We start from the raw sequence: 268,811 nt of genomic DNA, 5'->3' as shown, positions 1-268,811 counted from the left end.
AATACGTTCCTATGGGCAAAAAACTGACCTTGAAGTGAAGATCCTCCATACAGCGGCCATTTTCACTGCCTCTTAAGCGAGGAATCCGTCCCTAAACACAGCGGGTGGCCATTTTTTTACCCGGTGGCCATTTTGGAACCGCCGATCAGCTGTTAAAAAATCGCTTTGTGATGATTGGTAAGCGAAACAGGGAACCGATCATCGCAAAGCGAAAAAAACCCCATTTAAAATATTGCAATGCGATCCCTTTTGTGATTGCAAAATCTACATCGCTATGCGGTTTTGTCGCTAAATGGAGCACCCGTTAAGCGAGGCACCACTGTATCTGGGTTGTCTGGGACATCCAGAGCTTTATGGTATAATTCCTCTGTATATTCTTGCTACCTCTTCTTGATGTCTTCTGCTTCTGTAAGGTCCCTACCATTTTTGTCCTTTATCATGTCCATCTTTGCACAAAATGTTCCTTTAATATCACTGGTTTTTCCCTTTCTATTATTTTCCTCTATTTCTTTGCACTGTTCATTTAAGAAGGCCTCTCCTTGCTATTCTTTGGAAGTCTGCATTCAATTTTCTGTAACTTTTCCTTATCTCCCTTGAATTTTGTTTCCCTTCTCTGCTGTTTGTAAGGCCACTTTGCTTTCTTGCATTTCCTTTTCTTTGGGATGGTTTTTGTTGCTGCCTCCTGTTCAGTATTACAAGCCTCCATCCATAGTTCTTCTGACACTCTGTCCACCAAACCTAGTTCCTTAAATCTGTTGTTCATTTCCACTGTGTATTCATAAGGGATTTGGTTTATAGACTATAACTGACTAATTCAATGATTTTTCCTACTTTATTCAGTTTAAGCTTGAATTTTTCTATAAGAAGCTGATGATCAGAACCACAATCAGCTCCAGGTCTTTTTTGTATGTGCGCGCGCTTTTTTTCCTTACTGTCCATCTTTGGCTGCAGAGAATATAATTAATCTGATTTTGGTATTACCAATATGGTGATGTCCACGTGTAGAGTCACCTCTTGTGTTGTTGAAAAAGAGTGTTTGTGATGACCAGCTTGTTCTCTTGACAAAACTCTATTAGCCTTTGCTCTGCTTCATTTTGAACTCCAAGGCCAAAATTACCTGTTGTTCCTTTTATCTCTTGACTCCCTACTTTAGCATTCCAGTCCCCTATAATGAGAAGAACATCTTTCTTTGGTGACAGTTCTAGAAGGCGTTGTAAGTCTTCATAGAATTGGTCAGTTTCAGCCTCTTTAGCATCAGTGGTAGGTGCATAAACATGGATTACTGTGATGTTGAAAGGTCTGCCTTGGAATCGTATTGAAACCATTTCTGTCATTTTTAAGATTATATTCCATTACAGCTTTTCCCACTCTTTTTTGACTATGAGGGCTACTCCATTTCTTCTAGGCGCCTAGAGTGGTCGAAATGACTAGATAGGCGGGGTATAAATACAATAAATAAATAAAATAAATAATTCTACATGATTCTTGCCAACAATAGTAGATATGGTAATCGCCTGAATTGAATTTGCCCGTTCCTGTCCATTTTATTTCCCTGACGCCAGGATGTCAATGTTTATTCCTGCCATCTCCTGTCTGACCATATTCAGCTTACCCAGGTTCATAGATCTTACATTCCAGGTTCCTATGCAGTATTTTTCTTTGGAGCATCGGACTTTCCTTTCACTTCCACGCACGTCCACAGCTGAGCGTCCTTTCAGCTTTGGCCCAACCACTTCATTAGCTCTAGAGCTACATGTCCTTGACCTCCGCTCTTCCTCAGTAGCATGTTGGACGCCTTCCGGCTTATCTTTCAGCATCATATCTTTTATCCTTTTGTTTCTGTCCATGGAGTTTTCTTGGCAAAGATACTGGAGTGGCTTGCCAGTTCCTACTCCAGATGGATCGCGTTTAGTCAGAACTCTCCACTATGACCTGTTTGTCTTGGGTGTCCCTGCACGGCATAGCCCATAGCTTCTCTGAATTACTCTGAGCCACTTTGCCATGACAAAGCCGCAATCCGTGATCTTTTAGCCATCAATATTGGTTATTTTTCTAGGTTTCAAAAGGTCTTCTTATATATTGAGGAAGAACACCCAGTTGCTCCTTCTTATTTATTCATTCCATTAAACATAGTCTAATCCACAAAACTATGTCATAACAACTTAATTAGGTTCTAAAATTAATTCTCTAAGAAGTCCTGATGCTTTTATATCAAGACTATCCAGATTAATTGTTTTGAGATTTCTAGATCAGAGTCTGCAACGTATAGTCTGTTCACGCCCCCATTTTGCCACCCCTGTTTTCCACTTCCACAATTTGTTACAGTGGCAGCAAAAAACCCTCATGATGTGTTCTTTCACGTATGGCACACAGGAAGCATGCCTCTTATGTGCAGGTTGCATAATATTCCTGTAGCCTCCAGGAACTGAGAAGTTGCTTTAAAACAAGGCTAACAGTTCCCACGCACCTTCTTTTCAAAGGAATTTGTAGGAACTTTGCTGCATAACAAATTTAGTAATGCAGCTACCAGCAGGTATAGAGAAGACCAAGGCAGTAGCCCCCATTTTGTTCCACCTCCTGCAAGCTGCCATTTGAACATAAATAAACTTTCTCAAAGAGTGCCCTGCACCAGGAGTAATTAAGCACTTTGGAGTTACCAAACTGGCTATAGGTCTACTTAGTTAGCACTTTCAAGTGGCAATTTATGAAATGAAAAATTTTCAGTTCTCCCCCTAGAAATTTGCAGGTGGCTCTGTAAATGGAACTTTGAAGCTTACTCTTTTCTAGTTATAACTTCAGAAGAAATCTAAGGATCGAAACTTCAGAGTTTCCATCACTTTATTCTCATCACTTGTCCCATGCCTTCTTGTTCAGTAGATGTGTGGACTTCTTGTAAAAACACTGTACTTGCAGATCTAATCTGAAAATCTAAATTCTATTTCATAAATGAATGTAAGTGGCAAGAATGGAGACAGTAACACGCCATCTCGTAGTGAGCTTCATATATGTTTTCCCTTTTTTCTTCACTGTTTTTTACTATAAAAATACAATTGGCTTAGATTTTTAAATAATGGTCTTTCAACTCTGCCTGCTCTTTTCCCTGTAATAAGGTACTGCAGTTCTGGATGGAGTATGCAGGTGTGACATTCTATTCAGCCTCATCTGCATCCAATTTGAGGCTGAGCACAATGCAAGCAAAGCCAGCATTCCACCCACTGTTGTCACCTTCACAATGGCCTAGCGATCAAGTACAATGTTCAGTCACTATAGCTCATTTTCAGAATCTATCTGTTGTACATGTGCTACCAAAGTATCCTCCCTCCCTTCATTTGGATTTTTCATAGTCTGTTTCTCCCTCTGTGTTTTTGCTGCATTTTTTAAATGATCCCAACTACAGTACTCATTGCCAGTGATCTGTTCCTGCCCATGGCCCATTCTGCCATTATTTGATCTGTGTGAAAGACAACCTGGAGCAAACTATAACATGTCTCTTCAGAACTTGTTGGCCTGCAAAGCACATCAGCTTTAGTCAGCATAGCCAATGGTGAAGGATTATGGGCGTTGTAGTCCAAGAGTATCTAGTGAATGACGCATTCCACATCTGTGGACCATGCTGTGCCTTTTCAAAATAGCGGAAATCCCTTTAGTTCACCTCTGAAAAACCCTGATTTCTGCTTGCTATCTTGTATGCCAGTATTAAGAAAGATGGTTCTGTGATGTTTCCCCCAATAATTTGTGTTATGTTTCCAGCTTTCAACCCACAAAGAGCTTTTCTAGATTAACCTGTCCCAGTTCATGTGCAATGCAGGGTTCTCTCTGCTCTGCTTTTGAGCTTGTTTTTTTTGATGCAACCAGTCAACACAGAGAGCAGTGGGAGACCGTTAACTAGCCAGAGGGATCCAGCAGTAACTCTTCAATAGATACATACCTTAGATAACAGTGAAAATTGCCTCTTACATGAGGCTAACCATCAGTGCTAGGATTTTTTCCTCTCTGTTCATTGCTGCTTTTCACTGGCACTGGTGAGATTCTCCGTTTTACAGAGGTAACTTGGTCCTGGGGGTCCCACTGCATCACTGGAAGAAGGCATTTGTTTATGCCCATGTGCTGAATCCCCCATTTACAGTCCCTCTGCGCTGCTTCAAAAGGCATTCAAGTCCTGTCCCGTCCCCCATGGGGCATAGTGGAAACAGCTTCCACGTACAGAGTATAGCTTTTGTGTCCCTGTTTTGACGACAATCATAGATAAGCTACACAATTCAACTTGGTTTGCTCTTTGGCGGTGGAGCCTCTCATATGTTCTAGACTTTCAGGGTCTATAGCATTACTTAACATCCTTATTTCAGTCGCTGCAGAAGCTATTGGACATGGCAAGGAAATTAGTAGTTTGAATTTCACCCTCTATGGAAGGAGTGAGGCAAACAAAACAAAGTGTTGACTGGACTGTGAAATAATGCTGATGCATTCCCAAACCCAGCATTCTATAGACAAAGTGAATGGCCTTTGTGAAAGCCTGTTGATGTATAACCCTCCCAAACCCTGAACTCTTGGCATGATGTTGTTTTCTAAAAGCTGTCACATGAGGTCAGCTCAGAAACAAACAGTCAGTGCCGTATCATGTGGTTACAATTGAATGTTTACTTACTCTACTTTAGGGAATGCATTTCTGACACAAGTTCATCTGGGAATAGCAACTCCTCCCCTAATACTCCAGGAGCCTCTGGAATAATTTCTAGGGACCTCTTTAAGGATGCAGAGAGGAATTCTGCAAGGATGTGAAGCAGTGAATTACTAAATTACCCAAAGAGCTTAATAGTGTAGGTTGGTATATATTTATTGTGAATAATTTTTCTGAAAACATGCTGTTCTACAAAGAAATGAGTTGAGCCACATATAACCATTCCTGATCTAACTTCTGTGCTGTTATTATTCTAAGCATTATTCTAAGAGGTGAATGAAATCCACCATTTGTTATTTTTAATCCAAACGGCTCGTTTAATGGCATGTCCCATGCAGTGGTGAGGATTGGTCTGAAACTGTAACTTCCTAATTGTTTTCTGCCTTTTTGAGCGTTCAGCATCCCGTTGGCCATGGAACCAATGCAGAACTGAGAATTCATCTCAAACAGGGTGTGGCGGGGGGGGGGCAATCATTATATAGAGATCTGTGTGGGAAAGGCTACCTAGTAAGGCAGCTGAAAGACTGACGTAAGGCTTCATTGACATAAGACACTATGCTATTTTATGTCTCTAAAGGTTGTGTTTCGTCCTGATTAGCCTACTTCTTTATGTCTACCATTCCCTTTAAAATATTTGAGTTGCTTCTCTAGCCAGCAGTGAAATTGGATGACATAAAGTACTTGTCTCCAGAGTTATCCCAAAAACTTGTCTGAGGCACATCTCTCAAAATTAATCAGGCCAATATTATTGACTCTTCTCGTTCTAGGGAATATACTCCAAACATTTGATAAACATGCTGGCAAACTATTTGAAGAGTAATCTGAGTTACTTGTTTTGCTCATCTCACTTAACTGAGCTAGGTGCTAAAGAACATAAATGTGTGTCCATTGCAAGTAGCTGTTGCATTATTATTCTTTCTGCTTACTGCTATTTTAGTAGCAGCGTTAGCATTAGCAACATTACAGTAGGGATGGGAAGGAAATGCAGTTGCAACACTACAATTACCATTCAATCAACAATGTGTGCAATCAGTCTCTGTTGCAAATTAAGAGAACCAGTTTCCCCAGAGCTCAATCCAGGAATCTGTATATCTGAATACAACATGGTGGTTGTGCTTGTCGACCATTGCAATCACACAGACTATGGACATTGCTATGGACTTTAAAAGAGCTAGGTGGTAGGTCTCTTGACATTGTTATTGGTCCCTACAACTTAAGCACAAAAAGGGAAGTCAACCAGCCCTTTCTTCTCAGGTCACTTACCCTCTTTCCTGGTTGTGTTCATCTAAACTGGAAATATATTGTGTTCCTGTATCTTAAAAAAAACATATTTGAAGCTGAACAGAGAACTTCAAAATATATATGGCACACTCTTTGGCAAAAGGAGGTTTCTTTTTGTTGTTCAAAATAGACCCATTCCAATCAGCTGAACAAGATAAGTGAATATGAAGTTACTTAAACTTCTAGGTGTAGTGTTAAAAACCTAGAAACCCCTAATCCTAGCAGTTTCTAAGATCTGGAACATCCATTGGGTTCTACGTTTGTGCATTCCTCCTGGTGGCATTTGAAGGGGCAGCGGCTAAAGAACATGGCTTCCTTTATGTGGCTGTGTTTTGACGTAAGGATCTCAGTGCTAAATGTCCTTTCAGATGGGAAGCCTTTGCAGTTAGTGTAACACCAATTGCTTTGTTGAAACAAAACTCAGCTCTTTTGTTTTAATTCTAGAACAATAGAATTCATCCCTGGCCTTCTAATGACTTGAGAGTGTTTCTTCCAACAGTCTGCATGTTTGAATAGTCTGCACTGCTAGATCAGTCGCAGTATTAATCAACATCATCCATCATTGTTCTCTGCTTTCATCACTCTTTTCTGACCACACCTGCTATCTTGTCTTGCTTTCTTAAATGTGGTTGCCATCCTCACAGCTATTCTCCTCGGTGGTGTGGGCCTGATCCTGTTTAATGTCCAAAGTGAGAGAGCTGGGTGTTAGGATGCTAAAAGGCCCTGAACATGCTCACTCCAAATTGGTACAGTATTGCTGTCTATATTTATGACATTCCTCTTTATATCCCCTTGTTTTGACACACTTGGAGGCCTCAAAGTTCTACAGGGCTCCTCTTCTTAGGGTGTATTTTCTGAGTGTGGTACTTTTAAATGATGAAGAAAAGGGGGAAAGCCCAGTACATCCCCCTCATAATGTACCACTTTCAATAGTTCTGTCCTCTGGTAACAGTGTGTCTGGCTGTTTTTGTTTCTGTTTTCTTATTACTTTAAGTATTTATTTTCTGGAAAACCGGTGGAATTTGTTGTCAGTTCTTTCAAAGATTAAGTGGTGCTTCTAGTGATGTTTCTATTAACAGCATTGGCCATTGTGTGTGTGTGTGTATGTGTGTGCGTACCCATACAAGTAAAACATTTTTTGAGAGGCTACAGCCCCTGAATGGTGTATGTCAATTAATACCTTTATGATGCTGTAACTCTGTCGCTGTAGGAATCCTGGGCAATTATTGCACTGTTATTTTGGAACTGCTGCTTAAAAATTGGAAAAAAAGGTGAGCAAACATTTTCCTCTTGGAGAATTTTAAATATAACTTTTGTGTATTGTCATGTAAAATAAATATGCTAAATGGAACTTAATCTGACTTTTTTTCAATACTGTGTGCTCTTTTCATTGAGTGGATTTGACTTATATTTCCATACTTCACAATAATTTACCTGAATCGGAGAGATATTGCCTCAAGTTTTAAAATTGGGTACCAAATGACAGATACAGTCAGCAAACTAGTTAAAACTGGGATTTGCCTTCACCAGAATTTTTTTTAATATGTGGAACACACTTGTGAATATTGTGGTATATCACTGTCAGAACAAATCTGAAAGTGGGCCACACTGAGAGTTGGTTGAGCAATAGTTTCAGCTGCAAAGCTCTGCTTTTCTTAGGAAGCACACAAAAGCCATGTTAGGACAATAATATGTGCACAGACAATGCAATGATACCCGTGTGACCAAAATTAGAATTCCTTAGATTCTGCTGTGCCCCAGATTAAAGTTAGCCATCTGCCACATTTAAAGGCCCCCCCCACTTTTCCAGTGGGATTTTCATCACAAAATAAAGCAGCCAATCCACTATAATCTGTTTAGTCATACTGTAAGACCTGCATTGGGAGAGAGTTGATCTGTAGGCCTTCATATGAGCTATGGCTGAATAAAATCACTCAGGAAATCATGACCTTGCTTCAGTTTTTGTCTTGCATAAATTATCTCCTAAGAAACTCCAGAGTATGGTGTTCTTTGTTTTTGTAAAAGCAACAGGATCACCTTGTTCATCTGAACAGTCACAAGAAATGCTCATTTTCCCTCTTCCCTTGCTTCCATCCATTTTCTTCTCACCCAGAGCAGACGATTGCCACCTGCTGGCCATTTATAATATGTAAGAAATGTACAGTATACAGTAGAGCGAAATGTGTCAACCTTCCTCATTTCACTCTACCCATTTATTATAACCAAACATACAGAGTCTGGTGCCTACTGCCAGTGGCTGTTAAGAGGAATTTCTTTGTGGCAAAGCCAAGATGTAATTATATCCCCTAAGATGCCCTGAAAGAGGGGACATGAAACTTATTTCAGATTCAGGGATCCTCCATGGCCAGTTGTTGTGGTGAACAATTGACAGCTATGAGTAGTTAAACTAATTTGGAGCGTTTAAAGACAATGCTGTGACTGGAATGCACAGTGCCAGTTCTAAAGTAGCATAATTTAATTGTAAGGAATACTTGGTCCTAAGCACTAAGACACAGCAGATCCTTCAGTAATGAAGTTCATATTGATTTCAAATAGACAAGCTGAAGCTCAAGTAATTATCTTGTAACAACTTGCCAAGATGCCAAGAGACATGGAAAATGTTTTCTCTCTCCCTCTCCCCCTCCCTCTTTACATCCCTTTGCAAAGGTTAGTGGGGAGGAAGCACAGAAAAATAAACTACTGTATATAAAAATCTGTGGTTAAGATGTTGCATGTTCTAATTGTTCTCTGGTAAGGAGGCTCTTCCTTTAGCAGCCAGTCTAAAGGCCCAGACACACAATCACCTGCTGAACACTTAAGTTTATTCTAGAGGCTAGAAAGACACAGGAATTACATTTGCTGCAGTGAAGGCTGAGCCAAGGACATCTTTACTGAGTCACAGCCAGGTATTCTTATCCTAGATGACACTTTGCAGATGTATTTCTATGGCTGAGAGTAAGGCTATTTGAAAGCCTAGAGCAGGGGTGTCAAACTCAAATTCATCGGGGGCCGCATCAGCAGTTTGGTCCCCATCAAAGGGCCGGTTGTATCTGTACTGATGGCCTTGCAAGGACCCCATCCGACTTGGTGGGAAAAGGAAGGAAGAGAAAGTTGTGTGTGTGTGTGTGTGTGTGTGTGTGTGTGTGTGTGTGTGTGTGTGTGTGTGTGTGTGTGTGTGTGTGTGTGTGTGTGTGTGTGTGTGTGAAGGAAGAGAAAGTGCCTGTGTGTGTGTGTGTGTGTGTGTGTGTGTGTGTGTGTGTGTGTGTGTGTGTGTGTGTGTGTGTGTGTGTGTGTGAAAGAGAGATACAGGAAGAGAACGTGTGTGTGTGTGTGTGTGTGTGTGTGTGTGTGTGTGAGAGAGAAGGAAGAGAAAGTGCCAGGGTCTCTGTGTGTGTGTGTGTGTTTCTGTGTGTGACAGAGATACAGGAAGGAAGAGAACGTGTGTGTGTGTGTGTGTGTGTGAAGGAAGAGAAAGTGCCGGGTTCTGTGTGTGTGAGAGAGAAAGAGAGAGAGAGAGACAGAGAGAGAGAGTTACAGGAAGGAATAGAACGCGTATGTGTGTGTGAAGGAAGGGAAAGTGCCGGGGTCTGTGTGTGTGTGTGTGTGTGTGTATGTGTGTGTGTGTGTGTGGTTGTGTGTGTGGTTGTGTGTGTGTGTGTGTGTGTGTGTGTGTGTGTGTGAGAGAGAGAGAGAGAGAGAGAGAGAGAGAGAGAGAGAGATTCCCACCCCACTTCCCTTCAACCTCCCTGCGGGGACGGAAAAGCTGCTGCCAAGGAATGTCGCCCGCTGGCCCCTCACAGAAATCAGGCCTTTTTCGAGCAAGAGAGAGAATGGAACATCCGGGAAGGGAAGCGAAGCGAAGCGAAGCGAAGCGAAGCGAAGCGAAGCGAGCAACCAGCCAGCCCTCCCGCCCTCCCTCCCTTCTCTCCGCGGCTGGGTCGAACGGCCGCCTCCAACGTTACCCAACCGGGCCGGCGCATCGCTCCGCGTTCCCTCTTCTCTCCCTCTCCTCAGGGCCGCGCTGGCCGCTGCCTCCCGCATCCCCCCAGCATCGCCTCCCTCCGCCTCGGAGCCCGGCCAGGAACTCCCACCGCTCCCCTTCCCTTCCCTTCCCCTCGGGGGCAACAGAGGCGGTGCGGAGCCCCCTCCTCGCGCGGCCTTGGGAACGGCTCTCGCCCCAGGCCGAGAGCGAGCGAGGAACAGGCACGGGAGGGAGGGAGGGGGAGCGCGGGGCGGAGGGAGAGGAAAGAAGTGACAGCGCCACAGCCAATCGGAAGGAGGACGTAGCCTTGTTAACTTGAGCCATTTTTTCAATGAATTTACTCCGTGCAGGCACGGAGTAAATTCATTGGGAAAAAAAAGGGAGGGAGGCTGCAAGGCTGGAGGCGGCTCCGCGGGCCATCAGACGAGGTCTGGCGGGCCGGATTTGGCCCGCGGGCCTTGTTTTTGACACCTGTGGCCTAGAGCATCTTTTCACATTAAAACAAATGGTGAGGTGATCCAGTGAGATCAGATTGTGTAAATTTCCATTTATCACAACCAGAGATAAGTGATATGGAACAGTCAAGCAGGGGAAAGGATTTCTGGGGTGGATGGGTTCCTCTCTTGCAATCAAACAACAAAGAGTCTTCTGGAGCATCTAAGGATTTTTATTAAAATGTGTCGTCAAACTATAGCCACCTTCATGAGATCCATTAAATGTTACTCAGATAAACTATTATGCATGTCCATGGGTAGAGGTAGGGACTGTGATGTGCAAGTTCAGAGGGAAGTGAAATGTGAAAAGTACAAAAGCAGTGCACAACAGTAATTAAGTAACTTCTCCAACCCCCCAAAAACTGTGATTCATTCATAGAAGCAACATTCTGGATTAGTTGATTTGCTCACTAAAAAGTTAGAAATATGGTGAGCTTTGAATTTACAGAACTATATATTGGGCAAAGATAACAGAAAGTTCAGGGTTCAAGCAGAACCCCAAATCTGCTTTCTTGAAGTCCAGACTTGATGCCATCTTCGTCTGATGATGTTTTCTGTAGAACTAAAAAGCTCACCTGATTTGTAACTTTTTAGAGATCCAATAAAGATCCTAATTCATTAAAGTAGCAAAAACTTTTCTCCCTATTCAAGCCATAAGGGCTCACTGAGGTGAACCTACTGTTGCATTCTTGCTCAGCTGTTTCCCCTTGGAAGTTCATTGGCTCCATGATGGTCACCTTGGGGCCAGGCAGGGAATGTCCCAAAAGCAAGCCAAGTGTTCCCTCTTCGGCTTTTTAAATATTTCTCTGATATTACATTGGTCTCCATTTATTCTTTTGCTCCAAGACTGGCCCATTTTTCTTATAGAAAATGCATCAGGACAGTGCCAGCAAAGATCACATATGGACATAAGTAGGTATAGGGACCTCTGAGGTTTTAGATGACAGTATTAAGTCCTGGAACAGCATTACTAGAGTAGGCTTAGGACTTATTTTCTTGCACAAAGTCCTAAAGAGTGGGGGAGGGGGAATTGATTCAGCAAGGTCCACACAGAAAAGAGGGATTGGAAGAAGAATCCATGCAAAAGGTCCTTCAAAACTGTGTATTTCATATCACACTGACATACCTTTTTTAAAAGATGTGTGAACTTCCCCTCACCTCTGTAAAATCAATACTGAACAGAACAGTAAATGAAACTAATAGAATCCTAGGGATGTGAGTAGGTTTTGATATTTTTAATCTTATATTACAAAAACTGAATATAACTAATGGGTTATAGAATAGAGTTGTAAGCACATAGGGTCCCCCCCACCTTAATATTCCTTTGTGATATTTATATTCTGTGTCTCCACGAGTGATCTCTGTGGGGAGGCAAGCAGAGTACACTTGCTGCCACATCCTATATGTACTTTTTAATGTAAACAAACAGGCACACTATGTTGTAGTGGCGGGCTGTCTTTCTTCTTAGGCATCCTTCAGTCTCGAGTAACTATGGTAATGTGCTCTGTATCGAGGACTTGGAACAGTGTCTAGTGTGGCCGAGAAGGCCAATTCGAGAGTGACAATCCCTTCCACACTGAAGACAAAGACAATCTGTCCCCTGTCCAGCTCCCTGATTTTGCTGCTTCTGGGACTGCCTCTCTGCCTCGGCCTGCTGGACAAGGGTCTGTTCAAATTGGGAGAGGCCGTGATGCAGTGCCTGCCTCCAGGCTGAACACTCGGATGTCAAGGTTTCCCATCTGTTGAGGTCCATTCCTAAGGCTTTCAGATCCCGCTTGCAGATATCCTTGTATTGCAGCTGTGGTCTCCCTCTGGGGCGATTTCCCTGCACTAATTCTCCATATAGGAGATCCTTTGGAATCCGACCATCAGCCATTTTGCATTACACTAACATACCACCGTGCGATTTCGGCTGGCTGGCTGGCGCCAGAATTCCCTTGGACACTCTTGCTGTTCTCCAGCTAGCCCAGGATGACAGGATGATGCCCACTTCCTCCTTTGCACTGTATCTCGCACCAACCCTGTGGGTTCGATCCGCTTCAGAGAGAGAATGGCTCGACCGAAGTCACCCAATGACTTATATGGTCCCCACACCTCCCAGCTCGAAGCAAAGCAGCCCGCTGGCTCCTCCAGCAGTTACCCGATCAGAAGCGGGCCGGTTTAGTTCACACCTGTCAAAAACTGAAAACGGGCAAAAGGGTTTTATTGCCCCTTCCTCCCAAATGCCAGTAATGGTTCGCCGCGCTTTCCCAAGCCTGGCAAATGAGTACACGTGTCAGCGAAAAGGTAACGTCGTGAACCATCTGCCTCCCTATTCCACTCCCGCTGTTCCACACGCGTCTATTCGCCGCCTGGCCTCCATCCCTGGCGCTTGGCAAACTGGCACTCTCCCCCCCCCCGCCTTCCCGCCAAGAGGTGCCCCATCCCGGAAAGGTCGTGAATAAACCGCGGTCTCCTGTCCAGAGGGCACCAGGCGGCGGCCCTGCCTCGGCTCCCACGCGGGCCAATGCTGGGGGGAGAAAAGCCCCCGCCCGGAAGGGACCCCGCGCCTTGTCCCCCAACTCTCAATACCCCTCCCCCTAGCCCCGCCCACTAAATGTGTCTCCGCCCCTTCCCCCGCCTCTGTTCCAGAGCTTCATGCAGGTCTGCCGCGAGGCATTGTGGGAAACTCCCTGGATCTTCTTTGCCCCCCCCCTCCTCTCTCTGCTTGGTGCTCTTCCTTCGTTCCGTGCCTCCTCCTCGCTGCGGAACATCCAGCTTCCAAGGCGTGACATCAGCGAACAGACCAGCCCGAGGCGGGAGGAAAGGTAGTGGGGGTCCCCGCCCCCGCCCCCCCGGGGGGCTCTTGGGTTTGCCTCCTACGCGGCCCATCCCCGACGGGAGGCTGAGGTGTGGGCGGGCAGGTGCTTGGGGAGGGGGTGGTGGTGGCGCGCGAGGAGGCTCTTGCAGGCAGGTGGGCAGAGGCAGCACCGCAGCCGGTGGGGGGGGGTGAGGAGAGGCTGCCCCAGGGAGGTGCGCGCATCTCCACCTGTGCCGCCGGAGATGCCCGCGCTGTGGCCGCCCTGAGCGACGGAGCGGGAGCCCCGTCCTGTCCCGGGGTTTCGAGGCCTGACGCTGGTTGCCGACGCCCTCCGAGCGAAGCGACGCGCCCCCAGAAGGCGCCGAGGCCTCCTTCCTCGGGCTTGCCTTCTCCCTTGAAGGTCAGATAGTGGGCGTGAGCCTTCAGGGAAGTGGGAGACGACGGCCCAAAACTCTGGCGCAGGGCAGGGCTTGGGCCCTTGAGCAACTCGTGCAACCTTTGGCATCACGCTTCCCACAGATGTGCAGAAATGCCTAGGCGAGACATTCTCTAGGGAAGAGATGCCATTTGTCCCTTAACAAGTGCCTTGGTCCATGCATTCTGTCGGAGTCTAGGAACGGAAACGGTTTTAGCTTTCATTTTAAAGACATGGCTGAAGACGCTGGGAAACTGGGGCATGCTTATTCAAAGCACTTTCAGAAATCAAACCATGCACAGAGAGGGTACCTTTTGCTATGAGGCTTTAATTCAAGATGTAGGGCACACATTTCAAGCGTGGATCTTGTTATTTGTTCTGTATTTGTGAATTGCTTTTCTTTCTTTGTTTGTTTTAAACTAACTGTGCCTTATACTGTACTTTATTTGGGAGATTTTGAGAACCTACTTTGAAGTATTGCAAAGTAGGTTCTCAAATTCTCCCAAATATATATTTCTTCTCTGAGCAGATAGTCTTTGGGTTGTTGTGTTCCTTTCCATCACTTTATGTTGGAAAAGTAAATGTGTGTGCACGCACAAATGTATGTGCCAGTATCATAAATTAACAGGGCTTACTGTATCCTAACTGTCTTCAGGTTTACACTGGATATTACAAAACCAGGTGTAGATTCTGTTTATGTATTTATATGTCTGTGTACAGGTAGGCACTGATTTACAGATAGGCATTGGAGAAAAACATACTAGATGAGTGTATGTTGTATGAAAAGGCACTTATATGGAGCTGGAAGCTGTTGAGTATATGTCTTGTTTTGGTTGCTCCTTCATACTGCACTATATATTTTGATGAGAGCTTTTCTTCCAAAGCAGAAAGACAGTTCAGTGCCAGATCAGCCCAAGCATTCAGAATGCAAATTTAGGGGAAAGATCCCTCCCCACAGAAGAGCTAATCTTCCATATCAAACCTCCAAATGGGAGAGGCAGGAGGTTAGTGTTGTTTCCTTTTTACTAAAATGAATGCTGGGTTTCTCATCCTTGTAGATATTTCCTCTATAAAGATGACCAGTAAGTATTTGAGTACCTGAGTCATGGAAAGCATTAAGAGTAAGAGTCCTTTTGTTTTCAAAGGGAATTTTTTTTTAAAAAAAATCTAGAACTTTAACAACAGTTCTAATAGAAGAAAACTAATATTGTTTCCAGGACACCCTCATTTTGTGCCACTTAGAGAATAGCCTCAGGTCAGATTCCAAATATTTACATAGGCCACAATCCTCAGAAAGAGAGAGGCTCTCAATAATCCAGTGAACTCAGTAAAAATTAGGTTTTCTGCTAGTTTATGTAAAACTTCCTGGAGGATTGTACCCTTGGTTTTATGCTATTTCAAAAGAAAGTGAATGCCTCTAGAAAAAGATGAGATATCATGGGCCAGGTTATTCTACATGATGTCTGATTCAGCTATGTAATCATTTCCTTTACATAGATACCAAAAGATGGGGATTATTCAATCTCTTTCTGTTATCATTAAGAGATTATCAAATAAAATCAGTGGGTCTCTTTGCAGGGTTTCATCATCATTATCAGTTATGTAGACCAACTAGCCTAGGATGTAGTCTCCCAGTTAGGAGATTTGGATGATGCTTTAAAAAGCTACTTATACTGTTTCTCTGTCTGCACAGAAAATTCAAGATTCTCATAGAAACCAGGCCTCCTTGGGCAGGTTTCTTTCCCCTACCATCAGCCCTACTTTTGGCATTTTGCCAGTGCAAGCACTTGGCAAGCTTCACAGCTCAGTCACAGCATCCATTTCCTTTGGCTGGGCCTTTGAATGCTTGCTCACTGCAGCAGAAGGATAGATTTTACTGGTTTTTGCCTTTCCTCAATAACTTTGGTATGAATAATCTAACTGTGGAGAGTGTGTGGGTGCTGACTCAATGTTGCTTCACTGTTTCCCACTAAATCCCTTCTCCGCATTATCATGGGAACAGGCAGGAGGAGAGAACAGCTTCTGTTGATTCTAGGCAGGCAGGGGCTTTCTGTGTCCCTCCCAGGGGATCCCATGCTATTATTTGCTAAAGGTCATTGCCTTGAGCTGAGCTGGGATCTCTCTCTGCAGTGGCTTCTTACATTTCAAGTGCGACACAGCAGCTTTGGGCCAGTGCCTGTGAAATTTTAGGAGACCTTGCAAGATCCTGTTCAACCTCTGGTCTCGCACAGCGCAGCAAATATGGGAGTAGTTAGCTGTAACTCATGTAGGGTGTTAGATACTTTTGAATTCAATTTGAGGGAAAACAAAAAGTTGCTCATTTTCAGGAATGCTGATAAGAACCATCGTTCTCGCAAAACAATTGTCCATTGTTAATTCAGGGTTCTGAAAAAAGTGTTGTTATACTTTAATTTAAAAATAAAATATCTGTAAAAGAGAGGGAAAGGAATGGCTGGGCACAAGCCATGTCTTATACATGAAGAAATGCAGATGAAAATGCTGTTGTTTTGACTTATATACTGCCCCGGAGAGTTAAAGCACTTTTTGGGTAGTTTACAACATAATAAACAGACAAAACTCCCCCTGCCCCCTATGTGCTGGGTACTCATTTTATTGACCTTAGAAGGATGGAAGGCTGAATGAGCCTTGAGCTGGCTACTTGAATCTATTGGGATCTGATAAAATTATTAGATTAAACTTGCAATACCAACTTCCATATCACTTTTACACTGTTGCAAGCTTCACTGGAGCTTATTTGCAGTAAATCTGTACCTATAGTTATCTTCACCAACTTTGCACAACAATTAAATTAATCAGTCACTCCAGTGTGGCACAATGGGAAAATAAGACCTAATATTGGAGGACTAAGGGCTGCTATATGTTCAATTTTTCTCCGATAGTAAGAAAGCAAAGTGCCCATTTGGAGCAGAAATAACTAATAATAATTCCATGGGCACCTTCCCCTCCTCCACCTCCTCCTCTATTACTACTTTTACTCTGCCTGATACTTCCCACACCCTTTCCTTCTCTTCTGCCAGTGGCCAGAAGGATCCGTAAGAGAGCAACAACAGCTGCAAGGCTAGTTTTCCCTTCACTCCTACAGTCCTGTCTTCTGTTATTTTTACCTGTACGTAGGCACTTCTTTCTCCTGAACGACTGTCTGTTTGGCCTTAAGTGGTAAAGGTGCCTCAAAAATGTGTGCAATATACCAGAAGTTGGGGGAGGTGGCAGTGGAGGTAGATTGCAAGGTCCTTGTGTTCTCCAATGGCCACGTATAGCTTTTGCTAGGAGAAGAAGGGGGGGAAACCAGGTGGGCCTAGGGGTCAAAGTGGTCGATTGGACAAAGCTGGAGCTCTGGCCTGTATATGTTTTAAAAGCTGAAAGGCTCATTCCCAGCCATAACATGATGAAGAAATATGACCCAGGGCAGGGATGAGCATAATGTGGCCCTCCAGATTTTGTCGGTTTGCTGCTCTCGCACTCTTCACTGGCTCTGTTCTCTAGGACTGATGGGAGTTGCAGTCCAATAGCACTGTTCCTCCCCACCCCGCTTGCTCAACCTGAGCTTTTCAAACTTGCTCAGGCCTGCACACTAGTCCCAGGAAAAACTTTTGGACTACAGCTTCCCAGTTATATTGGCCAGGGGGATTCTGGGAACTGTAGTTTTTTCTAATCGCTTTTCCAAGGTCTCCCTTGCATGCACACCTTTCCACACATGTGCATGAACAGTTCTGTTGCTTAGTCATGGTGACTTTCTGGTAAATGTTCCTCACATGAGCAGAACCTGAATTATTGGCTAGAAGCTTCTCGTCAACAAGCAGCCTCCAGGTCTAAAGAGGCTCGTAGCAAAGTTTCCTCTTAAGTGTTGAAAGCATGTAGCCAATGTTTCCATCGCAGGTCTGACAAGTTACCTCTCTGGATGGACACAGTGTCTGGAATGTCATAGTGATATGCTTCACGAGGTCTGGTTTCAATGCAAGGTGATTCTCTGCATTAATTGGGAAACTTTTAGAAGGCAAGCTTCTCTCTCTGAAGTGGAGTGGCTTATAAAAATGGTTGATCTTGTTTTACTCTGGGGGGCAGTACAAGCCAAGTGGTCCTTTTGGGAGCATACAGTTACCCCCAATGTTGTTAGGATGTAAAACTCATTATCCCTGCACAGCATAGGCAGTGGCAAATGTTAATGGGAGTTGCGGTCCAGTCACAACGGGAGGGCCACACAGTTCCCAGTCCTGCTATAGTGGAAGAAAGATGAATGGTGCATTGGAGAGAGAGAGAGAGGCAGGCAGACAACATAAATATCATAAGAATTTGGGTCACCATTGCTAGCTGCATCTCATGACTGCCTGCTAGCTAAGATAAAATAGGGTTGCAAAAGCATGTCACTATCTTCCATGTAAGTACCATGTGCTCCTGGAATCGGCTTCATGGGTTACAAACCACTTATGCGAGAAGCACTGTATGTTTATTGTAGGTACAGGCAAGCAGAGATCCTATGTGACCAATGGGAGCAAAATTCTATGCAGTTAGGCTGATGTGCTAAAATTGGAGAGAAAAAAGATTATGCATGCTTTCCATACATGACCTTATCCTGCAAGTGTGTCTAGTGAAGAGAGTGAATTGGAAGGTGTCTTCAGCATCAAGAAATGGACACAATGCATGAGAATTTGTTTTAAGACCAGAGCATGGAAAAATTACAGTTCTGGATTATAACTTCTAGAGTCCTCCAGTCATTGCCATGCTAGAAGGTTCTGGGGTGGATCTGTGAGTTGTTTTCTAAGAAAGTAGCTCTAATCTCAATACCACTTGAGATCAGATTTAGAATTTGCTCTTGATACTCCGCTCCACCCGTGAAGGTCATGCATGCCAGAACCAGAACTTGGGAAATCCTGTTTATAATGGAAGTGGTTTCTAAATCTGAGAAGAGGAAATAATTTTGATAGTTTTTCAGATTTATGTAAAGTAAGGAGTTTTTCCTCCTGGGTGAAATGCAACCTGATGCATATATCTTTATTATATGTTTTTAAAGATACACCATAGCTAAAATTCACTGGATTATACACATATTTAAAGAATAAAGTATAAGGCAAGCCCAAAAGAATTACAAGAACACAGGTAAGATTAAAAAAAAGACAGGATAAAACAATGCACAGATTTTAACACATTAAGAATTCTGAAAAAATTAAAAGATCTCAGAAGAGGATACAATATAGGTATCTAGTGAGCTTCTTCTGAACATTATAGGGATGAGCCACAACCACGGCTAGAGACACATCTCTTGCAGCCTTGTGCCTCCTTCACATATTGGAGGGCATCTCCAGAAGAGTCTGTGATGAGTGATGCAAATATGGAAAGGGATGGTCCTTTCTGGTAACCTAGTCAGTGCATCTAGACTCGCCATATCTGTGATGGGACGCTGGAATAGAGCTGCTTCTTAAATAAATTCTGTGTGGTATAACCTAACATACAGGGAGATGTACAGTACTGGATAGGGAAGAACTGGGATGCACAGACAGTTCCTGGGAGATATATCTGCAGCTGCAGAGATACAAAGAAGTCTACATCATTTATGGGAGGCCTACAGAATGTTTGCCCCACGTCAGTGATGCCAGTTAAGAATGATGGGAGTTATGGTCCATCAATGTCTATTGGGTTGACATCCTGCTGTATGAATGAGTTTAAAAGATTTATCCCAATTTACTCAGGGAGGGGCCCTATCCAGAGTCTTTAGAAGTCAGACAGTGTCCACTTGGTGGCCTTTTTCTGCATGCTTGTTGAGACTCTTGAAATTCTCTAAAACGACAGGAACCGTTAGTTTTTCTTAAGCCAATTATTCTGTATGGTTGCTAATTTTACCTTTAATAATGGTTACCACCAATTTACTTGGAACAGATGTTGAGGTACCTACTCTGTAATTACCTGCAACAAAAAATTACAGGCCTTGTAATAACATATTCCAGTCTTCCAATACAGAGGTTGCTCTTAGGCAGAATGTGTACATTTTAGTTAAGACAAGAAAAAATTTACCTCTGAATTGATTAGGAACTGTGGGGTAGATCTCATTTGGTCCCTGCTTTGTTAATGTTAATCTGTCCAAGTTGGAAAGAACTTGATTTCTGTTCATAGAATCATAGAATAATTGAGTTGGAAGAGGCCTATAAGACCATCAAGTCCAACTGCTCAGTGCAGTAGTTTGTTTGTTTGTTTGTTTGTTTGTTTGTTTATACCCTGCCTATCTGGTCAATTTGACCACTCTAGGCGGCTTACAACATAAAAACATAACAAGTATATACGTATATATCAGGATGTATATATATATAAAAAAGAAAATTATAACAATTAAATTATTCTGCAAGATGGGGAAAATATAACAATAAATCAAATAGAAAAAGAAGGGAAGAGGGCCAGGAATTGACTGGGGGGAAGGCCTGCCTAGTAGTAGTTCACTACTATTTGCCTCAGTTCTTCTTACTTCCTTCCTGACAAAGAAATTTCAAGCATTTACTGTATATTCACCCTATATCTTCTGTAATGAAAAAAATTCATATAAATTCAAAGAGCTCTCCTGTAGTATTTTATATTCCTTCAGCATACCTTTTAATTCCTTTGTCATCTATCCACCTGTTTTGTGGATTTCCTACTGCTAATATTCCCTTCCCCATTAATTTTTGTCAGACTTTATTTTTACTTTTTGTCACATACACCTCTAATATCGTTTTAAAAAAACTTCTTGACTTTTATCTCTGGATAAGTTTTAGGAATAAAGGCACCTCAGATTTTATCTATTGTAACTGAAAGTTCAATATACTCTCAGATAGAGAGTGAATGGGTGGTACGGAATTGCAATATATTCCTCCAATTATATGATGTTTAGCATGATGCAAATGATTCAGAATTTCCTGACTATACAACATTATTGTGAGTGTGGGGGAACTTGCACTTTTCTTCGAGGAATTGTTTCTTTTTTAACATCTATCAGGACGAAATTTGTTTTAAATTTCTCCACATCACATTGTTTTATGTTGTGTGAATGGTCATGTCACTGTATTCTGTGCATGGGGGAGTTATCTGTGTGTTGATGTCTTGATGATGTGTTTGAGGTGGTACGGGATGCGGTTCCATTGGAAAATCAGCAGTTGTGCCCAATGACCAAACAACAACAAAATGCTATGAATTGTCGAGTCCGCAGGAACAGCACCAATACAGAAGTTGCTTGTAGAATTAGAAAGTTCAAGTGTCCTTTTGAATTTCAAATTCAGACAAAAATCCAAGAGATCTTCAACTGGATTGGGTATCCATAACAGAGAAGAATCAGTTCCACGTGCAGAATCTTCAGAACCTAGAGCAAGCTTGCAAGGGCCTTAGTGGTCTAAGTGGCAACAGGATCTCTGGCCTCTTCAGCATTCCTGTTCTTTCTCTTTCAGAACTCTTACTCATAGCCCCCTCGTTCTTAGTCTCATCGCTTTGGGCTAAACCAATATTAAATGGGGTGACACAAGCACCAACTTTCACAGGTCTGTGCAGGGTACAAAAATGTCTTATTATGTGATTCTAATGAGGATCCTTCTACAACACAGCCTTAGTTGCACATGGGCATGCATAGAACAATTGAAATGTTGTTATTTAACATACACACACACCCTTTCCACTTAGTTAAATGTAGCATATCATTTAGGTAAATATACTTAGAAAGTTTGCTGTCCAATACATCCCTTTTGACAGATATAAACAACTTCTTCTATTTGTTCCACTGCAAAATGGAAGAACATCAAAAGGGGAGGATGAGAGAAGATTGCCAAGAAATCTCAATTTTTAGCTGGATAAGCCTATATTTAACTTGGCTCACACAAAAGCTCTCTATGAGACTGTGAAAGCTGGTGAGCGAATAATGACAGGGGCTGCAGCTTGGTGACTCTTTATTCACAGATGTGTCACGTGTGCCATGTGAGCCCCCTGAAGTTCTTTAGACAGATACCAGATCTGCATCATAAACTACTGGAACAACCTTCCTCCAGAGATTCGTGAGGCCCCGTCGCTGGGTATTTTTAAGACCCATCTCAAAACTTGGATGTTCAAGCAGGCTTTCCCTCCAGATAACACTTAACCTTTTCTTCTTTAATTTATTTTTTTGTTATATTGCCATCTTGAAAATATGTCTACTGCTTATAGTTGGCTGCATATTGTTATTATGTATAGTATATTGGTTTTTTGTTATATGTACATTTTATTGTGTTTATATTCCTGGAAGCTGCCTAGAGTGGTCATTTTGAACAGATAGGTGGGGTCTAAATAAAATAAATAAATAAATAAAAATACAGTTCAGGACCTCAAATTGTGAGGGGCTTCTGAATAATTTTTTTAAAGCATAAATTTTATTCAAGTTGAAGTTTTCCATTATATACATTTTTGGATAATACTGTGGGGCCTCTTGCACATTCCAGACTGAAAGCCTCAGCATGTCTTAATCTAGCTGTGTCAACAGATCAGGCTTCCCTAACCTGGTGCCCTTCAAGCTGCCTGGGGCATTATAGGAATTGTGGCCCATCACTGTTGGGCACCAAATTGGAGAAGCATGCTGTAGAACAGAGGTGTCATATTCAATTTCATCTTGGGCCGCATTGGCATTATGATTGCCCTCAAAGGGCTGGTTGTATCTGTAAGACTATATAAATGCATCTACTCTTTATCATATTAAATATAATCCTCCTCATTCGATTATTCCTGGTTTTAGTAATAATGTAGGTAATAACTAGCTCTGAAAGTAAAAGTCTATGATCAAAGTCTAGAAATAATGGCAAGCAGATAGGCAACTGTACAACTACTGTACAATTTATTGAAAAGTGAGTTTTAGTAACACCTGTTGATGCCTGTTCCACAGCCCCATCCATGTTTGTTTGTTTTGTTAATTATTCACAGTCTCCCACCTTTCCCTCACATTTACCACAGCCCTCGTCCCTCGTTATCACCTGGCTCCTCACTCACGTCTGTAGCCATTGCGGGAGAGGAGGCAGAGATGGCCACTGTTAGACGACGCCATCAAACAGTCCTCGCCAGAAGCCATAAGACGAATGGGAGTGGGCAATAGCAAGTACTACATTTCCCAAGGTGCTATACGCCGCCCAAGCGGCTGCACTTTCTGACTCTTTGCATCTTGGAATGCTGGGATTAGAATGCTGGGGCAGATTCCCAGCATCTTTGCGGAGCTTTATGGGTGACCAAGGAAGCGCCTGCGTATTGTATGCTGCACAGTAGCAGGCAACACTCTGAGGGCCACATAAAATGGCCCAGCAGGCCAGATTCATCCCGCAGGCCTTGAGTTTGACACATGTGCTGTAGAGGACCTAACTGGCAGTGGACCTCTCATTATTTCCTTCTTCAGTAAGCTCATATCTGGTTTACTTTAGAATGCTGCATAGTCTACAGCTGTTTCCTTACAACTCCAGAGGTCACAAATGATGGTATTTTCTTTACTGAGATGGAAAACGAGATTGCACTCCTCCCATTCTATTTACAGAACTGAAAGTAGGATTTTTCTTCAACAGTGGTTGATCCAGCAGCATCCTTTATTGCACCTTAGTGCCAAGCATGTCATGTAGCATAGGATCTCTCCTTCAACCCATTCCTGCTGCTTCCCAGTGTCTCACTCTGCCTAATGGGAGGGTCGGACCTACCCATTAATGGATTTATTTTCTTCTTAAAAGTTGCTTACACAACCTACCATATAAAGTTGAAGCACAATTAACTTTTGTTAATTGACCCTTCATACAGGCATTCTTTCTGAAGAATAATGGCTTGTTGAAACCTAGATCTTTTGATGGCTATACTGGTTTCTCAGAAAAAAGAGACAATAATTTATTTTCCTGTTTGGACTAATTTGCTCAAAAACACTGGAAACACATTTCAGTCAGAATAAGGAGAGAGAGAAAGAGAGAGAGTTTAATCCACACATGTTTACATGGTCTGCCTTACTGGTACCCTGTTTCCCTGAAAATTAGACTTAACCTAAAAATAAGCCCTAGTATGATTTTTCAGGATGCTCAGAATATAAGCCCTACCCCAAAAATACGCCCCAGTGAAGTGAAACCCCACCCTCCACCATCGTGCAGCAACCAGAAGAAGATGACATGACAGTATTTGAATAAATGTAGATCGTTGTACATTAAAAAAATTAAAACATCCCCTGAAAATAAGCACTAATGCATTTTTGAAGCAAAAACTAATATAAGACTATGAGGGTTCATTTTGTGGGGCTGTCTGTTCTCCAAATAAAGGACGAGTCGGTTGAGGTAAATCCAATGGTTCAGTATTTATTGCAACATCAACTCCAACAGGGTTCACTCCTAAAAAGGGGTTCAAAGATTCCTGCAACATGTTACTCGGCTTTAACGGGGTCCATAAACCATTTATAAAAGGGTTTGTCGTCTCTGGGTTCCAAGGTCCTGTTAACGACGGCACAGGTCCCCTGCCCAGGGTCCAATTCTTCTTCCAACGATATTAACGGTAAAGTCTCTTCATCCCCACTCCACTCACCCCAGGACGACCCGTCTCCTCCTTCAATTCCCCAGGGGCCGGGTAACCCCCCAACTTCCTCAATTCGGCTATATGCCATTGTTTTTTCCTCTCCAGCTCTCAGGCTACAGCCTCCCTTTCTTCCCGGAGCTTCCTTCTCCACTCCTTGGCCTCTGTCTCGCCCCAATAAGAAGGATGAGGTTTCAGCCCAAGCTGACGGCGCTTCTCCGCCTCTTCATGTGGGACACGTACCTGCTCCCACTTGTGGGTCCAGAGATCCTCCATCCAGATCCACTCCCAACCCCCCGGTATCTCCGCCTGCTTTCCTCTTATATCCCCCGCCGCCGCCTCAATCTCCTCCCTCCATCTTCCCGCCAAAGATTCCCCGGGTTCGGGGGTAAGGGTTAACCCTTTCAGAGTCGCCTCCAAATCTCCTGTATCTACCCCCTTATTTAAGGTAAGGGGTTCGGCGATCTCTTGTTCCCAATCTGGGGTCTCCACGCCTTTCTCTTCCCGACGCGTTGGGGACGGAGGTGGGGATGTTTGGGTGTGAAGGGTTCTCTTCGTGAGCGACGGCACTCCCACTAAGGCCTCCATTTTGGGGGCCTCACAAAGACCCTGTCTTATTTTCGGGGAAACATGGTATCTGTCTCAAGGTATTTATCCCAAACTGTAGAAGTGAGAGGTCTGTGTAACTGAAGCAGCCCACCGACCCTCCCCCTTAGTTCCTTCTGAGTCTTCCAGCTGTTGCCATCTTCCTGAGCTGGCTCTCTGGTTGTGATGATGTTACATCTGTCTGTTTCACCTGAAACTTACTCCCAGTATGTCACATATATATTTATCTCTTGCTCTGCTCAAATGATTCACTGTGGTGGTGCCAGCTCAGCATTGCAGATGTTTGTTTGAACAGATAAGAAACAGGTGCTAGGCCATAAGCTAAGTAAACAGATATGTGGCACTGAAGGGGAGAGATATTCCAAACCCATGAACTAGCCTGGGGGACAACAGGGGCCCATCATCACTGTTGAAGTAAGATTGAGAAGCTGACTGCTAACCAGTCGGCTTCTAAATATGAAATGGAGGATATATTTGCATGTTGTCTTTGGCAGCAAAATGTCTGCTCACCTGGCTTGCTAAGAACTTCCTTGGTAATTGTTTCAAGAAGGATGTGGGTTTGGGAAAGGCTTGCCTTGTAATATTCTTGAAAGGACCTTGAGTTTTCTTAAACTCCTGCCAAATATGAAGCACTGAATTTTATCATCCTGTTTGTTTGGATACTAGGCTGCACTCTTCGCACTCTTCAAGGGCAGTGGAAATAACCCCGTTTTATCTGATCTCAATCTCTGTCTCTGTCTCTCTGTCTCTCTGTCTCTCTCACACACATGCACACACATACACACACACACACACGCACACACACAGAGAGAGAGAGAGAGAGAGAGAGAGATGCCAGGGATTGAATCTGGGACCTTTTAAGTGCACTGGCCTATAGCCTTCCTCAGTGCGGCATAAAGGTTATTGAGCTAGGTGGAATCTGAGTTTGGAAACATAGTTTTTGGGGGATGCTGGCTGGGGGATGCTGGGAATAATCCCAGAAAGTAATTTTATAAACTACACCGTCTGGTGTTTTGTTTGCGTGTTTCAATTTGTACCAGGGCAGAGTTAACTGGCAAAAGCTTCTTTGGTTGGAAACTTTCAAATTTGGCATTCATTCACTAATCTTACTCTGGAAGCTTCTCCTGACCCTCCTCTTTCTGCTTCATTTGTAGGTTCTGTAACATGTTCAGCTGAAATATTGTCTGAGTGGTGCATCTTCCTGAGACGGGACAACAGCTGCACAAGATCAAGCCATTTGAAACAGAGCCTTTGGATTGACTGGTGAAGTAGAGGGAACCATCCATTTCCTTGGCTTGCTTCGTAGACCATCACTTGGCTTTGACCTGCAGGCAGGCACTGTTAGCTTCTGCTGCACAGTTGAGCAGATGGAGTCCAAAGGGAGCATCCGAAGTGGAAACAAACCTGACGCCAAGATCGCCAGCTCTGGGAAGCCGGAGAAGCCTAATCCTGGGCCTGTGGCAACTGGTGAGAAAAAAGAAATGCCTAAGGAGCAACCAGCTCCTGCTACCACCCCAGCAAAAAAGGGGGCAACAGCAGCAAATGATGCCTTGAGCATGCTGAATGACCACAGCAACATAAAGCCTAGTCCTACCACAGCAACAGAAGGCCCTGAAGCAGCCGCTCCGTCTGCTGACTCTGAGCAAAAAGAGAACAATGCAGAAGAATCACCAGGCAGCAGCATCTTTGAGAACATGAAGCCTCTGATCATCGTGGGAGGGGTGACAGTGGCTGCCATAGCTGTGATAGTGGGTGTGGCCATCCTTGCCCGAAAAAAATAAAAATTTGAAATTAAATTTAAAAAAAAACAAGAAGTACAGGGGAGAGAAATTCTCTGAGCTGTGTACAGTTCCTTTTCAGACAAATGCATGCCGTAAACTCTATACATAATACCTATAAATATGCAGTATATATATAGAGAGAGAGCACATTAGGTAGGTAAAATTGCTGTGCTGGCCACTTGACTCATTCAAAATGAGCGTGCCAGGGTTGATCTAGTGTGGGTACTCAGCGCACTTGTGCTCTTTTGTGTAATATAATTTGGCTTGTACCATCATGTATAGATGGGCTTTTTCTGGTCAGTGTAAGCTGTTGCTATGTTTCCTTTCCATAGTCCCTCTTCTCATCTTCATCCAGGTGTTCAAACTTAGTTCCAGTGTTGCATTCAGAGCCTTTTGCTTTCCAATTGGATTAGAAAGGGAGATGTTTCCTATCAACAGGACCACCGGTTCCCACTTCTTGTCCTACTACACTAAAGCTGTTTTGAAAACGTTCAAGGATTCATAAGGAGGCAGCAGCTTCTCCCATCGAAGAGGTGCTTGGTGCCCTCAGTACTCATTTCGTCCACCTTTTATCAGAGCATCAGAAGTGGAATCTCATCTTCTAAGTTGCAAGGTTATAACCAGAACATGGCTGGCTGGCTGGCTGAAATTACTAGAAGCAAGTATGACTTATTGAGTTCTACACTGTGTATTTTGGATCTCCTAAGATTCATCCAAAACAGGCTGCCCATTTATTTGAGCTGACATTGGACATTCCAAGAGCATTCTTTTTGCACCAACTTTGAGATATATGTCAAGTGCAGAAACCCCTGGCCCTACACTGGTGAATTGCATATAGATACATTGACAGAATGTTTTCTCTCCAGATATTTAAATCAATGGGATCTGAAACTATAGATATCAAGAAACCGTTCTGTGGATATGGATGTGGGATTAATACCAGTGCTTCTCCATGGAAGGCAGAGTGCTATATTTATGTATTTTGAATGAGGTAGAAGAGAAGGTAAGAAGCAAATGTAGTACACAACACATGAGCTTGTTTTCTTTCACTTAGCACCAAGCTCCTTGGAACTGGATGGGCGATCTTTGGGTATTTAATGGCTGTAATACTGGAGGTGACAGAGGACTGGTATAATATTTCACTGAAAATTATGTCGTGAAAACTGACTCATTGGAACTGTTTTATCCCCCTCTACTTCAATTCGAACTGATGTGCGTTTAAGAGGAGAAGAAATTTCTTGTATCTTGGGTTAACCTTGCTTCATTGGTGGCCTTCCTAAAATAAAGACAGAATTGAAGCAGGAAAGAAGAAAGTTAGTATCCTTTTATTTATCTGCTGAAGAACTTTCCAGAATCACAAGACCAGTGGCACATAGATTATAGAAATGATAAAATGACGATTCCAGAGAAGAATCTTACATTAAAATGTCTATTTTTTGCTTGGAGTACTCTAGCATAAAAGTGGTCATCAACATGAGATGAGGCTTTATTTAAACAAAAGAAGAAACAGCAGCTAATTAGATTGGCCAGAAGTCTTTTTGCTCTATTAAATTGGGAAAACAACAAGATGTTCATCCCAGTATGGACTAGATTACAAATCAAATATCTATCCTAGAGTTTTGCTTTTTTAGCTTGTCTAATTCTAGACCAATAACACAATTTGGAAATAGAATAAGGTGGTGACAGTGGCAGGACTACAGTTCATCACCTTAAATAACAGCAATTTCTCTCTCTTGTATTTAAGGCTGTGATATGATAGCTTAGGTCTATAAGGGAATCATTCACATACAGCCATTGCTGAGTACTGTGGTGTCCTGCCATCTTGAATCATTATCTGGAGCCCGCCCCCAGTCTGAGAACACCTGTATTCTTGTGTGAATGTATACAAGCTTCCTTAGTCCTACTTTATTTGAGAATATCTGTGTATCTGTATTACAGTTTCCAGGAGTCTTTGCAAGGCTAACAAATCTGTATTCTTTGTACAGAAAGCAAAAGGCAACCATTATTTGCTCACCTGCATTCACACAAAGTGTCCATGTTTTTTGTCACTTGCATTTCATCATGCAGCACTCCAAAACATGTTTTCCTTTCAATACAAGAATGTATGGTCAGCCTACCGATGAATGTACAATCACCCCTCAAGTGCTAGGAGCTGAAAACAACAATTTCTAAAGAGTCCCTTTCCTAACAATAAATTTAAGTCAGACTATTCCTGCAGTTATGGCTAGAAGAATCAGCTGTGCACTTGGCTTTGCAGGTAGGGAGGCAGAAAGTGACAACACGTGCAAACCTAAGAGTTTACACATATCGCGGGTAGTAGTGTAGCTCTGGCTTCTTGACATTTTGGGAGATGGAAGGCTGCTCACCTTCCTTCCCCTTGCCTGGCTGCTGCACCTTCTCTTCTTCAACTCTTCCTGTATTGGCAGCTATAGGGATTCAAGACCTGCACTGAATTGCTACCCGGGTTTCTTCTGCAACATGCATACACTCCTCTCCTGTCTACTTCATTGTGTTAAAGAACAATGTACCATCCCTCACTAGGCCAATGTAGCCCTGACTGGGAGACTGTGTATTCGGAATATGTGCACATATAGGCATCTTCCCAGTTCAACTGATCTTGTGCTTTATGGAAGTGTAGGAACCTTGCAGTGAAGAACACTAGTTGTATCAGTAAACACTCCACTGCAAGCTTCTAAACATGCACCTCTGATAATGTGTAGGGTTTTTGTATACTTAGAAGCCAAGCAGGTCAGACTGTAACTGCATCCTGACTTGTAATAGCTGCTTTAATTATGCAAACTCTCCCACACTTCATTGCTGGCTTTTGGATGCTGCTTTGTTTGGCATTGAGGAGACATATTCTCAAGATACCAGTGTTGTTGGGTCCCTAATGAAGCCAGTCATTGCTTAAAACTATTTTTATGTGTTCTTTTGTGCCAATGTTCCAGAATGGACACATCATTATACAGTTCCTCGACTATTTTTTCTTGTATGCATTCTAATAGTTCCGTCATGTCTTTCCTCTAAAGCAATTGTGATGCTCGCCCTCCATGTTATCAGTATTGCAGTCCTATGAATTAGACAGGGTGACCTTGATCTAGCCATTCTCACTTTAACTTAACTCTATATCACCCCAGTTTTCTTATGCAGCACGCCTGTGCATGTCTGCTTTGTTTAAGGAGACTCACTCTCACGTATATCAGGGCAGGACTGCAGCATCATTTGGTCTGCGGCAGTAGAGTAGCCTATATGAATTGTCTGATTTGTGTGTCATTGAGCACATGCTGTGCAAGAACAGAGCTCTCCTTGCTGGGCTGCCTAAGGAGAGATGGAGCCTCTCCAGCCAGAACAACACACACAGGAAGGGGGAGTAGCAGAGGTGGAAAAATAACGAGACAGTGTGCTGTGTTTTTAAATAATAATAACAGGAACCTACTTATGTGTAATTCTCTTTGCTTGTGCCAGAGAATGTTATCTATTCTCTATGTGAAAGAGCCATTTTAATCTCATAGGCTTTGGGAGAATTAGCCTCAATATTTATTTTTATGGTTTTAGTCATTCATGTAGATTTATTTGTTTTCCTACACATGCATACCAAGATCCTTGTTTGACCTATAAACATACTTTATAAGGATCGGGCATGCCCATTTACATGGCATTGCATCCAGTAAGTTTCACATTTAGCCACCCTGAGTACAAAACTGTTTGAGAATAAATTAAGATTTAGTATTCTTGACACATTGGACTATAACCGATGGAAGAAATCTGTGTTTAAAGATTGCTCAGATGCAATATTGCTAATGTGTATCTTTACCTATGTTAAGGTAAAATGATCTGTGTCACTGGTGGTTCCTTAAGACTATTTATGTCACTCTGTGTAATTTCTGTCAATGAATGCTTCTCCAAAGCAGCCGCTCAGGCAAACATTGGGATGCCTCACTCAGCACCCTAGTCTTTTGTTGAATAAGACTAGGGTGCTGAGTGAGGCATCCCAATGCTTTGCTTGTTTGCTATTTTCCCATTACGTCCTCCCAGCAGCTTTTAGTCCTATATGGAAGAAAGAAAACCGGGAACTCTTTCATTCTCTATGTATGGGAGTGAAAGTTGAAGCTGGGAAAAGAGGGGAGAGGAAAGGATTGCAAGGCTCCTCCTCATATCCCAGTCCTCTTTGATGAAGATCATGGCCTAGGGGGCTGCTTTAGAGAAGTGACGGCCTTTGGATAAAAAGGACCTAATTACCTTGCCAAGTATCAGTTCAAAACAGTGGCTCTCCTAAAGGTGATGTATCTTAAAGGCAAACAGTGGAACTTTGGCCATTTCTGCCACCCCCACCCCCAAGCCCTATTCAATCCACTGCACTCCCCTGCCCACACCCACCAGTTCCAGAGAAGCTTTGTCAATACCAGGATGTATAGAGTTTGGGTAAGAAGGGATCCTCCTGACACGGTTCCTTTCTTCCTGAATCCCTGGTAAGGGTCACAATATACAGCAAACCCACCCCCATACAAATACCTATTGACTTCTCTGCACAATGGAACGCCCCACCCTCTCTAGATGGACTTTATTTAAATTCAGTTTTAAAATCATTTTAAATGTAAGGATGAATTCTGCTCCTTATTTGAAACCTGCATTGGCTGGGATGTGTAGTTTTCATCTGAATTCAGTCTTCTTCTAATACTATTCATATGCAACACAAGGAATATGAGAGGCATATGAAAAATAACTATGCTACCGTTTTTCACTAGACTTCTAAGAACTGAAGGCCATGCTTTGCTCTGAAGCAACACAGTAATACTTATTCTTTAATTAGGCACCACCACATGTGATTCACAAATAACACTTATTACAATGCCTAAATGTGAGGAATCAAATCAAATTTAGCCCAGAGCTAATTAACCTTGTGATCTGCCAGTTTTCTACCCTTGTATTTTCAACTAGACTCCCAAACTGTCAAAAGAGCAAGGGGAATGTAAGATTGTCTCCATATTCTTTTAGTAATAGACCTATGTATTTGTTCATAAAGGTACTTGATTAGACTCCCCTTTTTTTCAATTACTGTATGTTTTTTTCCTATACCCACAATCAAAGGGAAGGCTATAGAGTAATACTTTCAAATGGGAAATATTCATTTATTCAATCTGAATGCCCATCATTTGGTTTAGGACCGACATAGAACAGTAAAAGTATACCAGATGACCCCCCATAGCAAGTGTCATTTCAAAAACAATAAACATGTTTTTGAAGGGTCCTTCAAGTTACTGTTAGTAGTCCCCAATAATTTTTTTTTCAAAGTGGAACTTGTCAGTTAACATCTTGATTTCTTCCCTCAGTGGATAGACCCACTTGTTGCCATAGGCTTGTTTATAACATATAGGTTTAGAGTTTTTTGTTTAATTTTGGAGTCAGCTGTTGGAGAAAACATTTCTCAAATGGAAATGGAAACCTGCTGGAAAATTAATTTTTACCTCCCTGAATTTTTAATCTTGCCTACACTTCTATGGACACTTTGTATGGGCTGCAGCTCAACACCTAAAACAGCAAAGAATTTTTTCCTTTCCCATATAGTATTCTTTTTTATTTGAATTTTAAAATGCGTATAAATGCAATAATGCAGGTAGACTAGAAATACTAGATTGAAATTAAAGTAGTTTAGCTTGTCCCATTGTGACCTACAGTGTTGTATGACACCCAACGCTGTATCCTAGCATTCTTGAGGCTTTCCTACGTAGCTGAATCTAGTATTAGCTTTGAAAATCCATTGTGTGAATGGCGGGGTGGGTTGACTGGAAATGTGTACGCTTTACACACTGTATGTTGTTTTCATCAGAAGCTATATGGCCACTCCTTATATAATGAAACTGTAAATGATTCCCAGTATACCTGTAACTCTTATCAGGATTGTGTGAAATAAACTATGTATATTGTATATTTCCTATGGTGGCAATCATTTTGTGTTTTATGTTTGTACATATAAACTCCTGCTTTTACATTTGCCACATGTTTAATTATGGTGATGTAGTTAGGCCTTCAAGACTATACTACAGTATTCTGCAAAAAGAACTGGAATGTTTTATTAATATATTTAGCTTGTCAAGGTAAGAGGCTGTCACTTATCAAAATATAGATGAGAAAGGAATACATAAAATGTGTTACTCTCTCTAAGATACAAAGAAAGGAAACTCTTATGGGAATTTTGGAAATACAGAAAAATTCAAACCTCACTGCAAGCTCTTCAGGTTGGGATAATGTGGACTTTGAGTTCACTCTGTACAGAATTGGAAAGTGGTAAGGATTAATAAAGAAATTGTGGGTTTAGAAGTTACTCAGAAATATATTCTGAATGCTTCTGCTGGCAACACATTTCCACAGATTATTTACAGTTCATTATCGGTTTTGAAAAGAGGGGGAGACAACATGAAACTATATTGAATCTCTTTATTAGGTTCAGCATCACATTAAATACTACATTATATAGCATATAATATATAGCCATATATATCATATATGTTTATAACATACAGGTTTATGCTATATATATGGCTCACTAGGGTGAACGATCATCAGTTTGTATATTCCATGATTCTAAAGGGAAGGATCATCACTCCAGTCTTCATTGGGTTAGGAAAAAGATGAAGGAGCATGGGTTACAAAATTTGGATATCATCAAAATTAGTTTGTCATTCCCGCTCAGTCCTTTAAGTGTTTAAGAATGCTTGTTGTGACTCATAATACCCATAACAATTCATATTCTTGAGGAATATCATATAGTATAAAATAGGAAGGGGTGGGGTTTGTACGTCATTGAGGAAATAATGACATGACATTGCATCCAATAAACTTTACCATTTGCTTTGACTCATCTTTTTCAGACTATATCATCTATACATTATACAGGAGCACATTTTGCAACGTGCACCACTAGGCTTAATTGAAAGCCCTGCATTTAATAAATGCTTCCACACAAGGATTTGTTTGTTTGTTTGTTTGTTTGTTTGTTTGTTTATTAGATTTCTATCCCACCCATCTAGACCAAGGGTGTACTCTAGTCTGGGATAACTATCCTATCTGCATTTACATCTGTTTCTCTTATGTTTTCACATCATGGTAGAATAACAAATGATATAAACTAAGCAACACTACATTCAGTTGCCCATAAATGCTTAGTAAGATATATGTGGTTTGACATGCTATGGAAAAGCCTGCCCCTCCTTGCAGCTATCAATAAAATCGATGTAAGGGGGCAAAGATGTTGTGATACATTGATGCTGTATTATACATTTCTAGAACAAAAATATAAATGGGGAAGAAGGGAAGTGGAACTCTTGGCTTTTTCAATGGCCAACCTGCATTCTAATCTGATATGAATTGAAAGACAAGGAAATTACTGTTGGAGTTTTATTGCAACCTTGCATGCTGCCTATGATTTAAATGACTGTGAGGGATTTTTCTGGGTTCGGGTAACTGTCAATCTATCCAGCACTAGCCAATTGTTTTCTCTCCCATCTCTGAATTCAAAGAGAACCCCATCTCTCTGCTGAGTCTTCCTTTCCCCCTTCTTTAGTCTGTCGTTGACAGCGTCAAGTTTATTTGTTTGCTGTTGATCTGTTCACAACTGTAATGAAACATTTTTATTCTTTCTTCTACAAATGTCTCAGACTGAGTTATTGAGACCTTAAGGGCCAGTAATGCGAAAGGGGTGGATACCTCTAGCAAAGTAGAAAGGCTACTTGGGGTAGTTGGCATGGGAGGAGTGACTGAAACACTCTACATTTTCATATTCTGGTTAATTCAAAATACAATTTTGACTCATCAGTATTTCCCAATCATATCATCAAACTCCAGTACCAAATTTCAATTTTTCCAAACAAGAATACTAGTATAGATACCAATATAGTCTCTATAAGAAAGTGAGACACCTAATACTGTAAACAGAATAATGGACTGGACTCTGAAGGCCTGGGTTTGAACCTGCTCAGCTGTGGAAACCCACTGGTGGTGAACTGCTAAAATAACTCCTTAATAACACTTACCTTGAAAGAGTCACTCGTATAAGTCACTTTTAACTTGAAGGCACAGAACAACAAGAATGTCAGAGTGGACTAATATGCCAGTTTCTGGCTCGGGAGCCAGAAATTGGGAGTTAAAATTCTGTTGTCTCTCTCAGGATAAGAACCAGGCTGTGTAGCCTTGAGAAAGGTACACAATCACAGAGTGCCTCCAGAAGAACGGAATGATAAACCACTATATATTTTTTAAAAAACTAAAAAAACAAACCTGGAAATTGTTGCCTTAACTCAGAATCAACTTGATGGTGTGTTGTTATTACTGCTAGTATTAGTGTCATGAAGAATGCATACATGTGTCTGTATACTTGAATATCAGTGAAAGAGGTTTCAAGCAGTGTTGCTTGGTTAGTACAGTGGTACCTTGCTAGACAACGACCTTGTAAAACGACGAATCCGCATGATGATGAGGTTTTGCGATCGCTATAGCGATTCGCAAAACAGTCATTCCGATGGGGATTTTGGCTGGACAATGATTTGGTCCGTGCTTTGTGGACCGTTTGTTCGCAAGACGACAATTTTTACAGCTGATCAGCGGCTCCGCAAAATGGCTTCCCTGTGTTTTCAGGACCCATGCTTTGCAGGACAGCCATTTTAACAGCTGATCAGCACTCGCAAAATGGTTTCCCTATGGGCGATCTTTGCAGAACAGCGAGGTATTTTCCCTATTAGAACACATTGAACTGGTTTCAATGCATTCCAATGGGGAAACGGATTTTGCATGACAATGATTTCGCTAAACAGCGATTTCTATGGAACGGATTATCATCATCATGAGAGGCACCACTGTACCTGTATATTCCCTGAGATTTCAGAGCTAAAACCTGAAACCAGGAGCCCTTGTGATGTCACAGAGGCAGTTGGAAGGTAAGCAAGCACAGTGCATATAAAGATACCCTCCCACTGATCTGGTAGGCCCTGGTGCCAGCTGGGAATGAGTAGGGAAGGGCACCCAGCGTGCAAAAATCACATGCGAAATTAAACTTGCACTTCTTCCATTGTTCACTTGCTCTGAGGTCTGCCTCCCAGCCTGGAGAAGCAGACCAGTCTCCAGAGAGCACCCTAAGTCTTCGCAACCCTAGTTTCAAGTTAAAACAATATGGATTTATATTCAAGACCTTTTGTAGCAAACTGGCTAATTACTTTCTGAAATACCAAATGATCACACCATAGATTAAAGCCCAGAAAATGCATCCAGCAATAACAGCACCTAAAATGTACTTTCCAGCTGCAAGGAAAAATATAAGAAATAGGACACTCATCCCACAGAAGTAACAATTATCCATTATCTCCCACAATGTGGCTATAGATAGTACTTTCCAGGAAACCTCCTAAGGAGTAACATAATTAATAATGCAACCGACTGTGTGGGTGCTCACAACTAAGATCACTGTTACAATTTAGGTGACATTTCTTATTCTTAAAAGAAAAGGGAGAGGACAGGATAGCATGGATGGTTTAATGTATGGGAGGTGCACAACTTTTCAGTGAAATTAAAATCACAAATGATCTTGCACTGGGTGCTGATGTTAACACACATATTTATTTTTATTCATTTATTAAACTTATATACCACCCATCTAGAATATGTCTACTCTGGGCGGTTTACACAAAATATAAAAAATAAACTATGAAAGTATAAATGTACTAAGAATAAAACCCAAATTAACTGCAGAATCCAAGATAAAAGAAAGAAATGCTTCCCCAGGTGAAGAAATAAATGATTTGGGAATTGGTAGAGGATTGCTGCCTTGTCGTGGCGAAGGGGCTTGAGTAATTCAGAGAAACTATGAGCTATGCCGTGCAGGAACACCCAAGACGGACAGGACATAGTGGAGAGTTCTGACTAAACGCAATCCACCTGGAGTAGGAACTGGCAATACCACTCCAGTATCTTTGCCAAGAAAATCCCATAATCAGAAATAAAAGGCTAAAAGGTATGACGCTGGGAGATGGGACCCTCAGGTCGGAAGGCGTCCAACATGCTACTGAGGAAGAGCGGAGGACAAGTACAAGTAGCTCCAGAGCTAATGAAGTGGTTGGGCCAAATACGAAAGGACGCTCAGCTGTGGACGTGCCTGGAAGTGAAAGGAAAGTCTGATGCTGCAAAGAAAAATACTGCATAGGAACCTGGAATGTAAGATCTATGAACCCTGGGAAGCTCGATGTGGTCAAACAGGAGATGGCAAGAATAAATATTGACATCCTGGGCATCAGTGTACTAAAATGGGCAGGAATGGGCGAATTCAACTCAGATGACTACCATATCTACTATTGTGGGCAAGATGCCCATAGAAGGAATGGAGTAGCCCTCATAGTCAAGAAAAGAGTGGGAAAAGCTGTAATGGGATATAATCTTTAAAATGATAGAATGATGTCAATACGAATCCAAGGCAGATCTTTCAACATCACAATAATCCAAATTTATGCACCAACCACCACTGCTGAGGAGACTGGAATTGACCAATTTGATGAAGAGTTACATTACCTTCTAGAACTGACACCAAAGAAAGATGTTCTTCTCATTCTTGGGGATTGGAATGCTAAAGTAGGGAGTCAAGAGATAAAAGGAACAACAGGAAAGTTTGGCCTTGGAGTTCAAAACGAAGCAGGACAAAGGCTAATATAGTTTTGTCAAGAGAAGAAGCTGGTCATCACAAACACTCTTTTCCAATCACACAAGAGGCGACTCTACACATGGGAATCACCAGATGGGCAATACCGTAATCAGATTGATTATATTCTCTGCAGCCAAAGGTGGAGAAGCTCTATACAGTCAGCAGAAACAAGACCTGGAGCTGATTGTGGCTCTGATCATCAGCTTCTCATAGCAAAATTCAAACTCAAACTGAAGAGAGTAGGAAAAGCCACTGGGCTAGTCAGGTATAATCTAAACCAAATCCCTTATGAATACACAGTGGAAGTGAAGAACAGATTTAAGGAACTCGATTTGGTGGACAGAGTGCCTGAAGAACTTTGGATAGAGGCTCATAACATTGTACAGGAGGCAGCAACAAAAACCATCCCAAAGAAAAGGAAATGCAAGAAAGCAAAGTGGCTGTCCAACGAGGCCTTACAAATAGCAGAGAAGAGAAGGGAAACAAAATGCAAGGGAGATAGGGAAAGTTACAGAAAATTGAATGCAGACTTCCAAAGAATAGCAAGGAGAGACAAGAGGGCCTTCTTAAATGAACAGTGCAAAGAAATAGAGGAAAATAACAGAAAAGGAAAAACCAGAGATCTGTTCAGGAAAATCGGAGATATTAAAGGAACATTTTGTGCAAAGATGAACATGATAAAGGACAAAAATGGGAGGGACCTAACAGAAGCAGAAGACGTCAAGAAGAGGTGGCAAGAATACACAGAGGAATTATACCAGAAAGATTTGGATATCCCAGACAACCCAGATAGTGTGGCTGCTGACCTTGAGCCAGACATCCTGGAGAGCGAAGTCAAGTGGGCCTTAGAAAGCTTGTCTAACAACAATGCCAGTGGAGGTGATGGCATTCCAGTAGAACTAATTAAAATCTTAAAAGATGATGCTGTTAAGGTGCTACATTCAAGTTTGGAAAACTCAACAGTGGCCAGAGGACTGGAAAAGATCAGTCTACATCCCAATCCCAAAGAAGGGCAGTGCCAAAGAATACTCCAACTACCGTACAATTGCACTAATTTCACACGCTAGCAAGGTTATGCTCAAAATCCTCCAAGGTAGGCTTCAGCAGTACGTGGATCGAGAACTCCCAGAAGTGCAAGCTGGATTTTGAAGGGGCAGAGGAACTCGAGACCAAATTGCTAACATGTGCTGGATTATGGGGAAAGCCAGAGAGTTCCAGAAAAACATCTACTTCTCCTTCATTGACTAGGCGAAAGCCTTTGACTGTCGACCACAACAAACTATGGCAAGTCCTTAAAGAAATGGGAGTGCCTGACCACCTCATCTATCTCCTGAGAAACCTATATGTGGGACAGGAAGCAACAGTTAGAACTGGATACGGAAACACTGAATGGTTCAAAATTGGGAAAGGAGTACGACAAGGCTGTATATTGTCCCCCTGCTTATTTAACTTATATGCAGAATACATCATGCGAAAGGCCGGACTGGAGGAATCCCAAGACGGAATTAAGATTGCCGGAAGAAATATCAACAACCTCAGATATGCAGATAATACCACTCTGATGGCAGAAAGTGAGGAGGAATTAAGGAAGCTTGTAATGAGGGTGAAACAGGAGAGTGCAAAAAATGGTCTGAAACTCAACATCAAAAAAACTAAGATCATGGCCACTGGTCCCATCACCTCCTGGCAAATAGAAGGGGTAGATATGGAGGCAGTGACAGATTTTACCTTCTTGGGCTTCATGATCACTGCAGATGGTGACAGCAGCCATGAAATTAAAAGACTCCTTCTTCTTGGGAGGAAAGCGATGACAAACCTCGATAGCATCTTAAAAAGCAGAGACATCACCTTGCCAACAAAAGTCCGAATGGTCAAATCTATGCTTTTTCCTGGAGTGATGTACGGAAGTGAGAGCTGGACCGTAAAGAAGTCTGACCACCGAAGAATTGATGCTTTTGAATTGTGGTGCTGGAGGAGACTCTTGAGAGTCCCCTGGATAAAAAGGAGAACAAACCTATCAATTATGAAGGAAATAAACCCTGAGTGCTCACTGGAAGGACAGATCCTGAAGCTGAGGCTCCAATACTTTGGCCATCTCATGAGAAGGATTGGAAAAGATGAGTCTACATCCTAATCCCCAAGAAGGGCAGTGCCAAAGAATGCTCCAACTACCGTACAATTGCACTCATTTCACATGCTACTTGTACAAAGGTTATCCTCAAAATCCTCCAAGGTAGGCTTCAGCAGTATGTGGACCGAGAACTCCCAGAAGTACAAGCTGGATTTTGAAGGGGCTGAGGAACTAGAGACCAAATTGCTAACATGTGCTGGATTATGGAGAATGCCTGAGAGTTCCAGAAAAACATCTACTTCTACTTCATTGAATTCGCAAAAACCTTTGACTGTGTGGACCACAGCAAACTATGGTGTGTTCTTAAAGAAATGGGAGTGCCTGACCACCTTATAAATCTCCTGAGAAATCTATATGTGGGACACGAAGCAACAGTTAGTACTGGATATGGAACAACTGATTGGTTCAAAATTGGGAAAGGAGTAAAAGCCTGTATATTGTCCCCCTGCTTATTTAACTTATATGCAGAATACATCATGCGAAAGGCCGGACTGGAGGAATCCCAAGACGGAATTAAGATTGCTGGAAGAAATATCAACAACCTCAGATATGCAGATGATACCACTCAGATGTCAGAAAGCGAAGAGAACTTAAAGAACTTTTAATGATGGTGAAAGAGTAAAGTGCAAAAAATGGTCTGAAGCTCAACATCAAAGAAACTAAGATCATGGCCACTGGTCCCATCACCTCCTGGCAAATAGAAGGGGAAGATATGGAGGCAGTGACAGATTTTACCTTCTTGGGCTTCATGATCACTGCAGATGGTGACAGCAGCCACGAAATTAAAAGACTCCTGCTTCTTGGGAGGAAAGTGATGACAAACCTTGACAGCATCTTAAAAAGCAGAGACATCACCTTGCTGACAAAGGTCCGCATAATCAAAGCTATGGTATTTCCAGTAGCGATGCACAGAAGTGAGTGCTGAACCATAAAGGCTGACGACCAAAGAACTGATGCTTTTGAATTGTGGTGCTGGAGAAGACTCTTGAGAGTCCCCTGGACTAAAAGGAGAACAAACCTATCAATTATGACCGAAATAAACCCTGAGTGCTCACTGGAAGGACAGATCCTGAAGCTGAGGCTCCAATACTTTGGCCATCTCATGAGAAGTCTCCCTGGAAAAGACCCTGATGTTGGGAAAGTTTGAAGCTTTAGTGTTGAATCTAAAAAAGAGAAAAAAGAGAAGGGGGAAAAGAGGAAAAAAAAGAAAAAAGAGGAAAGTCTAAAATTTAATAAGGCCTGGCTCCCAGCACTAGAAAATACAGTCTGCAAAAGGTCAACGAACTCTACCCAGCCACAAGGACCAGGGATCATTGCACAAAAAAGACCAGCTAAAGACACCCATCAATCACAGTGACAGATAATCTCTCCCTCTTATCACAACAATGCATCTACAACAAAAACACACTGATTACCCTCATCCCCCTATCTCCTAAAAAGGACAAAAGCTGTTCCCACAGCTATAAATACAGTACTCAACTATCGAACAAACAGCAACAGAGCTGGAATGAATCTCAAGGGTTTCCTAGCAGTTTCAGTCATTAGAAGTGTTGAAAAGGTGAGAAAAAAATATAGACATCTTTTCCTATCAATCCTGTTTCTTAGCCTATGTAGAGTAGCTATAACTTCATCACTGCCCTAACCTGGTGGTTGACTTGCTAAATACAGTACTGGACATCTTTGAGACTAAAACTGAATGAGTTGGCTACTGGCAATGGAGCTAGAGGCTGGAAATCACTGTGCCTCCCGGGCAAGCTGCGCAGTCCCAGAGCATCCCCAGAAGAAAGTCATGGTGAACCACTCCTGTGTATTCTAAACCTAGAAGACCCTGGAAAGGTTGTCATAAGTCAGAAATGACTTGGCATGTACTGTAATTAATAATTAAAATTCAATAGAAGAATGAAAATAATTGAATTTTTCATTTCTAATTTTGGTTCAAAATTTAAATTCCTTGTTTTTAATTTTGAAAAGTGCATTTCCAAAACCACACACTTGTAAGCCCCCCCCCCTCCTGCCTGCCTGGATATCATGGGGCCAGGTTTCAAGAGTGAGAACTTTGGTGGTTAATACTCAAACCACTCTACTCTGTATCACGCATGCCCCAATAATTTTGTTAGGATTTGTGCAACCTGAGTTCTCAGGCTCTGCCGAGGTTGACGCACACAAAGGACCCTCCAGAATCAGACCCGTGGCCATCTAGTACAGTCACGGCTGTTGGGGGAGCTCACGGGCAGCACACAAGCTGAATTCCCCCTCCTTTCTGAGTCCCTTGTATAAAGAGGTATGCAGCCTCTCATTTAAAACAGCTTTTAAAGGCCTCCGTGCATTCTTACCTCAATTACACTAATTTCTGATGCATGTGACATGCCACGAATTTGGAGTATGCCATATCTCATTTATAGCATTTGCATAAAGCCTTTTTCAGCAATTAGGATGGAGAATAGTGTCAGAGGTGCTGAATTACCTCACCCAAGTTTAGAGCATTACAAAACATATGTGATGCCAAATGGGTGAGATGTTTTCTTAAAACAAACATACCATTTACAGAATAGCGAAGGAGATGCAAACCACTATGCTAAGGGTATAACTGTGGTAGCATGCATACACAGACACTTGCTGGAAAAAAAATATTTCAATAAGTACAGCTGTAACCCTTCCTTTCTAATGTGAAGATCCATTTGCTCATTTTAGTATCCATCGTCATGACTTTCTCACTGGTCTCATCAATTAATTTGCACACCGGCAGGTCACACACTCCTTGGGGCAATTACAACAGGGCACCTTTCCCCATTTTAAACCTAGCTTCCAATCTTAGTGCTACAAGGGAAGGCGTTAATCTGAAAGGACCAGAACCGCAGCCATGAATTTGGAGGTTTCTTCTTCTATTCCCTCCCAACCAGAACCTCTATGCCCGAGGTTGATATATTTTATATTCAGCTGCTCAGGAAAAGGGGTTTTCTATATTAGTCAATTATGTCATTCTTACTGGTAGAACATAGCTTTATGTTACATTTTGTATCATTGCATTCTATATTATTCTCTGCTTTACATCTTCTTAGTTGCACACAAAATAAAGAATAGGGAAAGTCTGATTTAAACTTTTTATTGAGGGACCATGGATAATATGTATGAAGGAAAAAATAAGTTCTAGAATGTGAATAATGATTAAAAGAACAGTAAAATGTAAATATATTTCTTCTGTATTTAAAGAGTAAAATAGCTTCTTAACAGACTTTTAATCTTTCTGACACTAAGCTCTCTAGACAGAGTTCTCCTAAAAATCTCGACGTCTCCTAAAGACTACTTCTCCTGATTGATTTTCAAACAGATTTCCTTCTCTTTTCAAACCTTCAGATTTAAGCATGTGATTGCACAATTAACTAGATTGCATTTTTGGACAGCTTCTGGAGTGAGCATTGCAAGTGAGTATCATACTAGTGTTAATTCTGAAATCCAGAGATTGAGGGTTCTTACTGACCTTTTCACTATTCCACTCACCACATGGAGAGAAAGAAAACAATACATTTGGGATCAGCTTTTGCAATGATCAAGACCTTTGTGAAAGCAGGTTACAAGGAACAACTGCACTTGCCAAATGGCAGTAGGACATTACAGAGCATCCAGTGGGTTCTAGAAAGGTACAATGTTTATAAACGGAGATGGGGGAAAACAGCCATGAACAAATATTCTTTACATTCCCTTTGACACTGCCAGATAGCTCTTACTCAATGCTACTAACCTATAGTGCAACCTTAGAGAAACTGAAATGCTTATGTGGATCAAACTGACAAGTACAGATAATTTCCAGAACAAATCAGACTTATGCCATAGAATGTTATACTGTTGGAATCCTGTGGATGGGGAATACCACGATCTATGACATAATTAATTCCAGAATTCTAATATCCTAGCAACTGGGTTTTGGAATGGGGTGAGTTAATGAGTGATACTTTAAAATACATTAATCCTATTATAGACTGATTTATATTTCATATTCTGGTTGATCCAGAAAAAAGGATGCTAAGTAGACAAGAGGATTCCCCCCCCCTTAAACTAGCTCTAATAATTTTCCTGTGTCTTTGAATCTGAAAACAAGCCACTAAAAAGTCAACAGGTCAGTTTACTGCCACATATACATTCTTAGATGTTAGATCAGCTATTAATCAGAAAGTTCCCTGATGCCACACATGTTGCTTTTAAATAATCAAGTATGTTATGTCTGTCTAATGTGAAACTTCAAAGTATTCTTAATTATACTCTAATTGCCTCCAAATCCCTCGGCCTAATTTCATTATGTATCAAATCAGTAATCATTAGATGCTGTACAATGAGATGCAAGAAAAGAGGACACCAGCTAGATTTAGTCAGAGCCACATACCTAAAACAGCTAAAAAGAGAGAGACCGCAGAGTTCTAAAATTCTATTGCAGCTGCAGTACAGCACTGGGAAATAACAGAATGCTTGTATGTCACCTGCCATGGGAACTACTAAGTCACAACTATGTAAGAATGGAAGAACATTTTTCCTAATGCGGGTAAATTTACCATTGGATTTTTTTCTCCCACCTTAGCCAACCAGATGCCCATGGAAAGATGGCTGAGCATTAGGACAATTACACCCTCCTGACCTTGTTCCAGTGACTGGTATTCAGGGGCATGCTGGCTCTGATGCTTCAAACAGTGTACTACAAGCTATTGAAAACTTTATCCTCCATGAATTCAATTAATCCACTTTAAAAGCCACCAGAGTTGGTGACTGCCACCACATTTTGTTGCACGGAATTCCACAGTTATCCATGTGCTGCATGAAGCAAATTCCACAGTTTAACTATGGGCTTGTCTGTCCTGAATCCCCTACCAAAGCAGCTTATTTGGATCATCCTGGATCCTATTACAGTATTATTAGAGAGGGAGACAAAAATGTAATTTTTAGAAGGAAATCAGCTGAACTCTGATGTCCCATGAATCATTATGTAAATTTATGGGTGGGAAAAGGATTTGGAAAGAAAACCAAATGAACATAGAGGGACTTACCTCCATCTAAGTTCCAGAGAATGCTGGACACAGTTCCAGAGAACTGTATTCAGCATTCACTATATGACATGTAAACATATCTCAGACTAAATAAAGCTACATGCATAGCACAATCTAATAATTCCATTTCTGATTTCTCTCATTGTGGGATTTCCAGCATAAAAATATGAGACCCAGCCTCATAGATTTGAGTTGCTTTTATTTGTCATCAGATCACTCCCAGCTTATGGCAACCCTATGAATTAGTGATACACCCACCCACCCAGTTCCAGTTAGAACAATCCTGGTCAGGTTTTACAAACTCAGGGCTGTACCTTCTCTAATGGAGTCAATCCATATGGTCTTCCTCTTTTCCTACTGCTGCCAGTTTTTCCCAGCATAATTGTTCTTCCACAGTATCTTATCATGGCATGCCCAAAGTATGATAGCATTAGTATAGTCATTTTTATTTCTTTGAAAGAGTTCAGGCTTCAGCTTGGGTGGTATATAGCACCTTGAGCCAAATCAGATCTGATAATCATACAGTACTCCTTTCCCATGACATTAGTTTGCTCAGAATGTCCCTTTACTTGCTTTTCTCCCAACTGGAGAAAATATGGTGAGAAGATTTGTGTTGATTAACATGTAGATGTCACAAGGAAATTGGAAGGAAGTGTCTTACTGGGACAATCTTCTGGTTCTATGCTGACCCTTATGCAGAAATATCTTGGTCTATTGCACATATATCTCTTCCATGTTATGTTTTATGTTGTAAGCCGCCTAGAGTGGTCGAAATGACTAGATAGGTGGGGTATAAATACAATAAATAAACAACAACAATAATAATGTTTCTTTTGGGGATTCTTCAGTCCACTATTTTCCAGTTTCTCCCTATCCCTGTTACCCCTCTCCCTGTCCTACCCCCACACAATGGCTGTATGCTTTGCTTGGTTGGTAGTGCTGGATCCTTGCCAAGGGATGTGTGTTTAGGCATGCATGTCCTTCCTGAAACAAAAGCTCCATCTGCAGTGTTAATCATTCAAGCCTTGCTTCTATGGCCTTTGCTCTGCAGCTGCCTCATGGTCACCTGCTGGTCCTTCTTCCTTGAAGGATACCCCCAACTTCCCAGCACTATTCCTCTATATGGCAGAAGTAAAAAACTGGTGGTTGGCCCTTCAAATGTTTTCAGTGTCAACTTTCCAAAGCCCTAGCCAACACAGCCAATGGTAAAAGACTATGGAAAATGTATTCCAGAAAATCCAGAAGGCCAGATTCCCCATCTCTGCTATACAAGATGACATGTTTTAGAACAAGATCTCTTATTGATGTTGGGTTTTCGAACAGGATGACCACATATATATCCTGTTAGGGAGGACAGTCCTCTGCTTGAATTTTTGCCACAGGACATTATCTTAAGAGGTCCTCTATATGAAGGGTTGCCCACTCCAAGTCTGATTTAAAAATAAATCTCCATAAAGAGGGAAATCAGGGACCATGAAGTTGTCCTTCCATAAATATGAGCATCTGGACAGCAGATTTAGTAGATACTTGAGCTGCCACCATGCCACCTTCTTCAATCGGATTACAGGTACAGTACTGTAAAGTATAATGCAGATCACTGTCTTTTGCTTTTCCATTGGTGATAGGTAGGTGGCCATCCTATTACAGAAACTGCTGACAGCTATGAAGTGGTTGCCATCGCTTGTTCCCTGTTAAGCCTCCTGTTCACAATCAGCAATTGAGGATGTAAATTGGTTTCTTGGTTGTCTTCAGGCTGCAGATGGGACAGCTCAATGGATTGAATGTTTTTCCTTTCAAGGAAACATCCCCAGTCTACAGCAAACTACAGCCTAGGATGGAAGGGTTTAATCCAACCTTACTCCTGGCATAATGTCTTTTATATGCAAGATATTTTGTGTGAGAGGGAAGTTCCATCACATATGTTCCTATTTGTAGTCTGAAGCAGGTTACCGTCTCATAAAACTAGGTGTATTTCAGGGAGGCGGTGTCACAAAACTGTTCCCTGTCTCCACCTTGAAAAACGCGTGGAAAAGGCTACAGCAGTGCTGAAGGGCTAGACCCCTCCATCTCTGTGTCCCGTGGCCAGACTCAGTGATACAGAAAACACAGTTTCTAATTATGCTTTCCCACTCTCATGCATTGTTGGTATGGCAACATCCCTAGGCAATTACTATCTGCCCTGTATGAAGACTTGTTTCTACATGTGTATCTGCCTACAGGTGTAGACTATTCAGTTTCCTTACAAGAGACAAATTTGGAGCTATAGGAGGTGTCCTCACTTTGTAAACCTCACTCACATTGCTGTCCAATGGTGACAACATACCATACTTCAATACATGGAATAAGGGCGTAGTCCATGATCATATATCTGGATATGCTTTTCTTTGTTTGAAAGCAAAACCTTGGACAAAAACCAGTGCCTTGATTTAAAATTGTTAGTCTGTGCTCTTTTCACAGGCCTTTTCACACAATACAGTACAGGGTACTCCCCTCTTCCCAGTTATCATGAATGAGAACTGAACAGGGACAGAATTCTGATGACTTCCCACCCCTATGGCTTTTAGGAAGAGCTTCGTAAAGACTTATCGCTACAAATCAGTCTTGTAAACTATTTCAGTGCTTATTATCATTTTTCATGCTTCTGTTGCCCAAATTGTTTTCACTGACATTGGCTCCGCTTGTGTTTATTCTTTTGCTTTTTATGACGTTAACCTTCTATTTCTCTTTTGTGTGTATTACAAGGTGCATTTACAGTATTTGTTTGCTTGTTTTTTTTTTTTTTTTTTTGCTTGCTTGCTGCCATTCTCCCGAAGGATCGAAAGAGGCTTACACAGTATTTCAAAGAAACAAAGTTACAAGCCAAATTGTTACAACATGGAAAAAAATCGTCCACAAACGATTCGTTACGGTGGCTGTGGGGCTGATGGGAACTATAGTCCAGCATCACGTGGAAGGCCACAGGTTCCTCACGCCCCCCTTTCAGCAGCAGCAACAACTCCTGCAAGACTCTCAGGCCATCCGGGAGAGAAAGCAGCGAAAGCGCCCCGGAAACGGGAAGCTCGGGGCGCCTCTGATCGCCGGGCTACAGTTGCCATGGGGGGGGGGGGGAAGGGGGCGGGGCCGCGCGCGTTGCGCCTGCGCAGTGTCAGCGCGGCCTCTCAGCGACCTGGGCGGAGCGAGGGGTTGCCCTCTAGGCGCGGCTGGAGACCTCGTTTCCGGGCAGCCCCAGAAGCGCATGAAAAGATACCCGCCGGCTTCCTCTGTCACGGGGGTCCCCTCCGCGGCCATGTCGGAGAGGCTCGCTAAACCGACGTGCCTCATGGTGGCCAGTGCGGCGACTGCAGGTGAGGGCAGCCAGCCAGCCAGCCAGCCGGGCGTCCCCCCTTCCCTCCTTGCTTGGCCATCCATCCATCCATCCTCTCCAGGCAGCTCCTTCCCGGCCATCCATTCCGAAACACACACACACACACACCCCTCCCGGGTCCGGCCTCCTCATTTCTTCGCTTCTCTCCCCTTGCCTTGCCTTGACGCGGATGCGGGCGCCTTCCGACCAGGGCGGGCTGAGGCGAACTCCAGGCTTCCGGGGAAAGTAGGTGGGTGCGAACCGGCGTTCCCGGGGAAAGGGCTTTCCCAGGGGCGGCGTGTCTCTGTCAGCGGCGGCGCTTCGTCGCTCCCCTCCCTGTCTCCCCCCCTCTCTCTCTCTCGCAAAAGGCCCCGACTGGAAAGAAAGGGGCAGCTCCAGCCCTTGCCCAGAAAGCCCGCCAGGCGCCAGAGGGGAGGGACCAGCGACGCCGTTCATACCTATCGGTATGCTGGAAAACGTCAACGTTTGGGATACTCTTGATTGCTTGTCCTGGCTAATAATACGAATTTAAAATTCTTTCTCTGCCCCTGTGTACCTGTGGAATTGGAAGGCGCTTTATGCTTGTTCCAGCTGATAATTAATTCACCCAACTGGTACTTGTATGCCTCTCAGTTCCTTTGATAACCTCAGAAGGTGGGTTCCCCCCCCCTGTAATATATATCCCTCTTCTTCTTATAAAAGATGTTTGATGCAATTCTATTTCCGTAGTTTTAAATTCAAGTTGTTACTGATTGTAGTCCTTATGTTATGCCTAGTTTTCATCTATGTTTGGAAACAACTTGTAGCCTTTGTTTTTATTTTTTTAATTGTCAGTATAAATTGTATATTATGAAATGCTCCTTGCCAGAGTAAAATAACTACCAGGAAAAATCAAAGGGTGTTATGAAAATGTTCCCTTCAAAAGTCTCCCACACAGAAAGTTTTATTTTTCTTCACCAGGTGTCTCTGCTGATTCCTTCTTTCACTCATTTACACTGGCAAGCTCTGCTTTCAATCTACAGGTTGCTACCCCAGGGGTAAGTAAGAGCTATTAATGTTGATTGTGGAGTGGGTCACAATGGTTGAAACTGTTGTATTAAGGCATATATAGAATAAGTGGAGGGCTGTGTATTTTCATGAGTATATTCCTTTCCTGAAGGAGATAATTGTGTGTTTGTAGGGGACTTCAGCTCTGGAAAAGTTGAGCTGGAGGCCATGCAAGTTCAAATCCTGCCTCCCTCCACTTTACCAGCCTTTCTTTGGAAGAAGGGGAGAAAGGATTTTTTTGAGAACCATGCATGAAGGCTTTCCAGTCGGAGAAGAAGCAGTCCTCTTCCTTGTCAGAACTCAGAGGCCCTTAAAATGGACCTCAAAACAGTCCACTGTCTTCTGCTGTTGCATGCACATTCATCACCCACTCCTTTTTGTTGGATAGTAGGAAGTCATGTTCAGTCTCCCCCTGTTATTCTGGGGAATCCTCTTCTATCATGTTCTGTTGTCTCTCCATGACGCATGCAGATTCTTACTTTAGAAAACAATACAGATATAATGGGATGAATCTAGAATTACACATCTACAGCTGAGCTGATAGGAGTTATTTGACCATCCATCCCCCTAAAAATGCTACAGTGAAGGTTGGGGATGACTAGAATAAGTTGTGGTGTGAAGGAAGGGAAGAGGGGATGCTCTGAAAATTGATTGAGCAGAGGCCTTCCATCAGCAGAATGATTCTAGATTTCTTGCTTTGAATAGAAACATTAAAAAAATCAAAAAGAAAACTAATTTTATACATATAACTTGTGTTTGGGGTAAACACAAATAAGCTTAAGCTGTGGTACTGTTTTGTATAATTATGTCTCAAAGTTTAAATAATAATAATAATAATTATATGCCATCAAGTCAGTTCTGACTCATGGCGATTCTTTTTTCAGGGCTTTCTAGGTATGAAAAGCCTGGCCTCTTCTCTTCTACAACACGAAAATGTTGTTGTTATATTATAGCTTACAGTAATAGCCTCTGTCATAAAATCTTGACTATACAGAAAATTTTGCATTTAACTTGACTGTTGTACTCAAAAGTGTTATCTGACATACTTGTTTTCATTGAGTCTTAAACTATGATTCTTTAAGGGAAAGTCAATTGATTTCACTGGGATTACTGAGGCAAACATGCGTTGGATCCAGGACTTCCGTATGAAGTCCTATGCAAATCCTGCCAAGCTAGAATCAACTGATGGTAAGATAATTTTTTCCTTTGCAACTTAATATGTATGTTATCTGTAAGAGAGGGAAAGATGCCAATGTTTTTAGCTTACAAAACAATGAGATCACTCTCTCACCCCATGTAATCCTACATTGCCATTAGTTTCCCCACATTGTGGAATGGCAGCTATCTACACTTGCAGACTGTGCTGCTGTGGATTACGAAGTCTAACATTTGGTGGTGCTGACTGGGCATAATGGGGGAAGAGAGCACTGACTTTCTGATATCAGTCCCAGGATTGTGTTTCTAAAGCTTTCCTTTATCTTGTCAAGTCCTGGAGGTTGTAATTGGCTTTGGTAATGGGGTATGGCTTCACTCCATCCCTTGTTCCAAATGTGGCAGTGGTCTTTATGGGTAAAAGAACAAGGGAAAGCTAAAGAAGTTTTCACATCCTCCACACTTCCCTTACAAGAGTCAGATTGTTAGGAATTTAAAGTGAAGGAGCACAGGGGGATAAACAAATTTTGCTCAGAGCACTGGGACTCTACATTTCAACATAAGTAGAATGGACAGTTGTCAAAACCCATTGTTAAATGAGATAGGATAAAATCCATGCACATCAGTGCACTGTCACTGAAAACTAGGGGAGCAAATGGCAGGAAATACCTTAGGAGAAAGTCATCTCTGTACATCTTCTGAACCTTTAGGGTCTTTACCTAGTTTTCAAATGAATAGAACTTAAACATATCATAACAAAAAGTTGTGCTTTGCTTGTCCTTTCTGTATAGGTGCCAGATACCATGCTCTCTTGATTCCTGACTGCCCTGGTGCTGTGACAGATCTGGCAAACAGTGGTTATTTGGCTAGAATACTACAGCATTTCAGCTCTGAGAATAGTAGGTAAACTTCCTTGGGGCTTTTGCTCCATACATTTTCTACATTCTAAAATTGGAAGCATGCAAAAAGTGCTATAAGTGAGACATGTCTCTATTTCCAGCTAGAGTGAAAGTCCAAGAATGCCAAAGAACTATTGAGAATATGGCTAGCAAATTCTCGTTCAGTTAATATATGATTTCATGCAGACGATGTATGATATATAATTGTTTGGATTCCAATATACACTGCTTCTGCTGCAAATACCAACTCTATAGTTCCTGTGACATTTTCTTACTCAGCTCCTTTCCCCCAGGTAACCAATGCTGACAATGAGGTGTCAGTAATTCTGAGTTAAGCTTATTAGCATTCCTTATTAATGTTTGAATGCCCTACATAAATTTCAGGCATATTTGCAGTAAGTTAGAATAATATTATGTAGAATAACTACAAGTCTTGAAGGAAAATCCACTGTAATTTTTCTAGGTATTACACACAGGGATTTTTACATTGCATTTTTACATTATATTACAGTCGTTTCTCTTTGTAGAGCCTATTTGTGCTATTGGACATGGAGTTGCTGCCTTGTGTTGTGCGACAAATGAGGATAAATCCTGGGTATTCCAAGAATACAGCCTAACAGGGGTAAGAAGATGTAATATGTTTAAGCAGTGTCTTTTTCATGCATAGTGTTATAAAGAAAGATAATTTATTATGCAGAGACCTCTCTGATAATAGCTTGCACCAATATTTTATGAATTGTTGCATTTCCTAGATTATTGTCATAGATCTGCCTCAAGCTACTTCTCCACTTGGTTTTTGTGAGATTTGGCACATATGTGGCATTAAATTCAAGGTGACAAATGCCAAGTGACAGATGTGTCTATTACCTTTTTTTTAGTTCCTGCTTTATTAGCCACAAGAGTAACAAGGTTGTTTTGAGAAATAATCCCAATAAAATTGTGATACAGTCATTATGAGCAAACTAAAATGAAAGGGAGCCGTATGGTCATTACAAAATACAAATCGAAGAACAGGCAACTCTTTTAGACCCTTAAAAAATCATCATACAATTTGCTAGCTTTTGTGGAGCAGGACCTTCATCAGATGTGAAGAATTTAAAGCCCAAAATTTCATGGCAAGATGGATTTTGCTAGGAAAGTTAGATGTAAACTATAACTGTTGTGCTGTTTTAATTGGCAGTTGTTGGGGAACCTATTGAAATTGAAATGAAAATTTTACTCAGTACTGTTTTATTGTCAAGTCTCAGAAGAATTAAGGACCTTTGAAGGGGATGGGGTCACTTTAGAATTGCATATTCTTATGGTTTTTCCTACAGTACTATGTTTGCTGGTATCTTTTAATAGTTAAGGTATAATTCATCATTTATGAAGCCATCCTGACTATGTATTCCTGGTTAGGAATTGTCATTTTCATCAGAGCAAGGTCCACCTAGTCCTCTGTTCTTTATTAAATAATCCAAATAACCCACAGGGATGAGATACACCTTGTGTAATAATCTTCCTATAGAGATTTAGCAATATTTTGTTGCAAAACTAGTTAAATGTTTTTCTCTTATCTCTTCCAGCCTTCTGTATATGAACTGATAAGGTTAACTAGTTTTGCTAGTTTACCCATCATTGTTGAGGACTTCGCAAAAGATTCAGGAGCGTCTTTCAGTGGTATGTTCTTTTGACACACATTGTTGCCATTGATTTTTTTAATCCACATTTAGTAAAAGAAATGCATGAGCAGAATCACAAAGACATGTATAGGCTGTAGTATTTTAAAATAAACCATAAGACATTGTGGGGCCCAAAAAGTATTGTAAGATAAATTTCCTTAATCTCTGGTGTTTAAAATGCTGCACAGGGATAAAAAAATAATTTTGTAGATCCTGTGGAACTGTCTGCCAAAACCATGGATCCATCACATGAGATTTACACAAAAGCTACGTTGTAGTGTAGGCACAGCCTCTGATAATGAGGAACCTCTAATTTAAAAACACACACACCAAAAAACAGAAATTATTGAATGTCAAGGTTTACATAATACAATATAGGGTTCTGTGTGCCTTTTTGGTTTCATTCACCAACCCGTTAATGACCATTTTATTCACCTAAGGAATTGGAGGGGACATAATTTGTTTAAACCAAATCAAATGATAGGTTACCTAAACAGAAACCTAATTGCAAAACATTCTACTTGACACCACCACCCATTAAGAGGCCTGTTAACAGTAAAGATTACCAGTATGTTTTAATATGGTCTTAGATCCACCTGTCAGTCTGTGGTAAAACATGCAGCACTGTGGAGGCCATATTTGTCCAGCTTTCCACAGTGCTGTCTCTCTCAAACTAATGGAATAGATCCCGGCTGATTTTTCCTGAATACTTTTCCTGAGTAGGCCATCATTCTAATCAAGTTACTTCTGGCTGTTCTAGAAGTAATCTGTGGTATTCAGAATCTAATGAAGATGAACTGCTGTGGTTCTTGCATTAGTGGGTTTTTGTGTTATAAGAGGCAAATATGAACACACACACATTCATTGTGGAATTTGTGATAAACTAATTTCACACACACACAGCAATGAATTGGGTCATATTTTAAAAGATTAGTTATTAAACTATGAGTTAGTGTTCAAAGTTTTGTATCTTGAGTCACAAAATATTACCCAGGAAGACCTATTAACATTGAATATAAAACCCTTCTTTGTGCTTGGACAGGCTGTGCTCTGGTTCAGATTATGTAAGAGTAAACCTTGGTTTAGAATCTTAGTTTAAATGAAAGCAGAAGATCTGTGACAAATCTTAGATCCAACACTTTCTCTCTCCTTCTAAGCTAATAAGAGAATATTAAATATAAGTAGAAATTGCTAACTCTGTTTCTCTTGCTCCTGAAAGGAAATGTTAGCATGTGAACTCACTCAGCTGGCATAATCTAAAGTAGAGAAGAGTCCCCCCACCCCAGATTTACTGGATTGATTCTGGCTTATCTCACTATTGGTTATAGATAGGGATAATGAGTTCCAGTCCAAAAGAATCTAGAAGGCCAGTGGTCTACCCTGATCCAGGTCTGAGTCGTCACATATGTTATTAATGTGTTACTGTAATACTTAATGGATTTTATAAGTTGTCAAGAATAATAATACTGTAAATACTTTGAAAATAGTTAGGCAAAGCATGTAAATTTTTTCAGTCTTAAATCACTGAAAAGGAATAGCAACAAAATGGTGTGTAGTTTCTTGTAGGTATGAAGCATGACAGGGAGGATCCTACCATGTAATCAAGTTAAGACATGCATATGTATTTTTCTTCTAATGCAGCCAGTAAAGCAGATGCAATACATGTGGTGCTGGACAGACACCTTGTTACGGGACAGAATGAAAATTCTACACTTGCAGCTGTACAGAATCTTATTTTTCTCTGCAATGGCAGGTCAGAAAATATGGGGGAAATTGCCAATAAAATGGGTAATAACGAATCTTGGATTTGATATCTATGCAGGCATGTTCCTTCAGTTTCTTAGATATTTAGTAAAACCACCCCAAATGAATGTCAGTGCTTGTTGCAGTTATATTTTATGAAAGAATTAAATACTAAGGTCAGAATCCTGTTTGGATTTTAAATTGTCCATAAGTTGCAGCAGTTAGTTGAAGCCACTCAACGTGGTGCTGTTTGGATGTCTGATTGTGGGACAACTCAATAATTAGTTTCAGTAGGCCTGTGCAGTTTCCATATTTGCACTCATGCACGTGTAAAAACACAGCAGAATCAGGATAAAATAGTGTGCCTCCTGGGAGAAGAGCCAGCCTGTGTATTCATGGGCGAGCTACATAATCCCAAAGTGCCCACAAAAGGAAATAGTAAACCACTTCTGTGTTTTCTTTACCCAGAAAGTCTTGGGAAGGATTAACATAAGTCAGAATTGATTTGATGGCAGTTATATTACTATTAGGGGTTTTTTCAGCAGGTTATGATATCTATTATTAAGGAAAAAATACATATATTGATGTAAGCTCCTGGTTAAAGTGACCTATTTCACATCATGTTTCACTCAGCAGAAAATGAAGTCTAATAATGAGATGAATACTGAAAACGTCTTCAGCTTGGGTGACACCTGAATGTTCATGTGTGAACCTGTGAATATCCTGTCAACTTGTGGAAGAGAAAACCAGGATTCTTTAGAGATGGGATTCTAAGTCTTGTGAAGAGCATTGTGAACTGTTGAAACTTGAAACAATATAACCTTAATGTTTTTCCATAGTTTAAAAAACTACACTCACTTTTCTAGATCCTAAAGTCTGATTAAGTCAAGAGAGGAAACAATGATTGTCAGCAAGCCTGCTCAGGCCTGAATTTTACTTTAATGCCCCACTATCCCTCAATAGAAAGTGAAAGCAGAAGCTTTCAAATTAATCAAAAGTTCCTCTAAAATCCAAATTTGTTTAAACCAGTGTTGTGCAGATCTAAAGCTTGCACAATCTATACTGAGTCTACTTGGAATACCATCATCCGCCAGCTAAAGCCCAGTGCAAGAATTAAGTAAATCAGAGCACAAATAAAACGCAGCTGAGTCTTATTGCAGTACATAAAGGAACACTCACAATCGCCCTGTGTTTTTTTACGTCACTATAATTTAGAGTGAAAAGAGATTATGTGGCTGTAGTGTTAATATAAGTAGGAGTGAGACATGCTTGTAGATCTATTACCCATGACTCAAAATGATCTACTTTATACTCATCCTTGGTATAAACCACGGTTAACTAGGTTAATTGCACCTAAACTAGGCCTTTCAAATTCATATTTATGACAATCAATTATACACGCAGTAATCTAACATATCAAGAAAACAAGACTATGAAATCATTTGATTCCATGCTATTTTCATATTGTTTAACTGAATTTCAAACTTTGTAATTAGTGCAGAACTGAATTTACTTGGAAATCTATGTAAGCTTCAGTCCAATGAAGTGTGAAATTACTGAGAAATCATGCAAACTGATTTTCTTTTAAAGGAAACCAAACAGTTGAAAACGTAACTGTGAGGTTGGCTGGGTTAATGGTTTAAATATGTTGTTTAAAAGATATCTAATCTATTGCATGTGACTGGTCATTGTTCCATTGTAATTAGTCTGTTTCTAAGAATTGTAGCAGCTGTTGGACCAATTTTACTTCATCTTTTATCAAACAAACTTTGTGTATCCTTTCCCCAGAGATGAACAAAGTGAATGCACTACACTATGCATACTTTTGCTATGTAATTATCTGATTTGCTTTTATAAAATATTTGGCAAGATAAAGGTTTCTTACTGATACATTAACTGTATTCAAGATTAATAATGGTGGAAACTGAGACACTTCTTTGTATAGTTGTACTGTTTTTCTTCGACAGATGCGTAAAATGGAGGTAGATTAATAATCTTATCTGAATGATGTTTTTTGGGGGTGGTGGTAAATGATAGGTTGGAGAGAAAAGGGACCTCACAGGGTAGTCCTACTGAACTGCTAAAGCTATGTGAACAGCAGCGATCCTGTTGTATTTCTCAATGGAATCTACTCCCATAAGATTAATAAGTAGTTAGGGTGATGTCACAAGCAGAGGGGAGGCGTGGTAAAATGGTGTGCTAGCAGCAGGGTCAAATAAGTCTCTTTGATAAAACAGATTCGAATGAATCTGTTTACAAATTTTGATGACTGTCTCAATGCAATGTCAAACCTATTTCACTACAAGTATGTTACAGCAAAGTATGTTACAGCAAAATATAAGGGACTGAGCTGTTTAATTTCCAAAATTCTTCATGGCAGTACAAATAACAAAACAATGTTATACAGGGTATTTATTACTAATATTTTAAACAAAACCGCTTCCACAACAATTGGTCCTTTAATTATTGGCAATTTACAATCTTGGTGGAAAAGAATTATATAATTCCTAGCCACTGGATTCCCATAATAATATCAATGTTAATATTTTAAAATGCCACAAACTCAGAATCTCTTCACTCTTTGCAGATTCATATAAAAAGCCTAGAATACAGAATTTTTTTCTTATGCAGCATGTAGGCATTTTTACATCAGTATGTTATCCAAGAAGCTTGGCATGCCTAATTTCCATTTGCAGCACTGAACATGCGATCCTGAAAGAAGGAGAAAATACAGACCTTTACTAAGTTTGTTAATAGTTCTAGAACAGTAACTTCGTAGTCAGCTCCAGAATAGAGTTCAACATTTGTCAGTTGTAAAAGTAATTATTTGTTTCAAATTAAGCACCTTGTAAGAGCAAATAAAGACTCAAAATATACTGTTTCAATAAACTTAGTGTTGAAGGTTCCTTGAGTTCTAATACTACACAGAACAATATTTCAAATGTATATCCCAGTTTTTAGTTCACAGAGATCTAGCGGCCTAAACATGGTGCAAAGTTTTCAGTTATTTGAAAAATAACCAGTTTCTAGATGTAGCACTGCTGCAATTTAAAAACTTCATGAAATGTAACTATTGAAAGGTTTTTTAAGATCTAGGGAAACATTTCCAATCATCTGAACCACACTACTTACAGCTTTTCCCTACACATGTGCTGAAACTGATATAGTTAAACCTTCAACCTTCCCTAAAAAGTGCTCACCGATTACTTGCACATGGTATCTGCTGTCAAATTATTCTTCTATCTATATTAAGCACTGGTATACAAGAATAAATACAACAAAGGCAAGTAAGCCTTTGTAATATGACCTAATGTCCCAAGAAAAGCAGCATCACATGCTAATATGCACTATAAGGGACCAGAGACACATTACTATGAAAATGGAAAACTTTTTTTGTTACCTTTATCATCTGTTCCAGCTTAACAGCGTCAGCAGCAAACTTTCTGATTCCATCAGACAATTTCTCCACAGCCATTTGGTCTTCATTGTGGAGCCAGCGGAATGACTTCTCATCCAGATGAATTTTCTCCAAGTTGGATGTCTGAGCTGAATTGAGGAAAGCATAAAATTAGTTATTCCATTTCAGAAGTATAGCAGGTGATTTGTATAAAATGGCTGTTAAAGAATATCCAGGCCTCAGTTGTTCCCATCATAATTAACTAAAGGTTATACAGCATTGCTTTTCTCTACCTGTAGAAGATGCCTGCCAAAAATAAAACATAAAAAAATCCCATCACCCTGCAGAAACCAACCAACCAACTATCCAGAGTTCAAAACAAAACTGAGCTTCATTTGGTTGTTTCTGCCATACTTCTTGCTCCTCAAAAGAAGGTACTACTTATGATTCAACACTTTACATAGAGAAGTAAACATGCTATTCTACCCTTTCTTTAAGTAACGTGGCCTCCCAGATGCTGAACAATAATTCCCATCACATCTCACTATCTAGGTACCACTGGATGGGAGCTGTAGTCTAAAAATAGCTAAAAGATCAGGTCCACAACTTTCCTGGCCCTGTTTTGGGGCATTCATTGTTCAAGATGAGCTGACACCAGTGCATGGGAGAATTTCTTAACACCTGCAATAGTTTTACTCAGGTATTATCTATACAAGTATGACCAGTGTAAATAACACTCTAGCTCCAACCCTCCATCACTACTCTACACATGGAGGTTGATGAGTCTCAAGGAGGAGAGCCTCACTATCCATGACGTTTCTCCGCACAATCAGGACGTCAGGTTCCCAAATCACACAGAAAGTGTGATCTGTAGATAGCAGCGCTCTCTCCATTCAAATTCATTGTCCCCATAACCAAGTGTAGAAAATGGGCTAGAACAGAACAGAGAGAGCTGCTAGAGCTTGCCTCTTTACATGGATAAAATACAGTAATAGAAAATGCCTGAAAAGACCTAGTGTCACAACAATCTAGATCACTGGTTCTTAACCTTGGGTTACTCAGGAGTTTTGGACTGCAACTCCCAGAAGCCTTCACCAACTGCGCTGGTTGGGGTTTCTGGGAGTTGCAGTTCAAAAACATCCAAGTAACAAAAGGTTAAGAACCACTGATCTAGATAATGAAGACTTATTTATACCTTGTCCAGTGACCCACTGTACAACTAAATAAAAAAATCAACTGTTATAAGCTACGGATCATTGAAAAAATTAAAGATTGTAAATTACAGATTAAGCTATCCTAACCCACCTCAATCCTGTAATCTTCTTTCATCTGAAATATTTCCTCAGCATGCAGTATTTAACTATAAGTCAAATTCAACCAAGTCAAGAATGCTGCTCAGACCACTGTGTTAGTAAGAGGGCAAACCAATTAAAGTACTGTTTAAATACCAATTCAAATTAAGCACAATAATGCAGTCATGAACCACTGTCAGCCTGTTACCCTACTTAATTATTTTTAGTAGAATAATATCCAAGTCTATCATTCCCATATGGTACACAAAAACAAAATAAAGCTTACCATCTTTGACATTGAGGACTGGTGTTAACTTGCTGTTATCTTTACTGAGCTCTCCCAGAAGCTTGGGCGAAATGGTCAGATAGTCACAACCAGTGAGTGCTTTGATTTCTCCAGTATTTCGAAATGAAGCTCCCATCACAATAGTTTTGTACCCAAACTTTTTGTAGTAGTGGTAGATTTTAGTTACACTTTTCACACCTATGTAAATGAATATGGGCAATTGGGGAGAAAAACAGTGTTAAGCAAAACTATTCAACTCTGGTTTGAGAACTTTATTTCACATAACTAAACTTTTCTGCTTAGTTTTGTTAAAATGTAATTTTTGAGCCACAAATATTCAGTTACCTGGGTCCTCTGATGGCTCATAGGCTTTTTTGTCTGTATTTGCGACATGCCAATCCAGAATACGGCCAACAAAAGGAGAAATAAGGGTGACACCCGCCTCTGCACAAGCAACAGCTTGAGCAAAGGAAAACAGCAAAGTCATGTTGCAATGGATCCCATGTTGCTCTTCGAGAATCCTGTAAAAAGAAATTCATCTGAGGTGGCATACTTTCTCCACTAAAATGCACTTAAAGCACATGATTGGTTACAGAACTCTACATTACTAGGTTTTAAAATATATGTTTTCCCCCCAATATCTACTCCAGTTAAAATTCCAATTCTATAAAAAACACTGAGTATGGCTAATATCAGAAATCAAGCTATAAGGTTTCCAAACTACATACAAGTAGAGAATGACTTATGGCAATTTTTAAAGGATTTTCTAGATGTGGTTTTACAGTGCCTTCTCTGGGAGGTACTCTGGGACTATGCAGCTCGCCCAAAGCTACACAGGCTCTCTGTTCTCCCAGGAAGCACAGAGGGATTCCAACTTCCAACTGCTGTCTCTGCAGTCAGGTACCCAATCCACTGACCTACCCAGACAACTTTGATATTAATCAACCATTATCAATTGTGCATTTTATAATTGTGTTCCATCAGTGTACTAGATACAAACTTACTTGCCAGCCTGAATTCCTTCCCATGTTGATGACAACTTGATAAGGATGCGATCTTTACTAATTCCTGCTTCCTTATAAAGATCTATGAAGTGTCTGGCCCTCTTAACCATGCCTTCTGTGTCGAAAGACAACCTTTCAAAGGAAGAAAAGTTTTAAAAGATAAGGTTTTTATTTTAAATTTACACTACCCTGTTTCCCCCAAAATAAGACCTAATCTGAAAATAAGCCCTAGTATCATTTTTCAGGAGGCTCGTAATATAAGCCCTACCCCCAAAAGAAGCCCCGGTTAAGTGATGAAACCTTGTCCTCCACCATTGTGCAGCAACCAGAAGATGATGACATGACTATATTTGAATAAACGTAGGTTGCTGTTGATGAAAAAAGAAAACATCCCCTGAAAATAAGCCCTAATGTGGTTTTTGGAGCAAAATTTAATATAAGACCCTGTCTTATTTTCCAGGAAACATGGTACTTGTGTTAGCACTACTCTTTATGAAAAAGGAGCTGTAATGAAGATAATCTACATGCAATTACTAGTTAGAAAGACACTGCTGCGTCATTGTGCATTGGCAGATTTTTATTTTTGGCACTTACTCTGCCCAATTAAACAACATTTTACAACAAAAGATCTTAGCAAAACCAGTCCTGTTGTGTTAGCAATCCAGGGAACCTGAGATCAATTTCATTATATTTTACCAACAGAAATGCATAGACTTGTCTCATGCCTATGTATGTTGGCATTTAAGGCATGCATATATCTGTCTTGCTGTTCTATAGGCTTTGGGACCTAATCAGTAATTACAGCTTCCCAACAAGTATATGAATGGTAACATAATATGCACATAACTTTTTTTCTATATTGGCTTTATTTATTGTTTAAAAATTACATCTTGTCTTTCCTTCAAATAACTGAAAGCAAATATAATATACAACATACAATTTAAAAAAAATCAAAATCAATTACAATAGCATAAGAATAGTCAAATAAAGCATTGGCTATAATCCTCTTCCCTAGGTATCCCACCATAACACAAATGGTGCAACATTTGGAGGCAAACTGCCTCAAATTATAAAATCACCATAGACAGTAACTGTTGCATACTGTGTTGCATGACTCAGCATGCAATGGATAACATCTACAGCAGCTTCTTCACCTGGAGCAAATTTCCTCTAATAGTTATGCCAATCACCTAGCTAAACAAGATGATTGGGGCTATTAATGGCACTGCAGCAGCAACAGCTGTTGCCACCATTGCCAGGACATCCTCTGGCATCAACACAGTAAATGGCTTAAGACAAGGCTTCCGAGTGTCTTATTCAAAGGTCTTTCTAAAGGTCAAGCACTTCACCATACAGCAAAAAGCCATGAAAAGAGAGAATGAAAGGGGAACCACTGGAGGTGGTTCTGGAATTAAGATGTAATTATTGAGACCTTGCACAGGTCTAAAGAACCGTTGCTAGAACAAAAGAGGCCTTCAGTGATGACTAGCAATTGAATATACTTAAAAAGTAGGATCTGTATATCCATGAGGGATTGGGTCCAAGCCCCCCACATGGATACTAAAAACCTTGGATAACAGCAAATCCTATAATTTGTTGGACCCAGGGCTCTCTCTGTATCTGTAAGGACAATAACCAAGGGTGGGTAGTGACGATATTGCTTGGGAGGTAGAGGGAATTGCCTCAAGCTGGTGAGAGACTAGGCAAAATGGTGGCCAATTACCTAAAGTAGTACCTGGTTTCCTCTAGTGGCCAGTTCTGTTAATTGCAATGTATAAATATGTATTTCTGTTGTTTTTATTTAATATTTTTAGTATTTCCAGACTGCAGATAAGTGAAACCATGGATACAGATCCCAGGGTATGGGAGTTCTAACTGTATAGAACAGGGGTCTCCAAACTACAACCCGCAGACCACATCTGACCCGCTTTGCCTTTTTATCTGGCCTGGTCCAGACTCTAGGACCTTTCCCACCCCACCCCGCCTTCCCTAACAGCACCTGGCAACAACTCTCCCTTCTCAAGCGCATGGTGGCGGCGAGGAATGACGGGCAGGCAAGGCTGTAGCAGGGGCACCAGTAACATCTTTGCTCGCCTCTTTGTTCCGGCTTCTGAAGGCTCGCGGCTTGCTGGCAGCTGACTCTGCAGCTCCAGCTGGCTCTGAGCTGAGCTGAACCAAGGTGTTGCATGAGTGGGTGAGAGCTGAGGTGATATAACCCATGGTGTGGGCAGGGCTTCTGGCCGCCTGAGGACTTTGCCCCCGGGCCAAGTGAGGAGAGTCATCTGCCCTCACTGCTCGGCCCTGCCTTCCAGTGGCCCATGCCCCTCCTACTCCGCTCTGGAAAAGTGACTTTCCAGGCTGCAAATGAGAATGGTCTGGGCGCCAAAAACTCTCCTTCTCAATCTCTCTTTTCCACACGAGGGCATGCATGAGGATGAAAGTGTCAACTTGGAAAGCCCACCCGAGGTGACGGAGGGAAAACAGGTGTCTCCTCAATGCCCAGAGCCTGCTCTTTCCAGTGATCTCTGCTGTCATGTTCATGGAGTCTTTCTGCTCTTAGGCTTTTCACCAAGTTCATGTGACCAGGCTGCAAACTGCCTAGTAGCTGTTACTAGCAGCATCTGTAAACCTCCCATTCTTGGAAAAAGTTGACTTTTTGACTCTGAGACAGTAAGCAGACAGGCTTGTCAATTCCCTGTGGGCAGGAACAAAACACCCTCACACATCTTGATGTATCATTTGTATCTTTCAGTAGCTGTGCTATCTTTGCTGAACATTAAGGAGATTCTCATCTGAAGGCTGCTGGGAAGAATCTTCTCAACATTTCTAGCAAATCTGACAATTGTGTTCAGTCATAATTACTATAATATGAGGTTGTTTCCTACCAGGTGACAATAGTGGGCACCTGGAGGAATAGCAACTTTGTTGTTCAATTCTGTGTTTCCAGGCCACTTGATTTTCTATTCCATGTTTTCTGTTCTCCACCAATAGAAGATTACATTCTGTGTTATGACAGTATGCCAGAATACGGAACTGGGCTGGAACAGACAACTAGGCAGCCATAAAATGTTTTAAAACATTAGAAGAGAGCCTACCTGTTACTCTTTCCATTGACTGAGATTGAAATGAAGGGATCAGGCTTTCATAAAAAGCACACAAAGAAACAGGAAAATTGGTGGCAGTTACTAGGTATAGGGTGTCTGGATGACCTTTTCAAGAATGAAGTATGTCAAGCCCAACTATCGAGCAAATTTATCCAATAAGCATCTTCAGTCCATTCTAATAATTGGCTCCACAAGCCTGAAACCTCAGTTCGGCAATATTTTGAAATTAAACAAGCAGTTCCATCATTCTGTCGTATATAAGTTTGTTGATCCAAATAGAACTTATTCATTCATTATAAAACTGTTTTTTCCCTCCTTTCCCCCCCATTTCCCCCCCTTTGGCCCTCGAAAACATGTAAAATACATGCTGTGTATACTGAAAAGTTTGGAGACCCCTGATTAAAGAGAATGCAATACTTCTAAAAATAGATTATCTGGATGATACATTAATTCTAAGACACATACCTTGCATCAACTTCCGTAGACACGCGACCAGGTATCCTCTTTAGTATTTCTGCCCCAAACAATACAAAAAGCTTGTCACAAGCATTTGTAACCTGATCATCTTCTGACCTGGAGACAGATAATCAAGAATTATATGAATAATGTGGAAAAATAATAAAGAAATAAGAGATCATATAGAAATTATCTAAAGAAATTAGAGTTTAGTTTCTATGTTGCAGAACATATTGGGAACACCTGGCACAAATTCTTTATAACATGTCTGAATCTTTACCTTAGTCTTTTTGTTAGTCATCATTTGGAGGCTGACACTAATACCTGATGAGCAATCAATGCAGCAGGAACTGCGGAAAATTAGCATTGATACCATAATCAGAAATCAGGCCAGTGAAATCTCAATATTAACTGGCTTACTCACCCACCAAGTTTCCTCCCATGTGCTATAGCATCTTCCACCAGTTGCTGGTAGGACGGCATCTGGGCTGCAGCTAATATCAGGGAAGGATTGGTTGTAGCATCAAGAGGCTTATATTCCTCAATAGCTATAGAAGCAAAATAAGCCATAAAAATGAGTTAGTCACCTTGACAACAATTTTGACACCTATATAATGGAACAGTGCAACACAATTAACAGCTAATCCAACAAAAAATTCTCATCAAGTACCATTAAGCAGATTTTTTTTTCTTGAACCAGGCATGGAAATGAAAAAATAGCAACAGTTGCCACATTTAGTTGTCAAATTATTGTGCAGAGTGAGACAGAAAGCTAAACTAACTTGAAAAGCACAGTAACCTAGTTTTCTCTTAGGCAGCAAACTTGCTGCAACATTTTCTAACTATAAGAGTCCTCGTGACCAAATCTCCTCCAGACACAACACTAGATATCAAAGAGGAATAAAGGGTGGAACTCTTCTTCCTAATATCTAGAAATTTTGATATGTTAGCTCATTATTACAGGGATATTTGCTCCACCCTTTAAATACTGTAAATTTCTAGGGCAGCTTTAAAAACACACACACGTTCTGCACACAATTAAAGAATACACACCATATACTAGAAAGTTTAGAGTAGAAAGTTTAGAGAAAGCAGCACAAGCAGAGGAGAAGAAACAGATTAGACAAAAAGTCTGGGAAAATTGTGTATGTGTGTGTAGAGTTTTAACCAGGAACTAAGGCAATATCAAAATCAGTGCCGTATTAGCCTCCCTGACAAGAGCACTGCCCAATGATGCTCTACTGATGAAAAGATCCAGTCAGTCATGTCAGGTCCATTGGAGTCTGAAGCGATACATCCTAGATACACATTTACCATCTCATTTTAGGTCAAAGGGCAACAACATTTATTTACTTTATGTATTTATTTAAAATATTTTACCCCACCTTTCCCTTTAACAACAACCCAAGCGGCTGACATCAATAAAAGGCCATATTGAAAGCTAAGTACTGTGTTTCTCCGAGAATAAGATAGAGTTATATATTCATTTTTGCTCCAACAATGCATTAGGGCTTATTTTCAGAGGATGTTTTATTTTACAGTCATGTCATCTTCTGGTTGCTGCACAATGCTGCACAATGGTGGAGGGCAGGGTTTCACTTAACTAGGGCTTATTTTTGGGATAGGGCTTATATTACAAGCATCCTGAAAAAACGTACTAGGGCTTATTTTCAGGTTAGGTCTTATTTTCGGGGAAACAGAGTAGAAATACTAAAAAGGACCAAACAAATGTTACACTAAAACAAAAGTATTATCATAAATGCATTCAGAGCAATAAAAAACCCACTCAATGTCAGAATTTTGTTCTTTTCATGAACAAGGAGTTAAATTTTAATATTGTAATGAAAGTGCAGAGTCACGAATGTAAAGTAAAAACCAATGGAATGACTAACAGCATACAGGTGAAACAAGCTGATGTTATGCATGATTGTTAAGCAAGACCAGCTTTAATGGTGAAATGTGGTAGGTTGTTCTGGGTATAAATGTAACAGAGACAGAACAGACCTTTGCCACTCAGCAGTAAGTCTGGTGGTCATTTGCTTCTATGTCATTATTGCTCTGAATGTTGTTATGCCAAATGTATATTGCTATGTATATATGTGTAGCCATATCTAATATGCCGGTACTATATTATAACCACTAAGAACTCTCTCGTGTCATTTTCTCCCCGTGTCTAAGTCTCTAAGTCTCTTACTTTGCTATTTAAGTGGGAGGAATGGAAGTAGTCTGATAAGAGGCTCTGCATAACTAGTGTCCTTAGTTTCAAGGCTTGTCTTTCAAACAGAGTGCTCTTGCCAAGCTTTACATTCAACCAGACTCAAGAAGTTTTCTTAAGGCCAAAGCCTCATTAAGCTTCTGGAGTTTTGGCCCCATGTCAACACTCAGGCAGCCAATCACTGAGGGAAAGGTTGTCTGAAGAGAAAGTTCTTTGTTTGTGAAAGGACAGCAAATATAGGGCCAGCCTGGCCTCCTGTGGGAGGGAGTTCCAAAGTCTTGGAGCAGTGACAGAGAAGGTTCTCTCCCACCAAATGTGCTCTGAAGGTGATGGGACTGAGAGGAAGGCCTCTCCTGATGATCTTAACAGCCACGCAGGTTCAGAAAGGGAGCCACAGTCCTTAAGACACGTTGAATCCAAGTTGTTTAGGGCTTTATAGGTTAGAACCAGCATTTTGTATTCTGTCCAGAAATGAATCAGCAGCCAGTGTAGCTGCTGTAACAAGGGGGTTATGTGATCCCTGTGACCAGCCCCAGTTAGCAATCTAGCTACATTAATGATGAGCTGAACAACACAAGAATTGAATAAAGCAAAGTGTGCTGCTTATATACCAGCCCACAGTTCTTAAAGCACTCTTTGGGCGGTTTACAAGTTAATTCTGCAGGCTACACATTACTTATATAAGGGTAGATTCAATGAAAAGGGCAAATCAAACATGATAAAGATAATAAACATAAAACTCCAGTAAGCAGAGAAGATGAAGGATGACTGATCATTAAAGCCAACAGCATGAGGTAACAAATTTATAAGATGGTAAAACTGATTGAAATACTTCAGGTGCAGAAATCATATTTTTAAAAATGGCCCATAAAAAAACTACAGAAAACAAGCACATTGATGAGAATTCATCTGTTTACCTCATTTTAAAATAACAATAAGAAACAGCATCAATTCCACAGTGCTACCATCTTATGCTTCTGAATGTGGAGAGACAAGATTAACCAAAATGCTTTAGCCATTTTAAAAAGGTGAGTTTAAAGAGATACAAAATACTAAGAAAAATATGTTCAGCTATACAAAGAACAAGAACATTTTCATGTTTATATAATTTATCCAATTGTGTTACATGCCATCAGGTTGAAGCAGCTTATAGAGGCCTTAATTGGGCTTTCAAGGTAAGTGAAATATTTTCAGCAATTGCATTTCAATTGACATTTTCCTTCAAATGCAATAAACAGCCATCAATCAATACTTTTTAAACTGTATATACAGTTCACTGAGAACCATTTGGTAATACCATTCTAAAACTGGATTCTGAATAATTCTTGGTTTAAGCAAGATGATGGGTGATTATTTTTAGTGGTCTATAAAAGTATTGCCTATTTTTGCATATGGACTTAGTTTAAGCATGATTTAATTAGTAATCAATATTCAAAGAAAAGGCAAAATGGTTGAGGGTGAGTTCCTTTAAGTTTTTGGATAGGAATATACTGTATCTAGGAATCAAATTTAATGAAGATCATCAGTTAAGCAGTCCGGTTAAGCAAGCTGCTCGGTGTGTGAACATATTAGGAATGAGGAAGTACTATTTGTTTCAACACTTCTTTCTCAATCTTAGTACTGTGTGCCACTTCCTCTTTGCATTTACACTCAAGTCCATCCAGAATTCAGATCCACCACACAAAAGACAACGGACAGCCTCAGGTTTTCATGCTGCTGAAGAGGCATCATGCACCCATGTTTCTAACTTCTCCAGTCTTCATGGATTGAAACCATATACTATATGTGTGTGCCTAAAAGCAAGAAGTCCTATGAAAATGTTTGTATAGACAGGTGCTGCTGGGGTTTTCCTTTGTATTTTGGCATAGTGCTTCCTTCCCTCTCTTGGTGTTGAATTAATGTTTGATTAGAAGCTTTCAATATTTGAGGCTAAACATACATTAGTTGTTATGCTAGCCAGATAAAGATCCAGAACAGCATATTACATGCTCCTCTTCTTTGTACCCATATATTCCCACTATGCAGTTAGTGGGACAGAACGGATTTATTTTGGAAAAGGAAGGAAAATTTTGCAAGTTCTGTAAGAAATGTGTTCAAAGGGCCACCTTGCACCTCTGTTCACATTAGTATATGTATTAGTATATGTTGAATCATGCAATATATTAAAATCAAACTTGCTATCCATACAGTGTAATGTAATGTCTAATGCAGAAAAAGAGAAAATACTATTAGAATTCTTTTCATAATATCCAAAAATCATGAAGCCATTTTGAAAATTTAAGAATAAACAGAAAAGATGAAACTGCAGCTATGTGCAGCTGAAAAACAAGATTATAAAATAAAATGCAAATTACTTTAGGAAGCACGTGTCAAATTACTGTACTTTGCAAAGCTGCACAAGTGGCGCCACAGAAATGCAGTATCTTCATGAGCATATGTGACATTCTCAACAATGCAGCAGCACTTATACTACTAACTTACAACATTCTTTACCACAGCATCATGTACTTTTTTGCAACCTCAGTAAGTGACAAGCAGTGAAAGAACTGCCATCTCTTCCCCAGACCACCATACGTATTTAGAAAATGCCATAATGTGACAGACAAACAGACTGTGTCACAGTAAGGGCAGTCCTTTTAGCTCCTCTCAGCTACTTTTGACATTTTACATATCCCATCTTGGTTTTCAGCTAGTTGTTCAAATGTTCATTTGCTTCCCATTTTTCAGAGTAAGGGGGAGTAAACAAACAAAGTGTAAATACATTCATATTGGCTTCATTTAAAACAGGTTTCATTTTAATTTTAATATTTACTGTTGATTTAAAGCATTTGTTTATTGTCTTTCTGCTCAGCAGGATTTCCAGAGAAATTTGCAACAGACTATAATTAGTAAAAGATAAAAACATTTTTTAAAAAACAGTAAAACTTTCATAAATAGATCTAGATATAAGGCTTTTTAAAAATAAATAAATCTAAAGACTCTTCATAACACTAGTTTTAGTTGTCCATTGGATTCTCAACAAAGATAAACAGAACCTCATAATTAGAGTGCTAACTACAGACAAAGCCCTTCCTGATATACTGCATATCTTTATTAACGAATGTACACAGAATTGTTTCATTTTAGTTGCATAACTTAAGTGTAAAACTCAACTCAAGATCTCGTCCCCCCTCTCTCTTTTAAGAAGACACTACGTATACTGTTTCCTTGCTTTCACTATCTCAAACGGTGACACTGACCACCAAAAGGCAAGAGTGAAACTAACACACATGAAACCCTGTTTAAAACGTGTAGCCAGTTTACCTGAATCAACAGAAACCCAATCACGCACTCGGGAGCATTTAACTTGTAGGGCATCCCTAGCTCTGACTCTGCAAGTCGAGTTAGTCACGCCAGTAAATACTGAACTCGTACATCTGTTTTTGTCTTGTTTCGATTCTTGGATTTTGCCTGAACTCGTACAATTTCTCTTGATCAAACAAGGCAGGCAGGCGGGCGGAGAGAAAAAGCCTCACCAACCTCCCCGCAAGCTGCCCTTGGGCGAAAAACCAGAGGATAAGGGCGAATCAACGGGGGAGGGGGGCTCGCAAACCTGGTCTTCCTGATGACCTTAAAAAAAAAAAAAAAAACAACCCCAAGGTGGGGAGCAGAAGAGGTCCGGCGCTGCTTCAACAAGGGCCTGCCTGGCTTTTCCCTTCCGGCTCTTCGCAGAAACAAGGCGGCCAGACAGATGATGAGCTGGCCCTCGGAGTTACCGAACCGGCGGAACCTGGCGCGACTGCCCAGCCAAGAGGCGGCAAGGCCGGCCTTCGCGGGGCACTTTCCCCGTTGCGGCTTCTCCTTTCTCCTTCCTCCTTCACCCGCCAGAAGCCGCCGCCGCACCCGCCAGAGGCCCGGTCGGCAGCAAAGAAAAAGGAAGCCCAGCGCGGCAGAGAAAAGCCCGGCCGGGCAAGAAGGGAGGCATCCTCACCGTGGAAGTCCCCCGTGTCGGCCACCACGGTGGTGTGTTGCTTGAGCTGCTCCAGCGCCGACTCCATCTTCGGCCTCTTCACGGGGGAGACTGACATGGCTCTTCGACAAAAAGGGGGCGCGGCTGCGCCTCGCGAGACCCTCGTGAAGGGGAGGAGGAAGAGAAGAAGAAAGGGGGGAATTGTTCAACGCCGCGCGCCCTTCTTCGGCTCGCGCCACTCAAGGGCCGTGACAGGCTCCTGCTGGCGATGGTGGTGGTAATGACGGCGCGGGGCGGAGTTCCGACTCTCCTGATGTACTGCCCTCGTTTCCCCATTCTCTTCGTCCCACCCCTTCACAGGCTCACGCCCATCCACGAAGGGGAAAAAAAAACACAAATAAACAAAAAGGGAGGGAGGGACAGCGGTTAGTGCTCCCAAGTACGTCGACGCGTGGGACAGCGCGCGCGCCCCACCTTGCTCCCCCCTCCCTCGCCCGCGAAGGGACTGGCGTAACAAACGGCGCCCCGCGTGAGGAGTAAGAACTGGCCAATCAGAGGAGCGGGAGGGGAAAGGCCGAGGCGCCTGCGCGGCTCTTGTGCCGTCGTCTCTCGTTGCGCTCTTTCACCCAATTCGGCGCGGGGAAGTTCAGCGAGATAATCCGGATTATTGCTACCATCGCCAGCAGCAACTCGTTCTTCATTTGGACAACTTGCTGTAACGTTGTCCGGTTTACCTTACGCTGGCCCTATGGCCTTAAAGCCGTTTAGCACATACAAAAAATGCCACCCAGGTAAACTGCCTTTCAGTTTTCATCAGGCGGTGGCACAGAAGAAACACAAAAATTACGATATAAAAAGTTATGAGTGATCGCCCACCCTTATTGTTGCAAAAAATTAACAGTTCGAACGCCTTGCTAGGCCAGTTTCCAGTTGCCTACAAGGCGGGGTAAAAGAATTATTTAGTTTTAATTATATTTTAAAAAGCATTGGTTAATACACAAACTATGTGTCTCAGATGGTTGTTGCCTTCGAGAATACAATGTGTCTCAGAGTTTACAAATGTGCACTAGCGTTTATATACCCTCCTAGTCACCTATCACCGACATTATCTACATTCCTCATTTGGCCAGTATAGCTGACCTCTACTATATCTGACTTCTACCCTCTTTGCAACATGTTTAGGCTTCTCTCTTGCTGTCTCATCTATAATCTGGCCCATTTCAACCTATTCTTGTTTTCCTTAATTCTTGTAGTACAGCAGAACCCAAAAGATGATGTCATTCCTGTATGTCAATCAGGATAGAGCAGGAGGGGCGGAGTCAGAATGACAGACAGCTGGAGGAGACAAGGGAGTGGGAATATGATAGGGATAGAAGTAGGGACAAGAAGATGTGGAAAGAGTGCTAGGGTTTAGGAATAGATAAGAAGGGGTTAAGAAAGGAAATTGAAAGAGTAAAACATATTGAGCAAGCAGGAATGAACACATAAGCATAATATAAAAAATACCAGTGATTGAATACATGATTTATTATACGTGAACACCTGACTCTGTTATATATTTGATTTTCCTGATGATTTTGTTCATTAATACAAGAATGTTTAATTGAAAACCCCTGATTCCTAAATTATATGATCAGCTCCTATGTGTGTGGGAATGGTATTGGTATTAAGATAATACCTGGTGGCAGCGAAAAGGGCGTATTTACCTTTGTGGAGCCCAAAGATATAAAGGTCACAAGGGGGATCACCACATGTATTAACACATTTCTTGTGTGAGTAAATGGCAGTTCTTTTTAAAACGCTGGAGCAGAATTAAAAGATTGGGTTGGCTCTTTATTTTGGATGTCTGTGACTATTCACATATTTAAATCTATAGCAAATAAACAGTAGACACCGGAAGCTGTGACGCCAGGGAGAAATAGTCCTGTTGTTTTGGTGGAAAGTGCCCTAAACCACATACAGTTAATATTTCACGTAAGTGCTGCATCTACATTTATTTGCTTATTGCGTGTAGATATATGGCACTGTCCACCAGAAGTAACTTTTTTTAAATTGTACTTGTATACAGTCAACCCTCGACTTACAAACTCACTATCTTCCGGAAGGAAGTTTGTAAGTTGAAAAGTTTGTAAGTCGAATCAGCATTTCCCATAGGAATGCATTGAAAACCAGTTAATCCGTTCTGGCTGTTTTTGGTTCTTAGGTCGAGGGGCGGTTTATAACTCGAATCATTAGTTCCCATAGGAACTAACACAAAGCCGGTTAATCTGTTCCTACCACTAGGGGCAGAATTTTTTCTTTCTTTTTTCCTTTTAACCTAAGATGATGTAGGTTTTTTAAAAAAGGAAAGAAGAGAGGGAGGGAAGGAGGGAACAGACACCTTTTCAACAGAACAGCTTGAAAAGCACCTTTTCAGCCAAGACAAGCACCTTTTGGGAAAAACCAAGCACCTTTCAGACAACAGAACACCTTGAAAAGCACCTTTTCAATCAAGCCAAGCCAAGACAAGCATGCCATCTTCATGCTTTTTGATGATCTTCTTTTTTGTTTCGATGAAGATGATTTTTTTGGCTTTGGCTTTGCTCTGTTCTTTCTTTGGTGCCATGTTCAGCACTCCATGGTACAAACTCTGAAAGGCACACTATACATCCACACTGCAAGACCCATAAGAGCACAGAAACATAACCCCCCCACACAGCAAGGCTTAGCAGTCCAGCAACCATTCCTCCAGCACAAAATGCCTGCCTTCCTGAACAAACACCACAGGCACTCAAAGAATATTTTAACCACAGGCACAGACATTTTAAAACACTGCAAGACCCCCCACCTAGCCCTACCTCCGGCCTACCAAGCTGCAAAAAGCCCTGTACAGTACATACAGTAAAGTAAAAATATACAGTGTATTTACCCAGAACAGGCAGTTGCTCTGCTTAAAAAAAAATGTCAAAAAACAAAAATCCAAAAACCAAAAAATCCAAAAATAGCCAAAAAATAAAAATACAGGCCAGGCATACCAGGCAGTACCAGGCAGTCTGAAGACTGTCTCCCAATCCACTCTCTAAACGCTGGGAAGAGCGAGGAAACAGACAGGCACCCTCTTCACTGGTCAACGGTTAACTGAAAGTTCAAATTTCATGCTTTCCCCGCCTCCCACACATTTTTTCAGTCCGTAACTTGAATCTAGGTTCGTAAGTCAAGTCAATATTTTCCTATGAGAGCGGTTCGTAAGTCAAAATGTTTGTAACTTGGGCCGTTTGTAAGTCGAAGGTTGACTGTACTGGGTAACTTAACAAGATACCCAGTATACAGTACAATCAAAAATAAACCATTACTTCTGGTAGACAGTGCCAAATATCTACATATAATAAGGAAATAAATATACAGTAGATTCAGCACTTACGTGAAATATTAACTGTATGTGGTTTAGGGCACCTTCCACCAACTTAAACTGGTGTACTACCTGCAAGCCCTCCTAGACAAAAGTAGCCTGGCCATTGCCATCCATTTCTTGGTGAGGCATAGAGCTGGTTCACACTAGTTACTTTGTGTTTCATGACAAAGCAAGATTAACACATACACCTTGTCTGATCCACAAACTCCCTGCATTTAGAATACTGTAATCTTGTTGTGTTTTAGCTTCTTTGGATTGTGTTTCACTATATGTGTGTGTAGTGTTCACCCTTATTAAGTAGTTAGGAATATTCATATTTAAGGCTAATGTTGCTGAGACCGGGTAGGTGGGGCTCGTCAGCCATGGAAGGCAGCCCATCTAGGAGAAGGAAAACTCCGATTTCAAACCTCCACTGCCTTGTGGCTATATCCACTCATGGAAAAGGCTTCAGGAGTTAACCTCGAGGCAAAATCCGGAGCTGGAGTCCCGAAGGCAGCTCGTGTCGTTCTGCCAACTCCTGCGACGTTGCTGGAACCAGTCGTATTGGCTCTTGCCTTTCCATTGGACCATTTCAGCAATGTGGAGAGGGGGGATCTGCTGCTTGGGTAACAGCCTATCCTCCATATTACCTTACCCGGGCTTCATGCTCTGGAGAGGACACTCCTCGATTCAGAGCATGTTACCATAGTCTCTCGAGACTGAAGGATGCCTATGATGATGTTGCTGAGAGGCGAAGCCGAGAGATATGTAATAAAGAGACGGAGTCAGAGAGAGAGTCAGTCAGAGGAGAGAGAGAGAGTGGAGAAGGAGATGGAGTGTGGTATTTCGGAGATCTGGGGTGTGATTAGAGTGAAAAGTGAAAAAGAACTGTAATAACAAATAGAAGGTTGAGACTGATGATAATAGAAGTTACTTATGATTAATAATAACATCTGTAATCAATAAGCAAGTTTTATTTAAAAGACAGTGAAGTTTGGACCTGCATCTTCATCCTTCCATAGTTAATGTTGATTTAGGGATCAACTGGTGGCAGCGGGTGAAAAGGAGTATTGGTTTGCCTTCGTGTGCTCTGTGTTTGGAGGGTCAGGAAGGGGCACGAGGGGCGAACGCCACAGTGTGTTGTTGTGTGCTGCCAAGTTGCTTGCATTTTCTGGTTACTTTATGAACTGGTGACTTCCAAAAGGGCCTGTCATTAATAGTGCTGTTCAGGTCTTGCAAACTAATTATTGAGTTAATCCATCTCATGTTGAATTTTCCTTTCTGTCTGCCTTCCACTTTCCCCAACATTATCATGTTTTCCAGCATATCAGTCAAAAAATAAAAATAAAATAAAGAAGACAAAACGTGGTGGCACCTTAAAGTCTAACGCCTGTACTTTAATGTGAGTTTTCGTGGACAAGTCCACTTCCTCAGACATAAGAATCTTTGAGTACCCAAAACATTAATACCTCAATTTAGTCATTTTCAGTTCTGGGGAGAGTCCAGGCTTGTTTTAAACTAGTACCCATTTATTTCACTTTCTGGCAGTGTATGGTATCTGTAAAGCTCTCCTGCAATATCACATTTCAAATGAATTTTTTTCCATGTGTACTTTCTTCACTGTCCAGACTTCATATCTGTACACAGTAATCAAACACTATGTACAAACGTATCTTAATGTGCACCCCTAGGACCTAACCCAAAATTTTATTAAAGTATTGGCTCCTTCTTTGATCCCTGCAGGAAAAAGCCCTTGTGTGGAGATAAATATTGGTGGCTTTTGAGTTTCTCCAAACCAGACCGCCAGAATATCTGGAGCCCTATCTCCGCACTTTGTGCCAAGGCCTCCAGAACTCCTGGCAGAAAGGGCAATATTAAACTGCCCCATTTACTGCTGAGGGCTCCATTTTCTTGGAATACATCCTGTGCATGAAGAGGGGCGTGTAAATGGTCACTGGGAGATCAGGATCAGATGCTGTAAATATGAAGTAGCTGCTTGGTTGTTTATGGTCCAGTTTGGGAGGTTTAAACTGAAGACCCATGGGATGGTTACCTGATTGAGCCATATGTTGGTGGCCATGATCTGCTCATGTTCATTCTAGGGCAGAAGAAAAAGAAAGATTGCTATTGAACATATGGATAAGACACATGCTGATCATATATGAATCAGTTCAATGGTTTTTGCACCAATGCACCATTGTTCTTGTCTGCTGGTGATTCCCTTGGTGGGGTATAAATGCAGCTGCAACAGATGAAGTATAAAACCCTTGGTTTCCTGACCCCAGTTGTTTTATCCATCGAAAGGTCTTGGGTCTTCTCTGGTAGCCCCAGTCTAACCCCCCCCCCCGGTAAGAATACGTCACCTGATGTTGGTATCATGCCTCCATATCTTGTTCACAGGAGCTGTGACTTCTGGCAACGGGTGATTTCCTTAGGAGGAGAGTATAAAGGCAACTGCAACAAAGGCAGTAAAATAGATTTGTCTTCCTCACCCCACTTGTTTTGTGGGAGGAAAGGTCTTGGGTCTTTTCCTCTTTTTTGTTTTTAGAAGTTGTTGCCAAGCTGTTTTTCATGATGACTCAATCTAAGAAACGAACAGCTCCGCTGCAAAATTTTGAATCTACTTGCCAACGGAACTCCTGGTAGGCCCTGGCTAATCCCCCGCGAAATCGGCCTCCGTCTCCGAAGGACTCCCTGGCCTTCCCTGCCATCTATTTCAGTCCCCAAACTGTTAGAATACTTTACCAGGTAATGGTGGCTCTTGCCTTTCCATTGGACTATTTCAGCGATGTGGAGAAGGGGATATGCTGCTTGGGTAACAGCCTATCCTCCATATTTTTTTACACAGGCTTCGTGCTCTGGAGAGGACACTCCAGCTTCACATACAGTGTCAAAGTCCTCCATACAGAGCACGTTACCATAGTCTCTCGAGACTGAAGGATGCCTATGATCTCAGTACAGGTGTTATGCCTCTGACTCTTCCTCTTTGGAGTTGTCATCAATTGCCAGCCCTGCTGTGATTTCGGTGGAGAGACACAAATGCAGCATAAGCAGCAAGTTAGAATGAACTTCCCCACCCTGGATCTCTTGCTCGAGGAAACATCTTCTGGGGTCTTTTCCTCTCTCTTTTTTGGTTATGCTGACAGCGAGCCTCTGCTGCTTTCCAGATTTTTGTCTCGAGGACAACATGGCTCTACCTCAGAGAGGGGCAAAAAGTCTCTGCTGGACCAGATATTTATAAAGGTGATGAACTGCATCACAAAGTGGGATGACAAAGTTTGGTCAAGGTATTGTTACCCAGCAGGCCAAACATGGGAGGCCTGCCTTGTTTTCCTTATTGGTAGCAAATTGGAAACAAGGACACAAGTACAGTATACAGAAAGCACTTGTCTTTGCTTTGGAACCATTGTTTTAAAAATTCTTTGGACTATTGGGTCCAAAGCCTGGAAGGCAGCCCATCTTGGAGAAGGAAAACTCTGATTTCAAACCTCCACTGCCTTGTGGCTATATCCACTGGTGGAAAAGGCTTCAGGCGTTAACCTCGAGGCAAAATCCAGAGCCGGAGTCCCGGAGGCAGTTCGTGTCATTTTGTCAACTCCTGTGACGTCGCTGAAACCGGTTGTATTGGCTCTTGCCTTTCCATTGGACTATTTCAGTGACGTGGAGAGGGGGATTTGCTGCTTGGGTAACAACCTATTCTCCGTATTATTTTACCCAGGCTTCGTGCCCTGGAGAGGACACTCCAGCTTTGCATACAGCATCAAAACACTAGACGCTGTTCCAAGTCCTCCATACAGAGCATGTTACCATAGTCTCTCGAGACTGAAGGATGCCTATGAGTTTCTCCACCCCAAATAATTAGCTACATCATTTATTGTTTCGCCTTTCTTCTCCACTTGCCTTACTTTTAAAACCTTACCTGATGAAGAGATAGTTGTCTTCAATCCTTGCACCTTTTTGCGCCTTTTTGTTCCTATCAAGATATCACCTCAGTATGGGTTTTGGAATTTGTTTTGAATTGGAATAGTTGTCCTCAGTTTTGTTTGTTTGCAACCACTAGATCAGATTCCACAGTAAACCGGAAGGACACATTCTGGTTAACACTACTGAGCTCTCAAAAGGCAACAGCTTATGTCAGTTGATAATCACCTGATGCAGCTGAGTGCAGTGGCTAAAGATGGTCTGATGAAATAAGCTGTTGGTTACAAAAGTCCTTGCAAAAAAACAAAACAAAACAAAAAAAACCAACAGCCTGCCCTGAACTATATGTTATAACCCAAAAGTAAAAAATGTTTTATGACATGATTTCAGTTTCTGGTATGATATGAATAATGCAGGGTTGGCTCCCATAGTCACGTTTTATGCATTATTCTGTATCAGAATCACCCAAACAAATCCAATTTTTTTGCTTGATTTTTACAATGCTTACATCAGCTCTTTCTTGTGTTCATATAAAACTCATAAGGGTTGACAAACTATAGTAGGATGCTAAAAAGTAAGCTAGAACTTGGACTGTGAGCCTGCCAAGAGGAGATATCAAAGAGATGAAAGGAGCAGAATCAAGCAGATCTCTTGCTCCATTTAAGCAAATATACATAGCTGCGTGTTTTGTGAATCTCTTAGCACATTGTAGCCTAGCCCAGCCATTTTCAGTCTTTTTTGGCCATGGCCATAAACACAATATGAAAGAAATACAGGCTGAATCAGGATTGTAGAAGTCATATAACAAATCTGATAGAGTATGAAGAATTATTTCCAGTCTGTGACTCCCTTCAAATGTTCCCGGGCCTTCCAGGAGGCCATATAGCCCCCGTTGAGAATGGCTGGCTTAGACCACTCTGGTAATGGAATCAAGGCAAGTTAGAGAATATATTTCCAGTTCCTCTGATCGGTCCAAACTTTGGGCATGTCCACACTAGCATGTACAGTGGTGCCTTGCTAGACAGTTACCCCGCATGACAGTTTTTTCGCTAGAAATTTACTTTCTCCGATCGCTATAGTGATTCGCAAAACAGTGATTCTTATGGGGGAATTTCGCTGGACAATGTTTGCCCCCTACTTCGCAAACCGATTTTTGCTAGACGATGATTTTGACAGCTCCCTCCGTGCTCACAAAACAGGTGTTTTCGGGACCTAAGCTTCGCAAGACAGCGATTTAAACAGCTGATAGGCGGTTCACAAAGCGGCTTTCCTATGGCCGATCTTTGCTAGACAACGACGATTCTTCCCCATTGGAACGCATTAAACGGGTTTCAATGCATTCCAAAGGTGAAATGCTTTTCGCTAGACAATGATTTCTCTAAACAGCGATTTCAGTGGAACAGATTATCATCGTCTAGTGAGGCACCTCTGTAGATATGATATATACTGTAGATATGATCACTGAGGGCACAGTTTGGATGGTTTGTGTGTTTCTACAAGTGTTTCTACTTAGAATGATCCATTCTGTCCCTTTAAGAACTGATGCATACCTTTCTGGCCCAGCAGTAGGGCATGCATTCTTTTCAGCAGACTGGTTGTTTAGCCTGTTTAGCTGGGAGATAGCAGCCTCCAGCAGCCTCAGTTTACAACTGCCACTGTGGCTGCAGATTCTGAGCAGGAGTGAGGGAGAAAGTGGGTGGTTGGGGATGAGTGAAAGGAAGTGGGGGGAAGGGGAGAAAGGGGAATGGCACCGAGAGGAGGAGAAAGGAGTGATGTAAAAATATTTCTCTTCCCATGACCTTGTGCAATCAGTGGAAGTGATTAATTGATCTACTCCACACCCAAAACAGCCAGTCTGGACAGGCCCTTTGATAATGAAGATTTTCAAAAATATGAGAGCAAAGGTCTACCTTTATTTTAGAATTGTAGCTTTTATTCTTTTTGGTGCATACTGTATACTGTATTCTGCAATTGTTTCTACAGTGACTCAGCACATAAGACAATAGGCAGGGGAGGTGGATGATTGCTTTCCAGAATGTACACAATGTGTGCCTTGCTTTGAGCTGAAACAGAGAACTGAATACTATATGTTTACAATGATGACTTAAGCTAAACCTGGAGAGTTCCAGCATGAGAAGTCATTCTTATTATACAGTATTAAACACAAAATCCCAGCCTGGAGTTAGCATAAAAAGCCCAGAAAGGTAACTTCTTATGCTTAAACGGTAGGGAAAGCTGAAAGTAACTGGTAGGAGGAAGATAGTAAGCTGTCACTTGGTTTAATCCAGGTGTACCATGCAACTCAGCCAACTGTTCCATGGTTTGTCTCTATAGCAGGAATAAGCCCTTCCATGCTGGCTGAGGTTGATGGCAGGTGTAGTTCAAAACATCTATTGGGCATTAGGTTTCCTACCAATGCTCTATATTAGGGGTTCCCAATCTCTGGTCTGTGACCTGGCAGTGGTCTGCGGCCTAGGTAGGACTGGGCTGCAGACACATTTATTTATTTATTTATTTATTTATTTATTTATTTATTTATTTATTTATTTATTTATTTATTTATTTATTTATTTATTTATTTATTTATTTATTTATTTATTTATTTATTTATTGGATTTTTACCCCGCCCCTCTAGACCATGTCTACTCGGGGTGGCTTACATAGATAATACAGATCTCCTCCTCCCCCTGCAAGCACCCCCCGCAAGTGCCACTGCGCACATGCTCGTGAGCTCACTCTGCCCTCTGCGGGTGCTGTCACCGAGTGCACTCCGCCCCCTGCAGGCGCGCCACACACAGCCAACTGGTCTGCAGTTGGGAAAAGATTGGGGACCACTGCTCTACATTGTCATCTAATATGAATATATTTGATGACACTTTGCAGCTGCATGAACACAACCCAAGTGGTGGGATTGGCATCTGTGTGGCAAGCTGAGACACCCAGATGGCTTTCTATGCAGACCTCGTGGCAGTTGCAAGGGACTGTTCTGTAAGAAGTTGCTTCCTGTTTATGATAAGCACAGATATCTTCACTAAAGCCAGTATTTAGCAAGAACAATGGTGCATTACACCTTTGTGGAAGACATACATAGGAATGTGACTAAAGAAAGCTTGGAAAATGTCATATTGGCCATAATGTTTGGGGGATTCTAAAAGTAGAGTACAAAAATAACTTTTCCAATCCCTGCCTTTTAAAGTACAGTACAACTAAATGTAATTTTTGTTAGTTCAAAATGCTGTGGAGTCCATCAAATTGGCAACTTCCCCTGCTGCCACCATTCACCTCTTACCCCTGCTGTCCACCCTGGCAGCTCCACTCATTCTCCTCTCTTCCCTTCCCTCACCATCACCACCACTTGCTTCCTTGCCCCAGTGCCACCCCATGATTTCCCCTCCCATTCCTTTCCTCCTCAGTGGGAAACACTGAAACAAAATGATCCAAATGCGGTTTCTGCTTTCATGGTAAACAGAGGATCATGAAAAGTCAAAAACTAAAGAGGTCGCACCGCCCTCCAAATGAACTGAATCAGAAACAAATGTTTTTTCCACGACCTTTCCAAGAAGAATATTGTCTATAGCTTATTCCTGTTTTTGCAGCCATGTTTACTAGCCTTAAAACATATGGTATCAGAAGTAGACAATGTGGAGTAGGGCGACCCTCTCCCCCTCCTCTTCGGAGCTTTGGACAGCTCCCCTTGCCACAGCTATTCCAGGCCAGGTGAAAACAAAATTGAGACATGTCAGGAGAGGCTGTGGATCCACCCCCGGGATCCCAAGCCTTCCTCTTTTCTTCACACTCATGGAGAAATTTGGTGGAGGAGCAGGAATCCTTCTACTGGGAGCAATGGGAGAGAATTAAAAACAAAAACAAGCAAGTAGCAGTAAAAGAGGAAGTTAAAAGGTGGAAATGCTTGGGGCCCTTCCGCCCTGTTCTGGTGTGGGGAAATGCAGTTCCTTTGCTCTCCTCCACATAACTGTCCTATAAACATGCTCATTAGGTATCTTTATAGAATTAGATATCCAGTAATATTAATGTTCACACACATTAAAAGCTGAGGACAGATTTAATTTATTCTTACATTTGCATATCGCCCTTCTTTCAAGAAGCTCAGGGTTTTCATGTTTTTGCTTTAGTTTGCCAAACGCTTGTAGTTACCACTCCATATTACAAGCAGCTTATTTGCCTTACCTTCTGTTTGTTCTGCAGTTGAACAAAGATAAGCACGTACTCTGCTGACTATATATTTGCCAGCTTGGTATATCTGCTATACTAGTTTTGATTTACAAAGCATGACTAAATTACATGTGAAAAGTTAACTACCTTTAAAATACAGTATATAATGTGAATATAATTTTCATTTAATTACATCTTCATGTTTTTTGTTTTGTGTCTGTTAAGAACATTGTATATACAAATAATCTAAAATCATTTGTGGCTAATTACAAATAACAATAGCAGATGAGAAACATTAAGCACAGTGAAGTTTGTATTTCATAAAGGCTTGATCTTGCAAAGTTCTCCAGGTATGTATAGTAGTACTATTTTCTTTGGGGCTGTTCATACTATGTACAATGTGCATGTTAAAAGTCTTTGCAGGACTCATAGCTTAAAATATATATATTTTCAGACTTCTACAAGCTAAGTAAAATATTGTCTAGCAGCCAGTTTTGTTCATATTGATATATCTGGTTTCTCTTTCAAGATGTGCACATGTATCCAGAGGAACATTAAAGCTTCAGTGGAGTTGTATTCACCAATGTCATCTAGACCTATTGTCACAGAGTGCTGTCCCAAATCAACTACTGTATATGCTTTACAATTCTTGGCTAAGTGAGTTTGGTGGAGATGGATTTGTAAGAGAGCCACGTGATGCAGACAAAATAAATACAAAGCATATGAGAGCCACCACTACTTGTGGGCGTTAGCTTCTATGAGCAAGCATCCAAAAACAAGAATTGCCCATGTAAAAGGTGGGATATAAAATATGCTAAACTGACTAATGCTGCATTATAAACTGGCTAGGAGCTTTATTACTGCCAGATCTAATTATTCAAGCAACATGAATCTGACTTTAAAAATTCGAATATATTGTAAGCTGGAGTGCCTCCTTGTAGGCCTAATGATTCCGAGTTCAGCATAAAGCATATTCTTGTTTTTCTTCCTCAACATGAACTAAAACCTAAGGTATAAAATTCATGACAATATTCTCTGGACCCAAAGTAAATTGCTTCATAGGGCACCTCAAGCGAATCAAGAGTTATGCAAATTTCATAACTTGAATGCACTAAGGGTGGTGTAGGTACACATCATGTTAGAACTGAATCTTGTATTCTGACTCACATTTTCATTAATGATCAGTTCGGCAATAGAATGGCATCTAAATCAAGAATGAATGCCAAGGTAAACGAGGTAATCGGGGCGCCTCCCTAGGATTAGCAAGTACAGCAAGCAAACAAAACACCTCTTAGTCAGGAAATCTGAATATATTGCAGTTTGCCCTTTATTTCAGTCTTACCTTTTCTTTGCAGACTTTTTTAAAAAGTGCTGTCAATATAGTCCTGACTTACAGCAACTCTCCTGGTATTTTCTAGGCATAAATTACTCAGAATGAGTTTATTAGTCCTTCCTTCTGGTAGCACTTTGGGACCATGCACACATAGGCTCTTCTCCCAGGAGCACAGTGCAAAACTGAACTCCTGACCTCTGGCTCATAGTCGGGTGTTCCAACCCACCAAACTATACAGCTAGATTTGGAGAAAGTAGCAGTCTTAAAAATAATATGGACAGGAGGAGGGAGAGAGAAGTTGTTCCAACTCTTCTGACTATGTTGCAGCACATCAAGAAGTACTGAAAAAATGTATAACCCTTCACTTTAAAGCCTGCTCTTTGTATTCTTCAGTGGCAAACAGCTAAAAAGAAAGATACATGTAAGGATGTTCAGGTTGTAATCCTATACACTTAAGTCGGGGAGCAAATCCCACTGAATTCAGTGGGATTTACTTCTGAATAGGCATGCATAAGATCATCCTGTCAGACCCTTTAGGAAAACAAGGTGTACATAGCATTTTGATAGGCCATGAGAAGTAAAGATATTGCCAAGGACCAGCTTAGATGTAATCTCTTCTTCATATCCTTTTTACATGATGACTTAGACATTTAATTACTTAAATCAGTTATGCAATTATCATAAGTATACCATACAATAACTTCAAAGTCAAAATATAGCTATGTGTGATCTTGACCATGGAAGACCAATGGAGACATTCAAAATTCATTCAGATGTGATGGCTGAGTCTTGAGCATGGGGACATGGGAGGGACCAACTTGATCAAAAAGGTTTACAAGTACATTCAGGTTATACTTTCATGTGATCCTATCACTATTAAGGAGCTAATGGTTTATTAGGACCAATGGTCACGGGAATGCTGGATCTGCTAGGAAAACGAGAGGTTCCCTAAACTCTTTTGATGACAAATAAAAGCAATAAAACAGCTCGGGAAAGAAAGAGGTTGAGTTGTTGGCAGAGTTCTTTCTGAAAAATAACCAAAGTAAACTTAACTCATAGGTTTAGGTTGTATTTCTTGGGTTTTACATATACTGTATGCCTATGAGTTCCTCCCATATTCCATATTGGCCTAATCCTGGCCTTACTGTATTATATAGAAAAGCACAGTGGAAAATATGGGAACACGATGATTTCTTCAAAACACAGAACATTTCTGTGAACATGTATCATCGTTGCCCACCACTTCCATGAAGCTTTCTGACAGTAACAACAGGCCATATGGGAAACACCAGTGCATAGATTGTTTTAAAGTCACTTCTGCTTCAGTTCAGCCTTTCTTAGAACATGAATTCTGACCTTCCTCATGGTCTGAACTTCACATACATAAAAGTTCTGTATAAAATATAGAGATATAAAAATAATACTTCATGCAATACTAGAACCTCTCTCCCAACGTAATTCAGTTTCTGTGAGGGGAGTTTAGCCTCCCCTGTGTCAACAGTGCAGAAGGAACAGTCAGTCTGGATTGCAATTTATGTAGCTTGTGCTCCGAGCAGTCTTTTTAATTTTAATGGGGTGTTTTATTTTTGCTCTGTTTCCCTTTTTTTATGCAAGTAAATATATGTGACAAAGAACGAAGTTGAGGAACAGATCAAATTTATATTGCAGAATCAATTCTCTCTTGACGTCGCTTCATGATTTCTCGAAGTTCTGACTCCCCTCTGCTTTCCTAGAATAAAATCACAAAATATAAATAAAACGTAAAAATTGCAGTACATTGCCCCCTTGTAAATATAAGTTTCATGAGATCTGCTTATACTAATAGCTTTGGGATTATTTATTGGATTTTTTAAAACCTGAATAATTAACAGTACTTTTCACAAAACTTTGCTTGGGAAACCAAAGGAACAGAGATGAAGTACAGTATGTAGAAATAAGCTTGACATAGAACCCAGAAGCGTAGGATCTTGTATCTGTTTTTCTATGAAAAGTACTTGGCAATTGGCATATGTCACTGCAAAACTGTCAGCTAAAAGCAGTTTCACTACCACAGCATGCCTTTATCTGGCTGAACCCAGTGTGTTTGGACAACCGATCAATCCTAAACCCTTTTGTGTTTTAAGATGATCTAAACTGCATAACGGTACAACATAGTTGGACAACAGGACAATCCCAGTTCAGTCTCCCCTAATCTACTGTTTTATAGATGTATTGGGCTACCATGCCCATTGCCCCAGGCAGTATGTTGTCTGGGGATGGTGGGTGTTTTATACATTTAGAAAGCAACAGTGGCTAAGGTGGTGAAAGTTGTCGTCCTTTATATCTGACATGCACCAAGTTGGGAAAGGCAACTGTACTACAGATTATTGCTCTTTCTGACCTATTTCTGTTTCCAGTTGTTGCTATACGCCATGAACTGAAATCCAATATATGGCAACTTTTTACAGTGTTTTCAAGGTAAGTGAGTGTTACGGTCAGCCATAGCATTACCTGTCCGTCACAGCTGGGAGGGAAAATCTCAGCCAATGAGGGGGCGGAGTGGTGCAGAGACGGGAGGAGCTGTGATATATAAGGTGTGTGTGAGGTGTGAGTGGGTCAGATAGGAGATAGCAGATAGATGAGAGATGAGTGTCTGAGCTGTGAGTTAAAGTAATCTTAGTGTCAGTGTGAAAGAGTCTGTGAGAGCTAGTGCCTGAGAAACAGTAATTGATTATTTCTTTAACAGTGATTTACCATTCCTTTCTTTTTGTATTCAGTAAACCAAGTTTTTATTTTTAAAAGTTATACTGGCCTGCTGTATGATTTATTTATTAAGGAATGGTTGGTGGCAGTAAAGAAGAGTGAAGGGTTTTAAAGTGACATGATGACCTCCCTTTGTGAGTAGAGAGGAAGGCCGTCACAGTGAGATACTTAAGGCTTTATTACTGCCATTCCCTAGTGAGTTTCCATGGCCAAGCAAGGATTTGCTGTATCCTAATCCAGGTCTGCTGTATCCTAATCTGAAATTTTGTCCACCACACCACGTAATGATTGTTTTAAATGTATTAATTAACAATCTCTTAATAATACTAAAATATGAAATGAATTATTTCAGTGGAAATTGACTATAATCAAACAAAAGTGTACTAAAATAAGGGAATAATCCACAAATGAATGTCTTGTTTCCAACTTTGTGCAACAGCTAATTTATATTTTTTAAAAAGACAGATTACACTAAACAGCATACTGGAATGTATACTATATCTATTATTCCAAAAGGCAACACAGATTGTTAACTTTATCATACAAAATATATCCAGTACTGTATTTATTTAACCAATAATCAGCTGAAGGAGAGGTTTTTGTTTTAGTTATAAGAAACAGATATGTGAGCTGCTGCCAAGAAATACATGATAATTTAACATATTTTGGAAAGATGGTGCTTTTGACATGACAACACTGTCTGTAAATTGGTTTGATAGTAGAACCTATCAAAAACAGGGCAGATAAAATGTAACTGGTCACATTTTTTCATTTCTTCTGTTGTCAAAAAGCAAAGGGGAAAAACATGTTTGGTCTTTATATGAGATCCAGAAGGAAGGATGGCTAATACAGTATCTTCATTAGACCAGTAAAATATCAAAAATTGATAAGCTTCATAAAGGTATTGCCCACCCTTCTTTTGGATTTGGTTTCTTCTAGGCTCAAAATCATGAAACTTCTAATCTTAGGACATACCCCAAAAATATTATACCTACTCTAGTAGATCTGTAGAGGAGCCCACAACACTTTTTCCTAGATATATTCGTTTTAATCTTCATGAAGTGAGGTCCCACCAAATACGAGTTTGTAAAAACTTTGTTTAAAATCCACGTTTATCACAGCTCTTGAAATATATTTCTAAATTCATTTTCTCAATGTCCAGAGACATCTGTTTCCCATTTAGATTATTAAAGTTTACCAATAATTTCATACATAAGATTTATGATACACTTCAATTGATTACATCAAATGTTGGAACATTGGGCTCTCCAGATACTGTGAGACTATAATTCCTATCAGCCTCAGCTAGCTTAGTAAGGGGTAAAGGATGATGAGAGGTGCAGCTAGATTAGAGCTGCAGCTAGTATGGCAGTTATATTTCATATGTTTTAATTTTAATATTTTTTCTCCCACCTGTCATACAAAATCCAGGTTTTTTAAAATCTCTCCTTTTTTAACCTTTCAATTACAAGTTAACTTAGCATTTATAGCAATGTTCCATATTTCATTATACCATTCTTCCATTTGAACTTCAAGTTTTGATTTCCAATTCCTAGCTATTATTAATCTGGCTGCTGTTAATAAATTGGTAATCAAGTCTCTAGTCATATCCCACATTTACAAATATTGATAACAAAGCTATCTCAGGATTAAATTCTATATCTAACATATATCAGTTAATTCCTTAAAGCTTAGTTTACAAAATCTTTTTACTTTTTAACACTCCTACCATATATAAAAGTATTTACCAATTTCCTTCTCACATTTCCAACAGACATTCAGATAATTAGAATTAATTTTATTCAATTTTATCAGTGTCAAATACTATCTTAAACTTAGTTTTTTAAAATGTTCTTTTATTCTCACCAACATACCGTATTTTTTGCTCCATAAGACACACTCCCCCCCAAAATGTGTGTGGGGGAAGTCTGTGCGTCTTATGGAGCGAAGGCGGCGATTTCGCCCCCGCTGGCCCCATGGGGGGAGCGTCGCAAGGGTCCTGGAAGGCACACTCAGACCCTTGCAACGCTCCCTCCACCCCCCATGGGGCCAGCATAGGTGAAATTTCCAGCTTCCAGGGCGATTTTGCCCCCGCTGGCCCCGTGAGGGGGTGCGGGGAGCGTCTCAAGGGTCCGAGTGAGCCGTCCAGGACCCTTGCAATGCTCCCCCCACCCCCACGGGGCCAGCGTGGGCGAAATCGCCAGCTTCCAGGTGGGGGGAGCGTCGCAAGGGTCCCGGAAGGCTCACTCGGACCCTTGCGATGCTCCCTCCACCCCCCACGGGTCCAGCGTGGGTGAAATCGCTACCTTCTGGGACTCTTTTGAGGCTTGGGAAGCCTCAAAAGAGTCCCAGAAGGTAGTGATTTTCCCCCTCTGACCCCCGGGGGGGCAGGGTGAGTCTCTAAAGGGTTCTGGAACACACCCTAGGACCCTTTAGAGACTCACCCTGCCCCCCCAGGGGTCAGAGGGGGCAAAATCGCCACCTTCTGGGACTCTTCTGAAGCTTCCCAAGGCCCCCTCTGACCCCTGGGTGGGGCAGGGTGAGTCTCTAAAGCAGGGGTCTCAAACATGCGGCCCGGGGGCCATTTGTGGCAGGCTGCAGTTCCAGATGGAGGGTGCAAGAGGCGCTGTCTTGGTGAAGAGCTGATGAGCGAGGTGCACTGCTGGGCCTTTTTCCAGAGCACCCAAGCCACCGCTGAGCAATGCCTGAGAACTAAGGAAACTCCTGGGCGGCTTCCTCGGGCTCTTGCTCCGCTTGGCAGAAAATCTGATGTGGCCCACCCTCACCCAGACTCTGCCTCCAGCGGCCCCCAGGTAAATTGAGTTTGAGACCCCTGCTCTAAAGGGTCCTGGAACACACCCTAGGACCCTTTAGAGACTCACACTGCCCCCGGGGGTCAAAGAGGGCAAAATCGCCACCTTCTGGGACTCTTTTGAGGCTTGGGAAGCTTCAGAAGAGTCCCAGAAGGTAGTGATTTCACCCCCTCTGGCCTCTGGGGGGCTGGGTGAGCCTCCAAAGGGTCCTAGGGTGTGTTCCATAAGACGGACCTCTCCATAAGGCTCACCAATTTTTAGGAGAAGAAAACAGATTATTTTTTCCTGTTTTCTTCTCCTAAAAATTTGGTGCATCTTATGGAGAGGTGCATTTTATGGAGCGAAAATTACGGGGTAAATTCTAAAACCCTCATTTTCCGTATCTTCATCCATTCTTCACCATTTATTCTTTTTCCTAAATCTTGTTCCCACACTAGTTTCAATCCTTCATTCTCAAACTCTTCTTCTAAATCTGGCAGAAGTCTATAAATTTTACTTATTACACCCTTCACTGACTCATTCATCTGAATATCTTCATATGATAATAGAAATTGTTCATACTTTGTACATTCTTTACCGTTACTGTACTTCTTTACCCATTCATTAGTCCATCTTTCTAACTGACTATAATTCAACCATGATATATTCTTATTTTGAAGAATTTGTTTCATTTGATCTTTTGATCTCATTTTATCCAACCAATCTTTTAATCTATAAAAAATAATTTTTATGATATATGGGGTAGATTTATTGAATATGTGCTGACAAAGGAAAAGGGAAAGTTCCAAATCCGGAATCAATGCAGTTCTGGAGAAGAGGACAATAAAGGAAGAAGAAGAATAAAGACAATGGAAGAAGAAGATTACTGCAAGAGGTCCTGATTAGGGTGGTGGGGGACACAATTGATTTGTATTTTGGTTTATGTATTTTATGTTGTAGTTTATAAAAATAAAATAAAGAAGAATTCCTTAAGAATTTTTTTAAAAAAATTCAGGTTTTGCCTTTTTCTAATCAGGATGTTGCTCACTTGCCAACACTCACACACATCTCTATATAAGTGTGGCAGTACATTCATTTCAATGTTTCCAGCCCTCGAGTTGGATCTCCCACATGAATGTATTAGGCATAAATTAGATAAATCAGATCTTTCAAATTTCAGACTATCCAAATCCTTACAAGCAGAACCTCCTTTGTTTCTACCATGCATACAACAATCTATTGCACACCTGGCTGCTTTTTCTTGGTCTTTGTGCAAGGGGGTATTTGCTACTTCCTTGTCCATGTGGAAGCCCCATTGCTTTAGTGGAATGATCTCCATGTTGCACAGTTACAAAGTAGAGACTATGTAGAGTGGTACATCCACAAGGTGTTAGGCTCCACATTTCCTCAAGAAAATCCAAGACTAAGCATTTGCTAGGTATCCCATGCCAAAATGTAACAAGTATTTACTGCCAATCTTGAAGAAAAAGTGTTTTATCATATTGAGAATTTCTAACTCATTGTATACTGAGAAACAATTTGCTAACAAAGAAAGCTCTCACCTCTAGGAGAGACTTTTGCACAGTGATTTTGCAATACACTCGAGCACCTTCTTCTCCACATACTTTTTTCAGTTCTTCTTTATTCAGAGAGAAAAGCTGTGCTCCTGTCAATATGCCAAGATGGTCTACTGTCCTAGGAAAATGAAGAAAGTAGCATAGTTTAAATTTTTTTTTTAAGTTTGGGAGTTAAAAGGGAGAAAGAGAATGGGGGATGGGGAGAAAGACATTTTGTTATCTTACAACACAGTAATTGCTGAGTGGAGTATAGCAAAAGCAATTGTTATAGAAAGCTTGTGACAAAAGTACATTGGCATGGAAGAGATGTGATTCATATAGATATTCGTGCTTGCAAATCAAACTCATTTTATTTATTTTATTTATTTATTTTATTTATTTATTTGATTTATATACTACTCTAGTAACCCAATTACCCAACATTAATCATCTTAAATAAAGAAGCAATATATACAAAACCAAAATGATGGTGGAATAGGGAACACATATAGAATAACTTAAGAGAGGATACCGTTGAATGCCTTCAAAGGAATCTTGTGGTTAAGTCTTGAAAACCAATCACAAAACAAACAAAACTTAATTTGCAAGTGTCGTTAAGTAAGAAAAGCTTTTGCTATGTATCTGTGAAGATTCTCAGTCATTCAGGTGTGGTTCTCTGTAAGCCGAGTCATGTCAACTGGACTTCTTTCTTGTTAGGTCGAAACGTTTCGCTGCTCATCCAAGTAGCTTCTTCAGTCTGAGCAGAGTTGGTAGGAGATATATCCTGATATATCCTCCATGTCGGTTTCACTTCCCCCTGGTCTAAATAAGCTCGTTAGAAGGACAAAGGACTGGGGGTGAGGGATAATCCCACTTCTGCAGTCCTTCACCAATTATAATGGGTTGTTAACATTTGTTAATAGTAGTTTTTCTGGTGTGTGTGGTCCTAATCTTTCTGGGGAGGGATAAAAGGGCAGCATGATAAATAGGAGAGATATTGTACCGAAGGCCTCCACCCCTGTTGAGTGAGGGATTTTCTATACAGTATGCACATGTGTGGCCTCCCTGACCCTTCTCTCAAACCACCCATCTTCTTGGTCCAAAATGAGTACATCTTGGTCATCAAATGAGTGCTCTCTGTCCTTCAAAGGAAGGAACACTGCTGATTGTGGTCCTGAGCCGTTGCCCCTCCTGTGATGGGCCATTCTCCTGTTTAGTGGCTGTTTGGTTTCTTCAACGTAGAGCTCCAAACGCTCCTCTTTGCATTGGACCGCATATACTATGTTGCTCCTCTTTTGTTTTGGTATCCGGTCTTTTATTTATTTATTTATTTATTTTATTTATTGGACTTATATACCGCCCCATAGCGCTACAAGCACTCTCCGGGCAGTTTACAATTTAATTATACAGGCTACACATTGCCCCCCCAGCAAGCTGGGTACTCATTTTACCGACCTCAGAAGGTGGAAGGCTGAGTCAACCTTGAGCCGGCTACATGGGATTTGAACCCCAGGTCATGAGCACAGTTTTAGCTGCAGTACAGCGTTTTAACCATTGCGCCATGAGGCTCTCTCTTTTGGGTGGACGAGTCTCTGCCTTACTGTGTTTATGGGTTTGAAGTGCACGGGTATATAGTATTTGTCAAAAATCCTTTTGAGCTTTTCAGACACACCTGCCATGTAAGGCAGATACTTTAAGCTTTTATGGAATTTCCTCTTCAAATAACAGATTAATCTCTATTTCTCCTCCCAGTTTATGGAACATTAATGGTTCTGCTCAATGTCCTTGATTTTCATTCAAAAGGCTCCAGGCGGATCTCACAACTCATTTGATTAAAAAGTTCTCCTAGGCAACTCTATAGTTTTATGAGGTGTAAGAAGATTATCAAAAAGATTTACTCTATGACTGTCACATCCCCAGTCAAGAGCAAATGATAACCTGTAAAACTCTGAGAGATGCTCAACTCCACAAAGTTCTTTTAAGTGACAAAAGACATCTTTCTTTTAGCATGCCTCATCACATGTTGTTTTAGCAAGGTACAGTAGTTGCTTCTTTGTATCTTCTGCCCTGCAATTTTGGACACATGGAATGGTAGGTGTATGCATGGCTCCCCCCAATGAGGCGTTGAGATACAATGTAAAACAAACAGACCTAGTCATCACTTGCATGTGGGAACATCCAGAGGTAAAAGTCTCAACTAAACCATTGTTGCTAAAAGTACGATATTCGTAAAAGAGGATTTCTTTTTGCAGGAAGAACTTTAGACCCATACATCTTAGTGGTCTGGTGCTAAGAGAAAACCCCCTTTCACTTTAAAGAAAAACGTGCTCATGAGTGTGAATTTTTAGATTAAAACCAAATGAGAGGAAAGCTTAAACTTCCCCCAGCCACATGTGTTGACTTTAATTTAGACTGATGCTTCAAATACTTATTACATGCTGTGAAGTTACTTTTAACCCATGATGACCCTATAAATGAGTGACCTCCAAAATACAACTTTTCCTCCTCTTCTTTCCTCTTCTTTTTTTTTATTCTCAGGTAACCATGTAGAAAGGTATTGCCCTTTCTACATATGTGATTATATACATACATTCTTTAAAACGTTGTGATGGTACATTTTGTATAATGTATTGTTCAGTTTAAATATGATAGCTTTTAGACTATGCTCCAGAGAAAGGCCCTTTTCCAGCCAGCAGGACTCCATTGCCACCAAAATAGTTTATCATGGAATATCCTAAAGGTGGCAGTTCAGCTGCAAAGCTGTTATAATTTTTTTTACAGTATGCCGTAATAAACAATGACATTCCTAATGAACAATAACACCCTTAATAAATACCCCAGCAAAAAGTAAATATTATTATGCCAATATAAAATTTGAAATTATTCTCCAAAAGTAGTTGCAGAAGGTCATCTACAATGATGCATCTTGTCCAGTTTTTTGAGCAGGCTTCCTACTAAAGCATCCTGCTAAACAAAACTTGTGGTAACCTGCAAAACTATGAGAGATGCTCCACATTTAGAAGCAAAGTTCTTTTAAGTGACAAAAGACATCTCTTTCTTCTAGCATGATCTTTGTTTACTTCTGCATTTTGCAATTAATGTGTTTTGTGTGCTTGGTTAAAAGGAGATAAATGAGAACAGAATATTTTGTATAGTTTGATCCTTAGTATTGTAAATCTGACCACTGGCAACTTCACCCTTCGTGCATAGGGGAGATGTTGGTCTCCTGTTTCAAGAACGAACCAAAACTCAAGAGGAAAGTGGAAATGCACCACCTTCTAATCCATTTAATAAGAAAACTTTCTATCCTGCTTCTCCAAGCCACCCTAAGAAACAAGACGAGGAAAGAGAATGGTAGGAAGGGTAGAAACAGATGACAGAAAATTACCCTTTGCTGAAAGAATTTGCTTCTAGCCAGGCTTTGACTTGCTCAGCGTTGGATTCAAACTTCAGGGGCACTTGAACATGCTGAGCCTTCTCAACTTTAAAGTTTCTTTGAGGGGGGTGGACTTTGATATTTGTAATCTTCTTCAGCAGTTCATCATTGACTTCATCCATGTGCTGAATCAATTCTAAAAACAGAGCACAAAAAATTGGAGATGGGGGAACATTAGGACTCTCAATCATTGAAAGGATATCCAGTCATTAATCATCTTTTACCAATTAATTCATTAAATTTAAATAAAGCTGCACAGTAACAAATTTTCAAAGGCATCTACATGCTGAAGGAATTGCAAAAATGTATAATTTAACAAAGAGTATTAGAGAGGAGGCCAAATTTAAAAAATGGTGATTCGTTTTGATCTGTTATTCATCAAGGTTAAAGGAGCAACAAATACAAATATATTAATATTCTTCGACAAATTGATCTGTTGATTTGTCTGCACTTTAAATGGCTATAACACTGGCTCCCAATGACCTAGAGACACCAAATTTGCAGGGAAGCTTCCACAGACAATGTTTGGTGAACATTGGATCATGGTCCCCTGAGTTATATAGTCACAAAGAGGACACCCCAGGAAAGCTCCCCTCCAGGTACCTAGAGACTCTAGAACCACAGTGGAGCTTCCTATGTCTTTCCCCAACATTCCTGCCAAATTTGGTGAAGACTGGATATCAGACATCCAAGTTATTCACCCACAAATTGGGTTGATCATAGGGCACAGAAGCCCATTCCGCCTACTGGCCGCCGATCAGCTGACCAGAAGCTGATAGGCAGCCAACCCAATAGCCTACCCTCACACACCCCCTCCTTTCCCTACCTTAGGCCCTATGCTACCCCCACCAACACCCCTTACCTTAATAGCTGCTGCCGAGGTCTCCATCAGGCTTTCGCAGCACGGTGCGTAAAAAGGGAGACTGGCTGCCCTTTGCAAAGATGGTGGCTGTGGCTTCACTTAGGGTAGGGAAGCTGTAGCTGCCATCTTTGTAAAGGGCAGCCTGGATTCCTTTAAGGCAGACCTCAGCAGCAGTAATTAAGGCAAGAGGGTGTCGGTGGGGGTGGCATGGGGCCTAAGGTAGGGAAAGGAAGCGGGTGGGGGTAGGCTGTGGTACTGGGTGGCTGTGTGGGGTGGTGACTGCCTTTCTGCTGCTGATCAGTGACCAGCAGGCAGAATGGTTAAGGCAGGCTAAGGGAATCCAGGCTGCCCTTTGCAAAGATGGCAGCTGTAGCTTCCCTACCCTAAATGAAGCTGCAGCTGCCATCTTTGCAAAGGGCAGCCGATCTCCATTTTTACATGCATGGTTCCGAGGCCAGAAGACCTTGGCAGCAGTGATTAAGGTAAGAGGGTGTCAGTGGGGGTGGCATGGGGCCTAAGCTAGGGAAAGCAAAGGGGTGGGGTAGGCTGTGGTATTGGGTGGCTGTGTGGGGTGGTGGCTGCCTTTCTGCCACTGATCAGTTGATTGGCAGCCAGTAGGCAGAATGGTTTTGCTTTGTTTTTTAATACGAAGGACGAATAAAAATGGGTAAATATTCGTCCCTTCGTATTCATGGGGGTCTCTGGAACCCATAAATACGGATCAATGAATATTTAACAAATTGGCTATATTCGTCAGAAAAAGCGATTCGTTTTTATATTCATCCCCATCTCTAGTTAGTATTCATTGTTGAAAGACCACCTCTAAATATTTATTTCATATTTTTATAATAAATAAATGGAGCCAAAATTGATTCTGAGAAACAATACATTGCCTTAAAAACTTAGCCTCACTCTATAAAGTTAACTGCTATTAAAATAACTGAAGTTTTAGGCTCTCATCCTACACACACTTCCCTGGGGGTTAATTCCATTGAACTCAGTGGGGCTTAGCTATGAGTAAACACTCATAGGCTTGTACTGTCTGTTGACTATTAAAAATCCTAGCTTTACAAAGTGCATATGAAAAGCAGGATGCTTAAACATATGAGATGCCTATTTACCAAGGATAAGGGAGTCTAGTCATGTGACTCACTGTTGCATCCCACTCAAGGTGCACCCGCAACTCAACTCGGACTTGATTCGCAGGTTTTTCCCCAATGTCTTGCGCTTCACTCAGAACCATTTCCCATGTCATGTTGAGAAGTCTCTCCCCCCCCCCCCCAGTTCCACTGCCGCTGCTGTGCAGGCCCCACCTGCTCCTGCTGCCCCCACACTGTCTTCCAGGCTTGTGGAGATAGCAGGCCTGGAAGGGAAGCTGGGCAGTGCCCACTGTCTCTGCGCAGGTACATGAGCTTGCCCGGCTTCCTTTCCAGGCCCAACGTGAACACAGGTCTGTAAAGCAGCACTATGGCGGCGGCAGTAGCAGAAGCAGTGTGTGTGTGTGTGTGTGACAGTGGGGGAGGGGTGTGTGACTGGGGAGAGATGCACAATGGCGGGGGAGGGAGTGTTACAGTAGGGGGTACACAGTGTTGTGTGCGTATGTGATGGTGCAGGAGGGTTTCTGACATATAATGTGGCCCGTAGATGAAACATGAATCTAGAAGAGTCCTTTCTTTCTTTTGCCTATGTAATATGAAGTCAAAGCTGGCTGGATAGCCCAGTGGTTTAGGTATCTGACTGCGGAGCGAGAGGTTGGGAGTTCAATCCTGCACTGTGCCTCCTGTGGGTAGAGCCAGACTGCGTGACCTTGGGCAGGTTGCACAGTCCCAGGAGGCCCCAAAGAAGGGAACAGTAAATCACTTCTGTGTAATTCCCGACCTAGAAAACCCTGGAAAGTATTGCCATATGTCAAAATTGGCTTAACGGCAGGCAATTATAATCATTAATATGAGGGCATACTCATAAAGTGTAACTTGTTCAGAGCATCTTGTATACTTACGTTCTTTGGCATCAGGAGAATTACGGGCTAGCATTTCACTTCCCCATTTGTCCCCAGCATAGCTGGCAGGTAACCTATGTGAGGGGCTGGAAGGTCCCGTTCCCCTGGGGCTCAAATCTCCTTTGTATTTCTAATTACAGAATAAAATAAATAATTTACAGTGTTATGCTATTATTATTTCTGCACAAAACCTGATTAGTACTGTCTTACAAGTGTGTATATTTATTAAAAAGTAGCTATTTCTGCTCCTGGAGTGGCAGTTTTTGCTTTAGGTAATTGAAGGTCCCAGAGACCCTACCTGATCCCCCCATAAACTCCAAACCATCTGGCTTTCAACTTCTGGTCGTTATCAGCCATTTCCTGATCTCGAGTAATCCATGGAAGGTTCTTAGGGTAAAAATTTACTTTCCAGATACACCAAATACGACCACCCCAGAATAGAGGATCTGATTAGGGTTTGTTGATAATTAAAATGAATCTGCAGCTTAGCATACATGAATTCCAAGAGAAATGTCTGCAAAAATTATCTACAGAATTTGGTACTGATTTACGCTACTTGTAGCTTGCTTGCAACTGACTGAGAACTAAATCTAACCTGTTCAATTGACGCATAATCCTCCAGCTTCACCAAGTCCAAAATGTTATATGGAACATAACCAGCCTGCCCGCTGCGATTTCTCAGTTTCCACCACTGTTTATTATCTTCCAAAACCTGTGAATATAAAAATGATTAATCTGTTGAACAGTATTTAAGTAGTAGTGATTTTAATATGTCGTATTTTATATGTGTATGTTTTAGGGTGTTTTTATTTACCTTCTTTCCAGCACATTTTTGCAAAGTCTTGGACTGTGCTATCTAGCTCTTGCTAATCCTAAACCCCTGAACAGTCTTCTCTTGTACAACATTCTGTTCTGTTAGAGCAGCTCACAGGACGGCCTTTCTACAAAGCAGCAGATACCATTCTGTTGTCCATTTCATTGGTCTCTTTTGTCCAGTACCTTCTGTCTCCAGCTCTTGGGTTATTCCATGTTAAAGAGCTGCTTTTTAGAACATGAACCATACAAGCACTCTAAAGAGGTTTTCATGAAGGAGCGCAAGTTGTCTGTTTGCCACGGCATGTGATTTTCATCATCTATATGTCTTATATTCAACATGCTTTGTTTTATGGTTGGTAACTGGAAAGTGAGAGCCAGTGTGGTATATAGTATATGTCAGACTAGCCCTCAGGAGATGTGGGTTCAAATCCTTAATTGGCCGTGTAAACTCACTGTGGGTGGTACCAATGGTAAAGCTACTCTTTAAATATCTTATGTACCTTGGAAACCCCTACTAAGGTTGCTATAAGTCAGATGCAACTTGATATCACATAGTAACAATCAGAAAGTAAATACATGCTTAATTTACATGTCTGATGGTTGAGTAACCAGCTATTGGCAGGAAGAGATGAATTAATTTTAGGGAGTACACATTTATCTTAACATCTGTTTTACACCCCCCTATTATAATTCTGGTAGATAACTTACTGAACAAGTCTTCAGACAATTTCAAATTCAGATACAGTGGTGCCCCGCAAGACGATGATAAAGCGTTCCATTGAAATCACTGTTTAGCGAAATCATCGTCTTGCGAAAAGTGTTTTCCCATTGGAATGCATCGAAACCCATTTAATGCATTTCAATTGGGGAAATAGTTATCGCTGTGCGAAGATCGCCCATAGGGAAGCCATTTTAAATCGCTGTCTTCCGAAGCCTTGGTGCCGAAACACCCTAGGGAAGCCATTTTGCAGAGCCACCGATCAGCTGTTGGAATCGTCCTCTTGCTAAGCATCGGTCCCGAAAAAAAAGCGTCTTCCGAAGCACGGACCAAAACATTGTATAGTGAAATTCCCCCATAGGAAACACTGTTTTGCGAAGCGCAATGGCGGTCGCAAAACCTCGTCGTCATGCAGATTCGTCGTTTTGCGGGGTCATCGTCTTGCGAGGTACCACTGTATAGTAAACACAAACTAATAACAAAAACAACAGCAAACATATTTCTATCATATTTCTGCATAACACTCTGCAGTGCAAAGTCTGCTGCGCACATCGGTACATTCTCTTTTCCAGTAGTGCTGAAGAAGCTTTTGTATAGCATCACTACTATGGAGGGCAGAAGGGTACTCCCTTCCTCCACAATAATTATTTGTCAAGACAGGACTGGAAAAATGCCTGGGTTTATTCATTTACCTCCAGAATTTCATCTTTTTGCACTGAAAGTTCAGTGGCATTTCGAGCAGTGAAATCATATTGAATTTTGGCATATCTCTTTGATGGAGCCATGCCCTGTGCCTCAAAATTCCTGAAAGAAAGACAGCATGAAATTAATACTGGCCTCCAAAATCCAAAATAGCATTTTGAAATAAGTGAAGTTTTCTAACTGGATTTAATACAAATGCCACTGTATCACATATCCAATTGCTCAAAGAAAATTAAAAATATTCTGTGTAATCATAAATGACCTCAATAATTAACAAAATAAATATAAAATGTAAATGTCACATTGAAGCAAATATAAGTATCTTAGTAGACAATTCAAATCACAATTATTTCCTGATTCTTTTTTAAAGGATAGGTGTTATTGTTTGTATTGTTTTTTTAAAAATAATGGCTGAAATCCTGTTGCATAAGTTGCACTGTTTAAGGCTAATGATTTCAACAGCACTAGTGATTTTTCAGTTATTAAACATTTCCAGTTTCTCCCCTGAAGGTCCTGAGGCTTTTGTGGAATCAGTTTCATTGCTAGGAAACTGCTGGGGGGTTGCAGGATAGGAGAGCAAAGTTTTTAATTACTGAAAATCACCATCAGTGGTGAAGTCATCATGGCAGTGGCAATTTTTGATAATTAAAGATGCCCCTCTCCCATTCCAGAGCCCACAACAACTTCCCAACAATGAAAGTGATTACACTTGGGGGTGCGTGTGTGTGTGGATCAGAAATATCTATGTTCCAAACAATTGCCAGAACTTTACATGGTATAACATAAAGGGCAATAGGATTTCAGCTGATATTTTTGATCTGTTTTGAATTATTTTAATTTGTTGTAAATTATCTGGGAGGTCTGGTGGACAGATGGCGGTACACAAATGCTTTGAATAAAGCAGTGTAACACAATATATATACACAGTGTAACAACTTAACAATATGTAAACTTTGCTTTGGCATACACTTTCAGTAATGTAATAGGAGTGCCCTATTCTGTACTAAGCAAAGGATTCAGAAAAATCGTGAAGCTACTGTGTGTGCTTTGCTTACTCTAGTTCACTGCACTGACTGGGAGAGAAAGCCTTGATTCAGGGTGACTCCCAACTGTTTAGGCATGAAGATACCTAGTCCCTTACTGTAGGTGCACTGAATTCAGTTTCATGTTCTCTGGCAGTTGCTTATTTATACTTTAAAAACATAATCTTGATTCTCTTTTATATTCTCTTTTGTGTTAACTTAATCCCTGCTTCGCTTTTCTGTGTTGTATATTTTCTGTACTGATCTCCTCAGTGGCTATAACAATACAGAAAATTCTCAAGATATTTATAGGAAACATACAGATTGTTTGCAAGCCTGACAGCTAGATTAACTCAGGAAGACAGCTTTGAAATCACGTTTGTGTTCTTTTGCATAGAAGATTTTGGTAAGGTTCCCTTTGGGATTACAACTGCCGAAATCCCCACAGCCAGCATGCCATGTTCACAAAGAAACGTCTGTTGCATTCCCTTTAAAGATCTTGCTTCCGAAATACTCCTGAATGTCTTTTCCTCAGTTGCTTCACTGACAATGACTTCTATGTAGTTTTGTTAGTGTATGAGGTTATGAGAACCTCTCCCGTGGATTCGCTTCAGTCTTGTGTTCGAGACTACATTTGGTGTTTTTATCCTTAAACTTTTATAGAACCTCAACACTGGGCAAAAGATGAAGTCATCTTGTGAATTTGGATTTGGAGTCAATATACAGGAGCTAGACAGGAAGGGAAGAAGTAATTTTTTCCAACAGCGCTCAGAAAAGAGGCCAGCAATAAGCAGGAGAAGGTGAGCTGTGTTTAAGTTGTTTGAAACTTGCCAGGAACAAACTGAGTCACTTGAAAGAATGGTTGAGCCTGGAAGAAGGGAAACATTGAGGGAGAATTACGCCCTCCACAACCTTATTGATAAGCTCATGATCTATCTTACACCAGGTCTCGGAAACCTGCAGTTCTCCTTAACTATTGTTGGACTGATAGTGCTCTCAGGCTGAACAGCTTGTACAAGGGTGGCTTCAGGTTCCTGAGGGAGCCCAGGATAATGTACCCCAGGACAGTTCTCCCTCAGACTGCCTTCCCCACCCTTCCATTCCCATGTGGTTTGGGGCATTGGTGGGAGAGGGGAGCCAGGAGGAGATCCTCCTATGGAGAAGTGGCAGCCCTTTGCTACTCTAGGCTCTCTAACTTGTTTCTCTTCAGCTTGTTTGCCCAGAGTTCCCCAGGCAGAAGCACTTAACTGCTGTTACTAGCCTTGGCCAAGTACAGTGTTGTAATGCCACCGCACCGTCTCTTTTGCAATGCTTGTTGGTTTTGCCCTGGCGCATCTGTTGGAAACAGTGCTCAAGGTCACTGCAGATGGCTTCTCCAGCAATGGCAACTGCCCCAGCCAGTGTTTCTCTACAATGATGGGATTTTCAAAGGGAATTCATGGCCAGAATGCTGAGCCAGTGGGAGCTACATAAGCACTGGCTGAGCTTTCAACAATTGATTCAATAGATCTACTCTGGCTGAGATTATCAATAGGATTTAGGCTAATTTTTTTTCCCCAGAAAGAGAAGGCCTGCATTGGTCTCTGTTGACTTCCTTCGAGTCTGTGGGCCCTGGCATTTGCCTGATCATGCCATGGCTATGTATTGAAATTACCTATTTACATGTTGAGCAACATGGTGCGTGAAGGCATCCACCGCTGGCATCTGATCAGATGTCTGGACAGGCTTCAGATTACGACTGGAATATCCATTGGGTGATGACAGCTTTGAAGATAAAACAGAGAAAGGATGTCATTTTCAGGAGGGATACAACATGCCACAAGCACAAAGCTCTATAAGTTGATAATTCAAAATTATGAAAATGAAATGTGGAAAGATAACGTGTACCACTTTCTTAGATGAAAGATGCCAAACTAAAGAGGATTTCTCTGCCAAGAATGCAAGCATTTGAGTGCAAATAAGTTCAAAGTGCAAATCAGATGACATGACACTAAGGACTTATCGGGCTCACACTTTTTTTCCTGTATAAGAAAGCACATCATAGAATCATAGAATAATTAAGTTGAAAGGAGCCTATAAGGCCATCATGTCCAACCCCCTGCTCAATGCAGGAATCCAAATCAAAGCAGATCTGACAGATGGTTGTTCACTTTTCTCTTGAATGCCTCCAGTGCTCGAGTGCTTACCACCTCCCAAGGTAATTAGTTCCTTTGTCGCACTACTTTAACAGTTAAGAATTTTTTTCCCTGATCTACATCTGACTTCCCACATCAAATGATAAGAAGGAATTGGCAGTATGGGATAGTGGCCACATGTGATTTCAGGGATAAGGGAGCAGAGCTTAGAAAATTCATTTTTTTTGTACTGCAATAACTGGAATCTCCCAGCTAGCACAGCTATTGAACATGCTGGGTGGATGATTTTGGGAGTTAATAAGTCTGAAACAGTAACATTGCAGATGGCTTTCTCCTCCACACTTTACACTTAGTGAGGTAGATCAGGCTAAGAAAGGGTGTGACTAGCTTGTCCCGTCAATTCCATGGTCTATGTAGAGATGAAAGCAGATCTCTGCCCCAAGACAGCACAGGGGCTCGCATGGAAGTTTGCTTCTGGCTAGACTGCAGTGTGAGTCATTCATAATAACTCTGAATGGCTGAAATCCTCCTGGTGCTCAGTGTACTAAGTCACAACTAGAGCAAGCCCATTGAATCAATGATGATTTGATGAGTCAACTCTAAATTCTACTAATTGAACAGGCCTATTCTAATTGTGACTTACTACACTAGGCAACAAGATTTATGACTATTTCAGTGATACATCTGAAAAAAAACCCCAGCAGGAATGCCAACATATACTGTGTGTTTCCTCTGATTCAATATTTCTCGGGTGATCTCAAGCTTATGTTACCTGCTTAGCAGCTTGCTGTGTATTTGTTTCACAATTTGTTTTAAGGCGAGAGCGTTTTAAACCAGAAACTCACCTCTTCCTGAAGGTGGCCAATATCTATTTCCCAGGGGGCTCCACGGAAAATTTCCAGGGGTGGTTCCCATCCATTGCGGAATTTTGGAATATAGGTTGGGATGTTGGCATCTTTTGGCCACTCAGCTCTTTGGATACAAATGGAAAAGAAACCATTTTCTATGCAGCAAGGATGGTACCGCAGCTTTTGTTCTTGGCTCTAGTTGCCATTTTCCAAGTTTAAAGTCAACATTCTGATTTCTTCATGTTTTCATGGCACTTAAGATTGCCACTGTTAGCGATATAAGGCTAGCAACACGTCCCGCCCCCCGGAAGCTCTTGGATATAAAAATTAGAACCCTGTGTCTGATTTACACTTGTACAAGGGAAATGACTCAAGTCTTGGCAGCACTGTTAACACATGTTAACTTTTGTTAACATGTGTTGACAAAATGCTGGTTGTGTTCCTGGCCTCCCAATTGTGTGACTAAGCACACATGCAGGAACACAACCAGCACTATGTTAACGAGCAGCATGATTTGCACCTTCCCTTACACAAGCATATATCCGTATGAGGATTTTAGCCAAATATCCAGAGATGGTTTGAAAGAGAGACAAACTTTGCATATTTTTGTAACATTTCAATCTCTTCAACAGAGATAACCAGGGGAGGGGTGTATATATGGTGCACACAAGCAGCATTAGTGTCTTTCGCGACCTGCCTTCCATTCTCTAACAACTACTGCCTGTCTCCAAACTAAAATGCAAATTGTAGAGAAATACACGACTGTCTGCTAGCAAGGATTCTTTCAGAAACATTGATGGTCTTATAAAGCAGGGCAATAGACTGCCTTCAGAACTCAGTGAAATTTTGAGCCAATGTATGTTGGTATACTCTATCCTCATTTTTCTAAATACAGTGAACACATTATTTGTTGGAAGTGACTGGATGCAACTCAGCTGACACTCCAGAAGATTCGTTTCCTTGCATGGGGAAAAGGAGAGGGAGGGGGGCCTCCTCAGGTTTCCTGGACTGTCATTTACCTGCTCTGACTTGTACTGACCTTTCTTAAACCTTAGATTGCTATTCTTAGGGTTGCTGATGTTATTTTGTACTCACACCTCTCTCCCTTGTCCCTCTAAGGAGAATATATCTTTCCTTTTTCTCTAAAGACGAAAGCCATGGCTCCTAATATCTCCAACTTAGTTAGAACTAGGACTTCTGTCACTTTTCCTATTCCAAGTGTCTTTCTTTGATAAACAAACACTTTTCTTATTTTCTTAGAAAGAAGAATGGTTGTTATTCCTTTATAAAGTGAGAGGTATGCTCCAGTAATCACTTCAGGTTTCAAAGGGCTGGATCCACAAGTTAACATTGCTCCAGTACTGTTGTGTGTATTCTGTTCAACCTTATTGCCCCACTCCTATTCAAGCAACTTCTTTCCTAAGGGCTTTCCCCTTCACTAATTGCAGCCAACTCTGGATTCCTTTATGGCTTGTTTTTCGGCTGTGCATTTACCTTGACTTTGTCCATGCCTCTCCTAAGGATTCCCACAATGCCATCTCCTTTGGTGTCAGATGTCCCTTCAGGAAATCTGTGGTGTCTTTAGAAAGCAGTGGGCAGACAATAGTTCTTGGAAGTTCAGGACCTCCACAGCCACTAACAATCTAGATGAGCAATCAGATAAAAAAATGTTCAAAGGTGTCTTAAAACGTTTGGCAGAAAATTGACTTGCAGTTTGCTAGGTTACTAGTAGGCGACTGTCACCCTCAAGATGTTTTAGCCAACAATTTATTTATTTAATTTTATTTATTTATTTAATTCCCATGAGCCCTCCCCAGCATAGTCAATAGTGAGGATTTGTAGAAGTTGTGATCCACAAATATCTGGAAGACTTCCATTTGTCCACCTTTCTGCTGTACACAGCAAGCCACTGTGTCCAATAGGGTGAGACATCAGGACTAGGCAGTATGCCAGGGTACTTGCATGGGGAAAAGCAGAGATAGAAGGGAACCCCCTCAGGAAGGTTGCTGTCCTTGGACAGCTGAACATTTTAGAAGGCTATAAACGCGTTCTACAAATGTAACACATGTTTAATAGTTACTGATTTATCAGTCATTTATATAAAACATACCCTTAACTGGGTTAGTAATCTGTGTTGCATAAGGGAGAATACATAAAGGAGAATAGATAAATTCCAGTTTAGAAAATTATACCAGTTCCAATGGTCCAAACAGGAAATGTACTAATTCTGAAGCACTTGGATTCTGGATATGTTTTCTTAGTTTTGCCTAAAAAGAAAAGCAATTATCAGATGTTAATGTCAGTCTGATTTGAGGGCTGTGTATGCTCAAAGATGATGCTAGAAAACTACTGTTGAAATGAGAAATGCAGATATGTTTTAGCCATAATCCCCTAAATAGAAAAAAGGCTGACAAAAGAAATAAGTAATATGCTTAGCTGGTATCAAAGTTTAACTTCATTAGTCTTGGAAAGATTACTTAGTTGCCTTCCTTTAAAAAAAACTGACCTTATCATCATATTGTGGTGTCAAGTCAATTCCCAGGGTTTCCTAGGCAGTGAGTGCTAAGAAGTGCTTTCCCATTCCCTTCATCTGAGGGTGCCCTGGAGCTGTGCAGTTTGACAAGCTGGCTCTTCTCTTGGGACACACAGTGGGAATCAAATTCCCAATGTCTGTCTCTGCAGCCAGATATGTAACTCACTGAGCTATCCAGCCAGCTATTTTATTATTATGATACCTTAATATTGCCAATTTAAAAAATGATAGAATAACCATTCAGATAGTTGCTCCATGAGACTTTCAACTCTTTAATATTAACCAGGCTCCTGAAATTTTATTTCTACAGGACCTTTTTTTGTCTTGTGGAGCTGGGTTGGTCTAAATGCAGTTGCACCTGTTGAAGTTCACAAATGTGTCCAAGTATCTTATATATGTCTGCCTGTCTATGGAAAAAAAAGACAGCAGCAAACACAACTGTGAAAAATCTTTGGGAAAGCTAGTGCACCCCCACCCCCATGCTGCTATTTTTATTTGTTTTATGTCCAGTCAAGATAAGCAGACTCAGGTTGGAAGCCCTAACTTAGAACAGTGTCAGTGAGAAGTTTTGCAAGGAACTCTAGTTTGTCACATCTACATTAAGCCAGTCTTTAGTTGTTTCCTTTGTTTTGATGTTGAGGTAACTCAATCTTCAGATATAAATGCATAAAATCTAACTAATATAAGATGGTGACATGAAGTGCTGGTGAATACCATTGCCTATAGTTTAGATAAATATATATTTTACAGTGCAATTAGGTTCTTACCAGGAGGTTTAATGCCAGCTTCGTTTTCTGGAAGCAGTCAATGAATTCAACCTCACTTGGAGGTTTTGCTCTCAAAGTTAGAACTCCCTCTTTAAATGAAAAACAACAGGAATGGGGTTAAAGAAATAAAAGAAAATGTGGATTTTAGGAAAAGCAAAGAAACACGAGCAGGAAAATTGTTCATTTTTTGAAGTAAACAACAAGGTATTATTGTAGGCATTTGAGGGATGCTTTATCTCAGGTATGACCAAACTTTGTATTCTCAAAGGCCCACTCTGTTCTTCAGACTCTAGTACACACGGCCAGAACCACCACCTCGGTTTTTCAGATGAGTCATGTTCTAGTTACATAAAAGCCAATTCCCAATATATCATCTATTTTCTGAATACACTTCAGTGTGACCAGTAAATGGAACCTAAGATCAGACTGTTTAGGTAAAGGTCTGGCTTGGTTCTGAGTTCTACAGAATAAAGTAAATAGAGTCCCAATTATATGGGGAAAGGTTGAGAAGAAATCAAAAGGTTACTTCTTTCCTCTCAGCCTAGAGGTGCTGGGTGAATGTGAGGTTGTCCCAAGCCCTGGAAATATCTAGTCAAGAAAAGGGGTAGTTACCGTAGTTCTACCACTTTAACAGCATCGCAAAGGAGTACCTAGTTATACAGAAGCATATGGCTGCTATTTGTTCTTGTGTGGAGAATAATTTTATGCCCTTGGGAACACTGCTGGAGTCAGGGTGCAGATTTCACTGTGAAGAGCTAAAGACAGAGCCAAGGTTTGAAAAGAAGTCCTTTGTTACGCCAGAATCAAAGGGTTTAATGTTGGATGGGAGGATGGAAATTGGGGGGGGGGGAGAGAAGGGCAGTAGACTTGTGGGCATGACTAGAAATCTCCATTCCATCCATATGCATCAAAATTTACAGGCCTTTAGATGATACAAAAGGTAGCATCACCGAGTGCTAAATCTTGTACCGCATTATGTGCCCAAGTGGTATAAGATATTCTGAGCAGAGGGCTAAAAAATAAATGATTTTTGAAAGATGCAGAGTAGCATTGCTATTTTCCCATTAATCAATATGCATGAAACAGCAGTATAGTAACATGGGTATCAAAAAACCCCACTCCCATGTTCTTTTTCTTGCAGCTGAAATTGTGGGAAAATTTAAAATATTGTCTTGGTTAAATTTTGATGGGGCCCATCAGGACCTGGATGGAATTTTTAAAGGGCCAAACTGAGCTCATAGGCTGCCAACTGACAACCATCCTCCCACCTTTTGCAAGACTCTTCAAGGATGGAGGCACAAAAGTCTGCTGACCTATTCCAATTATGAATGAAAGCCGGAATCCCTTGCACACTTTCTGGGGAGGAAGCCCCAGTGACCCAAGCAGGAGTTCCCACTGGTTAAACATGCACAAAATGACATACATAGATTTTATTGAAAGGTTCTTCCCATAGCCCAGCTCTTTCTACCTGCTGGACCTTTCTTCTTGCTCTTTTTTCCTTTTTTCCTTTGATTTAGCTGCTTGAACGCCTCCGCTGCCTTCTGAAGCTTCGCAACAAACAGCTCGATATCATCTAGAGTACAGTTTAGGGTTTGCTGTGAAGAGACAGATGAAGAAAATGATAATATGAATCAGAGGGCTGGGGGCTATGCATGTTTACTGCATATCTACTGAGTCCACCAAGAGCTAAAATAGGCATGATGTCAGTAGTGTTAAATGTGCATCTTTTTAATTTAAAGAGCAGTGACGAGGACGCATGGGATGCCTTAGGCCCATAGCACAGGGAAATGCAACCCTCTGCCAACGTCCAGTGTCATCTCTACGAACCAAGCTCTGTGGGGAATTCTCTTTGGGATTGTTACTGATATCAATCAGAACATCCCTTGAACGGTAAGTAAGAGCTCTGTAGGGGTGATTTTCAGGGCAAACCAAGATATTTGGCTGCCTGGAGCTAAAGTTGAAACACCTCTCAAATTCAGGAGCCAACTGGACTGTCAATTCAATCTCACTTTGAAACTGGCAATGTGATAGCATTTTCCACCATAATTGAACTGCTAGTTTAGTTTAGGGGCCCCAATCAGGTCCTGTTACATATACAGCTCTGTGTTTGAGCAGAGACAAATAACTTGGGGACTGCTGCTGTTGCTGCCCCCCCCCCTCCGCTGTATGAAGCAGCTGCCTTACTCTACCTAATGGTAGAGCAGACCCTAGGTGTTTTTATCAGGGCCATTGGGAGAGGGAAAGTTAGATTCCTTCTCCCTACCTCTTAATTTCTAGGCATGTAGACTTCACTCCATAACACATACATTGTGTCCAGTGATTGCACTCATAACATTGAATCTAGTTTGGCCTTCAGAAAATGCACTTTGCTTCTTTTCTCTACTGTACTGAAAGCACGACAATCAAAATAATGATTGAAACTTCATTTGCCCATAAATTAACTTTTTCACTCATCCATATATATTGCCTAAAAATTATGGCCAATAATACTAACCGTTTCTTTCTCAATCTTTTGTGCAAAAAGTGCACGGGACTCTTCCTGTTCTTGAGAGCTGGAGCTACGTCCATCATATTCTGTCAAGCATCCAAAATCAAAATGTTAATTAGCAATTGGGACAATAGGTGTGGATTAAAATAGTTAGTTTTTAAAAAATGCCTTAATCAGTAAGTGGATCTGGGAAAATTCCTTTGATATGAATATTATTAATGCATGATAGTTTCTAACTGTAATGGGAACAGGAAGAATAATTTTGGAAAGAATATTGCTAATCAGAGATTTCAGAGGGACAAAATACTGCATGCCACTGCCATGCACACCTGGTTGATATTTTTGTTGTCTTGGGCACACAAGTCTAGTGACAACTTGACACCATGGGCTGGGAGTCAATACATCTCACATGTAGTTAAAAATCAGTTCCACTAAAAACATCCAGACAAAAAGAAAAAACTCCAAACCAGACAAAAACATTGTAGCATCTTAAAGACTAACTGCTACATTTCAAGGTGCGCTTTTGAGGATATACTGGACCGACTTTTTCAGCTCAACTTCATTCAGCAGAATCAAGTGCCTTTCATTGTAGTTTTCAAAGAAGTAGCTGTTTTAGTCTATGTTTGCACAGATGAACATGGCTACTTCTTTGAATACTAAAAACAATGTTAAGTTATAAATATTAAAACACAATTAAACCAGTCTATATTAAAACACACTTCAGTGAAAGCACTCCCAAAACATCTGTTAAATACTGATGATAATTTATAATAAAAATTAAATTCACCACATCCAATTAATATCTCTACATTCTTAAAGACCTGCCTGTTTTTAAAAGGGTATTTGCCTGCTGGCAAAATCTCTTTTAAGACAGAGTTCCAAAGCCAGGAAACAGCCATAAAAAAAAATTGCTCTCTTGCACCAGCACCAAATGTGGCAGGCTTAAGATAAAAGCTTTTTCTACTAATCTCAAAGCCTAGCTAGGCTTTATGTAAAAATAGTGCTCCCTCAAGTAGCAAAATATGTCTGTTTGTCACACTGCATGCTTCTCCCTTCTATGCCTCTTGCATTTTTTTTGTGCTTTGCCTTGCCGTTAGTCATTGGAAGTTAAACAATGGTTTCAATTGCAGATCTGCTTGCTGAGGTAGAGAAATTGTGTTGGTGGGAGGAAAACTGGCTAATCACAGGAGATACATAGTATTCCTCTTAACCTATAGTTTGACCCTGAGTGTTGCATAAAGAGCATTCTGCTGTAGCCCAAAGTAAGAGCTCCAACAGGATGGATATAAAGGGCAAATACAATGAGTAGTGTGGGCTTGTGAGACCAATGGTTCAGCTATGCTGCCTGTATATCAAGAGACCAAAGGTTGCTCCCTTTTTAGAAAAAACAGCCCTCCTGGTCTGGTGACACAAGTTGCAACTAGAGATGGGGTATTCATATACGAATATGAATATCCCCACACAGGTGGCGTTAACGAGGTTCCAGCCCCATGGGGCCAGATGGTCCACTTACTGATCTGACACAGATGACACAATTCTATGAATGGCTCGGCAGTGCGCAATCCGCTCGCCACTCCTGGCAGAAGGTGGGAGGACAAGTCTTGCTGCAAGATCGAAGAGTGGCGAGCGGATCACGTGCTGCAGAGCCATTCATAGAATTCCACTATCCGTGTGGGATCGGTGAGTGGACCATGGGGCTGGACCCTCATTAACGCCGCCTGTGCGGGGATGTTTGTATTCATATATGAATGCCCCCATCTCTAGCTGCAACTCATCATGTAGAAATGTACATTTTCCCCAGTGCTCCACGCAAAACCAGGATAAAATGACAGGAAACATTTCACCTGTTTCCCCACCCCGCCAAGTTGATGCTATAGGAAAAAGAACGGGATGAGTTTTTGCTTTAAAAAGTGACTATTCTTCTTATGGTTCCAGCAAAGTTTCACTGTCTTAGAGCTTTGAAGAGGCCAGTTTTGAGAGTACAACTCTCAATATGAGGTGCTGGCTGGAGGATTCTGGAAAGTTTAGCCGCCCAAAATAATTTTTTCAAGTCCTGCCCTGATGCTGCATTATTTCCCAGAGTTAGTCACAAAACAAGATATATCAGAACAGCCAGAAGCTTGAGGGAATAATATGCTGCCCATCCCCAAACTTTGTAGCATGTTTTAAGGACTTCTGCAGTTATTGGAGAAAGGATCAAATGGATGAAGGATGGGCAAAAATAAACACAGCGCTGCCTAATGGCCCCAGGCTGCAAGGATTTCTGCACGATTGCTGTTTTACACAGGCTTCTACAGAACTTAGACACTCTGTAGAAACTTGTACAGTCTCCTTTCCATTTAAGTGCCAGGTGAAATAAACACAAATACCCCTCTCTGCTACAAATAAGGAAAAAGATTATAAGAATCCTGCAGGAATTCAAGGTGGTAGTGGCAGTAGAGCTGCATTTTGTCGCTTATTGTGCTCCTTGACAGATTTGCTTTTCTTAGCATTGGAAAGTTTTTGGAAGCATTCCAGAGTTTAAAAAAAGCATTTCACAGAGAAATAACAAGATGAAGGAGCCAGAAGGGGGGGGGGGAGAAAGGAGGGAACACCATGGAACCACAAAGCCTGACTGCTCGTCATGTCATCACTAAGTCAGGGGATTAAGTTACCAGTTGAGGCAGGTATTAAGTACACCTCTGAGAGGCAACTGATGCAGTGAGGCCTCACTCTTCATACAGAGTATTATTATACTTCACAGTACATGAAGTTTATCAGACGGTAAAAAACAAAAAGTGCTGCCCCTAGAGTCTTACCACTTCTGTCTGTGACATGAACATATTCACAAAATATTAAGGGAAAACTGAAGTTAAGTATAGCCCTATGCCTTAAATGGCTTTTTGGACTACCGTTCCCGCCTAGAGTGGTCGAAATGACTAGATAGGTGGGGTATGTATAAATAAATAAATAAATTGAATGAATGAATGAATGAATGAATGAATGAATAAATAAATAAATAAATAAATAAATAAATAAATAAATAAATAAATAAATAAATAAATAAGAACCCTCAGTCACCACAACTAGTGGACATGATGGCCAAAGATTATGAGATCTGTAATCTCTCCTCGCCCCTCCATTCCAGCATTTTCAAGTTTTGCCTAAGTAGAAAAAAATCAGTTTACTGTACCTCCATCAAAACAGAGGAACTACTGTACACATATCACTTAATGATTATTTCTGTGTGCCAGTATGAGGTCCCTGGTGCTGGATTTCTTGCCTTTTCATTCAGGGTAGCGAGCCCATTGACTAGGTTCATTGTGCAAGCCATCCTCTACCACATTAGCTGGTTTCACAGGGATTTTCCACACCCACCCGCTGCAGTTTCTTGCTTATTATAAAAATATAAACAAATGCCATCTTCCATTGCAAGTCCACATTATTTCCCTGATGCAAAACGAGATTCAAAAATAGCATTCTGCTTCTCAGGGCTAGAGACCAGCAGTTTAGACAAGTCCAAACTATTCTGGAGCAAGGCTGTTTTTGTTCATTGTGGCTTTTGAGCCCCTTGAAATCCTTGATTTAAACAAGATTTTCAAGGTGAATTTCTGCAATAATTTTTAAAAATATATCAATGTTTATTCAGTAAAAGCATGGTGCCCTTTGGTTTGTCATGTGTCATGTACTTATTAAAAAATATATAGCCGAAATTTAACAAAATTCAACAGGGTAGGGTAGTTGTGCACGAGGTTCTCCTACAGGGTCACAGTCCAAAATTGGGCACACAAGGAGATACTTGTGATAGGGGGGCCACTTCTGTGAATGCCCTTACACAACTGTGTAAGTCAATAGAATTCTAGCTGCGCAGTCTGTGAAGATGGTCCTTCATTTTTTCTTGTAGAGTATAAATGGGTGAGAATTTTGTTTGGTTCGTTTTTGGATAAGAACATTGCAGAATTTATTCATAAATTTGATGGAAATAACTGAAGATTAAAACCATCTGAACATGGCAGAAAATAAAGCTGATAGACCAATGTATGCAGGTAGCAGAGTTTGAGTCTTTAATTCTTAGATGTCTGGCTTTGAATTGGTCTCTGTATATGACTATATAACTATAATGTTTAATGCCAACCCTTTTCTTCCTGACAGGCTCCCCATTTTTAACATCTGTATGGAGGTAGGCACATGGTAGAAACAGCTGTAATTATTGAAACTGACCAGTGCAGAGGGGAAAGAATTTAACTGGTTTACTTTTGATATTTAAAAAAAACCCCGAATCTGCAAACTTCTTCATACATTTAATATAAAGAATGTGACTGTGGAAAAAAAAATCCAAGGTAGTGAAAAAGCGAAACTAACAGATATCACCCTTACATTCCCTTGGCAAAGAAACATGAATGCCAGCAAACACTGTGTAATCTTGTATAAAAGAGCAGTGCAAGGGCCTTGGTGCAGTTACAGCAGGATACAGTGGTGCCTCGCTAGACAGTTACCCCGCATGACAGTTTTTTCGCTAGACAGTGACTTTTTGTGATCGCTATAGCGATTCGCAAAACAGTGATTCCTATGGGGGAATTTTGCTGGACAATGTTTGGTCCCTGCTTCGCAAACCAATTTTCGCTAGACAAAGATTTTGACAGCTCCCTCCGCGCTCGCAAAACAGGTGTTTTCAGGACCTAAGCTTTGCAAGACAGCGATTTAAACAGCTGATCGGCGGTTCGCAAAGCAGCTTTCCTATGGCCAATCTTCGCTAGACAACGATGATTCTTCCCCATTTGAATGCATTAAACAGGTTTCAATGCATTCCAATGGGGAAATGCTTTTCGCTAGACAATTTCGCTAAACAGCTATTTCAGTGAAACGGATTATCATCGTCTAGCGAGGCACCACTGTACTTCCTTGAGGCTTCAAGCTGGCTTCTTTGCTGGATACCACAGAAATGCGTTGTCATTTCAGCCGCCTCAGATCCGCAGAAGAGGAAGCAAGCACAGCTTCTTTCGCCATGGTTGGCAATGTTATCTACTCTCCCTTTCCTTTCAGAGTTTGGAACTTTTTTAAAAAAATGTAACTTGTTCCTTTGTTTGAAATAGTTAAAGTGGTATTTTAGCAACACATAAGTAACAAGTTGCTTTTTAAAAAGAAAAACTAGCAAAAACAACTATAAATTCTCCGACACGATCCTCCCCAAAATGCTCTAGATTAATAGGTAGGTGAATGTTGCTCATTATACTAAAAACAACAATGTTACCAGTCATGCTGGTTTTTAAAAAGTCATCATGGGCTAGTCACAATTAATGTGTTATAGGTAATGTCGCTTGTAGTGAGTTGCTTTCCACATTCTGGGAACAAACAGCCCCTGTATGGCATCAGAGAAAGACAGTTTTCTCATGTGAGGGCAATGTAAGGCTCCCGTGAATTGCTGGGAGGACTGGAACCCAGTGGAAGTCCTTCTATAATTAGTCAGTCTACCGAAGGTAAAAGAGCATCACTCGCTGCCTTCTGTACCTGGCTCGTTGTGATGTGAAGGTGGAGCCACACGATTCTGAACATCCTTTGGGGAGCCTCGGGCTTCATACTGGAAAGGAATTGGTGCTGGCCCTTGGGGTGGTGGGAGGATGGACTGTCTTTGTTTGATCTTCTCTTGATTTACCCTGCAGAGAAAGCAGCAACAAATCATGCTCATTACTGATGGGTTCTACTCACTGAACCAGCTAAGGCAGGACCAGATAAGGCTGGTGTGGTTTGCTTTATGTTTTGTGCAATTAATCCCCACTGCCAAAACAAAGAAACAAAATTACCGCTGAAAATATGAGAAATTTCTAACTGAGGTTTCATCCTGCCCCCAAAGAGTATCTCCTGATAAGGGTCAGTACTGATAAGGGTCACTACTAACTCATTTACTGGGTGCTCTAAAAGAATAAAATTTAAAATTTAAAAACAGATTTGTATAGGTCAGTGACGGCTGACATATACAAACAAACAAGACCCCCAGTGGGTGGCAGGCAGTGGCGGTGGAAGCGGCGGCGGAAGGCAGGATCCCGGGCATGGAGGTGCCTCGAGACCCCACTCCAGATCTGCCGCCAGTGCCAACTGCTCCAGATCTGCCTGTCGAAGCATAGCACCGCGGCTGCAGCCGCCTTCTCAGGTTTGGCTGCGTGGGGAGGAGTAGTGATCTGCCGACTTATGGCTCGCATGCCCGCAGAAAGGGCTCTGCATGCCAGCTGTGACACGCGTGCCATAGGTTCGCCATCACTGGTGTAGGTTGTTTACTGCACAAAATGTACAGCTAAGTCTACGAATACCTGCATGGAAGTGAAATCTAACCCAGCTCAATTGCACTTACTCTTAGGTAATGGTGTTTAAGCTCTATTTTACTTCTGCTAGTCCCCAGGCAAAACATAGAAGCAGCTCTACAGGTAATGAAATCCAAGGGTATTAGCATAACTCTCTAAATCTCATACCCCATCAAACTTAGCCAACCATTCAGACTATTTATAGACCATTTTAGGCCACAGATCCCATATTCTGTGACACTTCACCAAAGTGCATACTGAAACACAAAAGGAGAGTTCAGAGTTCACAAACACATGCTCTAGTAATGTTAGATCTCTTCCACATTTACACCAAACATCTGGGTTAGTTATGCCCTGTCTGGAGTCACAAGCTCCACATTTTGGGCTGCCAAACAAAAGTGTATATGGAAACAATACAGTGGTGCCTCGCTGAACGATTTTAATTGGTTCCAAAAAAATCGTCACTATGGGAAAACATCGCTAAGTGAAACGCGGTTTCCCATTGAAATGCATTGAAAACCGGATAATCCGTTCCAATGGGAATGGATTGCTGTCCTTAAGCGAAAATCACCATAGGAAACATCGCTAAGCGAAACATGGTTCCCCAATTGAAATGCATTGAAACCTATTCAATGCATTTCAATGGGGGGGGGAAATTACAACAAATTTAAAAAGAGTCGGAACAAAGTCAAATTAGTTTAGCAAAGGGTTTATTAAGTGCACTTATGATTTCAAGCATTCTAAACATTTTTTAAACATTTGTAAACATATAAAAAACAGCCAAGATGGGGCTGTCAAAACCATCGTTAAGCGAAACAGGGGGACCCAAACTGTCATCGCTATGCGAAGCATGGTCCCAAATATCGCTATGCGAAAATTGCATATAGGGAACATCGTTAAACGGAGCGCAAGATCGCTCTGAAAAAGTCATCGCTAAGCGAATTCGTCGTTAAATGAAGCACTCGTTAAGCAAGGCACCACTGTATGTGGGTTCATATGCACACAAAATGCCATATTGTCCAATTCTCTCCAAACCTAAGCCAAACATCAAGAACAGTGTCGCAAACTGCCACCCACCAAAAGAGAGAGAGAGAGAGAGAGAGAGAGAGAGAGAACTAAACTGTCTGTTGTCATGAGTGCTTCCAAAGACCTGGAACCCGAAGGGTTAACTGTGGCTGAAGAGAATGTGGAGAGATCAGAAACACCTGAACCGCCTCCAGATTCTCCTTCCACAGCAGACAGGCTTTGGGGCAGGCTTCGGGAAAGACATAGGACCAGAAGATCAGAGGATCACTCAAAGGCTGTCCACAGAAACCTACATGCATCTAGTCCTCAGTATTAACAGGATAGAAAGTTTTCCAGCAGCTCAAGGAGCTGTTTTACTATAAAACAGCTCGCAGTGAAGCCCGAAATTCTGTGGAAGCAAGGAGTCAAAACCTTAGCTTGCATCCATGTTTCTTGTATGTGTTCCTGAACTCTGGACTCTGCCCTTGAACTACGCCGGTATTGGACTTCGGACTCTGACTCTGGGCTATGCTGTGTATCGGACTCTGGACTCTGACACTGCACTTCCTTCTGTGAGTTGATTTATGGACATTTGCTTTGCATTCTTGGTATTCTTGACCCTGGACTGGTTTATCGGACTTTGGCTGTTGTAACCCCCGGGAATGTGACATCTGTGTAGATATGGTACAGTGGGGTCTTGACTTGAGAACTTAATCCGTATTGGAAGGCGGTTCTCAAGTCAAAAAGTTCTCAGGTCAAATCTGCATTTCCCACAGGAATGCATTGAGAACCATTTGATCCGTATCTGCTCTTTTCCATCCATAGAAACTAATGGGAAGCTGCTATTCTGCCTTCGACCACTAGAGGGGGATATTTTGTTTCTTTTTTTCTTAGGTCAAGAAAGGTTCAGGGAAGGCAGGGAAAATACAGTCCAGGCAGGACAGTACCAGGCAGTCCGAAGACTGTCTCCCAATCCACTCTCTAAATGCTGGGAGGAGTGAGGAAGCAGACAGGCACCCTTTTCACTGGCCAACAGTTAACTGAAAGTTCACATTTTGCACTTTCCCTGCCTCCCACGTGGTTTTTTTTTCAGTTCTTAACTCAAATCTAAGTATGTAAGTCAAGTCAATATTTTCCTAAGAGAGTGGTTCTTAAGTCAAAATGTTCTTAACTCAAGCCATTCTTAAGTCAAGACCCCACTGTAGGTCAAATGGGCTGCTTTTATCTCCCATGAGCCTAAATGTGGCCCCAGTACCTATGGAGGCCTCCAGTACCCCCATGCCCCAGAAAATGTCCTTAAAGTTCAAAAATAAATAAATAAATCCAAACGTCTCTTTGTGCCTCTTCTATAGATGGTTGTTGTTGTTTAGTCGTTGTGTCCTACTCTTTGTAGCCCCATGGACCAGAGCATGCCAGGCCCTCCAGTCTTCCAGTGCCTCCTGGAGTTGGGTCAAAGTCATGTTGGTAGCTTCGACGAAACTGTCCATCCATCTCGTCCTCTGTCGTCCCCTTCTCCTCTTGCCCTCACACTTTTCTAACATCAGGGTCTTTTCCAGGGAGTCTTCTTTTCTTATGAGATGGCCAAAGTACTGGAGCCTAAACTCCAGGATCTGCCCTTTCAGTGAGCACTCAGGGTTGATTTCCTTCAGAGTGGATAGGTTTGCTCTCCTTGCAGTCCAGGGGACTCTCAAGAGCCTCTTCCAGCACCACTATTCAAAAGCATAAATTTTGCGGTGGTCAGCTTTTTTATGGTGCAGCTCTCACTTCCATACATCACTACTGGAAAAACCATAACTTTGACTATGCAGACTGTAAAGGTAGCAGGCCACTCTGACATCGCTGCCAACTCAGGCTCCCCGTGAGACAAGTCCTAGAAGGTTACCCACGCGTTCACTCAGACATCCCTGACTAAAGACCCCTGCTCTGGGCACCTTTCCAGTATCAGGCTTTACTGGATCTCTTCATATCCCACTCGCTGGACACCAATTATATGTAAAGGTAGCAGGCCACTCTGACGTCACTGCCAACTCAGGCCTCTCAGAGTGCCCACCACACCACTTCACACTCGCTGCCACCAATTATAATGACTATTTAAGAAGGACAAAGGTTTCCTTCAAAACAAAACAGGTTTCTTGGTACACAAAATAAAATATGTAAATCATAGGTAGCTAATCAAGGTGTAAATCACTGTTTCTTATTTGATCAATCACAGACTTTCCCTCACTGACTACTTAGGCACACAGGCCTCTAAAAAAGCTCTTTCTCTCTCACACACCAGATCTCAACCTTTCTCTCCCTTCACACACCTTTTTCTTCCAGCTCCTCCCCCTTCAGCACCACCCTCCGTCACCCCATTGGCTGATGATCCACTGTCCAACTGTGACAGACAGGTGAGGTCAGGGCTGCCTGTTACACAGACCTTTGTCAGCAAGGTGATGTCTCTGCTTTTTAAGATGCTGTCGGGGTGTGTCATCACTTTCCTCCAAAGAAGCAGGTGTCTTTTAATTTCGTGGCTGCTGTCACCATCTGCAGTAATCATGGAGTCCAAGAAAGTAAAATCTGTCACTGCCTCCATCTTTTCTCCTTCTATTTGCCAGGAGGTGACGGGACCAGTGGTCATGATCTTAGTTTTTTTGATGTTGACCTTCAGACCATTTTTGGCACTCTCCTCTTTCACCCTCATTAAGAGGTTCTTTAATTCCTCACTTTCTGCCATCAGAGTGGTATCATCTGCATATCAGAGGTTATTGATATTTCTTCTGGCAATCTTAATTCCGGCTTGGGAATCATCCAGTCCTGCCTTTCGCATGATGTATTCTGCATAAAAGTTAAATAAGCAGGGAGACAACATACAGCCTTGTCGTACTCTTTTCCCAATTTTGAACCAATCAGCTGTTCCATATCCAGGTCTAACTGTCCCACATACAGATTTCTCAGGAGATAGATAAGGTGGTTAGGCACTCCCATTTCTTTAAGGACTTGCCATAATTTGCTGTGGTCGACACAGTCAAAGGCTTTTGCATAGTCAATGAAGCAGAAGTAGATGTTTTTCTGGAACTCTCTGGCTTTCTCCATAATCCAGCGCACATAAGCAATTGGGTCTCATGTTCCTTTGACCCTTCAAAATCCAGCTTGTACTTCTGTGAGTTCTCGGTCCACATACTGCTGAAGCCTACCTTGTAGGATTTTGAGCATAATCTTGCTAGCGTGTGAATGAGAGCAATTGCATGGTAGTTGGAGCATTCTTTGGCACTGCCCTTCTTTGGGATTGGGATGTAGACTGATCTTTTCCAATCCTCTGGCCACTGCTGAATTTTCTAAACTTGCTAGCATATTGAGTGTAGCACCTTAACAGTGTAATCTTTTAAGATTTTAAATACAGTGGTGCCTCGCATAACGATGTTAATTGGTTCCAGAAAAAAACCCGTTATGTGAAAACATCGTTATGTGAAGCACCATTTCCCATACGAATGCATTGAAAACCGGTTAATCTGTTCCAATTGGAACGGATTATTTGTTTTTTTCCCTCCCCCCCGCGGCTTGGATCTGACCCAAGGCGGCTACCTCAGCCATGGCTGGACTCCCTAGAGTCCGGCCATGGCTGGGGTAGCCGCTGCAGCTCGGATTCAAGCTGCGGGGGGAGGGTGGGGGGATTGGGATGCCTTTCAGGCATCCCGGGCTTGGATCCCACCAACCGCCGGTTATCCTTTAAGCGGCGGAGACAGGCTGGGGGGTGGATCGGGAAGCTTGAAGCCTCTCCGCGCCGCCTACCCCGGCTGTTCTCGGACTTCCAGAAGTCCGAGAACGGCCTGGGTAAGCAGCGCGGGGAGGCTTCAAGCTTCCCGATCCACCCCCCAGCCTGTCCCAGCCGCTTAAAGCCTCCTTGCGCTGCCTAGCCCGGCCGTTCTCGGACACCTAGGTGTCTGAGAACGGCCTGGGTAGGCGGTGCGGGGAGGCTACCGGCATCGGAGACAGGCTGGGGGGTGGACCGGGAAGCTTGAAGCCTCTCCGCGCCGCCTACCCCGGCCGTTCTTGGACTTCCAGAAGTCCGAGAATGGCCTGGGTAAGCGGCGCGGGTAGGCTTCAAGCTTCCCGATCCACCCCCACCCTGTCCCCGATGCTTGAAGCCTCCCGGTGCCACTTTCCCCAGCCGTTCTCGGACTTCCAGGTGTTCGAGAACAGCCGGGGTAGGCGGCGTGGGGAGGCTGCCGGCGGCGGGGACAGGATGGGGGGGCTGTCCGCAAGGCTTCCAGGCAAAGGCCTGGAAGCCTTCGACACCCCCGTACCCTTCCCCCGCCGCCGCTGAAAGCCTTCCAAGCTCTCAAAGGGCTTTCTCCAATATCGGAGGCGGCCCTTTGAGAGCTCGGAAGGGAATTGTCGGCAGGGGACGGTGGCTTCGGGGTCCACGGTGGCTTCGGCGATTTTTCCCCATAGGCAAGATTGTTGTGCGATCGCAAAAGCAATGGCAAAAAAGCCATCGCCATGTGATTTTTTCGTTGAATGGGCCGCTGTTAAGCGAGGCACCACTGTAGTTCAACTGGAATGCCATCACCTCCACTGGCCTTGTTGTTAGCCATGCTTTCTAAGGCCCACTTGACTTCACTTTCCAGGATGTTTGGCTCAAAGTCAGCAGCCACACTATCTGGGTTGTCCGGGATATCCAGATCTTTCTGGTATAATTCCTCTGTGTATTCCTGCCACCTCTTCTTGATGTCTTCTGCTTCTGTGAGGTCCCTACCATTTTTTTTGTCCTTTATCATGTACATCTTTGCACAAAATGTCCCTTGAATATCTCAAATTTTCTTGAACAGATCTCTGGTTTTCCCCTTTCTATTATTTTCCTCTATTTCTTTGCACTTTGTTTAAGAAGGCCCTCTTGTCTCTCCTTGCTATTCTTTAGGTCAGCATTCAGTTTTCTGTAACTTTCCCTATTTCCCTTGCATTTTGTTTCCCTTCTCTTTGCTATTTGTAAGACCTCATTGGACAGCCACTTTGCTTTCCTGCATTTCCTTTTCTTTGGGATGGTTTTTGTTGCTGCCTCCTTTACAATGTTACAAGCCTCCATCCATAGTTCTTCTGGCACTTTGTCCACCAAATCTAGTTCCTTAAATCTGTTCTTCACTTCCACTGTGTATCCATAAAGGATTTTGTTTAGATTATACCTGACTAACCAGGTGGTTTTTCCTACTTTCAGTCTCTTCAGCATTGGTGGTTGGTGCATAAACTTGGATTACTGTGAAGTTGAAAGGTCTGCCTTGGATTCATATTGAAATCATTCTATCATTTTTGAGATTGTATCTCAGTACAGCAGCTTTTTCCACTCTTTTGCTGATTACGAGGGCTACTCCATTTCTTCTATGGGATTCTTGCCCACTGTAGTAGATATGATAATTGTCTGAATTGAATTTGCCCATTCCCATCCATTTTAGTTCACTGACGCCCAGGATGTCAATGTTTATTCTTGCCATCTCCTGTTTGACCACATCCAGCTTACCAAGGTTCATAGATCTTACATTCCAGGTTCCTATGCAGTATTTTTCTTTGCAGCATCGGACTTTCCTTTCACTTCCAGATGCGTCCGCAGCTGAGCATCCTTTTGGCTTTGGCCCAACCACTTCATTAGCTCTGGAGCTACTTGTCCTTGTCCTCCACTCTTCCTCAGTAGCATGTTGGATGCCTTCCAACCTGAGGGGCTGATCTTCCAGCGTCATATCTTTTAGCCTTTTGTTTCTGTCCATGGAGTTTTCTTGGCAAAGATACTGGAGTGACTTGCCAGTTCCTGCTCCAGGTGGATCGTGTCTAGTCAGAACTCCCCATTATAACCTATCTGTCTTTGGTGTCCCTGCACGGCATAGCCCATAGCTTCTCTGAATTACTCAAGCCCCTTCGCCACGACAAGGCAGCAATCCGTGAAGGGGTCTATAGATGGTAGCAAGGTGAAAAAAACTCAACTGTGAATATCCATTCAATGGCACCAGAGGACAAAGGGCTCATTTACATGGGCTCTTTTGGAGTGGCCTGGTGCAGTCTAAATGCTTAATGTTTTGTGAAGGTGTGATATGCCATTTGGTGTGGTCCTTGCATCCAAATTTATATTAGAGCTCAAGCAACCATATTTGGTCTGGCTCCCTCTGCTGTCAAGTTTTGGTATCAAGAGTGATTTAAAAAGTGAGCCACTTCAGGATATCAGCAAATTGAACACTTGTGCTCCACTGTGAAGGGGAAATATATTTTTTTACTGTGCTGAAGCACAATTTTTTTTGGCTTGTCTGAAGTGCTAATCAAGAAATCGGCAGAAAAAAAGAGTGAACCAACCTGCCTCCGCAGTACACCAAACAGTGGGACAAATGCTTGTCTGACCATACCTTTACTCCAGTACATGATAAAGCTATATGTCAGCTCATGCTAGTACCATTCAGGATGATGCAAATGGCTCCATGTGTATAAGGAATGGACTGTAATCCAAGAAAGGTCTGTCTAAAATAAATCTGCTAGTTTTATTTTTCATTTTTGCTATATGTGCTGAAAAAGACTAGCATGGCTGACTCTTTGAAAGCTGCTTTTTTGCCAGTTGGACCCATCAGGGTGACTCATGTCTGTTAGATTAGTGTGTATCAGTTATAATCTTCGGGACAAATAGCAGTTTCTACAGTCAAAGGAAATTCACATCACACCTTGCTTGTTTCTGTGCCCTCATTCGGTTGTTCAAGATCCCTTGACACTAGGCGTAACTGTCCTTTCCTTTAATCCTGACAAGCTCATATACCAAGGATACACCTAAAACTTCAATAAGCAAAAGATGAATCAGAAGTTAAACAAGAACACTACGAGCCTAGTGGCTTCTGTCCAGGCAACGCCTCCTCTCAGGCTGCATGCTGGTGCCTGATTCCATAAAGCAGTAGGCACTTACTTGAGTGTTTGTGGCCGAATCTTTTTCCCATGCTTATGGTCAGCAAGCGCACTTTCTATGTCCTCGTGAATCATCTCTGCCTAAAAGACAAAACCAGGATGGTGTGAAGAATGGAATTGGATTGTAGCTGAAAAAATGCAGATGTTTAAAAAATGCATATGATCAAGCTGCCTTACAAATAGAAGTTGCAGGCAAACAAAGTTTCATTGTATTATAATAATAATACCCTCTTTAGGGATAAGCCTTTAGTGTTTAAACAAAAGACCCAAAACACAAAAGAGGCTCTTTCTTTTTTTGTTTGACATTCTTTTGTGGATAGCTAAAAGAGGCCTGCATCTGAAACATGAATTATTTGTGTTTCCCAAAATGGCCAGATTTGTTGGAATCCAGTGAGGAGTCCTCTTTTTGCTTCAGTTGCTCATTCTGGGTGCTCTGAAGCTCCTGGTGCCTGCCACCTTAGATTGGGCTGCCTGGCTGTTGCCTCTGGGCCTCCATCTTGGTTCCCTTTCCCTTTCCCCATTTTTTCTTTTCTTTTTTTTTTGGGAGGGGGGATTCTCCTTCCCCATTTCTTTGGATTATCTTTGCTATTGCCACCTGACAGCCTGCTTGTGTCAGCATGCCTCCATGGGATTTTTTTAAAATCTTGTTAATAACCCCTCAATTTCTTTGGAGATTTCCCCCCTCCTCTTTCTCTCTTAGTAGTTTCGGCTTGAGGGGAGCTTTGACTGCATTTTTGCTTTTATTTGGTTTTTTTTGCTTTTCATGATTTTTGAGAGAGGGGACTGGTGGTTTTTTTTTTTAGTTTTTTGCTTTCTTTTCCCCTGTACATGTGTGTTTGTGAGGATGCTTTCCTTGTTTGAGCGATTTTATAAAATTGCAATTTGGCTAATTTAATGTGTATTTATTTTGTTAAAGGTGTATATTTTGGTTGGGTTTGGGGACCTGTTTTGTTTGTCATGTGGAGGTGAACCAGGGGATTGACTTAGTGACAGTAATGGTGATTTTTCTTTCCCCTGTACTGTTGGTCTGCTTTTGGAACAAACTGATCTTTGATGCTTTGCTTCTCTGCTTTTTGGAGTAAATTTTTTAAGGTGTCTTTAGAGCTTTTGAGTATCAGGAAACCAGACTAGGAAACTAGAAACAAACGATCTGAAAGAGGCTTTCTCTTTTTGTGTAGAACACTGGTTCTTAACCTTGGGTTACTCAGGAGTTTTGGACTGCAACTCCCAGAAGCGTTCACCACCAACTGTTCTGGCTGGGGTTTCTGGGAGTTGCAGTTCAAAAACATCCGAGTAACAAAGGTTAAGAACCACTGGTGTAGAAGGAAAAGACTACTACATAAACATGGGTGAGGCACACCTGAAAAAATAAACAAAATGAAGCTAACTCTCATGATGCACAACCTTTGTAGTTATTTTTGTGGGGGCACAAGAGTTATACACAGATTTTGAAATACATGGGAATCTGGCATCCCTAACCCTAGCATTACTGAAGAGAGAAATGTATTTGAAATGGTTGTGGTGGTTGTTACTACCACTACAGCTACTAGTACTATTATTGTTGTTATTATTGTAATGTGAAAGAAACATAACTTGTACAAATTCCTTAAAAGATACCAGAGATGGACACGCCAACTAATGAGGGAAAGGATAAGACTGGTACCTGATCCAGGGTTCAGCTCCTGCTATCTAAATTCAGTACACAAGTTGTGACATGAAAATGAAGCTGGCCTCATTCGTGGTCAGCCATAGTTGGAGGACCTGCTGTTGACTCCTCTCGAAATGTTAAATTCATCTTCATCATACTCGCCTACCAAAGAACACTAGCCCATCAAATGGTCATTGCCTGACTCTATCCTATCATGCTCATCATCTATCTATTTACAATCCTGAAAGGAAAGGAAAGGAATTCAATGGATAGGAAATTGGTGTGCTGGACTGGAGAGCAAGAGAACTTCTTCAGAGATAGAACACACCATCCTAGCAAGCCAGTCACTCTGAATACTTGATTTTGGTGAAATTCCCCTGGAAAAGTTTGCACTGTCTGCAACTGAGTAAAAAAGTCGGATACTGTACAGCATAGGCATGCTAAAGGCGCATTATGTGAAGAAAGCAGGCAGAAGGCCTATTCTGTCTCTCCCCTATCCCTGATACTAAAAACCAGCTATTCTTATGATGCATACAGATATCTGGATTTTATTTTTGTGGAATTCCTCCAGCAACACAATGCAAATATCCCCTGTCTTCTATATTAAAAATAATATACTTTCAAAGTAACATGAGAGTGTAGAGATAGAGCTTAATTAAGTCTCTCAGAAGTGTTCCTGGACCCTTCACATTTCAGCCTTTGGCCATTATCTTAATTTGGGACAATCATGGGGACTTCCCTTCCGTAGTCTTCCAAAATAACAACTGCTTTTCGCTATTACTGCCAACAACAGAAGAACCCTGTTGGTATACAAAGGGCCAGATCATGGCCATGGTGGACATATTTGTTTTTCAGGTTCATGTAAACATCAACCCTATGCTGTGGAGACCTCTGCTCTCCCTCCTCTTCTCTGCCAAAGAAGATTAGATTATCTCGGTTTACCTCCACCTCATCACAGTTAAAGAAGTGAATGTCAGGCTTGTGCTGCTCCGAGTCTTGACAGACCAGCAGGAGTATGGATGAGTATCGCATCTGGTTCAGCACTGTTTGGCAGAGCTGGACTGTTGGCAGAGGGAAGTCTTCCAGCTCTTCCTGAAATGCAATTGTAGGGATGGGGGAAGAGATAGAGAGGCATAGAGAGATAATATTTGAAACCAACTTCTAGTTACAAGCATCACTTTTCCATTGTAATAGTCATTTCAGGAGGAAGGCAATTAACATGATTACATTTGATTCACAGTACTACTTACATCTGTAACAGAAATTGCCAGTGACAGCATGTTAATCTGTTCTCTTATGTAACAAAACCAACAAAGAGTCTTGTGGTCCCTTAAAGACTACAAAGTTTTATCAGGCATAAGCTTTGCAAACAATTTATCCAGATGCATAATGTATTCAATTCTTCAAAAAGCCTGAAGTTTATGAATGAGGAATAGTGTGCTTCTGTACCCACAATTCTACAAAATATCATGCCAGCATTGCCAGCAGGAAAAAGGACACCAAACTTTACATAGCAAAGGGCAGCCTGAATGTTGACAACACCAATGGCAGCAATCAAGATGGGTCTACAGGAAACCCTTGTCTGCTCACTACCATTCACACTTGTTGAAAAACAGCCCTGACAATTGCTTTGTGTTGGGGTGAGAAGTGGTGAACTGATGAAAAAAGGAGTCAGCTTCTGGGATTTTCCCTTGTGTGGTGTCACACAAGGGAAAGTAGTGATGGTTGTTGTGGGTTTTTCGGGCTCTTTGGCTGTGTTCTGAAGGCTGTTCTTCCTAACGTTTTGCCAGTTTATGTGGCCGGCATCTTCAGAGGACAGCACCAGAGCACAGCACCCCAACACAAAGCAAGGGGGAAAGGCGGCAAATTTAAACCGTTGGTGGCAAAGAGGCTGCTCGCCAGGCGGTGCTCCTCACTGCCCTCCACGTTGCCAATGCGACTGCCGTTGCTGGCTCCTAGTCCTCAGCCTCGGCGCTGGGGCAGAGGGCCCCCCGATCCCAGCTCCTAGAGGAAGGGTCCTCTCAGCCGGACTTGGCAGAGCCTCTCAAGGTGCTTCCCCACCAGGAAGGAGGAGGCAGCGGCATGGGAAGAACCTTTTTCTGGGATCCAGGATCGGGGGGCCCTCCACCCCCGGGCTGAGGCCTGGGACCCAGCAGCAGTGGTGGAGGGCCAGGAGGGTGGCGAGGAGCACCAAAGCCCAATGCAGCCACCCCGGCAAGCAGCCACTGGTGCTGGAGCAGGTGGCGGTGTCAGGTGCCCCCAGCAGGGGAGCCACCTGCTGCTCAGGAGCCATCCACCACTGGAGAAGGGGAGCTGGCCCCTCAGGGCCAAAGACTGGGAGCGGCCCCACCAGGAAGGAGGAGGCGGTGGCACAGGAGGACTGTTCCTCCAGGAGCCAGGATTGGGAGCTCCTCCGCCCCCGCACCAAAATCGAGGACCGGGGTTCCACCATCAGGTGCGGTAACATCCCTGCCACTGCCTCCCCCCGACGCTGCATCCTTTCTCTAACCATTGGGGCAAAACAGCTACAAGAAGAAGCCTCTTCACCACCAACAATTTGAATTTCCCACCTTTTTCCCCTCCCTTTTCCTGGTTGTAACTCAAAGCTCTGGTCGCAAGTTGAAGTAAAATTTTACGGCTGGAGCTGGTCGTAATTTGAAATGGTCATAAGTCGTAAGTCAAGGCACCACTGTACCTGCGACTGGAGCTTCCACTTACGAATGAAAAAAGGCGGGAAATTTACATTTCTAACTGTAGGTGGCGACGAGGCTGCTTCTTTGTAGCTCTTTCACCCTAGCAGTTAGAGAGTATGCACCGGAGGAGGCTTGGGACTACCTCCTTCTGCTTCTGAGTGAGTGTGAGTGTGTGTTTGCAGGGAGGCTTTGGGCTGCCTGGTAAGGTAAGGTGCTGTTTTCTGCTTTTTAAAAACTGTTCTGGGTGTTTTTGCCGCATGGTTTTGAGCTGGAGGGTTATGTTTCTGTGCTGTGATGGGTCTTGGGGGGTTGTTTGTTTTTAGGTTCCCCCATTTCTGATGGGTATTGGGGGTTTTTTTGTTGCTTTTTGGAGTGTTTTTCCCATTTCCCATGGGTCTTGGGGGGTTTGTGGGTTTTTTTTGGCTTTCCCCCCATTCCCAATGGATCTTGGGGGGTTTGGTTGCTTTTTGGGTTTTCCCCCATTTCCGATGGGTCCTGCATTCTTCCCTTGCTTTTCCCTTTGTTTTCTTTGCATTTCCAACATGCTACCTTTGTTCTCTGTGCATTTCCAACCTCCTCCGTTTGTTTTCTGTACATTTCCAATGGATCTTGCATGCTTGATTGCTTTTCTCTCCCCCCTCTTCAACCGGAAGGGATTACGGTAATCGTGTTTCCAATGAGTCTTGCAGTGATATTTTTTTTCTAGTGAAGGGATTAATTGCATTTCAATGCATTCCTATGGGAAATGGTGCTTCAACTTAAGACCATTTCGAGTTATGTCCATCTTCTGGAACGGATTATGGTCATAAGTTGAGGCACCACTGTACTACTACTTTCCCCTTACAGTATTCTGTAAATCCCAATGGTATACAGAAAACTGGATATTTTAAATGACAGAGATTCAGAAGAGCAGCAATGAAGGAACTAGAAGAGATAATGAAGTGTAAGGATGTGTCACTGGAAATGAAGACCAAAATCATCCACACGATTGCATTTCCAGTCACCATGCATGGGTGCGAAACTGGACAGTAAAGAAAGCTGATAGGAAAAAATAAATAAATAAAATATTTATTCAAAATGTACTCTGGACTGCCAAAAAGATAAATAAGTGGGTCCTAGATCAAATTAAGCCTGAACAATCACTGGAGGCAAAAAATTTAAAACTGAGGCTTGTCCTATTTTGGACACATCATGAGAAGACAGGATTCTCTAGAAAAGACAATAACGCTGGGAAAAGTGGAAGGCAGCAGGAAAAGAGAAAGACCGAACATGAGATGGATTGATTCCCCAAAGGAAGTCACGGACTTTTGTTTGCAAGAGCTGAGTGGAGTTGTTAAGGACAGGACATTTTGGAGATCACTCATTCATGGGGGCATTATAAGTCGGGAGCAACTTGACAGCTCATAAAAAATACAGATGCAGAGATAAGTAAACATATTGTCTGAATGAGCAAATAATATACTCTATTACAAATTTCTCAAGGCTGGTACTGTTCAGATCTGGATAACAACTCCAACTCTTTCAGACACTGCTCTCTAAGAATTCCCTGTAAGAATTATGATCCAGAAGAACATGCCCCAATTTACACATATGGCTACAGATGTCCATGTCATTTTTTCATACAAGTAAAGCCTTTCCATACCTCCTTAGAAATGAGCATTACTTCTGTTCCAGGTATATGTTTTGTCTTTAGGTTACCTAAACAGATGTTTATTCTTAATTCTGCTACAGAAACACATTTTCCTTAGTTCCTATGTGGAAAAGAGGGCTAGCAACTCCCCATTCATGTTGTAGATATTCTATATTATTAAAACCTTTCAAGCAAAGCATTTCCCAGCAAGACTCCAAAACTGGTCTAGATCTTTTTGGTGTCACTCAAATGCAAATAAGCTGTCTTACTGGCACAAGGTACTTTTGCAGAGCAGAATGTATTTCCATTAACAGCTAATTCATCATTCTAATAGCTTGATTAGAGCAATCCTATACAAGCACACAAATAATAGATGTATTGGACTTGCCCCACACGTACACAGGGCGAAATCAGTCCACCTTTGTACTTTTGTTGTGATTGATGCAGTGCTAATACATTTCAGCTTAATTTTTTTGCAAAAACTTGTTGCAGTTGTTTAGGCAACTGGGAAACAGTGTGAGTTGAAGGGAGCATTTAATATTCCTCTTCCCTTGACTCCATCTCAGGAAAAAAAAATTCTGTTACTCACCTGAGTTTCACAGTCCAGTAGACGGATAGATTTGTCATTAACCTGCAACAGCATCTCTTGTGCCCATATCTTCTCTTTAGAATTCAGCTGCTTGAGCTTCCGGATGGCATCATCCACGGTTACAATGGCCTCACTCTTATCCATGATGAAAGTGGCTAGATGCTGGAAGAGAGAGGAAAGGTGTGACCGTTCGTAAGAGTACGTAGGAGATGCTGCAGACTAATTTAATTCCATGTATACTAGAGCTTCTGAGTTTTCTTCAGTGCTCTTGCAGTTACAGTGGTTTGTGTCCCATTTGCCTGCACGGTAGACTTAGATAATAGCTGGATATTAACAGGATAATAGCAGGTTGTTCAGTCCATACTCATGGGAAATATTTCCTATGGACCTTTTCTCCTCTACCAAGTGTATGTCTATGTGCATGTGTGTGTTCATGCATTGATAATCAAATCTAAGGACAACAATTCTCATATTTTTGTAATAAGCTCATATTATGCAGAGTCAAAGCTTCAGATCAAAATGCACAATATGTTTAGCACGTTTTCAGATGCAGTGTTCCCTCAAGTGATAAAAGATGTTTATTATGGCACATTACTTTTCCTCAGCTACATATCCTGCATTTAGCATGTTGAGTGTTGTTAGTAGATGTTGAAAGGGAAACAGGGGCTTAAATGGCAAGGCTAATTCCTGAGGCACATATCTCTAATAAAATCCATCAGTAGGAGAGAGAATGGGTTAAACAGACCAAACACATATTTTCCTCAATATATAGACTGAAGATCTACACTGGACTTACACTGGACATAGACTTGCAGTCTGATCCTCGCTCCTTGACTAGCATACTGCATGTATACATGTTAGAGAATTATATAGATAAACTACATTTTAAATGTCTTCTTATAATATGATTAGGTATTTTAAAAATAGATACGCAGTGATCCATGTTTAGCTCAATCTCTCCCCAACTGCATTGTTGTATGCTTGTACTGAGACCAAAACTGGGAATGCCGCTTTCTGAAGGCAGTAGAAACTCAGTCAGGAACAGTTGTACTTGCTATTGAACAAGCTCAGTTCTGAGCTTGCTGACATGGCCAAGAAAACTATTCAGCAGTTGATAATGTGGCCTGATTTCTAGTTTTCAGGTTTCTGAATGGTTTGTAATAAAATGGTGTGGAACACTGCAAGGCTGGGCAGCATGATGAGATCCATAGTAAAGGCAGAGTTTTTCCTCATCTTTCTCTTTTGGTCGTTGTTCCATGCAGCACATTAGTAAGAGTCACCTAATACCCTCTGCCATCAGAGGGAAGCGACAAGAAGCAGGTCATTCCACTGTATCTATTGCAAAGGGCACAGCTTGCCACACAGAGATGTTGGCTTCACAGAAACAGACCTCTTTTTAGAGTTTTAGAAGAAGAAGATGATGATGATGACGGCATTGTGGCACCTTAAAGACGTTTATATTCTTGTAGGAGAGTTCTTACAGATATAAGAGGGAGACTATAGAGCAGGGGTCTCAAACTCAATTTACCTGGGGGCCGCTGGAGGCAGAGTCTGGGTGAGGGTGGGCCGCATCATATTTTCTGCCAAGCGGAGCAAGAGCCCGAGGAAGCCGCCCAGGAGTTTCCTTAGTTCTCAGGCATTGCTCAGCGGTGGCTTGGGTGCTCGGGAAAAAGGCCCAGCAGTGCACCTCGCTCACCAGCTCTCCCCCAAGACAGCGCCTTTTGCACCCTCCATCTGGAACTGCAGCCTGCCACAAACAGCCCCCGGGCCGCATGTTTGAAACCCCTGCTATAGAGACTACATGGCATAACTTTCATTTAGGGGTTGAAGATTAAGGGGTGGGATGGTGGGTAGATTCAAGTTACATTTCACACCTAGTAATGATTTAAGATCCCTTTTTGGTATTCATTTCTTTTCTTTTGAAGCTTTGTTCTACAAACAGCAACAATGACTAGTGGCTAAAGGAAACAACAGCAGTCGTGGACTCCTTTATCTAGCAGTTTAGCAGAGCACCTTCTCATATTCCAGTATAAAGAATCAACATCTCCAGCCCTCTACTGTACTCTGCCTATCTAGTCATAACGTTCAAAATTTACTCTTTAAAAAAATCATTCCTGTTACTTGCTGTAGTGTTTAGATGGTAATTCACTATTGTTGTTGTTTAGTCATTAATTTGTGTCCGATTCTTCATGAAAATGCTGGAAGGAATAAAGTCTCCTTTCTAGTAGACATGATCAGACATTAGTGCCTGATATTTTAAAACAGAAGAGTCCATTTACAGTTTCCCTGAGAGGTATTTTGTATATGCACATAAATATTAAATACAGTATTGGAACAATGATTAATTGACTATTTTAAATGAGGGAATATTTATATATGCAGTCCCAAAAAGATAAATGTTCATGCCTTCACCTGTGTAGAATGCACATGTGAAGTGTGTGGGGGGGAGAACACAACTGTCCTGGTCTCTCATTCACACATTCACACAAAATGTGTGAACTGAATATACAGTACACAGCAAAGGGGAACCTTTGGACTGCATGGCCTAATATGATCTATAGAGTGTAATCTGGAGAACAGCCAACAGTCTCCAAAGGCCCACCGCTTGGAGACTTCCCACACCAACCTCCTGCTTACATCCCCAATCAGGAACAATAAGAGGGGGGAATCAGAAATCAATGATAATTGCAGTGATTCCCTTAGATTGCTTGCCCTCCCAACTGGGAAAGCAGATACCATACAACTAAATCCCTCATATTATCTGTGATCAGTAATAACAATAGAGAGCTTCATCTCTGCTATATTTTCCCTAATGGAGAAAAATCACAAGATGAGCTTCTAAGCTTCTAAGACCCAACAACCAGCTGCAGGAATACTTCTGCAACTCATTCCTAGGTTTTGCAGTTAGCTTCTTCCACATGGCATAGTAGTTAAACTGAATAACTGCAGTGAAGACTCTGCTCATGACCTGAGTTTGATCCCAGGCTCAGGTAGCTGGCTTAAGATTGACTCAACCTTCCATCCTTCCGGAGATGGTAAAATGAGTATCCAGCTTGCTGGTGTGTGTGTGCAATGTGTAGCTTGCATAATTAAATTATAAAACACCCAGAGAGAGCTTTAAACAGCACACTTTGCTTTCTTTCATTCCATATTCTCCACAATAGGGGGAAGCATAGGAACACATGAAGTTTCCTAGATCCAGACACCAACTGAAGAAACATCCCTACAGATGGTGCTTCAGTGTGCTTGCTCCCCTTTGTTGCCTGCCATACAGGGAAGTCAAGGAAGAAGCAAAGCCAGGTCCCCAGCTGTAACCCAGTCCCCCTGTGAGGACTGGGGGCATGGTCACATCCATGAGGTTCAACTATGTGTCCATGTCCCCTGCCATCATCTGACCTACACAGAGTCAAGAGGAATGGGGATGCAGCTAATGAAACCAGTTGTCCATATACTCCACACTGTGCACATTTTGAATTGTCCATCTTCCATTTCAAGTAACTCAAGGGTTGTTAAATGTGACATCAAATCAGTTTTTGCATCTAACATGCAGCATTTTCTTAGATGCAAATAACTGGGAAGGGATTCTCCATGCCCACTAGATTCATATATACCAGATTCTGAAGCAGGACTGAGCTTAGGAACATCCCAGAGGAAGATTCAGGTTTCCCCTTCATGTCTACTCTGATCGCCATGCAGTCCCAGGGGTTGTAGTTTGCCCACCCCCTGCTCTAGGAGCAAAGTTTGGAAAGGTCACTTTAAAAAAGTAACTGCCAGATTGTCAGAACTCAAAGAATCCCAGAATCGCTGCTGGTTGGACACTTCTGGGAGTTATAAACCAAAAAAGTATCTTTCCCAAGCTCCATACATCTTTGGTTGTCAAATACAAAAAGCTCTAAGCCTCAGTGATCAAATGTTTGGGGAAACAATTGTTTGGTTTAGACTAGGCAGCCTTAGGGCTTGGAAGAGATGCTGTTTTTTTTTTTTAAAGAACCTTGAGACCTTCCAACTGTGGCCTAAAAAACATATAGCCCAAGCTTTCTTCGTTTCTCAAATGTGATTTTTGGAAAGGTGAGGGTGAAATTATTTGTTATTTAAATAATAAGGAGTCAGAAATTTAATCCAGAAATCCTGAGAGTCAGAAATCACTCAGAGATCTACCAGTAGATCCCAGTCAATCCTTCGCTCACCCCAATGTAACTGATCTCTGCAAGGACTCAGGAAATAGGAAACGGGTGGACGTTGTTCTGAGCACGTGGATGAAGAGAAAGGAGGACAAAGATCAAAAGTCCCCACTGGCCTCCAGTACTGCCAGCATATCCTAATGATATGCTATAGATTGTTTCTGGTAATTATATTATAAAAGTGCCATTTGAGAGATCAATGTTCAGAGACAAACTGCAACATCAACAGCATTTCTAACTTAGGCAATTTTATTGCTCATTAATGTGAGTGTCTCTGACTCACCTGTACGTGGTACTGTGATGTCTCATGCATAATGACATTGGAGTTGGAGTACTTTTTCCTTTGCTCTGCAAAAAAAAAAAAAGGATAATAAAACCATTTTTAAAGGGTAGATAATTAACAAAATTAAGGTACAAACAAGACACTGGAACATTTGTAGAGCACAACAAGCCAGAGATCTATAGGAACCCTAATGTGTCATGGTTGGTCATTCATTCGTGACAAGCCAGGTTTGTAGGTTTGTCATGCTGATCTAGGGGCAGCATGTGGCCACTGTGATTGGTGACTCAGAAGGCAAAGCGATAGTGGAGGGTGAAGGCTGGGACTAGGATAATGTCCTTTCATATGCACACTTAACACCAACACATACATCATACACACACATCATACACACAGTCACAAACAAAGTGAGACAAGCATTTTCACATGGACACTGAGAGGTCCCACAGTGGGCCGCCTGGGGTTAGCCTGAGCCCCAGATCCCCTAGTGGGCAGCCCATGATTGTGCAGATCCCTGGCTTATCATGTCATGGGAAGGTCTTAGGGAATGTTAGTCCCAGTCTCAGATAAAGCAAAGTCTCATCACAGTCCCTCGTAAACTGCCCTTTCTATCACTTGCATGTTCTTTGCTAAAAGGCTCTGAAGAAGTCTTCTTCTAAATGGCTGAAAGTCTCAGCCCAACCTTTACTGAGAGGAAAAGGCTGGCAACATGGCTAAGAGAGGTGCCAGCTTGCCTGTTGAGTTTGGTCTCGAAACACAGCTGTCATAGACACAAACAGGCTGCTCGCTTTCTTTCCCTTCCACTCCACTGTTTACATTAATTAAGCATTGCTACATCTTTAACACCATTATCATGGTGACTGCTTAGATTCTAAAATGCCATTCTCTGGTATTCTCTTCCACAAGCTTCCTGCTGAGCTTTAAACTGCTGAAAAGGTCAAAACAGATGAGACGGAGAGCTCCACAATTAGAAGCAGAAGTCACTTAATGAATAAAGTGAATGAGACATTCTAACATTCTCTGACAGTTTCACATGTTGCAACTTAGGTTGCATTTGTTTGGTGATTGCTCATTTGGAGGAAACAACAGACTCTGGTCACATTTTGATTGTGGAAAGCAGCTATGAATAACGTGTCTGCATAGCACTAACACTATGTCACTTCCTAACTGTGAAGCTGTCCAATGTAGCTTGGCCCACAGAAGGGGACCCATAGAACAGACACATCTACAGTGGGGAGAGTTTCAGGGAATTCATCTTTAAAGAAAGGAGGACACATGTTGATCCAGTGGTTATCTATCTTTCATCCAGTAGCAGTGTATCTAATAACTTCAGAATTACTCCATAGGGAGATGTTCAATTTTCTGTTTTTGCTCATTCATTTTGGAAGCTGCAACAAGTGTCTGGGCAAGCTTTTGGCACACCTCCTAATGTCAAAATAAAATGAAAACAAAGGAGGAAGGGCCATTCCTTAGGAAAGCTCTTCCCCTGCCTTCAGTAGCAACCTTACCACCTCTTGATTCAGCTGTCACTTCAGTGTTCAAGTGTGAAACTTAGAAACAGCAAGTTAGACCTGTTGAAATAGCTCTTTAGAGATGCAACAGTGGTAGGAGAGCAGTTACTGCAATATTACATGAAACAAATCTTAATATCTAATCAGCACTGCTAGGGTGAAGAGATTGTAATCCATGTACAATTTGAGACACACAATGTAAATCTCAAAATGTGCAGTTAGATGTACAATATGCAACCCCAAATAAAAGCCATGAATCTCAATAAGCATGGGTGAATGACAACCAGCGCCAAGTATTAGCCCTCCCCACTCCCAGTCACACTAAATGTTAATAATGTAAATTTGTATTCCATATAATTAACTTATTTTCTATCCTGCAGTAGGATTTCCTCAGACAGACATGTTTCAGCAATGAGACTTGCAAAGGCAACCCGTGTTTTCTTTCCAAAAACAATCATAAAACAAAGTACATTAAATGCAAGATGTGTAGGTGAGGAGAATCATGTGCTAAGATAAATGGATGTACTGTATTTCCCCACTTTTGCAAAATAATTGATAGTTTGACCCTGAGAGTGTGGATTCAAAGAGACATTGTGTTGATAGAAATAAGAGTTATTTGCATCATAATATAACATCAGGATGATCAAGGGTGTAAAGGAGTGGGATGTCAGGACTACAGAAGAATGAACAAGCAAAAAAGAATGCTTTTGCTCAGCAATCCCTGCTGGGAGAAACTGCTCTAAGAGAAACTCCTTACTCCCTACAACAGATGCTAACCTGTTCTACAAAACAGTCAAGCCAGAATGTCTGAATGTAGTCATTTCCAAGTAGAGAATACCCATTCCCTTCTTCTGGGGCAGTCCTGGGACTGTGCAGCTTGCCCAAGGCTGCACAGGTTGGTGGTACTCATAGGAAGCACAGTGGTGAATTGAACTCCCAACCTCTGGCTCTGCAGCCAGATACCTAAACTTCTGAGCTATCCAGCCAGCTCATAGCATACATTAAAGGGACATAATTTGAATGTGAGCAAATATAGAGCCTAGCTTTCTTGGATGTATTTTTAATTATGGATTAACAAAGACAATAGAGCTAGATCTTGAAGAGGATTAACCCCTTTTTAAAAATAAATCCTATTAAAGTTTTGTATGTAGGCAAGCAATCATGTCATTGGTGGAAAAGTCTGGTCTGGGACAGGAATCTGATCAAGTACCATGAGATATATGCACATGCTGTTCAGTCACAAGAGAGTGCAATTTTAAAAGTGTTCATAACAAGACTGGAGCTGGCCACTGAGCTTAAGGTATGCTGCAGATAAAGATCACATAAGAAGCTGTCACTTAAAGAAGGGGAGATTTTTTTGTAGAAGATCTCTGTTCTATCCATGACATATGAGGGAGGTACAGGAAAGAATCCTGCCCCAAACACTGGAGAAACAGCTCTAATCGGAGACTCCCAGTTACTGACTAGTTCAGTCAAGGTAGCCGGATCAGTTTAAGGCAGCATTGCATGTTGCTATGTTTCTTCCTAAATAAACAGCCTTTGATTACTCATCAACCTATTAGACTTTAAGGGGAAATGCATATCTCATGATTAGCCTACTTTTTCTTTCACTGTGTGATTTCCTTAGAGATTCACACTTCAGTAATCAGATTTACAAATTAAACCCATGTTTACATTCTAGTGACCAACATCAAAACAAAGCCTGTCAACTTCAAGATCGCTATATGATGGAAAGGATGTGCAATGACATACAGATATTTATTCCATCTGTGGGAGCACTCCTTCTGAAGATATGCTACTACTCTATCTAGTTTGACCACTGGGTGCTGTTTTATGAGATTAGTTGGAGCTACTTCCATGTAAGTATACACATGACAGAACTCCTATGGAAGCAAGCATTCATCCATTGCATTTGACATTACTTGACAAAAAACAAAAATATCCACCAGGAAGCATACCTGCAAAGCCCTGTGCATTTGCTTTCAGTTAGGAAGGGGTTAATACTGATTCTATAAAGCAATCCTAGTGAAGAGGAGAAATCCATTGACTTCCAATAAGAATTCATCTAAAGGCAACAAGTGTCTTGCCTGCCCGTGTTGTCTCACATGAGTGAAACCTGAAGAACCTTTGAGATCTGGAATGAACTCACTCAAGCAAGTAATAATAGACAAGAACAACTTATCACTTGCTGGTTAACATTTCCCCCACAAGGACATAAACATTCCTTTGCTGACCTCTCGGTCCTTGCCCTATACCTAGACAGAAGAGAGCAACAGAAGTGAAAGGCATATCTGTGAAACAGAATTCAGAGCCTTATGGCCAACGTCAGGCAATGGGATCTTTATGAGAGGTGAAGCCTTGTGGTTTCCGGGTTGTTGCAATGCACTGTTACTATTCTAGTTTATATTCTGCTTATCAGCTTTATTACAGCTAAGTCACACAACTGTTCAGCAATCTATGAATTGATGGCAATCAGTGCTGGGGTGTTTTTGCCCACTGACTGACCATTAAAAATGACATCCTTGTTTGCACAGCTGTCATTGCCTCTCCTCCAAGCAGCACTTTTCTTTCCTACCTAGGAAAATATAGTATCACTTGTCCCCGACAGAGTGTTTATTGCTATGATACCTGTAGTACTGTGGATAAGCTTATGCAAATATGAAAAGTACCTAATGGATAGGATAATTGGAGTCTGTATCATAAATTCATCCCCTCCTATCCCAGACACTTAAATCTATTGTTCAGCTTTCAAACATGCCACAGATTCAGAGAAAGACTACATAAATCAGTGAGGCTGGCATGTTTTTGCCGTCTTGTCTTTTTATTTTCCCTAGCAATCAAATTCTCAGAAATATAATGTAATGCAATAGTCCACAATGATTTTATCACTGTCATTGTCTAATATTCAGCAACTAGAAAGGGCAGTCGAAGACGAGTGTTAAGGCTACAGTATGTTGGCATAAGCTGCATACGTAAGCTAGGGAACTGGAAGTTAAGGCTGATATTTAACAGAGACGCCCTGTGATCAGGAATGATGGTGTGGAATGTCACCAACTGCAGTCCCTTAGAACTTAACCACACTGTTTGATCTTTCAAACTCAAAGCTGCTTGGGGAGGATGGAATACCTAGAAGCACCAAATATGTCCCACCTTGTCCTGGTCCTGTGCTCTATTCAGTGTACTGCTAGATGAACATCTGTGTTGGTTGCTTATACCAGTAGGTAGCAGGATGAGTTCAACAACTGAAGATGTTCTAGGAATAGGTATGATACTGCTGCTGCTAATGCTTGGGGTGCAGCACCATCAACTTGATCATAAGGACAGCAATAAATAGGGATATCCATTGGTTTCAACCAAAGCCAGAATGACTAACCAAATCTGCCTGATTTGGACTGATTGAAGCAGAATGGCCAGATTTTATTCTGGGGTAAAAGTGAAACAAATTTTCCAATCAATTATCAAACTTTGACCCGGTACCCAAGTCAAAGTTCAAGGAAACTTAAAATGTGCCCAGTACACAAACAAGTGATCTAAAATCTGACGGGTTTATTCTCCTCTTTAGAGTGTATCACATTGCCGTATGTCAACTACTTGAGTGCGAAAACAACACATTTGTAGCTGTTTTGATTCTCCAATGGGAGGCTAGTGATCAGAGTTTATAAATCAGTTTACAGCCAGAGTGGAAACTAAACTGTGTGGAGCATAAACTGCCCCAGACCAAATCAGTATACATCTCAAAGCCTTGAACTGGCCTCCAATCCAAAATGGAGACCTTTGCACAACACTAGTGGTGAGAACATGAGAAGACCCGCACTTGATCAGATTCTCCAGTCCAGAATTCTGTACTGACAGTGGCCAACTGAATGCCAATGGGAAGCTGACCCTAAGAATACGAGTGTGTGGTGGACAGCCCTCACGTCACTCCTGTCAGTTATTTTAGAGCTCCAGTGGAGGAGCCTATGACAGGACAGGAGGAGCGGAGTCAAGGGAACTGGGAATGCCAGAGAGGCAGTTAGGAAAAAGATGGTGAGGCATTTAGACAGTTAGAGAGAAGACTGTGAAGTGTTTCGACAAGATATTGGACAGTTGGTTAGTTAGAGAATATTAAAGAGTTAAAAGGAATTAGAAGAACATTGACAGTCAGAAAATATTGAGATCTCGATTAAATGAGTACAAGTAAGCTTATAAGTACAGTGGTGCCTCGCATAGCGAGGTTAATCCGTTCCGGATTAACCTTCGCTATGTGAAAACATCGCTGTACGGATCAAAAAAAGCCACTGGTCAAAACTCACCGTACAGCGATGTTTTCTGGGTCCGGCAGCCATTTCCGCGCCCTCGGTAAGCGAGGGGAGGGCGCGAAAACGCTGTGCGCGGCCATTTCGGCCGTAGCGAGACCACGGATCAGCTGTTCGGCGGGTCGATAATGGCCGCCGGAACAGCTGAAATGGCCACGCACAGCGTTTTCGCTCCCTCCCCTCGCTTACCAAGGGCGTGAAAATGCTGCCCGCGGCCATTTCGGCTGTTCCGGCGGCCATTTTGGACCCGACGAACAGCTGATCCGTGGGTCGCAAAGCGAAGGTCGGTAAGCGAAACGCTTACCGATCTTCGCTATGCGAATTTCGGCCATAGGGGCCGACGCGATGCCTTCGTATTAGCGATCCCGGAAAAGGGATCGCTATGCGAATTCATCACTATACGAGGCGCTTGTAAAGCGAGGCACCACTGTAATCAAATCCACGTTTAATGAATGAATGATAATAGAACATCCTTGATTTTCCTTCTGTGATTTACTTAATACTCCATGAATAAACTTTGTTATATTTGGCAGCAAGAGTGTGAGATTCATAATTGATATAGTGAAGATAATGTCATCTGGTGGCAGGGAAAAAGGGAAAAAGAGCAAGTCGTGTCCAAAGGTGGACCTGTGTGAGTGGGAAAACATACAGGGGTCACTGAGGGTAAGCGACAAAATGCAAGACCACCCTTCCCAGCAACTCATTTCTCTATCACTGAGGGTGTTATATAACTACGTATTGTGATTAGTAGCTCTCATTATATCCTCCCAGAGTAATTTAACTAATACTATGTTAAAACCACCCAAACTCGCAGGTGTTGCTACATCCTCAGATATTACATTTCATAGTTAACATGCTGTGTGAAGAGTGCCTTCTCTTGATCTGTCCTGAATCTTTCACCATTCTGCTTCAGTAGAAAAAGTTCTATTGTTATGAAAGAGATGTAGAGAGAGATGGATTTTCACAGAGAATCAAAACCCAAGCCAGTCTGATTTTTTTTAAAAAAATCTACATTTATAAACAATATTCTTCTCAGTGTGTGCATGCATATGCTTATTATATGTACACATGCCATTGCTTTCTGGCAAGGTTTATGTCAGCACCTATTGAGAATATCTTTGCACCACTAGATATCACTCAGAAAAAAATAGCTAAAGCTGATTTTTTTCATATCTTGGGCAAATGTTCTATTACTATTTTGCTTCTATTTTCTGATATATTGTTTCCATTCATGTTATGCAGGTTGCAGAAAATTCTCCAAGCCTGTGTTTCATAAGATTCTTACATTCAAAGTACAGTAGATGTAAAACAGACAAGGCAAGAGGAAAATGCAGCCTTTCATTTTTCCTTTTCAGGGGACTCAGTGTCTTATTTTCAAATAGTACAAACTGAGAATAATATGAATCTAGTTTCTGTGAGATGCTATCTTCAGATGACAATCAAGCTATTCTAAAACTAGTTCTTTTTCTCCCTCTGTTTATGCTATGTTTGTTTGATTTGGATTGATTCCTACCCCCTTTTTCTTAATACCACACCCTTCACATAATGGGAGAACAATGAGCAGCTTTCCATTTCCATCGTCGCATTTGTGTACAACTATTGGCTTATCGAACAAGCAATCAATCGAAGCTCTGACCACACTGCCTAGATGCCAGGTCTGTAGCTGCATTGACAGCCCTAAGTAACTTGTGAGCACAAGTTCATAAACAGGATGAGTAAACAAAAGTGTTTTGTGTGGGACTAAAAGGGCAAAAAAAAAGAGGATGAGTTTGCTTCTATTGGCTTCAGGTTGTTTTGTTCCTTGTCTGACCTATATGGAGGTTCTTTGTGTGTTTTTGGATCTTTGACTGTAGCAATATGCTCTGCTCCAAGCACAAGATGCTTGGTTGAAGGGCTACAGCAAATAGCAAATGAATGATGAGAGAAAGTGAAGCTGTTATGCGAGCAGAGGTACGAGCAGCTACTAGGTCTGCAGTTCCACTGACAATCTCTAGGAGCTCATGAGTGGACTCAGGAAAGTTTGAGGGGGAGACTAGGAATGCAATGTTACCACCTACATGGCATGAAGAGAAAGGGCTGAACTACTGAGCTGCATCTTCTGTGCTGTCTTTGCCTTTGTACCTGAAAAAGGAGAAAGGAGCATCTGCCAGAAGTGCAAGCCAGTTTCCCAGCCAGAAGTGAAAGAACAGCAGCTGGAGACCCATCTATTCCTACTCTGGCTTATTAAGGAAAGTGTAGAGTTGCGGGATAGAGCAGAGCAGACTATCCTGGGAGAGCAGCAGTAGGCAATGCCTCTTGGGAGGAAGAAGAATATCGAGTGCAAGATGCAAGTGCTTGAAGAAATGAGACAAAGAGGGGCAGGACTATCAGGAAGCATCCTGTGTTCTTGGATTCAGAGAATTATTATCAGCCCCTCATCTTAGACAGTGATTCTGAGCCACTGAAACAAGGGTAGCAATCCCAGGCCCTCCCCATTGACAGTGATTTGGAGGTACTCGAATACAGAAAGCATAGAAGTGGCTGGGGATTAAAGATTGGGGAACTGGGTGAAAACAGACTGTCAAAGGGAAAATAAAAGTTCTGCATTTAGGGAGGACAAATCATCTACATAGTCACAAAAAGGTGACATGCCTGGCTTGAGGGGAAGTAATTTATTCAGTTCATTTCTATTATTTATCTATTTCTGTTATTTCTATTCAGTTTTGGTCAGGCCTTACCAGGAATGATGTGCCTAGTTCTGAACAACAAGGCTTAGAAATAATATTTCTGACACATCCAAAGGATGACCAAGATGGCAAAGAGACTGAAAACCAAGCTCCACAAGGAACTGTTGAGGGAGGTGGGCCAGATTTAAGGTAGAAAAGATTGAGAGAGAGTATGATAAGTCATATTCAAATACTTGAAAGGATATCACATGACAGTGGAACAAACTTGTTGTTGTTGTTGTTATTTATTTATTTATTTGTTTAATTTATATGCTGCCCGCACTACCCAAAGGACTCTGGGCGGCTTACAACATTTAAAATACAATAAAATTTAGAACAATTAAAATACAATTAAAATATTTATTTATTTATTTATTTATTTATTTATTTATTTATTTATTTATTTATTTATTTATTTATTTATTTATTTATTTATTTGATTTATATCCCGCCCATCTAGTATATTCTACCACTCTCGGTGGCTAACAACAAGCATATATACAATTAAATAATATAAATCATTGACATCATAGTAATAAAACATTCCAAAAGATGATAAATGATAGATAGCCAAGAAAAAGGAAGTTAAATGCTGGCAGGAGGGAAGGATGTAAAGCCATGTTTTTAGTTGGGTTTTAAATGTACCTAGCGTAGGGGCCGCGCGAATCTCAGGAGGGAGATTGTTCCAAAGGCAAGGAGCCACCGCCGAGAAGGCCCGGTTTTGAGTCTTTTCCCTCTGGGCCTCCCTCGGCATCAGGCTCCTCAGCCTCACCTCCTGGCTCGCGCTTGTGGTCCGGGTAGATCTTGGTGGGAGCAGGCGTTCCGCCAAGTATCGAGGTCCCAAACCCTATATATATTTTTTCTTCTGTTTTAAATGGAAAGAGCCGAATCAATGAATATATATTAGGAAAAGAAAGGAAATGCCAAGTAAACATAGTGAGGGAAGAACTTTCTGATGTTAAAGGCTGTTCCACAGTGAAATGGGCTACTTTGGAAGGTGGGGGGATTCTACTTCATTTGAAGTTTTTAAAATAGTAATCGTATGTCTCTCTATTGGTGATGCTTTCGATGTGGGTTTCATGCATCAGTAGGGAGTTGGACACTAGGACTCTTGAGGCCCATTCCAGCTCTATGTTTCTATTATTCTGCATTACAGTCCTTCTAATGTGGAGGCAATAATGTGACACCCAGTGAGGATTTAGACTTTTCCAACTGCCCTGCCCCACATATCAGACTAATATAACCATCATTCGGACTCAACGGGCTCACCAGGAGGACATGAGGTTCAGAAATGCTAAATGGGCAACATGTTGTTAGACAGTCCGTTCCATCATGCTTAAGTCAGGGACTGATCATTTGTAGGGTGTGGTAACCTTTGTCATACTCTCCTCCTTTTCTCCTGCTGTACAAACAAGACTCACATTGCAATATTTCCACGGCGTGTGTGTGTGTGTTTCTGGGAGAACCAGTAGATGAACTGTGAGCTGTCAACTACTTTCTGCCAGTTTATTTCCTCAGTGGGTTTCTCAATATTTAAAACAATAGCAGAACTGGCAGAAATTCAATAGATTAGATTTTTCTTACTGTCACTGGTCTGTATTAAGAAAACATGACCCTTGGTGAACTTTTGCTCTAGTCACAGAAGCACTGCTAATGATCTGAGGTATAAATGAATCCCTTAAAAATTAAAAAAAAAAACAGAAGAAAATGCAAGGGTATTGCCTTTCTGACTGTGGATTTTGGTTTTGGTTTTCTCATTGATACAGCTACCTTTGTTTTTGTATTTGCCTATCCATTTTACAAGTTATGGAAATATGCCAAATTCCCTTTACATTTATTTTGGCTTTCATTCTTTCCCCAGCCAACAAAGCATAAAGAAGTGCTATACAAACCCATCCGATGTGAAAGACAAATATTGACTATCAGAAGCAATGTCATCTTTTGAATATGATTTTTATTAATTCTATAGTGCTTTTTCTCTACATACTGGCACCTGCAAATTAAGAGCGGAAGGCCATTTTAGTACTGTACCAATGAAGTCCAGCTGTCCTTCACTATTAGTGATACGAGAAGCAGGGCAAAACTTTATTTTTAGTCCAAACAAATCACAAATATCTTAAGCATAACCCACCCATAGGCCTTTGGAGGTACAATGAATATAAACCTCAAAAACGTGTGATCCATGAGGGCCAAGATCATATGTATTTGAGGCACTGTGACCATGAGAAATTTGCTTAACTTTGGGAACATCACTGTTGCAAAAAGAAAGATATTCCAGCTGTGTTGCAGTTCCGTTTTGTACTACTATTCACATCTCACCTCAGGGTTAAATAAAACTTATTAAGGCAAATGCATCCTCTGATGAACTTAATTTCTGTCCAACTTCTCTGACAGATGCCTTCAGCAACTAGTCTTTCAAGTTATGCCCATATTTACATTATATTTGTATTCCATATTAAATTCCATCAATTTACATTCCATCATCACAGCACATTGATTTATGATCAATGTGCTGTGATCATAAAACACAGCACATTAAATGCAAGAGAAGGAAAGTCACAGCTGTGACAAACAGATGACTTTCAGAATGTGGTGGAGCACATGTTACAAAAAAGTACTAAATAGATCATTTAGTTTAGCCCTCCAGTGTTTGTCTCTTTAACTGTTCCTTTTTACCTTTTTGTAGCTGGCGTACAATCCATGGGGTGTGTGGGGGTGTGATTAGAACAGTTAGTATCAGTGGAACATGGGGAATATTTTAGTTACTTAGTCTTACAAAACAGGGCACCTAATGTAATGATACCATTCATTCTTAAAAGTGCTTAAATGCTTCTTATGCGATGTTGCACTTGGATGCAACAAGAAGAAAGAGCAGTGCCCACTGTTTACTCAGCTTTAAAGATGGAAAGTATGCCAGTAAATGTATCTTCACAATCAGCTATTTGATGATGTACCAAATACTGGAAGCTGATTCATATTTGGGATTGTTTCCAGCCTTGTCCATGGCCTGTGAAAAAGTCATGCTCCAACCATGGCTTACACGAAGGAAGACTGCAGCCAGTCTGTAGCCTTGAAGTACACCTGATGATAATCACAGGTCACTATGTTTCTTTTACTGGCAGCATTAGAAAATGAACATGTTACCAAATATCAAATACTGTATTCAGATTTTATCGATTGTTTGACAGGATTTACTGAATATTAATTAGAAAATATTTTACCTCAGAGGTCACAGAGATATATTATGAGGAAGATTTTGGGGCCAGAATGCTGGACTAGAATGCTAGATGTCTGTTTGGCTCCATCCAGCATGGCTCTTTTGATATTTGGACTTATCTCTCATAAATCTCAATTACTGGGCACCCTCCATTCTCACACTGGAGAATGAAATACACTAACAAAATAAAATATTGTAATGTATGTATAACCAAGCCTTGCTTTGTTCTTCATCGGGATTTTCTCAAGAAAAAAAAAAACACAGACACACACAACAATGTATAAAACAATCCTCAGAAAGCCCAAACATCTCTGCTTGCCAGGTACATGGTAATACAGTGGGGTCTTGACTTGAGAACTTAATCCGTATTTGAAGGCGGTTCTCAAGTCAAAAAGTTCTCAGGTCAAATCTGCATTTCCCATAGGAATGCATTGAAAACCATTTGATCCGTATCTGCTCTTTTCCGTCCATAGAAACTAATGGGAAGCTGCTATTCCACCTTCGACCACTAGAGGGGGATATTTTGTTTCTTTTTTTTCTTAGGTCAAGAAAGGTTCAGGGAAGGCAGGGAAAATACAGTCCAGGCAGTACAGTACCAGGCAGTCCAAAGACTGTCTCCCAATCCAGTCTCTAAACGCTGGGAGGAGTGAAGAAGCAGACAGACACCCTTTTCACTGGCCAACAGTTAACTGAAAGTTCAAATTTTGCACTTTCCCTGCCTCCCACTTGGGTTTTTTCAGTTCTTAACTCAAATCTAAGTATGTAAGTCAAGTCAATATTTTCCTATGAGAGCGGTTCTTAAGTCAAAATGTTCTTAACTCAAGCCGTTCTTAAGTCAAGACCCCACTGTAACACCACGACAGTGACCTTCTGGTTTGAAGGTTTGTTTCAGCTGACAGGTCTGTGCCGTGTGCTGTGATTTCAGTGAGGTTGGGCATGGAGTGGGTTTATAACTGCTGCTCTGCTTTATTGGCAGTATGCTGTTGGCAATGTTTAGGAAGAGCCACACAGCTAAATTCCTTCCTTCAGTGCTTAATATTTACCTCAGGATCAACAAGGAGAACTTGCATTCCTATGTTTATTTGCTAAAGATATAAAGCAAGCAAGGAGACCAAACATGAATACAGCCAATATTTCCTTCTTCTTGGGCAATGGTGTCCAAGTGGTGACAAACCTGAGCACATAATAACAACACTTAATCTCTGTTCCATATTGACAATATCTAGCTGTGCAAGCAGAGGTCAGAAAAGCTCCTTTTAAAGACTACAAATCCTGGAATCTCCAGGCTATCATAGAATAATTGAGCCCAACCCCCTGCTCAGTGCAGGAATCCAAATCAAAGCAGATGTGATAGATCAGTGGTTCTTAACCTTTGTTACTCAGATGCTTTTGAACTGCAACTCCCAGAAACCCCAGTCAGGACAGCTAGTGGTGAAGGCTTCTGGGAGTTGCAGTCCAAAACTCCTGAGTAACCCAAGGTTAAGAACCAGTGTGATAGATAGTTGTCCAATTTTCTCTTGAATGACTTCAGCAATGGTTCCATTGTCGTACTGCTCTAATAGTTAAAATTTTTTTCCCTGATATTCAGCCAAATCTTTCTTTCTGTAACTTAAGCTCATTGTTAGGTGTCCTGCACTCTAGGATGATTAAGGACAGATCCTGCCCCTCCTCTGTATAACAGCCTTTCAAGTATTTGAAAAGATACCTCTCAGTCTTCTTTTCTCAAGGCTAAACATGCCCAGTTCTTTCAGTCTTTCTTCATAAAGCTTGGTTTCCAGGCCCCCTGATCATCCCTGTTGCTCTCTTCTGAACTTACTCCAGTTTTTTTGGAATCCTTCTTACAAGGTGTGTGTCCAGATCTGGACACAGTACTCAGGATGAGGCCTAACCAATGCTGAATAGAAGGGAACTAGTACCTTGTGGGATTTGGAGACTATACTTCTGTTAATGCATCCTAAAATCATATTTGCCTTTTTTGTAGCCACATTGCACTGTGGCCTCATACTCCACTTTTGATGTACAACAACTCCAAGATCATTAAGATCATTTACACTTGTATTATTACTGAGCCAAGTGTCTCCCTTTTTGTAACTGTATATTTGTTTTTTTTAGAACTTTGCACTTATACCTGTTAAATTTCATTCTGTGGTTTTCAGCCCAGTGCTTAAGCCTATTCAGGTATTTTTGAATTTTGTTCCTGTCTTCCAAGGTACATATTGGCTATTCAACCCAATTTTGTGTCATCTGCATATGTGGTAAGTATTCCTTGTATATTCTCATCCAAGCCATTAATAAAAATGTTTAATAGCACCCAGCCCAGGACTGAACTTGATGGTAACCCACTTGTTACCTCCTCTGAGTTTGAGAAAGAGTCATTGATAATCATTCTCTGAGTACAATTCTGTAACCAGCTCCATATCCACCTAAATGTTGTTCTGTGCAGCTCACAACTAGTTAATAATATCACAGGGCACTTTTGCAAATGTTTTGCAGAAGTCAAGATATATTATGTCTATAGCACTCTCACCATCTACCAGGGATTTTACCCAGTCAAAGAATGAGATAAAATTGGTCTGGCAGGATTTGTTCTTGACAAATTCATGTTGGCTTCTGGTTATTACTGCATTGTTTTCAAGGTGCTTGCAGAGTGACTGCGTTATAATCTGTTCCAGAATTTTCCCTGGGATTGATGTCATGCTGACCACTCTGTAGTTCCCTGGTTCCTTCTCTTTGCCCTTTTGTCAACTAGTTGAGACACATCATCTTTAAAAAAGAACTTTCCCAAGCTCAGAAGTCATTATTATTATCTGCCTATTGCAGATGGAGAGACAAAGGTGGAAGGAGAGCTTGCCTAAGGATACCTGTTTTGTTCATAGCAGGGAAAAGAATCAACTGCCTTATTTGTAGCTCAGGTTCTGCAGCACTGAACACACCAAATGTTGCAAATTTTGTTGTTTTGACAGCGGACACTAAAAGTATATTTTGCTTTACCGGCAAATGTCATTTAATGTGAATCTAATACTTAGTCACATGTTATATCAAGACAGTGTTTTTGAGAAGTAGTACTGGGTGGCAGGCTGCTGGTAGTTGGCAAAGATGTCATAATTGAGTATAGCAAAGGAGACTAATCAAAAATTGTTTACTGACAGAGAACCTGGGGGAGAAAAAGTGTGATAAGGATGTGATGAGAGCAGATCTATGGACAACTCCACCCTTGAGGTATTTCAGCAACATCAGAGAGAGTTACACATGGTAGCAAACTTAATGGCAGCACAATGGACCTGCCAAGAACAGAACATGGTAGCAGTTATGTTGGAAGATGACACCATGTGCTCTCAAAAGCTACGTGTATCTTTAATACCAAAGGGTGAGTCATATGTTGATGCAACTTCCCATTGGCCGTGCAAGGGAAGTAAAGTACAATAAAGTAAAGGCTCTACCAAAATTGTCTTGAAAGATGTTGATAACAAAGTTGCTCTTAAATCGGGGCCACTTAACTGTTGAAGAAGGTGAGATTATTTGCCAACATTGTCATTCCTTTGCAATCAAAATAGACGTAGAGGGAATACAAAAATATGACTTTAGAATGAAGTACGTAATCTGGAAAAGGGTTACATCTCTAAAACCGCCACCTATGTCCAACCTACCCAGTACAATACAGTTGTAGTTCATCATTCACTGTTCTTTGGAGACCAAAGTACCACCTTGGTCCCAAAGTCCTTGTCTAACTTCTGAAGCTAGGCAAGGTTGGCTTAGCTTAGTGCTTGGATGAGGGACCCTCACGGAGTACCAGCAAAGGGCTTCCAGGCAGACCTAATAAAGAATCATGTTTGTGTTGGAATTTAGCAACCTTTGTACACTACCTTTAAGAGGTTTTGGCTGGGAGGGACCATTTCTGGTATGGGATGACTATCAATCAACCCAGCAGCAACCACTTATTGACTCTTTGCCTCAGATTTTGAAGAGAGCCTCCTGTCTGTACTTAAGAGTTCTTTTACTGCTTTTTTCTGTCAGCTAGTCATTTCTAGAGCTAATCATTTCTATAGTCAGCCATGTAATCAGTCAGTCATGTAGTTAGTCAGTATGTAGTATGTATGACTGTTAAGCTCTGTTCCTATAACCAGTCATTACTTTTTTTCTACAATATGCTGTTTTTGAGCTATTCAGAACTGTAAGTATAATGGAATGTTTAATTCTTTCTCTTACCAGTATCTTTGAGTAGGTTATTGAGACAAGGTAGGTTTCTCTTTTATACAATATTAAAACATTTTATGCTTATTTTTATGCAGTGTATCTCTATGCATTCATTTTTCCCAAACATATTTGTAGTTGTGTGTGTGTGGGAAAAACAAATCTGAGATGTATAGTGCTTCTTTAATAAAATAGGGTGAGAGGAAAGAAAACATTACTAAAGGTTACTAGGGGGAAGAGTACTGTTATCCAGACAGAGCAGAGAATAATCTGAAACTTTAATCTAGGTGGAGAAAAGGAATTTGAAAGGAGAAACTGAACCGGTAATAGCTAAAATGATGAAACAAACAATGGAGTCATTCAAGGCAGGAGAGGAGGGATCTGGAATTAACGCCCTTTGGGCATTCCAGCTGAGCTGCACCAATAGCCCAGATTTGCTCTGCCAGCAACTTTCCCAGGGAGATTGCAGGAATAAGCACACACAGGAAAGGAAAAACAACCAAGAGTCTTGTAGCACTGAAAATGCTAACAGACTTATGATGTCAGAGTGTAAGTGGATGAGAGCTCACTGCATTAGCTTCCTTTCTAGGGTGGGGGTGTTTTCACAATGCAGGAGGAAAGATTTAATCTCCCTCATAATCAGCACCCCACCCTTCCACAGCTGCTATTTATAATTTGAAAAAAGACCAATGCAACACCAAACCATGCACTTAATTTCGTGTGTAGTCTGGCAACAAGCAGAACTTCACAGGCAACAGTGTAACTTTCAACAGGTCAGCGGAAATCAAATAGGGAAGAATACACTTAGCCCAAAGCGTATTTGCTGTCTGAACAATTGTCCCTTGTTTCTGAGGGATTCTATTGGTCCTTGAGCTTATCAACACACAGAATCTTTGGCACTGTATCTGTAACTGTATAGGTTGCAACTTAATCTTTGACCAACAGTACATTGCACTTAGAGGCTGATTGTCATGCCAAGCTTCAGGAGTTGCACAAGCACATAGATTTCTTCTGCGAGCATATGTTATACAAAGGGGGAGGGGGGGGAGAGAGACAATCTGCTTTCCTCTAAGAGCCTCCTAGCTCTCATCCCAGAAAGAAAGCATATTGCAATGGGAATGAATGCCAAGAGAACACTCTCGGGGATAGGGCCCTAAACTGAAATCCTAAGCATACTGTATTTATGTTGAAGTAATCCCATGGAAATCAATAAATAAGCTTGGAGTTGAGGTGGTAAAGCTCTGAAGCTGCTTCTTGGCAGTCAGCTTAGTAAAGTATGCCCTGTCTCTAAAGCAGGACATGGACCAACACTGCCTATCAGCCCATTTCTTTAATTTTATTTATTTATTTATTTATTTATTTATTTATTTATTTATTTATTTATTTATTTATTTATTTATTTATTTATTTATTTATTTATTTATTTATTTATTTATTTATTGTATTTATACCCCGCCTATCTAGTCATTTCGACCACTCTAGGCAGCTTTTCTGTGGCGTGTGAGTGATAAATGGCTCTACTATGAATTTTAGAGTTGTTCTAGACCAGCCTGAGACGATCCAGGTTGGCTGGAACTACAGTTCCCATCATCACAAAACCAGCATGACTGGATGATAGGCATTGTAGTCCGATACACCTGGAAAATTTCAAGTTAGAGAAACTGGTTCCACGTTATCTTTCTTGTTATTCAGTATTGCGATGAAGTCATATTAGAAGGCATGAAGCATCCAGAAAGCATCCCTTCTGATCCTTAGCAGGTATATATAGGAATGACTGTGGCCCACATGCTGGCCTACAGGGTATTGTTACAGCACATCCACCTTTCTTGGGTTACACAGAGTTTCTTGTGTCCGGCAATCTTGCCACCCTGCAGGCAGGCAGTCCTCAAGTGACTATTGCACCACCTGTTTCATCTGGGGCAGGAATGGTAGTGAATGGTCTTAAGGGGCTGGCCTCTCTCTGCTCCTTCACTTTGGACTTTTCTTAGGGGGCTATGGGACAGGCTTTGTGACACACAAAGCCCATCCCTCTGACAGAGGCAAATGGGCTAAGGAGGAATGTGTGCTGCCCAACTCTCGTCTTGGTTTGTTTTGCACTACAGTACTATCTGATGTTTTGGGGAAGATTTAATGTCTCTGGTTGTGACTATTAGCTTGCAGTTCCAGTTTTAAGGCTTTTGTAATAATCAGGATATGCTGGGGTTTGCGTGCCATATTACAGCTTTACATCTATTACAGAAGTGGCTTTATATTGTTGGTGTCTTCATCACATGTGAGTCAATGTGAAGTTCACATGTATTTGGGGAGACAGAAAGAGAGGACCCACAGGAGAGCCATGTCCTGAGATGTAATTACTTCTGGTATTATTTTCATGTTATGAATTGTAAACTTGATTTGGTGGTGTATTTTGTGCTGCTTGCCAGAGCTGTCAAAATGGCTTCTTGCAGCTCTGGTGCAGATTCAAAAACAGGTGGCAGAAAGAGAACAAATGGCTGCGCAATATGAAACAAGCAGAGCATCTAAGTCAGTAAAACAAAGGCAATAAAAGAAAGAAGCTGGAAGAGAACAAACAGAGAGTGCCACATGGATGGAGATGTGTCTATTGGGGGGAGGCCATGGTGAAAATCAAAAGGTTGTCTCACAAAAATGAAATTTGCATTTTTAAAAAAAAGATTCTGACTCAGTTCAGGAACACAAAACATGGACTTAAAGGATGATATAGTGCAAAGTCAAATGTGGAAGGGGATCATTCCCAACACAGGATGTGAACCCCATCAGAATTAAAATGAGGGGGGAAAATCTGGTCAAGGTCTTGTTGTTTTATACCGCACATAATGACATCACCAAGTACAGAAATGTTGGTCAGGATCCTACTGGGTTTGCACAGACCAAACTGGAGATTACATCACTGGTATGTTCATTCTGCCGGATCTTAGTCATACACTTGGTCATGTGCCCAGTCGCACCACAGACAGTGAGAAAACAGTGCACTAGTGATCCCTCCCTCAGGCACATGGTATTCTGCAACAGGATCATGGCCTCTAAGTCATAAAAGCAGTAGCTTCCTCTCAGGTATCTTCCCCAGTCTCTTGAAAGTGCCTGAGTCAGAAGATCTGGGGAATGATCAAAGGACACCAACTTGTTAGTGATACAATTTGGTATTGCTACATTAAAAGTGCCAGAGATGGGTAGAGATGCTGGAGGGATTCTGTTTGCCACCATAATTTCCCTAGTGTTGGATTATTAATTCAGTGGAGTGGGATGCAACATTTAGTGCTCTGCCTCAGGCAGCAAAATATCTTGAGCTGGCCAAACTTTGCTCAGCAGGGATTCTGAAGGGCTATGTATCCTCCCCACCCACCCCAAAAAAGGTCATGCTGTAGTAACTCTGTTGGATCTAAAAGTACTACACAGGACTCTGTATCATTTGAAGCCAAAGATCCATCCTGAAGCTGCAGAATCGCTGCACTCCCAGCTTGAGTCCACAGGCCAGAGTAGATGGTTTATAAAGCAAACAGACTCACAGCAATGGGCACTGCGTTCCTCGTGGAAGCTTGGGAGGATAAATCCATCAGTAGATACATTAACGTTCCCTTAAACCTCCCGAAGAGAGTTTGCCACTGGTGGGGTGGCTGCTGCTGCTGCTGCTGCTAAGGTGACAGAAAAGGCAGCCTAATAAGTGCTGTTGTGTAAAGCACTAATTATTCTCAAGTACTTCCTCTGCAGACATTCTCTTGAGCTTGCCAAGAATATAATGGATTTCCCTCCAATGTGCTTTCATTTTGGTTCAGAAGAGAAGCCAGTAAGCAGATAAGCAGCTTTATTTATTCATGGCCCACATTAACATTTATTCAGCTGGCAGCTGTGCACTGAATGAGGCAGTAACTCGATAGCTACCTGCTGTACCTGTAAGCCAGAGGATCTTTCGGCAAGAGCACTGGGTGACTCTTCTAGAATATGGGGCTTAGCACATGATATGACTGTTTTATACCTGCCAGAGGCAACAAGCCTTTGGTACCTGAATGACCCCGAGGGAAGAAAATGAATATCTGTGGCAGGAAAGGGGCATCTGGTTCATTCATGCAAGTAGGATGAAGGGTCATTCATCAGCTCCCATTACCACTATGGCAGCAGATACCAAACAGAGCATCCATTATTATATTTTCTCATTCTGCTGGGTCATCCCTTCCCAGTACATCAGCAAAGGCAGTTCAAATACTTGGGAGTGTTTCCTACAGTCCTCTATAACCACCCTATGACACATTTCTTATACCCACATTGTAAGAGAGTGGTGTGATGCTCAGTAAGCAGGCAAGGCTGAAATCTTCTTGCTTAGCACAGAACATTGCACTAGAGTAGGCCCACTGATTCAGTGGGGGTTTCGCAAGTCAACTCCTTCATATGTTCCACTGATTCAAATGAGCCTACTCTAGTTGTGACTTACTTTAGCATAGTCACCAAATCAATCATCACAAGTGCATGACAAAGCTGAGATCGGAACTATGAACTTTCTGGCTCACAGGTCATGCTCCCAGCCGCTTTCAGACACAATATGTCACCTACAGAGCCACAGATAACTGTGTGTGAGAGGACACGACTTAATAATATGACAAGAAGCTGGAGGAGAAGAGAGCTGCAGAAATGGTTATCATACATAGTTTGTATGTATGTGTCACAGTGTTCTCCATGTCTCTTCCTTTTGTTTATGTTTCTTTTGGCTTATGCGTATGGACAAGTTCTGCAAATCAGTGAAAGAGCATATGCTTTGCATATAGATAGTCCCAAGTTCAACCTCTAGCATCTCAAAGAGAGGGCTGGGAAAGAATCTGGCCTGAACCCCTGGAGAGCCATCGCTGCCAGTCAGAGGTGACAATGTTTGGCTTGGTGTCCTAACAGTCTCACTAGGCAAAAGAGATATTTCTTTCTATGTTCCTCTTCCTTTTGTTTAGTACTTGTATGATGACCCCATTTATTTCTATGGCAGCTTGAACATTTCGTGGTAATATTGGCAGAGTGTGGTAATGTACTGTAGCCTTTAAAAAATACACTCTAGCTATGCAATGGAAAAATTCAGAGACCTCCAGAGCAGAATCAGCTTAAAGTCTCCCCACAGTAAACCACCCCTTATTGCTTGTTGTCCTCAACTGGTTCTTACAGTCTCAATAACTCACTCAGAGACACTTGGTAAGAGAAAGAATAAAGGTTTAATTTACTCCCAGTTCTGAGTAGATTTGAAAAATCTGCATATTGTAAAAAAAATGATGGCTGGTTACATGAAGGGAGCTTAAATGATTTGTAGTCTGCTTACTGACTACAAGGCTGACACTGAGTCTTGATTCTTGACTGAAACGAGCAAGAAAAAAACTTAAGTAGAGAGGTGTGGCTCTCTTCAAAATCTGAGGCAGAGAGGGAACAATTGGTTGCTACTGGGCTTCTTAAAGGCAGCATAAGAAGGTGGTTAAATTCCAACAGGTAAAACTATATGTTGTAGATAACCCTCCATTAGAATTTTTTTTACTAGAGTTCCAAAGATGGGATATTGGCAAACTTTTGATCTGAGAAATCAGACATATACAAAGCCTGTACTTTCCTCCTGACTAATCACAAGACAGAGACAGCTGATTTGCAAAGTAAGGAAGGAGAGGCAATCTCCTGTTGTGAAAACTGTACAATGTTAGAAGTTAAGGAATACCATCTTCTAACAACTGGTAGATTTCAGCTCTCAGTCTGCAGTCTGCTTAGCCTCACAATACCACTGTGGGGCAGTAAAAGGTTAACACTCCCATTTTACAGATGATGGGACAGAAACTGAGGTACAGCCACCGGAAGAGTTTACAGAGCCTGCTGCACTGCTGCTGCCTCCTAGAAGAAACCATGCATGTGTGAGGCTCTGATCAGCAAAGGGTCAGGGCAAGGAGTAAAGGTTATGTTTTATGCACAGGAACTGAGCCAGGGGGCCCTTTGGTTTGTGGTCCTGTGGGGCAAATTGTGCCGTCTCCCTGCCCCAGTCTCTTCTTCCACTGGTGACACTTTCTGCTAGAACCTTTTCCATATCACTGGTACTAAAACAAGCAGTGCCCTCTGGCTATGTAAAAAAAAAATCTGTGTGTCTTTAGCTGTCCTTTGAACACCTGCAGTGCTCAAGATCTCACGTAATTTGGACACAATAAAAAAATGTATCATGATGCTGATGCAACTGCAATCCCTAATTTCTAATATAGAAATTATTAGTTGGCTGAAAACAGTGTAAGATAGGCCACGACTGCATCGTAAAATACTGTGGGATTTGCGGTGGGTGCAAAATGGATGAATATGGAAAAAAAATTACTGGTCACATGACAGCCAATTTGAATCAGCCCACAAGCCCTTTTTGTTCCCAAAGCAGAGTTTTCTTTTCTGCAGATGGGGGCTTCTACATTTTTTTTTCCAAGCCAGAACAATTTGAAAAGACTTTTTCCTGTGTTGTTAGTTGTTTCTGCAATTAGGATTGCAATCCTTTCTGCAAAAGGATTGTGGGGGTGGTCATGACTGTGGGTGGGAGTCCAGTGATGTACTAAGCTGGGTGTTACATTTGGACAGTGGGAACATCCACTCCTGCAATTTTTCTCCTTTGTTGCCTCAAAGGCTTTTTTTTACACAAGCTACTGAGTTTAGTGCTAGATCATCTTATCACTACAGTATATTGATATACTGGTTTAGCACCAGATTACCTCTGCAAAGAGAAAAAAATATAGAGAAATAAAAATCTATATGAAACAGAAACAACTCCAATGAACTACAGCAGACTACTGCATTGCCGCAGTATATGTAGGTGCTTGCATGTTATGGAAAACTTTGGAAAACTGTCCCTTTTCCATAGTGCTGTGCAACACCTTTAAATAGCTCACTAGCTTTTCAATGGATCATAAAAAGGAGAGCTGGGGATCAGCACAGAGTTGGGATCAAAGGAAGCGCGACTATGGGCTATGGTGCAGATCAAACAACTTCAGACTGAGGAACCAGTTTGGACACTGGCACCAAAACAATCCACAGGTTATGTGCAATCAACCAGTCTGAACAGAAGCCTACAACAGGCTGCAAATCACAAATCAAGCTGTAGCAAAGCTGAATCCCTGCAATTCAGCTTGCCAACATAGTTGCCTAGCAGAAACATTTATAATGTTCAACATATAACTCTGGAGGCACATCAACCCAAGGAAGCACTGTTTTGCCAGGCAAATTATAGGCTAACAAATGTACTGTTCTTCCTAGCATTCCCCGAGGAATTTATTGTTCAGCATCCCATTGGATAGCTTTTAGTTCAGATAACATATTGCAGCAGGGTATTTTGTTTGCTTTTTTTTGCCTTTCTAAAGAAAGCTTTAAAAATGTGAATAGCATTTGGCTGTATATTTGTATATACCTAACTTAGCCAATATTTAGATTTATTTATACACTACAGTGGACCCTTGACTTACAGACGGCTTGACTTACAGACTTTTTGAGTTACAGACTTCTCTGGCCACAAAATTTAGGTTTGACTTGCAGACTGAGATTTGACTTACAGACCAGAAAAAAACCAAAATGGAACAAAAACGGCCTGTTACGGGATTAATCGGTTTTCAATGCACTGTAGGTCAATGGAGACTTGACTTACAGACTTTTTGACTTGAGAACCGCCTTCCAATACGGATTAAGTTCTCAAGTCAAGACCCCACTGTAGATTAGTTTAGGTATATATTCGGTAGTGCCTACTGACATTTATTTTCAAGAAAGCGAATATTTGAGAAATACGTTCTCTGCAGCAATCTTGTCCAATTTCAATGGCTACTTAAAATATACATTTAGGAAATGTCCTGATTTAGAGCTCATCAAAAGTATTATTATCATTAGTTTCTAGGTTTAAAAGTAATAATTCCTCACATCCTTTGTTTATCACACTATAGTTCCACACAGACTACTTCATCCTACTTGCAATTTTGCTCAGTTATAATATATATACTGTATTAGTTTTTCACTCTTTCTCTGTGTGTTTGCAAGGTGCAAAAGGTGGGGGGGGTGTCCCTTTCTTTTGTCTCTACTGGCAAGATGGGGTGGTGGTGGGAGATTGCACTCTCCCTTTCTCTGCATATCCCACTCCTTTCTCTCTCCTTGCTCTCCTTTCCCCCTCCCTCCAAACTCAATGTAGCCAAATGGGAGTGCAAAGGACAAATCCCTGTCTGTCGGCTTTTGATCAGCTGCTTTTTCTTCCCTTGCACTGATATGTTGCCTCTCTGTGTGTGTGCCATTTGGATGCATGGATCACACTAAACAGCATATCGCTCCTCCCACAAACAAACACACACACACACACACACACACACACACACACACACACACACACACACACACACACACACACACACACACACACACACACACACACACACACACACACACACACACACTTGAACCAACCTTATTTAGAATGCATGAGCCCACATCAAAAGGGTGAGTCTGGACCTGTGAAGATGTGGCTGTTTACACTGACCTTTTACAGCATTACCTTGGATTGAATTTCGTTTAATCCTGGTTTTTTATATTCCATTATTTTTGAAATAATAATCTCCGCTTTGCTGCATCTTTTGTGTCAGGTATTTTAAAAATATAGTTATTATAAGTTTTGGTTCTCTTTTTATTTGATGTTTTAATTTAATTATTGACATTTATTTTAGGTTTATGTTGCAGTATTGTAAGCCACCTAGAGCAGTGGGCAGAGTAAAAATGTAAACAAACAAAATGTTGCACTTGCATGCATTTATATGTTTGTAAGCTGTTGTGAGTAACTAAAATTTGCCTTTCGCTCTTATGAAAGTCTAAATAAGAACCATTTCCCCTTTTTCCAACAGGATAATATTAACTTTAACCAAACAAGTGGGGTACACAGTGCCTGTGTATGGGTGCTTCCAAATAACTCTGCTAGTTTTATCAAAAACCTGTACCTTCAACAGAGTGAAACCCAGGCCTTTAAGAGTACTGTAAGGCGTATGACACTCTGGCAGTGAATACACAAATCTGCTGGTTTCACCATCTCTCATTTTAGAGTTTGTTTCCTTTAATTTCAAATTTGTCCCATTGTGGATATGAATATATCTGTGAATTTGGGCAAATTTTTGTTTATTTATTTATCTTATTCATTTAATTTATTGGATTTCTATCCTGCCCATCTAGACCAAAGGTCTAAATTATTAAACAGAAACTGAAACAAAATTCTCAGCCATTTCCTGTGAACAATATTTATACATAAATAAATAAATATTTATTTTAAAACTCAGATGCCACCAGTTAGTGAGCACTGGCTTTTGTGATGTCTTCCAAATAAAACAGCACTCATAAATTCCCTTGAGATCACACGTATAGTGGGGTCTTGACTTGAGAACTTAATCCGTATTGGAAGGCGGTTCTCAAGTCAAAAAGTCTGTAAGTCAAGTCTCCATTGACCTACAGTGCATTGAAAACCGATTAATCCCGTAACAGGCCGTTTTTGTTCCATTTTGGTTTTTTTCTGGTCTGTAAGTCAAATCTCAGTCTGCAAGTCAAACCTAAATTTTGTGGCCAGAGAAGTCTGTAACTCAAAAAGTCTGTAAGTCAAGCCGTCTGTAAGTCAAGGGTCCACTGTACAAAAACCGAAGTGTATAACACTTCATGCTATAATGTTACAGTTCAGTTCAAGTTCCTCATACAAATGTCTTGCAGAATGAGTCATACAGAATAGTGTCTTTCTCTGATAAACCAGTTAGATGAGATAAGTTGCTCTTAAACCTCTATTTGTCTTATTTGTCAATGAACAGAGACAGACCTTTGACATTCCAACAAAATTAAAAGGAACTTCTCTTAATCTATGTCAGCTAGGTGAGTGGTGCCTAAAAACCCATTCTAAATCATACGGTCATAAGCCCATTTTTGTTGTTGTTGTTGTTTAGTCGTTTAGTCGTGTCTGACTCTTTGTGACCCCATGGACCAGAGCATGCCAGGCCATCCTGTCTTCCACTGCCTCGGTAAAGCTTCCCCTTGACAATTTGTCCAGTCGTGTCCAACTCTAAGGGGCGGTGCTCATCTCCATTTCCAACACATAGAGGTAGCGTTTGTCTGTAGACAATCTTCCGTGGTCACGTGGCCAGCGCGACTAGACACGGAATGCTGTTTACCTTCCCACCGAGATGGTACCTATTTATCTACTCGCATTTACATGCTTTCGAACTGCTAGGTTGGAGGGAGCTGGGACAAGCGACGGGGGCTTACTCCGACACATAGATTCGATCTTGCGACTGCAGGTCTTCTGACCTTGCAGTACAGAGGCTTCTGCGGTTTAACCTGCGGCGCCACCACATCCCTTATTAAGCCCATTACAGGAGAACAAATTAAAGAAGTGTTTCTTCAAAATAAAATATGGCTTTCTGTACACCAGGTGTCGCATTTTACAAACAACCCAAAATAGTGCAACAAGGCATCAGAACTTTGACTGCCTTGCGGAGGTAATAGTATCTTAATGAAATGAAACTAAACATGTAAAATTATCTATTTACAAAAAATTGAATGACAAAACATCTGGAAATGTTGTAGGCTTCAGACCGTATGGGGAAAGATAGCAACAGAAACTTCACTGATTAAGAACTCGTAGCAATATGGAAAAGCCCAGCAGCTATCTCAGTGATTGTCAAGGAAAACACTATTAAACTTTTACATGGATGATATCAAACACCCACAAAATTAGCTTGGAAAGCATGGAAATCTCACTGGTGCATTCGGATTCTTCTCAGTAAGGAGGTGAAGGAAGGAGAAGTCATTGTCCTCTTTGGTTCTTGGCAAACCAGCAAGTGTTGTGAAATGTAAGAACAGGAAAATTATGACTCAAAATACACCAATGTCGGGCTGTGATCCAAAGAGTCCTTAAGACACATGACAGTATTTGCATAGAACGGTAAACCAGAACTTCTGGACCAACTGGCTCGCTTGGTTCTTGGCAATAATACAAGCTGCTTGAGAAATCAGAACTGATTTGATTGATATTAAATTGAGCCTGAAACCATGGGTTATATCCTCCCTTTTACAAGTCAAGAAAGACCATAACTTTGATTTATGAATCCTGACTTGCTTGGAAACGACAAATAAGTATCCTGATTTTAGCAGCTTGTGCTAGTGTGGAGGCCAAGTGATAACACAAGAGTTGTGCGTGTAACATAATCTTGTTCCTAGTGAGGATTTGCTGATAACTGAGCCTGCTGTTCCATGCAAATGTGTCAATGTTTCCACACACAAACTAGGATTTTTCTGCTTTTTTTCTCTTCATGTTGTGCCACTTTTTCCGTTGCCCCTGAATTATAGCAGTGGCTGGTAGGGCAGTGTGTAGACTGACACTTGGGCCACAGAAGTCTGTTGCACACACAAACATATTTCCCATAGTCCTTGGGATCACTGGAAGTATTCTCCATGCTGGAGTTTGTATAGCGTGCATCCAGCAGTCATTGACTCACCTTGGAACACCCCAAAACAATGAGACTCCACCATGTTAAAAAAAAGTTAATTCTAGCTTTCTACATACAAAGTTCAACCTAACATTTTATACATTGGCAAACCTTATTAACTTAAATGCTCTGATTAAAGAGAACTTACCATATAAATCTTTTGCACTCATTTTGGCAGCTCCATCTGCTTTGCCCATGCTGCCACTGCAAAAGGAGAAAACTACTATGAAGAACATGTTACGGCTTTAAATAAAAAGAAGTCCAGTGTTTTATTTGAATAATTTTTAGAAGAGCAGCTTAAGAATCTGTCAGGTAAGTAATCCAATAGAACCTAGGCAGGGCATACCATGAGCTCAAGAATAGACCTTGAATGTTTCTTCTTCTCCAACTTTTCAAGATAAAACAGGGCCCAGCCAAAAGATACCTCACTGCCCAAGGCTGAGCAGCAATTGGTGCCCACGTCCAAGCCAAGAGACATAGTACCCAACCAAACTGTTATGGCCCAAGAAACAGTTGCATGAATAGCATAATAATTAGCAATTTTCTACTCTTTTTGGACACCCAAAATGTTATGACTAGGGTGACTGCCCAAATCTACTTAACAATATAAAAGAAAACAAAATTGAGATCCACAGACTCCGATCACCACCACAGGCCATCTATTTCCACGTTCATAATAATTTTCCCCCCTTCCTATGCCAACTTTAAAGCAGAATAATTCACAGATCTAGGGGCCTCCCACAAGAATGACTAGTAGCGTAGGAACTATTTCATAGATGTATTAAAGGAAATTTCCCATTACTGTTCAGGAACAGAAATCTACACATTGCCATAAATCATATATTGCACTGTACGAAATGACAACTCTACCAATCCACCTCCCACCCTCAGAAAAGTCATCTGTATATTGCCTGAGAGCACTTCCTTTCAGGGCCTGGTCTGAGCTTTTCTGTTACCAGAGGCAAGGAATAAATTGTTTTCTACAACAATTGTGTTGAATCTTAGTTTAATACTATTGGCAGGAAGCATCTTCCACCAAGCCTGAGGAAAACAAATTGTGCTGCTTAGATACTGCCCTGTTGTGCTTAATGCTCTCTCTGGCTACACATTGTCACCCCCATTCTGACACACATTGCTGGGTATTCAATTTACCAACCTTGGAAGAATGGAAGGTAGATTAACAACCCCAAGCCAGCTACCTGAGCCTGGGATTGAACTCAGGTCATAAGCAAAGTCTTCACTGCAGTACTGCAGTTTAACTACTGCATCACAAGACTTCCAAGATAGCTTAAGAAGTTCAAAGCAAATTACATAACACCCATAACACATTTCTTCTAACACCCCACTGCTGCTCCTATATCTGCTATATAAAGCAGCCCCCTCCCTTCACCTCACAGTAGACCAGCCCTTCCTTCCATTCCATTCATATAGGATTGTGGGTCAAATTGTACGTTATCATTAGCGCATCATTAGAAGCTGAAATTCTCTTTGTGTTCTAGGGATATGATTCAGGCAGATCTTCACTACTGAGAACAACCATACCAATGAAGCCTGAGCTCACCTCTCAATGACTTAAGGAATTCACTATTTTAATGCCTGCTCTATGTAACATATACTTTGACAGATGCCCTTGATCCTCCTCTCAATTGCTTTTCCTTTCAATGAAAGTTTGTTTAATTCATCTGTAGATGTCTTACTTTGCAGAGTCAGGACGACTGCTTGTAGATCCCTTATGGCTCATCTTGTCTTCAAGACATTCACCTGCAAGAAAGAGAAGTGTTGGCTAATTTGGAATCTGGGTTGGTTGTCTTTGCTTGCCTATTTTTTCACCATAGTACCATCCCTCAGCTGTCAAAGAACACCGGCAATGGACAAGATACTGTATATTTCAGTTGGCACAACTAGCCCCAGAGACATCCTTATAAAACCAGCAGGGTCTGTTTGGAATATTGTTGGGAAACTGCTTTCTGATTACTATGAGAAGTGCTATCATTATAGCAAAGACAAACCTAGTTTGGAATACGAACAAAAGATTTATATGGACTGGAATTACTGGCTGATATTCTTTAACGATGTAAGACCCCCACCCTAGTGGGATAGAATGGTTAAGGTGTTCAGAGTGAGAATGCCTGGAATATGAGAACCTTGTTTGAGAACATAATCTATCCCATGCCATTATTTCACTGGTGAAGAATGGGTCTAAAGAACTGCATGTAAACAGAAGCACTTCTTTCTCCATCTTATTCTGGTTGATACATGGACAGACCAAATTTCAAACCATATAATACATTAAATATGTTTTATATTTTACTGTGGAGTAACGATGCATGGCTCCAACCCAGATCGGGACTAGCGCACATCGATAGAGAGATTTTAAATCATCTTCCTCATTTATGCTTTATTTTTAAAATAATCTACCAGCCCAGCATGGGCCTAAAAATGAGATTAAAATGGCATCATCCCGCATGTATGTGGGGGATTGTTAAAATAAAAATTGGATTGGGAATGTTTACACTTCTTTTACTTGTATAGGTCCTTATCCACATGGAATCCATGCATGCCTACTCTAGAGCAAAACAGAAATGGCTCTTGAACTGTGCGAAATATCTCAAAATGTAACCCTGAGACAGAGTGAAGGAAGGTGAAAAAAGGCACTTTGAACGTATAGAGCTGGGAAGTAATGGACCAGCTTTTTGCAGGAGTGTTATACTGTTTCATCCTATTTGTATATTTGTTTTTTTTTTTTTAAAAAGCACACACAAAAGTAGGAAAAATGCTATTAATTCCCTAGAGATTGTTCCTTCTCACTAAGTGTTGTGGCTCGTACTTCTCACTAATCAGGGAAGTTGATTGCATGTAACAATCAATATGTACCAAAATCTATGTGCAGCTTTTAACCAAAACACAGACACACATGCACAGTGTGTGTGGGTATGTCTCTGGAACATTTTCAAAGACAGCTACAAATGCATTGGCAGACACATGGATGGATTTATGTTTGCGCCAACACTCAGAGAAAGACTGTGTTCTTAAGTGCAAAAGATATATTCCTAATATTGTGTTTTCCCGAAAATAAGAGAGGGTCTTAAATTAATGTTTGCTCCAAAACAACAACAACAACAACAACAACAACAACAACAACAACAACAACAACAACAACAACAACAACATTAGGGCTTATTTTCAGGGGATGTTTTATTTTTTTCATGTACAACAATCTACATTTATTCAAATGCAGTCATGTCATCTTCTGGTTGCTGCACAATGGTGTAGGGCGGGGTTTCACTTAACTGGGGCTTATTTTGGAGGTAGAGCTTATTTTACGAGCATCATGAAAAATCATACTAGGGCTCATTTTCAGGTTAGGTCTTATTTTGAGGGAAACAGGGTATGCAGTGGCAGTATTGCTAGAGAATGGAAACAAAAGAGTAAATAAAATATTCAAGTTATGGATTTCTAACAATCATTAATTTTTAAAACCACACAGAAGGTTTTTACTCCAAAGGCTGTTTCAAGATATGCAATGGACAATTCCATGATCATACAGTAATTTGATTACAATCTAACTTTTCATAAGTTATGTCCTGCATATAGATTGAACACATATAATTATAAAATATTCCCTTGTCTGACATAGTTATCTCCTGGAAACCATTCTCTTTCTCCAAATTTTGTCCTAATTGTAGCCTCTTGCCCACGGTATAGGTTATGCCTCAGGACAATGAAATGTTGCAATGTCTCCATTTTTAAAAAAATGCTTCACAACTTTTGATAATCAACGCAATCAAAGGCTTTGTTGAAATCTATGAAGTACAAACTGATGCTCTAATGAAATTCCAACTCATAGTCTGAAATCCAGTAGTTTACAGTGCAACACTTTTGAAAGTGAAGAACTGGCTGGTTGCACGCATTTGCCCAGGAGAGGCCTGAGTGTATAGCACTCACAATGCTTTTCCACCCTTCAGGGAGGCTCCTTCTATACCCCCTCTTTCCATTTTATTCTGTCAACCAGATGGACAGAATGAGCTTCAAACAACTTAATACAGTATATTAAATATATTTTCTGTTTTGCTGCACTCCTTCCAGTATTGTACTGTATCCCTTCTAGTAATAAATCACAACTATTTTTATTAATAATCTTAGAACTACAGAGCTGGAAGGAACCCTTTGGATCAAGTTCAGCCACTGTCAAAGAGACAGAGTGGAGAATCAAACTCTCAGCCTCTGGCTCCATCTTTGTTTGTTTGTTTGTTTCTCTCTACCCCCCCTCCCCCAGCCTTGCAGAGGAGAAAAGGACACAGAGTCCAAATCCATACTTTAAGAACTAGAACTAGATGCTCAACTCCTGGCACCAGACTATTCTTAGAATAAAAGCAGATTTTAGGAAATTGGTGCCAAAATGAAGGGAGATAAATTAATTTCTTCAAGAACACTAAGAAAGAGTATTTTTAACGCCAGAAATGTCACATTATGATTTGTTACTTGTATCGGAGGTACTGCATGTTTCCTAAAGAGAAACCAGGTTACAAAACAAAGCAATAGTACAAACATATTACACAAGGTAGCACATATTGGCCCCAACAAAGAAGCAGAACCTCTATTCTTTTTGTTTTGCAGTGTTTATCCCATCACATTGCCTGTAAAACTGTCAGGGTGACCATTGTTTATTAAAAAACAAACATACAAGGAATGTTCATGTTAACTCTAGTAGGAACACATAGAGTTGGACATCGCTCCTGTTGATTTCTAAAAAGGATTCAGATTTCTGCTGCTTTAGGATAGTAATCTTAAATTCAAAGTGAACTTTAGGACATCCAAGCAATTTACAGACATACCCAGCAATCTGAAATAAATGCTTGCACCTCTGTCCAAGATTAGTACTGAGAAAATTAACAATGTCTGTTCTGAATCTAAAGCTTGCATCAAGGAGTCAATTTCCCCCATATCTTTTGTTAGAAAGGTGATGGCCACCTACAATGTGCAACAAAAGCTGCTGCTGCTTCCTTTCTCTTCCTTATTTTTTTTAAGAGAAAGAAGCAGCTTTGGGAAGAATACCATTTTAGTATGGGAAGTGGTAGAAGGAGACCTTCCTCTTTACTCTCGAATGTGAATAATATACATCTCATTAAAGGTGCTACCCATGGTGGAATGTGAAAAATGTGCTTTTCTCTACAGATGTAGACTTCAGATCTTATACAGAAAGGGGCTCGGAAAGGATATACTGTACAGTGAGTAGGCAGCAGGTTCCAAATTCTCCTTTCTGGGAAATGTTCCTCTGTCTAAGGAAAGCAGGAATTGGAATTTGATTCCATGCAGGACACCATGAGTAGATGATCTCACCCAAGGGCTACATCTATGCATGTGAGATTGCCCGGCAGAAGAACTCCATTGAGTGAAATGGGAATTAACTTCCATCCAAATGTGCGTTGGACGGAGCTGTGTAAAATTATAGTTGTAAATACAAGTAGGAACAAAGACTGCATTTAATTTATTTTGTACATTTCGTATACCGCTAGTAACAATTTTTGGTCCATGAATATAAAATTGAAGGGGAACACATACAATTACCTTAACAATGTTTTTTAAAGCAAGATTATTTTCAGGACAATATTTAAGAGTGCAACAAAAGTCATGCTAAACTGGACAAAAGGCCCACCTAGTCCAACATCCATTCATATAGTGGCCAATGTGTTGGCTGACAGCCATCCTTCTGGCAATGAGCCTCTCCGTACGGAACTAGGCTGATCCTCAGATGAGAGATGCACAGTCAACCTCCCGTGCTGTATAACCACACTATTGTTTTAAATTGCGTAAATAATTTTAAGTTGTATTTTAAACGGTGCTACCCACTGTATCCTGAGATCTTCCAGTATAAGGCAGGACATAAATAATTCAATAGATAAATAAATAAAATAAAATAAAAACATAGGTTTGTTGCCCTTTAAGTTAGGTCCTTAGAAAGCACTGCACAGCTGTCTGATGGAAACTGCCCTCTTTTACAGAACTTGGTGTGGGCTGAAGGATAGAGATGGTCCTTTCATATCTAAACAAAGACTCAAGAGTAGAGATGGGTCTATTCGTATACGAATATCCCCACACAGGTGGCATTAACAAGGGTTCAGCCTCATAGGGCCAGACAGTCCACTCACCAATCCGCCATAGACACGGACAGCGCAATTCTATGAATGGCTCAGCAGCACGCGATCCACTTGCCAGTTCTGGCAGGAGGCGGGATAAGCCTTGGTGCAAGGCAGAAGAGTGGCAAGCGGATTGCGCGCCGCCGAGCTATTCGTAGAATTGCGCTATCCGCGTCGGATCGGTGAGTGGACCATCCGGCCCCATGGGGCTGGACCCTTGTTAATGCCACCTGTGTGGGGATAGTCGTATGCGAATATGAATACCCCCATTTCTGCTCAAGAGCATGAAAGAGGCTCTCTTTTATGTAATTCATGTTCTTTCAGTGGTTGCCAAAAGAGGGCCTCTAAAGCATTAATGATATATGTTTATAAAACAACAATACACAAAATATTTGTTTCTTTCTTGCTATCCATTTTGTGTGAACGTTTGGTGTTCTTTCACCCTTTCTCAAATCATCTGAGAAATGTTCCATCCAACAATGTCATGAAAGCTCCAAGCAGGCAATCAGAATGTCCAGAAAGGAGCAGACATCTTGAATTTGTGAAAGCATCTGCAATCCAGTGAGGAGGGTTGTTTGCATCTGTCATTCCTTGGGGGAATCACTGTGCCCTGAGCTCCTGGTACCCTTCATCTTGGATCCTTCCCTGCCTACCTGCTGCTGTACCTCCAATCTTGGATTCTTTCTTTTTTCCTTTCTTTTGAAGGGATTTTGGCCCCATTTCTTTGGGTTATTTTTGCTGGTATTTTTGGACCATTTCCCCATTTATTTGGGGATATATCTCTTTTTTGTTGTTTTTTGTTTCTTTCAGGCTTTTATTGTCCTTTCCTTTCCTTCATTAGTTTTTCTGCTTCCTGGCCTGCCTGCTGCTGCCTGCTGGACTCAAGGAAACAAAGAGAATACATAAAGTGATGGGTTGGAGAGGAATCGCCCCATATTTTAGTAGCTTTGGTTTGTAGGTGTGATTGTATTTTTTATTTTCATTTATGTTACCATTATTTGCTAGCTTGTTGTTTTTCTTGATTTTGGAGAAATGAGCTAGGTTTTTGCTTTACCATCTTTCCCTAGTGTGAGTGGGTAGGTGCTTTCCCTGTTCGATTAATTTTTATAATTTAATTGATTTTAATAATTTCATTGATTTACTGGCTGAAATCCTATTGTTCAGCGTAGTATGCCCCATAGAGTAGAACTACTAAAACAATGGAGATTTGGTGAGTCTACTCCTAATAAGTTCCATTGATTCAAATGGGCCTGCTCTCATTACAACTTACTAAAGTCAGTTATAACTACTGTAAGCCCATTTTAACAAATGGAACTTATGGAGGCATTAACTTACCAAATCCCCACTGATTCAATGGGGATCGACTGTAACTAGTTGTGAGTCACAGTTCTTGTAACTGATTTGCTTGCTTCTGTGGGGTTGTGTGGAACAATGGGACTGGTAAACTCCCTGTCTGTGTCAAGGTGCCTCTGGGTTGTATGCATGACTGTATAGGAGTGAGTGAGGATGGTGATTTTTCTTTGTCATATACTGCTTCCTTCTTTTCGAGTAGATTAATTTTCTGGTTCTTTTCTCTTTCTTTTTGGAACTGTTTGAAGGGGTTCTTTAGGGCTTTTGGAGTGTCAGAAAACACAAAGGGGGAAAACTTAAAACATGTTTTCCATTGTAATTTAAAACAAAAGGACTGGTGCACAAAAAATACAAAAGCAAAACAGACACTCCTGGACGAAAAAAAGTTCACCAGGCACATCCCTACTGAAGGGATACCCAGTTTGCTCAATCTGTGTAAACCAAGATTTTTATTATTCTGAGGCAGGAAGGAATCTTTTGGGGGCCTCAGCCAAAAAAAAAAAAAAAAAAAAAAAAAAAAAAGCTTGGATGTTGTACTGTACAAGGAAACTTCTTCCAAATTTAAAACCACCACACCTTGTTCTTGAACATAAATTTTTCACATTGCAGGCATTCAGCAGAAGACAAACATGAAGCTAAAAATAATTCAGTCTAATGTTAAGAGACACCAGATACCAGGAGGCAACGCCCTTGCATTTAACTAAAATGAACATTAAGGCCAGAATAGGACAGGTGTGCTTGAGAAAAGGGACAGTGAACAGGCATACAAAGAGATAGCAGACAATGGTTTCAAATGAAATGTGTTTTAGGAAGCTCCTGCTGTCCTATCTGAGCACAGTCAGTCACTAACCACTAGAGACAGGAAAATACAGCAGCAGGAAGAATGGACATGCTGGCAGAAATCAAAAGTCTGCCCCCGTCCAGCATCCTGTTTGCAGCAACAGCCAGTAAGGTGCCTCCAGAAAGCCCAAGAGCAGGACATTAAGGCAACAGCCATCTCCTACTGTTTTCAACATCCAACGCTCAAGTGGGTATTGAAAACAAATCTTCCATCTAGATATCACTGCTAATAAGGGAAGCTTAGAAAAGTTACTCGTTTGGACTACTAATCATCTTGATTGGTGGATTTTGGAATTTGCAACTTTTGTCCAAAAAAGTTATATTTCCAGGCTCTAAATCGTGGTTTGGAAGTTCATTGTAGTGACTGCACCAGCTTTTCCTGGCTTAACTCAAGTTAAACTTCTCTCACATTTCTCACAGCTCTTGTTCCTAATACAGTATGTGCTAAGCTACTTGTTTTCCTCAAGCACACATTACATGTCCTCTGTATTTTTCGCTTCCAGCAGAGAAAGTTCTCACATACATTTTTGTACTATCCACCATCTGCCAAAGCAAGCCTTTCCAGTTACAATACTAGGATACAATGATTTCTAGGATAATAAGACCACTTGTTGCATGGACACATGGCTAAGTCACTGCAAGATGGAATCAGAATCTGTAATTGCCAGTGAAGAGTGATGGATGAACAATGGAACCCAGCAATGCTTGAGATTGGAAATTACTCTCAGCCTTCAATCAGATACCCATTTACTGAGGAGTAAACTCAGTTGGTATTATTTCTGAACCAAGATGTGCAAGATTGCACTATGAATGCACTGAAGAATTACACCAAAAACAACATGATTTCAGTATGTCTGCACTTGCAGCCACAATTTATATGAAACTCTGGGGGCAGAAAGAAATAGGTATTACGGATAATGTATCATCAAAGCTGAAAACTCCAGTTTAGTGTTGCAGACAGAGACGTGTTGCAGAGATAGTGTTGCAGACAGATTCAAGCATATATTAATGTTTGAGAAATCAAACTTCAAAGGAATTCTGTATTTAAATCCCAAAGAGGATTTGGGAGCAAAAGGAAGTTAGCTAATTTGCAAACCCCAGGAGGTGAGAAAAGTTTCTGATGTGACACTCACACACAATCAGCACTCAACAATTCCAATTCTCCTCTTCTAATGACACATTACCTATAATACTCAAGAGCCGGATGAACTGCATCCAAGAGTATTGAAGGAACTGGCTGAAGAACTCTCAGAACCACTGTCCATTATTTTCTTGAAATCATGGGAAATGGGCAAGGAACCAGATGATTGGAGGAGGACGAACATTGTCCTTATCTTCAAGAAAGACAAAAAAAGGAGTAACCTGGGACCTACAAACCAGTCAGCCTGACATCAATCTCTGTGAAAATTCTGGAACTGATTATACAGTGGTGACTACGCAAGCACCTAAAAAACAATGCTGTGTAGTATCTAGAAACCAACATGGATTTGTCAATAACAAATCCTGCCAAACTAATTTGATCTCGTTTTTTCATCAGGTAACCTCCCTGATAGAGAGAGAATGCTGTAAACAATGCATATGTTGACTTCAGCAAAGCTTTTGACAAAGTGTCCCATGATATTCTGAATAGCAAGCTAACCAGGAGTGGGCTAGATAGAACAACTCTCAGGTAGATACACAGCTGGCTGCAGAAATCATACTCAGAGGGTGATGATAAATGTCTCCTTCTCCAACCGGGAGGAGGTAACTGTGACAAACCCAGACCTACTGGGATATGCCACAGTTTCACTAAGCTGCCACCAACCATTCCCTGTAAGAAGTCACACAGACCAGGGATGGATTTTTAACCAATAAAAGAATAAGGTTTATTTAAATCACACACAGGGAAAATAAAATGAACCAGTGAATAAGATATAGTAACGTGGCTTAGTCTCATTCATACATGCATACAGTTTGGTTCACACAGAACCCTTAACTTGAAGCACAGACCCTGAACCTATCAGTTCTGGCTAACCAACAGACACCTGAACCTATCAGGTTGGTACTCTGACACACAGTAGTACCCTGTCTGACACACAGACTCCCACACCAGCTTCTTCTTCCCAGCTGCTGCTTCTTCACATCCCAGCGTCTCCTATCGCTCTCCACACACGCTCCACATATATATACAGTACAGCCCCTCCTCCTGATGTCCCGCCTTCCACTCCCCATAGGATGGAACTTTCCCTCCAAACCCATGACAGACAGGTAACATCAGTGCTGTATGTAACACCTCCCCTCTTTATAAGTTGTTTTGTAGGGGGAAAGCTAAGGTGCTTTTTCCCAAAAAACAACCTGGATAAAACACACAACAACAGTTATACATATAATACCATACTTACTTATACTTACATTCTAAGTTAACCATATCAATTAGGCATTTAAACATTTACCATATACATTACATCAATTTACCTTTATTCATACAAACCAAATTCAAAAAAAACCAGGTACATTTAACTTTTTGTCATCAATATATATACATAGTCCATGTTTCTTTCGCCGTCTTCATTCTTCAGGTCTTCTTGACAAGGCGTCAGCAACACAGTTCACTGACCCTCTGACCACTTTCACTTCAAAGTCATAGTCCTGCAAGTTTAAAGCCCACCTCATAAGTTTGCTATTGTGGGTTTTCATTGTCTTTAACCATTGCAATGGTGAATGGTCAGTGCACAGAATAAAATGTCTTCCCCAGATGTAAGGCTTGGCCTTCTGGATCGCGTAGACTATGGCCAGACACTCCTTCTCCACGGTTGCCAAATGTCTCTCACCTTTTTGAAGTTTCCTACTCAGGTAGGACACTGGATGCTGGTCACCATTCTCATCCTCCTGGCACAGAACTGCTCCTACCCCGCTGTTAGACGCATCGGTGTAGATGATGAACTCCCGGTCGAAGTCTGGAGCACGCAGCACTGGATAGTTGATGAGGGCCTCCTTCAACCTCTGGAACGCCTCCTCACAGTCGCTGGTCCACGGGATGCGGTCATCAGCCTTCTTCCTCGTCAGATCGGTCAGCGGAGCCGCAATCTCGCTAAACCTCGGGATGAACTTTCTGTAGTAGCCCACCAACCCAAGAAATGATTTGACTTTTTTCTTGGTGTTGGGTCTAGGCCAATCACGAACAGCTTCTATTTTGGCCTTTAGGGGTTTTATCACTCCTCCCCCTACTATGTGACCCAAATATTTTGTTTCTGGGATACCCAGCTGCAGTTTATTCTCTTTACAGGGCCCAGGCCACAGCACTTCCTCCCCTGGGCCAAAGTGCCTCTCCCTGGCTTGCTGGTCATCCCAAGCTTTCTTTCTGACCTTTTGAGCTTGCAGGGTCTCTGCTACTAGCTCTAGGTTTCTCTTTAGGTCATTCATCAAGGTGTCTCTATCTGTCACAACGTCTTGTGGGTCATCCTGGGTGAGTCCCATTGAACTTCTCAGTTAACCCATTACTTTCAGGATGATAGGCAGTGGTTTCCTTGTGCTTAATTCCACAGACTTGCCATAAGCGTTTCATGAGCTTTGATGTGAACGATGCGCCCAAATCTGTGATTATTTCTGAGGCAAATCCCATCCTGGACATATACCCCACCAAGGCATCTGCCACTGTGTTAGTTTCAATGTTAGTCAAGGGTATGGCTTCAGGGTACCTCGTGGCATGGTCCACAATGGTGAGAATGAACCTGTTCCCCCTCTTTGTGGCCTTGGGCAAAGGTCCCACAATATCCACCCCTATGCATTTGAACGGAGTGTCAATCACAGGCAAAGGGCACAACTTTGCTTTGGTCCTGTCGCGGTTATTCCCCTGCCTTTGACACACATCACATTGTTTACAGAACTCCCTGATCTGCTTCCCTATGTCAGGCCAGTAGAAATTCTGTGTGATTCTCTGCTGTGTTTTGTTCACCCCTAAGTGTGCAGCAAACATGTCAGAGTGCCCCTTTTGTAAGATCATGGGGCGATACTTTTCAGGTACCACCAGCTGACTTCTGATCCCATCTCCCCCTTTTGAGATATTCCTCAGGGTCTCTCTATATAAAATCCCCTTTTTCTCCAGAAATCTCACTGGGGTTTCAGGTGTTAGCTGGGCGTCAGTCACCTGTTCAAAACACTTTTGGAGAGTGGCGTCTGCCTTTTGCTCTTGTCCAAATCTGCTGTCTGTGGTTAAGGTTTCCACCACAGCTTCTGAACTCCCCTCTGCTTCCGTCTCGGGCTCATCATTACCCCCCTGAACTGTCCCCGTGGTGGCTTGTGAGCGTGTAATCACTAGCACCCGTTTCACATGTTCAGCCAGGTCATTTCCCACGAGCACGGCTGCTGGCAGAGTCGATGAAATCGCTAGCCGCCAAACTCCCCTCCAGCCTTGAAAGTTGACAGGTACCTCCGCGACTGGCAGAGAGATTACCTGCCCCTCAATCCCTGCCACCTTCATGCTCTCATTTGGGATTACATACTCCCTAGGAATAATATCTGGATGGCACAGGGTCACCTGGGAACAAGTGTCCCGCAGCCCCCGATACTGATGGCCAAGTATTCCTACGTCCACCCCTGCTGTCTCAAACAACTGGGAATCTGTTCTCACCAACAGGCAGCGCCTGACCTCTACAAGAGGACCATTTTCCTCAGCCTGATCAGCAGATGTAGCTGTTTCAGATTGAGTAGCCATGGCAACAGGCTCCCTCAGTGACAATGAGCCTTGCTCTTTCTGGACACAGAACACAGCTTTTGGCTTGGTTCCACTCGAATCCTGAGGCACCATTCCTTTTAGCTGCCTTAATTTCTCACACTCTGAGATTAGATGGCCCTTTCCCTGACAGAAATAACATTTTCTGGTGTATTTTGATTCTCTCTCATCTTGTTTTGGTTTTCCCTCCAAAATCTGAGGTCTTGGTTTCATGTCTGAGGGCTTCCCTTCACCATGGGCCCCTCCCCCTTGCTGGCTTTTCCCTGGTCCCTGAGAGTACTTGCTGTAGGTTTCTTTGGGTTTACCTACAGATTTCCCCTCACCCAAGGGCTTTCTTATTTGGGAAATAAAATCTGCGATCTCTGCGGCTTCTGCCACAGATTTTGGTTTCCTTTCCCTCACCTGGAATTTCAGTTCCCCATGCAGGACTGAATAGAATTGTTCCAGCGCTATCAAGTCTTTAAGCTGCTGGTAGGTCTCTGTCCCCTCCTGAGATAGCCATTTCTCAAGCAGCCTCACCAATTGGGCCCCCACTTGGGTAAAAGTCTGCTCTGGTTTCTTTGTGAGGGACCTGAATCTTTGCCTCAGCTGTTCCGCATTTATCCCATGTCTTGCAAACACCAGTTTTTTAAACTCTGCAAAATCTTTCATCAGTTCCTCAGGCATCTCGGCATAGACCTCAGCCAGGCTACCACTGATTAAAGATCGCATGATGGTCATCTTCTCAGTTTCCCTCACTGAGAAGTCCACAAACGCTCTTTCCACTAGGGAAAAGAACACCTCAGGACAATCTCCCTTGTGGTACACAGGGAATTTCTTCAGGTCAGCTTTAGACAGTTGGCCTCCCTCAGAATCCCTATTGTTATTATTGTTCTGGTTCATCAGTTCCAATTTTTTTAATTCAAACGCCATTTTCTCTCTCTGCAATTCCAATTCAAATTGCCTTCTTTCTCTCTCTAATCTTTCCTCTCTTTCCCTTTCCTCCATTTCAAATTGCCTCATCCTCAGTTCATGCTGTTGGGCTATGAGCATTTTCCTGAGTTCTGGGTTCTGCTCTCCTGTGCTGTCACCTTGCACTGAGCCAAATTCATCCTCAGAACCTTGGTCAACCTGGGGGTCTTTCACTTCACCCATTTCTGCCACTTGGCTTCGAGTCAAGGGCATAATCCCCCCTCAGAACAGGCTGCTTTAAAAAGTCAAGCCTCAAAATAAAACGACCACTTTTTTTTTCTTTCTTTTGCCTCAGAACCAGCTTTCCCTATAGATTGCTGCTGTCCTTCAGCACTACTTGCAACTGTAGCGAGTTAGAGTCTACCCCCCTCTGCTGGGCCTCTCAGCAGGCAGGCTAGATCCCTGCTACTACACAGTTTTGCCTCAGCTTTTTTCCCGCCAAAAACAGGCTGCCTCAGAGCACCCTAATCTAGTCTCCCCAGTTGGCACGTTCTTCCACTAGCGCACCTCCCCGTGAGGTACGCCTAGAAGATTACCTACGCGCCTCAGATTGTCCCTGACTAGACCCCCCTTGCTCTGGGCACACTTGCCAAGGCTTTGCTGGACCGCTGGACAACTGGACCAGTCGTATCCCACACGCTGGACACCAATCAATGTGACAAACCCAGACCTACTGGGATATGCCACAGTTTCACTAAGCTGCCACCAACCATTCCCTGTAAGAAGTCACACAGACCAGGGATGGATTTTTAACCAATAAAAGAATAAGGTTTATTTAAATCACACACAGGGAAAATAAAATGAACCAGTGAATAAGATATAGTAACGTGGCTTAGTCTCATTCATACATGCATACAGTTTGGTTCACACAGAACCCTTAACTTGAAGCACAGACCCTGAACCTATCAGTTCTGGCTAACCAACAGACACCTGAACCTATCAGGTTGGTACTCTGACACACAGTAGTACCCTGTCTGACACACAGACTCCCACACCAGCTTCTTCTTCCCAGCTGCTGCTTCTTCACATCCCAGCATCTCCTATCGCTCTCCACACACGCTCCACATATATATACAGTACAGCCCCTCCTCCTGATGTCCCGCCTTCCACTCCCCATAGGATGGAACTTTCCCTCCAAACCCATGACAGACAGGTAACATCAGTGCTGTATGTAACAGTGAGATACCCAAGGGCTCATTCCTGGGCCCAGTGCTATTCAATATTTTTATTAAAATATTAATTTTATTAAAATCAGTATTTTAACCCCTGGATCACGGGGTGCAGGGAATGCTAATCAAATCTGGGGATGGCACAAAATTGGGTGGAATACCTAACACCCTGGAAGGCAGAAACAAAATTCAATATGATCTAGATAGGCCTGAGCACTGGAATTAAAACAACGGAATGAATTTTAACAGGGATAAGTGCAAAGCACTGCACCTTGGAAAAAGAAACCAAACACACAGTTACAAGATGGAGGATACCTGGCTCAGCTATACTATGAGTGAGAAGGATCTTGGAATCATTGTAGATCAGAAGCTTAATATGAGCCAACAGCCTGATGTGGCTACAAAAAAAATGTGAATGCTATTTTAGACTGCATTAACTGAAGTATAGTCTCCAAGTCCCAGGACGTACTAATTTCCTCTATCCAGCACTGGTTAGGCCTCATCCTGAGTATTGTGTCCAGTTCTGGACACTGCACTGCAAGAAGGATGCTGACAAACTGGAACAGGTTCAGAGGAGGGCAATGAGGATAATTATGAAAAGTAGCTCTATGACTACTTGCTTGGATGAGCTGATTCATTCAGGGCAAATGTTGGTGCACTGCCTGGGGAAAAAAATCAGCATTGCCCCAGGGTCATAAGAGTGCCAGCAGATCACGATCTGTCCAGTTCAGCTGGTCAGACTGGCCTGATGACCAGATGCCTAGAAGAAGCCTACAAATGCAGGCTGAACTATAATGCGCCCATCTTAGCATTGTTAAAAATACGTAGCAAAATCCTAAAAACTCAGAAAGGGAAACAAGAAACATAAAGCAAGTTTAGACTGTGCCCATCATATTTCATGAACAATTAGCTATCTGTTGTTCAAGTGCCCTCTTGTTTTGTTTGTTTGTTTCTTCTTAAGGTTCAGTTAGCAAAGCTGAATTTTCTCAGGAGAAAGGCAACAGGAGCTACCAGGTCTCACCACTCTGGAAATCCTGGCCCTGCAAGGCTAAAACTGAGCAGCCTAAAAAGGAAGTACTTCATATAGTAGAGATGTTTGAGAGTCTGGGAGAAAAATAAACAAACAGGCATTACATACAAGCTTGCTGTGGTTCTTCAGAATGAAAAGACTCTGTAGAAGAAAGGCCAGATTGGGATGGTGTGCAGCATGAGTCATTCTGTTTCTTTGTGGAAAAAAACAACCTCACATTTCTCAGCCTGCCTGGGAATAACCCAGTAACAGTTTGGCAAGGGTTTCATTCTGTTTTGCTGAAGGCAAAACAAGGAACCTTAAGAAACTATGAACACTTTGGTTTACAGATGGGAAGAAGAAATGGGATGAAGTGGTACAACCTTTCCTGCAGCTCACCCCACTCCCACCAGTATCTCCTATGGACACAACTTGTAGAAAGACAGACAGACAGACACGAAGGCAACATGGCCATGCAAGTGGAGGCCAGGTCTGGAAAATAAATCCTGGATGATAGTGATAACCTTAAGTTCTGAAATGTCCAGCTGTGTGAACACTGGTTGTTGGATGAGGATGCAGAAGAGCATTTGTGCAACACAGTCTAGCATTTACAGTAGGATCATTATCCACGGTTTAATTTATCTGCAGTTTGAAAATATTTAAAATATTAAAAGAAAAAACTAGAAATACGTATTTTCACCACGTATTATCAGAACTGGCTACTAGAGGGAGCCGGAGACCATGCTGTTGTTGTTGAAGAATGGGTTCTGGCTCCCTCTAGAAGCACATTCTGGTAATGCATGGCAAAAATACTTTTTTTCTAGATTTTTTTTACCATGCTATGTACTGTATAGCATTCACTGTTACCCACATTCACTATTATCCACGGTTTTCAGTATTCATGGGGGAGTTAGAACCAATCTAACCTCCCCATGAATATTATCCACATTCACAACCATAATGATCCACATTCACTATTATCTATGATTTTCAGTATTCATGGTGGGGGGTTAGAACCAATCTGTAATACCCCATGGATACAGGGATTCTACTGTTAAGTCCTGCAGCTATGCTGAGCCCCTCAACAACTAACTCAAGCTATATATAACAGTGTTGTTATTAGATGGAATATAGACCTCCTCCTGGAATGCAGGGCTTTTATTAGGAAAAAAAGCCTTAGGATTCCTTCTAAATTAGAGATCTCAAGCTGTGATCTAAACATCATGTGCAGACTGTGAGCTCCCTTTTGGTGAATTTCCAAAAGTAAAATGACTGCTGACCTGAGTCTAAAACATGTTTTACTTTAAATAACTTCTGCCCACAAAATCAGAAATTGAACATGGTTTGTTGTTTTGGGGTTTTTTGGATGATTATTCCAAGGATCCCCCAGCTAGACTGCCACAATTTATGGAAAAACAAACATTTACTACAGCTGCTGAGGCCCCAGTAATTTGACATGGGGTTGGCAGGGCAGGGGCACAAGGGAAGAGGGTGAAAGGAAGGAAAGAATGCTGGTTTGCATTAATTAACAATTGAGTTAATTAATTGGACTTGAAGAAAGGATAAGCAAGTACAAGAGGTGGCCAAGAACGAAGCCTTACTTTTCTAAGTACCATACAGAGTTGTTTAGTTTAGTTTATTATTACTGTATTATGGTCCATGAGAAGCAAAAGACATTGAACATAATGCAGGTTAGATTTATAGGGAAGTCACAACACTAATGCAGAGGGGGAAACTGATAAAGTAAAATCATAGCTTAAAATTATTGCGCATCAAATATTTCTGTATCTTGCATAAACACCATACAGGGTTAAGAATATTTAGTAATAATATGATGTTCCCCACAAATAAAATATCACTGCAATGTTTCACATTCAGACATTGAAATCCTGTCCACTTCCTTCTATTGAACTGGTGCAAGAGAGTGCCCATGTGCCACTGTGTGTGTGCCCAAGAAAGAGAGAGAGGAAGTGTAGTGAAGTTGTGAGAGGTAGCTGGTAGCATGTAGGGGGGGGGTTGTGGTCATTCGCCTGTAAGCAATGCCATCAAATGGGGAGTACTTTGATAGAGAAAGCAGCAAAACAATCTGAACCAATGTCCCTTTGGGGCATCAGAAGGCAGTAGACTAATGCCTTTAACCCAACTTGTTTTATTAGAGAACTTTGTGTTACATGGGAAGTGGATATTGTGCATTCTGTGTTGCTAATTCAAAGGCTTAGCTAAAACCAGTTCTGCAGCAGTCAGGAGACTCTTTGGCCCTGCAATATTCACAACCACATTTTGAGTGAAAGCATGTACTAAATGCACACTTACTACTACCATTTACTATATTAGGCAAAACACACACCAAGCAACCATGTAGCAACAAGGGTGAGTGGAAGCAAATTGAAAATGTACACTGGCAATGTGGAGAAATGCTTAACTTAATAAGTTGGAGGGGAAAAGGCTTTCTCTGCAGCCTGTGAGCAATGAAATGAAATGAAAGAGGGCAGGAAGTGGATCTTCCTGTTTAACATACCCACCATTTTTGTGGGCATCTTGGTTGTCATTTAGCAAATATGCTGATGCGTCCACATTCCTAAGTTTTGAATGTTGTGCAAGCAATATAAACCTCCCATAGCTTTCTATGATATTTAATATATAAACAATGAGCAGACACATCCTCAACGCCTAACATATTGGTTATTTTTGCTATTGCGGGTGGAGGACCTGATAACTCACACAAATGCAAGACAGGTTAGTATAAGTATTGCCTTTTAATTTTAATAATTTTACTATGGTAATTTGTTCTATAAACATTTGTTAAGCGCACATATTCATAAATACAATCTCCTCATCACATATCACTCAGTTTATTATTAAATATGGTGTAAGTACTATGAGGTTTGCTACTGGCAGATATTCCTCGTACACATTAATGAACTCATCTCTTGGGCTGTCATCACTAATTTGTTAACCAGTTCCTGAAATTACACATAAAGTTTCTAACAGAAACTTTAGCTACAAGGTAAATTCATTTCAGTAATTACACAGCCCAGAAGCCACAACTGTGTGGCTGTTGTCAGCAAGGTTTAAAATTTTTTCTTATGCACTATCCTAAATATGTAATAAAGATTTTTTAAAAAAAAAAAACTTCCAAGCCAACCTGATGGATATTATTAAAAACATTTTTGCAAGAACAGCCTGTCATGCTTACAGTTTCAGAGAATTTGTTTGTTTCATAGGCCCAGTTAATTAAGTAGGTGACCCTTTTATAGAAAGAAACCTGCAACTAGAGTTGTGTCATCTCAAGGCACCTGCTCAAGTCTCCAAGAACTATCATGCTTCTTCATGCCTGCAAACATGGAGACAAATCTTAGAGTCAGCAGCACTACAAAAGAAAGACTGATTTTTGTGTGAGTTGTCTCCCATACATAGTGATCGGGAATACAAGGGTGGGGATAATCTTGGCCATCATCTCCAGTGACAGATCCTTACACTTGATCATCTTTTCTAATTCCTTCATTGCTGTCCTTCTGAATCTCAGCCTTTTTTTAAATTTCTTGGCTACAGTCTCCCTTTGGATTGATGACTGAACCAAGGTATACAAAATCTTTCACTGTTTCAATGCCTTAATTGTCAATATTAAAAGTTGCACAGTTCTTCCATAGTCAATATTTTTATTTTCATAATGTTCAACTGTATTCCTGCTTTGGCACTTTCTTTTTCACTTTCCCCAGAAATTACTTCAAGTCATTGCTGCTTTCTGGCAATAAGATGGGGGTCATCTGCATATCTTATATTACGGATATTTCTTCCACCAATTTTTATTCCTTCACCTACATCTAGTCTACCATAATATGCTCTGTACAAAGACTGAACAAATAAGAGGATAATATGCACCCTTGTCTGACTACTTTGCTTATAGGAAACCATCCTATCTCTCCATAGTCTGTCCTAATAGTAGCTTCTTGTCCACAATACAGGTTACACATCAGGACAATCAATAACTAAGGCACACCCATTTCTTTCAAAACAACCCACAATTGTTCATGATCTACACTGTAGATTCTACACAATCAAAGGCCTTGCTGTAGTCTATAAGGCTTAGACTAGACTGATTTTCTTCTCAAAATTGTTGGCGCCCTCGAACAGATGGTAGATATCTGCATACTGACCTTGAGTGCCCCTTCCTTTTCAGAATCCAACTTGAACATCAGGCATTTCTTGCTCCATATAAGGCAAAAGGCTTTGTTTCAACAAAGAAAAAGAAATCTCTGATTTTTCCCCATATATGTTGACTTTATTATGAAAGCATGAGATATTTTTACAGAGTTGTTTTATAAGTACTATCATTCCTATGTGTTTCTACATGTGAGATGGCATTTGAACCCAGGACTCTTGAGTCCTAGTCTGTTACTCTATCCACTACACTACATTGGCAGCTCAATAATTATGTGAATTTCGTTGTATGGTATACTGTGTATATACTTACAATGACAATAAATTATATTATTATGTACCATCAAGCCAATTCTGTCTCATAACAACCTCTTCCAGGGTTTTCAGGTTACAGAGTACTCAACAGTGTACAACGCAATTCTTCCATCACGATCAGCTAGCCACTCCTAGCAGGAGGCAGGAGGACAAACCTCGCTGCAAGGTCATAGAGTGTCTAGCAGATCGCAATCTGCAGAGCCATTGGAAGAATCACGGCAGCAGCAGTGGATTGGTGAGTGGACTGTCCGGCCTCATGGGGCTGGACTCTCGTTATCACCACCTGTGATATGAATACGAATACCGCCATCTCTAGTCACTAGCCATCACTTCCTCCTCCTCCTCCTCTAGCATTGTGCCAGTTGCCAGAATGGTGCATTTTTCTGGTAGATCTCACTTTTATGCTTAAGTTAATAGTTACTTACAACAATTAAAACCACATAGTGCTCACAGTTTTTTTTAAAACAACTATCATAACATTATATTTAAAACAAATAAACATTTGTCAATACGAAAGCCTAAATTAAAAACAATTTTGAACACTTTTTAAAACAGTTCAAAAAATCTCCTAATTGAATAATTACAGCATTCCTGAGGTTATGGAAAACACAGTTGTGTGTACACAAAGTTTGTGAGATAAATGGGGTGGAACCAGTGCATGTTTACCACAGCAGTAATCATATACTTAGCCCAGTACAGAACAAATGTTGGCATTTAACTTCAAATCTTTCAGTATTCATTTGGAGAAACTAAAGCAAAAGCAATTACGCAGACTACATATAGTACTGCATCTGTCGCCCCCGCCACCACAAGCTGGGTACTCAGTTTCCCGGTCTTGGAAGGCTGAGCGAATCCCAAGCTGGGACTGAATCCAAGTTGTGAACAGAGTTTTTGCTGCAGTACTGCAGTTAAACCACTGCTCTGCAGGACTACTTAACAAGCTATGATCTCACAAGCTTCTTTTTCTTGCTCCTCTCTAGTGTGTCCTTTCTGGTTTGCATAGTCATAGTGTGGCATGATGTATTAGACAAACAATGGCTAGCTCTAGACTGCAGAATCGGAATACAGACTCTGGCCACAATGACAATAAACCCTGCTGGTTGTACAAACAATTCCAGCTGCACAGACAACAAGGTGAGTAGCAAGATAAGCCTACACCTTCTCTTTGCCATTGTCCATGGAGGAACACAATTTATTAAGACACTGTCATACATGACTCTCCTAATTTAACTTGCTGATGGCTATTATCATCCTTCCAGTCCTGGATTTTTACATCTTGCTCAGATCCTGTCTCTGTATATGTATATATATATCTGTGTGTGGACACTTGCTAACAATTCATAATATTGAGCTGTAACTCAATAACACTCTGTCAACTGGAGTGGTGCTTCATCAAAACAAACAGAGCTGGCTTCGCCTGGCCCAGTGGCAGGGGTAGCACACAGACCTTCTGTGTTTGAAGTCCTAGGCTGCAGGGTGGGCAGGGGTTCTAAGGATCCCAGACATGAGCATTTGATCCAAGCTGCCCTGATGGAAAATCCTCCCAGGAACATAAAAGGAGCTGGCAGCCCACACAGTCTTGTGATGGAGATGAAATAATTGTAGGAAATCCTTCAAGTCAGTGTGGCAGGAGCTGATAAAAACAGAACAAAACATGCCTGCACAGGCGGACCCTTGGTGGCAAACTCAGCGTTCCTGAAACTGCCACTGTCCTGAGATGCTGGAACATGGGACTACAATGCCCATCACCATAGCAAGCATAAGGGTTGAGAGGGGCTAGAGTCCAACAAGTCTAAGAGCTCTAGGTGAAAAAAAAAGCTGCTCTGGGTTCTCAATCTTGTTGGGTAATCACAAGGGAGAAAATGATTTAATAATTTCTGGAGGTGATAACATATTTCACTAAGTGACTCACAAAAAAGGCCCAAGTCTTGAACTAAGCTATTTGAGGGTTCTTGTTCACTTATCCTGCTCTGCACCCAATGGAAACAAATAGGACTTGAGTCCAGTTGTTTGCACTAATCATCCTATTTTGTTGTGGACAGTGGAAAAAGAGGGATGGAACAATAAGATTTTAACACAACAATAGAGTGGGATATCTTGCTCCTGCACAATGACTTGCATCCAGAGTTTTAAATGAAGTAAGTACTGTGTGCACTGCACAAAGTGATAGCCTCTAGTGCCATATACAAAGGAAGACAATGTACACTTTGACTCTTCTTGTAATCATAGGTTGTGGCTTATAACTGCCCCCATAATGTTTTCCAAAGTATCAAGAATCCCTCGGTTTGTACTATATTTATTTGTTATGTTTATATCCTGCTTTTAACTCCAATGACTCAAAGTGTAAATGGCTTTTCTTCCTCCCCACTTTATATGAGTGAAGCCTGCAAAATTCCAAGGAGCACCAAGCAAGCAAGAAAAAAGATGGCCATTTCCAGTGTTTCAGAAGCAATAAGGACGACAATTTCATTTAAATGTCTTGATTAAAAACCATGTAGGGTTTCACCTTCAATCAAAGTAAAAACAAATAAAAAATACTACCAAGCAGAGTATTCTGAAAGGATATGAGGAATAAGGAACAGCCACACATCACAACAAAAGCACAACTTCTTGCCTACAATCTGTTCTCAGCAGTTGACTTCAGCATGACAGCCTCTGCCTATCAAGGCACCTGCATCCTAAAGAGTGAACCCCTAAGACAGCCTAAATCTCTTTTATTCCAAGCTTTTCTGCCTTATTAATTCTTGGGCAATAGACATTTTATGAAGACTCGGGATACAGGGAATGCTCAAGCAGTCAGAAAAGGCATCATGGTAGTCTCAAGTGACTGGGGTCCCAAACTATTTGGGACTTATAGGGAGTTATACATAGCATTGCTGTCAACAGCACCCCATTCCCTGAAATTTCAGGACCCAAACCTCAGAGGAGGCATAAGGTCATGTGAGATTTGAGATGCAGGGTAGGTAAAACCTGAGAGGGGAGCTGGAAAAGTTTCTGAGACAGATATTTGTAGGTAATCCAGGTAAATGGGACCAGAACAGGACAAAGTGTGCCCAGGAGCTGCTGCAGTTTCTGCCAGGACTCACATTTTGTGTTGCTGTATCTATTCGATCGCACAAACAAAATAAGGGGAGGCCATACCTTGCACTGCTGCCACCAGGATGTATGTAGCCAAAAAGCTCACACGTTGCAATCTTGGTATTCCATTCTCTGTCTGCATCCAAATGACCAACAGGCCCAAGTGCAGGCACCCACTGAGTCTTTTCCCGCTTCCCTACACTCATAGCTTTTTTGGTGCATCAATGCTGTTCCAGCGCAACATGCGTAAAAACACTTATGTGCAGAGCCAGTAAACTTCGACGCTAACTGGTAACAGGCAGAGATGGATGCCCAGAGATTAAAGCCACCTCACCCTTGGAAGTCATGCCTAAAAAACCGGAGAAGCACAGCAGTTCCTTAAGTCTCCAGGCAGGGCTTTGAGACTTGGCAACTCTAGGTATTCATGTTTTTACAAAGATGTCATCTTATTTTTAATTTAACAGCTAAAGGTAAAGGTTCCCCTTGACATTTAGTCCAGTCGTGTCCAACACTAGGGGGTGGTGCCGATCCCCGTTTCCAAGCCGTAGAGCCAGCGTTTGTCCGTAGACAGTTTCCGTGGTCACGTGGCCAGCATGACTAGACAAGGAACGCTGTTACCTTCCCACTGAGGTGGTACCTATTTATCTACTTGCATTTGTACATGCTTTCGAACTGCTAGGTTGGCAGGAGCTGGGACAAGTGATGGGAGCTCACTCTGTTGCATGGATTCGATCTTACGACTGCTGGTCTTCTGACCTTGCAGCACAAAGGCAGTTTAACCCACAGCACCACCACATCCCTCAGTTGCTGTCTTCAGACATACAGCTTATTATCAGGTTGTGTTTCACAAGAATATTCATATTTTCCAGCTCACAGCCGAAATGCCAGCTTAAATGGGTGCCCCATTTTTTAAAAAAATGACCTAATTATATTAATTGAGACAAGTGACAATTACCGGCACAGTGGAGTAAAATCAGGTTTGAGAAAAGTCTTCTCAAAGGTTTTCAATTGAGGAAACATGCTATTGAGAAAGCTGGGCAGGCCTAGTTTGTGAGAAGATTTTTTTATTAGACCCCTGAGATCCACAAGATACAGAGGACTTAAATTGAAGAATTTTGAGACCAAGAACTCGTTTTGAGTACTGGAACTGAAGTAAGGGCACAGTTCTTCCATATGAAAATCTACTCCAGTAATATAATGTCGGGCAAGTGAGAGAAATTTAACAATTGCTGCCACTTTAAAACAATTGGCAGTGAATTAAAATTATGGATTGAGTAAAACCTTTACTAGATCATTGAAAAGTTACAAACAAAGAGAGCTTTCAAGTTCTCAAAAACTCACCATAATCAAAGATGCGAAGTGCCAAAGAGGTGTATATGTGTTTCTTTAAGCAACCCTGGGCCATATGTGATGCCCATTTCTTTGCTAGCAGTCTGTCTTTAATTAAATGGAAACCCACTTTTGTGGTCTATTTTCTCTTTCTCACACATTTAAATTAAGAATGGCAGAGCTGGAAGGAACCCTATAGATCACTGAGTCAAGTCCTAATCCAGGAGGCCTAGTGGGAAATAGAACTCCCAGCCTCCGGCTCCACATCCAGAGGCCTAAGCCACTGAGCTTGATGCTTGAAGAAGAGTTCTCGAGACCATGAAAGATCACCTTGTTTGTAACTTTGTAGTTTAGTATCTAATAAAGGTACTGCTTAACCCAGTATTTTGTTTCTAGGGGTGGCTCACATGACTACTTTTTCCTCAACGACAGTGAGAAATCTTTACTGACTTATTAGAGCAGTCAAGTTCGAAGCAGCATTCCAACTGAATAGGGCTTTGCAGCTAAGTGAGAAATTTAAGGAGTGGTCTTACCAGTTCCACACCTTCACTCAGTTTCCATGGCCGAGTAGGGAGTTGAAATGAGGTGTCCTTAGCCTGACACTCTATCCACTACTCTACACTGGGTGTATAAACTACAGGACAATAAATAGACAATAAATCTTTCTTCAGACAGTTCAAGTCATAGGACTCTTCCACATTAGGAAATACATCCACATATATGCAGAAAAATAACAAAAACAATTTGGCTGCAAAACTACAGCAGTTAGAATGCTTAAATTCTATTGACATACATGGATTTATAACAAATGACTGTGTGAAAGACTGTATCCTTTGAGTCCTTGTGCTCACAGTTGTCTGTCTGTCTGTCTGTCTGTCTGTCTGTCTGTTTGCTTGTTTGTTTTTAAACCAAACATGGTCTAATTTATTTTTAGAGCACAGAAATCAATTGTGCTTGAGATACTCTACAGCCAGATTATAATTGCTGATTTATGCTTGCGTAACAGGAAATTGCCAGGAATGTAGCCAGCCCCTTGTCAATGAGTGGCCATTTGCCAGAAAGACTTACGTGATTTCCTTCATGCATGCAAAAATCTGTAATAGGATTTTGCCTCCACTTTTCAAATCCATCTGCTGATTTCACTTTGTCAGCAGGCAGGATTTTTATTGTTTTTGGGCAACTGAGAAAGAAATGGCTTCATCAAAGAAAGAGATTTATTTATTTATCTTATTTTATTTATCTTATTTTTATTTTTTTATTTATTTATTTGTTTGTTTGTTTGTTTGTTAGATTTATACCCTGCCCATCTAGACAGATAGTCTACTCTGGGCGGCATTACAAAATTTAAAAACAATAGAACCAATGAACATGCAAAAATCCAAGATGCAAAAATGTAAATATTAAAATACAGCAGGAGGGAAGATAAGTAGGACAGTAAAGACATGGCTAAGCTTAAAAGTATTTTCCCCCTAAAATAGAATTATCAGAATCCCTGAGCCAGTGTGGTTTACAAGTCCTAGAATGGCTGAGGTAATCCAAGAGTTTTGGTCTGGACAAGTACATTTTTCATGTTCTCTTCAGAGATAGTGACAATCCAGGAACCTATGCAAGGGCGAAGCCTGGGAAGCAATCTTTTTTTTATAGTTGGTGGCATGTGGTCAAGCTGGAATAACCCACCCAGGCCAACCACAAAAGCTTTTCATCATAGAAAAAAAAATCAGAAGGGAGTAGTTGCAGAGCTAGTTTGACCTCTCTTCCTTGCTTCCCCACCCACAATATTTGGTGATACTGTGTGGCTCACTAAAAGAAGAAAAATAGATTAATGTATAAATTCCCTGACTTTCTCAACAAAGTGACAGAGATCAAGAGGGTGAAAGCAGCAGTAGAGTCATGTGTTTTCAACCATGTACTGCCCTACTTTGGGCACATCGCGAGAAGACAGAATTCTTCAGAAAAGATAACGATGCTGAGAAAGGTTGAAGGCAGCAGGAGAAAAGGAAGACCAAATACAAGATGACTGACTAAAGGAAGCCAAATGTTTTGAATCTGCAAGAGCTGAGGACAGGACGTTTTGGAGATAGCATATTCATGGCCTTACCATAAGCTGGAGGGAGGGGGGGACTTGACGGTATGTAACATGACCACCACCACAGTAAGTTAGGGTACAGGAGAAAAGTCCAGTCCTAGATGGAGAACAGAGCTCATTGTCCTTCATTTTACAGGACAAAAAAAATGAGAACTCATATTATCTATGTTGGAAAGTTGCAACCTATCCAACTTCTAGACAACACAACATTACAGCTCTTTAACAGTGGGGCCTTTGTTCCATGAAATGTATCAAATGATTGGATCCATGAAGTTCCCTTTCTTTTTCCTGTCCTTCCAATGACATCACTTGTACTGATATGTAACAGGAAACGAACTGGGTTTTGGTGCTGGAAACTCCTTTGGGTTTCCTTGTTTCTCTTTGTCACACTTCCCTTCCCAGCCCAACACTTTGTACTTCTCCCTCACTTCTTTCTTTTAGAAATGGCCTAGTACCTGCATCCTATAGCAGGTGCATGTGTGGGTGAATTTGAACTATGATGATACTTCCTGAATAATAATAAAAGTTGTTTTTTAAGAGGGTCACCATATAAGGTACTGGAGGTGGTACAGAGAGAGAAATTGGAGGTGGCTGTAGCGTAGGCAAGGGAAACAGTTTAGAACTAGAGAGCAAAGGGGATGATAGACCAAGAACACATAATTTGGGTATCTGCACCAGTGAGAAGAAAGCAGCTTGGAAAAAGAGGTAGGAGCAAACTTAATCCCTGTCGGGATGCAAATCCCAGTAATTACTGATATAAAAGCAACACAGACACACACACAAAAGGGTGGGGGAACGCGCTGGTAATTAGAGGAACAAATGTTCTGTCTGGAAGAGCCCTCTATGGCCTAGGAAATAGCTTTAAAATAATATATTAGCCATTTTTCTGGTGCTTAAGCAACAGGACAACAAATAAAATATACTTTTCAGGGAAGTCATTACATTAGGGCTCTTTTAAAGAGGCAAAATGCTGCAGCCCCCATTCTCCTCCTTTGGCACCATTTGTCACAGATAAATAAAGGACTTACTGGGATTCACATCTACACTGTCTTGAGCTAGCGTGGGCATGCTTCTTGAGCAATCTGCTGCTGTTGTTCTCATCTTGCCTTGCAAAGCAAGCAAACAAACAAGTCAAGTAAGGAGCTAAGCATTGGGTTTAAGGTTTAACCCTGACCTTGCCAGGCAGTAGCCGTAGTAGCAGATGCTGTCTCCACCACACATCATCTGCACTGCATGGCTGCTTGGGCTCTGTGCAAGGAAGGAAGAAAAGATGAAAGAGAGCACAAGTGGGGAGGAAAAGGCATGGAGGTCAGTTCCTTACCACCGTGGTAATCTCTGCACTCTCCATAAATGCAGAGCAAACCAAAACAAGAAAACCCAATGCCTTCAGAGGGGGACAAAAGAAGCTCAAAGTCATGGATTGTAAACCAAAAAAATGTTATGTCATATAAATGGCAGGGGGGAGGGGAATACTATTTTCTTCAGCAAATGACCAGATACTTTTTGGGATAATAAATGCTCCATCTGCAACAGCCCACCCTTGACTCTTTTCCAAACCCCTCCCCCAATGAAAGTATCAGGGCATCTTTGAAACTACTTTTTTTCCTTTCAGTTTGAAGTTTTGTGGATGACATCCTGGTTGATATCCTGATTGTGCCAAACGATGCAGCACACAAAAAAATGAAATTCTGCATCTTCTGCAGCTGGGACTGCACATATAATGCTTCTGCATCCATCAAAACAGACATCTGGGTGGGGGGGTGTACATTTATGCCAACAAGGCACAACAAAACTAGAAGAGGACCACTGACAAGCAGAGGAAAAGAGAGGGAGGGAGAGGGGGAGGGAGGGGAGGGAGGGGAGGGAAAGATCACACACTAGAAATAGAACTACCTGTAATGTGAGGCCTGGCACTTTCAGGGGGAACCTTCTCCAGGTTAAGTGTTTTGCCCTCTGGAATTTTTTGCATCACATTATCTTTTACCACAGACTACGATGGTTACAGTGGCTGGGAGTTGAAGTCTAACAATATTTTGCAGGCTAAAAAACTGTCTTGCCCTGGTTGCTAGAGTGGTCGGGATTTATTCCAGACACCCTTCAATTATTTATTTATTTATTTAAAGAAGAAATTTGATTTCCTCTGCTCAACATGACTGGCAACAAGGCACTCCTCTCCCATCATTAGCCCGAAAGAATGATCACACTGTCCCTGAAAGAGAAGGATTTTAAGATAATCTCTTTTTAAAGTAGCATGCAAACAGCCATTACTGGATAGAATTTTTTCTCTCTCAGTAGAAAAAACCAGTGATGTCAACACCACATATACTCTTGTGTCAACAATGGATTGGACTTAATGGCCCTTGGGATCCCTTCCAATTCTACAACTGGAGAGTTGCCTTCTATAATTCCAGGTGCATATTATTAACACAATGTCAACAGCATTTTTAGTTTTGCTTTGCCATGTGATGTTTTTCTAAGAGCCCCCTTCATCTATCCTTATAACCCAAGGGAAGCTTTGAAAGAAGACAATGGCCATGCCTAGGTAGAACTCCTTAAGCAAGACTATTAGACATCACTGTTCATGGCACAGTTGCAGGAACTCATAGCAATGCTAGAAGATTGTTTCTCATTCAATACAAGTAAATGCAAAGAAGCACATGGAAAATCTAGATGGAAGGGTGTTTTTTCCCCTTCTTCATCTGGATAACAAATCACTGAGTCAACTACGCTCACAAATCATATCCAGGCATCATCATTGCAGCATACACAGGTGGACCCATTAAGACAATAGATCCAACAGATTCTTCTAAGGTAGGAAAGACTGGCTGGACAACAAAGACTGTCCAGTGTGTTTACCAAGAACTTAATGCAGTGCTGGTCTGAAATAGTAAAATGGAGGTTTTGCCATCTTTCCAGTCATGCCAGTCTACCTGGATTATATTATTATTATAGGTAGAGATCTGGGAACTCAGACAAATGGTTGGTGCGAGGTAATCTCCCACTTGCAAATTAAATGCAAGACATTAAATTTATTTTAAAAATCACCTTACATATAGTCATTCTCACTTTCTCTTAAGGAAGATAAGATGGACCAAGAAAGCCTATGGAAGGCATCTACCATCCCGATGCTTTGCTGCACTGGACTTGTGTGAAGCCAACACCCAGCACAGGAGTGGGGGGAGATCTCAAGCTTTGCATATATTTGCAACTTGCTAGCAATCACTCATAAGGATGATGCCACACATGCCAATCCTACTGACATTCTCATATGTGATTTGCACTAGCAGAAATACTCATAGTCTTTCTTGGCTCGGTGGCAGTGGCTGCAGCTGGTGGGTAACAATGGCAATGGCTTTGTCTATACTGTAGCGTGTGCTCTCTCTCTCATGCCAATGCATGCCCACCATTCGGAATCACGTACCACAAAGTTCAGTAAGGCTGCCACACAAGGAAACAACATTAGAACTGTAGATTCAGGAGAACTTGTGGCTTTTGAAACACTTGTTCTTGACCACTTTTGATAGCTGAGTAGCATTCCAGTCTGTTGCAGACTTATGGCCAAATTGTAACTAACAGATAAAATATGACAACTGAACTATGTCTTACAAATTCTAGCTAAAATCAAGTTAATATTAAATATGATCCCAGCAGACCTTCACGACTGAGAAATCAAAATTTGCAAAGGAAGTACTTGTTTACATCCAGAAAACCAATCAGACAGCTGGGACAGTCAGACAATGTTGGCACTGAAGGAACTCTTGTCTTCTAATGATGTGCTCTCTGTATTGTGTTGTCCTTAGGACAGCTGGCTGTAGTTTGATTCATTATTGCTGTTGTTTTTTAGTGTAAGCTGTGTAAATATTTTTAATGTAATCATGGGGATTTGTTAGGACAAAACAGGTGTTTTATAACTGTTGAAATAAATAAAGAAAATACTTCTGCACAGTTGTACTATATGTTTTGTTAATGTCAATTCATCCAATGCCTGAAAATTATGTTGTGTCTTATCTGGAAAATGTCACTCCAGCAACACTAAAACTATTAACATCCCACATAAATTCATTTAAAAATAAATAAATAGATAAATGAATGACAGAAGTAACTTCACACTTAAAAGGTAACTTTTTTTTACTTTTTGCAGATGACAAAAAAGTGGCATCATGTTCAGAGCCAAACTAAATATTACAGTCATATTTGCAAATCAATCTGGAATTTAGGTCCAGGAAACCTATCACAAAAAAGAGGTTACTGGTATTAATTTTATTAATTAAAATAGTTTTATTTATTATTTATTTATTTTTATTTATTTAACTTATATGCCGCCCACACTACCCAAAGGTCTCTGGACAGCTTACAACATTTAAAATACAATAAAAAGGCAAAATAATTAAAATGTAATTAAAAATATATACTCTAAAAATTGCCATCGGACCCATAGCTGATATTATTTCAATTAAAAGCCTTCTGTTTTGCTTGACCTTTGTATTTAAGAAGGACCCAAACTGGCTTACATCATTAAAATTATGATTTAATGACTTAAGCTAAAACCAGTAATTCCATAAACACTAAAAAGGGTCAAATACCATACCATACTTTAAAAAACAAAAGCAACACCAGAAACACATTCAAAGCAGTAAGGAACAACCGTCCATTTAAATGTGCAAACTGAAGAAATGTGAAGAACTCCTGCTGTAATAATCGCACATCCTGTAGCACTTGAGGAATCCTCTTTTTTAATGCCAGCTTATTTGTGAAGCACAGCTATATTAGCGTGGCAAAGCCTTAGGTAGGTCTAAGGAACCTATGGCAGTCCAGATGTAGTTGGGACTTCACTTCCCTCTCTCATTAGCCCCAAGCGAGTCATGGTCAGTGCCCAGGACTGTGAGGTGTTAAGAGCCCAACAACACCCAGAGGGCCACAGGTTCCTCAGTCCTGCTGACCTAAGCCATCCTCGTATGACTTAGCTTCTGGAAAAGACCTGTAGTGCTATTCCCCCACCCCACCTTCTTTATTTTTATGCTCAGCTCCTTTGCTTCCTTTCGATGGGAATAAGCAATTGTGGACCATCAAAGGTGAAAGGTCAGAGGCTGCTGGACTTAATTTTCTCAAAGCCCTGTAATCCAGCTTTTATGCAACCTGTAAAGTAGACAACACAGCTCTCACAGTCACACAGAGGGAGAGCTGAAAATATAAGCATTCAATGTAGATGTACCACGTCCTAACTGCAGTATGGCAGGCAGGGATGGGAAACGTATGGCCCTTTGGACATCATCTGACTGCAACTCCCATCACCCTTCATTGCTGACTAGGTTGGCAAGTTAGAACTAATGGTCTAATGCTATCTGGAGGGCTACATGCTCCCCACCCTGATACAATCCAAATCAATTTAGAAGGTCTCATGTCAAGTTTTATATGCTTACACACTTAACACCAAGAATCTATCTGATTACTCAGTTCCAAAATCTAGTTTAACTGTCTTCAGAGTATAATGGGATTAACCAATCACTTTGACTTGAATATCCCAGAATTAAATGCAATATACTAAATCTCTAGCTAGTTGAAACTCACAGATTCCCATCCCACAAATAGACTTTGAAGCTGTGAGGACCAAAGGAACAACAACAGTGCCATTCTGTTAAATTTTACAGACAATTACAGGATGGGTGGAGTGAGAATGGCAGATGTGAAGTGACTATTTAATAAAAACGAACACATAAGACACAATTAGAAAGCTGTGATTTGAGGGATGACGACACAATACAAACAGAGGGACAGAGTTTTGATGACAGCAGAACATATGAGATTAGAGTGGCTGATTAAAACAACAAGGGTAAGAACTTTTAAAAATATAAATGAAGAACAAAGAGGCAGGAACGTTGTAACACAAAGCTTTTTTCTCACTTCATCTCAATCTATAAAATGAAGTCTGACAGATGCAGAACTTTAAAGAATGCAACCCTTCCTGTTTCTGATATTCTCAGCTGTGGTGCAACAGTAACAGTGTCTAGCAAAATTACATTTATGAACCATCTTCCCAAACCTCTTAGCCATTATGGATGTTTAGAAATTCTGGGAATTGTGTCGAAAACAGTCATGAAAAGCGAACTGGACAAGGGTAGTATAATAGTACTGTATACTCGACAGTTCTGTGCCTTTAACAAATAGACAGAAGAGGAAACTTCTACAGCTACAGCATCTTTTCCTAGGCACATACAAATGCTTATGTATACATTGCACATAGTTTTTCTCTTTTCCAGTTCTAACTGCTGCTTTTCAAACTCGAATTCCACATGTTATGGCAGCAGTGCTCAAAATGGCCATGCAATATAGTTGTGGGTTTTTCAGGCTCTTTGGCCGTGTTCTGAAGGTTGTTCTTCCTAACATTTCGCCTGTCTCTGTGGCCGGCATCTTCTGAAGATTCCGGCCACAGAAACTGGCGAAACGTTAGGAAGAACAACCTTCAGAACACGGCCAAAGAGCCCGAAAAACCCACAACAACCATTAGATCCTGGCCATGAAAGCCTTCGCGAATACACAGTTGTCAATGTTTGAACCAGTTCATGTAGTGTACCTTTAATAGCTACAATTAGTAACTCATTATGTTTAATTCCCTGGACTGCTAGAAAGATGAACAAGTGGGTCCTAGAGCAAGTCAAGCATGAACTACCTCTGGAGGAAAAATGACAACATGGAAGCTGTTATACTTTGGGTACATCAGGAGAAGGCAACATTCACTGGATAAGACAATAATGCTGGGAAAAACTGAAGGCAGCAGGAAAAGAGGAAGACCAAATATTAGATGGGCTGATTCAATAAGGGAAGCCATAGCCTTGAGTTTTCAACAGCTAAGCAAAGCTGTTGAGAACAGTTTAAAGATAACTCCTTCGGAGATGACTTGATGGCACATAACAACAACAATATTTCTTTCCACAACCTTTGTACTGTTCTATCCCTTGAGCAATTTCACCTGATGAAATGCCCTCAATCAAAGGCAAAGAAGTAGGCCAGGCACTTGCAAGCCTAGAGCTTGGTGATACTTTTGGCCTCCAATAAAATCAATTCTACTGCAATCTGATACTGCAAAGATATGGTACATGTTTCAAGCACGATGCTTTCCCCCCATTGTTATTGCAGTGATACACCACAACTCTTTTGATTATCTGAATCAGCAGCATCAATGGAGCATTATGCCCTGGCAATGTGCAATGAGTTTAGCTTTCTTGACCCCAACATTGTCATTTAAATAAGTCTTTTTCTGGGCAGGAAATGTTTCCAGGGGCTTATCCCCAGAACTGCATTTTTCCGATTTGAGCTTGGCAAATCTAGTTAATGTTCTCCAGAAGAGGAACAGCTGGATGAATTGCACAAGTTGTGGCTTGTGTTAATAAGAAAGTTGCTAATATGACTCCTGCTATCACTCATGGCATTAATAAAACCTGTATGTTGTTTGTTGTGGGAGTAGTAGGGTTCCTCCCAGCCTTCAAGGGTAATAACATGGATGAAGTGTGACATCCGACTGCATATTAAACAAAAACCATAAGCCTAATGATTAGATTGCAAATGCTTACCACAGTTCTGCAGCTTGTCAGAGTCATTGTTCTTGTACCTGTACAAATATTATGGGCCACAAACAGCACTGAGAACTAGCAACACACTACCATGTTTTCCAACCAGAAGTGTAAACTGCATGCACAGAAAAATTGATAGGGTGAGTGGCTAGCTATGTGGCAGTGAAATTATTGCTTTAATATATTATGTGTGGTTTTGAGTAACTGAATAGCTTATTTTCAGTATCCAATTAACCTATTTTAACTCAACTTGATGATCTGCACGACAACTGACCAGTTACTGTCAGGACTTTTTTTAAAAAAGTCATCCAAAAAAGTAACATTTATGATTTCTGAAAATTGATAGCTTTGGAAAGAAAGTTCCAAAATTCATTCCCAGACAAGGCTTTTAAAGTGTTATTGCCATGTCTTAAGTCAGTAACAGGCAGTATACATAGTATGATAATAGCTTAAAGCAGGTTTGTCCAACCTGCGGCCCGAGGGCTGCATACAGCCCAGGTTGGCTCATAATGCGGCCCAGTGCAATTTTTTATTTTTAAAGAAATTCCAAAGTTTCAAGTTACACTGCCGGCACTTGCGGCCGGAATGCAGCTGGGGCATGTCACAACGGTAGGGGGTGAGAGAGGGAAGGAAGGAAGGAGTGGGAGGGGAGGGGAGAGGGGGGCTGTGTGATTGCATTGCACCGTCCCCATCAATAGGTGGACCCCCTCCCGGCCCCATAAAGCCACCGGAGTCGAAGCTGGCAGCCCCTGCTGTCTGAGATCGCAGCTGCCAGTAAGCGCGCTTGGAGCGGGGCTGCGGAGGAAGGCTAGGGCTGCCCCCCCATGCGGCCCAAACCAAATGTATGTGCGGCCCAAACCAAATTTTCATCTTCTAATGTGGCCCAGGGAATGTGAAAGGTTGGACACCCCTGGCTTAAAGCATATTACTATTGGAGAGCTGTGATTCAGGTAGACTTTCATGGTCACAAAATCAGGCTTCAAACAACTGTTAAGTCTTGAAGACTAGTCACAAAACAATGCAAGCTAATTTGCAAATAACAGGAGATAAGAAAAACTCCTCCCGCCTATTCATACATGTGCAGAGGTTAAGGCATTTGGATCATTTGGATTATCTGTTTCTACTCTTGTTTGTGCATTTTTATAGAAGTTTCAGATAATGTAATTGTTTCGTTGTAATTTCTCTTGTCTTTCCCCATCACTCATCCCATCTTTTCTTTCTTTGTCTCACAACAAGGGAAAAAACAGGAAAAAACAGGAGCATAATGTCTTTGCAGGCTTGGATAGGAAAACTGAGACATGCTTTGCAACAGGAAAAAAAGTGAGCAAAGAGAACTGTACCTAGGGAAGATGGGTGACATGATGGGGCTCCCTTCCTTTCTATTGTTTGATATGCATTTTGAGTTTCAGAGTTGATGGACAAGCAGTAGAACTGTGAAACTGACTGGTTTTATTACGTCCAGTTGAGAAACTGATAGAGATGCCTGCAACATGGTCCAATAGGGCAGAAGGAGCACTGACACACCCAACCCGCCCGCCCCCACAGGAGCTACAAAGAATGGCAGAGGCCACACCTTCTCTTCAAGTGGAGAACCATGTCTTACAGCAAAGAATCAAGGAAGTCTACTAAACGAACCTAAGACAATGTTCTACGTTTCAGTTTGATGTTAAATGTGAAGGAGTTGTGCTGCAGCGTCATTACAAGGTTAGAGGAAATGAAGAAAACTAGACTTGGTTTATTCCACCTACAATTTACTTTGGCTTCCCCTCCAATAGTAAACCTGCCCTGCCAGTCCTGATAGGCAACAGCCACCGTTCTAATTATGGAATTCAGCTTAGCTGAACTCCTTTTGCCCTGTGCTGCTGTCATTATTTCTGGAAAGTTTTTTTAAAATCAAGTTCACAGCTTCAATCAATGTGTGCATGTTTGGGAGCCCAATAAAACATTGGGTTCAAAACAAAGGAAGCAAAATTGATCTCAAATATTTTATCTGAGCATATCAAATATCCCATCAACACAACATTAATGGCGGATCTGAACACTGCAACAGGAAATTCTAATTTAAACTTGAAAGAAACAAGCAACTGCAGACCAATGAACTTCTAAGATTATTAGACTTAAGCAAATTGGAAAAAGCTATTTGTAGCTGCAAAAATAGCAGAACAGCAGGCCTGGGTGACATCCATGTAGGACAGATAAAACATTTTGGATCAGTAACAACAAAAAAGTCTCCTTAATTTCTTTAATAATTGTCTTGACATGCTCAGGATTCTGAATACTTGGAGAAAGACATGAGTGACTTTCATTTCAAAATCTGTTAATTAACCCATAGACTCAAGAAACTTCAGGCCAATTTTATTGCTATCTTCATCAAAATGTTTCATAACCATCTAATATAAGCAATGAAACCACTCCTCATCCCACAACAGCCTGGCTTTAGACCTGTGAAAATTTTTATAGCACAAACCCTACATTTAATGCAACACATTGAGGATGGCTTTAAAACTAGGAAGATCATGGAGGTAACCTTTGTTTACTTCTTAGCTGCCTATACCAATGCTCATCATCAAGTACTACTGAAAAAACTATAATCTAACCAAAGACTATAAAATAGCTAAAATAACAGCAACCCTTTTAACCCATTAACTTTCAAAGACAGCATTGCCAATGGAGGCCTCAAAGTAATGGCCTACCTGGGACAGTCTACTGGCTTTTATTTTGTTTAACATTTACATCAACAATCAAACACTTCCTCAAGGTACCAGACACTCTATTTATGCTGACAATCTCACACTTGCTGCTTAGTTGGATAGCTTTCCAATAGTAGAATATCTTATATCAGATGCATCGGAAGAACTTGGTGTGTTACAGAAATCAACCTAAACACAACTTAAACACAGAATTTCCTAAGATTCAAATATGTGCCTTCCATCTGAGAAAGACGTGGGCATCTCAAAAACTTCAGGTTACCCTGAATGGTGTCAAATCATCATTTTTTCATCCCAAAATTCTATGTGTTGCTTTAGATTGTACACTGATTTATAAGACAGACTGCCGAATTACAAAGCAAAATATTTCCATATGGAACAATATTCTTAAAACGCTGTCAGTAACCAGTTGGGGCACATAACCAAAAAAATTAAGAACTAAGCCTTGGCCATATGCTTTTCTGTAGCCAAATGTGCTAGCTAGTCTGGTAGGTCCACGCAAAAGAGATAGATGCAGCATTTAATGAAAGCTCATTACTGGAGGCCTGAAGCTAAGCCCTGTTGATAAAATCAATTACTTAGCAGTAATTGCACCCAGTGACATGCAGACAGAGGTAGCAGATGATAATGAAAGACAAAGCATCTACATCAAATGCTCATCCATTCTTTCGATACCATCCCACCCCTCCCAGATTAAAATTCAGGATTCCCCCCCAAAAAATAATCTGTAAATCTCGAAGGAACATTGAAGAATGCTAGGACTACAACATGGAAATAAAGAACTACCAACTTCTTAAAATGGAAGAAACTCCAGGAAAGTTTAGCCCCCAATTACATGGAGAATTCAGTTGCTTTGAAGTCACTTAATAACCAACCGTACTGCAGTTGACTAAACCAAAATTAAACTAAGAAAACTGGGGGTTGCACTGACAAAGCCCCTTCTGAGTGCAAAGAACAGGCAACTTCAAACCTATGCCAGTGTGCTATATGCTGTTCAACATGTATTATGGAAGACTAGATGTTAGCTAACCCTCATGCTCTTCATGTTGCTCATTACTGGACAATATATATATATATAAATCGTATTCCGGTCTTTCTGACACAAACAAGGAAAGATCTCAAATAATCATTTGAAATGTCAGGATTTATTACTTTGTAAAATAAGGAAAATATTCATCATTTTGTTAGGGTAAGAATACAGACATTCATATACAATCCCCATAATTATTAGTCATATCACATTTCCTGTCATATTTCTTACATGTAAACAGCTGTACAATCCTTGTTTCACCAAGCCTTGCAGAAATACTGGAAGGCCGCTAACACTTTCATTTCACAGAAGAGGTACTGAGGTGAAGAACTGTGGTTTATCAAAGTCCAGAACCAACTAACTACTTTGACTCTTCCAGACTCTGGGGTTGACTACATATTGAAAAATAACGCAGCAAAAAATGCTCCAAATTGGGATGGTCAGATTTTCATTATTTTCCATTGACTATATGACACATGCAAATCAGCTCAGAGTCCCGTCCTCCCTGGGGCTTCTCTTCTTTCTTTCTTTTACAGTTAACCCATTTGCATTGGTTCAGACTCTGTGATTGTTCAAGCCAACCTGGAGGAAGTTGTAGACATTATATCTGAAACCTTTCCAGCCAGCTCCAGCAGCATTGAGCAGTGAGGAAACTCTTGTATCCAAACCTGATGCAGAAGTCTGCTTGTTTTCCCCTTCCCTCCCCACTCTGTTTCTTTTCCTTCTTTTCTCTTTCTTTTCTTTTACAGACTTGCTGCCCTAGGGCTAGGACAGCTCTGTGAGCGAAGGGAGAAAAAGCATCAAGGGGTGGGCAAAGAGAAAGAGGTTAACAATCAGCCTTATTTCTAGCTTTCAAGGTACCCTTTTTGTAACTGTGCCTCCTGCAAATCTGGATGGCCAAAGCCTCAACAAACCGGCCGAAGAAGAAGAAGAAGAAGAAGAAGAAGAAGACGAAGACGAAGAAGAAGACGAAGACGAAGACGAAGACGAAGAAGAAGAAGAAGAAGAAGAAGAAGAAGAAGAAGAAGAAGAAGAAGAAGAAGAAGAAGAAGAAGAAGAAGAAGAAGAATGTCAATTTCCTCCTCTCTCTGCTAACTCCTATGTGGTTGACGGAAGTGAATTAACCTGGGGGACCCAACTTCTTGTGTGCAAATCTGTGGTGGATTCTTTCACACTTTTCACAATTTCATGATTGTGTTTCTATTGGCCCAAAGGCCTCAAACCTTAATTATGCAACTGCTGCATTTTCAGGACATGGTGGCTCCATCCTTAATGTTGCTATCAGAACAAAAACTTTAAGTCTCAGCCAGTCAAAACTGTTCCAATACCTAACAATGTTTATTACTGTCTAAGATCTGTAGCTACCTTTTTAATATAATAACATTTCCTGTTTAGAGATTCCCTCAAATCCTACTACAAGTTGGTTCCAACCTGACAACACATACCTTAAACAAGTTAAATACTGTATAATAAATCTGTATGATAGATGTCTATGCTGTAGGTACTACATTTCCACATGGTGCCTGTAACTCCTCTATACGTCCCTTGTTTGTCACCTTCTTGCCAAATGGTAAAGAGAAATTTCTTACCTATTGACGAAGATGAGATGGCCACCTTTATTCACCACAGGGCACACTCATTGTGTGATCAAAGGAGCACATGTAATGTTTCCTATGAGATTTTGTTTTTGTTTTGTCCACAGGAATATTTGGATTCCTCTACTATTCCTTTCTCACCTCCCTCCTGGATTCATTAAATACAATTTGATAGAAAAGAAAGGCAAGACTGCCCCTGTCTCTATAGTTCTGGCTTCCAAACATCACCAAGAGAAGAAACTATTGGGTAGTGCTTTCACTACTAGTGCTGTTCCACAGGGATAGAAAATGTGTGGCTCTCTAGATGTTGCTGGACTCATGGTCTAGGCTAGCATCCTGGTGGCTGTTCTCTAGCAAAATTCTAACAGCCACACATATCCCACCCCTACTGGATCATATGAAAGGGCTTTTGATATTCCCTAAGATAGCAACGTCAATAGACTTCAATCTCTTCTTGCATAACATGTCCCTTTAACCTAAAAAAGGGATATGCAGCTGGGAAATTTAAATGGATCATCTTTTCCTCTAGACAATCAAAGAACTAGATCACATTAATACAGGAGAACATTGCTTCTGCAAACATTCTGAGCATACTGGAAAATCAGAAATTTAGATAAATGTAAATCTTCGTTACATGGCAGCATATGGATCTAAAATATGCAACAGACATTTAATTTGGATATGGAGAATGTAACTGAAGACTTGAAATATTGTTGTGATTTTGAAAACATTTTTTTCAGCTGTACTAACAGAATGGGGCTTTTAAAAATGATTTTGCAAAAGATTCTGGGTGATGTCTGCCTGCTTTCAAAATAAACTTTTTTTTTTTTTTGCTATTCCTCAGAGTTATTTGTTATCTTTTACTTCCATACATGAGTTGATACTCCCCAAATCCTGTAATTAATATCAGTGATGGAGCTAAGGCTGGGCCTCAAGCCCAGATCTAGGACCCAGTGGGGGGGGGGAGGGGGAGGGGGAGGGGGAGGGAATTACTATGCAAAGAGCAATAGACGGCAAGGACGGGGTAAACAGACCTAGCGTCAGCAACTGGGCTGGGATGGACATGTTCAAGCCCATCAGGATTGATACTGCTCACTGAACATATTTTCTTCTAACTTTAAAAAACCCAAACAAAACAGGTTATAGTTACAAGGCAATTAAATGGGCAGTTTCATGCTCTTCCTATTCTGTTTGATTTTAATACATCCTAGTTCTTTCTTTTTTAAAAAATAATGCCACTTATTCCTGAATAAAACAGCAGAAGCTAATTCATGATTTAGATAAATTTCAAATGTAAATCATGCCTGTGCAGAGCTTCTTCTTTTTGGAGGATCCACAAACTGTCTGTTTGTTTTGCTTTCTAACATGTCAGGAATGTAGAAGCAATTGTGAAGCACTGAGTTAGTTAGGGATGGATTGCAGAAGATAAATGTCAATTGTGTGGTCATCTAAATTAGGTACCAATAAGATTATTGAGACCAGGATGCAAATTTACTGCACCACTGATTAGTAATTTCTGAACAGCCTCCTCATATACAAGTAGTGGTTTGTATGTGTGAATTTGTCAGGTTGGAACAAACTTATAGTGACCCTAATAGGGTTTCAAGGTAAGTGATATATTTAAAGAGTGGCTTTACCCCTTCCACACATCCCAGTGAGCTTCCATGGCTGGTTTGGAATTTTAATCTAGGTCTCATGAGTCCTAGTCCATCATCCTATCCACTACATCACACTGGGTATCTGTATGAGTGTACAGAGCCACCCATAACATATGTGAAGGGCAAAAGCCACAGTTTATATAAGCATGCTATGTGTAAATGACACCTTGTACATTTATTTTATACCAGTGTATCAAACATGAAGTATGATATGCTCTTCTGTAGAACCTTCCACCTTAAGTCTGAATTGGCGAGTGAGGAAAGGAAGACTCGTTGCTTTCTGTTTACATTTTCATGCAGTTACTCAGCATGGAAGAACAGCCCTGCTGTTGAACATAAGCACCAAATTACACTCATTAAAGGTGAGGGCCAATTATATCCAACTGCCCCACTTGTCTAACAATTCCATGATTAGTTGCAAAGGTATAACACCAGGCAACATTTCAAAAAGCTTCTCTCCCGCAAGACTTGTATCTCAGAAGAATCTGTATCAGTATTTTTATACTGTACATAACTATCCAGCCAGCAGAGTGCTGCTAAATCTGCAGTTATAAGAATATGATTTCACCAACTTAAAAATAAAGTTCCTCCATTATTGTAAGTTTGTGGGCTATCTCACAAAACTGGTAGAACAAGCTGGTAGAAAGGCAGAGGAGAAAGCAGACGGGATCCCCTTGTTCCATAAACATCTTTTTTTTAAACAAAAGCAGTCCCCCCCCCAAAAAAACCCCGCAAATAAAAAAGGAAGGTATTCAGACGTCCCTCCCCCGCAACTCACTTGTCAAGAGAGCATTCCTTAGGGCCTACCTGGACCTCTTCAGCTTTGGGGCAGGGATCTGGTGTGCCGCATATATAATTCGGAACAAATTCTGCCTTTTTCTCCCCCCCCCGGACCTCTGTTATTTTAACATCTTCCAAAGTGATGGTTTGCAAGCTACATTCTCGTTCCCAGATACAAACACGCAGACACTTCCTTGACTATGCAAAACCTTACGGTGTGGCTTTACCTCACAACCTTGTGCCATGGTGGATGCATAATAACACCCGCGTCGACTCACCTTTGCCCAGAAAAGTCAGCTGCGCTTCCCCCGCTTCCTGGGTGCCCGAGGTCCGCGTCCCTCTTCTCTAGTCCAGGATTCCTGCCATCCTCAGCGAAGGGGTGCGCCCGGGGGGGGGGGGGGACGGAGGTGGGACGGAGACCCGCTCGGCGGCCGCTTCTTCGGCTTCTCTGCCCTCCTTTATTTTTCCCCCCTCCTGCCAGTTCAGCCTTTCCGAGCTTCTGCTCTGCGAGCAGGTGGAAAAGGTCCGCTTGCCCCACCAAGAGGAGGGGAAAGAGGTGGAGCTGGCGGCGCGAAAGCAACAGGTTCCTCGACGACCGGCAGCCTCCTCGGCGCCTGAGCCCCAGCCCGGACTTGGCCGCTTCCCTCAACAGAACTGGGTGGCTCTGCTGACACCTGCCTGGCGCAGCGCGGCAGAACCGGATCCAGCCCCTCGCCGCCTGTGGGGGGCGGTGGAGAGAGAGAGAGGAGGGCAAGGGATTCCCTCCCACCGCCGCCGCCACACCACCTTTCTTACTTGGACTTCTTCTCTCTTTTTTTTCGGGGGGGGGGGAATCCCAGGGTGGGAGGGAAAGGGACGGTGGCACCTTCCCGAGAGTGTTGTTGTGTTCTGGTCCTCTCCAGCCGCCGCTCCCACCACCTCCACACACACCCCGCCGCCGCCGCCCAGTTTGGGAAAGGAAAATGACCGGCCTGGCCTCTCTCCGGAGGGAAACAAGTCAACCTTTGTCCAGCACAAGCCACCTTTCAGAGAGAGCTGGCGGCTGCTTTGCAGGCTCCCCTCTGTCTAGCGAGGTGTGTTTATTCGGCCAGAATAAACGGTGCCCACCCCTGCCCTGGCAACCTGAGGGTGGAAAATGTGTAGCAAAAGACGAGACTAGGGGAAAACACCGAGGACTACTAGGCTCAAGGACGACCCTAATTCAGCAAGAGGGGCAAACGTGGACTCTGAATATACACGATGTTTCCTTTTCAGCCATTGACTCAGATGTCAGCTGAGCACGTCAGAGTTCAGTTGTCCCAGTTTTTATCAGTCAGCGGGAGAGAAAAACTTGGCTGCCCTTGGAAGGGGTGGGGGAAGAGATCAGGTCAGAGGGAGGTGCTCAGAGGGATAAATTATGTTTAAACTGTGTAGAACGAAATGGGTGGAAATACTTTCTTTGACTTCAGTGGGCTTTGGTCTTGGATTGGACCCAAAATCTGAGGCAGTCTGGACAAAAATAGAACATTACAGCCCAAGCCCAAGTGTGTTTACACAGAAGTAAGTCCAACCAAATTTGAATGGTACTCAACCTCTGTGCAAGTATGGGCAGGACAGCAATCTTAGGGAGGCGTTTGGTCTCTCAGCAATTTGCATGCAGGGTATGAGAGTGTGAAGGCAGAGTACACAAGGTAGATGTCACAGAAAAATAGGTCACTCCCTGCCCTATAGAATATTGCCCCAGCCCAAAGTATTTGCAAACGAGTCTTTTGCACTGAGTCGAACTACTGGCCAATGGAGGTCTGTAGGATCCACTCTGGGTAGCAGCTGTTAAAAGTCAGGGAGGAAAAGAGGTCTGTTACTGGCAAGGCTGTATATCAAACCTGGAAATGTGTACAGTACAAGCAAAGCATATGCTCTACACCAGGGGTGTCCAACCTTTCACCTTCCCTGGGCCACATTAGAAGATGAAAATTTGGTTTGGGCCGCACATACATTTGGTTTGGGCCTCTTGGGGGGGGGGCAGCCCTAGCCGTCCTCCACAGCCCCGCTCCAAGCACGCTTACTGGCAGCTGCGATCTCAGACAGCAATTGCCAAGAGGAGGAGAAGGCAGAAAGTCAACTTGCAGCAGCCCGCTTCTCTAACTATTTCTCTAGACCTGAGCTAGCATATTTTTAAGAGGATGTTCCCCCCCTGAGTAAAGTGCATTGTATGATGCGTCTCTAATTTTCAGTGCTTGTTACCAAGGTAGTTGGGGACTGCCTATTTTTCTAGCAGTTTCTTCCTTGTGATAGGTTGTTATTGAATTCTATATGCATGCCATTACAATGGCAATTTAATATAAGCCTCAATCAAGTTAGTGCATTCCCACTAAATGGTACTGATAAATATATATCTAATTGAGGCAGAGAACTTGAGATAACTTTGAGAAGTAGCTGGCTTCTGAGACAGCGAAGAAGCCACTTGTGTATTCTCTTTTAAAATCTTAAACAGAATAACTATGGGGATTATTTTCTGCAATCTGATACCTTAATTTCAGCATTGTAAATTGCTTTCTATGTACTGTATGTCTATATTACACTTTTGACATACTGTCCAAAATCTATTTGGGGGAAAACAGCATGGGTAATACAATCATGTAAGCTGTTTTCTTCTTTGCCCCCACCCCACCCTGTAGCCAGACACACAATCATTTATGTGGTCAGTGGGTGCAGGTGTGGACGAAAGTGTGACAGATGGCTAACGGAAGAGGTAGAATCTCTCACTTATGTGACTGGCCCAACTGCAAGAGACACTACAATTCTGGCTGCTGTATATATCTAACTTTCTTGAAAGTTTCTAAACTTTATTGGGAATAAAATAAAATATCTGGGTGGGTAAGTCCTTGACCAAAAAACTATTTTGTCGGAAGAGTTAATGTCACTGACTCACTCCAACATTTTCAAAGTACTTCACAGGAAGAACTCATGGGAAGCCAGCTCCCATTGCACATTTATATCATTGTCAAAGATATATTAAGCTTCCTTAAGCAATTCCAGTAACATGGGGGAGGGGAATGATCTGAATGCAGTTTTGGGGAAATACTTGTTTACATAGTGCAATATAACTATTAGACCACAGGTCAACTATCAGCATGCAGTAGAAAACATGAAGAAACTCGCCAAAAAATTTCAAAAAAGGGGCAGAATCCAGCAGAAAACCAGGCCCAATGAGCGATGTGATGGTGTCTGTGTTGGGGGGTTGCTATCATCCTCCAGATCAAAAACTTGAGGGGGATCTTGAAATGAGGAGACAAATCAAGTAGGTGTCCAAAAGAGATAGGATTGTAATCATGGGGAACTTCAATTATCCTCACATTGACTGGGGAGGGAGGTGAAAAGTGGTGTACCCCAGGGATCTGTCCTGGGACCGGAGCTTTTCAACCTGTTCGTAAATTACCTGTAGACAGGGATAAGCACTGAGGAGGCCAAGTTTGCAGATGACACCAAACAGTTCTGGGTGGTGAAGACCAGAAGGGATTGTGAAGAGCTCCAGAAGGATCTCTCCAAACTGGGAGAATGGGCAGTAAGATGGCAAGTGTATTTCAGTATAAGAAAATGTAAAGTAATGCACATTGGGACAAAAAAATCAGAACCTTATTTATCAGCTAATGGGTTCTGAGCTGTCTGTGATGGGTCAAGAAACAGATCTTGGTATGCTGGTGGACAGCTTGATGAAAGTGTCAACCCAGTGTGCGGCAGCAGTGAAGAAGGTCAATCCCATGCTAGGCCTCATTATTTATATTTATTTATTTATTTATTTATTATTTATTTATTGGACTTATATACCGCCCCATAGCGCTACAAGCACTCTCCGGGCGGTTTACAATTTAATTATACAGGCTACACATTGCCCCCCCCCCAGCAAGCTGGGTACTCATTTTACCGACCTCAGAAGGATGGAAGGCTGAGTCAACCTTGAGCCGGCTACCTGGGATTTGAACCCCAGGTCGTGAGCACAGTTTTAGCTGCAGTACAGCATTTTAACCACTGCGCCACGAGGCTCATATCAAAGGGGATTGAAAATAAAACAGTCAGCATTGTAATGCCATTGTACAAAACGCTGGTAAGTCCGCACCTGGAGTATTGCATACAGTTCTAGTAGCTGCTCCTCCAAAAAGATAAAGTGGAACTGAAAAAGGTACAGAAGAGAGCAACTGAAACGATGACTGGGCTGGGGCACCTCCCTCATGAGGAAAGGCTGCAGTGTTTGGGGCTCTTTAGTCTAGAGAAAAGGTGCCTGAGGGGGGACATGATTGAGACATATAAAATTATGCAGGGGGTGAATAAAGTGGATAGAGGGAAGTTCTTTTCCCTCTCACGCAATACTAGAACCAGGGGACATCCACTCCAATTGAGTGTTGGGAGAATGAGGACAAAAGAAAATATTTCTTGACCCGGTGTGTTGTTAGTCTGTGGTACTCCTTGCCACATGATGTGGTGATGGCATCTGGCCTAGATGCCTTAAAAGGGGGATTGGACAGATTTCTGGAGAAAAAGTCCATTGCAGGTTACAAGCCATGATGGGGATGTATAATCTCCAGGCTTAAAAGGAAGGTACTTCCAAATGCCAGATGCAGGGGAGGGGTATCAGGAGACAGGTATCTAGTTGTCTCGTGTGCTCCCAGAGGCATCTGGTGGGGCCACGGTGAGATAGAGGGAGCTAGACTAGATGGGCCCTTGGCCTGATCCAGCAGGGCTTATGTTCTTATGCTCATACAGAAATTGTTTGGTTACAACTTTGTTTCACATTATACTAGAATAAGATGACTGTATGCTGTAGATTGTTTTGGAACAAATCCATTTGTTAGCAAAAAGTTCCCCATACTGAAACAAACTGCAGTGACTCAGTTCTTCATTTTAACCATATAAAACTGGTGGAGAAAGATTATGGTTGGTGAAGTAAATCTAGCTATCACAGGATGATGGGTTGCATCTGTAGCTGCTGTTCTCTGAGTGGTCATCTGTGAATTCTCACTAATGAGATTTGGCACCTGTGCAAAATCACATGCAGGGCATTCTAGACCTGAGCTTTTAAATAGGAGACCTGTCCCAACCTTCCACTGAGCAAATGCAGTATGCCTCAGCTTAAATCTCTCCATTCCACTATGCCATCCCCCCCCCAAAAAAAAAGAGAGAGAAAAAGAAAAGCAAGGAAAACACCAAGAGGGGAGGAAGGTGGGTCAAATGGATTCTGCAGGAGGATGCAAGTATCCTTCAGATTGGCTGAGGACATTAAGAGAGAAAGGGAGCTTAATATCAACTGGTGAGATGTTCTGGAATCTGGCTCATCACCAGAGATGGATGGCTCTGCACTGGATTCATGAGCACCAGATTTTGGAATGGGATCCAGCGCTGATGTAGAGACTGGCAGTGGCAAAGCAGCAGAGAGCTGACAGGTAAACTGTGCAACAGTTATGCTGGTTGATATCACTGAAACCAGGTTGGACTAAGGGACAGGGGACAGGTGGCAGAGAGACCTGATACACAGGAAATGCTGAGGCAGCCTGACAGGCTAGAGGGCAGGCCAGCAGTGGTACTCCAGTACTGAGTGCTAGGTTTTGAGCACCTGTTGGGCCAGTGAAGGGGAAAGGTATTAAACTCAGGACCTGAAAAGCTCAAAAGTTGGAGCTTACAGAGGTACCTGCCACAGGATCTTTTTGTGTATCAGTGTGACGAATGAAGAGCAACAGCATCCAGGAGAGTGATGTGAATGATGGTACTACTTAGCTGGTGAAAAATGGTATTGGGGAGTCTGAAGAGAGTGTATGAACTTGAGTGATAAGAGCTGTATCAGTACCTGAGCCTCAAAACCAACTTGGTACAACTTTGGCAGATTAAGCAGGTCCAGAATAACTACGACAGAAGAGACAGCAGGAATACTAATCCATGGGGGCAATATCCCCCCCCCCCATATTCAGAGCACTTCTTTGAAGCCGTAAGTGCAGATATAGTTCCCATGAAAATAAAATTAAAAACATACAGCAAAAACTATTTTAAAAGAGAAATATATAAAAGAAACCAAGGAGAGTATCATTCAAGCTCTAGACACAAAGAGTGTACCCCAAACTTCTGGCTTTGGCGGGGGACAAAAAAGAACTGAAGGGCTCAAACTGAGATGCACTGCACATGCACAGTGGGGGTGGGTCCCTTGCTTAAGCGCTCAGCTTTAGAATGTTCTGAGTGAAGCTCTGGGCAATTGAAGAACCCCATTAGTGTGAGTTACAGAGACCACAACAAAGCAGACACTTGTCTTCTTACATAAAAAATTAAGAACCTGAGGGCCTCCAAATATATTTGCCAGTAATTCCCACCAGTGGTATCTGGCATGGCCAATGGAGAGAGAATGTGGCAGTGGTGGTTCAAAGCATCTGGAGAGCCACAGGTGCCCTAACCCAGTATAGCATGATAAATGTGACTTCTGAATATGGAAGGGATGTCTAGGAAACTATTTGTATTTGACATGCTGCTCTTTTCTACTCAGATAAAGAATTCAGTGTTCAGATAAAATCTGATAAGAAGGAGCAAACAGAATTATCCCCTTAAGTAGCTCAAAATGCTAATGCACCCTTGCATTAGAAACAAAAGGAAAATTGCTGACCGATCCTCAGAGGATGCAGTGTTTTATTTGTATTTCATTTCCTTTTTTTTTTTGTTCAGCATGCAACAAAGAAACATTCTAAAGCAGTGTAGCCTTATCTACAAAAATACTCCAGTGTGCTAATTCCCAGAAAACCAATGTGCCTACCAGGACCAGGTTTTTATATCAGGCTGACAGCAGTCACCCCTATGTTGTGTGTGGAAGGAAGGCCTTTAATGTGAAGCATTTGCACCACTCACATCATAATCTCAGCTTCTAAATTTTTTGTTTCTTTTTTAAATTTGTTTTCATTGAAACTTGCTTAACCTGTTCCAAAAGGGATGGGCCCTTTAAATATGTATTCTAAGAGCCAAGCATCTTGAGCAATGATTGTTTGAGACTTCACCATGACAATGCATGTTCACAAAGGAAATCCACAGGTATGTTATAAAGTAATCTCCATAACACAGAAATAACTCAACAGCCTGATTAAAATGAATAATTTAAGGTAAGGACGGGCCCTCCAGATGCCCATGGTCCCCCACTGTTGACCACAGTCACAAGGAATATTAGTGATTTCGAAGCAAAGTGTGCTTATACATTTAGAATATGGCAACTCATTAAATTATCATGACAACAAAGCAATGTGTCCGTATAAAATCCAAAAACAAGAATAGGTGATATTTTTATTAGACCACATAAAATTGTTTTAAAATGCTAGCTTTCGTCATTGGGCACCATGTAGTGGCTGGTGCAAGAAACAAAACAAAACAACCCACGAACATTTCAAAAATAATGGCAGATGTTTGTGCCAGATCTGTTTCCTAAAAGTAGGTTCCAAGATGCAGGCTGCAAACATAAATTCAGAGTGTCGGTTTCAAATTTTACCCCAGTAGCTGTTGGTTGGATGATCTCTCCAAACTCAACAAACAAAGGGTTCCCAGGTATTCAGCATTCCCCCCTCCCCTATTCTGAAACGCAAGGTTCCTTCTTGGCAGAGAATTGAGGTTACGCAGAACTGTGGCAAACTTCTTATGAGAGAATTAGGAATAAAGTTTAGTCTGTCCACTAGGTGAAGCCAACTGCAGCTAACATAACAGTGTTACCAAATAGTTAGAATATTTATTTTCAGCCAAGCTGATGTTAAGTGTGCGTGTTTTCTTGCAGATAGTGTTCTCAGCAGCTATTTAGGGCATCTTCCACAAGCCAGGGTTTCAGGATGTGTTCGCCAGTACCCCTGAGAGAACCAACTAGCAACTTGGAAAAGCCAGCGTCAGTGCCCAAGCCAGAGGGCAATGTCCAGTTTTGTATTGATTTCCATCGCCTTAATGGAAGATTAAGATTCATATTTATCCTATGGCCTGACTGGATGAGCTATTACAGCAACTAGGGGAATCTAGGTATCTGACCTCCCTCAGTCCAACAATGGGATACTGGCAGATTCCACTAAGGAGAAAGAATACCGTCCAGGACCTGTTTTACTTAAGACACATGCCTTTTGGGCTTCATCAGGTTGTGGCCAGCTTCTAAAGGCTTCAGGACCTTGTCTTAGAGCCACTCTGTGATGCTGCAGCCACGTATATAGACAGCATAATTATTTTCAGACTTTCATAGTAGGTCCAGATGGACCACCTGGAAGGACTCTGAAGAGTGGGGCTCATGGCCAATCCTGCTAAGTGTAAAGTTGCCTAGGATCAAGCCAAGTATTTAGGATTCTTAGTGGGTAGCAGGAAAGTAAAAGCTTTTGGGATAAGGTAGACAAGGTGTCCTGATGGCCTCAAATCCAAACCTAGATAGAAGTGCAGCAGTTTCTCAGGTTGGTAAACTATTACCGTCAGTTTATTCATTTTGCCTCCATAGCACCTCACCCCAACTGATTTAACCTGGAAATAAGCCATTTGAGATCCTGGGTGGAAAAAGCCCTGAGCCCTGAGACTTTTCCTAGCCCTTCATATTCCAGACTGATGCTTCTGAAACAGGGCTAGGGGTCATATTCACCCAAGAGTGGAATGGGGTGGAGTACCTAATTCTGCATCCAATTCAGAAGCTCCCTCCCTGAGGGCAAAGGTATGCAACCACAGAATGAGAAGCCCTTGCTGTCCACTAGGCCATCCATGCCCTCCAATATTACCTCCTTGGGGTCCCCTCCACACTGGTTACCAATCACACATATTTAGTACAAATGAAGAACACCAACACTTGCCTAACCTGCTGGTACTTAGTCCTGCAGTCCTTCACCTTCACGGTGCAGTCCAGGAAGGAGAAAGCCCACGTTAATATGGGTTATGTCTCTCAGTAGAATCCTTGGAGCGGAAGATGAGGAAATGCCAGCCCACTTGGCTTGGGGGGGGGGCTCTGTGGAGGGCATGCTCTGGTTGCCTGCCCTCACCACATGTCCCTAATGGGTATGACAGTGACCCTGGCAGCTGGGTCTAGTAGGATACAGAAAAGGAAATGGAGGGTCCAGGTGGGAGAAAGCAGCCTGGGGCAGATGGGCAGGGGGACAGAGCTAGGCCTATTGGTGGCAGCCTGATTTAAGGGAGGAAGAGGGGGAATATTCATTGCCCTCTGCAGAGTCTGAGGCCAGGGAGTGGAGGGAGGCAGCAGAGCTGCTGGACCCATGTTTTGTGCCTTGGGAAAGGACAGCATGTTGACTGTAGCAACACAAGCTCTCTCAAAAGGGCATTAGCAGGCTGGGGTCAGTGCTAAGAACTAGACCCCAGCCATAGACTGTGGACTGTGTAAGCCCAGGGAATGAAATTCAGGCAAAGATTGGACCTGGCAGGGGACTAGTGAAGTTAACTCAGCTCCCTTTGCACTATTGGAAGGAGACCATCAGGCACCAAACATTTCCTTGTGACCAATTCCCCTGCCTTAACAATCTTCATCAGGCTGAATACCAATACATTGTAGATTATACAGTATATTATATATACAGTGAGATAAAAAACACAGACTGCAAACATAACCGAGGAGTGTAAGTTTTAAATTTTGTTGCTTTGTTACAAATATGGAAGGGAAATGGTATAATTTTCAGTGCCTTCTAGCTGGCAATCAATGAGTTCCTGCTGGGATTCATAAGTGTACACCAAGCCAGCAGGTGCCCAAGTAATGACTTGTTAATTGCTAGCTAAAAGTGACTGAAAGTTAAGCTGTTTGCCTTTTGGCATAACATTTATAGGTGATTTCAGCTTATAAATGTTAATAATGAATTACTGCCAAAATTAATTCATCAGTAATAAATAAAAGGCAAAGCAGGAAATATATTTTGTTCTGAGTGATCAAAGAATCTTGTATGGGCTAAGACTGCAATCCTTTGCACATTTAATGAAGTAGACTGCACTGCTTTTAAGGGGAAATACATCCAAGTAAACAAGCAGAATAATCATTTCTGAGCAGCTTTGAGATAAGTGTTACTGTATAAATACCTTTAATGTGAAATACACTGAGTATCTGCAACAGGGGTATGAAGAGGATCATTGCATATATGCAGACGGATGTGTCTCATTCATGTACACAGCAGCTATTAATCACTATCAGTGATGATATAATTAAGTTAGGAAGAACATTCATCCACTTCATACTTTCCACCAATTACTGTCTCTCAAATTCTCAACTCATAAAAATATCATGTGTTGAACACATTTTTCAAGCTTTTGAGTCAAATATAGTGATCATTTTGATAAACCAGACATTCTTGTTCTGCTGTGCTGGGATATTAGAGGCAATTCAAAACTACTCTCTTTTGAGTTATGTATTTTGTGTACTAAATCACTGGTTCTTAACCTTGGGTTACTCAGGAATTTTGGACTGCAACTCCCAGAAGCCTTCACCACCAGCTGTCCTGACTGGGGTTTCTGGGAGTTGCAGTTCAAAAGCATCCGAGTAACAAAGGTTAAGAACCACTGTGCTAAATAATAATGAAGTCCTAATACCAGAAGGTTTAGTATCTCTAGTCTCAATACTTCTTGGAATGTTTTGGAGGGACAATCCCCCAGAAATGACAATTTTCCTATTTGCAATCTGCAACCAGATTTGTAAGAATTCTGAAGAAATGCCACAATATCAAAGCTTAAATATAGCATGCAACCTCGTATTTGATTTCATAGTATCTAAAAATTACAGAATTGTCTCTTATGTTGTGTGACTACATATTCAGGTAACACCAAGCAGCATGCCTGAGCTTTTCCTGCCCAATATTCTCAGTTCTGCACCTCCAGACACAGATGCCCAGCAGTCCCTTCTGAATGGGCCTGATTATGCAAGAGAAAGAGTGCCTTCTCCTAAACTGGTAGAAGCACCTCCTGTGTGTAGAGCTACATTTACACATGGTGCCTCTGCATAAAGAATCTGACTAGTATGTAGCACAAATCAAAAAGAGCACAAGCTGGTGTGGTCTATGTATATACTTCTGATTGACAATATAAACACAGAATGTTTAGGTAAACAACAGGGATAGTCATGTGCACACATTCGCTGAAATCCTGTTAGTGCTTGTGTAAGGTTTGTGTAACTTACTGTGGCTAATGGCAGCTAATTGATGAAGTTCTGGAGTGTGCCTTGATTGCAAGTTTGGTCACACAACTAACTGCATAACCAAGATATGCTCCTGAAACTCATCAATTAGCTGCAACAAGTTATGCAAATCTTAAGCAAATAGTAATAGGACTCCAGCCATTATTTGTTTCTTTATTCTACTTTGCTGCCTTTTTCCCAGTAAAGGGACACAAGACAATTTACAAATAATTACAGCTCTACAACAGTATGTTTACCTTACCTACACATTTATTCTATAAAATACAGAAAAATAGAATGAATAATACAGATTAGTTAAAAAGATAAATAAAAGAAGGCATAACATATCACCTTGTGGAATGAAATACAATAAATATTTACTTCACACACAAACATCTAAGTGGAAGGAAACCTCATTGCTATTATATGTAAATGTGATGTATTTTTTAAAAATGGAAGTAAAAAATGTTAAATACTACAGTTTCCAGAAGAGCAGTCACAGCTCACCTTCCCAAAAAGTTATATGGGGTGAAGCCATAAGAACAAGATTAGAACAATATCTCTTCTGGTATACGGCATTCAAAATAATCTGAACTACTGAAGAGTACCCAATAATACATACAGATATAAAGTTATCATTTTGATATCCAATGGAAATTAAGCACATGACAATAATACTCTATTCCAACATTTTTTCCCTTGGAATGAAACAACTCGTACTGAAAACCTATGGCTGACTTTGTAATGCCAAAGCCTCTTCCCTTACACCTTGAATGTTTTCTGAATTCCTCTTTACAGCAAACCATAGTTTCTGTACTTGTGAAGAAACAACAGTTCTTTAAACCAGAACTAGAAAATACTATCATACTGTAGTTTCCTATTCTGGTCATGAGGCTATAATATGTATAATAAGCCATGATCTGCCTAGTAAAGAAATAACAACAAACTACAGTGGACCCTTGACTTACAGACGGCTTGACTTACAGACTTTTTGAGTTACAGACTTCTCTGGCCGCAAAATTTAGGTTTGACTTGCAGACTGAGATTTGACTTACAGACCAGAAAAAAACCAAAATGGAACAAAAACGGTCTGTTACGGGATTAATCGGTTTTCAATGCACTGTAGGTCAATGGAGACTTGACTTACAGACTTTTTGACTTGAGAACCGCCTTCCAATACGGATTAAGTTCTCAAGTCAAGACCCCACTGTATAGTCTTCCCCAAAGAGAGGAGAGAACTGGAACATGGAGGACAGAAGGCGGTGGTGTGTGAATACAAGACTCGCCAGTGTAATTCTTTATATTAGAATCATGGGCCCCTAAAAGATCTCTATTGTACCCCTGTGTTTATTTGCAGGAACATATTTTTCCCTGCACCACAATGGTACTGACAAGCATAAAACATGTCTGCCACATAAAATGTGGATTGGCCTAAAATTGGGGATGAACATTTTAGCCAAATTCTAACACAAAAGATATGGTAAGAATAAGTAACTTCATATAGCCTGTTACATGCTAATCAAGAAGGCTTGATTAAACTTTGTAATTTAACCAAGTGTTTAAAATCTGAGAAGATTAACACCACATATATTTACAAGGACATCATTTAAAAGATGTGTTCTGTTTTTTGGGGGGTGGGATATAAAAGACAGATGTGCCACAGGCAGCAACATGATTTAGCTGACAAATGCAGCAATGGCTATAATTTGAAAAATTCCTTCAAGTCCATATATAATAATCAGCACAACATTAATAATGACATCTGCTCTCAGGACATAAGTTTGCCACACTAGAAAGTAGATGGACAGAACTATACTTCCTCCTGTGATGACAAGGCTGAAACCCAGTGGAGCCTCATCTTCTGTTAAATTCCCTTTGGTACCTGGTAAAATTAAAAACAAAAAAGACATATGGCATAAGAATAACTGATGGACCCAAATCCAAAATAGAACAATAGTTAAGACTACATAGGAGAAGCAGTTAAAGTACTATCCAAAATTAAGGTTATTTGAACAGTTTCCAAATAAAAAAGGGCATAAAAATTGATTGGATCCAGAGACTTTATTTATGCAGGCAAGACTGTCCCATAGTGGACTTCTGCTTAGAATTTACTGCACATACAGTAAATGCATTTAGTATGAAACTGCTCTTTCATTCAATATTTCATTGTTTCAGTATGTCTGATGAAGTGGACATGTTCACGAAAGCTCATATTAAAATACAATAGTCTCTAAGTTGCCCATGTTTTTGTTTTGTTTCTTTGGTTTTTGCCTCTTCTGCTTAGAACACTCTTGTCAATAAAAAGGAGGCGAAAAATTTTCATTACTCTCCCATCCCTCTATAGCTTCAAAAGAGCTGCGTTTAACATTGTTCCAGGGGACTCCCAATCATTTGGAGCAAAGGTTTACAGGAAGGGGAACTGAGTGAAAACTGCCTCTGCCTCTACTGGCTGTACCTTTGCTGGATTCACCCCTGAATTCACTAATATATGACATGTTCTTGCATATGATTAAGAAAGGATGAAATAACAGGTTTAGAACATTCTGATCCCCCAAGGCTCCAGTCACTTGACCCTTTATATTTAGTTTTCAGACCCATCCCCTATGAAACATATTGATGCAGCTCACAAATTTATTTCTACTGCTTCTATCATGTGGAAAGACACAATATAATATGTAGTACAATCCTATTTTTGATTCCTGTCTGATTCACTGGACTGAAGAACACACAATAATTATGACGCTAAATACTACCGCAAACAATTTAAATTATGAGAGGGAGAAACAACTATGCTTTCCTTGTGCTTCAACAACTCCAGCGATCACACCATCTGCTAGAGTGCTTCACTCAGTTTTGACTTCTGACTGGAGTGAAGATGGACCTTTAGCCTAAATCTCGTACTCGCAACAAGGCCCAGGCACAAGAAAAAGGTGGTCGTTTGGTCGTTGTGGGTTTTTCGGGCTCTTTGGTGTGTTCTGAAGGTTGTTCTTCCTAACGTTTCGCCAGTCTCTGTGGCCAGCATTTTCAGAGGACAGCACTAGACTGAATGACACCCCAGATGCTCACCAGAATAAGCCTTTAAATGTGTTGTAAGCCACTGATTACTTGTCTCGAAGTAGCATGTTTGAATGTATCTCTACAAAAAGCTTAATATTTAACATGCTCCAAATGCTCAGATGCTGCCCAACTTACCGAAGTATATCCGGATAGTTTCTAGAATTGCCATAATGAACAGCAATATGAGATCAAGAGTTAAGAAATTATCTGGATAAGTGAAAACTTGACCTGCCAATAAGCAAAGTATGAAAGAAGAAAAGAAAATTAGATCAGGTCCATGACAGTCTGAAGAATAATCTCTCACTTGTGTATTTAAAATACTGTAACTTACTTTTATAAACAATCATCAGCAAGGTTGCCAAGAAATAAAATATATAATAAACTCCATTTAAATAGAATAGAATCTGTAAAGGAACAGAGGACAGCTGATAATTTGTCAAGGAAAATGTTTTGTACATAATCATGTATTTTGCTATTTTCCCATATTACATCCCTGTTATCATGTAATATTATATTGACATATTATAAGCATCTTCTATGTATATTTATGATGGCATTCATTTTTCCCAAATGAAAGATAGCAGTGACAAAAAGCAACCAACAGCTTCCAGAGTTGACAAATGACATAAAGCAAGGGTCCCCAACCCTCTGGGACCTGGGGACTGCATTAAGGTGACCCTTTCCTTTCTTCTTGAGAAAGACATCAACTTAATGACAAAGACTGGAAAAATGTTTGAGATCTTTGCCTATGCTAAGCCACCTGATTTCTGAATGGTACAATATATCTCCATATTCTGCATCTATCTATGAGGGAAAATTTTGAAACGGCCAATGAGTAAGGCCATGATGCCTGATGTAATTAATGCTGGATACACAATACACATCACAATTTCCCACTGAATAATCTTACTACATAAGGCTTGCTGATGGATGATTCAGTGAAACTGCATGGGAAGTGTACCAGTTTAATTTCAGTATCTCTTCATTGATTCTTGCAACTACACCAGTTTGTACTTCCCACCATATTACTTGCACCATCAGCAGTGATGCTTTTCAATTTATCTCAGCTCAGACCAAGACTTTCTACTAATTCACACACCTTCAAGAATATGTTTTCTGCAATGGTAGTGCCTTTCAAACTGCAGTGTACATAATTCTCCTAAAATTCTGAAGCTGGAATCCATCCCCCTGATAAAAATTAGTAGACAAGTTTTCACATATATGTTACGTATCTTTAGGAACTCTTTCCTAATTACTATCTCAAGCTGTCAAACAATTAAGTCCAAGTAGGCCTAATTCAGAACACTCCGATCACTACCCAAAGTTCTCACGATCAAGACTCCAGGTGTCTTATTTTCTCCAAGTTACAGTGGTGCTTCAACTTACGACTGTCCCGACTTACTACCATTTCGAGTTACAACCAGTTCCAGCCGCAAAATTTTGCTTCTACTTGTGAACAGAGCTTCGAGTTACAACCAGAAAAAAGGCAGGGAAAAAGGCGGGGAATTCAAATTGCTAACTGTTAATGGCAAAGAGTCTGCTTTCCTTGTAGCTCTTTCGCTCCAGCGGTTAGAGTGTGAGTTCAGAGGTTTCGAGTTATGGCCCATCTTCCGGAACAGATTAAGTTTATAAGTAAAGGCAACACTGTAGTGGGTTTTGTTGCGTCTCCTCTCTCTGGACTGTTCATCCTTATGACTTAGACAAACAACTCTGCATAACAAGCTCCTGAAAAACATCTCTTTTGAATTTATGTTACACAGAACCTAACAGACTCCATTTTAGTATGACTAGAATTCCCAGTTTTCTTCCATTCCCTTACATTGAGAAGTGTCTATAATGTCACTGCTCTCATCTAATGCTAAAGGAAAAGGGGGGAAAAACTTTTTGCCTTGACAATCAGCGGCATATGTAGCTTTTCTCCTAGTTCTTCATCATGCCTATTACTCCCGATCTAGTTGGATCCCTTCTGCCTCAACAGTACATCCTACTACCAGCTATCCCGCAAGAAATCACATGAAAGAAAAAGGAAGGTAAAGAATATAAGCACTATTCCTGTTACATTGCCACCCTATAAAGTCATTTTTTATAAACAGCCCTGTAGGAAGAATTGTGGGAGGAAGGCAGGAAATGTTAACATAGATATCTGCTTCTGCAAAACACACCCTTTCCTCGTCCAGGGCCACATACTATTGGCTATTTTGTAGAAAGATCCTGACAAGTTTTAAATTATTTATATTGTTTTTTACAATTTTATTGCTATATTATTATGCTCCTTGTAAACTACTCAGGTAAGAAGCGGGAGCTCAGTGCCACAGTACATGCCTTGTATGCAGGAAGTAAGAACTTTGATCGCAAACATTAGGATACAGACCGAGAAATCCACTGCCAATTACTGTCAAAAACCCTGGGTAGGATGGAGCAAGAGTCTAATTCTGTACACAGAATTTCCTGATATTCCTGTAAATGACTGTAATAAATAATACCTAAAGTACACTGCAGTAAATGCAGAAACAGAAAGCTCTGTTCCTGCCCTTCCCTTTCCCATACACTACTTACATTTTATTTTTTCCTGTTAAAGACAAGCTTGCTTGAAAACGTACACAATTTTTGTGCTTTTGCACCCCTTTTTGTTAGTTGGCCCAATGTTATCACCTCATATGGATTCTCCTTTTGTATTTTTTAGTTCTCTAAATCCACAATTGTATTATGTAAGTTGGAAAAAGAGTCTATTCTTCAAAAGGAAGCATTACTCTTAATAGATGGATCTTGCCTCTTTTGTATCTTCTTAACAGTTCTTTTTTATTTGTGTATGTCCTCTTTTAATCAATGAAGTACATTTTCTGTTCTTGCTAGAACATGTGCATTGCTAAAAGTGCTGAGCTTGCTCTTGGACACAATGCTTGTAACCACCCACATACACCAATAACAGCCACATTTTTCTTGGTAGAAATGAAGCTATAAGAGCCACTCCCATTTAGGTCAGTAGAGGATTTTTAATACAGTATTAATATCTTCTTCCATGTAGATGTTTATTTTGCTTTTCTGCTATTTACGGTCCTGAATAGACCGATAGGCAACAGATGTGCGGTTAGTTTTATTGAAACTAAAGTGGGGATTCAGATTCTTCAGACGTAAGAAAGGACAACAGCAGAAGAAATAGATTAGACAATGTTGGGAATGCTTCTGATGAAATTTCTTGCAAAATGTGTTATTCATGTTTTTCAGGTGTAAGTTTATAAGTTTGGTGGTTTCATTCTGCTTCATTTCTGAGTCTTCCAGTAAACGGATCAATCATGTTAAAGCCATAAAGAGCAGGAATAACATACTTTTCTTCTGCCTATCTCCAGTAAATTTGATTGATAATTTCAAAACTACAATATAACACAGTAATTTTCAACCTTCAGGAACTCACCTTCTTAGCTTGTCACAAGATGACTCTGCACTATGGAGGGTTCTGTTCCAAGATATGCTTAACAATCCATAGTCCATTCTTTCAAGGCTCAGGTGAACTGAGGGCATACCCTAGAAATACCCAACATTTCCTGTGTACATTGGACAGAATTATTACTGAGCAAACTATCATTGCTGGGGTTTATTGATCATCTTCTCATTGAATTACTTGAATGAACTTCTAAGGAATCATATTGTTCCCCAGAACAGATTGATGTTGTTTAGTCCTTTAGTCGTGTCCAACTCTTCGTGACCCCATGGACCAGAGCATGCCAGGCCCTCCTGTCTTCCACTGCCTCCCGGAGTCAAATTCATGTTGGTTGTTTCGATGACACTGTCCAACCATCTCGTCCTCTGTCGTCCCCTTCTCCTTTTGCCTTCACACTTTCTCAACATCAGCGTCTTTTCCAGGGAGTCTTCTCTTCTCATGAGATGGCCAAAGTATTGGAGCCTCAGCTTCAGGATCTGTCCTTCCAGTGAGCACTCAGGTTTCATTTCCTTTAAAATTGATAGGTTGCAGTCCAGGGGACTCTCAAGAGCCTTCTCCAGCACCACAATTCAAAAGCATCAATTCTTCGGCGGTCAGCTTTCTTTATGGCCTAGCTCTCACTTCCGTACATCACTACAGGAAAAACCATACCTTTGACTATTCGGACTTTTGTCGGCAAGGTGATGTCTCTGCTTTTTAAGATGCTGTCAAGGTTTGTCATCAGTTTCCTCCAAAGAAGCAGGCATCTTTTAATTCTGTGGCTGCTGTCACCATCTGCAGTGATCATGGAGCCCAAGAAAGTAAAATCTGTTACTGCCTCCATCTCTTCCCCTTCTATTTGCCAGGAGATGATGGGACCAGCGGCCATGATCTTAGTTTTTTTTGATATTGAGTTTCAGACCATTTTTGGCATTCTCCTCTTTCACCTTCATTACAAGGTTCCTTAATTCCTCCTCACTTTCTGCCATCGGTGTGGTATCTTCTGCATATCGGAGGTTGTTGATAATTCTTCCGGCACTCTTAATTCCAGTTTGGGATTCCTCCAGTCCGGCCTTTCGCATGATGTATTCTGCATATAAGGTAAATAAGCAGGGGGACAATATACAGCCTTGTCGTACTCCTTTCCCGATTTTGAACCACTCAGTTGTTCCATATCCAGTTCTAACTGTTGCTTTTTGTCCCACGTATAGGTTTCTCAGGAGATAGATAAGGTGGTCAGGCATTCCCATTTCTTTAAGGACTTGCCATAGTTTGCTGTGGTCCACACAGTCAAAGGCTTTTGCATAGTCAATGAAGCAGAAGTAAATGTTTTTCTGGAACTCTCTGGCTTTCTCCATAATCCAGTGCATGTTAGCAATTTGGTCTCTAGTTCCTCTGCCCCTTCGAAATCCAGCTTGTACTTCTGGGAGTTCTCGGTCCACATACTGCTGAAGCCTACCTTGGAGGATTTTCAGCATAACCTTGCTAGGGTGGGAAATGAGTGTGATTGTACGGTAGTTGGAGCATTCTTTGGCACTGCCCTCCTTTGGGATTGGCATGTAGACTGATCTTTTCCAGTCCTCTGGCCACTGTTGAGTTTTCCAGGTTTGCTGGCATATTGAATGTAGCACTTTAACAGTCATCTTTTAAGATTTTAAATAAAGTGGTGCATCGCTAGACAGTTACCCCGCATGACAGTTTTTTCGCTAGACATTGACTTTTTCCGATCGCTATAGCGAATCACAAAACAGTGATTCCTATGGGGGAATTTCACTGGACAATGTTTGGTCCTTGCTTCGCAAACCAATTTTCGCTAGACAACGATTTTGACAGCTCCCTCCGTGCTCGCAAAACGGGTGTTTTCGGGACCTAAGCTTCGCAAGACAGCTATTTAAACAGCTGATTGGCGGTTCACAAAGTGGCTTTCCTATGGCCGATCTTCACTAGACAACGACGATTCTTCCCCATTGGAACGCATTAAACAGGTTTCAATGCATTCCAATGGGGAAATGCTTTTCGCTAGACGCTGATTTCGCTAAACAGCGATTTCAGTGGAATGGATTATCATCATTTAGCGAGGCACCACTGTAGTTCCACCGGAATAGTTCAACTGGAATACCATCACCTCCACTGGCCTTGTTGTTAGACAAGCTTTCTAAGGCCCACTTGACTTCACTCTCCAGGATGTCTGGCTCAAGGCCAGCAACCACGCTATCTGGGTTGTCCGGAATATCCAAATCTTTCTGGTATAATTCCTCTGTGTATTCTTGCCACCTCTTCTTGATGTCTTCTGCTTCTGTGAGGTCCCTACCATTTTTGTCCTTTATCATGTTCATCTTCGCACAAAGTGTTCCTTTAATATCTCCGATTTTCTTGAACAGATCTCTGATTTTTCCTTTTCTATTATTTTCCTCTTTTTCTTTGCATTGTTCATTTAAGAAGGCCCTCTTGTCTCTCCTTGCTATTCTTTGGAAGTCTGCATTCAGTTTTCTGTAACTTTCCCTATCTCCCTTGCATTTTCCCCCTTCTCTTCTCTGCTATTTGTAAGGCCTTGTTGGACAGCCACTTTGCTTTCTTGTATTTCCTTTTCTTTGGGATGGTTTTTGTTGCCGCCTCCTGTACAATGTTACGAGCCTCTATCCAGAGTTCTTCAGGCACTCTGTCCACCAAATCAAGTTCCTTAATCAAATATTGTTATATAAGCAATTGATTGAAAAAGAAAGGATACAACAGATGATGTTCTTCCTGTACAGAAAACAAAAAATAATTAGGAAAACTACGTTTCAGGATAAAACATTAAAAGCAAAAAGATGCCTGAATATATATTAGTACTGGAAACTATCCGAAAAGGTATGCTGCAGAGACAGAGTGCCAGGAAAGCCTATGCTATGCATCAGCGCATAGCAGACCAGTGATACCTTTCTGAATTGTGCATGGTCTCCTTCACCAGGGTACTGAGGAGGGAGTGCCAGAGCTGTTGGTTGGTCACTGTGAACAGTTTCCTTTTCTTTTTTTTCAGACAAGGCTAGTCATATTCACCTTGACTTGGACTGTGATATTGGGACAGGTCATGTTGATGTAACATTGGCAATCTCTTGCCCTTTTAGCTGGGATTCTTTGAAGGATGTGGACAGAGTACCTGGAAAAGAGGTACCACCTGCTTTTTTGATCTCTGCTCCTCCTGGCTAACTAAATCTGCTAAGGTGAGACTGATGTCACGGCTAAAGGAAGTACTGTAATAAATGCTTTCTTAATGGTAAGGCTTGTCCTTTACCATCTAAAGAAAGTTCTCATAAAATGATTCTTAAAGAAACACACCCTTGACCCAGAAGTTTTCATTTTATAATCATCATCACCTTAGAACTGTAGAGCTGAAAAGGATCCTATGGATCACTGAGCCCAGCTCCTGCCAAGGAAACAGTGAGGAACTGAACTCTCATCATCTGGCTCTGCAGCGAAATACTAAACAAGTAAGCCATTCTGCAAATCTCATAGGCTAGTCTTATATTTACCATTTTTTAGCTAAGCTGGTGACCCTGCAACTCCAGACACTCTTGGCTGATATGATTATCTAGCCCTATTTCAATCAGGCTTTTGACTGGAGAGACTGGAGACTGCTTTCTCAGCAAAGGCGAAGGGTTTGGATTAGAGATGGGCACAAATTAAGTTGTCCCTGTCCTGGGCAAGTCCTCATCACACCTGCACAGGTGTGCTTGCACGGTGCCTACCTCTCCTGCATGCTCGCACATTCCTTGGGCAATGTACACTTCTCTCCCTGCCAGCCCAGTGCGACTGGCCACTCACCTTTTGCAGCTTGCTCTTCCATCTTCTCTATTAGCTGGCCACACAAAGGCAGTGGGGCAGAGATGCCTCATCTGAGTGGTTGGCTGAGAGAGAAGTGGAAACAGAAAAGCAGGCTGCAAAAGGTGAGTGGCCACATGCTGGGGGACAGCATACAGAAATGCATGCATTGTCCGAGGAATGGGTGAGTGTGCAGGGGAGGCGGTCGCCATGCCTGAATATCTGTGTGGACACGATGACGACTCACTTGGGACAGGGACAACTTAACTCGTGTCCATCTCTATTTTGGATAAGAGGAGTGCAACTTTACTAGTTCCCTCTGAGCCTTCAGTGGCATTCATTGACTATGGTATCCTGTTAGATCACCTGGCCAGGTTACATACTGCTGTTATGTGCTGTCAAGTCACCTTCAACTTCTGGTGACCATATAAATAAGTGACCTCCAAATGTCCTCTCCAAAACAGGCGTGCTCAGCTCTTATAAACTCAAGGTTAGGCACTGGGGGCACTATATTACAGTAGTTCAAATTCTTCCTGTCAGGACATACACAAAAGGTAGTGCTGAGGGAACACTGTTTGATGCCCTAGTTTTTGGTGTCCCCCCGGGCTCCACTTTATTTCCTATATTAATTAAGATTTGTATGAAGCTGCTGGGAATGGTCATTCAGAGGTTTGGAGTGAGGTGCCACCAATTTGCTAATGACATCCAGCTCTACTGCTTTCTGTCCCCCAAACACTAAGGAAGCAGTCAGGTTCTTTGATGTGATCTGGGCTTGATAAAGGGTTGGATGAAGGTGAACAAGCTGAAATTAAATCATAACAAGATAGAATAACTGTTTGTCAGTAGAAAATCAAATTCAGGAAAATCAGACTCAGCCTTTTTTTCAAAAAGCTGTACTTCCCCTGACTGATCAAGTTCATAGTCTGAGAATGCCCTTTGACTCTGCCCTGTCACTGGACTCCCAGGTGGCAGTGGTGATGAGGAATGCTTTTGCGCAGGTCTGCTTGGTAAGGCAGCTACAACCAATCTTGAATTGATCTGACTTAGCAACAGTCATCAAGGGCAGTTACATCACAGCTTCACTACTGCAATGTACTTGGGGCTGCCTTTGAAGAGGGTCTGGGATCTTCAACTGGTTCACCATACAGTAGCTAGGCTGTTAACTGGTGTATAGTACTGTGATCATATGATCCCAATACTGAAAGACCGTCACTGATTGCCAGTTGCTTACCAGGCCCAATTCAAGGCATTGGTTTTAACCTTTAAAGCCCTAGATGGCTTGGGCCTGGCTACATGGGGAACTGCCGATCTCATTATGAGTATGTCTGGACTCTAAGATCTTGAAAGGCCCTTTTAAAAATACCAGCAGTCTGAATAACCCACCTAAAAAGCACATGAGGAGGTCTTCTCTAGTGTGGCTCCCAAACTATGGAATGCGCTTCCTTCTGACTTGTGATATGTTTCCACTCTTACTGATTTTAAGAAGGGAGTAAAACATTATCTTTTTACATTAGCACATGAGGCTTAGTGTGCCCCACAGTATTTTTAACTGTATTTCAATGGCTTCACAGTGGGACAAGTTTATATTTTTTTTATACGATTATATTATTTTTAGCTAAATATGGTTTTATGTGTTTTTTTTTCTTTTTAAAAGTTTGCAAGCTGGTCTAAGCACTATCTTTTAATAGAAAGACAGAGTATAAATGTAATAGAGTGGAAATATTTTTCTTCTGGTTCTTTTGAGAAAAAAGCATTTCCTTGGATTAACCATGACAGCAGCAAAATTAGAACATACACAGCCTCCTTCAAAGATATAACACAACCCAAGATCTATTTTACTACGCCCTCATCTTGCATTAATGATCCACAAATAATGTTGTGCATGTGTTTCCAATCGATGCCTATACAATGCAATACACTAAGGAAAGCTTAAAGGTTAAACGTAAAGGTAAAGGTTCCCCTTGACAATTTTTGTCCAGTCGTGTTCGACTCTAGGGGGCGGTGCTCATCCCTGTTTCCAAGCCATACAGCCAGCGTTTTGTCCGAAAACAATCTTCCGTGGTCACATGGCCAGTGTGACTTAGACACGGAACGCTGTTACCTTCCCACCGAGGTGGTCTCTATTTATCTACTTGCATTTGCATGCTTTTGAACCGCTAGGTTGGCGGGAGCTGGGACGAGTGATGGGCACTCACTCCGTCGCGTGGATTTGATCTTACGACTGCTGGTCTTCTGACCCTGCAGCACAGGCTTCTGCGGTTTAGCCCACAGCGCCACCACGTCCCTGAAGGAAAGCTTACTGAACACAATAGACCTTATTTCTGTGTAAACACACACAGAACCACACTGTAAGCAGTTAATGGATTGCCAGACACACACCTTGTGAAAGAATTTAAAGCAAGAAACAACTGAATTAGGCAAGAACATATAATTAGACAAATGTATCATTTATACGTACTTTTAGTGATTGAAATTGCTCCAAGTGTAATGCAATTATACAGAGCAGTTCTCTGACCCCCTCTAGTGAATGAATCATGCATGCTTTCTAAATTTGCTTACTATTTCTTCACTCTTCTGACAATCTTTCAATAATGCTGAAACACAATACAGTTTTAAATGCAATCCAAAGGTTCCTTTTTAATAGTGAAAACCACTGATTGATGGAGAGACACGACAGTAAGGTGGAACTGTAGTCTATACATTTTGCATCCACTAACATATAAAATAGATTTAATGCATACATATTTAACATATACTATATGTGAATACCGCTTCACGGATTGCTGCCTTGTTGTGGCGAAGGGGCTTGAGTAATTCAGAGAAGCTATGTCATGCAGGGCCACCCAAGACCAGACAGGTCATAGTGGAGAGTTCTGACTAAACGCGACCCACCTGGAGCAGGAATTGGCAATGCCACTCCAGTATCTTGGCCAAGAAAACTCCATGGACAGAAACAAAGGCTAAAAGATATGACGCTGGAAGACAAGCCCTTCAGGTTGGAAGGCGTCCAACATGCTACTGAGGAAGAACAGAGGACAAGTAAAAGTAGCTCCAGAGCTAATGAAGTGGTTGGGCCAAACCCGAAAGAACGCTCAGCTGCGGACACACGTAGAAGTGAAAGGAAAGTCCGATGCAGCAAAGAAAAATACTGCATAGTAAATTCCTATATAAGATATAGGAACTTTGGTAAGCTGGATGTGGTCCAACAGGGGAGGGCAAGAATGAACGCTGACATCCTGGGCGTCAGTGAACTAAAATGGATGGGACTAGGCCAGTGGTTCTTAACGTGGGCGATAATGCCCCCCAGGGGGCGATTTCATTTTTCAGGGGGGGCGGTAAAACGAAAAGGGGCAGCGTGGGGGCTCTGGAGCAGAAGGGGGGGCGGTAGGGGAGCGCTGGAGCAAGCCAAACCTGTGAAGATGGCTGCAGCCTTTTTACAGTGTGCATGGATATATATTTTCCTCCAATCTTAATTTAGTTTCAGAGTTTTCGTCTTGAAATTTTTAGTTCCTGCATTGCAGTTTGTTTTTATGCCCTTTTTATATTTCTTTTTGCGTCTTAAAATTCACTTGCAACTAAATCATTAAATGTTACTTTTTTGGGGCATTTCATTTTCTTGGAATTGAATTTTGTTTTCAGGGGTCATTGAATTTAAGTGTCTTAAATAAATAAATAAATAAATAAATAAATAAATAAATAAATAAATAAATAAATAAATAAATAAATAAATAAATAAATAAATAAGATATCAGCGCGGGGAGGGGGGCGATGATAACTTCCTCAATGGCTCAAGGGGGCGTTTCTTTCAAAAAGGCTAAGAACCACTGGACTAAGCGAATTCAATTAAGACAATTATCATGTCTACTATTGTGGCAAGAATCCCGTAGAAGAAATGGAGTAGCCCTCATAGTCAACAAAAGAGTGGGAAAAGCTGTACTGGGATATAATCTCAAAAATGATAGAATGATTTGAGGCACTGGAAGTCAGGAGGGCCTGGCGTGCTCTGGTCCATGGGGTCACGAAGAGTTGGACATGACTTAATAACTAAACAACAATATGTGGATATCAATTTTAAATACAATGTATACCATTTTAATTAGCACATACATTAAGTATAATGTATGTATTTATTAGAGCTGTATAACAGCATTGAAGGAGACTGCATATTCTATTGATAAGTACAGGTACATTCTCTTCAGCTGACAGATTTATTGCTCACTAGCTAACTCTTACATAACATAAGAGTTCTGCTAGTTCATGGAAAGGATCAATACTGTGGGAAACTATGAAATTTCTGTGAGTACTATTATAGGTGTGAACTCTATTATTCAATATATATTCCCACTAAAGCCTCATTATATTAACAGAAACTTATCTAGATATAACTATTATTGGTGAAATACCCATGACAGTGGAGTTAGCTAGATGGATCACTAAGTCAGACCACAGAATTTGAGAGTTCAATTCCCCACTGTGCCTCCCAGGAAAATAGGCAGCTTGTGTGGCCATGGGCAAACTACACAATCCCATGGCACTCCTATAATAAAGTACTGGGAACTGGTAAACAACTTCTGAGAACTTCATAATTAGAAAATACTATGAAGGATTGCTGTAAACTGAAATTGACTTGACAGCAGGCAATTACCATTGATAATAGTAATAAATAAAACTACAGAATGATTCTAGAGAGCTCTCTGAACTATCAGTAACTGCTTCTGCCTATGTATTGCTGTGACTCATGCTTTATCTCATTCCATTCCAGAGCATCCAATTCTTAAGTAAAACTTTTCAGGCAGTTAAGGGAAATGATAAAAACCAGGTGCCCTGGATTGTATGAGAGATTGTAAAGTCATTAGTGCAAAACCTTTACTGGAAGCACCCTACAGCATCATTTAGCTAGCTATCTTCTCTTTAGATGGTCATACATCTTTGACAAGTAAAGCATAAAGGTAGAATTTTGCTTGCTGACTGAGATAATAAGAATACAACCTTCTCTTTCTTCTGAGGATAGGAAGGCTGCAAACAGAGAAAAACCCTGTTATGAGAGTGGTCAAGTGTTCCATTCAGGAACGGAAATATCCTGGTCTGAGAAGTACCTGTTGCCCTCCAACCTACAGCACCTAAGTCCATGCATAGTCAGAGACACAACTCCAGTAAGAATTTCAACATCCATAATATCTATTTTGGTTTAATTTATACAAAAGCATCTGGCAGTAGAAAGTAGTCGGCATATTAAACAGTGGCATGGCTACTGGAAAGTCTTATCGACTTGATTGCAGCTTATGCACAGAAAATTGTGTATATACAGCTGCTGCTTAAAACTAGCAAAAAAAAACAAGTATGAGGCAAAGTGTAACCATCCCGATATCACTCTTTCACGAGTCTGTGACCATGCCAGCAAGCAACAATCTAGGATCGGTGTCGCCATTCTGCTAACTCTGGAACATGGTGGGCCTGAACATAGACACTGGATGATACAGTACTGTATCTCCTTTCTTTTCTAGGCGACTGTTAATTAAGGGGAGGCAGAAAGGCGACCAGAGAAACATCACTCGGATTCAATCCTCAGCCTCACAGTCCGAAAGCGATACACAGGCTCACCAAGGCAGTGACAAATACTGTACGCTTTACCTATCACTTACAGTATTACGTCTGAAACTTTCTATCTGGAAGACATACGAGGAGTGCAGTTTCATCCCTGCATACTGGGGAAGAAATCTCATTTAACCTGCCGAGGAGTTTAGTAGTTTTGTTTGTTTCGAAACATAATTATGAACTGTTGTTATGGCAATTTATCATCACTAAAGGCCAACGCGGCAATCCTAATCCTGTTGATTTGATACCGAGGATTAAGAATGACATCGTAAAAACTAAGAGCCCCAACTCAACTACATGAATATACTGTACGTCGGTATCCGCAGCAACAGCGCTTCGAGCCCAGCAAGCTCACCTCGCCTAACGGCCGCCATTTTCCCACTGCTCCCTCACTCCCCGCCCCGCCTCAATTTCTCCAGACTCCCGACAGCCCTTGCGCAGCCTCACTCGGGGCTTCGGGAACCATCGCACAGCGCCGTCCGTTGCTTTTAGCGCGGCCGGGCAGGATCGCAAGACCGACTTCGTCTTTCGCTTCTTCGGAACCGTTCGGGCTGCCTCGGACCGAGAGGCGGGATTCAGCAGGCCTTCGGTCCTGCTCGGTCCTTAGCCTCTCCGCCGGGTTCGGTCGTAACCGGAAGGACTCGGGTCTCTTCGGCAAGCCCCGTCGGCCATCGCTTTAGGAACCATGGGTAACCCAGACCTGTTCGGACAACTTCGCGAGCTTCCGGTCCAGTCTCAGGTCACCTCTGCGTGATCGGAAAAGATCGGGCCAGATCGGCAACTGCTCGGGAATACCCGGGTGAGACCGAAGAGGGCTCGTGGGGGGGAAGGGCTGTCTAGGTTAGGCTGGCCATCGGGAGGACTCGGAAAATATCGGAGAAGGCCGTAGATAGTCGAGTGTCCCCATTCGGACTCCCTCAAGGTGGAGCTCGGGTGAGATCGGAGAATAACTCTCGCTCGGACGGGCTCGGCTAGCCTGACGGGCTCCCTCCAGTCCCCATCCCCACCCCCACCCCAGCCGCTACTGCGGATGGAGGAGTCGGACTCGGCCGCGAAGCAGCTGGGCTTGGCCGAGGCGGAGGCGGCGGTAGCTGCCGCTGCGGCAGTGGCGGCGGCGGCAGCTGCAGAGGGAACGGAGCCGCCGCCGCCGCAGCCCCTGCCACCTCACCAGCCGCAACAGCACGGCGAAGCGAATAGCTCGGAGGCGGAGCCACAGGAGGAAGAGGAGGTGACAGCCGTGACCGTTATGGAGGCGGACGCCGAACATCTCGAGATGGGGGCCGAGTCCCTGCCGAGCGCGGACGAGGCCGCGGCTGCCGCCTTCGCAGGTCAGCATGCCGCGCGCATGCGCAAAACGCTGCGCCCCCCCCCTCCTCCGACCAGTCCTTCGAGCCTTGTTCTGACAATCACGGGCGGGCGGCGTGTTTATCTCAGGTGGCGAGTGGTTTGTGAGAATGGCCCTCTCCCGAGTCAATATGACAAGTTGCGTATTTCAAACGCCACACTTTTCTTAATCCAAACACCTTTCTAACCTGGGTCCCCAAGTGTACAGAAATCATGCTATCGACGTGAACGTGTGAATCGAGCCTAATGCACAGTGAATTGCCAGCCATCCCCACTGCACAAAGTCTGGTAACACTTTGAAGACTCTCCACACTGCCCCGTTTTATTTCTATCGTTCCCTGTCTCTGGCAAGGCTGCTGTCCATTTGACAGGCAGAAATCTTAACAAATGTGGGTTTCCCTTCATTATGTCGTTGTCATCACTCCAGGGAAGCTGACCTTGTTGTGTTTCTGCTTGTCAGTACAGCCGAAAAAACAGACTGGGATGTGGCAACACAAACACATTGAATTTTAAGCTAGTTAGTTACCCATATGCGCTTTTTGCATGTCTCATTCTGGAGGATCAGGGCTGATTGTACAAAACACTGTGTTTCCCCAAAAATAAGACAGGCTCTTATATTAATTTTTGCTCCAATAAACACATTAGGGCTTATTTTCAGGGGATGTTTTATTTTAAAGTCATGTCATTTTCTGGTTGCTGCACAATGGTGGAGGGCGGGTTTTCACTTAACTGGGGCTTATTTGGGGGTAGTGCTTATATTACAAGCATCCTGAACAATCATACTAGGGCTTATTTTCAGGTTAGGTCTTATTTTGGGGGAAATAACATCTCTACTTACTAACAGGCAGATGCGCAGCTCATTTCCATGCATGCCAAAAAGGTAATTCACAGTGAGTTCAATGGGACTTATTCCTTCATGCACTATTATGATGATGATGATGCCACATTTGTCCCAACAAGAGACCCAAAGCGGCTCACAACATTAAAATTCACACAATTAAAAATACAATAAGTTAAATATTAAAAGACAAATTAAACAATATATGGAATAAAATAAAATTAAAAGATGAAAACATGAAAAAAGTTAAAAACTATCTGCTAAAATGGGGTTCAGGGATTCAGTTATAATTGTTAAAAGCCTGCCTGAAGAAATGGGTCTTTAGCTTTTTATAGATTTCAGGTTTGATAAAGTAGGCTGAATTAGTACGGTAGGACTTATTCCTAATTCAGCATGTGTAAGATTTTATTCAAAATAGTGTACACTACAATGTTGTGTAAGATTTTATTCAAAATAGTGTACACTACAATGTTGCTCAATGAATCACTTGATTATTGGATTTTAAAAAGTGAAAGAAAATGTTCTAAATTAGTATTGTAAGGGAAAATTTTCCTGACCACTCTATGTGACCCCCCCCCCCCTTACCTTGGCCACCTTACAGATGATCAGGATTCTGGCGGTTTACTTACATACTCCATGAATATGCAGTTAAAAAAAATAGAAATGTACATCTGGGGAATTACATCGGCATGTTCAGATCTAGTACTGATGTCACATAATCAAAACAAAAATATGATTGCCTAAGTTTATTTGGGTCGTATTTTACAGAAGTGACCACTGTAACAGTTGCCAACGTGGGTGCCTCTGCAGACAACGTATTCACAACTTCAGTGGCAAATGCAGCATCTATCTCTGGGCATGTGCTGGTAAGGTCAGGGTTAGTTCATCTCCTTCTAATTTTGTTTTCACATAGTCACTATTTCACTTGTAATAAGTAGCAGAAACAGAAGTGTAGGGGCGACAATATAACCCAAGGCGTACTGGTGTAGTTTTAGCTACATGTTATCAAGAATACCAGAAGAAATCTGTTCTTCTGCTTATAATTCATTGAGGAATCATCTCCTACATGTCATGTAGAACCCTCTGTAATTTTTCCTGTAGTCTGGAAGAACAGCTCTTCAGATTGGAGATGGCTTGAATGCTGAGAAAGCCACTCTGATTGTGGTTCACACAGATGGCAGCATTGTAGAGACTGCTGGGCTAAAGGGAGCATCTGCACCTCTTACACCAGGTATGATGTGCCTCACAGGGTTTCTTAAAATGTCATTCCAGGATTGTCATTTCATATCTTTCTGTAGGTACGAGTTCAGTTCTTACGGTTGAGAAGTGGAGCCACTGTACTGTATTAAAAGTCATTTTTTGCTTGCCATCATTCTGTTAATTGGAGTCTGTTGTTGTTTGTTTTGTTTTTGTTTGTTTGTTATTTTGCTATTTTCTTCTGTACCTAAGTGACAAATAACTGCATTTCCTTTTCTTTGGGATGGTTTTTGTTGCTGCCTCCTGTACAATGTTACGAGCCTCTATCCAAAGTTCTTCAGGCACTCTGTCCACCAAATCTAGTTCCTTAAATCTGTTCTTTACTTCCACTGTGTATTCATAAGGGATTTGGTTTAGATTATATCTGAGTAGCCCAGTGGTTTTTCCTACTCTCTTCAGTTTAAGCTTGAATTTTGCTATGAGATGCTGATGATCAGAGCCGCAGTTATACAGTATTATAAAATCAGTAAATCAGAACTAATTCAGAGCTTAATGTGTGAAATATATTTTCTGCTTTTATGCTATTGCATTCATGTTGATCTTGCAGTGATTCTAATGTGGATCCTCGGAGGAGAACTGTATTATGGTAACAGCATGAGTGCTGTTGACTTCTAGGGAATGGTAGTGATTACTTTGGAAGGATTTATGTATTGCATCCTCTCCCCACCCCCATCCCTGTGATTTTTGCATTTCATACAGCCCTCAGATAGTCAATCTGCTGTTCAGAGGTTTGTTCTCGCTTGTTTTGGCTTATTTACTTTGAGAATCCATTCCTTGTCTCCCCCTAGGAAAGGCAAGAAAAAAAAACCTGAGCACATTGTGTGACTTAGCTTTCTTTCTGTTAATCTGCAGGGCCTCAGTCCCCTCCTACTCCTTTAACATCTGGACAAGAAAAAGGGGGAACAAAATATAACTGGGACCCTTCAGTGTATGACAATGAGCTGCCGGTACGATGCCGAAATATCAGTGGAATCCTGTACAAAAATAGACTTGGCTCAGGTAGAGGTTTTTTTTCCCTTTCATCCTCAAGGATGATTAGTAATCCATCACTTACACTGGACCCTCGACTTACAGACGGCTCGACTTACAGACTTTTCGAGTTACAGACTTCTCTGGCTGCAAAATTTAGATTTGACTTGCAGCCAGAGAATCGACTTACAGACCAGAAAAAAACCAAAATGGAATAAAAATAGAATAAAAACCACTGGTTATGGGATTAATCGGTTTTCAGTGCATTGTAGGTCAATGGAGATTTGACTTACAGACTTTTCAACTTGCAGCCACCATTCCAATACGGATTAATTCCTTAAGTAGAGGGTCCACTGTATTATTCTCGAGATTTAACATAATAAGCAATAAAATGAAGAAGTAGAGAGGGCACCTGCAGTTGTAATAGTTGCCATGAACAGAGGACTTTAGCAGGTACAGCTTGCCTTGGAAGCCCCATCTTCTGAAATTCCCTATCCCATTCAACTGTTAAAGGAGCCTTGTACATTGCCACCCTGGTGGGCATTGTTGCCTATTTTCTTATTCAAATGACTAGGCTAGGCCATGTCTGCATGGTGTTGGCCTCACACAATCCCATCTCTGGGATATACTTTGCTTGTAATCTTGTATTAGTGGAGGCATGAGAATGCTGCTTAAGAATTTCCTAGTCCTTCTCACTGCTGCAGCCCCTGCATGACTCACAAAGCCATAATTTACAGAAGGACCTGGTGCTGGATCCAGAGCTGGTTATATTAGGAAGGAAGGTGTGGACAATACCTAAGTGCTGTATTGGATGCAGTCAATGAGACCCTTCAAGAACTATCTGATAGCCTTTATGGGCCATTGCCCTGCTCTCAGTATTTTATCATCATAGTAGAACTGCAAAGCTGGAAGGGACTCTATGGATCCTTGACTCCCTGTCAAGGAGTCACAGTGTAGAATCAAACCTCCAACCGCTGGCTCTGCAGCCAGATGCCTAAACTACTGAGCTGTCCAGCAGTCTCGTTCTGACTTCATGAAAGAAGCCCAACCAACCATTATGATTGCTGTTGGTGAATGCGAGATTGCATGATGCCCTGATCAAATCTGGGAGGCCTTTCTTGTGCTTAAGTAGGTTCTAATATGAGTATCTCTTCTTAAGATCTGCAACTGAATCCAATGTTTCCAGGATGGCAGTGCAGAGGAGAAGATAACTGATGAAAACCAGTGCAGTTTGCTGTCCTAGAATGTATTAAGTGCAGTCAGCTTGTTTTTTCAGGGTTGAGGTTGGTTGAACAAATTGAAATATTTATTACTTAGAGAAAAATACCCTACTGCACCGATGCAGAAAGCTTTTGGTCCTACCAATGTTTTGGGCTGCCTCTCCCACAATCCTTCACTGCTGGCCATGATGGCTAGAGTGTTTAGGAATGAAAATCTAAAAAATTCGACTTGGCAAAGGTTTGCCACCACTGCCATTGTTTCCCCTGAGTTTCTCTAAATGTTTTAAATGACTGTTCCCATTATCTCTCACTAGTGGCAATTCTGAATGGGGCAGTTGGGAATTGTAGTCCAAAACATCGGACAAGGCTCTGTGTGGGGGTGCTGTGCTAAGCCTTTTGGTGTGCCCAAACTGGCTCATGCAACTAGTAGAGGAAACTGTCTGAAGTTATGAATCAAAACTTGATTCCTTTGTTCTGCCCTGTTCAAGGTGGTCGGGGACGGTGTATTAAGCAGGGAGACAACTGGTACAGCCCTACAGAATTTGAAGCTATGGCTGGAAGAGCCAGCAGTAAGGACTGGAAAAGAAGCATCCGCTATGCTGGGAGGCCAATACAGTGCCTTATTCATGTAAGATGAGACTTCTTTCTTACTCTGCTAAGAGAGTAGAATTTTCATCAATGAAAGTACAGAGGAGTTAGACCCAGTGAAAGATTGATTGTTTTTTCCCCATCGTCGTTGTTTAGTCGTTCAGTCGTGTCCGACTCTTCGTGACCCCATGGACCAGAGCATGCCAGGCCCTCCTATCTTACACTGCTTCCCGTAGTTGTGTCAATTTCATGTTGGTTGCTTCGCAGACACTGTCCAACCATCTCATCCTCTGTCGTCCCCTTCTCCTCTTGCCTTCACACTTTCCTAACATCAAGGTCTTTTCCCATAAAGGACCTTAATCCTTAATCTAGTCAGTAGGGCAGAGCTGAGCAGTGAGAAGCAAGGTGAGATAGTCTTGCTATATCTCCTACACAAGGAGCTGCAAAGGTGCTGTGTGTGGCCCTGCATCGTTTGGGAGTGAGAGAAGGGGTCAGGTTGTTGCTGTTGCTTCAGTTCAGGGTGAGACAAGCTCCCCTTGCTTGGAAGATTAACAGAATAGGGCTTTGTTTATGCTAGTGTTGGAAGGTTTAAGGCTGCCCTATATGCTATGCAGAAAAGATAGGGATAGGTGTCTTAGTGTATTTTGGACAAAATTCCTCACCCCCAGTCTTGCTCTTTCCCCCCAATTCAGGATGGTATATTAAATCCTCATGCTGCCTCTTGCACCTGTGCTGCTTGTTGTGATGACATGAGTCTGGTGAGTATAATCTGCTGATCCAAAACCTGAATCAACTTAGTAACGCTATAGTAAATTTCTATATGTTCAGGTTATGAGCTCCTCAAGAAAGGAAAGACTTTTAATATGGTGGGTTGAAGAGTACATTTTTTGCTAGGTAAAAGAAGAGAATAAATTACCACTTCAGATATACATGCAAAGGCATCCTTTTTATGACTGGGATAGCTAAGGTTTTAGATGGAGGACACAAAAAGTGTGTGGCTATATATTTAAATAGCCACATACTGCAATATTTTCATATACGTGTTCTAAAATTAGCAACATATATATATTGCTTATTTCAAAAAAGTAAAAGCTGTAGATCAAGAATGGGGAGTATGTGCCTCCAACTACTGCAATCATTCATTGCCGCTGATCTTGTTGGCTGAGACTGATAGAAAATAGAGTCAAACTACATCCAGAAGGGCACACATTCCCCAGCCCCATTCTGTGTGGTTTTTTGTAAATTGAACTAACCTATTTTTATCTCTGTATTAATGGATTAAGCTGCTACTATCTTCAAGCAGACCTTAATAAGAATATACTTGAGTTGTTTACTGTGGTTACCAGAAGTAAACTAAGGAAAATTTCTAGAAGGTATTGGTTCCACAGTGTAGAGGGAGCAATAGAAAAAGCCCTGTACCCTGAGAATTTTTGAGCCATACACTTACGTAATAACTGTAGGCTACTTTCCTCAGGGCTGCTACATAAAACCTTATCCTGAGAAGCAAACTATCCCCCCCCCCTTTTAAAAATTCTTCCATGTCTCTGATTTCACTAAAATGAAAGTTGTGGTGCCTTGAAAAATGCAGTCACATGGAATGAAAATAGTTTGGAATGCAGTAGTTCTAGTATAGGAGATACCTTGTATGTTTCAGCAGTAATAACACAAGATGCAAGAACAGTACACTAAGGAACCATTTTTAAAATGAGGATTTTTAAACAGTTGATTTATAGTTTATCTGGTAGCCTACTTTATTTCATATCAGAATCTAGGACTGAAGTGTGGTAGAGTTAAGACAAAACTAAACAGTCCTTTTGGTGTGAAGATAAGGTCTTTCCCTTCATCCCACCATTGTTAGGACACAGTTGATAAAGGCATTGTTTCAGAGATGAGACGGTGGATTTCATTGTGGAAGTTTGGTGAGGCAATTCGTGAAAGACTATACAAACTCTTTGCATCTTGTTAGCTTGTGTTAGCTTCATGTTCATTTTGTAAAACAAGGCTGAGCAAGTGTTCTGTAGACATAGGATAAGGCAAATAAATGTAAGCAGGGACAGAGCAAGGATGGTTTAATAGGTAGTTTTCTGATTTTCAGAGTGGGCCTGTAAGGTTATTTGTTCCTTATAAAAGACGGAAAAAGGAAAATGAGTTGCCTACAACTCCAGTGAAGAAGGATTCCCCTAAAAATATTACATTGCTTCCTGGAGCTGCTGCTACTACATGTGAGTTGTAATCATCAGTTTACATGTATACACTTTACTGCAGTTCTTATGTGCTGAAAGGAAATGTAAAAGCTTTTCTCACAGCCTACTCTTTGGCAGATAAGCAGAGAGTCTTTGCTTAAGGTGTAGCAAAGCTGTCACCAGTCTCTCTTCACTCCTTCTATACAACACCAGGACACATGGCTGTTGTGGGGATATGTTTCTGTCCCTCTGGCTAGGAAGTTCAATAAATAAAAAAATCCAAGCCCTACAGGCTTGCTTCCCCGTTTCTCAACTGGGGAAGTCTCTGGTAGATGTGCAAAGCAGATAAAGCAATGAGCAGGTTTGATTTTATCTAAGAAGGAGTTAAACCTTATTACCTATTGAACAATAATGATTACAACTATTTTTTTTAAAAAAAGAATGTTTGGGCACAACTTCATTTAAAGACAATGCAATTATGTCTGTTTGACCAACCTAGCATTAATATCCATCAGAAATACTTCACTCACCTATAATTAGGTGGCCCCTGCCTTATTCACACTCATGCAATTTCCCTTTGTCCTTGTGAACTGTTATCCTGTTTCTCAGTCCCAAGTCCTTCTCGTCTCATGGTCACACAGGAAGAGAGGAAAAAGAACTTCCTTGCTGGTAGTTTAAAGATGCCTGCATAAGTCTTAAACTACCAGCACATGACTCCTGGCACCACTGACCATTTATCTTCTCATGCTAACAATATCTTATTATGTTGCCAGCCTGCAATGAGGGACAAATACTTTTTGTTTATGGTGCTGCATAATGACATGAATGAATTTGTTGTTGTTATAGGAATATTAGGGATTTTGTTTGCATGACAGAGCTTTCTTGAGATCTATTTTCATAACTTTATTCAAAGAGGCAAGCAAAGCTGAATTTTGCATTTTGTGGCCTTTAATCAATTTTTTGTTTATCTATTAGTATATAGCTATGGTTTCTGTAATACTGTATATCAATGAAATGTACTTAGCAAAATATAACTTGTAAAATCAAATGTTTACTTTTAGTTTTTGTGTTTGTTTTGCTTCTCTGAAGTAGGCTTGTAAGTCAAGCCTAAGGTATCTCCCTCCTGCCCACAGTGACTGTTTCTCTTTGATCTAGAGTGTTCTGTGTATAGAAGAAGCATGCTTCTTTGCTTACTGTGGCAACATTTGTTGCTGCTACATGGCATCATGTCAGAACTGACCTATAGGGACTCTAATAGGGTTTTCAAGGTAAGTGACAGTGGTGCCTCGCATTACGACATTAATTTGTTCCAGCGAAATCGCTGTAGAACAAAAACGTAATGCGAAATTAAAAAGCCCATAGAAACATATTAAAACCCGATTAATGCGTTCCTAGGGCTTGAAACTCACCATCCAGTGAAGATCCTCCATAGCACGGCCATTTTCGCTGCCTGTGCAGCGAGGAATCTGTCCCAGAAAAGAGCGGGGAGCCATGTTTTTTACCCGGCAGCCATTTTGAAACCGCTGATCAGCTGGCTGAAAATCATCGCTTTGTGAGAATCGGTTCCCGAAGCAGGGAAGCGATCATCGCAAAGCGAAATTCCCCCATAGGAAACATCGTTTTGCAGTCGCTTTTGTGATTGCAAAACCTTCAACGTAAAGTGATTTCGCCGTCAAACGTAGCGCTCGTAATGCGAGGCACCACTGTATTTAAGGAGTGGTTTTTCCCGTTCCATACCCCCAGTGAGCTTCCATGGCTGTACAAGGATTTGAACTCAGGCCTCCTGAGGCCTAGTTTGTCACTCTATCCACTATACCACACTGGGTGAGAAGGATTCTTCTTGTTTGTCTGAAATTTTCATCATTACATACTGTGTGAGTGGGTACAGTGGGGTCTCTACTTAAGAACGTCCCTACTTAAGAACAATCCAACTTAAGAACAGCTCCATTTGCTAAATTTTGCTTCTACCTGAGAACAGAAATCCAAGATAAGAACAGGAAAAAAAACCTTTCCTGCTCTTTTTTTAACCTTAGGTCATCTTAGGTTAAAAAAAAATTCTCCCCCTAGTGGTAGAGTACGTATTAACCAGCTTTCAATGTACAAACGCACCTCTACATAACAAAAAAACAGCCAGAACGGATTAATTGGTTTTCAGTCCATTCCTATGGGAAATTTTGCTTCAACTTAAGAATGTTTCAACTTAAGAACACCATTCCAAAACGGATTAAGTTCTTAAGTAGAGGTTCCACTAGTTTCTATAGACGGAAAAGAGCAGATACGGATTAAATGGTTTTCAATGCATTCCTATGGGAAATGCAGATTCAACATAAGAACTTTTCAACTTGAGAACCACCTTCCAATACGGATTGTAGCCATTCAGCTGTTATTGGGCATCCAACCATCAGATATTGGATTACAATTCCCATCACCAGCCCAGCCAGTGGTGAGTGGTGATGGGAATTGTAATCCAATATCTGGAGGCCAACAATCTTCCTACCACAAAGTAGAGGAATAGTTTCTGTGACAATGAGGAACAAAAAAGGAGAGCTGCCTGATCAAATGAGTAAAAGTGTTCTACTTCTGAAAATGTCTCTACAATTCCTTTGTTAGTCACGGTGAGTCCTTCGGGACAGATCACTACCTCTGGCACTCTGACCTTTGACCGAGCATCAACTGTGGAGGCCACAGCTATCATCTCGGAAAGCCCATCCCAGGGTGATGTTTTTACAGGTACCACTGGTAAGTGAAAGACATCATGAGCATGTGCCCACATGTATGCATATGTGGTGCGGATTATTGTGTGAAATTGAATGCCAGGATTTTAGGATGAAGAAGCTGGAAGACTGTGGGAGGATATCAGCGAAGGGGCAACTACATCGGTCATTCCTCCTGCAGATTAGGCACAGGTGAAATTGAATGAAAAACTGACAACAACAGGATGTAAAGCTCAATACAGGGAGGCCCGTTGGAGAATTGTCTCTTTTTGTTCAGATTTGGCTACCAAAACTTCTCTCTGCTTTCTGCTCTGTGTCATCTCCTGATCTGATGCAGAGAGATGCTTTCAGGAATGTCACTTGCTCTCAACCAAATGCCTATTGGCTTCAAACAGTGTTTCTTTCTCTTTTTTTGAAATGCTTTCAAGCTAGTGCTTATTCAGATAAGTAATATGTCTGCTCGGGGTGGAGGGACGGGAGAGGAAAAGTGAAGCATTGCACCCAGTGGAAATTTGGTCAGATCAAAGTTGGAGTGTTGGAGCTCCGTGCCCACATTTGTCAGCTTGCTTTGCCTCTGCCCGTGCTTGTTGGTTGGATGGCTGCAGGGACCTGATTTTAGAAACTGCAAATCAAAGCTGATCAAATCCCGCACCCCCCACCCCGCTTCGTAGTCATACCCTAAGTTGACAAACAGCCCAATCCTATGGTTGTCTGTTCAGAAGTAAGTCCTGCTCGGTTTAGGGAGAATTGCTTTCAGGATTGCATCCTAATGCAATAAACACAATCAATTTAAGCCCACATATGCCTTTTCTGCTAATAAACATGTTCAGTACAAAATGTCAGTGTCTTAAGGAGTTGCAAAATGTGGGTGTCAAAATTAAAGAACTATTGAGCACTTTGGATCAGACTTCTTCTCTGTCTATGTTATAAAAGGAAAAACCTAAAATGGTAATAGGTTCACAAATTTTCCATCCATATTTTGCAAATGTTTACAAACATTTTACATTTTTTTATATTAAACTGTTTTAGAATGGCAGAGGAGTCATGTAAAACTCCAGTACTGTATTATGCATGGGAGTCTGCAATCCTAACTAAATATTTAGCTAAGAATAGGTTTTTATCCATTTGTATTAATAATTTAGAAAGTCACATGCAAATGATTTTGAGTCATATCTACTTTTAACAGCTAATTGAGCAGGGAAGAGTATTAATTCTGGGCGCTACATATTTATGTATGTTCTAATTGGCTTTTAAGGTATTTCATCACAGCTGAACTAATTAATTTAATGTTAATATATGATTAGTTGTTTTTATGGAATAATTTATTGTCTTTTTAATTTGTGTCTATTGCGTTACTAATTTGTGAGCCACCTTGGGTCCTATAATAGTGGGAAAGGAAGCATAGACAATAAATAAATAAATAAATACCGTGAGTGCTTCAATTTCTTCCTTTTTCAAAATCAGGCCACCATTTTTACTGTAATCTCACATCTTTGATTTTCACACGGAAGATGTACAGTCAAAATGTACAATTGGTCCTTCTTGTCTCCATAGTGCAAGATACAAATGTTCAGCAGCCTTGCCGTGTCAATCATCCAGAGCCTCACTATCCAAGTTATCAAGACAACTGCCAGATATCAGCATTCCCAGAGGCAGCCCTGCCAACTTCTCATCGCAAAATTGGTAAGAGTCATGGTTGTTGTGGGTTTTTCGGGCTCTTTGGCCATGTTCTGAAGGCTGTTCTTCAGAAAGAGTCATCTTTCTTAAGAATGATCTCCAAGGAGTTAAGCATATATGATACTCACATTTTATTTATTTATTGGATTTATATCCCACTTTTCTCCATGTACTTAAATAAAAATTAATTAAATTTGAATAATAAAAGTTAGAGAAATCGAATGCAATTAAATATTGAAAAGAACTTAAAAACATGAATTTAAATAAAAAGAACAGAATATACACAGTGAAAATCCTCTCAACAGCAACTCATCTTAATTGCCAAAGGACCTACTAGAAAGAAGTACTGTTTGCCTGCCAATAAAATTACAGCAGGAAGGAGGCCAGTCTGGCCTTCCTTGACAAGTCATTCCACAAACTGAGAGTGGCCACCAAGAACCCTTTTTTGAGTCTTCACCGGAAAGTGACCAAGAGAAAGGCTGTGCCTTTTTTGCCCAGTGGATTGATATGTGTAAAGATATGCTGTTTGGCTTCCATTTTCTGAGGTAACATGGCAGAGCACTGAGCCCTTGAAAAAGGTTGTTTTTGCTGGTGTTTTGTTTATTTGTGTTTGGTTTATATTAAGTACTTTTTTGGATGTATAGCAATGAAACTCACTTGCCTCAGATGGAAGGGTAGAGCCATAAGGTGGGGTTGTGAATACAGCAGTAGGTGTTAGTAAAATAAGGTCCTGCTTGGCCAAACACATACAGCAGATACTGTCAATATTATGAGTGAAATGTTCAATGAATCATAGTGATATGTCCCTGTATTTAAAAGTAATTTAGCCTTTTTAAATTAAGAAGGCAAAAGGTTGCATCTTATATGAAGCACTAGGGAAGAGGGCTGTGATGATTTTATATTCCTGTTGAGCAGCTCTGTATATTTATGTGTTCATGTTTGATGATGGTAATTTCAAAGGGTCTAGGAGCTTTCTTCACATTCTTCTGGACTGTGATATACATCACCCACCCATTGTTTAAAATCTCAGACTCCGTTGCCTGACACCCTATGAGGAAGAATATCTTTTCTGCATAAAAATGAGCAATCATGTCTTTAGAATACATTTGGTCACTCCATGACTGTTGCCCTGCACTATCTACTTCAGTCCCAAGATAGCATTTAAAAAAAATTGAAAATGGCTTCCTCCCCCCCCCACTTTTCACAATAAATGTATGTCCAAAGAGGTCATTAGAAGAGATCCAAAATCTACTTCCAGGGTACAAAATGCCTTCCAGAAGAAAGGGTCTTACATTGGTTGTTGTGGGTTTTTCGGGCTTCTTGGCCATGTTCTGAAGGTGGTTCTTCCTAACGTTTTGCCAGTCTCTGTGGCCGGCATCTTCAGAGGACAGCAAACTGTGCAAACTGTCTTACATTGCTGTGCAAAACCTACAAAATCTCATGTCTGGCTGATTCTAACCTCTAGAATATGTAAACCAATGAACTAAAGTTAGAGCCTGTCACCTCAGCAGTAAACATCACAAAAATCTTGGATTGATGGCCTTGAATAAATTTTGTGGTTTGTTGTGTTTTTTCATTGTTCAGTGTGGACCTCACTTCCTGCCCTGGCTGTGCCACCTGCTACCCCCGCCAAGACAATATCTTCATCAGTAGTCAGTGGACTTGAAATGACAGAACAACGGAGCTGGCTTTACCTTGAGGAGACCGTCAATTCCTTACTCAGCACCGCTCAGCAGTTGAAGACGCTGATAGAGCAGGCTAAGCAGGCTAGTTCCTCATACAGAGAAGCTGCTGTCTCCCAAGCAAAACTTCAGGCAGATGTGGAGAGAAAAGAGGTAACTGTGCTTCAAGAAATAAAACAATTCTCTGTGTCCCAGTGCTCACAGGGCAAAACTGATAATCCATGGCTTCTTTTTGTTGCATGGTAGCAGTGGAAGTCAGCCTACTATGCAGCGTGCACATTGAGATTGGACTCTTCAGTCTGCTCTGTGCAGGAATCCAGAGTTCAGATTTCTTGGAGTCTGGTTTTCATGAATATCATGGCCCTTTGTTTTACTGTGGTTTAAAAAAAATGGCAGTGTTAACCATTAGGAGATGCTGTTTAGATGTGTGCATGCATGCATATGTGTGTGTTTGGCAAATCTTGGAATAGATCTTCCCAACCTTAGAAGCTTAGATTCTACCTGTGACCAGCATAAGACATGAAATACATTTTTATGCAACTTTACTGTTCAAGTACAGTTGTAATCAAAATTATTCAACCCCCATTGCAAATCAGGTTTATGGTCAAAATTTACAGACTTTCAGCTGTTTACAACGAGCAACTTAAATACAGTGGTGCCTCGCATAGCGAGGTTAATCCGTTCCGGATTAACCTTCGCTATGCTGAAGCATCGCTGAACGGGGCAGCGATTTCTATTGGAACGCATTAAACATCGTTTAATGCGTTCCAAATAGGCCAAATACTCACCGTTCAGCGAAGCTTCTTAATGGCCGGCAGCCATTTTCGCGCCCTCGCCTCGCTTAACGAGGGCGCAAAAACGCTGCGCGCGGCCATTTTAGGCCATTTCCCGGCTTCCGGCGGCCATTTTGGCCGCCGAACAGCTGATCGGCGGGGGTCGTTTTGCGAAGATCGGTAAGCGAAACGCTTACCGGTCTTCGCAAAGCGAATTTTTCCCTATAGGAAAAACGTGCGATCGCATTAGCGATCCGAAAAAACGGATCGCTATGCGATTCAATCGTTATACGGTGCGCTCGTTAAGCGAGGCACCACTGTAGAAGCAATTGACATAGCTCGACACAACAAATGCTTCAAGTGGTTTCCCCAAATTTAACTGAAAATGCGACTTTTAATGAATTCTGCAATCTCAAAATTATTCAACCCCTTCATGGCAAGGATCTTTAGTACTTGGTAGAGCACCCTTTTGTTGTTATGACCTGCTGCAAATGAGATGCGTAGCCATATAGCAGCTTCTGGCAGCAGTCCTGAGGAATCTTAGTCCATTTCTCATGACCAATGGCCTCCAATTCAGTAATATTCTTGGCTTTGCGTGTTGCAGTTGCCTTCTTCAAATCCCACCAGAGATTTTCTGTGGGGTTCAAGGCAGGTGACTGTGATGGCCACTGTAGAAGCTTCCTGGGCTACTTCTGCAACCAGGCCTTGGTGGAATTTGGGATATGCTTAGGATCATTGTCCTATTGGAAGGTCCAAAGGTGCCAAAGCTTCAGCTTCCTCACAGATGGCATGAAGTTTTCTCCTAGGATTTCCTGATACTTCAGTGAATCCATCTTGCCTTCCACATGTTGCACGTTTTCCAGTGCCAGAGGATTCAAAGCAGTCCCAGGGCATCACCAAGCCACCACCATGCTCCATGACATACCACTGATCCATCAAGTCAAAAAGTTCCAGTTTTGTTTCAGTGCTCCATGGAACAGAATCCCAAAATGTCTGTGGTGTATTTATATGATTTTGAGCATATCGGAGCTGACTTGTGCTTTTGGGTCAGTAGTGGTATACATCTTGGAGTTCTGGCATGGAAACCTTCTGCATTTAGTACAATATGCGCCTTTTGCCACCAAGTCTTGCTGCAGGGCTTTTACAGTCACTCAAGCATTTTTCTCAACCTGCCTTCTCAGAAATCTGGTTGTAGCCTTTGATAGCTTCCCTTGTCTGATCCATCCTGATAGTGTAACCACTGTTCCTTTAACTTGAATTTGTGAACTGTGCTTCCACCAGTGTCTCTAGAACAGTGGTGTCGAACTGTGGCCCTCCAGATGTTCTTGGACTTCAACTCCCAGAAGCCTTCACCACCACCTCTGCTGGCCAGGATTTCTGGGAGTTGAAGGCCAAGAACATCTGGAGGGCCACAGTTTGACACCACTGCTCTAGAAGGATTCAGTGCCTTTGCTGCCTTTTTTTATCCTATTCCCTTCTTGTGCAGGGTGATTATCTCTTAACTTTTTGGATCATTCTTATGACTTAGTCATATTTCTAACATGCAGTTAAACGTGGCACTCACCAAACCCTTAGCCAGTTCAGGTATTTCATGTGTTCTAGCTCAAGCACACCTGTGTAATTAATGAAGCCCCTGATTCATTGCATCAAGTGTGCTTGAGAGAGCTCCTGTTTTGCATATTTCTAGTGTTGTGAAGGATTCTATTCAGGCAGTTGAATAATTTTGAGAATGCAAAATTCATTAAGAGATGTTTTTTCAGTTGAATTTGAGGGAACCACGTGAAGCATTCATTGTGTTGTGCTATTTCAATTGCTTTTGTTTGATTTGTTCATTGCAAACAGCTGAAAGTGTAAATTTTGACCATAAACCTGATTTGCAATGGGGGTTGAATACATTTGATTAGAAATGTACATAGACTTTGAAAACTGTAATGTTCTTTAAAAAGGGTGATGGTAGTGGAATGGAAAGAAAGTGGGGTGTCAGGACAAAATGATCTGCAGGGGCTATACAGGGAACAGAAACAATGGAAACATTTTTAGGAGACTATGGAGACCCTAAAGCCCTAAACTTTGCTTAGTCCTGATCTGAAATACTTATGGCTATCTTTTCTTTTTTTAAAATATAGTATTGAAATATATTTTAACTTTATTATACCCAAAATCTGCCATTTTCTATTGTACAGTTGAGAATGGAAGACCATATAAAAGTAAGGTTCCATTCTCTGTGGTTTCCCTCTCCCCTTTCAGGTCACTAATAACTTAAGTTCTATTACATCATTTGCTGATTTACCTAGTGCAATATTATTTCTAATAATATCCTTGCAGACTAAGAAGCAGAAGGCACATCCCTCCCTTTGCATAACTCTCTGAATGATCTATTTCATTTGGTTTTTCCTGCCTTCCCCACAATACACCTGTTTTCTGAAATAAAATCTCTCTGTGCAACTAGCTGAAAAATTGTAGAGCCAGTGAAATGTAGGGGATAAAGTATTTAAATTGGCACCTTGCATTAACATCAACCAGTAACTGTGAAGTTCAAAGGAAGTCCTTGAGTTAATCCATAGAGTGCTGTCCAGAGGACGAAGTAGCCTGGCAGTCAAGTCTCTAGCGATGACTAGCTAAAGATGGCAATCTAACAACCCAGACATAATGGAAATACTGGCCATTATTATATTAATGCAATCATTATGCCACATTCTGGTGGTTGTTGCTCTTGGAAGTGTTTCTAAGCAGCATGCAGAGGTTTTTTTTTAAATGGTTAGATAAATTCACAGATCTTGGTGATTCCAAATCTCATTCTTCATCATAGTATCTGGTCCTAGGAGATACATGACCCTGAAATAAAAACATTGCATTTTTAGCTGCCTTTGATAAGTCTCTCCTCTGTGAATTTATCTAACCTTTTAAAAAACCTCTGCTGCTTAGCAACATTTTCAAAAGCAACAACAACCAGTCTGTGACACAATGGTTGTACTGACGTAATAATCTTTATAAAGTATGCTTTTTTGTTTGCGCAAGTACATGTGTTCTGCTAGAAATAGCTGCCTAGTCTGCAGTCTTCCATACATTCAGAAATAAGCTCTATTGGTAGTGGTTCCTCAGAAATAAGTGTTTTCTTCCTCTAATTTTGAGCCTAAAAACCTAAGTAACTCTTAACAATTGAAGCTTCTAGGGTTTCTATTTTAAAAGACATGGTTCCACCTGAGTGCTGTCTTGACAGTGTATATGAGCAGTTTGCCTCACTTCCCCTCAAATGCAATTCTGTATAATTGAATTATTGTTTCCATCCAAGTGAGGAAAACTGTGATCTACTAGATGCTGTTAGATTCCAGCTTTCCTCACTATTGTCTATGCTGTCTAAGTCTGCTGGGACTTGCAGTCTGAACATCTGGACCATTGACCATTTTTGCTTTACATGAATGCATGTTCTTTTAGGCCTGAATTAGGTATGAATGTATTCTGGGAAAGATGATTTCATATATCAGACCTGTAGGCCAGTACTATTCTGTTTGAGAATGTTCCCCCTATGTTAAATGGCCCTGGCTGGAAAAACATATACTGTACAAAGCTGGGTTAGAACGTTTCTCCTCCATTTAATAGTTGTTCTTTATATGAGATGCCATTAAAAGTGGTAAGTCTGACCTGCAGGCCCAACCTATTTACTGGTTGTTCAAACTCAGCCTAAATGTACAGAAATCAAAGTGTGAACTGGCCATTGGCATCTTGCCAGTGCTGCATCCAGTTTTTCTCAAGGTGCAGAGCATACTTTTTTGGGACATTGTGTGGTGAGTTATCACCCTCTTATCTTCACTTCTTTCTCAGCATCAGGCATTCACTTCAGAATCAAGGTCCATGGACAACCCACTTAAGAACAGGAGTGGGGAGTGGGTGGCCCAGATATCACTGGTCTGCAGCTCACATCATCCCCCTCTGTTGGTTGTACCACCAAGGATCAATGGGGGCTGGACTTCAGCAACATCTGATTTAGAGGAATCAGAAACAGACTTGCAGCCGCTGTTGAGAGTTGCCTAAGGGATTCACATGTCTTCTTATCTGTTCGTTACTAGTAGTTGTAACTGAATATCCAAAATTGAAGAGCCAATTTCATGAGCAAAACGTGAATGCTTGGTTTTCTACCTTTGCAGGTACTCTGTGTAGTGTGTGCTGAATTTGTTTAGCAAAGCTGATTTTGAAACCACTTTGATTTTTGCATTTTTGCAGATCTCTGCATTTAATTAGCCTAAGAAACCTAAGAAAATGTTTCTTTAATGCACCAACACAGTCCTTGGAGTGTAGAGAAAAACAGGGATCTTCACACCTATATCAGTGTACGCTGTCCTTGAACATGTGTTGTTGTTGTTGTTAATTTCTACTCCACCTTTCCACTAAAAGATGGTGCTCAAGGGGGCTTACAAACTACAGTACATGAAAGAATAAAAACAGATAAAACCAAATTTTACTAAAAATCATATCACCAACTCCAATGCAAAAGTATTAAAACAAGTAAATACATTTAAAAAACTTAAAAACACAGTTAAAATTATCTGCAGCTTTAGTGATACTTAAGTCTCAAAGGAAATTTTATACCAGCTCTGCTGTCACCTGGGTTATCAAGGGCTACGGCTGTTGTTTAGGAGGTGGGCCATGGGCAAAACTGAGCTACTCATTCTCTCTGTGAAGCACCTGTTGCCATTGAGCAGGAACACACAGTCATGCTATTAGTGAAGGCCCTTGTCAGGAAGCTGCTTGTAGCCAACTACACCAGAGTACTGTACAGAGTGCTGTCCTCTGAAGATGCCGGCCACAGAGACTGGCGAAACGTTAGGAAGAACAACCTTCAGAACACTGCCAGAGAGCCCGAAAAACCCACAACAACCAATAAAAACCATCCTCAGATTAATATAGCACAAATCTCCAATGTAAAGTTTTTGCAGAAAGGAAGAGAAGTGTTTATAACATATTACATTTATAACACAATTTCAAATCTAAATAGGATGGTGAGCATTTTTTTGATAATTCACTTAACAGTTTTCTGCTTGGCAGCCAGTGTTTGAATTGTTATACACTCCATTAATTGTTACACACTCCGTTAAGGTCACAGAACACAGAAACCAAAAAAGAAAGACCAACTGACTGACAGACCTACCTATGACATGCCTGCCAGGCAATTCAGACTGATGTGTAAAAGATCTTTGAGGCCAAATAGGGAAACCATTGCTTTTATCCATGGTAGTAGGGGAAGCAACTTTAGGAGGGCCTTTCTTTTAAAGCTTAACATCAAGTGTGAAACATGGCTGCTAATTATAGCTCAATATTTTAAACCTAATGACTATCTTGACTGGCTGAAACATAAGTTTCAGACAAAACCAGCCAAGGTTTCAAGGTATATGAACAGCACTGAAGGGAAGTTGTAGAATTACATATTTTGAACAAACCAGAAACAATCTTATCCCAGTTTGTCCCAGTAGGGGAAAGGTTGGGATGTACTCTACCACCTAAGAAGGATCTGGAGAAGCACTGGGGGTCTTGTGCCACTAAACACAACATACAATCCTCCTGGCTCCATTATGGATGTAAAGCTTACCACCTATGGTCCTTGGTGAAATCAAGGATGTCAAGCAGTGGAAAAGATACAAAATTAGAAATTACCTGGAGTGGAAGGGAACTATAACATTTGGTGGAAAAAATTAACTTCAACCCACTCACACCTGTCCAGATTTTGTAAGGATGGTCATGACAATCCAGTTCTCATTCTGGAATTTTTCACAAAAAGAATGAGCCTTACTCTTTCTGGGTGGGAAGGAAGAGATGCTAATTATAAGAGGAGAGAAGGAGAACAGTATCACTTTGCATGTAATTTATAAATGAAAATGTGGGGAGAACATATCTTGGCTGTATATCTGCCTATTTCCCCCTTGCTACTTGTGTTAGTGCTCTACTCCCACTGCTGCAGCCTTTACAATGTAGTTCAGTACCTCTGTTGGTCCGTCACTCGATTGGTCAGTCAGTCGCAAGACTGGAAACCAATGCCAAGCCTTTAATAATATGAATATATGGGAGGTTGTTAATAATACTGATCCACATACTGTACTAAGGGATGTGGTGGCACTGCGGGCTAAACCGCAGAAGCCTGTGCTGCAGGGTCAGAAGACCAAGCAGTCGTAAGATCGAATCCACGCGACGGAGTGAGCACCCGTCGCTTGTCCCAGCTCCCGCCAACCTAGCGGTTCGAAAGCATGCAAATGTGAGTAGATCAATAGGGACCACCTCGGTGGGAAGGTAACAGCATTCCGTGTCTAAGTCGCACTGGCCATGTGACCACAGAAGATTGTCTTCGGACAAAACACTGGCTCTATGGCTTGGAAACGGGGATGAGCACCGCCCTGTAGAGTCGAACACGACTGGACAAAAATTGTCAAGGGGAACCTTTACCTTTTACATACTGTACTACAAAACATACTTAAGGATTACTGTAATAAGGAAATGAGTCATAATGGTCAAACCAGTGGGGGTAATTGCCTTTATTTTCTAGGCAGGAGATGGGGAACACCAGTGCTTATTTCACTATGATGGCAATGTAACCTGAGTATGGAATGGTAATTCTAATCTCGATGTAGCACATTATTCGAAGGTTAAGGATTGATTTTCTTTGTTTAAAGAACAATATAAAACACTTTTATCTTTTGCTGTTTGCCACCAGAGGTTTTTCTAATGTGATTCTGTGCTGCAGTGACTTTACGTTCCTGCAGATTCATAGCCTTCTAAACCCTGTGATGTCAGGTCATAAGTATGATCCAAAATGAAGCCCTTAAGCTGCTTAATTATTAGCTTCTGCTCTTGTATAAATTGATTTTGCTTTAGATTGTTTTAAAACTTCCTCAGGAAGTTTAACACTGTGGGCTGCTACTAAATCTAATCCTGCCTAGTATCTTAGATGATGATCTATCTAACTTAATTTATTTAGTGCTGCTTAACAGAGTTCTGTTACCCATTGTTAAGTTCTCTGGGGCTTTGCTTCTACTATGAACTGAAGAGTATATCCATTCACTGAAGAGGGTTGTTTGTTGGCAGAACATTTTTACTACATCATGTCACAAGGTCATCTCTCTCTAAGAAACGCAACAGCAGCTTCTGAACCTTTATGCAGGTAATTAAGCCAAACTACAGGTAGATTACTCAAGTGGCGGAAGCACTTCTCTGTAAACCAGTGGCACAAACCAATTCTGGGGACTCTAAACGATTATCAGTCATGGTCTGGTTGATTGGAAGAGGAAGAGGAGGAGAATATAGCTTACACAGCTTGCTTCCATTGGTTAGAGTGTGAGTCAGTTATTGGCAATATGTGTCCCAGGAGACATATACCATTTCTGGGTTGGTGGTCCTTCACGTTATCTCCGGACTGTCACTGTTGCTTAGATCCCTGCAATTCTGCTGGAAAACATGATACCCAGGGAGAATACCTCTGGTACCCTCATAGACTTCAACTTTGATTGCTTGTGGGTTACATCATCAGCGATATGAGTGTGTGGGTTTGACGATGCTGCTGCCTGATGCTGTGAAAGTATGTGTGAATGAACATTCCTTAGAACACCAGAATTTCCACACGTTTTGAAGCTGCCGAGGAAAAATGTACAGTATTTTTCTTCATTACAAAAGGAGTAGATGAGGTGACAGAATGGAAATATATGCAGAACTTATTTCCTATCAATATTTGTACTTTATTTAGTCTTGGTACCAGCCAATGAATAATGTATATCTTAACTCATAAAATGATGCTATTTAGTATCCAGTATGGCATTTAAGAGGATAAATGTTTCAGTTTTATTTTAATTGAATAAAACAGGAAGTGATTCCTTCCCATCCTAAAAAATACCCCCAGGACATGATTTTCCTCTGCTTAATTACTCTTAGTTTTTGGGGGAAGGTATTTTCAAATGTTGAAGCCAAGTGTACATAAAAAAGGGGGCTTGAGGAGAGTTGGAGCTACATCCATTACTATCAGTAACTAATCATAGCAGAATACATGAATGCATTTTTTGCTGTTGCTTTTATTTACCTTTTTTAGTGTGGAATTTGTTTTATCATTTTAGTGTAATGTACTTACTGTTTTTAGCTTTAAATATTGTGTTTTAAGGATGCAAGCTTCCTTGGGTCATTTTAAAGGAGAAATGCAGTGTAAAAATATTTTAAATAAAATAAATAATGAGTGGCACGTGGCCTAAAAGAGAAATATATTAAACATTAAAGCCCAGATTGGTCTGTCATCTTCTCCAGCTCAAGCCACTGAGGCATTCCAGATTATTAGCTATAAAAGAAATGTGTATCTACCATTTCAGGCAGAATTCAATATTCTTAGGTGGTTTTAGTAAAACGTTTTAAAAGTACTCCAGCCTCCAGTTAAAAAGCAGTAGCAGAAAAAGAAAAGCTGACTACTAATATTCAGAAATTAAAATTGGCCATTTTGAGAGAAGGCAGCAAGCAAACAGAGCAAGAGAAAATCAGTGAATAAATGCCCACTCGTATGTCTGCTTCTCGAGCACTTGTAGTCCACGGACCATCTGAACTGTGCTGGTGGTAGGCTCCCTGCTTTTCTCTTACCTGTCCTGGCAGGAGTTTATCTGTGTCAATTGTTCACTTTTACCTTAACTCTTCCAAATTTCTTCCAGACTTTCTCTGTGACATTCAAGAGTCATAAATTTTATTATTCCCAAAGTTCATCACTGGTATACTGGTTAAAAAAAAGAGGCCACTTCACCCATTACCAAAAATCTGCCATCCAACTTTTAAGAAATTGTGATCATGAAAACAAAGTGTAACAGCTTTTCAGAAATTTCAGTGTCAAATCCCATGGCACTTGCCAAGAGTACAACAACAAGATGAACTGGAATAAATTCAGAAAAACCAACTAGGTCTGGACCTTGAATGTATGGTGGCTAGTAGAATAATCATCTGCCATCAAGTCAGTTCTGACACATGTGACCCCTTTCAGGGTTTTCCAGGTAGAGAGTACTCTGGAGTGGTTTGCATTTCCCTTCTTCTGGGGGCCTCCTGAAAGTGGGCAGCTTGCCACACAGCCTGGCTCTAGCCTCAGGAGGCCCAGTGGGGAATCAAACTATGAACCTCGAGTTGTGCCGCCAGATACCTAAACCACTGAGCTATCAAAATATCCTGCAAGACATTGTACAAAATGTCTAAAAGAATATAACATTGATCATGTGAGAATATAGGGACGTGGTGGCGCTGCGGGCTAAACCGCAGAAGCCTGTGCTGCAGGGTCAGAAGACCAAGCAGTCGTAAGATCGAATCCACGCGACGGAGTGAGCTCCCGTCGCTTGTCCCAGCTCCCGCCAACCTAGCGGTTCGAAAGCATCCAAATGCAAGTAGATAAATAGGGACCACCTCGGTGGGAAGGTAACAGCGTTCTGTGTCTAAGTCGCACTGGCCATGTGACCACGGAAGATTGTCTTCGGACAAAACGCTGGCTCTATGGCTTGGAAACGGGGATGAGCACGGCCCCCTAGAGTCAAACACGACTGGACAAAAATTGTCAAGGGGAACCTTTACCTTTACCTTTACCATGTGAGAATAATAAAAGAAATTGCAAGATATGAAATTAAATACAAATAAATATGAAACATTTAAATATGAAATTAAATCCAAATAAATATGGCTGTTTATGTTCTATATTATGTCACAGTCAGGCAATTAGAGGATGGCACTTGTTTAGTATTTTTAATTGGGGCTTTCCTGCGCAAGGTAATGCAGGTACTACCTTGTCTCTATTTCAGATTATGGGGCAAAGAGTGAAGATGGGAACAGAGTGAGGTGAGCCTTTGGAGGACCCCACCTTCTCATCCATGTTCAGTACTCAGCAATCATAAAAGCAACCATCTTGGAACTGATGCCTGATGACTGAGAGAGCTTCTAGGCATTGTAATCTAAAAGAGTAACTTATCCAAACTCTGGGTCTTGCTTAGTACCAAGACCGCACTTTAGCCTTCACAACAATTAGCCAAGAAATTAAAGCTGAGCAAAAGGCCTGAAATAAGGGCAAGCAGAAAACTAATAGCCACCTGTGCTTGTTGCTTTATGCCATTATCCTTGTTCTTTCTGAAATAGTTTACAAAATTTCCAATACAATTTTCTTTTCACTAATAAACAAGATATAAGAATCAAACAAAAATCTTGACTTTCTAATTGGTATTTGTTCCCCTTTATCTTGCCTGAAATCTTTTATCATTGTGTCTGAATTAATAGCTTTATATTTGCTCTTTTTTGTTAGCAGCTCATTTAAACATACTTGTAAAACCATAACTCTGAATGCATGCACATATATGCTCAGGGGCCTGCATCTTTCCCTCATGAGACAAAGTAGCTTTTGATTATTTAAGGTTAACCCCTGAGCCCCATAACCTAGTGCCATTCAACTCAGATCCTCACAGCTGCTAGTCATTTTAAAGAACATAACAGTGGTGACCCTGACCACAGACTTTTCACACCACATTGAGTTTTGCCCTCTTGTATGTGTTCCATAAAACATCACGTAGCAACAGAACATCCTAAAAGACTGCATGAGATATTAATATAAAGCTGAAGTTTGTGATTTTTTGCTTCACAGTATCAGAACCAGTTATTTCAACAAACAGAAGATGTAGATGGAAAAACAGAAATCATCATTAAGGTAAGCCACAGATCAGATCAGCAAATTTATCAGCAGTTATTCCAACACTTTTGTTCCCCTTTGCTGTATTGAAGCAATGTGTTCTTTCTCTGCACTTGGAATGTGATGTTTGAATGCTTCCAGGTTCAGTTCGTTATTGGTGTGCATTGATGAAATACTCCATGGGTGTTCCTGCAAGGTAATTTCTATATTTGTGGTACCTTTTCAGATGTTCTTGTTATGCTGCCCAAGCCGTTTGCATTGCCAGATCATAACCACGGTCTAGTGTTGTGAATGTACTGCAAGTAAACCTGGGTTAGTTAGTGCTCTTTGCCTAATGGGCATTGCATCCTAACTGCACATGCATTTTTTAAGTGTTACAGCTGTTTTGCCAGAACATATTTTTCTTGCATTTTGGATACAGTGTTGATTATCACTTCCTGGTAGTGATGCAGTATGTGCTGAAGAATAAAGGTCTTGTGACAATAGTAGTCGTATGGAGGGAAGATGAGTGTGTTTAGGGAGTGTTGTTTAGTATTCACTGTGTTCACATCCTGTTTTCCAACCTTCTGCAAGTATCAGAGAGAAAGCTTTGCTCTTCCTCTTTGTTCCCTATAAACAAGGGGATTTTAATTTACAGTTTCCAAAATGGGCAATGGTGCGAAGCAACATTTTCTCTAAACCTCGCAGGCCTGTATCTATTGGGTGCGTGCAGCTGAGGCAGTGTTTCCACCCATTTGTTTCCAGTCGCAGACAGAATTCTGAGTCCACAAGGTGGAGCCGCCACCTCTGGAAAATCTGAGGGAATGTTGGTGTGAAGGGCATCTTGCTTCGAATTTATTGACATTTCTGAGGTCTGCATTGGCCAAATGTGTACATTTGAAAAGTTGTGTGTGACCAAAAAACAAAACAAAATGAAGACTTTTTTTTAACTGTACACCCACACACTTCAGTCGCAGGAGAAAATGTGTACAAAACTATTTGGTTACATTTGAATGTGGGTAGACCCTTCCAACAAACTTGCATGTTGAAAATAGAGGGCAGATATTGCAACCAGATATGGAATAGGGACAGATTAAGAATACTGGAGGGGTTCTTAGAAACTGAATGAAAATGAGACTGAAATGTTTTCAAATATGTATGTATCTATGTTTCTTTGGCGAGAGAGATGGATGGATACATAGTAGTATCTCCTGTTCTAATCAGACACTGAGTGCCATCAAACTATTGTTTGCACTCTTTGGATGCTGCTGGTGGTCAAGGTTCCCTCTAAGGCAGGGGTCCCCAACCCCCAGTCTGCGGACTGGTCCTGGTCCTGGTCCATAGCCTTGCCAGGACCGGGCTGCAGAGACAAATCTGCTGCCCTGCATGTCCAGATGCATGCACACCCCTCCCATGCATGCACAGCTCCTCCCATGTCCCTTCCCATGCACACACACACAGCCCATCCCACGGACACATGGATGCACCCCCCTAACACCCCCCCCACTAAACCGGTCTGTGGAGGCAGAAAGGTTGGGGACCATTGCTCTAGGGTGCATCGAGGCATGCGACAGCACAGCTTTCCTCCTCCTCCATGCACCCACAGCGAGTGTTGCCAGCCCCTTTGGTTCTGCTCATGAGAAAACCCTGTGCAGGGGTATGTGTGGAGTCGTGCATGAGAGGGATGGAGCTCTCATTAGAATATTAGAATATTAGAGGGAACATTGCTGGTGGTCATGGCAGGCTGAGAACTGTGGGTATAGGACTTTCGCTGCTTGGATCAAGAGAAGATTCCAGCTGCTTCATCCAGTGTAGATCTCATCCATACTCACTGCACAACTGGACAAGACAGCAGAATCTTCTTGATTTGGGGGGGAAGGCAATTGCTGCTGTCACAGGCTATATTTGGTTTGGCAGTTGGAGAATATCTCTTCCAATACCAGAAAAACATGCATATTTCTCTTCGGCCCTATGAGCATGACATGGATGAAAAAGTCCTATGTGAGTGGAATCGGGGGAGATTATCCCATTCCCTCTTTGTGGTGGCCTTGATCCAGGTTGGGATGGCTGCATTTGCATTTTTAAGAAGCACCACAGGGAGATCCAGTTATAGGTCTCACATTTCTGTGTCTGTGTTAGTCTTCCATTACAATTACAGACATTGGTCATATGAAAAGGATGATGGGAGTTCTGTGCCTCTAATAGTTGTGCGAAAGATGAAACAGCACCTGCTGACACACAATTTTTTTGCACAATTGTTAAAGATGCAGGAACCCTGTGTTCTTTTTCATGCCACCCTTCCAAGTATGACAATCCCAGGTGCCTTTCTCAATATATTATGCATTGTACCAGTTGTAATGTTGGGTTATCAAAGGATTGCGTGCTTGAGCAGTTCCTGCCTGAACACTGTTACCTCCATTAAAAGGAGGGATGTAATTCTGTGGAATTACAGTACAGTATTGCACTTTGTGATATAATTGAGAAGAGATAATTCTGTAGCACTTGTTATATTTTGAGATTTGCAGGTAATTTACAGGCAGATAGTGCAAACAGATTAGGTGTTACTCAGAGTATGGATCAGTTGGGCCCAAAAGAAGCAGCTCCATTTGTACTGAATATGGTTTATATTCTAATCCTTTTGCAGCATAGCAATTTATTCACAGCCAATAACACCTTCCTGTACCAGCCTTACACAATTGTACTCATTGCTAATCACACCTAGGTAACTGTATGAGCAGCAAACAGATTAGGCTGTGATGCATCCTTCTGTCATTTTTCTTTATTTTTCCTCAAGTTGGGAATGAACTATCCAAACATGAGCTTTTATCACTTTAGTGACAGCTCTCCAAAATACCTCCCCCCACTCCAATTCTATTAAAAGTGTTGCCTGAATGTGAAGAATTGGAGCTTCTATTCATATGAACAAAAAAGCACAGCTATGTTGAGCTGGAGGTGGGGGCATGACAATTATTGAGTACCAATGATTTTCTCTACCTCTCTCTGCTCTCTCCAGTCACCCCCACAAACACCCCTCATTCTTCTTTGGGAATAAGAAATCAAGATCCTGATGTAGAGACGTCAGCAATAAACAGTCATACAGTATTTCAGTAGCTTGTTATTCTGGAAGGATCTTTCCCTAGTTTCAGTATTGAAAGACAAGCTGGAAGGATATGTAACCCCCTCCACATGTTGCTGAACTGCAACTCCCATCAATCCTACCCAGATGTCAAAGATGACAGATTATGGAGTCTAGGAAGTATCTAGAAGGCTGCATATTCTCCATCCCCATTGTATACTCTCAACTTCACCAGGAAGAACAACTGTGATTAGCTGTTTATATCCGCAGTTAAGCACTATATATTTTGTCACAGATAATTGTCAAGTTACAGTTAAGAGGCACAGTTAAGGGGCTTATTTTCTAATATTATCTTCTTAGAATTAAATGAAAACTGGGAAAATGACCTTCTTGCTTGTTATTATTTTCTGTCTTTGGTATAAACAGTGAAGCCTTCAAAATTTTCTCCAAACACCATACCGTAGTTAGAAGCATCATGAAAGCAAGAATTTCCGGGAATCTAATGAACTTGTGATTTGTCATGTTCTAGTCCATTGGTTTTAAGCTGCAGTCCCAAACAGATTGATTAAATTATAAGCACAATTCAACAAAATGTGATGGGGATGGCATTCAAGATACTTTTTGCTTCATATTATGCAATAGTGTCCCTCACCCCAGTAATATATATAATAACATCCAAAGCCATCTAGGCTACTTTGGCATGTGGGGTAGAATATCTTGAAAGCATCCCTGCCCCATCAATATAAATACAATAAATAAATAACTATCAATCATCATTGACAATAATTGAAGCACTAACAACAATTAAATAACTGCCTTTCCATAATACCAAAAATCTGATACCTAGCTGGCCTGTTGGTAAGGGCTGGACCTACAGTAGGACTGGCGCCTGACTATGTTAATTGGATGGTACAGTTGAGCTGTGTTTGGAGTGAGAATCTGGCCGTTAAACAGATCATGTTTGCTTTGTAACAAATGTTGTTTTGAATCATGGGTGTTGCCAAAAAAATCTGTGAGGTAACCCTTTTCCTGTGTACAGCGACTAAGAAAGGAATGTGCCTCTCAGTTAAACTTCCAAATCTCTTTGGCCACATCAAGGCTTCCTCAGCTATAAAGTCAGAGCTATGTCCTCCATGTTTACTGCTATAACCTTGAATGCCTCTTTGTTCTTTAGAAAGGCTAGAGGGAAGAAGTCAGTTTAATCCTTCAGAGTGCTCTGTTTGCTTCATAGAAGACTTGATTATTTTTTTCCCAACAAGGACTCTGCAAACAGGTCTATAGTGATGGTGTATCATCTCTCTTTGTTATTATCCCCTTTACATTTGCTAAGGCTTTGTAAAAAAAGAAATAAAGAAATAAATAAAGCAATAAAAACAAACAGAAAACCAACAAAAAAAGCTTTCCTCTGCTCCTCACTGACTTAGCCTCTTTGTCTGCATACTGACAGCAGTCCTGTGTCAACTGTGGCCGGGAGGCAATGAATGAGTGCACTGGCTGCCACAAAGTCAATTACTGCTCAACATTCTGTCAACGGAAGGTAATAAACTTCTACAATTATTCAGAGACAACCCATGTAGCTAGAGAAATTGAGCATGCATGCCTGATCTGCTGCTTTTGAGAAGTCAGCATGGGTCATGCTGAGGTCTACTTGGGCCATTTCACTTTACATGTATCTGTCTACTCCGCAGGAGTGTCTGCTCCCATAGAAGCTTGCCCAGTATCCATATCCAGGTTTCCTGGCCTGCTGGAGTTAGGTCGGAGTGACGGGGCAATCAGCTGTTGTAGAGAGTAATCCATTTATGAAATGCCCTCCCTAGTTTCTCCCCACTTCCCACTCTTATTCCTTTGGCCCCAGGCAAAGACATTTTGTATAATTTACTGGACCTCTTAATTCAGTATTTTAACATGGTTGCATTGTGTCTTCTTGTTGTTTTGAGGTGAAGTTATTTTTGTTTTCTTTCTTTCTTAATTCTTGCCAATAGAAGGTGTAAATTGGATGTTAGTTCTCTATCCTTAAGAGAATTTACACATGTGGTGTAACATTGAGGGAGTTTCAAAGCAGAATCACTCTCGAATTGGCCTTCTCAGCCACACTAGATGCTGTTCCAAGACCTCCATACAGAGCACGTTACCATAGTCTCTCGAGACTGAAGGATGCCTACACAAAGCAGAATGTTGTTTGGTATCTGTAGTTTTTCCCCTGCCTTGTCATGTTGTTACAGTTACCTTTCATTCAGTAACTGCTTTCATACCATGTCCTTTTCTCTCTTTATTTCCAGGACTGGAAGGACCATCAGCATATTTGTGGCCAGGCAGCCTCAGTTACTGTCCAGGAAGAAGAGGTTCATGTCACAGACACTGTGATAGAGAAAGTAGTTGTCTGAACAACTTTACATCTTTGCTTTGTATAAATGCATGTATAGCAGACTGGCTGGACCAGCAATCCTGCTCTGATTTGTTTTATACAAAAAAGCACAAACTCATCAAGAAGATAACGTTGCTATTTGTATGTTGCTGGCCAACTTAAGACTTTTCTCTAATAATGCAGATGCTGAAAATGTGTGGACACATGAAAATCACAGCATCCCATTTCATATAAAGACATAACTTTGGAACATAATGTTCATGTTTACAAGGGTCTCTTTAAGAACCCTGCAAAACTGAGGAGTGTTTTAAACTGTTGCACTTCACACCTCCGGTGGATGATGATGGTTCTTTGAGAATACTTATACACGTTCTTCAAAGTGGGTTATGAGATCTACATTCTTTTGAGAGTCTTCTAAGGTGGTTTGAATAAAAATTGTGTCCACATTTTTCTGTCCCTTACTGACCTACCTCTCATTAAAAGCAAAACAACTATTGAAGAGCCCACCCCTTCAATGGGTCGTTTTAAGGGTATATCTAGACTTCGGTGGCATTTCTCATGTCAGTTTTTGTGTATTGGCTGGTGCTTCCTCCTGCAGGACATGATTGTCTAGTACATTATAGGAACCTTTCAATTCCATGATTCTATGATTGTATGTAATATTGGGAAGTATAATGTAATCATGAAATTTCTTGTAGAATTTATTAAGTACAAAACACATTTAGAGTAGTTTTTCTCCATATTATTGGACTACATCTCCCAGACTCAAAGTTGGAAAACCACCAGCCTAGAGCATTTGAATGCTATAGAAGAATATGATCTAAAATTGGAGACTAGACATCTCTCTCTCTCTCTCTCTCTCTCTCTCTCTCTCTCTCTCTCTCATTCTCTCACTCTCTCTCTCATTCTCTCTCTCTCTCTCTCTCTCTCTCTCTCTCTCTCTCTCTCTCATGTGCACACAACATATACACACGTACCTACCTACCTCTTCTCTTGCTTATAAATCCTCTTATTTCCTCCTGAAGTGGAAGCAAGGCTGTTAATGGTAGCAGTTTGGGAGTTTCACCATAAGTCAGAAACAAACTGATAGCACATAACAGCAACATCAAAGAGGATTAAAACAAATAAAAAGGAACAAAAATACACAACACAGTTGAATAAAATAATGTATAAGCTCATTCTGTCATCAAACCAAATATGTTTCCTTTTGTAATCAACTCCTATTCAAAATAGCAAAGGGAGCCAAGACACGGCTTCTGCCTACTCCAGTGTTACTGAACCTCCAGCTTTCTTGAAAAGACTGAACTTTGATTGACCATCCCTCTTACTTTAAGCAATGTAACTTTATGCATAATTATATTGTGCCAGTTTCCTTTCCCATTGATTAACTGCAGGGATCCATTTATTGTCATGATTGAGATAACAGTACATGTGCAACAATCAGTGTGTGTGATATTATTCACAAGGACCTGCTGATGTTCATGTCAGATTTGTGTAACTTGCTATAGCTACCTGTAGCCAACTGATAAAGTTCTCGGTTGTGTCTTGGTTACAAGCTTGTTTATAAGCCCAGATGTGCTGTGGGACCTCAGCAACTAGCCACAATTAGCTATGCAAATCTTATGTGAACAGCAGTAGGATTCCAGACATTGTTTTATAAATTCTGAGTGTCTTGATTTGAGAGCTTGCCTATTAATACATTGAGTAGATTTTGTTGTATCTCCTGGCCTATGGTTTTCTTCATGTTAATAAGAAATGCCATTTTACTAGAAGATAGTACCACCAAATATGGACAAATATATTGCTTCCATTTCTACTGAACTAACAGAGTTTAGAAACAGCTGGGAATATTTTAGATAATCTGGTGGGAATATTCCATCTGTACATAATCCTATAGATGTTCTGTGAATTAACATCTAATATAATATTGAGCTGTCCCCATACAAACACATTTCAAACTGCCTTCACAAACCTGTGTCCCAAATCGGTCTTCTGTTTGTTTAACTTCCAGAGAGTGAATTATTGATGTCTAAGATGGTTCAAATTATTTTAGAAAATTATTTTATATGCAACAAATTTCAATCGCTGCAGACATCCTTCCCCCAGATTATTTCTTGAAAGTACTGTAACTCCTGTAAGTGCTAGAAAAATAGAAGATAAAACATTGCATTACTTGGGGCCAGTTAAGCATATGATACAATATGAATAGATTTTCTTCCCCCAGTAAGCTTTCTTCTCTGTGCAGCTTTTATATATGCACACAATAATCAGGAATACTGTGCTATAATATGGATGTTCCTAGCCTTGGTTTCCAATTAAACATCTTTGCTCAAGAGGATTTTTTATAAAACTCTTTCACAGCTACCCTTCCAAGTCTCAGTCTTTTTCAGAAAGTATGGGTTCTTTTTGTCTGATGATTGATGCAAAGCACAGAAAATCTGTAACACTTTCAGTTTCTTAATTGTCAACATTAAAGATACATAAAGGTTTCCTTGAGGGAGTGATATTATGCATCCTAAAGCAGCATGTATCTTCTCTTCATGCTTAATTGAACAATAGTACTTTCTTCCCTTTAATTCCCCCTTTCTGCTACTGTTTTTGCCTCCTGGATTCCCATTGTCATCTCCTTATTGCTCAGTTAATTTCTTCAAGTCAAGGGTCCAGAAATGTCTCAGGTCATCACAGCTCAATGGCAGAACTGGCCCCAATTCAGTTTAATGATGGGCAGAAGTGGCTCCAAAGTGGATCTGACTCAATATCAAAAATTATACTCTGCAGCCGCAGAACTGAGGAGAGTTTGTGAGCTTTGGGTAAATGGCATATTCAAGGCCTGGAGCCCTTGCTGTTACTTCTAGAGTTATTGTCTGCCAACTGTTTCAGTCACAGAAAGGGCCTGCAGATGGACATCCATTGCCTTTCAGCCACAGGTAAATATATTGTGCCCTTTGATAAGTAATTTGAACCAAGTCAGCGTGGTGTTGCTTGTGCCTTCTTACAACTTCCATTTCTGTATTTCCAAGCTTGGTTTCCCTTCCCTTGTCTAAATCAGATGAAAACAGTCTCCCAGCACCTCCTGCTAGAGCTCAGCATGCATCAGTAATCAAATCAGTAAAACATTTACTGTTTCACAGAGGTTTATCACTGACTTTTTTGCTGCCAAAAATAAGAGAGAAGGTGTCAGTGTGTTCTTCCTCAGCATCTCACCTGAGGAAAGAGGCCTTACACTTACTCTTAACATTATCAGTTTGAAAATATCACCTCTGGAGTTTTAAAATTGCGGGATGTAACATGAGCAGTGGGTCCATGTTCATTCCTATAAAAAGAAAAAAATGTCAAGAAGAGGCGAAAAAGAAACAGACAATAGATGAAGGGGGAAAATATCGTTTTTCTCACTTGTGGCTTTGTCCAGAGATTCAGTTATTTACAAATCTATATTCTGCTTTCCTTCAGAAAATAAAGCAGCCGCAGAACTAGATCCTCTCCTCACAGTGGGACATGCTGGTGCAATCTTCACCCGGAGTTTAGAAAAGTTACTTACATTGAACTACAGCTCTTGTCTTTCCCTTTGCTGCCATGGACAGTTCCGAAGCTGCCTAGAATGTTCTGGGAGCTATAATCCAAAGTAAGGAACTTTTCTAAGCTGTGCCTTCAGTGAAATGCAAGATTGAGAAGCTCCTCGTGGATGTTTTGTAAATGCACTCTAAATATAGATTTCCAAGGGCCCTTTGGTGTAGTTTCACTGAAATGGGGGGAGTGGAAGGCCATTTGTGATCATGGCAACTGACTTTCTCATCATCTTGCAAGCCCCTGCTGCAAAGGGTCAAGAACCTTTCAGTAACAAAACAATCCAGAAGAATGTCCTAGGTAATGGCCTAGAAAATTCATTTTCACTCAGGGGACTAGTGAAAAGTTGCATTTTTACCAATGGAAAGCATATATCTGCTAAGTAACCCTTTCCTCTGGAGATTAAGTGAAATAAGCAGGCAGGTGACAATCTTGTAAGTATAAACAGAAATTGCTTCCTTGCCACAATGGCACTTCCACTGACAGCAATTAAATCTTGCTGTAGTCAGTCTCCTTCTCATATTTTGAACAGCTACATATTTGCATGTAATTGATGCTCCATGTCCAGCATTGGAAATAGATATATCTCCATGAAGTAAAGGATATAACCAACAATTGTTTCATTATCACCTTGGTCATTTTATACTATGCTTTTATTGGGAAAAGCTGAAAGAATGCCATCACAAATCTGTGTTTCAGTGGGGTCTTAGGTAAGTAAAACAATCCTTGCTTTTGTGTCCCATGATAATACCTTGATTCAATTTATGTGAAGTGATCCCAGCATTGATTTGAGCAGCCAGTGCATCTCCTTGAGGAAAAATGGCAGGAATTGACAAATGCTCCTGGTATGTGTAGCTAGGCAAGTCTCTGTCATCCTGGCATGATCCCAGATACGTTGGCCCAAATTCCCCACCATCCCCAGCTATTAAGGACTATGCTTGCTGGAGATGATGGAAGTTGCATTCTGGAAAGCAGCAGGCTGGAGGAGGTTGTGCAAAAGCTGTTCCAGTTCTGTGGAGCTATGGACACTGGTGAAAAGGAGAGATGTATTGGCAACAGCTTGCAGCCAATGACTTCGTCTTGTGATACATTTTGGGCAAGAGATGCACATCAAAGCAGGTTGCATGGGTTATGACACTACAATGAAGAAGGTTATAAGAGTTCAGAAAATAATGCTGCTGTTTCCAGCTGAGCTCCATTCTGGTTACAATCAAATGTGTGCTGGTGGGGAGAAAGCAAGAACGAACAAAGTAGACATAAGTAACAAGAGTAGGATGTATGCCAAGGTATTTTCTTGCATACAGACTTACTTGCAACTTTGGGTGGAGATTGAATAGTTAAGTAAATCCTTCCAGGCAAAGCTTGGATTTTGAAGTTGGATTTGGAGGAAGCTGGGAACTTTCTCTCAGTATCTTTGGGCTTCTCAGTTATCCGCTCCCCTCCGAGTGGAAAGGCCATCGGTGTTAACAACTGCAATCTAAGCCTCCCTGACCTTTATCTGATGAAGATGAGAGGTGACTCAACTCTCTATGGGCTACAAAAGGATGGAGTCCAGGAAAGAGGGGCTGCATCTTTTCAGACCCTTTCACATCCCTTCTGTCTGCTGCTTGACTTTGGCCTTTGCAGAGAAGTATTCAAATTCAGCAACAGGATTGGACCTTTTGCAGTGAGGAAACTAGGTCTCAAAGACTGGCTATTGACTGCTGTCACATTCAGGGAACTGGAGACACACTGGGCACAACAGGACAGCATTACATGGTACAGACCTGATAAGGACCTTATTTCAAGTTTAAGTGAAGCCAAAGTCTCTTAAATAACAAGGGTGTTTGCAAATCTTTAGGCTTCAGTCTCAAGTCTTTGGTACCAAAACCCAAGTCCCAAGCCCCAAGTCCAAGTCCAACAAGCTCTTTTCCCCAGAAAAAGGGGAAGGTGGGTGGGTTCCAAGATGTGAGTTGAGTCTGAGTCATTGGGGGGGGGGAAACCCAAGTTGATTCACTGGATGCCACTTAAGTCCAACTTGACGAGTCCTGCAACTCAAGTCCTTATTCTTGTTAAATACTGTACCCACATTCTTTTACCAGCATCCTCAGTACTCCATGTGGCACCCATTGTCATGGTTTCTGCCGAGGAGGTACTCAAAATCATATGGAGACCAGCTGTTGTTTAGTTGTTAAGTTGTGTCCAACTCTTGCTGACCCCATGGACCAGAGCATGCCAGGCCCTCCTGTCTTCCACTGCCTCCCGGAGCTGGGTCAAATTCATCTTGGTAGCTTTGGTGACACTGTCCAACCATCTCTTCCTCTGTCGTCCCCTTCTGTTCTTGCCCTCACACTTTCCAAACATCAGCGTCTTTTCCAGGGAGTCTTATCTTCTCATGAGATGGCCAAAGTACTGGAACCTCAGCTTCAGGATCTTCCAGTGAGCACTCAAGTTGATTTCCTTCAGAACAGGTAGGTTTGATCTCCTTGCAATCCAGGGGACTTTCAAAAGTCTCCTCCAGCACCACAATTCAAAAGCATCAGTTCTTCAGTGGCCACCCTTCTTTATGGTCCAGCTCTCACTTCCATACATCACTAAGGGAAAATCATAGCTTTAACTATGCGGACTTTTGTTGGCAAGGTGATGTCTCTGCTTTTTAAGATGCTGTCAAGGTTTGTCATCGCTTTTCTCCCAAGAAGCAGGCGTCTTTTAATTTTGTGGCTTCTGTCTCCATCTGCAGTGATCATGGAGCCCAAGAAAGTAAAATCTGTCACTGCCTCCATATCTTACCCTTCTACTTGCCAGGAGGTGATGGGACCAGTGGCCATGATCTTAGTTGTTGTTGTTGTTGTTGTTTGATGTTGAGCTTCAGACCATTTTCTTGCCCTCTCCTCTTTCACCCTCATTAAGAGGTTCTTTAATTCCTCCTCACTTTCTGCCCTCAGAGTGGTATCATCTGCATATCGGAGGTTGTTGATATTTCTTCCGGCAATCTTAATTCCAGTTTGGGATTCCTCCAGTCCAGCCTTCCGCATGATGTATTCTGCATATAAGTTAAATAAGCAGGGGGACAATATACAGCCTTCTTGTACTCCTTTCCCAGTTTTGAACCAATCAGTTGTTCCATATCCAGTTCTAACTCTTGCTTCCTGTCCCGCATATAGATTTCTCAGGAGATAGATAGATAAGGTGGTCAGGCACTCTCATTTCTTTAAGAACTTGCCATAGTTTGCTGTGGTCCACACAGTCAAAGGCTTTTGCGTAGTCAATGAAGCAGAAGTAGATGTTTTTCTGGAACTCTCTGGCTTTCTCCATAATCCAGCGCATGTTAGCAATTTGGCCTCTAGTTCCTCTGCCCCTTCGGAATCCAGCTTGTACTTTTCGGAGTTCTTGGTCCACATACTGCTGAAGCCTACCTTGTAGGATTTTGAGCACAACCTTGCTAGCGTGTGAAATGAGTGCAACTGTACGGTAGTTGGAGCATTCTTTGGCACTGCCCTTCTTTGGGTTTGGGATGTAGACTGATCTTTTCCAGTCCTCTGGCCACTGCTGAGTTTTCCAAACTTACTGGCATATTGAGTGTAGCACCTTAATAGTGTCATATTTTAAGATTTTAAATAGTTCAACTAGAATGCCATCACCTCCACCGGCCTTGTTGTTAGCCATGCTTTCTAAGGCCCACTTAACTTCACTTTCCAGGATGTTTGG

At 41.4% G+C, this 268,811-nt stretch overlaps 6 protein-coding genes and 1 long non-coding RNA gene across 19 annotated transcripts; 4 read left to right on the top strand and 3 right to left on the bottom strand.

Moving 5' to 3' along the window:
- Positions 1–13,042: 13,042 nt before the first annotated feature.
- Positions 13,043–32,481, top strand: CEND1 (cell cycle exit and neuronal differentiation 1). 4 transcript variants are annotated; one of them, XR_013540746.1, is made up of 3 exons: positions 13,043–13,242; positions 25,929–30,474; positions 30,542–32,481. XR_013540746.1 is itself a non-coding variant. In XM_072985616.2 (2 exons), exon 2 carries the CDS (start codon positions 26,142–26,144, stop codon positions 26,553–26,555), a length of 414 nt encoding a protein of 137 aa, XP_072841717.1. In that variant the 5' UTR covers positions 13,043–13,242; positions 25,929–26,141; the 3' UTR covers positions 26,556–32,481. The 4 variants fall into 4 exon arrangements, 2 of the variants coding, with proteins under 2 accessions (XP_072841717.1, XP_078239786.1); XM_072985616.2 differs by having other exon boundaries at positions 25,929–32,481; XR_013540747.1 differs by lacking the exon at positions 13,043–13,242 and adding an exon at positions 13,261–13,635 and having other exon boundaries at positions 25,929–32,481.
- A 15,075-nt stretch (positions 32,482–47,556) lies between these two features.
- Positions 47,557–56,120, top strand: GATD1 (glutamine amidotransferase class 1 domain containing 1). 2 transcript variants are annotated; one of them, XM_020784133.3, is made up of 8 exons: positions 47,557–47,744; positions 48,704–48,780; positions 49,873–49,978; positions 50,734–50,841; positions 51,369–51,463; positions 52,407–52,500; positions 54,144–54,255; positions 54,879–55,211. In XM_020784133.3, the coding sequence occupies exons 1-8, from the start codon at positions 47,636–47,638 to the stop codon at positions 54,886–54,888; spliced, it is 711 nt and encodes a 236-aa protein (XP_020639792.2). In that variant the 5' UTR covers positions 47,557–47,635; the 3' UTR covers positions 54,889–55,211. The 2 variants fall into 2 exon arrangements, with proteins under 2 accessions (XP_020639792.2, XP_020639793.2); XM_020784134.3 differs by having other exon boundaries at positions 47,558–47,744; positions 54,882–56,120.
- Positions 56,121–56,583: 463 nt separating this feature from the next.
- TALDO1 (transaldolase 1) lies at positions 56,584–70,244 on the bottom strand. 2 transcript variants are annotated; one of them, XM_020784132.3, is made up of 8 exons: positions 69,970–70,244; positions 64,209–64,332; positions 63,794–63,901; positions 60,225–60,356; positions 59,566–59,741; positions 59,221–59,418; positions 57,646–57,791; positions 56,584–56,957 (listed from the first exon to the last, which is right to left on the bottom strand). In XM_020784132.3, exons 1-8 carry the CDS (start codon positions 70,064–70,066, stop codon positions 56,925–56,927), a joined length of 1,014 nt encoding a protein of 337 aa, XP_020639791.2. In that variant the 5' UTR covers positions 70,067–70,244; the 3' UTR covers positions 56,584–56,924. The 2 variants fall into 2 exon arrangements, with proteins under 2 accessions (XP_020639791.2, XP_078239785.1); XM_078383659.1 differs by lacking the exon at positions 69,970–70,244 and adding an exon at positions 69,303–69,643.
- An 11,047-nt stretch (positions 70,245–81,291) lies between these two features.
- Positions 81,292–203,666, bottom strand: EPS8L2 (EPS8 signaling adaptor L2). The gene is made up of 21 exons (XM_020784170.3): positions 203,527–203,666; positions 162,471–162,534; positions 160,922–160,977; positions 133,375–133,439; positions 128,911–129,072; positions 124,941–125,090; positions 122,352–122,431; positions 113,649–113,794; positions 108,168–108,247; positions 107,142–107,268; positions 105,674–105,762; positions 104,566–104,640; positions 103,868–104,016; positions 102,371–102,497; positions 101,045–101,154; positions 98,359–98,470; positions 96,728–96,844; positions 96,133–96,262; positions 93,224–93,407; positions 89,842–89,974; positions 81,292–84,474 (listed from the first exon to the last, which is right to left on the bottom strand). The coding sequence occupies exons 2-21, from the start codon at positions 162,512–162,514 to the stop codon at positions 84,403–84,405; spliced, it is 2,208 nt and encodes a 735-aa protein (XP_020639829.3). The 5' UTR covers positions 162,515–162,534; positions 203,527–203,666; the 3' UTR covers positions 81,292–84,402.
- On the top strand, positions 182,396–183,960 carry LOC144586044 (uncharacterized). Its single transcript, XR_013540744.1, has 2 exons — positions 182,396–182,550; positions 183,800–183,960. It is a non-coding gene; the product is annotated as an uncharacterized LOC144586044 (long non-coding RNA).
- Positions 203,667–214,521: 10,855 nt separating the features above from the next.
- On the bottom strand, positions 214,522–230,750 carry TMEM80 (transmembrane protein 80). Of its 2 annotated transcripts, none has more exons than XM_020784174.3 (5): positions 230,588–230,750; positions 223,565–223,581; positions 217,750–217,843; positions 217,554–217,646; positions 214,522–216,243 (listed from the first exon to the last, which is right to left on the bottom strand). In XM_020784174.3, exons 1-5 carry the CDS (start codon positions 230,604–230,606, stop codon positions 216,038–216,040), a joined length of 429 nt encoding a protein of 142 aa, XP_020639833.1. In that variant the 5' UTR covers positions 230,607–230,750; the 3' UTR covers positions 214,522–216,037. The 2 variants fall into 2 exon arrangements, with proteins under 2 accessions (XP_020639833.1, XP_072841715.1); XM_072985614.2 differs by lacking the exon at positions 230,588–230,750 and adding an exon at positions 224,641–224,677.
- On the top strand, positions 230,730–262,006 carry DEAF1 (DEAF1 transcription factor). Of its 7 annotated transcripts, XR_013540743.1 has the most exons (14): positions 231,155–231,560; positions 233,183–233,280; positions 233,516–233,645; positions 234,524–234,670; positions 236,349–236,488; positions 237,141–237,206; positions 238,544–238,670; positions 241,242–241,370; positions 242,900–243,028; positions 244,607–244,857; positions 255,266–255,302; positions 256,096–256,158; positions 260,643–260,732; positions 261,475–261,785. XR_013540743.1 is itself a non-coding variant. In XM_020784172.3 (13 exons), the coding sequence occupies exons 1-13, from the start codon at positions 230,918–230,920 to the stop codon at positions 261,577–261,579; spliced, it is 1,479 nt and encodes a 492-aa protein (XP_020639831.1). In that variant the 5' UTR covers positions 230,803–230,917; the 3' UTR covers positions 261,580–262,006. The 7 variants fall into 7 exon arrangements, 6 of the variants coding, with proteins under 6 accessions (XP_072841712.1, XP_020639831.1, XP_078239784.1 ...); XM_020784172.3 differs by lacking the exons at positions 231,155–231,560; positions 255,266–255,302 and adding an exon at positions 230,803–230,921 and having other exon boundaries at positions 261,475–262,006; XM_078383657.1 differs by lacking the exons at positions 231,155–231,560; positions 255,266–255,302 and adding an exon at positions 230,950–231,031 and having other exon boundaries at positions 261,475–262,006.
- Positions 262,007–268,811: the final 6,805 nt, after the last annotated feature.

This window comes from Pogona vitticeps, chromosome 1 (assembly GCF_051106095.1).
Source record: "Pogona vitticeps strain Pit_001003342236 chromosome 1, PviZW2.1, whole genome shotgun sequence".
In the NCBI taxonomy this organism is placed as follows: Eukaryota; Metazoa; Chordata; class Lepidosauria; order Squamata; family Agamidae; genus Pogona; species Pogona vitticeps.
The sequence above is the reverse complement of the archived record's forward strand: the minus strand, read 5'-3'. Positions and strand labels throughout refer to the sequence as shown.

Bases quoted from the DNA above. Each gene is read 5' to 3' on its own strand.
- GATD1 (XM_020784133.3), top strand. From the start codon at position 47,636: ATGAAAAGATACCCGCCGGCTTCCTCTGTCACGGGGGTCCCCTCCGCG. The intron at 51,464-52,406 runs GTAAGAAGATGT...TATCTCTTCCAG, and splicing joins AAGAATACAGCCTAACAGGG to CCTTCTGTATATGAACTGAT. The intron at 52,501-54,143 runs GTATGTTCTTTT...CTTCTAATGCAG, and splicing joins TTCAGGAGCGTCTTTCAGTG to CCAGTAAAGCAGATGCAATA.
- TMEM80 (XM_072985614.2), bottom strand. From the start codon at position 224,662: ATGGAAGAGCAAGCTGCAAAAG. The intron at 217,647-217,749 runs GTAAGTTACAGT...GCTTATTGGCAG, and splicing joins GCTGATGATTGTTTATAAAA to GTCAAGTTTTCACTTATCCA. The intron at 216,244-217,553 runs GTAAGTTGGGCA...TAATTTTACCAG, and splicing joins AACTATCCGGATATACTTCG to GTACCAAAGGGAATTTAACA.
- DEAF1 (XM_020784171.3), top strand. From the start codon at position 231,263: ATGGAGGAGTCGGACTCGGCCGCGAAGCAGCTGGGCTTGGCCGAGGCG. The intron at 234,671-236,348 runs GTAGAGGTTTTT...GCCCTGTTCAAG, and splicing joins CAAAAATAGACTTGGCTCAG to GTGGTCGGGGACGGTGTATT. The intron at 237,207-238,543 runs GTGAGTATAATC...TCTGATTTTCAG, and splicing joins GTTGTGATGACATGAGTCTG to AGTGGGCCTGTAAGGTTATT.
- TALDO1 (XM_020784132.3), bottom strand. From the start codon at position 70,066: ATGTCAGTCTCCCCCGTGAAGAGGCCGAAGATGGAGTCGGCGCTGGAG. The intron at 59,742-60,224 runs GTAAGTTTGTAT...TTCTTTTTACAG, and splicing joins GAAGGAATTCAGGCTGGCAA to GATTCTCGAAGAGCAACATG. The intron at 59,419-59,565 runs GTAACTGAATAT...TCATTTACATAG, and splicing joins TGAGCCATCAGAGGACCCAG to GTGTGAAAAGTGTAACTAAA.
- CEND1 (XM_072985616.2), top strand. From the start codon at position 26,142: ATGGAGTCCAAAGGGAGCATCCGAAGTGGAAACAAACCTGACGCCAAG.
- EPS8L2 (XM_020784170.3), bottom strand. From the start codon at position 162,514: ATGAGCCATAAGGGATCTACAAGCAGTCGTCCTGACTCTGCAAA. The intron at 133,440-160,921 runs GTAAGTTCTCTT...TTTTTTTTGCAG, and splicing joins GAGTGCAAAAGATTTATATG to AGCAAAGGAAAAAGTACTCC. The intron at 96,263-96,727 runs GTTAGATTTAGT...TTCTGTAATTAG, and splicing joins ATTATGCGTCAATTGAACAG to AAATACAAAGGAGATTTGAG.